Source organism: Halichoeres trimaculatus, unplaced genomic scaffold (genome assembly GCF_033239565.1).
Source record: "Halichoeres trimaculatus isolate MK-OKI-2021-1 unplaced genomic scaffold, fHalTri1.1 fHalTri1_scaffold_11, whole genome shotgun sequence".
Classification (NCBI taxonomy): Eukaryota; Metazoa; Chordata; class Actinopteri; order Labriformes; family Labridae; genus Halichoeres; species Halichoeres trimaculatus.
Window position 1 is genome coordinate 10,305,906 of NW_027437189.1, and position 288,358 is coordinate 10,594,263.

General features: G+C 40.1%; 10 protein-coding genes and 1 long non-coding RNA gene across 26 annotated transcripts in view; 4 read left to right on the plus strand and 7 right to left on the minus strand.

The window, feature by feature from the left end:
* Positions 1-5,867, minus strand: part of csf1b (colony stimulating factor 1b (macrophage)) — a 9,989-nt gene extending 4,122 nt beyond the window's left edge. For both annotated transcript variants that reach the window (XM_074681997.1, XM_074681996.1), the window contains exons 1-6: positions 5,620-5,867; positions 3,899-4,018; positions 3,744-3,806; positions 3,461-3,631; positions 3,134-3,335; positions 2,907-3,043 (exon numbers count right to left, since the gene is read on the minus strand). In XM_074681997.1, the coding sequence (XP_074538098.1) occupies positions 2,907-3,043; positions 3,134-3,335; positions 3,461-3,631; positions 3,744-3,806; positions 3,899-4,018; positions 5,620-5,661 (735 nt within the window). In that variant the 5' untranslated portion in view covers positions 5,662-5,867. The remainder of the gene's footprint in view (positions 1-2,906; positions 3,044-3,133; positions 3,336-3,460; positions 3,632-3,743; positions 3,807-3,898; positions 4,019-5,619) is intronic.
* A 7,412-nt stretch (positions 5,868-13,279) lies between these two features.
* On the minus strand, positions 13,280-21,142 carry ren (renin). 2 transcript variants are annotated; one of them, XM_074681459.1, is made up of 10 exons: positions 21,031-21,142; positions 18,668-18,859; positions 16,856-17,000; positions 16,346-16,469; positions 15,804-15,922; positions 15,472-15,668; positions 14,935-15,057; positions 14,700-14,841; positions 14,496-14,594; positions 13,280-14,017 (listed from the first exon to the last, which is right to left on the minus strand). In XM_074681459.1, exons 2-10 carry the CDS (start codon positions 18,673-18,675, stop codon positions 13,856-13,858), a joined length of 1,119 nt encoding a protein of 372 aa, XP_074537560.1. In that variant the 5' UTR covers positions 18,676-18,859; positions 21,031-21,142; the 3' UTR covers positions 13,280-13,855. The 2 variants fall into 2 exon arrangements, with proteins under 2 accessions (XP_074537560.1, XP_074537559.1); XM_074681458.1 differs by lacking the exons at positions 18,668-18,859; positions 21,031-21,142 and adding an exon at positions 17,426-17,714.
* A 16,752-nt stretch (positions 21,143-37,894) lies between these two features.
* On the plus strand, positions 37,895-142,883 carry LOC141798866 (membrane-associated guanylate kinase, WW and PDZ domain-containing protein 1-like). Of its 11 annotated transcripts, XM_074680770.1 has the most exons (25): positions 37,895-38,644; positions 76,558-76,674; positions 102,634-102,753; positions 105,351-105,539; positions 106,668-106,935; positions 107,239-107,286; positions 107,558-107,640; positions 108,232-108,270; positions 109,785-109,842; positions 109,960-110,075; positions 111,058-111,180; positions 111,629-111,814; positions 113,640-114,254; positions 123,288-123,322; positions 127,451-127,706; positions 130,908-130,999; positions 132,007-132,202; positions 132,362-132,664; positions 134,888-135,091; positions 136,273-136,357; positions 136,449-136,509; positions 137,924-138,067; positions 138,194-138,332; positions 138,944-139,035; positions 139,806-140,017. In XM_074680770.1, the coding sequence occupies exons 1-25, from the start codon at positions 38,347-38,349 to the stop codon at positions 139,860-139,862; spliced, it is 3,924 nt and encodes a 1,307-aa protein (XP_074536871.1). In that variant the 5' UTR covers positions 37,895-38,346; the 3' UTR covers positions 139,863-140,017. The 11 variants fall into 11 exon arrangements, with proteins under 11 accessions (XP_074536871.1, XP_074536860.1, XP_074536862.1 ...); XM_074680759.1 differs by lacking the exon at positions 138,944-139,035 and having other exon boundaries at positions 37,900-38,644; positions 139,806-142,883; XM_074680761.1 differs by lacking the exon at positions 138,944-139,035 and having other exon boundaries at positions 37,900-38,644; positions 109,960-110,057; positions 139,806-142,883.
* Positions 142,884-145,360: 2,477 nt separating this feature from the next.
* Positions 145,361-146,425, minus strand: LOC141799073 (rhodopsin). Its single transcript, XM_074681147.1, has one exon. It carries the CDS (start codon positions 146,417-146,419, stop codon positions 145,361-145,363), a length of 1,059 nt encoding a protein of 352 aa, XP_074537248.1. The 5' UTR covers positions 146,420-146,425.
* A 29,136-nt stretch (positions 146,426-175,561) lies between these two features.
* On the plus strand, positions 175,562-236,285 carry LOC141798881 (prickle-like protein 2). Of its 2 annotated transcripts, XM_074680795.1 has the most exons (10): positions 175,562-175,662; positions 183,617-183,999; positions 223,379-223,563; positions 228,384-228,497; positions 228,722-228,859; positions 229,819-230,022; positions 232,097-232,283; positions 232,936-233,090; positions 233,177-233,978; positions 234,063-236,284. In XM_074680795.1, the coding sequence occupies exons 3-10, from the start codon at positions 223,432-223,434 to the stop codon at positions 235,016-235,018; spliced, it is 2,688 nt and encodes an 895-aa protein (XP_074536896.1). In that variant the 5' UTR covers positions 175,562-175,662; positions 183,617-183,999; positions 223,379-223,431; the 3' UTR covers positions 235,019-236,284. The 2 variants fall into 2 exon arrangements, with proteins under 2 accessions (XP_074536896.1, XP_074536897.1); XM_074680796.1 differs by lacking the exons at positions 175,562-175,662; positions 183,617-183,999 and having other exon boundaries at positions 223,382-223,563; positions 234,063-236,285.
* On the minus strand, positions 180,682-183,341 carry LOC141798884 (uncharacterized). The gene is made up of 3 exons (XR_012599206.1): positions 183,213-183,341; positions 182,927-183,131; positions 180,682-182,773 (listed from the first exon to the last, which is right to left on the minus strand). It is a non-coding gene; the product is annotated as an uncharacterized LOC141798884 (long non-coding RNA).
* Positions 236,286-239,302: 3,017 nt separating the features above from the next.
* Positions 239,303-248,489, minus strand: LOC141798882 (uncharacterized). The gene is made up of 8 exons (XM_074680797.1): positions 248,376-248,489; positions 248,136-248,293; positions 247,469-247,549; positions 247,258-247,361; positions 246,914-247,113; positions 243,712-243,770; positions 240,841-240,999; positions 239,303-239,991 (listed from the first exon to the last, which is right to left on the minus strand). The coding sequence occupies exons 2-8, from the start codon at positions 248,172-248,174 to the stop codon at positions 239,809-239,811; spliced, it is 825 nt and encodes a 274-aa protein (XP_074536898.1). The 5' UTR covers positions 248,175-248,293; positions 248,376-248,489; the 3' UTR covers positions 239,303-239,808.
* Positions 248,490-253,865: 5,376 nt separating this feature from the next.
* Positions 253,866-261,346, minus strand: LOC141799945 (transcriptional regulator QRICH1-like). The gene is made up of 12 exons (XM_074682374.1): positions 261,135-261,346; positions 260,065-260,354; positions 259,888-259,980; positions 259,526-259,666; positions 258,656-259,429; positions 258,377-258,554; positions 258,071-258,225; positions 257,872-257,986; positions 257,300-257,408; positions 257,020-257,168; positions 256,818-256,908; positions 253,866-255,198 (listed from the first exon to the last, which is right to left on the minus strand). The coding sequence occupies exons 2-12, from the start codon at positions 260,317-260,319 to the stop codon at positions 255,012-255,014; spliced, it is 2,247 nt and encodes a 748-aa protein (XP_074538475.1). The 5' UTR covers positions 260,320-260,354; positions 261,135-261,346; the 3' UTR covers positions 253,866-255,011.
* A 1,100-nt stretch (positions 261,347-262,446) lies between these two features.
* Positions 262,447-268,414, minus strand: qars1 (glutaminyl-tRNA synthetase 1). Its single transcript, XM_074682471.1, has 23 exons — positions 268,208-268,414; positions 267,676-267,826; positions 267,284-267,393; positions 267,121-267,196; positions 266,961-267,025; positions 266,778-266,831; positions 266,407-266,470; positions 266,224-266,298; positions 266,031-266,116; positions 265,864-265,950; positions 265,688-265,787; positions 265,531-265,609; positions 265,205-265,444; positions 265,012-265,104; positions 264,785-264,922; positions 264,527-264,614; positions 264,301-264,447; positions 264,068-264,169; positions 263,891-263,983; positions 263,523-263,650; positions 263,367-263,433; positions 263,155-263,280; positions 262,447-263,014 (listed from the first exon to the last, which is right to left on the minus strand). Exons 1-23 carry the CDS (start codon positions 268,316-268,318, stop codon positions 262,964-262,966), a joined length of 2,331 nt encoding a protein of 776 aa, XP_074538572.1. The 5' UTR covers positions 268,319-268,414; the 3' UTR covers positions 262,447-262,963.
* Positions 268,415-268,566: 152 nt separating this feature from the next.
* On the plus strand, positions 268,567-271,418 carry ogg1 (8-oxoguanine DNA glycosylase). Of its 2 annotated transcripts, XM_074681637.1 has the most exons (7): positions 268,567-269,069; positions 269,166-269,533; positions 269,623-269,802; positions 270,302-270,480; positions 270,569-270,716; positions 270,800-270,849; positions 270,937-271,418. In XM_074681637.1, exons 1-7 carry the CDS (start codon positions 268,960-268,962, stop codon positions 271,123-271,125), a joined length of 1,224 nt encoding a protein of 407 aa, XP_074537738.1. In that variant the 5' UTR covers positions 268,567-268,959; the 3' UTR covers positions 271,126-271,418. The 2 variants fall into 2 exon arrangements, with proteins under 2 accessions (XP_074537738.1, XP_074537739.1); XM_074681638.1 differs by lacking the exon at positions 270,800-270,849 and having other exon boundaries at positions 270,937-271,090.
* A 4,914-nt stretch (positions 271,419-276,332) lies between these two features.
* LOC141799780 (uncharacterized) overlaps positions 276,333-288,358 on the plus strand; it is an 18,058-nt gene continuing 6,032 nt past the window's right edge. The window contains exons 1-3 of one of the 2 annotated variants that reach the window (XM_074682137.1): positions 276,333-276,822; positions 284,772-285,653; positions 287,374-287,649. In XM_074682137.1, the coding sequence (XP_074538238.1) occupies positions 284,849-285,653; positions 287,374-287,649 (1,081 nt within the window). In that variant the 5' untranslated portion in view covers positions 276,333-276,822; positions 284,772-284,848. Of the gene's footprint in view, positions 276,823-277,034; positions 277,198-284,771; positions 285,654-287,373; positions 287,650-288,358 lie in introns of those variants that run through there. The other variant, XM_074682139.1, reaches the window with a different exon arrangement.

A 288,358-nucleotide genomic window follows, 5' to 3' on the forward strand; every position in this document is an offset into this window, starting at 1 on the left:
CGTTTTCCTATACTGTCAGCATATGTCAGCGTAGTTAGCACTCATGCACTAAAAATAGTGAGTGTAGGTGCAGCCTTGATCTTTGCTTCTTGTTGTACGCATAGACTGCCTATAGAGTGGACAGTGTGGCATCATCACTTATCATTGTATGGTTTTGAAGCCAAAATACCCCCGTCACAGGCGCCACCATTGTAGCAGTTTGCAGCCAGAGTCTGCGCAGTAGAGACAATGAGGGATTCTGGGAGAATCTGAGTGGAGCTGGGTGACAAAAATAATACTTTTTTTCTTTTCTTGCAAGAGTCTAATCACTTCTTGACCCTACCTCCCAACATGTTTTACAATCCCCCCCAAAAATTTACAAGAACGGCATCTGTCAATCATCGTTAAACGTTATGTAAAACCTCATTCTTAACCTCGTATAACCAATGAAAACGAAACTTTTCAGAAAAAAGAGGACTTGAATACAAGACAGCCAAATTATATCTTCAAATCACCACAACAATCGGATGTGAGAAAGTTTCTATTTTTTTAAAGTTTGACCACAGCCCATCTGGAATGGCTGAGAAGCTGGATTTTTTAACCTATACTGCAGCCAGTCACCAGGGGGAGCAGTTTTTGTGGAGACCTCACTTCGACCCTAGCAAGCGTCCATTTTTTTTTACAGTCTATGGTTGTACGTCATTTAGCGTAGCGATTTTTGGAGGATTACAGATAAATCACTCTAACAGTTGCCTGTTGAGAGGTGACATAACTTTGAGCTAATTTGTTAGAGACAAATGAGCGACTGCACGATATTGAGCGAAACAACCCCTGAGTGCTAATTTTAGTAACAAAGATGCTAACAGGGTGTTTACAGGACAGTAACAAAAAATGTGCTTTAAACTTGTCAGAACAACAGGTTAGATGTTTGTTTGAATGTGTACTTTGTATTTCTGTTGGTGTCATAGTGTTTTATATGATATTTCTACCATTTTCAACCAATTAAAGAATCACTCCCATTAAATTGCCAAATGGTGTAACCATAAAAGCATGACACTTATTAAGTAATTCACCTTCCTGAGAGTTATGTAAGTGTACTGATGAAATGAATTATTTGTAATAAAATATAATCTCAGTGTACATTTAAAATATTTAATTTCTAAATTTAATAATACAGTATTTGTTGTACTGAACAAGCCAGTATGCCTTGATCAACAATGTTTTCTCTCTATTTTGGGGTCTGCTTGTTAAAAATCATGTAAAATTTCATTTTACTGTCTGTCTCAGACTTCTCAAATCAGATTCATAGTAACATTTTTGTACAAAATCAGATTTTTATTAAAAAATTGGTTACACCAGCTAGCCAAATCCTCAGCTAATGAAGAGGACTGTTCGACCAAAATTGAATGTTTCAGTTGAATGCTCTGTGTAACCAAGTCTTTTTGAAGTTTCGTAATTACTTTATTATTATTGTGGGCTGTTTTGCCAATAACCTTGAGCCAACTGTGAGTAAGACTGCACTCTGAACAACAGGATCAATTCATAACAGCAAATTAAAGAAAGTCTCCTCTTTCTTTTATTTACATGAGCTTGCTGTGAGGTTCTTTGATAATTTTCTAAGTCACATGTGAAGTCTGTTGTGTTTTCTTAAGAGAAATAAAACTAAAACAGCATCTGACCAACCAAATTCTTGTAAACCACAGGCCTAACACCCCCACTTAAAAGTTTGCCACTTGTGCAGAGCTCTTACTCAGTTGAATGCAGAGTCGCTGACGTAAGTGTCCCTCATTTCTGGTTTGGTGTGCAAACATGGACACATCCCCTGCCTCCCTTGTGATGCCATTCAGCACGCTTGTTAAAGCACTTAACACAATGCAGCGCTTAATTTTTCAGCTGCGTCACATTCGCAGTTTGCATGTTCTTACAGGCGGTTATGCCCCTCACAGCACATATGCAACAAATATACAGTACATATGGCATAGGCTTGTGTAACTGATTGGCACTGGAAATAAAGTATTATGCTGTGGCCGCCAAATGCCTTGTACATGTGTACGTGTGTTGGCGGAGTTTGGAATACAAATTGAATCTAGGTTATGAAATGTGACAAAAGGAAACACTAAAAACAAATGTAGAGTAGCTTTTGTACCACTCAAGCCCCTCAAGAAAAAATATTTTTAAAAAAGTATAAAACTTTTTCCAGATTCCCTTTATAGCACATAAGCCTTTGAGGAGTTCAGTCTCATGCAAATATGCTTCCAATTCCCACAGATCAAATATTAAATTAGCCTCCCATGTCTAAATTCAGACTCAAAACAACTCAACTTGTGCCAAAATCAAATCAACTTGTAAGCTGTACAAGAGCTATTAACAAATTGGTGCTTTATAGAAGACATATTTGTACCAGCATGTGGTTAGTTAAGCTTTTGTTTATGGGGTTTTCAGGTTTTTAGCCTAACTGTCCAATGTTTTCTTTCAATAATGAAAACAAAATATAAAGGTCTAGTGGAATGCATGTTTTTAGAAGATGCTGAATGATTCTTAAATGATATTAAAGTTGGGAATTGGGGGGAATGAATGACAAAAACTTAAGATTTAGAGACTCAACAGGTCGAAATATCTGGGAATCAAAATTTACTTTCAAATAAAACCAAAACCTGAGGATGCAAACAGTCTTGATTGGCTTCAAATAGCTTTACACATTTTGTGCGTTCACTGTTGCAAAACAGTACTTTTGCCTGCATCCGCCTCCACCGTGTTTTGTTCTTCTCAGTATTTGCCAGCGAGGGAGGGCTGGTCTTTCTGTAAGAGGGAGTTCCCCTGAGGACGCAGCCAAGTGGCCGAGGCCTTCTTTATTGCAATATGATAGAAATGCATAGCTAGAGAGAGCGCATGTGATTTCATAATCAACAAAACAGAAGTGTTGGTACCTTTTGTGAGATGAGACAGTAGAGAGTGAGGATGAACAGCAGTCCTCCGCAGATGGAGGCGATGATAAATCCAAGCTTGTACAGGTCTCTGTCTGTCCTTCTGTGTGAGGCCTTCTCTGAGTTGCTACTGTAACTTTCTGTAGAAAAGGACACGTGATATGTAATCTCTGGGGCCTCAGACATCTGTAGAATTCATCAGAGAACTTTCCAGAAGATAAAATTCCCACCAGTTAAATGTTCTGTGGGTGACTCTGTAAACAGCTCTGTCGTGGAGCCAAAGCTTTCTGTGTATTCTTGCTGGCAGTGCCAATCTACCGGTGCATCTCTTGTCGTCACCAGCTCCCAGTAAGCAGACAACACCTCTGAGGCCTTCTGGAGCGCCTCGGACGGAGACCCTCGGTACAGCATCTCAAAACTTTCTGGCTTATCCTGCAGCAGAATCCCAGAAAATACCTTAAATGTTTTGCAGACCTATCAGCTCATCCTTGGCAGCTTTTCTCAGTGCATATTTCTCTGCTGGCGTTTGGCATAACCGCCCAGAATCCCACACTCACCTCCACCTCCTCATTGATCTGAGGGACACATTTCTGGGAGTAGATGTTGAGGATGAGCGCCCTCAGGGACTGAACGTAGCCGTCATTGACTGAACCCCGACTGTATTTGAAATGGGTGGTGAGGAGCTCCAGTATCCACGGTAAAGCAGCTTTAACAAAGCAACATTTACTCTGCAGGAAATCAGGGTGTTAGGTCATTAACATTACACGTGATTCAGATCATGGAAAGTTTTAATCAAAGGCTTGGGAGGGAAACAGCCCTATAAAACAAATGTTACCTTACCAAACTCCTCCGCTCTGTGAACGTGTAGGTGATGGAGCACCCACTTCTTAACTGGTTATCCATCTGCAGAGGCAACAACAGAAAGTCTTCATCCTCTGAGCGAAGAGCTGTTTTGAATCCAACAGCACTGGTTTTCATAATGTTTCAACACCTACCAGATGCCTGACTATTAGCAGGTGCTCCCTAGTGATGGAGTGTCTGCATGGACCAGGAATCTCAGTCATAGTCAGAGGGAAGCTCAGGAACATAAGCACACACAGACACTTAACCTGCAACTGATACAGCCAAACACAATCTTTACAGATCTGCAAAGAGGAGCTTAAGCACAAACACAGACAGATATGTATTCAGCAGGGAAGGTCATGCAGACATATATGCCAAAATTAAAACTCCACAAACTCAACCACAGAGACATAAAGGGCGCATAGGCATCCTTAACCATTTCAATATGAATGCCCTCGAAATAGTAGCCTCTGTCTGATTCAGCTTTCCACACTAACCTGTCATCAAGAGCGTTCTCTTATAAATTATTTTACAAGGAAAACAAAGTTCAAAGCAAACACAACGGAATTTCCTCTCCAATGGGCCAAAAGCTGTTTTACAGTATATGCAACTGAGCTCCTCCATCCAAGAGTGCTTCTTACAATGTTTTCACCAAGTTCAACTTAACACGAAAAGCTGCTCAGTTACATCAACAACAGCACCTCCTCTGTGCCTCCTCTGCGCAAAATGTTTATTATTCATTTGCAGCACAGCGTCTCGTATCAAGTATCAGCTTTTTGCTGCGACACATCCAGTAGCAGAGGTTTAACTGTGCCTGACCTCAAAGGAACTTAAGCTGGTAAGCGATTGGTTCCACTTCTGGTCAAATAGTGCCCTCTACCATGAAAGCATGGCCTGAGCATCATACATCGACTTGAATGATGCCTGCTGTCAAGCACCTTTTGGCAACTAGTACAGTGAAATGGGCTCCAGATGGACCTTCACTGAGGATTAAAAGATGCGTTACAAGCATATGTTTTTCACACTGCAGGCTAAATGTCTGCCCAAAGCGGTATGCCTTCGTAATCGCCCTTTTGACTCACTTGACCCCTGCTTTTGCAACAGTCAAGACAGATGTCAGGGCAAGACTAAACTGAAACAATAAGACATGATTTATCTGTTTCCTTCTAGGCTTCTGAGACACATTAAGACACAAAGGACAATTCTTTGAGCCACAAGAGACTGCTTGTATCCCTTTCATTATTTGTTGCCTGTTCCTCATATTACTTAGAGCCGTAAAGTTTAACTCTTTAGGACACATCAACTTCATGCACTCTCTCCCCCAAAAAAGATCCCTCTCGTGATTCCCCGTGAATCTTGGCTGAACAAAATGTGCATGCAGATTTATTGCTGGGACTTGAAGGAAAGGAGAGAATCTTGCGACACCATAAATTGAAGCATAAAAGCGAAGAAAAAAAGTAACAAACTGTTGAATTTTTTATTTGAAACAGTGAAGATGGCAACAAAAGTGATTCTGAAACTAAAACAAGATGCCTTGGTGTGAGTTGAAAGACCGTCATACCAGACTGCTATTAAGAACCCACTCAATAACTGATGATGAAACATAATCAAATTAATGTAATCTAATCAAGCTATTAATGTGACTGCTATGTGGCAAATGCAGGAGCACATGATGCAAATGTCACCTGTCACATGATTGTTTTTCTCCATGCTGTCTATGATATCTGAATGTAGGTCAGCAATCTCCACAATCAAGCAAAAACAACTTTATCCACACGCCAAACATGCACAGGTCTGTTTCAGCATTGCTCTGCTTGAGATGTTTTGGGAGCATTTCTTTTTCTGCAGAGGTTGTAAAAGAGTTCTCACCTACCTTTACTTTGCTCTGAATCAGGGTTGACACAAGGATGGTCATCTGGTACGTGTTTGACAATGGAAAACACCAGACTCCTCTGTCACATACATTGAAGCAAACAGATCCTTGTCATATATTCAGTTCCACTCCACAGAAAGGAATTTGCTGTTGAGTAAATATGCCACTTAGTCATGTGGCATTGTTCCTCAGTGCATCGTCTGACGTGCTCCTTCTGCACGGAGTGAGTTCAAAAGCAGACTAACTGTTTGAGCTGACAGACGGCCCTTTTTAAAGACCTCCCACCTCTCTTCTGTATGACAACTCGACGTCCTGTGTCGCTGCAGATGTCTTGTGACAAACAGTTTTTTAAGTTTTAGTTTGATTTAAAATTTTGTTTGTTTGTTTGTCCAATATCTTAAGTCAAAATCCACTTCAGGAATAAGCAAGAAAAACAGCCCAAAAAAGCTCGTGGGAGTCTGGAGGTTCTGATAACATCTGTTCCTGTTCTTGAAAGTCTGTAGCACTGAAAAAGAACTTGCGTTTAAACACTGATCCATACATGAACTCCCGGAATAATCATTTAAGCAGGGGCAGTTCAACCTTGTTTTCCTCTGGAGAATAAATCCTGTGATCAAGTGGACCCACTGGGTGAGAAAAATAAGATGCAGTCATCGCTCAGAGGGAAGATCTCCTCCTCACTGTGGGGGTCTCCAGAGGTTGTCCGAGAGTGCAGATGTTCCATGCTGCTTAAGGAATCCTAAACCTTTTTTTTTTTTTTTTTTCATATTTCAACGTCACGTTGCAATGAAAGAAATTCAGGGTTTTTTTGGGACAGTGGGTGTGTCGCCTGCTACTATTTCTAAGACCTAACCTAACCCTGGCGAGAGACACATAAACGCTCTTATGGGCGATGCTTGATGGGGAATTTGTCTCATAACAGATCGACAGACTCGAAAGGAGGGGAAAGAAAACACACATTTGGCCTGGAATCTATTAACACAGGAAGTGAATTCTCACACATGGCATTATGAACACATTGTAAAGTCATGTTTCAAAGTCATTTATTGCTTTCGTACTGCTAGGTTTGCCGTTTTTATTGGGATGCAGCAGTGGGATGCAGGTTTATACATTTATTCAAGTGCCATGGCATTGGGGGAGCTGTGTTTTCTTGAATGTTTCTTATTTGTGCTTCCATTGTGTTTCACTGCTGACTCTGGCTTATTTATCTGACAGCTGTATTTGCTTTGCAAAGCAACCTTTTACACACAAGACTTGGTATCCATGAAAAACTAAATATGAAACATCTCAAAGATATGCAACAGGATGCAAAGGGGTAAAAATGTTCTCCCCCTGTGACAGCTAAAACATTTAGCGTTGTCCCAAGATTTGAGCTCTGATAACATAAATCGAATCACCTCATTCAATTACAGTCATAGCACCAGTGGGGGTTTTTTTTGTTGGTTTAAAACTGCAGAATTTAAATACAGAACTCACAGTCAACCTTTTTGTAATTTTTGCCAAATGGGTAGGACATTTTGTGCCACATGCACAGATACATGATTGATGTTAATGCTAACACAGTGTAACAGTAGCATCTCTGTAAAAGAGTCTTGATGTAACTCAGTAATGTGTTTATAAAAGGGCAAATGTCAGCAACATTAAGTTTGACGGCACTAACCACTATAGGCCATTCAATAAACCGGGCTGTTGCTGCAAAATCGCCTGGAGAGTTGAAGTTATAAAGTTTAGCTTTAACAGCAAAGTCTGGTAATCTGTATTTGTTTTCCATCTGTTTACAAATTTCAGTTGAAGCACCAATCCAAACATTAATGAAGCCTGACTACCAAATATGTTGTCAATACTTTATATGGTCTAAGACAGTTACCATAACCCCTTTTGAAAATACTTAATGGCCCAAAACAACCAATTAGTCTAATATTGGTGTCCCTCTTTATAGGCAAGCCTTTTCTGGAAATAACTACCAGATTGGGTGCAGTAAGTCTCTGTAATGCGAATGTTTACTTAACTTGATCCTTAATGTTCTTTTCTTTTATGCAGTAAACCAGAGTTTTTCCAAACTAGTGTCTCAGGCAACATAAATTCACTGGCACGCCAGTGGTGATGTTTTTTTTTATTTTATTTATTTTTTTTTTTTTAAATTTACTGGCATTGGTTGCTTGGCGTTCAAATCCCCACCTCAGCCGATGGGCCTTTCTGTGTGGAGTTTGCATGTTCTCCCCGTGCATGCGTGGGTTCTCTCCAGGTACTCTGGCTTCCTCCCACAGTCCAAAAACATGCTCATCAGGTTAATTTGTCACTTGAAATTGTCAGTAGGCGTGAGTGTGTGAGTGAATGGTTGGCTGTCTCTATGTGTCAGCCCTGCGATTGACTGGCAACCAGTCCAGGGTGTACCCCGCCTCTCGCCCAATGACAGCTGGAATAGGGTCCAGCCACCCGCGACCCTGAACAGGACAAGCGGCATAGAAAATGGATGGATGGATGGTTCCTTTGCCAGTGCTGAAGACTGGAGCCAGTTAGTCCACTGAATGAACAGTAAGCACTGACAAGCTGTCATGAAAACACACAGCATCTCAAGGAAAGGAAGGCCTGAAAGTGATGGGTTTTGGTCTTTTTTTTTTATCAGATTCACTGACTGTAAATACAATAGCTTCGGTCTTAACATCTTTGGAGTGTTCTGAAACAAACTGATTTAAGTGTGACGCTTGATCAGGGCACGAATGGAGCAATGGGAGAGCTGCTGAGCTGTAATGTGCCTCATTTTTTCACATGATCAGCCAAAAGCTTTTCTGACTTCAAGCCTATACAAAAAAAAAACAAAAACAAAAAAAACATGGCAGCAGTGTCTTGGGTTTATATCCAGTATTCAATGCTCATCTGTTTCATATAAGAAGTTTTAATACTTTTACTATTGCTACTTTTGTTTTGATGTGTTTCCTGCTCCATTGCACGAAAAGTCATAAATTCAATTTTTTTGTTCACAATAGTTATCACAGACTCTGAAGGATATATATTCAGCCGACACTGCAGAAAACCAGAGGCAGGTAGACGTTCATGTTTGATATAGGTGGTGAAGATTTCATTATCCCTGTAGAGAAGGCAACGTTAGAAGTCAAGGCAACCGTCTTGTGCACAATCAAATAGAAGGTCTTAGTTTTGGGGAGCATATGGCCTAGCAGTCTAGGTGGAACCCCATGAGGTTTGCCCTCCAGTGGGTGGTCTGGGTTCAAATCCAGCCTGTGGCCTGTTTTCCGCATGCCACTAACTGACCCAACAAATATTCATCATTTGGTCAAAACTAAATCTTTGCTGAAAAGATTCTCCGGCAGGTATCATTTTAAGAGGACATTCACATGGGTAAGAAACCCCGTGGAGAGAAGAGGACCCTGGGAACATATATTGCATGTCCCCAGTGAGTACTCGGCCTCCAAAAAGTTACTAAAATCTGTGGAGATTTTAAAGCACAGTGCCTTAAATCCTCTCCTCTTTTCTCATGTTTGAGTTTATATGAATATTAAGAATCCACAACAGCTCTTAAGACTGCTCTGCAGTGCTTGTTCAATAAATTTAAACAGTGTCTTGTTTAAAATAAGCCTCTCCACTTCTAAGTTTATAACTGATTTAAAAACTTATACCACTTTCATCTTAAACTGAATATCAAAAACAAGAAACAAAAAAAAATGAGTGAGGTGACAAAGCATAAACAAACAGCCAAACTGACTAAACATAAATTCTGCATTTGAGTACCCATAAATTAAAAAAAAAAAAAAAAACATTTTTGCTCTCAATTTTTTTTACACATGATTAAAAAAATATTTTCTAATAAGAATATGTTAGTCGTGTATGTGCCTGGTATTCTTATTTTATTAGCTATAGACTCGGCAAACTGCTGGGGCCATTTCTTACCCAGGGATGTTTCTGCTATGGCCGAAGATAAATTCTGGTCATAAAACAAATTTTACAGAATGAAAAGGATGAAAAATCTCTTTTTTTTTTTTTTAATTAGTTTTGTATTTATTTAGATTGGGGTTTTCACATAAATAGGTGCACGGGTGACTTTAAAGGGGCCAGTGTTTTTCCAGAATAAAGACTCCTTTTCCCATGAGCACTAGCTCCCATTGACATGTAGCGAATTAACAGAGATCAGATCTTCTTTTCAACACTACGTCCCTTTTTCCAAGGCAACTCTTTGCAGGACTTAAAGCAACAGGATAATTTGTAGTTACACTGTTTGAAATGTGACAACAAGCAAACTTTGTAAATTTGTGACTTAGTTTAGGTGCTCTAAGATGGGTCCGTAACTTGTAGTATTGAAAAATATTCATCAAGTCCTACTGGTGCTCATCTACCAACCACAACCTCACCAAGCAAAGCTAACGTCTAGCTTTCTTCTGCTTTTCTGTTCTTTTAATTTATTACAGTTCAGCTCCAGTGTCTACCATTACTACATAGTAAATCCAAGAGATCCTTTTCAGGAGAGAAAAACATAGATTTCTCTTCTCACTGCTAATCTCATTTTAAATTAGCTAGAGGTGACACTTATTAAAGGCCAAACTCAGCTTCCTCTGACGATAATCCTCGAGGTTTGAGCCTTGAATGTTAACCATTTTTATTGTATCAGGAAGATATTAGGGACAATAAGATCTCAGCTCAGAGGCAAAGTAGACTTTCCCCCACTGTCTGCTAGCAACATCAAAAGGAAAGATATGAGAATGATATCACCCTTCTTACTCAACTCTCGGGTAAAAAGTGGATAATTAAATAAGTTCAGCGTATACAAGTGAATGAGTCATTCTTTCCTAATGTGATTTCTGCATGACAGGTTCTTTGTTGGTATCATACTTTGGCTTTTTAAATGTAAAAAATGAACCCACTGTATATTCTATGCAGTGCTAAAGGCCACTAATTCTGAGATCTTGCAACATTTCCTAGCTTTAAGTTATTATTAATTGTACATGTAACAATAACAACTTGTACAGACAGAACATAACAGCCTGGTTAAGCAATGTGTTACACATTGAGTGCGTGAGTTTTGAAGGAATTCAATTTCAAAATACCTATATGGTTTGTTTAAATACATTTGCCAAGAACAATATAGATAGTATCTCACCAAATGTTTATATCTGTTATTTTTGGAATGCATCAGGGCCGTTGTTTGGGCTGCTGTCCAGCCACAGTATTTTTGTTGACTCACAGCCTAGCATGCTGAGAATGGTGTTTTTGCAAAGGTTTGAATTTACTGATTAAATTCCTGCACAGGGATATCCACCTTCACCTTACTGCAACTGGCAGATACCCAATCCAAGACAATTCATGGATGTGAGAGGAAGCTCACTGTCAGATCTTTGTCGCCAAAGAGGATCATCCTCGAACAATGTAGAGAGACGGGGACAGAAAGATCTGACAGCATCATCTGATAAATTTCTGGGTTTTTATTGTTTTGTTATCTCTGTGCATCTTCTACCAGCTAAATAGGCAGAAACTACTGTCTTTGTATGGTCCAGTCCTTCTTGAACTAACCCTGGAGAGCCATGATTCATGATTTCTGAGTATTTTTAGACTTGGGCTAACTGTAAAACATGATTTCCTGGGTAAGAAAAATTATTTCTTTTTCCTAATCTGTTCTGCTGAGGAAAAAGATATTTCTTAATATTCAGAGATCACGAGCTGCGCAAACTCATGAAAAAGGGTGATTCAATTAAGAAAAAAACATCTACTGTAATTCTTCTTCAAGCAACAGCATCAATATACCGAGTGGAGTTCATGTCACACAATGTGGCTGCAGCACTCATGACTTCACACGAGACACGTATCTGACGTGTTGTCTCTCCATTAGTGGCGGCTAGCCAACAGAGGGCGCTAGGACGCTGCCCTTGCATGTGAGGAGTTTTATGTATTTATTATGTATGTATATACATTAGTTAAGCATTTCTGCTTTCGGGGCACTGGAAAAGGGGCCCCTAAAGCAGAGATGATCAGCCAATAAGGAACAGTTGCTGAGGCAAGATGGGCACACGGCAACAGAACTGGGCAAATCAGCGTTGTAGAAAAAAATCCCCAAATGGGCAATTCTGAATTCGCTCTTTTAGTAAATTTGGTTAGTCTAGGCAGTAGAAGTTTGATAGCACTCTCAATAATGGACTCTGACAGTGTAAACAACTCTGCAACTCTGTTTAAGAGCAAAATTATGGATAGAGGAAACTAGACCGGATACACTGGATATTTAAATCAGCCCAACTGAGCAAAAAGGGTAAAACCAGACAGATAGAAGGGCAAAACTCTGGGCTGCTCCTTGGCTCCGAGCCAGCGGCAGCACACACCAACTACTTTCAACTGTGACTATGTGAACACATTCTCTGGCCCAGCAAGCACCTGTAGCACCATTTCACTTTGTGGGAGAGACTCAAGAGCCGTACACCTGACTTGTCATGTTAGCACAAGCTAATCACTAGGTTTTGGTACATACCTGCTCAGTAGTAAGACAACTTGTGCCACTTTTTGGATGAGCTGCTCTCCAAGTGCCCAAAAGCGAGTAAAAGTCAAGCCAAGCTTCACCCTTGTTTAGAAAAAAGAATTATCTTTTTGGCATTTTGTTTCACTTTGTGTTTTCTTGCTCCATGCTACATCCACTGTCATAGCTGCTTGGGTTAGCTTCTTCCACTTACTTATCAACATGCAAAGTCACTTTCACACTGGGCGCGCTGTGATTGGCTTGTGTAACCACATTTACTCTAGGCCTAGAAACATCCCAATACAACTAAAGACTCAACTTACAGACAGAGGAGGAGGTTGAGGTGCACATAGACACTGACACATGTAGAGAAGCCCAGAAGTGACAGCTGAGCAGGCTTATTCCTGTAAAAGTTGACTCTTTTTTTTTTTTAAGGAAAATCCTGCAGACCCTACCTTTAAATTAATGAAGTGAAGCCTCCAAGCTGGTTCAGGCAGACAACCCACTCATCATAACCATCTACCAATCGCATCCTTTGCCTCTCAATTTGGCGGTCTATTTAAACTGAAAATCCCCAACCTCTGTCTCTGCCTGCCGATGCCTCTGTTGCCCTGCATTGGTAATGCTGCATGTTCTTTCATCCCCACTGCCACCGCAGAAACCACCTGCAGGCACCGGAGGGGGGTTGTGTTCAGTATGTTATGCCCTTTGCTACTCAAAGTCTCCATGTAAACTTATCTGCAAGGAGTGATGAGGCCGAAGTCTGGGCGCCAAACATATACCACGTTTTTGCTGCTGTAATAAACAACTCAAACGTGAGTTGTTTGACTGAAAAAATACTTTTTCACAAAGCACTTGTACCCTGCAGTTTTTGTCAAATCACGGGGGGATGGTTGTTATAAACTGAGTATGGCACAGCACAGCCTCCTCATGAAACAGAAATGTTTACACACATTTCTAAACAATGGCATTTTTTATGTAATTGCTCTGCTACAAGAATCTGTTTTCACTTTTGGTCTCAACTTTTGCTTGGTTGGAAAATGGATGCAAGACAATCTTAAAGACTTGAATACAAACATTTCAATCAGTAATGAAGTTAGAGTCAAATGTAAACCCCTGCAGTTAAACTGCTTTTTTTCTTTTAAATCTACACAATGAAGGCTTCCATTGTATCAGTAGTAATGCAAAGACACATTTCATTTGCTCAGAAACGTTTATAAATAAAAACAGTTTAGAAGGCATTCAGTGCAACAGGTACAAAATATCATAAAAGGAAAGAGAATCTGCAAAAGAAGATAAAAGACATAGGAATGGTGTGGCCTTAATGAGCGCCTCAAAACAGCTGTAGTTCGAATATGACTGGTCTTAAAAACAAACAAAAAAAAAAACTAAAGAGAGGATCACATCAGAGGCCAGGCTGTTATCACATTATCTTGGACTACAAAAAGGAAGTATAATACATCTTTTGTGTTCTGTGAAACACAGCAGAGTGGCATTATTTCAGCCCTCTAATGCCAAAATCTAAAGGATGAAACTAAAGGAAAATATTCATGTCTAAAACCAGTTTATAGAATGCTACTAGTAACCCAGGAAGTTAACTTTAACACAAGTATTGGCTCTGACAAGGCAAACATTTGATTGTGGTTTAGGATTTTGGGGTGGCCAAGAGGGGCCAATGCCACCCCAGATTACTCCTCTAGACACGCCCCTTGGTGACACACTAGAAAGATAGCAGCAAAGATGAAGAAACAAAGAAAACAGATCAAGTCATGTTTTCATCTCCTGTCACACTGCTGAAGCAAATCCTATCCGATTATTGTGACGATCAAACTCAGTGTAGTAGCGGGCGATGAAGTTGGCTCCCAAAATCCAGATTGGACCTGTAGGGGGCGGCACATCCAAACCCCTGAAGGTGACGGTGCAAACATCCCCCTCGATCTGTGTTTGCTGGAGCAACAAACAAAAGTCAAAGCATGAAAATTTTAGTGACTTACTGAACTCGCGTAGAAGAATCCAGGTCCTTTACATGAGAGCAAGTAGCAATAGGATCAAAATATTTACTTTCAACTCGTGCACAGAAGTTCATGCTGTTTGCTTTACGTATAATTTAAGGTTTCATGGGCTCTCCTTCATGCATGATAGGCACTCATACCTCTTTTTATCAGTACAAAGTGGGCCTACCTTAACCCAAACACATGCTTTCCTTTATCCTGAGCAGATTTAATCAGCCACATAAGTAAAAACACCTGACAGTATGTATGAGCAGGGCCTTGCAGCTTCACTGTGCTATCACATTTTATCTGTAGATCACATAATCTGCTTGTGAAAAATAAGGGACTAGTAGCTGAAGTCAGGGTTGTGGAGCATCAGCATCACAAAATAAAATACTTTTAATATGCCAATAACACAGCACTTATTCTCTTACCCATAGGATATAATCTTCCTGAGTGAGCACGTACTCCTGACCACCCAGGTGGAACGTGACGGTGGGCAGCGTCTTGACAGTGTCACAGTTGACTTTATACTAATAAAAGCAGAAAAAAGCAATCATGAGTGTTGACGGTAATTGTTTTCTCTTTTACAGCAAATGTTTATAGTGGGAAACCATGCTGCATGTATAAAGTCTTACTCCGCTCTCATCCAGCTGTGCTCCGATGGTTTTCATCAGCACAGACACAGAGGAGGCCGGGCCTGTGATGTAGGAGGAGCCCGTGTCAATCACAGCTGTGCAGCCCTCAGCGCAAAACATCATCTCCTCTCCGAGAGAAACTCTGAAAGAATAAAAGAAGAAGTAGAAAGTAAAACAGATGTTGTTTCAGCATGCTTGCACAAACACTGTGGATTCAACAAAGCCAAGATCTTACCCTTTCATGGTGACTTCCCACTTGCCCGTCTCTCTGGTGTCCATATAGTTAAAGCTTCCAGTATAGTAATTTGGATCAGTGCCACCAAGGACCAGCTCTCCACCTGGGGAGTGTTTTGGGTCCCTATAAAGACATAATATATTACCTTTCAGACCTTACTTTGCTGTGATGTTTACTGTTTCCCGTGGGGCTTGGATTTTTGAACTCTTACAGCAATTAGTCCTTCTGCTAAGATTGTATTCCAAGAGTTTATCATTTCTTTGAAGCCTCCCGTTTGAAAGGAAAATAACGTTCTGTTTTTTCAGCAGTTCCTCCCAGCAACATAGTATGATGAATGAAATAGAAATATGCAATTATGTAGAAGAAAAACAGAAACGCATTTTTGTTCATTTTCAGGATAACCTACATGCTTTTTCTCTACAGATTGTTTTCTTTAGCTCAACCCACTCTTTTTTTCCCAGTTTTGATTTTTTCATCTTTGAAATACCTTTCCCTTCTGGAAAGGCTATATGAGGTCAGATGATGCAATCAGCCCACCTGCTGTAGTAGACAGAGAACACCTCTTCCTTGAGTACATGCTGAGACATGATGCGGTCAAACACCGGTGTGATGCCGTCGATGGCCACGTTAGGGTAACCCATCCCCAGGACCCCGTCAAACTTTGCAAAGATGAAGGGCATGGCAGACAGAGATGTGGCTTCAGCAAACACCTGCACCACAGGAATACCTCCAACCTGCAGGGGGAAAAAATCCCGGACGAGGGTCAAGATGAGTGTCGATAAGAAAGTTTCACATGGTGCAGAAACTGGAGAATTTGTGTAAACAGATAAAAGTGATACTTGTTTGTGTAATTCAGACTTTGAACTCACCATGACCACATCCTCACTCAGAAACCCCCTGACGTTTCCAGAGGCATATTGGATGGAAAATCCGGTGCCATTTTCGACATGGGTGCGGGATTTGGAGGCATCGTACCTGTTGTGAGTAACTAAAAGTTCAAAGTGCATTTGAGTAATAAGATGACCATGCATATGGGAAACTTTTCAAAATGTTGAGTAAACAATTCATAATATGGACACAGCTCCTTGAGGATAATGATGTCAGAAGAGTTGATTATTTACACATCCAGCAGTTGAATCTAAAGTATGATTCATTTAAAGTCATGATTCTTGTTACACAATAAATCTTAGAAAATTATCAACCTTCTCTGAGCTCTGTTTTTGGTCTCTTCCAGCCCCTAAGGAATTATCTGTTTTTTAAGCTGCTAAATGCTTCACAGCTAGCGGTTAAGCTAGAAGTAAAAAAAACTCTACAGTTATTCATTGAGTACGTTTGGACCAAACAGATGTGAACATGGCTGCCTTAACTTAATGTAACTTTCTGGCGTGTATGTGTGAGCATGACCACTTACAACAGGCTGTGGAGAAAGGTGAGCAGCTCTGTGAAGGCACCCACAAGTTAGCCGATCCGGTATCAAACACAACGTTGAACTGCTGAGCCGGAGAGCCGATGCTGATTTCCCCAAAGTACTGGGTCTGTTTGGCACAAGGGAAAGTTTATAATTTCTCCCTTTTCCAACGCGGTCAAAACCCCTTTTTATGTTTATTGAATTTTATTTTACTGAGTACTTCAGTGTGCCACAAAAGGGATTTTAGAAGTGAAATACAGCATTGATGTAGTGACACAGGAAAGAGAGTTTTAAATATGTATTTAAAGGCATCTGGATATGCTGCTGCACGCAGTCCAGAGAATTAATGATACCATTAGAAAATGCAAACATATCTCTTAGTCAAAGTTTTCTCCTTCAAAGCAAAATAAGCAACTTTAAGGATATTTGATATAAATTAACTTCATCCTACATGACTTAGTATGAATTAGCACTTTTAGGAGGTTTAAGACATTTTCCTCAAAAGTCTCTTACATCCAAATAGTTGGTCAGAGGTGTGGGAACTGTGCCATTGGTGTCGTCTGAGTTCATCTGGGTCAGCTCAGTCAACACCTGCTCTGCAGAAACACCCATCTCTCTCAGTGTCTCCCTGATAGATGGCATCTTTTTCAGGCCGATTCTGGAAACAAACCAGACCAGCAAGAGTGACTTAATCCATCCTCCTAACGATTTCTGAACAGGAATCCATTTGTACAAATGCAAGACATATATATTCATGGTGTGTATTTCTCAGGCTATATATCTAATACATATGCCTGGTTGTCTTCCAAGTAAAACAATGAGATTTTAATAAAGCACAGACTGCCTAAGTTCCCAGCACTTAGCCAGAAAAAGGAACAAAAACACGTGTTGAACCAGGACTGAAAACATTAACTTTGGTAATGAACCCATAAAATGTTTTGTTTTGCTGTCCTAGTTTGTTTTGTTGAAGCTGTCACTAGTCTGCTGTAGTGTTTCTTGTGTGAAAGCAATTACACCGTAATTAATCATGTTATTTTTTGGTCTGTGTGCAGCAAAAAGGCATGAAGGAAAAACATGTCTTACCTTATCAAAGCTTGGCTCGAGGTCACTGTCAATGATAGAATAATGGTACACATCCAATAATTCATCATGAGTGTCATGACTTCTCTTATCAGAGAAATGAAGAGGGCTGTCTCTGCAAATCTGGCTTTCCTCTGTTTTCAGAATATTTCACTGCCGTGAAATCTTCCTGTATGTCAGATGTAACTCTCTTGCTCTTTTTCCTGTCCCTTTGTCTCTTTTATACCAGGTCTTCTTCTCAACCACAAGTCCTGGCTCTGGCTGGGAGCTTTCCTGGAGGTGACCACTTGAAAACAAACTCCTCTTTCCCTCCCCCCTCTACCCTTCTGTCTTGGTCACATAACCCCTGGAGTGATAAACAGGTCCCAGTGAGAGGTCTGAACTCCGACCTCTTAAAATACATTCAGGATAGAAAGCAGGGGTGCTGAGCCCCTAAGATTGCTGACGTTGGTAGGATGGACACCTTGTTGGTGAGGGTGTGAGAATCTTTAGTGGGACCAAAAGATGGTCCTGAGCGTCAGTGGGTGGTTGATTCAGCAGCTGCATTTTTCTTATTCTGTTCACATTTCTTGTTTGCTAGCTGGTTTTCTTTTTCACAGAATAAGCAATTTTCCCCCTGTCGCTTAATTTAAAGGGTCTGGCTCGTTTTGATGTTTATATTAAAGATTTCTTTTTCTTGACACTCTTGTTTGCTGTTCAGTAATGGATTCATTGTAGACGCCTGTATTTAATATTGGAGGGAGTAGATTTGCTCTTTGTGTAATAAAGTGCCCAAAATCCACTTTTGCAGTGATTTACTGCCTCGTTTGTGCAGTGCTGTAGTGCTGTAAAACTGTAAAACACAGATTGATTGATGTGACTGTAAATACTGAAGTCATTATTGCTAGAAATGTTGAATTGTTGTTTTCTGCGGTTGGTAACATGAGGCTTATCTTGTCTCCTGTACTGCCATGAGGCTTCCTTATCTCTGAAGCAGACAAGTTTTACACCACCCTGTGCTTCCACTTTCAGGATTTCTTTCCTCATGAAAAGTTCACTGCGTCTTGTTCAGCCTTTTAGAACTGATTTCACATAATGACCCAACAGGGAAAAGACAATATACATCTGCACGTTCAGTTTAAGGTCTTGGCTGGGGATAACTGGCAGGAGACACCGTGTATTATATGGAGCTGTAGAAACTTGCACAGTGCTGTGTTTTATATTGAACCTCTTTCAGTAATGCTCAAACTTGAGACAACTTCACACCTAATCATGAAGTGTTGATTTTCCCTGGGTTCCAACTGAGAAAGGATTCCCACAGTATCTTTCCTCTCAGATTGAGGTCTTGTGTTGTAGCTGTGCTGACCACCCAGTCAAGCAAGGAGATATGTGAGGGTCCAGGTCAGGCACAGACCGGGACAGCCAGCAAAGGTCAGGGGTCAAACATTAAGATAGTCCCTGTGGGCATGGTAAAAAAAAAAATAGTCAGAAAGAGATTATAAATGTGTTTACAATTCAACAACTACCCTGCTGGATGCAGATAAATTTACATAAAGTAAAAGGATGGAGTACATTTTTTCCCTTTATATAGAAAACATATCAATTTTTTCTGGTGCTTTAAAAGTATTTCTTTATAAGTGGCCAAAGTGTTTTAAGGGTCATGAAACATTTGAGTTCTTGAACTCTTAGGTCCTCTTATTTGGGGACTGAGGTTGCTCCACAATATATATATATATAAATATATATAAATATATATATATATATATATATATATATATATATATATATATATATATATATATATATATATATATATATATATATATATATATATAATCGTATTTCAACCACTGACATAAACACCAATTCTAAGACTCCTGAACAAATTTCACAAGTGTTTTCTCTATTATAACACCAATCTGATTCAAGAAGACATTTTAAATTCAGAGATATACTCCTTTTTTTTATTTTTGGGTATGTCATTTTTCTAGCAGAGACACAAAAAAGAGGCTTAAGAGGTTAAGAGCAATAAAATGTGTTGTGTAAGCTGCTAGGCCGGGTATCTTGTAACAACCAAACCAATTGGCGGTGTTAAAAACTGCGGCAAATCTAAAAAGTTTTGTCCTAATGGCCAATTTTTTTGTTTAAACACATCTAATAAGCAAAGTGTTAAATTCTTAATTCATTTGGAAGATATAAGGCTAAAAATTTGAATAACAAACCATCGATCAGGACTTGGCGGATGGACGCAATATTGCCAGACAGCCGAACGCCTGCCCAAACCATACCTCTTGCCTCATGCTTACAGGTCATAAAGTAAGGTCAGCGTTGCCAGTATAGTGACCACCAACGCAGGGCTTCGAAGCTTCTGCTACTTACATGTCTTATAAATTCTTTGGTTTCAACATATCTTTGCAAAAAAACAAAACTCAGGCATTAATCAAGGCATGAGTTGGATTGTCATCGCCAACAATTTATAAGAACCACACACTGGCATCCTATTTTGAACTGAACCAATTTGGAAAAAAAATTTCATTAGAAGCACCATTGCTACAAAAACGTGTCAGTCACAGAAAAAACCTCACAAGTTATAAAGTTATGGTTGGCTTGACCTGACACAGGTTGGATTGCAGTGTGTCTAAACCAGAGGGGGAGCTTAAAAATTGCCGGTACAAATAAAACATGAACCTGCAGATTTTTTTTTGTTCCCACAGTATCCAGTGATAATGTGAAATATGTCACTCATAGTGATGAATGCACAGGAATTTATCACATTCGTCTAAAGCCTGCCTCAATTTTTACAGAGCTTTAACACTGAGTGTGAGCCCATTGTTTAACTGCCTGGCGCACAAATGTCCTGCTTTTTTATTGTCAACACTCTTATTGCACCACTTGAGCCACACAGACAGCTGTTTTCAGTAAAAAGCTCTATATAACTGCTCTAAACAACCTTACTGCACCAAATAGCAGAGTAGTACAGTATCTAACTGAGTTAATTTATACATTCAGGAGCTAACAGGACAGACACCTCTAGTGTTAAAGAAATTCTGGGTTATAAGATGAGATGAAAAAAAACAACTCTAAAAACCCTTTTTGTTGTGCCTGAAAACATGCTCTGTTGATAGTGTGCATTTTGTTTCCTCAAGAAGTCATAGCTGCTAAAATGTTAGCAGGGCGTTAGCAGGTAAGACATTTACTGAACAACGACCATTTGGAGTGGATCTTTTTTTTTATTGATAATTGACAATTCGTTTTCAGTTCAGCTCTGGAATACATTTTCCAACTCCAAAGAAAAACGTTTTTATCAAATTTAGGCTAATACATGTATTTAAGCTAGTAAATGCTCCTCTTTTTGCTTGCTAATCTTGCTAATCTTGCTACTGAGTCAGTCTGCTGTTAGCTAGCTAGCATACAGTGTGTCGGTCTTGACTTTCTCTTAATCAGCAAACAACGCTTTTGAGAGTTGATTCAGAGTTGAATAAATTAACACTAGCTTATATAGCTTTTAAATGACGTAATTTCCCCGTTAAGTAGCTAAATCTACACGTCTTTCTTCCAACCAATTAGGCTTTGCACACTGGATTTGGCATTTTGGGGACAATCTCTTACTCTTGACTTGCTTTGCTTACCAGATACCTCCTTGTCTCTTTCCCACAGTGCCTGGAGAAAGCAGTGCGTCACTCCTGTCTGGCCTCCCACCTCTGCAGTGAGTCCTATCCACTGGTGGGCATGGGAAATGTAAGAATGTCTCATAGGAGATGATTTACTACAGCTCTGTCTGTTTTCATGTCATACACATTTCCTTGGAGGCCCACAAGTCAAGTATTAACTTTGATTTACTTCTGCATCATCAAGATAGATTTTTGGATTCAACAACAAATTAAAACAAAACATTTGTGGTTGTAAAACCCGGCACTGCAGATAAAGTTACAGCACGCCAAACTTCATTTGGCTACTTGCTGATAGAAACACATCTGATGAGAAACTGAGAAGATCTTGTAACTTTGTGAGCTATCCATCATGATAAGAGAGATATGAAACAGAACAGTGCTTGTTTACAGGAAATGGGGTTTAAAAGGCTATCACAAAGCCAGACTCCCACACGAAGACTCACCAGCTAATACAGAGGTGTGTTCAAGTACAGAACAATCACTGAGCATTCTCATTTTATGTATAGGTATTCTTCTAAATCTGTAATGCCAATGCATGCCTAATGAGAGTTCAGACTAATTCATCTGGACACAATATGAGCAAAAATGTGTTGGACCATCCACGCAACGGGAGGTAAAGCATGTGCGACCGACACAAAAAGTTGTTAGGAAAGAAATATTTCATGATACAAAACAGAAAAATAACAATACAAAAAATCTCCACCCAAAGCATTGGGACTCTTTGCGGTTTGATTTATCAGCAGTTGACAATTTTGTATGTCCTTATTTGGAAAGAAGCTCCAACCGAAAGAATGCTTCATCACAGAGTGTTCCTGACAAATATGAGACAAAGCATGGGCGTTAATTTATACAATTTATCAAAGTACTCAGTGTGCTTCATCAGCGTCAGGCAGGTTAATTGCTTTTGGCAAGACAAACAACATGAATGGCAAAAGAATGTGTTTTTCCTATTTGGTTTTGTGCTCTAGCCCTTTTCAGAGGCTTTAACATGCAGTACTGTATATTGCCAGCAGAGGCCAGCATTGGACTGAGTCAGAATCATTCAACAGAGTGCAGCTTGAGTTTAACCAGTGGGAGTGGGTTTCAGTCTGTGACAGGGTGAAAGATGTCAGTTGGTTTATCAATTAGATTACAATATGCACACTATCAACAGTATCAACATGTGAATCTGTTATGCTGTTACCCATTGTGATCTTTTATGTTTTATCTGTAAGTCTAATGCTTGTCTTGGTCAGTGTCACAGGTGTGACATCGGTGCTCAAATGCATCCAGCTTTGTCACTTGTGGCATGCCTTGGCTCTAATGGTGATGGTGCCTAAGGAGGCAACTTTTTTGGCTTCAAAATTCACTATGAGTGACGATCACTGATTATTCTATAGACAGCCAATGGTTGCAACAGGGGATATAAAATAATGAATGATGAAAAAAAATCTATTAGAATGAAGAAATCTGTCCTTGTGTGTGTGTGTGTATTTGTGCATGTGTGCATTTGTCATTATGGCTCTCTGCACAGCATCACAAGAGAAAGATAGGAGCTGCAGCCAGCTGATATAAAAAGACGCTCAGCAGTGGCAGCAGTGGAGCCAAAATGATTCAATAAATGAGTGAGCAGAGCCTGAGCACAAAGCTCTGTGAAGCCAACTGTTTTGTACTTCAAAGTCTGGCTAATATCAAAAACAAGGCGGTTCAGGCTGCCTGCAGTCAGAGCAGATTCTCTGGCCCCATAATGGTCCAGTAATTAAAAAGCTTGTTGCATTTTTTAAAACAAGCTTCATTCTAAATATATGCAATGTTTACTTCTAGTAGAAAAATGTGCATTTAACAACAATGAGTTCAAATGTCCAGTTCGTTTTAATTTCAGGAAATAGAAACGTGCCATTCTATGTTACTTACTAAAGTATGGTTCAAATAAACTCAAAATGTTGCTTTGTTCTGTTCCTCTATTCTTTACGTACATACCATCTTTTAACCAAATAAAAGCTCATAGACATAAAAATAAATCTGTGGAACATTTTGCTGACATATATGATATATGATATGTAAGATTAAAATTAATCAATGTAGCGCCTCTCAAAATGTTTGCTTTTTCCTGGGTCTTTTATTTATTCAAAGAAGTAAACATATTGGGTAGAGCACAAAAGTCCAGTCAGATAATGACTTAGGAGTCAGCTCCCTCAGAGTTGTTGTTACATCAATGACATGACTGGGCTGTGAACACAGGACATCCTATCAAAGGAAAAAAAAAAAGGCATCCTCCTCTAATTGCTCAGCTCTGTGACTTCCTGGACAACAAGGGTCCACATCCTCACACCCCCAAACATCCTCTGTATACTTTTCACAATAATGGGCTGACTCATCTCCGAGGGCAGATCATGGAGCTGTCTCATTGTATCAGTTCTGAAGTTATCTCTCTGACCGTAACACCTCTAGGGGGAAAAAGGTTTACCTGGCTTTGCTTACAATAGACCTTTTCCAAGAACCACAGAATCACTGTCAGACCTTTCAATTCTGCAGACATTATAAAAATGTTCAGATCAAGGTATCAGGTCAAGGTATATGCAGTACTATTACTTGTCTGTGTGTGTGTGTGTGTGTGTGTGTGTGTGTGTGTGTGGGGGGGGGGGGGGGGGGGGGGGGGGGGTTCACTTAAGGGAAGTCTGCTAAATAAGGCAATGCAGCACAAGTGTCAGTGTCAAAGTAAACTGAGTAAAAACTAAAACAAAATAAAGTACTAAGGTAAGCCAAGGTCAGCTCAGAAAGGACAAGACAAGATTAACTTAAAAACAAATAAAGTTTTTTAAAAAACAACAACAAAAACAACAAAACAAAGGCTAAACTAACCAAGGCTAAAGTAAGCCAAGCTGAGTTAAGTTAAGAAAAATCTAATTTGCCGCACTAAAAAAAGCTTAACTAAGCTTGGCTAAACTAGGTCAAAGTTAAAGTTAGATGAATTTAACAAAATTAAAACTGAGTTAAGCTAGGCTAGGCTAAACTAAACCAAGTAAAGATCAGATAAGATAAACTGAACAAACAAAAAATGCAAGCTAAGCTAATCTAAACCAAGTCACAGTCAAGATACAAAAAACTTAATGATACTATGGTTAGCCTAGCAAAGCTAGGCCAAACAAAGCCAAGCCAAACTGAGTGAAGCTAAGCTAAGCAAAATCAAGCCAAGATAAGGTAGACAAACTTAACCTAGCCCAAGCTAAGCTTGGCTCAACTCAGCCAAGCTAAACTATGTTTAATTAAGCCGAGCTTAGCTAAAGTCAGATTAGACAGACTTAACCAATAAAGAAAAAAAACACATGCTCAGCTTAGCTTAACTTAGTTAAAGTGAAGATGAGACAATCTTAATTTGAGCAAACTAAACTAAACTACGCTAGGCTCAACTTAGCCAAGATAAGAGAAAGTTAGACAAACACGCTAACCCTAAGGTAACCTAAGCCAAGATAAGACATTACAAACTTAACTTTCTTAGCTAAGCTCACTAAGATAGACTTTGCTAGACTTACCAGACTGTAAAACACACACAAACCTACAAGCAGTCTCAATGTTATTCCCCCAGACTAGACAAATTTACTTGATTTTAAATGATCCCATTATTTGAACATGGTCTGAATCTAAGACACTGATTTGCGTGAACTGGTCATGAATCTTAATCGACTACATGCAAGAGAGCAAAAACAAAGACGTCATTGACAGCATGGTGTATATGATGGTAAGTTAAATTATGTTGTTTGCTTCCTCTGAAATTAAATAACCCTTGCTAAGTGTCACTCATCTGACATTTAAGGCCAAGCTGTGGCTGAGGTCACCTTGCAAAGATCTCACCTGTATCTGACGTACAACCACATATGAAGATAGACCCTGCCAGGAACGTTTTCATGTGACTTGTTCATGTTCCTTTGCAGGATTTGTGCTGTATGAATTGTGATCTAATAACCAGAACAAGGGTCAGCTGAAACATCATCCAAGCACTTAAACTGAGAGAAAAAACATGGAACTAAGCTGAGAAACAATCATATCCAGCCTTCACACCTTTCAGTGCTTCTACTCTTAAAAAAAAAAAAAAAAAAAAGAGGCAGTGCTGCTAATCCTATTTTTAGCTCAAAGATGACAGCGCCGCTTTAAAGGTTTGCTGAGTTTATTAAGTGTTTCTATTTTTTCCTGGTATCCTGCTCACGGTTTGAATTAAGACGGTGTTATGTTAAAAATTGACTTTGCTTTACCAGAATCAGTATCTATGACAAGTTTTTGGGCTTGAATTAAATAACTTTAAGAAACATAGCCTAATACAGAAAAGCATTCTGTTGATTGTAACTGCAAGGGTTTGCAAATAACAAAAACAATCTTTAAACTGAAACTAAAGAATTCCAGCCATAAACACATGGGGCTAAGTTTATATCAGAGAATAAAAGCTGATAAAAGCATTACTGTGACAAGAAAGCAGACAGCTATTCTCTTTGGAAGCAAATAAAGGCATAAAACCTAAATCAAGTGTCTTTTACACATGAGAAGAGCAACTAATAAAATCCACATGGAGTGAAATATTGTGTTTCATTCTTATCTTTGGATTGTAAAAGAAGTCTAATGAGGTTACAGAGTCTTACGCAAAGGTGTGATTACATAGTTATCCATCCCAGGAGGATGTGTGGAGATTGTTTGGCCTTGTGATGTTTCATGGTAGAGAGCTGCAGCAGCATCTCAGCACGAATGAAACACCTTTTTTTTTTTAATGCCAGAGCAGAAAGACGTTGGCCATCGATCTCAGATGTAGTCACGTCTTGCTGAAAGCGAGTAGCCTAAATAAAAACCTGTAAGTCAGTTGTACCTTTATCTGACAGTTTAACTTTCCAGTTAATTAAATCCTTCTCTGTGTTTTCTAAATATAACCTGCACTAAATCCATATCTGTCCCAGATACATTCAGCTCTACCTTCAGTGATTTAACTGTCAGTCCTCATCAGGTGGATTGAGGATGGCTCAAAGGCAAAAATGTCCCGTATTTGTCATTCACACCCCATGAGATTTCATAGAAAGAGATTAAAATAGTAAACGTGGAGGTAGAGTTTATTTTATTGGACACACTGCTCATTACCGTTCATTTATAACCTGTCTACCTGCAGTGTGGGTTGAATTTTGGCTCAACAGCTGCCTTTAAAGATGGGTATTAAGCTTTTTTTAGGGTTTACACTGACCCTCTGATACCCAGATAGTGGCTTTACGTGATCTTCATTTTTTCTCATGCTGGTGTTTTTGAAAACCCTTATTGCTGTTTCTACCTGAAGTGAATCGTTTAGCTACTGTCTCTTTAAGGCTCCCCGCTCCACATGGGCCCCTTCCTACTGATTGGCCTGGGTATCTTTAGTTGAACAACATTACAAAATTATGCCATGTCCATCACTGTTGTCATTTACAAAAATATGTCGTGCTAAAGTTGACAAATACAGTCTGAGAACTGAAAAGTTTTATATTTTCTTGTGAGAAAGAAAATCTTAAAATATTTTAGCCACTTTAGGACAGAAAAGACACCATTTATCTTTTTATTTATTTATTTAAGCTTACTTTTTAATTGTCACCCTAAGAAGACAGGCAGCATGGTGTGTATTTATTTGTTGTCTGGTTGCTGACTTGTCTAAAGCTTTTTCATCCACTCCGTTGGAGAAACTCCAGAAATTTCCAGCAGGCTGGAAGTCAGCTGTGTGCTGCTCTTCAACTCTGTCTGTGCTTGCCTGAAATGAACCCTGGTGTGGGCTGGTAAACTCTGCTGAACCAACCAGGTTATCATCATCTTTTCTGTAGAAATTAGGTGATGTTAAGGTTAGCAGAGTAGCAGGTTAGTAGTCCTATTCCTAACCAGGGGTAGCCTGAATTCACTTGTGAATTTAACTCAGTCATCATTTTTGGCAGCTGTTAAAGTTCTTACCTAACACAACGAAGTGGTGAGTTTTTGTTAACTGTGACTGTAATGGACAGAAGGATTATGCTGGCATCCACCAGAGTGAAAAAATTAAGCCATGGCACTTTCAAAACACTGACTTAGAAAGAGGTTTGAAGAATTAACAAAAGTGCTTTCAACTTGTATTTTTCATCTTTGTATGACAAAAGACCTCTAGAATAATGCACCTGTCAAATTCTAAGGTCAAGAATTTCTATATAAAACCTTTAATTTTGAACTAACTCAAATGTGAACCAAAAACAGGGAGCTTAGTGACAACTATTTGTCACATTTAACACAATTATTTAGAAATAAAAACATACTAGGCTTTTTGGATATCCCATCTTATTTATATGCATCAATGTACCTCGAAAAAATGGTTTAACATCATGGTAAAGTTTTTTTTTTTTTTTCATGTTAGGCAATCACTTCCTTTATGTGTATTTACAACCTATAATGTGTATTTTGATGTTTTCATGGGCAGATTATTCTTCCACAGAAGCATTTAAACTTTGAGCAGTGTACATTTGTAACTCTTCAAGAAATGGGGTCAGAAACTTTTTGATTTCATGTTGACATGAACACATCTGGAGGGTTTGGGGAATGTACGTCTGACTGACCATCACTACATTAAGGAGCAGTGCACAGCTGCTTCCTGGAGCTCTCTCACAAAACCACCAAAGACTGTCTCTGGAACAGAGGGTTACAGCGTTCCAAAAAGATCCATTTTGTTTCCGTGACTTAAAACTTTAATGCACACATGACAAAAAAATCTATTGTTAATAAACACATACATGTGTAATAAATACAGTATTTATCCAACATTCTTGATTCAGATTATTAAGTATTCTATTCCTCCACAGCTGTTTAAAGTAACAGGCTGACAGCTATGATATCTGACTCACTGCAATCATATCAATCTGCAGAGAGAAGTCAATTTGATATTCTTCCAATTAGACCAAAGATGAACATTGAAGGATTCAGCAAAATGACTGACAGAAAAAAAAGATGTTTGTAACAGTAAGCACTACACAATATGGAGTAGAAGAGTGTTTGTAGATCTTGGTTTAATGATTCTGTCAAAACGTATAAATCTGTATGCAGGAAGAGCAAAAGAGACTGCATGTGTCAGACGTAAGGCAACATAGAAACAGATCAATGACTATTCAGCTTTGATTCATTACTAGTTAGGGCTACTAAAAATTAGCTTTTTTCCCAATAGGCCAAAATAAAAGTGGATTCATGTGCAGAAATTAAGAATTTTTGCGCAAAACAACAAAAACAACAAAAAGGTTAAAGAAAGACATACTTTAAAAGCCCAAGACAGCAAAATGAATGGCTGTTTTCCAAAATGCGTACTACACGAGCAGTGCCTACTATTTTCACTGAAATTCAGTATGTTGTAGTCAGTATGCGAAAACTTGCTAAATCTGCAGTATACTAATCCCGGATGTCCTACTGATCCAGGAAAATTTCTCAGTATGCAACGGACCAGTCTACCTGGCATACCCACAATGCACGCTGCTAACGCTGTTTGTCTATGCAGATGTCAGGTTTTGGTGAATGAAAGCAATCTACTGAAATGAGTTGGCATTATAACTACAATACAACAACACTAAAGTGAGACGGTCCATGAGATAGCAGCAAAGTGATGCGAAAGAAACACAATTAAATCTTGTTACTTCAAATGATACAACAAGCGTTTACTTCTACAAATTCCTTAAAGCCCATATAAACCTCTAATTCACCTTTTTAACCATACAAGGATCATATGGAAGTGTTTTTTCCATCAGATGTAAAAACAAAAATCCCTTTCAGCTTTATTTTCAGTTAACAATATATCAGTTGGTGTAAGATTGAAAATCAAATGTAATGATTCTGCTATGATAGGATTAACAAAATAACTAAAAAGGGCCAAAATCTACCCCAAATTTGTGTTGAACATTTATAAGACAGGCAAAAAAAAAAAAATCCATCACCTGTAGCTCTATACTATAAAAAGACCCAAAAGAACAGTCATGCTACATACTACATGCAAAAGTATTAGGCAGTATGCAGTGCCTACTTCATAGTACATTTACATGTAGTTATTGTACATTTTCTGACTTTTAAAGGCCCAACTAGGGACAAGAGTTGGAAATTAGCATTTGCTATAAACTCTACGTGCAGCACATCAGATTCATACTTAGTGATGGAACTATGTTAAACTGCATCATCCCTATTAAATAAATAAATTCAATTCAAGTCAAAGTAGATGGTTTGGAAAACAGCCCAAGTCTCAAAACACTAAAGGCAGGTACACACGACTACAGGATAATGGGGCAGATTTTTGTCCTGATCTCCACCTTTACGTTTATAGCCAGCAAAGGCCCAATTGTCTGATGACATCTTGTGGGATTTTCCTGTGGCCTCTGATTGAGAGATCGTAGATAATGAACGTGTTTAATATTTGCAACTAAAAATTCTGTAGTGTGTGGGGTACTTTGAGAGGAGCCGAGCAGGTACAGTATCTAATGTCGCGTGTACCGGAGCAAAGCCAATCAACAAGCGAGCTGACTCAGCTGGCTGACCAAAGAGGAAGTAAGAAATCTATCTGTAATACTTAAAATGATTTTTCTCACCTTCAACTCGCATTGTTATTCATACAGCCCATATCCCTGTCTCCAAACCTTTTCCATAATCCCTTTTCTTTTGTGTGTTTTTTTTTTTTTTTTTTCGAAATTCTAGAGTCCAAAAAACAAACATCTTTGTTTTTTCCTGTTCGTCTGTCATGTTTGTTTACACCAAAGTCACGTTTTACTAAGGGAGATTTGGAATATTGAGTGTGATATTATTATTCGATTATCATCAAGTGTGTGGTCTCTAAATGTGTGAAGTTTTGGACAATCCTGTAATGTGTGCCAGCCTTAAGGGAGGAGGAATGAAGGACACTTAATACTCACAGGGTAACGAGCAACAGGTGTGACACCGGAGGACACAGGTGACATTAATGAGGGCAAACAAAGTGGCGGGAAACACACAAAGGCAAGAAGTGTCTAAACTAGACACACAAGAATCAAGAACTACACAACAAAACATTGAAGTGCTACAAACCCATTAATGGAAGGAAGACAACATGACATGAGACACTGGTAAGAATGAAAGCGATATTTTCAGAATGTGGACACAGGACTGAGTCTGCACATGAGCAGTCGTGTCAGTGTATGTGCAGAGGGTCAACACAGCTGCCACAGAAAGTTTTATCCAATCATCCACATCTGTACCTCGTGTCACAAACATACTTCCCAAGTGATCTACAGGAGAGAAGTTTACCTTTTAGCAGCTGTTAGCAGCTGAAGTCTGTTACATTCGAGCACAGAAAGAATCAGAAAAACTTAGAATTGCTGCAGTATTTCTGACCAGACTATCAAGACTTCTAATTAACAATTCTGTGGTGTTCATATCCTTTTTAACCTGTAGTTGCATTCAGTCTGAGTTCTGTGGTGTTGCCCTCTAGAGGTATCCTCCAGAAAACGCGTGTAGTGCATTGTCAAGTATGTGAACAATTAGTTCTTGCCGAAGCTGTTTGTATACGGGAATGTAGGGTTAGACAGTGAGTGTGGCCTCATGGTAAACTTTTGTTAAATTTGTGCTGACATAATCAGTTTCATAACGAACTTTTTCTCAACAAACAGCACGCACAGAAACACTATGACTTTGCCTTTTTGAATTATTTTGCTCTCGTTTCCAGAGAACACAGCCCTGCTCCCTTCAAAGCTGCAATGTTCTCTGCGCCTGAATAATTCAATATTGCTCACTGTCTGCTCCCGTTGTGTGCTGCATGGTTAAGACTCAGTGAAGGGGAAGGCTCAATGCATGGGGACAGGCCTTGTTTTCTACGCCCGCAGCCAAGCGTGTGTCTTATGTAAGGGAAGGGGGGGTGCATAGCCAGAGTACGACTTACACTGCATGACAACTCATGTCGCTCTGTCATCATGTGTCTTCCTCATCCCTGCTCTCACTTTCTATGAGCTACAGCCTTACTAATGCCCTAGTTTGGGAAGAGTGGTGAAAACCATTGTCACAAACAGTTATCTCTCATTATATTTCATCTTTTAGTCTGTTTCTGTTCTGAGGCTGTCTTTGAGTCAGTCTATGTTCAGCTTTTACCCCTGTCTTCATCAACCCTGCTCTCTTTGGTTTTCTTTTAACTGGCAAAAATTAAAAGAGGGCAAAATTGATCACTGAAAGGAATGTTTTATCTTCAAAAAGTCTGTTTCATTCACACTTTTATAGTGTTAAAAATAATTATAATTTGGAGTCAGGAGCAGCCAATTAGAAACCACGCCAGAAGTTGAAGTCACAAAACAAATGCATCCACTGAAAGTCTGGAGCTCTTCTAGTCTTTCTAAACACTCAAAGGGCTTTTACTCCATTACATTTACCCATTTCACTGATGGCAGAGGCTGCTACAGTAAGGGACCATTAGTATTAACTAATCTCATTCATACATATTTGCACACTGCTGACCAGCAGCACAAGCATTTCAGGGTACAGTGTTTTGCTGGAGGATTTTTTTTGCATGTGCCTCCAGAAGCTGGGATTGAACCCCCAATTTTCACTGTACCTCTAAGCCACAGGTACCACATAAAAGCACAACAAAGATATTTACATAAAATCACTGAGATGCTGTTTCTTAAACACAACAATAAAAAATAACAACCGCGATAGAAAAAACGTTTTCTGTCCACCAATCAAAGTGGAAGATGTATTATCGATCATAGTGTGTGTTATTGAACTTGCACCATGTAAATGCAGCTTGTTAATTGCACATTTTATTTTCTATTATGTAAACCAATATTTCCACATTTGCATTTCACCCAAGCAAATGTTTGTGCATCCCTAAAACACACACCCTAAAGAAGGTTCTGCTCATTAAAATATAACCACTCTCTGCTGTTCTACTACAAGTATCTGTGAAAGACAAATCTTCAGCCTGGTATCCTGTGAGACATCTGGATTATGAGGCTTCAGCTGCTAAGTCCTGCATTATTTAACAATCCCTGCAGCCATCTGATCCTTCACAGGTGTAAATAAGTCTGTTTTTCATGATTTCTTGCAACGCAAACACTGCATCCCTCAGATGTTTCTCTGAACTACAAAAAGCCGCAGATTTCATCCTGGCGTTTGATAGCTTTGTATGCCACATTGTGATGTTGTTTCTCAGCCTTTTGTGTTTTTTTTTAATGATCAGGTCCTTTACATGAGATCGAAACGCTCCTGTCCATCATGTTTGATTACATGTGCACAGCAAATGTACACAATAAGCCTAGAATTAGAGGCAACTGAGAACAGTGTGTGCAGGACTGAGTCAGGGCTTTTTTGCATGTTTTTTCATGTGGACCAGGAATATCTTTCTTTGAAGTCTGCTTAACAGCTGTGCAATTGTATTACTCTAATCTTTTTCACATGACGAGAAGGTAACTGAAGACATCAGCCTGTCCAGGAGCTTCACACACTGCAAGCTGACTGGACTTTAATATGATTTAGTTGATATGGTTTGAGTCCTTTAAATAATTAAGCCACAACAACAAATAAACAATCAGAATGTGAAAAGTAAAAAGAAATTCATACTGACAACTTAACAGAAAATAAGCACCAGATTTTGCAGCCCTCAGCGTTATAGGGCTTAAAGTTAGCAACTAGCTCAGTAAAACAGTTCTGTATTAATCCTATACTGTGAACACTCTCTAGGTACCCAGGTTTGTTGCTCCAGAGTTAAGGATAATGTAAAGTGAAAAGGTGATCATGTGATTTTGCATATTTTTTATTCTAGCATATTGTTCTATGTTCGTGTGACAAAAGATTACTGAAATTGTTGTGACAACTCTTAATAACAAGTTGGCATGGTCTCAACTACAAAGTATATTTCAGCTTGAAAATCTATATCCAAATAAATCAGAGGAACCAAGGAATTTAGGTGGGCATTGGATTGAAACGTTATTACCCAGAATGCTTTTGTGAGTTGTGTTCTAAAAGTTATTGTCACTATGAGTTAGATGGAAGTGCAGTGGATATGACATCCTCAAACTGTTTTGTAAAGCTGCAACCTTAAAATACTTTTATGAGTTACAATTTTTGTTTATTTATTTATTTATTTAGTTATTTATTTTGTCATTGTAAGTAAGGAGGGTATACTATGGATATAAAATACGTCTACACAATAAACAGCTAAACAGGTGTCGTTAGACTGTCTGGACCAGATGGTGTGATGTATGACTTACCTTCCATGTTCAGGAACAGGTGTCTGTACCTCATGGCACAAACTTGACTTTAGAACCACATGATACAGACTTGGTGTCTGGGAAACAGATTTATAATCTCAAACAACAACCTGAAAAAGTTAAGGAAACTAACAAATATAATTTAAATAAACAAAAATGAAAGCGGGACATAACTGAAACCTTTAGTTGAGTTGAAACAGAATAGAATTCAAACAACTACCTGAAGAAGTTGAGTTACCTCACAAGTCTAACTCAACAAAACTAAAGTTGCATGTTTCTCCAAAACAAAGCTTGATTGCAATTTGTATCAAAAAGCTACATACCAATCACAGAGAGGACAAAATGCTGCATGTCTTCCATCTGTGCTCTTTGTTTACTGTGTTGCGTTTTTCTTCTTTGTTGGATTTATTTGCGAGGTACACTGTGTCACGCTGCCACGGCGTCACGCTATTATTTAACAGCTGTACCTTCCGGCATCTGACTTACACGACGCATAAACGGGATCAGGCATAACTGGACCAAACTGGACCAAACCGGACTGCTTGGTGGAAACACGGCTTAAGACAAGGGTTGACACAAGACATCTTATTTAACCGAGATAACTTCTGTTGGTGTTAAAACAAAAAAAGGTTTGTTTTTTTTTTACCTAACAGAACAGAACAGAGAACATTCAAACTTCACACAAAAAGGCCCAACAAGGTGAATTGGGTAAACAGGTGATCATGTAAATTGGAAACCCAGCAAGTTGAACAAGACCCTTAATTACCAGGCTACCGACTTAAAAAATAAACTAGCTGACGGGTTTTAAGATGATTTGTACAAAATAGTCCCACTACTGTCTGTGCTTTAAATTCTTTCATGACAAATGTAGAATTTTAGATGAAAACAGGTTTACCGCAGTGTCAACAGACAAAGGTGAGAAGTGCAATACTCCTTTATTGATCTAATGTCACTTGAGGCTACTGTCACTGTAAACTTTTGAAATTATGCATGTAATTTGAGAAAACAAAGTTTAACTTTACCTGTTCAGGCCTTATTTGTAGAGGTCAAAAAAGATTTACAAGATTTATAAAGCATGTAAAAAGAACCCGTGGTGAATAATTCATTGGGATAATATAATTGCCACATTTGTTGTGACAGTGAAACACTCGTAGCTGTCCCAGCGTGGCTTTTCTGTTGACGCCTCTATGTTCTTTTCTCTGACAGATTGATACCATGTTTGACTTTCGGGTTAATATTTAATTACTCTGCAATGATTGTGGACTCATGACATTCCATGCTCATGTGTCAATGGACAATTACTGTCACTCATAAAACTAAACACAGTCTCTGTTGCATAATTCAAGAGGATTGGCGTTTATGGTCTCTCCACATTGTTGTTGCTGCAGGCTCACCTTTGTGTAGCACTCAAAGTCAGGCTTTTCTTATTTGTCTCTAAGTGACAGGGAATGTGTTACTGTTTGCCTTCTATTCTTGTCAAAGAAACAGTTTGTTTAAACTAAAACAAGTTGTTTGAATTAAAGAGAAAAAAGTGAATAGGGTGTGGATCCACACGTTTCTGTTTACCTGAAACTTGAAGAAGAGATAACAACATATACATTTAATTTGCTCTTGAATACAAAAACAGTCATTGAAAGAAAATGCTTGAAAAATTATGAACAAATTTGGAAAAATAAAAAAAATTCTTAAGAAACAAACAAAAAACATGGGGCATCAATACTGCCTTAAAAACTTCTGATGAACCTCCCTAAATATAAGGCTTCAGCCAGTTAGCTTAATTTAGCACATGGGCTAAAATTTGGCTGTAAATTTCTCGGGCTATGTCTCTCAGCATAATAAATCAAACCATCGTAACCTCTAACAATCCCTAACCAACTGGATATTCTGTAGCTTAACTACACAATTTTTTTTCATTTATTTTTCTTTTATTTCTTTTTCCTTTTTTTTTGCTTTTTCTTTTTTCTTTTCTTTTTCTTTTTTCTTTTTTCTTTTTTTTTCTATTTTTATTTCTCTTTCTTTTTTCATTTTTTGTCTTTTCTTTTTTTGTTTCTCAAAAAAGAAGAAAGAAAAAAGAAAAAAAGGGGGAAACAGAGAAAAAAGAAAAAAGGAGAAACATAGAAAAAAGAAAAAAAGAAGAAAGAAGAAATAAAGAAAAAAAAAAACAAAGAAAAAAAAAACAAAAAAAAAACAAAGAAAAAATAAAAAAATAAAATAAAATAAACAACATAGTTTGTTTATGCACCTCTCCAAACAGAGCACACTCCTCTCTGGATGTGTGTCACAATCACACGCCTGCAGCTGCAAATTTGTCCCCACCGAGTTTCCCATGTGACATCTGACTGGCAGCACACGGTGTCATATGGGTTGATGTGCTGCATTCACCACACACAGAATGAATGAAATTTATATAGACTGCATAATAGGAGGCCTTGTGTATCAGTTTGAGTCGAGGTCTTTCTATATGACGAGCAGAGGAGGAGAGAGTGACACAGTTGAGTCACTGCAAACATTCCCAGCACTCAACATTGAGATGAAATGGGATGGAAAGCTGCCTTTCATGCTCTGCTATCCAGGCCACTGCCCTCACAGCCTGTGGGAGAGTGCCAGGCACTGTACTTTATCTGAACAGGCAGAAAACACACGAGCCCCTGTTTTCCCTCTGCTCCAGCCTGTGTTTCTCACCTGATCCCTCCTGATTCTCTCAAAACTGCACACAGATTTGCAACGCTGTGAAGGATGTCACTATCAAACACTGAATAAATGACAAACAGCCTGTGGCACTGAAAATTGAATGTGTTTTGGCTCCTCCTAAGGAAGAAATAATGCATGAGATTGTCAAAAAACCCAACAAAAACCCTAAACTCTGGACCCCTGGCTCAATATGTCAAAAGCTTCCTGTCTGTGGACATCCTCTTTTTTCACATTTAAGCAGCTGAATGAGATATACTGGAAGATGACTAGTCAATGATATTTAGTGAAGTTTCACAGAGTTATAGATAATTGTTGGTATTTGTAGGCCATGCTTGAGCCTCTTGAAAGGATCTTTTAGGATTGATTTTAAGGATCTCTCTCTGGTTTTTAAATGTCTTCATGGTCTTGCACCCTCCCATTTATCTAACTTGCTGTTATCATATGTGCCTGTGTGAGCCCTCAGGTCTTCAGGTCAAGGGTTTTTTGCAGTACCAAAAGTTCAAACAAAGACCCATGTTGAGGCAGCTTGTGTCATGGCCCATGACTGTGGAATTGCCTGAAGACCTGAGGGCTACACAGAGCTTAAACATTTTTAAAAGCAAACTTAAAACTTACCTTTTTAGTCTAGCTTTTGAGTTTTACTTTAACTGATTTATCTATTTATCCAGATACGTATGAGTCTTCTTCTTCTTAACTTTTTGTCTAATATATACTTATCTTTTTATCTGTTTAACTTACTTACTGCACTGCTACTTTCAGCTTTTTAATTCTGTATCTTAAAGTTTAATTTTGACATCATTTTCTCTTTTAATGCTTTAGTCTTTCAATATTGTGTAATCTTACTTATTTATTTTAGTTTTTTTAATTATTATTTTCTTATTGTGAGTTCAACATTTTACTTAACCTCCAGCGTCTCCTCCAGATTGTGTTTCCACAGTTTATCTGCACAGATTTCTATTAAATTGTGTGCACTAGGGGTGTGGGTTGGTGGGTTGGAGGTGGAGGATTGTACATTAATGTGTGTGTTTATGCGGGTTTCTATGACACTTGTGAGTATTTTTTGATTATTTTTTTGTTTTAATTTCTTTTCTTTCATCAAGTACTCTGTGTTGCCACTGTTATGCATAAAAGAGGTTTATAAAAACTGCTTGGCCACACATATCACTGTTGTACATCTTTTCAGCTGTTTTTGGGGTGCATGCACTTATAGAGTGCATATACTCGGCACTTGCACTTTACCTTAATATTCTACCTTACTCCACTTGATTTTGAGTGAAACAACATACTTTCATTTCTGAGCGTCTGCACCACAGCTTACAGGCTTTAGCTTTGCAGTTACAGGTTTCCTCTTTTAAGTTTGGATCAACTGAAAGACTATGAGGCAATTCTAATCTAATCTTATTTAATTTAAGTTAAATGTAATTTGTTTCATATTTTCATCTCGACTAAGTAACATTCACTTTAGGTTAGGTTAGGTTATATGAGTGGTGAAAGAGGTTAACTTAGAGTCATCATGTTAAAAATGACTCATTAAATTTTAATACTGAGACATTTTTAATAATAATAAAAAAAAAGTCCAACATGCATACTATTGCAATATAAAACACTTTAAAGAGAAAAAAAACTTTACAGATCTGAAGCTGGAAACTTTTCCCACATCAAATGAGGCCCCTTTACAAGATAGCTGACTGTAACCCTGCTTTATACCGTCCCTGTGCTGCACTTCCATTATTTATGAGTAAGTACTCAAAGCCTTGGGTCCTATAGCGGGATTAAACGCACAGATCGCTGTAATCCGTTTGAAAACACGAACCGGCCGATGGGCTGGGCGGAGCTTTCAGAACCCGGTAGGTGTGGGGTCTTGTGGGATTTTCCCCCTCGTGGAGTAGCAGCTGGACGCATGCGCTCCACTTTCCACTATTCCTCCATCCATAGACAGAGCGCAGGAGCGAATGGGATGAACTTGTCGTGCTACCTGCTTAAAGGCGCCGCCGGCTGTGTGAACGGCAGGGAAGGTAACTGTTCGACTCTCCTGGAAAGTTTCAAAAATGGATGATTATCGACAGAGCAGGAAGCAGAAGTAGAGGAATAAGACGGAGAAGTGTGTTTGGATGTAAAGCGGGTAATCAGTGAGCGGATTAGATCCCACAGCGAGGAATCAGAGATGCGGAAACAACAACAGAAGCGACAACAATCCGGATTTTAATCTGTGTGGATTTTTACTTGCACTGGGAGCAGCATGCCTCGGCTCAGGAGAAGAGGGAAAATGTTCCAAATAGGAGTGACACCTAAAGGAGCTGAAGTTTTCCGTCTGCTGGGACTATCCGGTGATTTTCACTACCTTCCGCGAATATAACGGGCTTTCTTTCGGACCTGAGTCACCATGTCAAAAGTCCTACAGAAGAAGAACCACTGGATCAATAAAGTGAATGACTGCGCGCTGATCCTTGACGCGCATGGGGACCTAAACGTGGAGCTGCTCGGTGGGGCTGAGAATGGAGAGTTCGCTTACATTGGCCAAGTTAGGGAGGATGCTGCAGTGTACCAGGACGGTAAACTCAGCGAGGGGGAGCTGGTGCTGGAGGTGGAGGGGGTGGCTGTGTCTGGATTACCCCTGTATGACATTTATGCTGTGATAAGAGCCTGCCAAGGTCCTGTCAGGTTGAAAACTGTGCGTCAAGGTAAGAGAAATGTAGTCACTCAGCTGTGCAATTCGTGCTTGTAGAGTGGCGATATCCCACTGGAAGTTGTTTTATAACCACCATATGGTACAACATTACAGGCTCAAGACAAAATGGTCATGCATGAGGCTGTTTCTGTGCTGCTCATCTCCTCTCCACTCCAGCAGCCTGGAGTTTTTACTTTGACAAGAAGCTGCCCTGACAGGCCTTCTTCCCTCCACAGACACTGTGGGTCAGACCTGCAGGGTCACAGATTAGGCCACTTAGTGCAGCTCCAAATCTTCATCCACACTCCCAACACTTACAGCTCTCACTGTCAGCTGCTTTCTGTTTACTTCTCTGTGAGGAGGAAGAGGCAGAATTTTAAAGTTTTGAAGGCTCTGCCAAAGGCTGCTGTTCCCTCATGTGGCTTCTTGTTTGTTTGTTTGATGGTTGTATTTCCTCTGCAAGTGGAAGTTTAATAGTACATCTTCAGTTGCACTTTATCTTTTCATTGATAATCTTAAAAAGAAATCTATATTTTTGCAAGGTCGAAATATTTGTAACATAAAATATCATAAAATTGTCATCACAACACTCTGGACCCAAAGTGACACCCTCAGTCTTTGAAATAATCCAATTTAATTGATTTTATTACCAAAAGTATTTCCATAACTCATGACTAGTGTGTTTTTTCCCCTTCCTAAAACTTCTTCCAATACCTTGGCTGGCACAAATATTAGCCAGTGACTGGTCCGAAGATACCATAATAAACAGATTTTGTGAAAACGACAACAGATTTCTAATAAAGTATTAAAATCATTTGGGAGAAGCAGTGTTTTAGAGCTCGACATCACTCATGGGCAGATGGGTTTATTTCTGGACATGCTTGCTGTGTGTCAAATGAGCTTGACCCATTGCCCACGGTCTGATGCGCCTGCATCTGTCTAAGAGGCAGCGAGCACTGCAGCCCTTCATACAGAATTTGGCTCTTTTGCCCTCACAGTCTCCGGTGTATTGTGTTTTGTTGTTCCTCATCCTGGCAGGATCTGAATGTTCTACAAGCCTGAGTGAAATTTTTAATTTTTTATGTAATCTTTACCTCAAATTACTTTTTTCTCACACATTCCTACTGTCACTCACAATGGCACAATATTTGACTTGCAGCCTTGTGCGGCCTTCTCTCTGGGGAAATCATTAACTGCGTTATATAACGGCGGTTTAGTTTCGGTGTAGCATCATCTCAGCCTCACTGTTGCACTGTTTGTCCATTAGGAGCTGCAGTGTGGACCCTTGACCTCTGTAGCCGAGGTCTCAACCCTCAGGACCAGAACTCAGCACAAATGCTGCTCTGTGTGTGTATTTGTGCAGCACATGGTCACACCAGACTTTCGCCATGGGAGGGTTTTAATGCCCATCGACAGTTCTCTAATTGTTCTCAGCTCATATAGAAACTCTGCGTGTTAGTAAGCAAGCTGTGACTGTATACATAGAGGACATCCTGGGCTGTGTTTGTAGCTTTGTCATTAGTTTCTTGCATAAGTCAGCAGACTCTCTCAGCCTGTAATTAAAGGGAAAGGAGATTCTTAAGGAGCTAACAAGACCTCTATTGTATCCCACCGTCTGTTTGAACCTGGCTGCTACGGTGATGAAGCCGTGCCAGACTAAATGACAGGCCTGGGGACGGATCATAGCTCTCTCCTTCACTCTTTTAAGAGCTGAGGGTCAGATTACTGGAGACCAAGTCACCTCAGTTTGTAGGTTTGAAACTCTATCAGTGTGTGTGCAGGTAAGGAGGCTGTCCCCCCTCCCAGGTGTGTAACTCCCACACAGGAATGCAGAAAGTAAACCACCTGAATGGAGTCTGTGCATTCCTGTGGAGAGAGTGGAATTGTACTCCAACCTTACTCTTGTAATTTAAAAAAAAAAAAAAAACTTAAATATTTATTCAAAGAGGGAAAGAAGTCAAGCCAATTCCATATCAGTATGAAAAAACACAAGTTAATTCAGTGTAAGCGTTTGTTAGCTTGTGTGCTGTACAGCCTGGATGTTTCTCTTGATGCTTTGTGTCTAATTCCTGAGGGATTGTAGAAAAACTTTTCCCACGAAACCGTTTCTTCAACGGGCTGGTTAAGTGACAGAATGAGACTGAATACATTAAGTGAACGCAGGATGCTGTTTGATTCAGATCAATCACTAAAATCAACTTTCAAATTGGAGATATTTTGGGCTCAGATGCAGTGTGTGGCTATCTTCATGCATGCAGGTCCTTGAACGAGGCTGTTTATTGAAATTGTATACATGGTCACCTCTCTACTCTTCTGTTTGATTTTGGTTAGATAAAGCACTTATTTTTCCTAGTTTGAAACAGAAGGCCCATTGGGTCAAACGTGTGAAACTACAATAAATACTCCTCCAAACTCCTTTGGTTGTGTCAGCCAGACAGCTGGAGTCCTGAGACACAGGAGTTTCCACCTGTCACTCCCCTTGTCAATTTATGGCTGTTAAACCTGTGGACTCCTGCCTCGACCTCGCTCATTGTGTTGGTCTGCTGTTGTAGTAAAGTGAAAAACGATCTGCCGTCAACACGAGCTATTTAATTAAAAGTCAAAGGCATATTTTAACGTGTTTTCAGTGTCTGACTTCCTGTTTTACTTGACCTGATCAGTATAAACTTATGGGATGTTGCTCTGGTATCCGGTAAAATTAGAAGCCTTGAGTACCTGATCTGGTTGCTGGCTGCTGGATGTGACATACAGCCAAAACCCCATGAAGTGGAGTCAGTTTGTGTTAACACATTGACTTAAGTTGTGACCTTTAAGAGCTGGTGCTTTGACAAAGCGCAGAATGAGTGGAGATGGATCTGGTTTGATTTGGCTTTACGTTAGGTGCTGAATCCTACGGCTGTAAGTACTTTTCCAATTTGGCAACATAAAAAAAATCATTAAGCTATTTTACTTCCTGTTTTTGCTGTGACCATGGATACAAAAAAATTCCACAAATAAAGTATTTACTGTTTAGAGCAGCTGCTGTCCGATTCACAGTCTTCATGAAGATGGTAGATAGCTGCTGCTGGGGCTGGATCCTGGCCTGATGGTGGCTAGCTGTTTGCTAGGGCTAAAGCCTGGTCTGAAAGTAGCTGACCAGTGGCGTTTTCTCCCGGAGGCCAAGGGAAGCCATGCTTCCTCTCTTTTTTTAGACTGTAGCTGTGATTTAATGAAAATATTCCTTTTTAACAGATTCGATACTTCTTCTGTGTTTTGTCACCGTCATCTCTTCCTTATTCCTCTCCTCTAGTTATTGAGCATTTTACAATGTGTAAAACAGCGCCCTCGTGAATGTTCTGTGTCGAATGTGTGGTGAAAATACGATACTGCACGCTGTTGTCCGCAAGGAAGCCAAGCAGAGTTGGCGTCCCTTGGTGAAAAAAAACAAGAATGATTAGCCAATCAGATGAGGCCGTGGTCATGACACTGCTCATCTGTGATTGACCAAGACTGTGCCAAGGGAAGCCACCCCGTCTTTGGCCTCAAACCAATCAAATCACAGTATCGTCATCCTCGAGCCACTGAATGAAATCAGGGAGGTTAGCGCATCAGCAGTGTGCATGAAGCGGCCGGTTGTGTGTTTAAGTGGGCGGTTGAATTAATTAATAAGATGTTTAAGCTAAGTCAAGAGGACAATGAACGTGTGTGAATGAGTGAGTGAGGGTGGGAGAGCTAAAGGGCGTGTGTCGGTGTTCAAAGTAAGTAAAACGAGCGCTCTCTGGGCACTCTCACAGGTCCGTTACATGAAATAGCGATCCAAACTGCAACATAGCCTTTTATGTACCCCACTCCCTAAAAAAAATACAGATAACAGGCTTTGTCTCACTTGGCTTCCTCAAAAAAAATCTCCATGCCACGCCACTGTAGCTGACTGTTTGCTGGGGCTAAAGCCCAGCCTGGTGGTGGCTAGCTACAATCAAGACTGGTTTTGTTTGTTCTTCATGACAAGATTTTCTCTTTCTGTGGCAAATAAATTCTGCTCCATAACTTGTGAAAGTTATTCAGAGAGATTAGTTAGGATTACAGCGATACCTGAAGAATTCACTGCTGCTCTGCTGCTGCTCTGCTGATTGAAACATGAGTAAATTTTGCTACAATTACATCTGTATCCCTGATGTAAAGACACTGGTTCTCAACAGACAGACAATGCAGTCAATGACATTTCAGAAACTTTAGACCTAGTTAAACCAAATCTACAAATCAACATGTTAACGCAACATTTTCAGTTCTAAAAGATATTAAAAATGTTATTAAAAATGTGGACGGCACCACGGCTTTTCATAGAGTAGAGGCAAAACCTTAAGGTCTATCCATCGTGACTTGCTGCGGTATAAGTCTTAATCTCTGCATCCATTTTTTGAATACAGGTCAAATAAATTTTCAGTCAACACTGCTACTTTGAATGCCCATCTGGCTGTGAAAATGTTGCAAGGCAGGGTTGTCCCGAATCAAGCACTGAGGGTTTGCAATAAATGGAAATTGTTAACGCATTTCACAACCTTCACAGGTTTTCTTCTGCTTTTCATTGATCACAATCATGAACCATCATGTAAAATATCCAGTGTTACACGTTTAACTTGTTGATCATTTTGGGTGAAACAAAAACACTCACCATATATCTCTTGGCTAGCTTGGCAATGCGTTAGTAGTGGAAACAGAAGTGGCTGGGGACAGTGGCCACTGGTCTTTGCTGATGACATTGCTGCCCCTGCAACCTAGACCCCAGACCAGACCCAGATAAGCAGTGGAACTATACTTCATTGGGTTTCTGCCATAATTCAAATATGTTGTAATTGTGCAAGTTGTCATTTCTTAAAGACGTTTATTTTAAAGTAGCTGCTTGATGTTTTAAAAGAGGGGTTGTGATAACATGATTGACAGCTTTGTACACAAATGGAGGACCTGCCTGCAGCTGGATTGTGCAGAGTAGAAGAGGAACATGGAGAAAAAATGACCCAAGAGTAACACTTTGTGAGTGTTTTGGTTTGAGGAAAGGATGTCATGTTAGACCTGTGGCCCCACCAGCCTGTGCAGTGGTTTGGCTCCTAACTGCATTACCCACATCAGTGCCCATCAGAGCGGTCATTTGTTTTCATGTTATGATAGCTTGAGGAGACAGAGGTGTGCCGTCCACATTTACAAAAAGTCAAATGTTACTGTTTAAAGAAACCATATCCTACCTTTCCCCTCAGAACAGCTCATTTAGCTCAACAGCTAAATCATCAAACTGTATAATTTGTAAACTTCCGCTCTAGTTAAATCCCTGGCATGCACCTGTCCCTCACACCTCCCTGTAGTAATTTTCCAGCCAGCACACAGAGTACACACTCAAAACAAATATGTTTAACAACTGCAGCATATTTTCCTTTCTCCAGTGGGCCGTGGTCACTTGAAATATAATAATCCTGCTTTGTTGACAGAGGCCATCTTTATGAGGTTGAAGTGCAGTGAGGCAGTACATTCAGATATCTGAAGACTTTGACCCTCCAGAAACAGCTTTTATCTGATACCATCAGTAATCCAAGCTCACAGGTCAGAGGTCATTCATGTCTTCACTGTATTTTTATGGGATTTGCTGTGATAAAAGTATCATGCCTTCAAAGGTACAAAGGTGCAGACAGTTACACAAGAATATTAGCAGAGAGAACACAAAAGTCGTAAAGATAACAAAAAAGAAAGGAGATGGTTTTGTTTCTTCTTTTTATCACAACCTGGACATTTTTCTTGGCAGACGTGTAATTTTTTTCATCTTTAATTGAAACACAGCGACCTCTGGGCTGGGTGTTGGTCAGATTTCAGAGACAAATGGTTCTTTGTCTTTCCGTTACCTGAGATCCGCCTTGCTTTTACCTCACCAGAGAGAATAAGAGCAGACTACAGGATAACAAGCATTCCTTTGAGGTGGGGAAGGAAAATTAATAGTACACCCTAATGAAATACTTTCTTCAGCTTTGTACTGTCCCTCTGGTACCCATAGAAACTTCACGTGACTTACAGCCTGAAAAAATCCAGATTTTTCTCACTCTGGTGTTAAAAAACAAAACCTTATTTTACCTGTGTATGAAACACCTCGTTTTACCTACTGTCTTTTTAAGCTCTTCGCTCTTCAAACCCTGTTCCGTCTGATTGGCCAGTCCTCTGGAGACCTGTCAGGGTTAAAGCTGTTGGCAGAGTAGACCTTTGTGCTGGAGGCCCAGTCCTCCATCATGTCATGAACCAGTAAGCAGATCCTGATGTGATGACCTCTTTATTTCAGCAAGTCTTGGGAAGATATTGTTGTTTTGTTTTTTGGAGAGTTTGTTGGTTTGTTTGTCTGTGAACAACATAACGAAAAAAGTAACAAATGGATCTTGATGAAATTTTCAGGAAATGTTCAAAATGGGATAAAGAAGAAGTTATTTAATTTTGGAGCTGATCTGGATCACTGTCTGGATGCAGGATTTTTTTTTTAAGTACCATTGTGAGATGGGGCCGTTTTCACCATATATGCATATAACTCCACCATAATGGTCGGATTGCTTTGAAAAACAATAAAAGACAAGGTCACGATAATTTCTGACAGATATAAAAGTACAATCCAGTTCCTGCCAATATTCCTATAAGATACTAAGATCCAGAACATGAAATATGTACTGGGTCATCATCATTTTCAACACAATCAGGTAACAAATTATCGTACAAACCTGCAACTAACACCAAACTGTAGCAGACAGTCTGCTGAAAGGGAGTATAACATTAAAGTAGGACTAAAGTGTTGCGTGACAATCACAATATGCTTGGCGGAGGTCTGCACTCTCTGAGTGCTTTTCTAGTGTTATTTTCAAGAACAGAAGGTTTTGAGTAGTTTACAAACAGTTTCAGGGATTTCTACAAGTAATGAATATCTAGCAGTTTGAAAATCTGCACTTAAACTACTAACATCTAACACTGTTAATGTGAAACCATGTTTAAATATATAAGTAGTCATAATACCTTTTCTTCAAATTTTCATTTTTTTTTATGCAGAAAGAGCAATGCGTGTGAGAAATTTTTAATTGAGATCATATTGGTTTAAAAAAAAAAAGATTTTATATAAAAATCATCAAATCACAAGATGTATACAGTTTTTTGTCTCCAATAAAGTAAATATAACAAACCTACACCCTCACTGTCTACACTTACTTATTGTTGCCTGGCAAAAAAAAAAAAAAAATGTATTACCCCTCTCAAGGTAGACGTTGCAGATTTGCAACAGCGAATTGCCAGTTACCTAATTACTCCACATCCACATTTTATGAGCCTTTTTTTTCTCAGAAGTACCACTGCAGAACTTAGTTGTGCATTAGTAACAAACAGTTTCCCACAATCCCACCAACTGGCAGAGCTGTGTCACTTCCAACATGGCTGCTGCCTTGGTTCCACCGAATTGGATTTTCAAATCATCAATTTGATGTAAGTTTCACTACCAACCTCCATTAATTTTAAACCAAAACTGCATAAGGTATATTCAAAAAAACAAAAAACAAAAACAAAACAAACAAACAAAAAAAAAAAAATATATATATATATATATATATATATATATATATATATATATATATATATATATATATATATATATATATATATATATATATATATATAAATATATATATAAAGAGAGAGAGAGAGAGAGAGAGAGAGAGAGAGAGAGAGAGAGAGAGATGCAGTACACGCCAATTAGTAGGTCTTATCTCCTCTGAGTTTTTCCCTAGGGGTAGCTTTATTTCAATGTTGCGACATCCCAGAATGCATTACATGTGAAGGTCTCTCTCAAAAGAAGTCAGAATGGTTTATAACTACCCCATATGATATTTTCCCCCAAATATCTGATTTTTTCTGTTACTAAAACTCAATTTGAGCTTGAAAGGGTTAAAATGGTCATGGTTGTGAAAAGTACACCACTGTATTAAATAAAATCATAGCAACATGACGAAAGACGACCCAGTAAAAGTGACTGAAAGTTGTAGTTAAATATTACTTTGCTGTTTTAACCTCTTGCCTTCCTGTGTATATTTTGACAGACTGCCTCAGCAGAATTGGAGTAACGCAGACTAAAATGAAAAATCAGAGGAGATAATCATATAGATGATTCTAGAAGAAGCAGAATCTAGATACATGTCATTTAAAAGAAGTGAGACAGATTCTAAAGTGGAAAACAATAATTAAAAGACAATGAACAGATTGCTCTGTGTATTTGAGTAACATCACAGTGTCCACACAACTCCATGATCTGTTTTCATCTCCTCTGTTGTAAAACCCCAGCTTCATGTACATTATTATTTATTCATCAAATCTGTTTCCATGGCTCATTGAATTTTGCTTTAATCAATGCTCCAACATTTCCAACGCTAACTCTCCGCTCAGATTTTTCAAACTGAGAAAAGTAGGTTACTAGAAATGTTGTGACTTTGAGAGCTCAAAGAAACAAAAAGTGACCTCAGTGCTTCACATGATGGCCCGTGATGTGAATTTTAACACGGTGTGATGCACAGTCACATAGGGCCATGTGGAGGGCTGAGAGAAATCCCAGATGGGGCAAAGCAGCAGCTTACAACATCAGTCCACAGCTGCTTTAGTGAAGTCGTATCACAAACCCACACTTCATGCATCTTTAATCCATCGTTTCCATCAGTTGCAACATTTTAGTCAGAGCCAGAAGTTCACCTCTGGTATTTTTTGTTCTGTTATAACTTTATCTCAGCCTGAAATTTCTAGTTTTTTTATGAATCTTTCTGTCTCTGTTAGGTGGAGTTGTGTCACTAAAACTGTGTCTGTTGTCTTAGTGCACGGTTAAGGAGGCTTACACACACATGCAGAGGATGTGAAGGCTTTGAAGACACAGATCTCCTCTGTGATGCGTGCGTCTCTTATATTTTCTTAAGTATGAAGATTTGTCAGTCTTGATTAAGTGCAGCCGACTGCAGAAGTTTATCCCCGAAAGGCTTGTCAACAGCTCCTGACATGAATCCTGAAGCTATCTCTCCTCCTTCTCGCCGCACCCTCTGCTTCTTCCTCTTTCTTCCTCATCCACTCACTCTTTAGGAGCTCAGATATTTTGCATTTTGAGTCATTTCTTCTTTACATATTTTCCATCGTATTTGGCCAGATGACAACACAGACTCAGGGAGAATTCTTTCAAACCTTTGGTCATAAAAAGAGTCTGTTTAACTAGCACTGTTTGCATGTCTGAAGACTTCATTTCAAGGTTTAAACACTAGAAAATTCTTAGAATCTTGTTGAAAGATGACTCAGAAATGTTGATAACAATGGCAGTGCAATGGAAAAGGAGCAGTGGCACCACACACGAGCAGCTTATGTCATTTAAGCCTGAATAAACGGCTGTGTTATTCAGACACTTAGCCTCAGGTGAAGTAACAATGAGGTTAGACTAAAAACCAGAGCAGCAAGAAGAAGAAGCAGCCATCAGTGCTGTGTATATCAAACTCCAGACTCTAGCCGTATAACAGTGTTTTTCTACGTGCTGCTTCGTCTTTTCTGGGGTCATTTGCTTCTATACTTTGGGTGAGCATCAAACCAGGCTGCCAGAAACTGTCGAAAAACCCTTCAAAAGTTGAAATCTTTTGACCTACTCTGTGTTTTTCTCATCAGTACTCCTCCAGTGTGTGAGGAGGATCTTAATTTTTTAGAAACAAACTCATCTTGAAAGGAATGCTCCAGCAGATAAAGGGGATTGACTCCATGCCTGTTACAGTAAGTTCATGAAAAGATGCAGAGCTCCTGCACAACATGCCACTTACATTATCAGAAACAAGCGTGGAGAGCCCTCAGGGTTTATAAAGTGGAGCATGTTTGTCTTTAACATGCATCATGTTTCACTTCTAACAGAGTCCAAAAAAAAAAGACTTGGAGCTCAGGGAAAGCAGCCAACAGACAGCATGTTACTGTAGATATGCATTTCACTGACTCTAATTCAAAATGGCAAAAACACGTCTTGACTTTTCCTTTTTTCCCAGCCCGTGCCTTGAAAGGGGAATCATGTCACCACTTTTCTTCCTTGTGCTGCAGCCTAAAGTGAAACAAAAAGGCTTGTATTAGGTTGAAATATGAGTTACATTCAACTCTTTTTGCATCAGTGGTGTCTGCACTCATGGGGCAGCTGTTTATAGGCGTGTTTCAGTGAAGCTGATAATGTCAGCGTGAAGTGTAAATGATGGAAGCCAGGGATAAACTCAGTGAATCTGTCAGCAGCCTGAGTAAAGCAAAACATTTTACCATCCTAACACATTACTATTGGGAAATAATCAACTTTTATTTATGTAGTACTTTGATGCAAATTAAATGCATTTCTAAGTGTTTTACAGTGATTAATCAAAAACTCATAAAATACATACAATAAAAAAAAAAAAAAGAATAAATAGAATACTGTAAAAAATGTTTTTTAAAGGTACATTATTTAGTAGAGGCAGATTTACATCTTTAAAATGAATTAATTATGAAAGTTAAAAAAGTTAATAATAAAAATTAGATAAAACATAAAAAAGAAATAAGATTGTAAATGCTTAAAATAAAATGAAATAAATAAATAAAAAGGGTAAGAATGAAAGCAGCATCACCTGAAGATTCAGTTTGACTCTGTGGAACAGCCAGAAGATCTGAGAGGACTTCCTGGTTTATGAACTAAAAGCATCTCTGAGATGTTGTCTGGTGTCAGGCCATGGAGTGCTTTAAAAAACAATAAAAAATTTTTGAAATCAGTTCTTAAACTAACAGACAGCCAGTGTAAAAGTTTTAAAATAGGCCTGTTGTGTGCTAAGGAATAGAATAGAACTTTATTGTCATTGTAACAAGTACAACAAAATCGAAGTCACAGCAGCAATCAAGAAAACAAAAGTTAGAAAGTGTATAGACAGTGCAAACAGGTCCATAAGAAAATAGATGATGACAGCTTGTCCATCATTCTCCAGTTCAGCCAGCCTCCACCTCCACAGGGTCCAGGACTGAGCTTCTTCAGTCATGCTCCATCTCTGTCTCCTGGATCCTGTCTGCTCAGAGCAGGTGAAGCACTTCCAATGTGGTGTTAGTGTCTGATGTTTGATCCGTTAGCCATGTCTGTGAATAGCATGATGCTACTCTGCCTTCTGATATTCCCTCTGTTGCTGGGTTAGCATGGCTAGCTCGTCCATCTTATTGGAGATAGATCTTACGTTCCCAATAACGATGGATGGAAGGACAGGTCCATGTCGTCACTTCTTAGCTCACACCTGAGAACCAGCATGTCGTCCTCACCTCCTTCTCCTCACCTTGTGGGAAGACATCAGGCCTTACACCAGTTAGCATTGACATGCTACTAACAGCTGAGTTCACATGTAAACAATGTGGCCATGGTTACATGTAGGATCTCCAGACAAACACGGGAGAAAAAGTAGTAAAAATATCGCCATTATAATATATAATTATTATTATTATATGTATTATATGATTATTTTTATATTATTTATAGCGAGAGCATTACAATGTCTTATAATATAAGAAACACCTATAAATAGATTTTAGCTGTTGTTATTTAGTATAAGGAAGCATGTGCTTCACCTGAGGTCACTGAATCTTCTGTTTAAAAGGTCAAAGGTATCTTTATTGTCCCCACAGGGAGATTTGTTTGCAGGTGGAGACAAACTGCTCTAAAAACTCTAAATCAGAGGGAAAAAAAGGTTAATAAGGGCCTTTTTCCACTAATGATGGTACCCCCTCCATCATTGTTGTTGAAAAGTTCCAACCAGAGCCCCGGCTCTCCTTGATTCTGATTGGCCAGTGATGAAGGAAGTAATATTTTTGTGCTTAGAAAGCTGAGCTCAGGAAACTCTGAACCTCATGCAGGAAATAGGTGTTTTCTGTGTAAATAACGCTGTCAGTGGACACAGGCGATAAATCTTCCTGTTTTTTTCACCCCTTTTATTTTGTTTGAAGAAATGCAGCAAGTCAGTACACAAACTGATGGTCATAACTTTTTTTCACCTGCTGTGAAGTCTCTTTACATGGGGTAACTTTTTCTTTTTTTGGTACATCATGAAGTCATGACAGTTTTTGAGACCAATTAATAAAAAGGTTTGTGGCTTCTTTACAGACATGTAGCATTATGTTTCTAGACAGTGTAAGCTCTCTTAAATATGTAAATGTGATGAGTTATTAACTTACTTGATTACTTATCAAGATGACTTCCTAAAGGACATGACACAGATGAAAATTGAAAAAAAAAGTTTGCTCTGTAATTAACATTTCAGAGGGTGAGCTCTTTTTTTCTCTCTTTTTTTCCTGGGGGGTGGGTTGTTAATGTGACTACAGCGATTTGCATGCATGGAAGGAAGCATATTAAATTTTATACTCCAGTTTACTCAAACAGCAGCTGAACTCTACCCCTATGAAGCAGATGTTACTACTCCTAAACTTTTTTTTTTTGAATGATTTTAACACTTCAGTGACCGCTCCATTACATAACCAGCCAGGTCAGTATTGATTCCTGCTTTGATTACAGTTCTACAGTTCTACAGTTTCATTTAGCAGACGCTTTTGTCCAAAGTAACGTACAACACAAGCAAGAACTTAGACAGAAACTCTGAGGTGATTAGGGATCCTCTGATCTAGGGATGCACCGATACTGATCCAGGTATTGGTGTATTGGTGTATTGGTGTATTGGTGCATCGGTGCCCCTCAAAGCTGGATTGGTACCAGTGGGAAAGGGCCGACCCATGGTGCCGATTCAGGCACCACCTCTTGAATATAAACTTCTGTACATGCTGAAGCTTTGTTTTGCTGGTAAACGTCTAAATATTTTATAGTTTAAATCAATATATTGACTTCAGTCATTTCATGTATTCATTTTTTTGCCTTTTACCCAAAACATTACCAGTCTTATCCCACAGTAGAGCATGCAGGTTATTATTTAACACTGGTATCAGGTCAGTATTGGTAGCGGTCGGTACCTAAAGCACAGGTATCGGTATCGGAACCAGAAAAGTTGGATCGGTGCATCACTACTCTGATCCTGATCTCAAGTACCAGATTGGGACTGATCTTGACACTTTTTAACTTATCTGTGATTGGCAGTTTTTAATTGATGGCTTGATTGTTTGCTGCTTGGAAAACATACAAGATACTCATGTTACTGTAACATTTACAGTCCTTTTTTGCAGTGTCTGGTGAAAGTTGCGCTGTGGCTTTGTGCAGGAAAGCAGGTAAAATAGAATAGATTATCATAAAAACTGGCTGGGCTAGTTTATCCAGCTTACCGTACAGTATAATGTGATATTTTATATTATAACATTATCCGACACGAATACCTGGTAACTAACAGCTTAAAGAGAGACTGAGGCTGAATTTAAGCACCAGTGCCTTGAGCTGCATGCTTTGTTAGGCTCACACTAACAAAATCTTACACAGTTATTTTCACTGCATGGTGTTTATTTTGTGTTTTAGAGTAAAACCCAAAGTCAGTTGGTTTTGGTTGAAGCTCTTCACTTCTGTAGCTCTGTACAATTTATGCTAACAAAAGTTATTGATTATGCTGGTTTTCTTTACTTATGCTTATATAAAAAAATCACTTGATGATGGTGCTTGTGAAAAAGTCAGAAGGTTGATTAGTTAATTGAAATTCAGAATCTAAAGCCAAGCTAGCTTTAGCATTAAGCTAACATTAACATGCCAGTGGATCTTAGTTACAAAGTCTAATGTGAGACTTACATACCATCATCTCAAGCAAGATATTTGTTTTTGTTACGTCTCACCTGCAGTTTGCAAGTTCAGACCAGGGGCAGTGTAACTGTGGACGTAGTCTATGTGATGTCACTGTTTCTGATGCGGAGTCTGGAAATCCATCGTTGGCGGGTACCATTTGGAACTACTGAACTCAACCTGGATTTTTTTGAGCTGGAATGAGGTAAAAAGGAGGGTCTCAGGTCAGCCATGCCCTTATTTGGTTCAATCTGTAATTTTATAAACTCCCTTAGATCATCTGGAGGTCATGCTCATCTGCTCAAAGTTTCACTCAGTCTTGGCTCCTCCAACAACAAATCCCCCAGCAGTGCTATTTGTTTAGATGACATTTTAGGTGATGTTAAGAATTGTTTATCAACTCACTTGGTTCCTTTTTACAAAATGAAATTTTAAGACTTTTCAAGAGAAAACTAGCCAGAAAGCACAGTACTCACCCTTCCTGCAGGATTATTATTCTGAATCAGGTGACCCAGAAAAAAAAGCAACATACACCCGGTTACAGATTTAATAGCTGCCATTGGATTCAGTCTCTCAGTCTGTCTTGCCCTGGTTCTCTGCTGCTTTAACATGCTCGTTCAGTGACCTTCACACTCACACATGCTCCTACTGCCAAGTCAATCAACACACACACACACACACACACACACACACACACACACACACACACACACACACACACACACACACACACACACACACACACACACACACACACACACACACACACACACACACACACACACAATCACACACACAATCACAGGCTCACTGCTAGAGCCTCCTATAGTGGAGATGAGTTGACATTTAAGCTCATCTTCTCCTAGATTCTCACATCTGGAAAGGATTACTCACTATTAAAGGCTCCAATTTATATACATGATTCATAGTTCTACTTTTAGTCTGTGTTTTGGGGTTTGTTGTGGTTTTCAGGCACTCTAATTACACCTTCCTTAAGACGTAAATTGCAGACAGTGTGAGAAGCGTACTAATTTTCCTGAAGGTCCCCTTTCATCAAGCTGGATTCTAGGAAACTGAAGCAGCCCATCAGAGCTAAACTGATCTGCAAGAGAGTGGACTGTGCTCTTTCTGCTCCAAACTGTGGTACACTTTCAACATGAATATTTTCATTATATAAACCTCGCTGTGTTGTTTAGTCAAGGTGAAAGGTTTGCAGATGATCCTCAGAGGATTTCCCGTGCTGCTGATCTCTTCATCCCTCCCCTCCTCCGGGGCGTCAATCTGCACAGATCCAGGTTGCTCATAAGCTCTTGAGAGGCTGACCCGACCCCGCTGGGTTTACCAGTGTATGAAACGTTTTATGCAGTGCTGTCTGATATCCTGACACCGATGTTCACACCGCTTTTCAATCTGAGAGCTTGTGATTGTACATAGCAGAGAAACATGTCAAGATGTTATCCTCTGGCTTAAATTCACTGATTTTTCATCGTTTTCAAAGATTAATCACTAAAACGAAGAAGCTAGAGATAACTCATGAAGGGTTACAGCTTTTTTGTCACTATCCTCTGCAGGAATGAGTACACCATTGTTTAGTGACAGCTCTGTATTGCCAGGACATTGTTTGTTTATATTTAATGAGTAACAGGGTGGTTCATGTAGTGTTGTGAAAGTTTCACTTTCTCACATTCCAGTAGTTCCTGTGTTGTTTTCTCACCACTATCTTTTGTAGTTTTCTTAATGTGTCACAGATTATTTCATTAAAAAAAACATCCTGAGGAGGATCAAGGAGCATTTTTATGCTGCATGTTTTTCCTGGAATATCCTCAAAGAGCTTTCATATCTACTCCAGTAAACAAAGTCCAGACTTCTGCTCTGGTTCAGAAAGCTTGCGGGCCACAAATACTCACAGTAAGGACGTTCTGACATAGATTCATCTATTTATCTTTTATTTACTCAGTGTGTCAAACAGTAGCAAAAACAACAGCAGCTGGGTGATGTCTTTAAACTTTTGTTTTTGTCTGATCTGCAGTTCAGAAACCAAAATCTATTCATACAACTATGATGCTAATGGAAAAACACAGATAGTACTCACATTTAGACAGGAAACAGAGAATGTTTGGTAATGGCTCACTTCCTGGACGTCAGAGGAAGTTTCCTGGAAAAGGTTGCTGCACTTACAGTGTGGATGTGTATCTCAGTAAAATAGAAATCTTTAATGTAGCTGGTATATTGGATTTATTGGCAGCAGTAGAGTGAATAATGTTTGAACAAAGCAGCTGTGGATGGGCACCACATTGCTGAATGTGTCAGGTGAGGCAGCACAGATGTAATCTCAGCCCTCTAGTGGCCGTATCATGTATGAGGATGATGATGTATAAAAATGTCCTAGTGTTACTCATTTTAGTTCAATAAAATATGATTTCATGATTGAAAACTGTTCATATAAAATAACTTCCCTGTTTTTTTTTTCTTTTGTTGCAGGAAGTAACCCACTCATAGTGCCTTTTCTCTAAATGTGAAGAAATGATAATGAGGCATTATGACATATCTAAGCCAAGTATTTCTCCAGAGTAAATCTGGAGCAGATCTGTGACTTCAAAGCTTGAAGTGTATATAACTCCATAGTCATTAAGTTGAATAATTATCAGCTTCACTCCTGCTGATAACCAGAGATTCAGACTTCTCCACGTTACACTTAAACTGTACCATACACACAGCTGTTAACTCAGCAAGCAGAGCAGTGGTCTTTGATGTTTCCGGATAAAGACTGGTTTTCTCATGATCACGAGGGTCCTGACCCTGTAAAAGGTCAAAAGGTGACATCAAACCAGAGGACTGGCAGATTCAAACAGGTGCAAAAGGCCTGTGTGAAGTGTGAATGCTAGCTTCCGTATCGTCTCCTCCATTCCCACTCGTATAACTGCATCTGGTGGCAGACGGAAGGATGTCTTATCTAAATCAAAGCAGCGTTGCTGGAGCCGGCCTCCTTGATCTGATATCCTCATTACTGTCAAGAAGCTGGTAGAATGTTCCGGTTTGTGGTGGTTTGAGTTAGTCACAGCAGCAGAGGAGCAGGCCACAGTGTGGAGGGTGATCAGTTCCTGAAAGGGGTAAATTTCTGGTGTAGTGACACACTGCAGTGTCAGAAAATGCATACATCAAAACAAAATACTGTAAAAGTAATGGAGAGATCGTAGCCACTGTGGTGGTTTTATCACATGTTTAATGTAAAACACATATAACAACACAAGTCTGCTCGTGTTTAGCAGATCCATACAGTCTGATTGATGTGTTGCATATCAACAGCTGTGTGTGCAGCAGGGAATCATCTACATAACACTCATAACACATCTCTCTGTTGGAAGATCGATCCCACAACATGTCGCTGAGACAGTTTTTTTTCTTTGTTAGAAACTCTCAGCTCACAGGCTTAACAGGCTGCTCCGTGGCTAAAATGACAGTACTGCATGGCTCTGTTTGCAAAGCTCATGTAGTGCCTGGAATTGCAAATTTACTTTACATATAAGTTCTTCCTCAGTTATCAACAAGATGTACACTGGGCACATTTAGACTGTTGTATGTTTGACCCAGAGCTGTCTCTGTTTATTTGCTTTGTTTTCACTGTTACGAATCTGAATTTTTTTGTCACCCTGATGGACGCTGAACAATTTCCCACATAGTTTTGTTAACTTCTGAGAACACTGTAATCTTTCAAAGAAAATAACTTTCTTTGTTTTTTGAAATGTCTAAGAATCATTCAGAGTGAAATTCGGCTCATTTGTCATTTAAGTGTAATGCTAGTGTCATACACAAGCATGCTAACATGCTTACAGTGAAAATACTCATGCCCTTAAAGATCTTCACAAGATTTTTTCACTTTCTGCAGTTTTAAGTCAACACAGCAGCACTAAGGCACATCAGACATACAATGTGCTTTGAATGGACACGTAATGCGAAAAAAAAGGCACATAAAGACAGTACCAGTTCTTTCTATAACTCATTCCACCTCAAGTCAAGCATGACATTTAACATTTCATGGTAATCCATTCAGTAGCTGTTGAGGTTTTGCTTTTAAGTCACAAATGTGAACCTCATGGTTGTGTAGGGGAAAGGTCAGGGGTTCGACTCAGTCATATCGAGCAGATGTCTGGACCGAATTTCATGGCAATCCATCTAATACTTGTTGAGATGTTTCGGTCTGGAACAAAGCTGTGGACCTACCAAGAAGGGTTTTATTCACTGAGCTACCACACATGTGCACAGTGCTTAAGATTTTTAAAGCAACGGCTCTGTCAAAAAAAGAAAAAAAAGAAAATAAATAAAATGAATAAAAAAATAATATTTTCACTTTGTTTGTAAGGAGCTGAAAACAGAAAGCTTTAGAAATCCAATGATATGATTTATGTAACACAATTTTTTGAAGCCACCTGCTTTTGGTCTGCAAAGTTCCCTCTAAACAACAACTGTAATTCACCATATAAACAGGACAGCCTTTAACCGCTGATGAAACGCTCAAAGCAAGAAAAACCGTTGCCTTTTTTAGTCGTAGTCATTTTTTTCAGGTTGTTACTAAGAAATATACAGAATGCAATAAAATTGACTGTTTATCCTCCCCCATTTATCATCAACTGAAAGTGGAGAAAAATCTTAAGGTGCCTTTTACAACAGTTATAGTTACAGCATGTCTGAGCGGCTTCTAACTATCTCCATGCATAAGCTAACGTTAACATTAAGTTTCATTTTTGGAGCTAATGTTACTGTTAGCTAGAACAGAGCTGAATGAAACAACATACCTGAAACTGATATCAAATATAAGCTAATTTTAGCATTAATTCTCATTTTTGTCTTCAGCTAATGTTGCTGTTAGGTAGAAAAAGAGACAAATGGAACATAAAAAAACTGCAAGATGTCAAATATCTGTTGACTACAGCATTAAGTATCTTAAGAAAATACTGTGAGCCAAAAAAATGAGTGGAATTAAATAACATAATTGAAACACATTTAGGTATCAAATTTAAGCTAGCCTAAGCTAGCCTAAGCTATCACTTCTAGGCAGAAATATAAATATTTAAAAAACTGAAAGTTAATGTGTAGAAGCTACTGTAATCTTGCAGTTTTCATCATGTGAAAAATGCTGTTAGCTAAAAATGACACAAAATGCAACATGAAAAAACTGCCAGGTCTTAAATGAGTTAATTATACTATTACGTCTCTGTTTTGAGATAATACTGTAAGCAAAAAATGAGCTGAATGACATAACGTATTTGGAAAAACTAAAAGGTAATGTATGGATGCTACTGTTAGCTTGATGCAGCCTTCTTTATGTACAATAATAAACTCAATTTCAGATGTTAGCATGAATAATTCTGTTATTTTTAAGCTAATATTGCTGTTAGCTTGAACTGAGCTAAACAAAACGACATATTTGAAAAACTGTAAACACTAAGTCATGTTCACGGTAAGTTTTTTTTTTTTAAATCTGACTTTACTTTAAGCTAGAAATGAGCCATGTTTGAAGTCCGGGGGTCGAGGAATGCTTTCATTCCAAGCCAGAGGTGATATCAGCCAGCGAGCAGTTCAAGGCTGAATCCCTGAAAGGATATTTTGTTGAAGTCTCTGAGTTTTTAGGACTTAAAACTCCTAAAACAACTTTAAAAGTTTATAACAGCATACAGACGTCTCACTCTAAGCATGAGATCAGGGTAAAAATACCTGCCATGAGAATTTGGTTATTTTCTCAGCTTCAGTTGATGGCTGCATGTTTCGTCTTTGATTGTGAGCGGCAAGTCAAAACAACGTATGAGCCTCCTGAAAAAAACCTTCTCCTTCAGATCTTTGCCTGTTTCATGTTTAAATGTACCACAGCCTGACACAAGCCGTCACCTATCATGTCACTCTCTGTGTCTCTCCCAGCGGCGGCTGAGTTCCTAAACTGTCACTGAGTTTCCAACCAAGTGATAATTCAATCAAAATATTTGTCTCAAACAGATTGATCCAGTTTGAAATTCACTTTGAACGTTTAACCACCGTAATGGATTTTCTGTTTTATCTTGTGTTTTGCTGCCTTTGTTAACTTGACCTGAAATGCACTCAATCCTCTCCAGGCTCTTCTCTCCTTAAATGCTTGTCTCTGTTCTTGATATAGAGAGCCTCAGAGTGGTTATAAATGGCTGAAGCTGTTTAATCTGAAAACTGTCTCTTCAAAAAGCATAATCTGTCTTTAGACAACTGTATTTATGATAAAAAGCAGAGACTTGAAATGTTTTTCAATGCACATTTGTCAGGATAATAAAAGGTTGTTACTTGTTTTTGCTTCTCTTTTGAAAGGGCCAAAACACATACATACATGGCATCCTCTAACTTAAACTGAGCAGATTTGTTCTGTCATGGTCGGGGACTGTTTGCAGGTTTCTGACAGTCAGAGGGAGGGGGTGACCTTGTGCTGCAGCTGTTGGTTTGAAGTTGGCAGCATCTGGCTGTGCTGAGGGCTGAGGCGTGGTTGGGGGAGTCGCTGCACTGAGGAGGGAACAACTTTTTGAACAGGTCAGGCAGGGTTAGCTGGAGGACAGGACTTTACCTCTGCAGTCATTAGTTGAAGGCATACGGCAGAACATTTAGCACCGATGCAACCTTGAGCAAACGTTTGGGCAATGACTGTAATATTTTGTACTTTTTTAGCCTGTTAGCTCTTCAAATCTCTGCCAACTTTTTAGGAAAACATTGATTTCCAGCAGAGCTGTCACACTTGTTTATGTATGGAATATTCCATCCTCTCCTTCTGAAGTCTTCAGCACTCTCTGGTGTATGAGTAGAAGCCAGAGACTGATAAGAAAACCCTTTCATATCAGTAGTTTCAAGGAAACTGTTTGGTAACAGTTTGCGTTTGATAGGTGATGCCGTACCTCATGGTGGTGATGCTTCTTGGCAGAAAATTCTCAAATATTTAATGTCAGAGGTTCGGTCTCCTCCAGTCCAAAAACCTTTTTCCACTTTTAAAGAAAGTTTCTGAGAACTGACCTTGTTCAAAACTGCAGGGGGCAGAGTTATTGTTCTGATGACTCAGAAAAAAGTTTAGGCTACTCAATTAAAAGTTTTTTGAGTCCAATAGAGAGCTGTTTGTCAATATGTACCAGTAGCAGATACTGAGTATGTACTGTGTCATATAGTTTTCACTTGCTTCAACATTTTTATCATCTCTAGTGTCTTTATCATCCCTAGTGTCTTACTTTTCACTAGGGATGGGTACTGAATTAGGAAACTTTTATAGGTTATGACCGAATCCCGTTTGTTGTAGCAAGCAATGATTCATGTAAAATCACACAGTACCATGAGTTGAGACAGTGAAGGTGTAGAAGAGTAGGAGATTTTCCATGTCAGACATGAACACAACATTGTGAGTTTATACAATGAGGAATAAATATGTTAAATTTAAAAACTTTGAGATTTTATTGTTAAACAAATTAAAATACAAATACAAGTAAAAGTATAGGAAATTGGTTCCGTTGAGTACAGATACTGATTTCAAGGTACTGTGGCATCGGTACCGTATCATTTCAAATGTGAAAGGTACCCATCCCTACTCATCTCTGCTTATAAAGCCGGTGTTTTCTTTTTATTTGTTTGCCCTCTAATTTAGACAAATGAAAACAATAGTATACAGCTTAAAAAAGCACAATACAACATCTCTTAATTAAGATATTGGGTTACAGGTAGATTTTCAGTCAAAAACCTAACATGCTCCCACTTTGACTCCATAAATATTTTATATCCAGAACATACAAACACGTTAAAAACATAACTTTTCTGGTGTTATGTAGCTTTATGGGGTTAGCAGTTGACGTGTGGGTCATCTATTGGCCAATTAAATCAAAGTCATGTCATGTCTTGTCATTTGGCGCTAAATAGAATAAATCACATCAGGTGACAAATAGTCAGGCTCAAATTTATACTTTTACACAAGCAAGAAAAAAAAAATCAGACAATAAGCCATTTTAAGAAAAACAAGTTTGTGAAGAAAGAGATACAAAAATGACCTTTTAAGGTTTTACAGAAATGTCTGTTAGACTATCAGCTCTAAATAAGCCGCTTATGCAGCGACACTGAAGGAAAAACTTCTTTTTAATTGTAGAATCACTTCTTCACGTCTCCACTTTCAAGCCTCTACACCTGAATGAGCCACCCAACTGCAGCTCTGACCCCCTTTGACTCCAACATTTTCTAGTTTCTCCTTTCATAACTTTGTGGACCCCTGGTACCTCCTGAAACATCTTCTTAAAGACACTAGAGGAAATATGGCAACATAATTGAATATTATCTGGTTCATTGTTCCCCTGGTTGGCTGCAGATTCTGTGTTATCTTTCATTAGTTTTGAAGTCTGTCCATTTTTGCATGTTTTTGTTCAAACAGAGTGCTCACAAAAAGGCACAAACTCATCTCTTCCGTAGACCATCTGTTTTGCTTTCACCCATGGGGATATTTGGTGGATTTTCCCACTGAATCGATGTTTCAGCGTCAGCCAAAGCCAGGACCAGAGAATGACAATCACAGTTTAGTGTCTCAGAAAAAAGAATTCACATGCTGTAAGATCCAGTGTTTGATTCATTGTTTGAGCAAGTTTTCTACTATGAATTTATAACCACTCAGTGACAACGACGACTCCTCTTTCATGTCTCCATCTCATCCCCTTGCTCTGTTTATTTTAAATGGGTCTCATATGTGTGATGTGCATTCAAGTGTTGCAGAAGATGGCGAGGTTTTTGAAAAGCCAGGACTGGTGTGCACCTCTGAAGGTTTGCTGCATCCCTACAACAAAATCCAAGGCCTGTCTTTAATCTTATCTCAGCTGTTGAGCTCCAGCCGTTACTCTGCTGTGCGTTATCTCAGCTCTCAGACACTTTTTGATAAAGCAAGAGACGTAAGCCCTGCTTTAAGTGACTCATTTCATGTCTGTGTGAGACTCCACTTTCTTTTGAACACAGTAACTCTTAGCAGCGTTGCTTCATCTTGAAGTCGGGAACATTTTTCTAGAATATTAGCTAAATCCTCTGACAAACATGCCCAGCTTGCTTTTCTGAAAAAGTGCTTCCTCTCAGCACAAAAATTCTGCATCCATTGGGTAACTAACTGAGGAAATTCACATGACAGATTAATTTAATGAAGGTCCCTGTGGAGGCTCTTGTCTGACAGCCATCTTCCCACACAGCTCTATATATCTAATGGATAGCTTCTCGGCAGGAGCTGCTATTTTTTGCAGAAGTGGGCGCTACATTTATGTTAATTAATATAAGTTAAAAACAGACGAGAAGTCGTGAAAGTCAGTGGATGTCCCACCTCTTGGTCTCTGTGTGCCAGATCAACCCCTTCAATTACAACCTTCAAGGTACAAATTAGTGGTTATTACACCCGCTGGAAAGACTTCTCCTTCCCCACTCCTTCATCCAAACACACATAACTCAAGCCTAATGTGGTGGCTTCTCGTCTTGTGTTTTACTGTGAGTTTCATCACGTCAGCCAGCTGGTGATGACACACTATTCTCTGTGGTTTGATGCATCCTGGTCTGCTGCAGCAGCCGAGGGACGTAAGTAACACAGGAGGCAGGATGGGGACATGTATCTCATCTCTGTCTCATTGCCTGTGGTCATCGGCTCCTGTGAAAGCAGGAGCTTTAATCACAGCGGGGCCCTTTGTGTGTGACGGCCAGGCAGGCAATGACATTTAACAGAAGCAGCCAGTTAGAACTGATGGCGTGCTCACGTACTGACTGGAGCTGGATGCGAGGAGGATTCGGGCTGTACTGAGCTTCAGTGTTTTTACACATGTCACCCATGGGGGGAAAACAGATACAATGGACATATTGAAATAGCTGCTTTGTGTGTGTATCTTTTTTAGAAACATGGCACTCACAAGTTGTTTTTCCTTCTCTTTATAAATGAACCCAGGGGATAAGAATAGAGATCCTGCCATCTGGAGCATGTTGAGTTTGGTGTTCCAGTATTTGACAGGAATAGCCGCGTATGTTTAGTCTGGTTTCAAATATTGTTTGGCAGAATTTATAAAGAGTGTCTGCCTTTTTGGGATGATGCCCATATCGGTCGATACCTCTCCCTTAGGCTTTCACTCCTTCCTTTAGCTTGTATAATCAACCTTTCTTTCTCCTCCCTACCTTCTTTTTTCTCCCTCCATCCTTCGTCCCACTCAGCTGTTAGCACAGAGCAGAGGGAGCGGTAGGCCCGGGTTCCTCTGGTTATATTTAGCAGTGAACAGATGCAGCGCACTGGAGCAGAACACACCGCCTCTGCTCGCCTTAGTGTGTGCGTTTATGTGAGTGTCTTTATCTGTGACTCTTTCTTCATATCACTTTTCCCATCATGCACTGCCTCTGACTCAGCAGCATAGCACTCAAGAACTGGGTCAGAACTGGCCCGCCTGCCTGTCGACATAAATTGTCCATACATCTCTGCATATTGAGTCTAAACTTGAGAATAATTCGTATAAATCTCTGTACTTTCTTCTCTCTTGATATGAATGGATTTGAATGAATTGGGACAATCATGTAAAGGGCAACAAATAAAGGTTATTTTCTCCAATGCAAAGAAAATTGTCCCTTGCTCCCATTATAACACAAACAGAGACAAACTGAATTCATGGAGATAAAAAACAAGGAGATTTAAATATTGAAGCTTTCGAGATGCATTTGAATGCACCAGCCGAAAAAAGATGACCTTTCCAGAGCAGCCTGTTTGAAAATGAATCATGAAATTAGATGACTAACCTAACCGAGACTAAAATCCAAATTATGCCTGTGATGTCACTGTGCACCAACTTTACTGCAATAAGTTCAGATGTGAAGCAAATGGTGTTTTTTTTCCCTGTCGCTTGTGGGTCACTGGCTTGAGTCACTGGCTTGGTTTGATGGGACAGTTGAAGAAGAAATCTTGGAGGGAAAAAGGATGGTCTGTTGACTTATTTCCTATTTTTATTTTTATTTTTTGCACAGAAATTTAAAACTTATTCTGATTGACACGTCTAAAGTTGGGAAAACACTCATGAAACATTAAAAAAAACTGAGCACATTTTGTCTAACCCTGCTAAACACAGGATCATAGAGTCACTGGGTTAACAATGGCACATCTGTCTCCTCACAGGGCAAAAGCCATGTGCTTGTGCCGGTTACACACAAAGAATGTATATATGATGGATGTTGTCTCTGACGTTACCTGTCTGTTTCTGAAACAGAGTTTCGAAGCAAATCATGGACAGCCATATTGGAGATGGGGCAGGCTTTGAGCCTCCACACTAACAGCTATAATGTGTGCCTCTAATTAGGTGAACTTACATTCTTAATATATTCTACACTGCCAAGTGAGAAAAACACTCACTCTACGTACAGTGTGATTTGTTAGAGAAATCAGCTAATCAGATTGGAGACATTTTTGTTGACATGTCTATTTCTGCTGTGAAAACTCCCTTTTTTGTCTCAGTATGTAAGTGGTTTTTGGAACTTCCTGAGCCAGCCCTCTAAAATATGGAGAATAAAATATGTAGTATCTGCAACGTCACCCGTCTGTTCTTGAGACTTGAAATGAAGCCAATCCGCGGATGCAGCCACATTTGATATGACGCCGGCTGTGAGTTTCCTTTCCAACAGCTACAGGGTGCCCACCAGTCATGTGACCTGAGCTGAATCTCTGATTGGACGATCAAACGATAGTAATAACTTTAAACTGCAAAATATTCACTTACTGTACAATGTGTGCCAATAGTGAAATCAGCGTTTTAGACCCAAGCCTTTTTTTGAACCAGTCTGTAAATATGCTTTTTAATGCCGTAAAACCCTGTTTTTATGGCTGGGTGTGTATGTGACTTCTGGTCTTTCTGCAGCCAGCCTCAACTAGATTCTCAACGAAAAGCAACATTTAGCACTTCCACATAGGCTTCACTATTACTAACCGGATGTTTCACCCTTGGTTAATACACCAGTTTAACAAGTCAACTAGACCATCATACCTTCAAACCACACTATGTTGCAATAGGCTATCTGTGCTTTTTTACATCCAAGTAGTAGAGCATTATAGCATCATCTCTGTAATATCTATCACAGGGTTACAGCGAGTAAATAATACGTTGACTGAACACTTACACCCTGAGTAGATAGTGGGGGATTATACACAGCAAAGGTTGAGGCTAGTCTAGGAGTTGAGCAGGCAACGGCTGCGAATCTATGTTTGAAAACCTTCCCACCAAACCATTTAGTCTACAAAGCTTTTGCATACTCTGAGATGTTTCTCTGTGGAAATGCACAGAAGATTAACAGAGCAATTAATAACAGTGATACTGTGACACTGATATTTCTGAGTACTGATTTAATAGCCTTACACAGTATAGATTAAGAATGTCACGAGTGAGTCTCCTGGCTGAGGCAGTTTAAAAATGTGACTCTGTCCTGTACACCTTGATTCATTTTTTTTTTGTCCAGTGGACATTATCAACAGGTGCATTTGTTAAACCTTCGACCAATCAAAATAAAACAAAAAAAAAGACTGATTGAGGCTGTTCCTCAAATTGTGTACTTCTGCACTTACACTCACTGTTTTGAGTGCATAAGTTTGTTCACACTGACAGTGTGGAAGAACATAGTGCACTTTGATTTCTCTGCACTATTAAAACAGTAGCAGAAGGGGCGGAAACAGCTTTAACAATGGATGACGGTTGCAATTAATGAATTGCTGAAGAACCAGGTAGCTGGTTCAAGCCAGAAGCCAACACTATCAGTGTATCATTCATTCATTCCATATCTGTTTTAGAATCCCAAATTGGAAAACCAGTAACGGCCTATTTTTCACTGTTTTGATTTTGTTTTGAAATTAAAAATAAAACATGAGAGAATGGAATTATCATGGGATTTTTGTTCTATTCATTTTTGATTTGTATCATTTTTGATGTGTTGTGACCCATAAGTTGTTGACTTTTTTCTCAGGGAGGCCAGTCTTTAACCGCGCGGATCTTGAAACCTGTTGACAGAGATAGAGAAGGCGATATACAGTGAGAGACATATAAATAGACCACTATGGCCGCACTAGAACATGTTATTAAGCAGTGGTTCGAAGCTGGTAAGACCCACACTGACATTTCAGAGACGTCGCAGGACATGGGTGTCTGGAGATGCTCTGCAATGAGTGTCAGACGTTTCTGCATCAAACACAACCTCAGGCAGAAACGTCATGTTACTGATGCCTCCTAAGTGTGACACGCTTCCCCTCTTTAAAAAGCACGTACACATCCGCCATCCTTGACAAAAACGTTCACTAATAATAACTGTAAAACGTTAGCTTTTGTGCTGCTCGATTCACTCATCAGTGGAATCACCCGGTAGAGACTGACTGACCTTCCTGAGAAAAAAATAGTCAACAATTCTCAACATACAACACTTATCATTTAAACATTACATAAACAAGAGTCCCCTGTTTAGCAAACTCTATTAGTATGGCAGATTCAAATCGTCGCAGCAACTGTTTTGGGTATTTCTAAAATGTCTGAACAGCACTTTAACCTCTTTTTAGACAGAAGACATTGAATTTCCTGACCAGTGTTAGCAACAGTCTGAAAAATAAGGGGAGCAGAGTGAAATGAAACAACCTAATAAAATGTTTTAAAACCTATCTGCCTTTATAGAAAAAACACTTTTGGCGATAATGCGGTGCACCTCATGGCTCCTGTGTCATTTCTCGTTTTTCACTACTGAGACCCACTGAGCATGGCTTCAGCCCAGGAATAACATGAAAGCAGCTCAGGGTGGAGTTGGTTATTGAAGTAATTATAGAAGTAGGAGGCAGATGACTGGTCATGAGCTTTACGACGGACCCTGTATGACTGTTGTTTTTCCCTCTCCAGCTCTGCTGCACTGATTGCAGGGCACATATAAGGAATAATATGGTGGAGTGAAAAGAAGCTAAAAACACAGCTTCTATTTTGGTGCGTGAGTTCATGTAAGAAGAGGAGGAGAACGCATCTAATTGACATTTGAACAACACAAGTGTGTCCTGTATTCTGCGTCAGCTGTCACGACCCCTTAGACAGGAAAATGTCTGCATAAGAACTGGAGATTTCAGCTACTTCATCAGACCAAAAGCCAGGGATTGGACCAGTGCTCACTTCTCTGGTAGCCCCTCCCTATGTATCAGTGGGTGATGCAGAGTTAAATGCTCTCATCTGTAACTGGAGAGTCCTGTGTTGACTGACGGGATGTCCTGAGACCCACAGGAAGTTGCTGAAACAATGGAATTTACTGTTGGAGAACCAGCATTTCCAGTTCCTTCTCTGTGGCCATTATTTGAAATCAGACTGAGGAAATACAATATTATTTGTCCTTTGGAGGAAATGCCAGCTCTTTGTGCACAGTGTGAGTTTGGAGGTCAAGGCCTGAGATGGCTCCAGTGCTGAATGAAAGGATGAGACTGTGGTTGTGTATTATTGGAGATGAAACTATAATGAAGAATCAGTGTGTGGTTTTGCGTGTATTTTTCTCAGTGTGTTGCTCTTTTTTTCAGTGACTAAATAGTAGGTTGTAGACAGAGTGGAGCCGCTTTCATCAAAATGTGATAACAGACAGGAATGAGAAATCCACAACTGAGTAACTGACTAGTGCGTCCTACATTCCTTAAGTTCTGTACAGCAGTGTTTTTTTTTCTTTTAAAATCACAATGCATGTGCTGATGCATGGTTTGCCAACATAAATTACAGTGTTGTGAAAGAGTTTAACATTTTGAAAAATGTTTGCTAGTTTCCTTAAAGGAAGATTGATAACAGCCCCTTGACAGTGTGCTGTAAATAAAGCTTGAGCCTGTGGCTATTTAGCTGAGCTTAAATAAGTGGAAACAGGCTAAAAGCTAGTTTGGCTTATTCCCTTAATCTACATTAAACTCAAGTATTACAATCTAAAACATAACTTTAGATAGATTCCAGTACAACACAGTACATAAGCTTATTTTATTTTAAAGACAAGTGGAAAAATGTAATACTTTGTACTGTTTCTGATTTGTAGCTAGAGTTAACAGCATATTAGCTTGGTTCAGTATGAGGGAAAACCAATCATGAAGTTTGGATTGCGCAAATTCTGAGGTCATGTTAGCTAGCCTCAGCCAGCATTCAAACATCTGCTTTAAGCACTTCTCAACCTAAAAAAATTGGACCAGGGCCAGTCTAGCTACTCATCCAGTTTCCTGCCTTTGTGCTGGACAACAATAGTGATATCAGTCTTCCTGTCCAAGAAATTCCCAAAATGTCAAAGTATTTATTTTAAGAATTTGCTTTATTCATGGTTTTGAGGCTCAGTGGTCATTAAACCATGCCCAGCACCTGGTCAGAATCAGCTCATCATAGTTATCTCCACTGGGAATCAGATTTTAGAGGGCTTCACTGTTATCACTGTGGGCAGTTTTTTAAAAAGGTGGACCATTGTTTGTGTGTGAACTTTGGTGTTATCTGTTATCTTCAACCAGAGATGTAAACTAACACTTACTTTCGGGAAGTTACCATTTCACCGTTGTGATGCTACATTTGTATTTCACTGGCGGTAATTGATTACAAACCAACTATTTTCTCAGGAAGAAGCCATAATTTAGAGATTTTGTTATGTTGTGTAAATAAATCCACAGCCTGTGTGGTGAAAAAGATGAAAGAAAGCATCCCTGAATAAGCTGCTGACACTTGTCTCTGGTTTGTAACAGCTTAGTCTACTGCTGCTGTTCCTGCTGCTGTGCATGTGTATTTTGTAATTTCTAAAAGTCTAGTTCTCTATCAAATATATCATTGAACTAAAAATATAAAAGCACATTTCAGCCTTATTGTTAAAGTTTCATAAGCAATGCACTGACCTTGAAGAGTCATTGAAGTGTTAAAGCAGGCAAACTTTATTGATTTGATAGACTGTTGATGACTGAATGTATAATGATCAGATGGAATTTGCACAATATGCAGTTTTTTTTCCAATTCAAATTAAGAGAAAAAACCTCTGAACAGCTGAAAAGTGTTATGTTGAAGAGAGGTTTATATATATCATTTTAAACTGTTTCAAAATGAAACAAAAAAAAAAGATTTATGGAGCTGCATTGGGGTTAATTACTCAGTCTTATCTGACACTGTTTGTGAGTAATGCAATTTTCCATTCAGGAGCTGGTAGTTCAATATTTTTTTTTCTCCAAATCCCTAAATCAGTTTAAACAGAAGCTGTAGAGTTCAAGACTCACATCTTTGAAGTCACATGAGAGACTCTTTTTACTTCAGGCGCACAGGATTATGATCCACCACTAGGGGGCAGCAGCCCATAATGACCACACATGGCTCCTCTCATTCAGTGGCCTTCTCCTGGTTGCTGTGGTAACGGGCTCTGTGTGAAGCAGACTGTCAGTGTTGGAGCTCAGAGACACAGAGGGCAGTGTTGAGCTAGAAGACAGGACATGAATCTCAATCAGCAGCTGAGCAGAGCTTCAACGAACACACTCACATGGAGACGTTAGCTCAAATTAATGTACATTCATAATCAAATACATGCAAAGCACTAATCCTGTTTGAGAGTCTGATGCTCTGCTTTGAAACCACCTGGCCTGACTGACAGGTAGCTACAATGGCTCAATGTGATGACAGCTGTTATGGGCCACTATAGGCTGCAGCTGCTTGGTAGTCTTCTGCTGATGTTTAAAGCAGCCACTGCCATATGTCCTACACCCTTTGCTACCTGGCCTGAATGTGTTTAAGCATGCATTTTCTTGGATTGTAATCACCATACTGAACTTACATCATGCATCCACAGAAATCTACATCGAGATGACAGTTTTAAGACTACCTACTCAGTTAAATTTAAGAGATTTGCATGTGTAAATCTGTGCTTCCTTGTTCACAGAAATATACATGAGAAAATGCTTTAATCACTCTCTCCTCAAATTTTCATCAACACACACACCCACCCCTCCCCCAATCCCCAAAATGAGACAGGGATGCATAACTAGATTTAAGGTTATGTAATGCTGACTGGAGGCATGGAGGATGTGTATAATCCACTCTTATTTGGGTTAAACCCGTCTCTCTGTCTCACTCTTTCACTCCATGTCTATCTGTAAGAGGACAGGAGCCTCACATCCTCACACATCCTCACACATCTCTCCTCAGCCTCATCCAGGGTTGGATAGCATAGCACTGATCTCCGTCACACACAGTCTTTTTACCACCCGGCTCCACAAACATCTCCTCTCCCAGGAAACATCTCTCAGCACGCTCACGTCTCTAGTGTCTCAGATTCTCCCCTGATGGGATGATTTCATTGTTATGAGAATGAAGAATATCCTCTTCAAGCTGCAAGCAAATGATCCTTCTTATCACAGAAAAACAGACTCATTGTTAGTTATTTTCTCAGACAGATAGTGTAACAGAGCAGTTTTTAGGGCTGCAGTTAATGTCTGTCTTTGATTTATTCATCTCTTGGTCTGCAAAATTTTAGAAAACAGTGAAAAATATGTTGGTTTCAATTTTCTATGGCCCAAGATAAATTATTTATGCTGTTCAATTTGTCTCACAGTTCACTACTCTGGAAATGAAAAGATAACCAGAAAAACATTTCTTTTGATATGCTTGGAGAATTTTAAGGACACATTTCCTGTAAATTGACTGGCTAAGGAATCATATGGCCATCCAATTCTATGTTGGCTCTGTGAATTAGAGTGCTGTTGGTCAGTCCACTTAGATATTAAAATGATCTTAAATGAAAACCATTAAAATTGCCTTTGACTCCTGCACTCACAATTTTATTCTTTTAATCCAACTAAATCAGTATCTTTGATTTACAGTGTTGGGTTAATAACTTTAAAAAAGTTATCATATTCGACAAAAGTAATTAAATCAGTAACTGACTCATTTCTTCTTAAATGTGATTAACAAAACACATTTTGTTTGCAGCACCTGATATGGGTCTGGCTGAGCGAACCAGGTCAGATGATAGCTATTAGATATCAGTGCATTATAACACACCACATTTCACTGTCTGCAATGATATTGTCATGTTTGAAATAGTAGTGAATTAGATTACCTGTTACTAGAAAACAATAATGGCGTTAATAACACTGTTATTTTTAACATTATTCCCAACACTGTTGATTTGTGTGACACTGAACACCAGTTAACACAGATCTTCTTCATGTGTTGTGATGCTAACCCTTGCTTTTTGTCTCACTACTTATATTAAGTTAATGTGCAGACACACTTAGGCAGAGATTGTAAACATTGTGCTTTTTCACTCCTTTTAATGGATTAGACTAGTTTACACACATCAAATATAAAAATGAGAACAGCTTATGACAGTTTCACTGGGTTTTCAGGTAAGAGACATCAAACTGGTTTGCTAAGTTGGGATGGGTACCGAATTAGGAACTTTTATAGGTACCGACTGAATTCTGTCAAAAGTACCTGGTACCGATTCACATAAAACTAAAAGCTACCATGTTTAGGTACCTAAATGCATCCTTGTGACTGTAAAGGAGTTGTTAAATTGAAAACTTTTTATGTTTTATTAGAAAACAAATTAATATTTTTTTACCACATAAACACAAAAAATACAGGAAATTGGTACCGTTGAGTACCGGTACCTATTGCCAGGTACCGGGCATCGGTACCATATTGTTTCAAATGTAAAAGGTACCCATCCCTATTGCTAAGTGTGGCTAAAGTTGTCAGAGCTAGCATCTACATGCCTGTGCTGGTTATAAACGTAGACTGTAAAAAAATGGACGTCATCTTGCAGGGTGGTGAAATGAGGTCGCCACAAAAACTGCTCCCCCTGGTGGCTGGCTGCAGTATAGGTCAAATAATCCATCTCCCCAGCCATTCCAGATGGGCTGTGGTCAAACTTTGAAAAAGTAATACACCTTGGAGAAATGTTTCTTATATTCAATTGTTTTGATGGTTTGAAAATATTATTTGGCTTGTTTTTATTAAACTGGTGATATGTTACATTTAACCAGACAGTCAACATACAACTTTATCTGCATTTTAGAGACTGAATACAGACAAGCTGCATTATGAAATGCTGTTATTTGTGCTTGTTTACAGCCAGGAAGTGGCTGTGCTACAACTAAGACTAAGCACATGACAGTGATTTGGGGTTTTCAAACACATTAATATCAATAATTCAGTAGCAGATTTATAACTCTGGTGAACACTAGCTAGAACAATAAGTTTTATTAAATGAACATTATTAAACTTAGCCTGCTATCAGCCTTGAATGTTAGTATTTTCACTGTGATTATGAATGTTTACTGGCATTTGCTTCTATCTGAAAGTACTCCATTTCTTTCAATCAAAATAACATAGTTATTCTTGCAGTCATGCATCTACACATGGTTGTCACTGCAACGTTAAATAAGGACTCCGTTTTTATTTTCACTTTGTGTATTGCTAAACAGACACAGATTCTGATTCAGTCCATCTCAAACGTTTGCAACTCTCTCCACTAACAGTGATGCATTAATTTAAGCCTTTTTAGTTAGATAATAGCGCAGAAAAGGCTATAAGCATGAGAAAGAGGCAGCTGCACAATGTGTAAGAATGCCAGCACACTCTCAGTAACAATATGCCATGTCTTATTGTGTATAATACAAGGATCTCCATTCAATACACACAGTGAATTGAACAATTCTCCGTGTGTATTGTCCAAAATCTGTGGAACAGTGCAGCGTTGTAGCTGTAGAGCTGAGATGATATCTCCTATATTCTCAACACATCTGGTTGTTTTTGTTGGATTTGAGTTTTTTCTTTTCTTTTCCTTGCATGCTGCTGGGAAACCACTCTAAATAGGTCAAAGAAAGACCTCTATCGTTTCATTTCAGCAATCTCCAAAACTATTATTTTAAAAACCTTAACGTTACAATAAATGGAAAACAAAAAGAAGATTCTCAGTTTCTGTTTTCTCTGAAGTTAAAAGAATCCAACTGTGACAAACACTAAAATGTATCACATAAAGCTATGAATTTGATCATCTGGGGCTGGTTTCACCAAGCAGTGATATCTCAGTATGGTTTCAGTTGTAAGTTGTGCTTCATCCATTGCACCACAATGTTTGCTTATTTGTTGAATAACAGCATTTGTGATTAAAAATGCAGGCTGAAGGTAAACAGCGTATGAACTGAACAGAGGCCACAGTGGTGTGATTGTAATCTCTGATCCACGCAGCGTTAATCCTCATAAATATTGAATATTTGATGACTCTCTCATTGATGGAGCACGACACCTGGGCGGCCCGCCCTCTGCTAGCTACCCACGGGAGGGGGTTGTTCCTGACAGCAGTCCTTATCACAGTGAAAGCATCTGAGCCAGCAAAAACTGACATGATTCACAAAGCAAACATTAATGTATGTGAGCATTTTTTTATTTTGATAGGGTGATGTTTGTTTGAGTCAATCAATCAAATAAAAATGACAAATTGAGCAAAGGATGCACCAATTCTGAGAATGCTTGTATATGATACAAGTGTGTGTGTGTGTGTGTGTGTGTGTGTGTGTGTGTGTGTGTGTGTGTGTGTGTGTGTGTGTGTGTGTGTGTGTGTGTGTGTGTGTGTGTGTGTATGTGTGCTGTGGTATCTGTTTTTTTCTTTAACAATCTGACTGCTGCTCGCCTAGCAGGGACCGTAATGATGGTCGTCAGCACTGGATGGTTGCTAGGTAACAATTACCTGACTGTGCTTTGCTTGCACTGAATTACACAGTGGGCTGTGTGCATGCATGCATGCGTGTGTGTGTGTGTGTGTGTGTGTGTCTGTGTGTGTGTGTGTGTGTGTGTGTGTGTGTGTGTGTGTGTGTGTGTGTGTGTGTGTGTAGGAACGGAAAAATACAGCACAGAAGACTAGAAACCAGTGTCTCCATTCTGTGCAGAGAATGGCCTGTACTACAATCAGTGCTACTGTTAGCTTAGCTTTAACCCTTTGAATGATATCATTGTTTTACTAAGATCCCAACTATCCCAATCATTGTGTGACAGATGTGTCAGATTAACTGTTTTGAATTTCATTACTACATTGCTCTTTACTCAATATCAGTACTATAGCATTACATGCTTGCGTGTTGTATCTCCTGAGACTCAGTGCTTCATGTTATCGGCGCTACTTGCTTCAGTATTTATAGTATTGTCCCTGGGGGGAGGAGGTGGATGTGAAGCCAGGGCTGACAGATGATGATGTCACCACAGGGCCACACCTCAGGGCAGATGACTGATACGCTGCTGCTTTAAGATCAGTTTTACCTTCTCAGCTGCTATGCTGCTTGTGCTGATGCTTCCAAACAACTGTCCTTGTCCCTGAGAGTCTGAACAGCATTTCCCATCAGCACTTCCTTCATACTTAATATCTTTTTGTTTGACTTTTACTCCAAAATCCTTAACCACAGCCTTGGCTCTTTTTTTAATCTTGAATGAAGGGTTGGAAATGGAGAAACAGACTTGTCTTGCAAAAGGGTGTAATGGCTAACAGAGATGATGCTAAAAACACCAACCTCTTAGCTTAGCTTAGCTTACTCTACACAAGTATTGTTTTTCTCTTTTATTTTAGCAAGTATTAAACAAGAAGATACAAGGTATTCTAAAATAAGTCCTGAAGGCGGTGGTTGTTGGAATTTGTTTCTTCTACAGCATGGTTTGTTTTTGCATCAGGAGAATCTGTTTCCATTCAGCATTTCTATCATAAGCGCAGCAATACCCTCAACATTATCATTTTTGCTGTACGCTCACTGCATTTTCACTTAAAAGTAATGCAAATATTTGAGCACTTGTTGATATCACGTCTGAACTGATGATATTGACTTTGTCCACAATTATGACAGCAGTCTGTGAAAGGGACAAACTTATCACCCAGGTACTATTTCCAGATTTAGAGTTACTTCTAATGCTATTACACAATTTCTATTGATCTTTTTTTTAACTGTTTGAAATGCTTTGGGGAAAAAAAGGGACACATGAAGCATGCAGAGCATTTGACAATAGATACCAAGGCAAGCAAAAGGTGCAACTTCCAACCTGGGATCCTAGTATTTTCTTTCTTTTTTCATTTGTATAAACACTCCCATTAAGATAAGATGTAAAATACCACTTTTTAAAATCTGAGGAAACAAAATGTTTACTTTGACCATACATCAGATATTAAGGGTGGGAGAAAAAACAAAAATGGATGTTTCAGTATTTATTTATTATTTTTTTAAAAGATCAAAATCGGGATTCTTTGTCATGAAATGGATTTTTCAAATTCTTCATTTCAGTTTTTGTTTATAAACTGGATTAAAAAAAATGTCTCCACTTTTCTCCAGCAGGGGGTGAAATATTTCTCTCTGACTCACGTAATGTGCATTTTATGGGAAAATATGGCTCCTGATATAGTCTGAAGACATCATCATTTAACTTTTTCACATGATCTGGTGTTGAAAAAGCAAACCTAAAATTGAAAACTTGTAAATGTCAAAGAATCGCAATTTAAATCAAATCCGCACCCCAAAATTGTAAAAGCATTGAATCTCGAGAATAGCATAGCATCCCAGCCCTATAAGATGTACCTTAAAGAGTTTAGTTAGTTATTACATTAGTTATAAGTTCTTCAAAGTGTGATGTCCCAGTGGATGTGTATTTGAATGCGATGTGGCTAAAATCATAGTCATAATTTCTTAACTGCTGTTTAACCACATTTTAAAATTCCTTTTGGCCAAAGTGTAAACTCTGTCAGCGTTCGCACACTGACCCTGCCACCCCAGAGCACTGAGCCAGGAGAATCTCCTCCTCTGTGGTCATCAGGGGCCGCCAGGAGGCCATGGCACCTCCCCCAAGAGCTGCTTGCCAGCTCTCCCAGACATGGATGATATATTTGGAGATCATTAAATGCTCCTAAATGAGACCCTGGTGTGAGAGCGAGCTCTGACCATCTGGCCCCATTGTGAGTGCTGGGGCTCTGTTCAAAGACAGCCAGCAGCATCAGCACCTCTGATTGGATGGATGCTGAGTTAGCCTGGGAACTGTAACCAATGAGAGACTCCTTTGATTGATTATGGAAACCTGCCCGCATTTCTGTGGTTTTCTCTACGTTTATCCTTCTGCTGCATACAGTGAGTCTTTCTACTCACACTGACAGTGCTGTTTACTTTTTCCTAGTTTTCATCCGCTTATCAGATTTTTCTCCCATGGTTTGTGTTTGAATTAAATAGTTCTTGACTTTAAGCCATTCAGGCTCGCTTTGCTTCAAGGATAACTTGGACCACGGCTGTGTTGTATTAAAAAAATATGTTACGTTAAGTTTTTAAAAATGTTTATACTAAAATTGGGCTGAGTTTCAAACTGTGAGGTGAATCTGTTGGCATATTACCATGAGACTGCCGGCAGCTCTGAACAACTTATTCAGATAGTCACATGAGAACCATGCGAAATGGACACAAGATTCGCTCATTATGTGATTCACTTGTTGCTGAATCTCCTGAAACAAGCATAATAAACCTCATAGCAACCAAACAGAAACATCCTGCTCTGCTCTTCGCTATAGGGATATTGTTGTTGTCCTCTTCCTATACTCGGGTTCAGACTTGGACCAACTTTGGCTGGGACAAAGGGTTCAAAACATACAAACATAGAGTATAACTTCATAATTTGTTGAATAGAGAAAAACTGGTTGATAGGCAACAGTGGAGGAAGCTTCCAGAGAGCTTGTTGGTAGGAGAGGCGGGGCTTGGTGGTGAAGTGATACAGATTAAACCTGAAATGAGGGCTTTTCAAAGATGCTAGCTTGAGATTAAGTTTGTTTGAGCTGTAAATATAAGAACTGCAGAGATGTCAGAGTAACAACATAAAGCCTTAAGCTAAAATGCTACAATAAGCACAAAATAAAAATCCCCTGAAAAATGCTCAAAATATATGTTTATATTGTCCAAGTTATATTTTTGGACTTTCATTTTGCGAGGGACCTCTGCTTTAATGTTGTCCAAGATAGATAAACAAGGTCTGTCTTCTGCCCTTTTTAGTATCCAGGAGCCTCTCAACTTGGGAAATGTCACTGCCTTTCATGACCTTACCTTTGGTGAAATGACAGCATGTAAACACCAGAGAGAAAACCGACTTTTTGATGTCCCCTTTTGTTTATCTGAGCTGTTTCCGTGTGTCTTCTGTTTCCAGGTCACAAGCTCAACAAGGACCTGAAGCTCTATCTGAGCTTGAGGTTTCAGAAGTCTTCCCCTGACCACGAGCTGCAGAAAATCATCCGAGCCAATCTGTACCGCCATGCTGTGCCTTGTGAGTAAAGAACGTCAGTGAAGATAATGATGTGATGCAGAAAGCCTAAATCGGGACACCTGGCTAACGAATGGTGTCTCATTAACCAGTCCTTAGCATCAGCACTCCATCTTTACCCTAATGACCCACTTTCTTTTGGCATCTTCCTCATTTGTTTTAACTCTCATTGATCTTACTCTTCCCTCTCAGTCACCCATAAATTATTCTGCTACACTTTATTTCTTTTCATCATTCATAAAAATCACCCTTAGCTCAGCTTCTCACTGATTCATCTGGTGGAAAGAATACATTTCCCATAGTCTTGAACTGTAGTTTTCATTACACATTACAATCCATTACAGCCATGCGTGTTTTGACAGAGCCAGAGCTCCATTTTTGCAGACAACGATACAAAAGTGCAGCTCGAGCCAAACACAGTGTACTGTGCCAGAGTCCACAGCTGGGCTCTGTTACGTCACAAACGGTTGGATGTACGATTGGGGGACACAGTCCAGCTCTCCTCAATTTATTTTCCTACTACTCATGTCACGCTGTGGTTCTTAAAAACATTCAGCTTGAGTTGTGATGACCAGAAAGCTTGAGGCTTAATGGTCACACTGGATCTATCGTGGATGTGATTAGATAAAGTGTATGCATGTTTGTGTGAGGACTATTTCATTTTCCCACATATGCCTCAGCATGATTTAATCAACCAAGAAGGGGATCATCATTTCCTGTAAACACCCTTTCCTCTGATTTGACTGTTTGTTTATTTGCATGCATTTGCATTGTGGCGCTTCCTAATACACACCAGCCTCTGGACTAGATTAATGTATTTTCACTCCCCTACTATCTGTCTCTCTTTTCCTTTGCTTTCTCACTCACTGCATCTCTTGCTTTCTGTCCTTCTCTTGCGCTCAGCCATGTGACCGGTAAATCCGGCTCTCTGAGCCTCCCCCGGTGCCCTGACTGGGATTATGATGTTCTGATATATTGAAAATAGATTCCTGCCTGATTATGTGATGAACATGTCAGGCCCTCGCAGAGAACACAGGGCTATAGAAAGGCCTTGGCACACAGGGGACATGTATTGATGTTAAAATTGCTTAAAATAACAGATACGATAAAAAACATTAAATCTGTACCAATAGTTCAAGGGTTCACTGGATGATTACAGCCATTTTTTTATGTTTCACTAATTCAATCCTCTTCCCGCAGAAATACAGGATACAATTACCTCAAAAAGCCTGACAATGTACTCACGAACAGTTACATAAAGTGAATCCATCGCTGTAGATTTATAACATTTGCAAACTAAGTAACATATAGGCTTTAACCCACATTTGGGATGCTGTTTAAGACATCAGTGTCACAGTTTTAAGGCTGAGTCTCCAGCAATGCCATTATCTGTATGACAATGCTCTGAGGCTTTGTTCAGATTGCAGGCAAATCAGATTTGTTTCTCAAATAAGATCTCTGAGACGGGCTGTCCCCACTGTTTTCTCTCATTTGTATGCTCAGACACACTCAGTCTATCTGCATGTGTTGCTTTAGTAGCCACATTGGGGTCAGAGACTACATGTGCTGGCGATGCAGCTTTGCAACAGGGAAGAAAGTGGAAATGTAGGCTACAATACAAACCATTGCACTGTAAAATGCAGGTGGCAGAACCCTGCTTTTATCCAGGACTCAGTGAGCAGCTGGCTGCATGTTCATCCTATCCATGTCATGCAAACTCATCACTTTGGATTTGGCATCTCTGTTATGTACTACACTGCTAGTAATGCTGAAAACGTGGAAATCCAGCTCAGGTCAAAGGAGAGTAGGACAGAATTCCAAACAAGTCTTCAGGCAGATCTGTATTCAAAATTTAGAAACAAAGCGTTGCAAGTTTATATATTGAAGAATAGATATGTTAAATTGAAGAAATTTGAGATTTTATTATTAAACAGATGATATTTTTTACCACAAAAACAGTGCTGAAAATTGGAACCTTTGAGTACTAATACCAATTGCTAGGTACTGGGCATTGGTATGGTATCGTTTCAAATGTGAAAGGTACCTATCCCTTCATACACATACACAGGCACATACAGCACTGACCAGCTCCTAGCTCAAACATTTTACATTGATCCTGTTTCACCTCTCTACACCTCTGTCACTGCTGACCACCAATAAACCTCTGTGACTTCAAGTGTGAAAGTCCTGCCTTGATTTAGAAATACCAACAGACTTTGTCTAGCTAGGAGCATGCTAACATTTGCTTATTTAGCTAAAAAAAAATTCAAAATTGCTGTTGACGGGCATCATATTTCTTCAGTATTAAATATGAATTTCTTAACAAAATATCAAGCACAAATTGGGTTGAAAAGGAGGAGAAAATTTCCAGTAATTTTCCAAAATCTTTTCATGGGACGTTAAGTTTTGGAAGATTGAAAAAATTGTGATTTCTTTTTGTCAGAACTTACTCCACTTTATGTCATCCTCAGGAGGTGTCTAAAATGGTCTTGTGCTGTGAGCATCATGCACAGAGCATGAAGGGAGTGTGGCCTCACTAGTCCTGCAGCCAACAAAGTGCTGCTGTGTGGTCAAGGAATAGCATAGATACTCGAGTGAACTCAAAATAAATTTGGATGTTTTCGCCAAAATTAAACTACAACATATAAAGCCTAACTATATCTAGGTCATTATAAATTCCAGTTTACTACTACAAACTCCCATGGAAAGTTTTGCAAACCTAAGCACTTATTAGAGGTACTATTGGAGTACTTCTGTTTTGTTCGACCTCACAATACATTGAGTTAGCTCCACCTGTACTTGCTACAGTTTGTTTTTGGGTGCTGGTGCACAGTAAAGGTTGATGGGTCATATGATTTCTGTAGGAAGCACTTTTAATGCCCTATTGTCTTAAAACTTGGCTTTGTCCCACATGGGTGTGACCAGTGTACCAGTATAAAATACAGAGAGAAGTATGTTTTATTGTTAGGTGTTTCACCCAAAAAGATAGTGCTATGCAAAGCATTCTGGGGATGCAAAGTGAAGAGAACCAGGCTAGTGCCACCACTCCCTCATTCAGTTAGGGCCTTGCATTTAGGAAATGATAACAGTTGTATACTAGGTTAAGACAAGAAGTGACCAGAGGAGCTGGGTTGGTGTGACTACATGAGGTCTTAACCCACATCATTAAAAACTTACTGTAGGCTGAGCTCAACTGCAGGATTGACAAAATCCATGTGGTGAAAACAGATTTCCAAAAACTCTGGACACAACACTGAAATGAAGCATGAAAGTGACCACTTTCACCTGAACTGATAAGTGGTTATGTTTTTGTTTACTGAGAATGACACCCTTGTCCCTACAAAGGAGCAAATCCCTTGCAGACATCTTGCAGCATCATGTTTCTATCGTAGCCCAGAACAGATAAACTAGTATCATACTTGTTTTTGTATTTGGTGAGTGAAGAAAAGATTGGTTTCTGTGCTCAAAATAATTTGTATGAATTGACATTTTGACGGCAAAACTTGAAAAATGGAGGATCGTACTTATCATGCATGACAGGAGCTTCTTGTCCTTGAAGGCCACCGTCATTTTGCCAAAAGAGGAGGGGTGATGAGGGGAGTGTTTGTATCTGGAATAATCCCATCCAATCACACTGTACAGCCTTTTTGTTCATGGACCTAAAGGTGTTTGTTTGGGACTATTTTCAGACATGACTTTGGTGTGCGTGCCAGTGTAAGGCAGTGGAAAGAGGTGTATGTAGGACTGAGTTAAAATAAACTACATGGCCCACGTTCATGTTGATAAAGCAAAATGTCATTCAGAAAACAGCACAGAGAAGTAACAGGAATGTTTATAAACCAGAGAAAGGATTGGTTTTCTGGTGAATTTGGCAACATGTAAATAAAGTAAGAATTTTGTTGCAATTATTCTGCAAACTGCAATTGGCTAAATTGCCCTATTTACCCCTCCTTTCATCTTTCTTTCTTCCTGTCCCTCCTTCTCTCCTTTTCTTGGTGACCTACTATTGCCGCCGCCTCCTGTTTATTGTCTCTCTCTTTCTCTCACACTCACACATGCAAATATTTCCTGGGCATGACAAGGCAGAATGACAAAAGCAGTCAAATAAAAGCCACACTTCTGAGCCCTGTGTCTCTTTTGTCTGTGTGTCCCTCACGTCTCCTCCCCCTCTCCTGAGCACATGTGTTGCTGCCTGTGTTTGACTCGAACAGGTGCCACCACTGGCCGAGGTGATTTTTTTTTTCTCCTCTCTTTTGGGCGAGTGTGTTTATAGGAAGAGCTCCCCCTCCTCTTCCTCCTCCTCCTCCTTTCTCCCTCATAGCCCAACTGCTACAGATGGCCATTGTTATCATGTGCAGCAAATGTCACAATTGATAGAGAAGTCGTTCTCTCGTGGGATTCATTTCCCTCTCACGTCTACAGCTGCCGCTCAGGGATGAGGGTTATCTTGGCGTTATCCCGAGGTTTGAGCCACACGGCGAACCAATCCTTCCCTCCCCCCACCTGATCTCACCCTCCCTCCCTCTCCCTCTCCCTGCTCTCTTCTCTGTCGTCCTCCCTTCTCTTCACTTCAAATCCTCCTGTGAGTGTCAGCGTCCCTGTGGCTCGGCGTTGGCTGCTGCCTTCCTCTGTCTCTCTCTGTCACACTTGAGCTGCTCCCGCTGTCTCCCTCCATCTCCCTCCCTCTTTCTCACTCTCTCGCGCTCTCTTTCTCCCTCCCCTTCCTCGCTGTCCTTCACTCCCTCGCTTCCTTGTTTTCCACTCCACTGCCGATCTCGGGGAAATCATTGTTGGAGACAAATTTCTCTGTTTGCCGCTCGCACAAAGAAAAGGGATTACGGCTTGATTTGCCTGCGCTGGGCTCCCTCTGCATCCAGGCAAGTGGCAGCTCCTTGTTCTCTCCTTCTTCTTCTTTTTTTCTACCATCATCATCCGCCATCCCAAGCCTGTGATGTATGCATGGCAGAGATGGTGTGTGTAGATGGTGTGTGTGTGTGTATGTGTGTGGTTGATGCTGTGTATATAGGCTAAGGGAATCAGGGAAGGTGGGGGTAGGGGTGGGAATTATGAGAGGGGAAAGGGAGAGGGGCAGGCTCACTCGGAGAAGGCACATCCAACCCAGAGGGACAGATGGCCGGTAGCCCTGGTCCTCTTCCCTCTTTGGTTTTCTAATTCACCCTGCAGGCTTTGTGCAAGGCCTGCTAGTACACAGACCTTCTTTTCAAGAGGCAAGAGATGGCTGCTCTCATCAGCTTGAAGAGGGAGGGAGAAAGAGGGGGTATCTGTGTGTGAAGAACGGACAGGGTAGAGGAGAGGAAAGGAGAGGAGGAGATGAAGGAGGAGGAGGAGGAAGGGGGGTTTGCTGTAGAAGCAGAGCAGGATTTTTCAAGAAGAGGTTAGGAGAGGAAGAGAAGAAGAGATGAGGAGTAAAAGGGGGGGTCATCAGCCTCGAATGCATGGAGGTCAGGTCCAGATGCTGCTCAAACAAAAGGGGCTTCTCTGGGGGGAAGCGTGGCACTCGCCATTGTGTGTGTCGCTGCATTGCAGGGTGCTGCCGGGGAGCCTCATGCTAATGACGGCCATTCATTCTGGTAACGGATGAGTGGGCCCCAGCTTCTGTTTGCCTGTTTTTTTCACATACGCACCCTTCATATTTTTGTTCATGTGAGCAAATACGTGCAGTGTTAAACTCGATTTGCTCTGGGTTGCAAAAAAGAAGAAAAAAAACGGCCACTGAGTTTATTCAGGAAGCTTGGCAAATATGTGTTTTTGCATAGTGATGATGTGGAGACAGGTGCAAACCGTGTGTGTGTGTGTTTACATGGACGACGTGTGTGTGTTAGGGTTATGTTTAATGCATGTGTTGGTGTATTCATTCTTATACAGATGCAGGCATCATTTGTAACCATTAAAATAAATCACACACTGGCCAAAAGGACTGCAGATCTGTATTCTTGTGGATCCATTAGTGTGATTGGCAGGTGGGAGGAAGGTGGCACAGGAGGCTGTGGTTTCTGGCATTGTTTTTGTTACTGGCAATCCCTCTTAGGTCCATTCAAAGGCATCTGATGGTACATTATCCAAGAAGAGGAACCATTAAAACAACAACATCAGTTTTTTTTCGTCTGCACCAGAACAAGGTGTACCTTAAAACCTAAGAAGAAACCACTGTGTTTAAGAATACATGAAGCATTGCACTCACAGTAATATTACCGAGGTTAAAAATCCTTACTCATGGTTCCCCTAGCCAAGCTTTTGGAGTCAGCGTCCTCAGATACGTGAAATATGCTTCAACTGTTGACAGGATCATGCCAGAGTCACCCGGGCTAACATTTTGAAATCATTCCCAGACAATCCACTATCTTGTCTCAAAACTTCAAAATCATTTCTGTTTCATTACTTTTGCTGCAGTCATTGCAGTCATTGTTGTTAGCAGAGCTCTGTAGGGATGATAACCCTGTCTTTGAGGTCAAGGAGATGAACTGTGCCAATTCACAGACCGGACAAAGATTCTCTGTTGTGATCACATCGTCTGTAACCAGCTCATCCGTGTGTGAGTGTCTTGTGATGGTTTGGATATGGATCCTCTGTGGCAGCCAGCTAGCCCACATACTGTAGCTCCTGAGGATGTGCAAGTCTCTGAGCTGCCAGAGTGATGACGCCAGATTGATCTAAATAGGGATATATGCTTCAACTTCCTTCTCTGAACTTTGTGTTCATGGTGCTGCCTACAGTATCTGCTGTGTTTGGATCATATTTATTCTTCTGTGGGTTGGCTCACTCTTGTTATCTCAGGGGGATTCAGTGTTCTTCATAACAGGGCTGTTTCAGCTCCATCAGAGAGGTTACCAAGGTTTTTAAACCCTACGAATCTACCATATTAATACAGGTTTATAATACTGTTCAATATGCTCCATAAAAGTGAAGCCAATTCCCTGTTTGTGCTTTAAGTTCACTGATCTTTAAAAAGCCTGACCTGCCAATGTCGATTTGGGCTGATACCAATTTTTATTTTTTATTTTTCTCAACTGACAGCACACACCTTCAATGTTCCAGTCTTATTTATCAAAAATCATTGAGCAATACCTGTGAAACAATAATATCTTTATGTTTTAACTCCAACAACCAATAAAGTGTCCTGAGTTTTAGGTCTCAGAGCAAAAAGCAACAATGGCTGGCTGTCAGACCTTCTTGGAGGTAAATAAGATCAATTTCATATGTAAGGAAAGGCCGATCACCAATCACAAATCCCCCCAAATTAAGGTGATACTCTGGGATGGAACAAGTTGGGTCCTTTCACAAGGTTTAGGGCAGAAATTACCCCTACAGCAGTGTTTTTGTGCAGCAGAAGCCCAGGGCGCTCACACCAAAGACCCCCTCCCTGCTCGTCTGCTGGTTTCCTCTGCATTCAGATGGGGTCATTTTTTACTTGACCAAAAACACAAATAAACGCTTTATTTAGAGAATTTTCAGCGCTTTACTTTCACACAAAAACACAGCTAAATAAGGCTCTAGTTCTCATCGTGTCGTAAAACGGCGCTACCTCCGCTGCAGAGCCACAGCTGGCTACGAGGCGCTCGCCGCTTAGCGTATCAGTCCCAAGGCGGCGTGCCGGGCATAAACAAACGTAGGTATTCTGCCAGGACGAAGAGACACAATGAGAACTAGAGCCTTGTTTAGCGTTTTTGTGTGAAAGTAACGCGCTGAAAATTCTCTAAATAAAGCGTGAATGCTGACCGATATCAGATATTGGGAGTGGGAGTCCGTTTATTTGTGTTTTTGGTCAAGTAAAATATGGTCCCGCCTGAGTGCAGAGGAAACCGGCAGAGGAGCAGGGAGGGGGTGTTTGGTGCGAGCGCCCTGGGCTTCTGCTGCACAAAAACACTGCTGTAGGGGTAATTTCTGTCCTAAACCTTGTGATAGGACCCAACTTGTTCCATCCCGGAGTATCACTTTAAGGAAATCTGCACCCATCGTTCGACCGACCAACTGATCGCTCCCTGCATGTCTAGTTGGGATAGCTGAGTAGTATTTCTTCCAATTCCTAGACTTTAATTTAACTATATTAAAGTCACATTGTACTTTTTGAACTCCTGGACAGAACAGAGTTAGCTGTTTCTCCTCATACTTAGACATAATGCTAAACTAAGCTAAGCTAAGCTAAGCTACACTATTTGTGGCTTCATTCATTTTGGGTTTACACTGTTTAAGGAGGTGTTTTTAAATCTACCCTAAAAAAAATCCTGCCAATTTTTGTGCAAGGTTTTTAGCAATCAATGCTCCAGTAATGCAGAAATGAAATAACAGCGATATAAAAAAAAAAAGCACCACCACACCAACCAAAATAAATAGACTCACCCAAACTGGCATTACCAAACTGACCCTTTAAAGTATGATTTTGCAATTTTTTTTCATACTTTACAATTACTCAGTCTTTGATGTCAACACTTAAAGGAAGCAAAGTTTCACATTCACATGACACATTTCACATTCCTAACTTCTTGCTCAAAAAGTCACGCCAGTAATGAGTGAGACCCATGCAAGTTTAGTGCCTTAAAGACACAGTAACTGAAATGAATAATTCAGACAGTCTGAAGTTTTCAAAGACAACAGTCAAGATTCTTTTTGTATTATTAGGCAGAGCTACCAACAAAACTATCAGAAAGACAAAATAAAGCCTAAAAACAAGCATAATATTCCCTCTTTAAGTTGGTCAGCAAGAAAAGCTTCAAACCGAATCATTTTTTTATAAAGCCACAGGTTGTTGCTAACAAAAGTAGCCTACCAGTTAGCTGTAGGGTTCAGCGTTTGCACCCATGAAATCACTTTTCAAAAAGACGCATTTGTTGCTCATATATTACTAGATCTTAAATTAAAAGTTTAGTTTGGATTGATTCACTCAGCACTGCCTCTAACTTTTGGCTGAGGCACTCTCAGGACCATGTGCAGCCAAACAGAAAGCTGCAGTCCCCTCCCCTCAGGGCAGCTCCGAGGTTCCCTGGTCAGGCTGTCTGGGCAGTCGTCCACGTCCATGCAGGTACTCACCCCTGCTGCCAGGTGTGTGTTCTTATTTGGTCCACCATTGTGTTCTTAATCTCCTGATGTCCTGTAGGTTCAGTCTAAGCATTTAAACAAATCCAAGCTTTGTGAAGCACTCCGCCTCCCTAAGAAAGCCACGCTCGTCATATTTACACATCGTCCTCCCATCCTCAACTTGTCCCGCGGTCCTCTTCACCCCCCTCCTCTGCCTTAACCCAGAATTCACCCCTGGAGATGTTTCTCAGTTATGAGAGCTGCTTGAAGCTGCCGTTTATCAGGAGAAACCATGTGTTAAGTGATGTCAGAGTCTATATTTATTGGAAAGATAGCAAGAGGAGAGAAGGAGAGGGAGGGAGTGCAAGGCAGTGGGCGGGAGTATGATGCAGGGGGGCTGCAGCCATTGGCCTCAGACAGGAACTGGAGTGTGAATAGCTCACAATGGCTTAGCCTCTAAGCTGGGCTGGACCTCTAATTTGCTCTGCTTGTGGATCTTTGAAGGAAAACGGCAGCTGCCTACTAGCCGCCTGCCTGAATCAGCTCTGAGCAAGCTGGGAGCTAGCATTCGCTCACACGGCTCCATGGATGCTTTGGTGGAAAGAGGGGGAGCAGAATTCAGCCTTCCTGGATTTATTTTTTTAAATATTTGCGTGGAATAACGTGCAGAGACAGGAAGAAGGGAAGGCAGCAACAGCAGCAGCAGCGGTGGTAACGGCGTTGAGGTAATTTTGTGACATTTACTTTTTCCTCTGGGAATGATGCCCTGGCTTCCGGGATTAGACTGGGAGAGATGTGGGTAGGGAGAATAATCAGATACACACACACGGAGGCAGAAATACGGGCAGGTGGATTTTATTTGGAGAGGCAGTGAGAGAACACAAGAATCCATACCTTTGCAGATTTGTGGCATGTTATTAAAGAGCTGTGATGCTTTAAATGAAAACAGTCCTTACTTTATTTTTGTCCTGTTTCTTTAAAAAACAATGCAACCTTTTATTTCACAAGAATTCCGAAAGATGCCTCAGATTGCATGTGCTTCCTCACTATTCATCCTCAGCCCCCCTTCCCCTCCCCTTCTCCTACTCATTCTTCTCCCCCAAATTGAAAGGGGAGAGATGGGGAGGGAGCTGGGGGAACAGCAGGAGAATAGCGGCTGGGACTCAGCTGTGAGGAGTGTTGTGGCGCGAGCTGAAAGAATGGCCTGTTGTATTTTGCAGCAGCAGCATTGTGTGACTGGCCTCACTCTCTCTGTCCTCCTTCTTTTCAAGGGATAACTACATTCATCCCTCTATACAGACAATCACACCAGAAACTGGCTTCAGAGTATGTGATAGAGTATTTGATTAAGAAACCGTTACATAATTTTAGAGCTGGTGTAGTGTTTCAATTCTTGTTCTAGATGTGCCGAAGCCAGAAAAAAGCACAAACTTAGCTTGAATTCAGCTTAATTAATCCATTTGCACTTGTATTGCATTTGAGTGGAAGTTGATTGTTTAAGGCAACTTGTCCATTTTAATCATCTTATGTTGCAGCCCCTAAACCAAAATGCAGGGGCTAATATCTGAAAAATGACCAGTATGAGTTTAGAAGTTTGATTCTCATCATGTTTTTCCCCATGCTAAAGGAGGTATTGACTTGATTTTAGGCTCACTTGACCTCTTTGATAGTTCCTTTTCAAAGCTTTTTGAACACACGCCTCGTTTTTAACACGTTTGATTCTGGGAATTGAAAAGTGTCATCGAGCCCTCTCTAACTTCATGTCAGGTAATTGAACTTCCAACAGCATGGCCTGCTCTCAGCAGCACCTCAGCCTCTGATAGGATCTGGAGTGGGGCTGCAATTTGCTTAATCATTAATCTGAGGGCCCCCGCTACATTGATTCTCTCTCCTTTCCCCTTCATAAATCATTATGGACCAGCAATCCTTTTAACAGGGAGCTGGAAGTGCTGATTGAACAAAGCCAGAGTGTAATACTGGCCTTGTTCTACGGGTCAGCTGATAGGGTTTGAGGGAACAGGTTCAGCACCTGAAGATGAAGCAACGCACCTTTTAGATAACTCTGATCTGAGTTTCAACCAGATATTGTGTTATACTCTCTATTAGCATCTCTAAACAGATTTGTCAAGCCCACAACATAATGGATGCAAATGGACATCTATCTATCTGTTCACGGTTTGTGGTGGAGATGCTCCCATCATCTGACCAGTGTATTAAGGGACTACTTGTGTAGATGAGGCCTTAAAGTGCTGCCTCAATCAATGCTGCTCCAGTAATTGGCTTAGAGGCCCAGGAGAGTTCCCTTCTAACTCCCTGTGTGGCTGTTGGCTTTCTCTGCCCCGCCCCTGCTCTGTCTGCTCAGAGATGTGCACGTAATGTGCTTTCACGTCACCTTTTCAGCCTCTGTTTTCAAAACACACACATGCTAGCCAACACTAAGCGTGTGTTTATCCTGGAAACACACCCCAGTTTATGATGTGGCGAAGGCTTTTGTGTTGTTGGAAAGACAGGTACAAGAAAAAGTTCTGAAAATGTAGGTTTCTCTATACTAGAAAATCATTTAGATTTTTTTTAATCTATTCCATTATTTATTTATTTTTGAAACTATATTTAAATTTATACAATACTGCAAAATACAGTAAAAACTTAAAATAATATGAATACCCTTATGCATGACAACATTATACAGAACAATGTAATAAAATAGAATTTGGTTCAAAGAAATATGAAGGATACATTATGATACGATTATGATATGGTTTCCATATGGTAGGACACAGTACATTATGATACGTTAGGTATTGTATATGTTCAAACATAATAAGGTACAGTTCTGTCCAGTACGGTTTGGTCTGTCAAGACAGGTTGTGATGCAAATTCATAAAATTTGATACTATTTGAAACAGAGTGATACCATACTGTCTATGATATGATATGATATGATTTGATATAATGCAGCAGGATATTACACGGTTTGATAAAGTCATACAAAATAGTACACTTTGAAATACAGTATGGATTGATGTGATAAATAACATTTTGATATAAAACAAAATGAAAATTGGTCATAGACTCAAATATTTCATATAAGCTGTAGTTTCTGAGAAAATGCATTAAAACACTAACAACAAACAACAATTAGAGACAAAAAAGAAAAAAAAACTTATACTAACCACAATATCCTGATTTTATTGGGCTTAAATGCGTGTTTGTATATTTAGTACAAGCACAACAATGATTTGTATTAAGAGATTAGTACTTTGAGCTATAGCTTTGTGTGGAATGCGCCTTTAAACAGGCATCATCTTACAGAGTTTAGAGTCCCAGCATCAAGCTAACCTCACTCTCAGGTCATTTGGAAGTTGCCCAGTCTTGTGTATTCTCCCCCACGCCACGCGTGCACTCGCGACCAGCAGGGGTTAAAACAGCAGATGTTTGGCTGAACTCGTGTTTTTGTGTGAGTGCGTGTGAGTGTGTGTCTAGCAGTGTCTGTATGTCTGTGTTAGACAATGAGTGGAAGCTCCCCAGACCATCAACAGCAGGAAGGCGATTGAGGGTATCAGATGTCACCAGAGGGTTGTCAGTGTCCTACTGCCTTTTGTTAAGAGTCTGGAGCTTTTTTTTTCCTTTTTTTTTTGTTATCCTGGATTTGTTTGTGTATTTGGGTTGCTGTCTTTGTAGATTTTCTGTTGTTTTTTATATTTACAAGCACAAAGTTTTCAGTTTTTCTTGTGGATAGACTGAGGCAGTTTGTGTCTCTGATGACAGGTGGTCATGGGAATGTGAGGACAGAGGTTCTCAGGTTATCTTAGCCTCAGGTGAACACTGAAACACACTGAACTCTGGGTCAAAATGGGACACGAAGAGAATGGCAGAGAAGGATGGAGAGATAGATCTCACCCTTAGCCTGACATCCTGCTTTCTACTTGTTAGTTTGTTTCCACAACACAAAAGTTTAACATGTATAAGTAATGGATAAGAATTCCACAGTGTCAAATAAAGCTCGAACATTGTTCCATTTTTACTTAAAAGCTTCTGTACAACCTCAGCTTTTACAGAAATTTGAACCTGCTTTTTATTTTTAACTACTGAAGCATCCTCCACATTGCACACTGTAGCAATGGAGTGCTTTCAAGTGACTGTATTGTGTCGGTTAAAAATATATAGTGAGTGCCAGGTGTAACAATAGAGTAAAAGTCTGCAGACTTGCATAGTCTAATTCAGGGTTAATCTGTAGGTTGGGGTTAAAGATAGATTTAAAGTCCATGCTTAGATTGCTGTCAGTACAGACGGATTAAGAAGACACAGGAGTGTTGTTATCAAGTCAAACAGGTACTCAACAATACATGTGTAGCAAGCACAGTGTTGATGTTTTCAGTGATTTTTTGCAGTTTATCTTCGTGTCAAATGACAACAAAACTATTCTTACAGGCTATAACATCTAGGATCCATGAACTATGGTTTCAATCAGAAGGCAGTTCTTAGTTAACTGACATAGTAGTAAGGAAACCGCACTTGAGAGGATGCAAATTTATCACAAAACTTCAGATTTATCCCCTGGAAACCAAAAATAGACGTCATCTCGTCATCTTGTCTCTAAGTCGCCACAAAAACTGCTCTCCCTGGTGACGGGCAGCAGTGTAGCTAAAAAACTCTGTCTCCCCTGTTCATTCCAGATGGGCTGTGGTCAAACTAAAAAGTAAATACACCTCGTAGAAATGTTTCTCACATCTGTATGCTGTGGTGATATGAGGATATCAATGGGCTGCACTCTTTTCAAGTCCTTTTTAACTAAAAGAGTTTATTTTTCATCAGTTATTAGTGGTGGAAAATTGAGTTTTACAGAATGTTTAACAATGGTTGACAGCTGATGTTTCTGTGTTTATGATTTTTCAGGAATAGTAAGAAATGTTGAGAAGAAACACCAAAAAGATTAGACCTGTATCTGTCATCCGGCTCCACACAGATTCCCTACTGTGCAGACTCTGGCTGCATAATGGCAGTGCCTCAGACCGGGGTATTTTGGCTTTAAAACCGTACAATGCTCTAAGGCGGAGCCACGCTGTCCATTCTTTATACAGTCCATGCTGGAAACCATGATTGAACAAAAAAACAAAGACCACTCAGGACACCAAAGTAGCTAACATACCTGCTAGTTGCTAGCATGGCTAAAAACAACACACTATATAGAGAGTCATGTACTCAAAACACTCATCACCAGCCCCTGAGCTTTCTTCTTCTTCTGTGCAGTACACAGTGTTTCAGGCTAATACCCCGGCAGGCTCGAGCCACTTTTAGACGATACAAACATTTACTCAGCCACATGAATGAAATATTTAGTTGGCCTCCACAGATACCAGCCTCCATACTACTATAAAAAACTCACACAGCTTTTTCAGCCCACATGACAGGGCAGCAGTGCAACCCTGTTTCACGTAAATATGAGCCAGTGAACACAAAGAACAATGACATTTACAACTAAATAACCCTCATTTGTATCAGTGAATTGGATGTCTAGTAGAGTTTCATCAAATCTATATCAGCTCAGTGTATGTGGTTCAGGGTCCAATGATGTGGAGCTCTATATGAATACAACTCTGATTCTCTTTGGCTGTTGAAACAGTGAAAGCTGAGCCCTGTGCGTTGTAAAAGATTCAGAAGCCAGATGGCCTCTGAATCTGTGTTTCTCTGAAGCTACATAAAATGGCCTCTGAATGTTGTGCCACTCATGCTTGTTCACTGAGAGCAGGATTAGAAAACACTCGTAAAATGCAAACTTCTTGAGTTTGCGTTCCCTCAACATCTTATTTTGATGAGATTCAGGCCCATGAACGTAGGATGTATTTGATACTCTTTAGTTTGCAGGTAAAAGTGACACTTAATGTCCTTTGCATAGCTTAATAGCAGATGGAACATTATTGGCAAAACAATCAGCATGTGTCATTATGTCATGACCTGAGTGTTGGCCAGTACTAAGGCCAAACTCCATCCATCAATACATCTTTTGTCTTTTCCTGCTTTTTCTCGGTCAGGCAAGAGGCTACTCCAGCTGTCATTGGGCACAACACAGATTAACCCTGGACAGGTCGCCAGCCTATCACTCCTTCATTACAGAGATTTTCCTCTCAGCTGAAGACCATATCAGAATTTCACGAATGGATTACCAGTAACCTCAGAGCATGTGAAAGCTAAAAATGACCTCAGATGAGGGAAATCAGTTCACAGAGACAATGACTTGGGTCTGTTCAGTCGCAGTGAGAAAGTGGCCCAGTATTCAGAGGCAAGATGTGGGTCATAGAGAGCAGTCCAACAGGCCACTTCAGGGACACGTCCCCTGCTCCGGAGCTTTTTATGAACTGCCAGCGAGGACAGAATCTGGCTTCCTCGACCTGCTATTTATAGTTCACATTCTGTGTACACTATATACTGTATAGTATGTTTACACACTCTTTCCCTCCTCTGTATTTGTGTCTGATTGTGTCTCAATGTGAGTCTATCCATGTGGATGCTCACACCCGCATCTCAAAGTGTGTTTGCTATAAGTTTCTGTCGTATACATGCTCAGACAGGATTTGAGCTGAGGAGGGGGTGATCACTATACAGTGAAGACATTACAACACCTTTGAGACTACATTCTTAATCCTAATAAGATCTCTAATAGGTGGTAAGTCTTCAGTATATTGCCATATCTCCCTTAATATTCAGATGCAGAAAGTTTGGGTTGTTGAGGGCTTTTATACCTGGATTGTCTCAAGAAGTTTAACATCAGCCACTCACGTCTCTTTCCCACTCATCGTAAAATCTCAGGACTGGGAATTTTGTTGAGCTTGTGGAATCAGGCAAAATTGTCCTCCTCATCTCTGGAACCCCCAGTTTTGCTGATACTTTACCTTGGTTACACAGCTCCCAGGGCTTCTTGATCCATGTTTGCAAACATTTTAATTACCTCCGCCAATGAGGTTGTGTTTTTGGGATAGTTTGTCCATCTGTCCTTATTTTTGTTAGTGATCAACATAACTCAAAAAGTAATGAACGGATCTGTATGAAATTTTGAGGAAATGTCCAGAATGGGATAAGGAAGAAGTGATTACATTTTGGAACTGATCTGGATCACAGTCTGGATCCGGGATTTCTTTAAAGGATTCTTTATCATTGTGAGATAGGGCTGTTTTCACCGTATGTGGATATAACTCCCTGATAAATGGTCGAATTGCTTTGCAAAACAATACAAGACAAGGTCACCATAATTTCTGCCAGATGTAAAAGTACGATCGTGGTCCTGGCAATATTCTGGATACTAAGACCCGGAATATGAAATATGTAATGGGTCATCATAATTTTCAACACTGTCAGGTAACAAATTATCGTACAAACCTGCAACTAACACCAAATTTTAGCAGACAGTCTGCTGAAAGGGATATAACATTAAAGTAGGACAATCACAATATGCTTGGCAGAAGTCTGGACTCTCTGAGTGCTTTTCTAGTTTTAGATATTTCTGTTAAATTGATTTACTTTTTATTCTGTAAAATTACACAAAGAAACAATTTTTTAAAAAATCACATCAGGAATTAACACCTCATAAAAAAATAATAGTGATAAGTTTCTCTTCTGTTGAGATCACCAGTCCAGCCCCCTCCTGATTTTGAGTGAGAGGGGATGTATAAGAGTGAACTTGGAATGCTCACACTTGAAAAACTGCTGATTGCAGGCATTTTAACACATTTTTAGTTCAACAACTTGATTGATATTTAATAATCAACATAATTTTGTTTGAGTTTATTATCTTCCATTAATCTAATTGGTAAAAGGCTACAGGTTCAACACTGGTGTATTTTGAGTGAAGGGGGGGCTCAGTTAACCTGTTCAGAGACACATACTAAGAGACAATTCTGATAACATGACAAAGGAGACGACAGGTCTGCTTGGGCTCCTTTATCCTTTTAGCTGTCAGGGATCAATACTACACACACACACACATGCACATACCCAGCTTCACCCTTGTAAGAGACAGAGTGTGAGATGCTACTCACTCAATAACACAGTGTCCAGACACCATGAAAGAGGAGATGTAGGAACCAGGACAAAAATGTGCTGCACAACTAGCCAGAGCTGCTCTTTGTGCACATGTGTGTGTGTTTCAAGCAGCAAGAGGTGAAAATGAGTGAGAAAGTTGAAGCTGTTTGTGGCGTGAGGGATTTCATGTCCCCATTAGGTGATTGTCTTCTCACCATTGTGTGTGTCATGTGTCTGTACCTGCCTCATCCTCTTTCACTTTCCCCCTTCTCACCTGCCATCCAGCCATTCGTTAGATCCCTGCCTTCACTTTTCTGCCATGATTGGTGCAGTTTGTATGTTCTGTGTAGCAAAGTAGCAAACATCAAACTACTGCTGCGTCCGCCCACTAAATCCTAAGAATATTTCCAAAAGCAGGAAGACTGAAATAGAGAACTTAAAACTTCCCACAGAGAATTGAAGATGAAAGAGGAGAGGGATTTAATGGTGACGTAGAGAGCCTGCACGGCACCAAAAAGGAGGCGATGAAGAGAAGAGATGGTGGGAGGGACAGAAGATGCTAATGGGGGCATGTGAGGCGGACAGTGAGAATTATATTTATAAGTTACACAATAAAAAGTAAAGGGTAACTGAGGGGAGCGGTAAGTATGCTGCCGCTGATTTATTCCTTCCTTTTTGAAAGCATTATGCCACATTATGGATACAGTCCAGCTGACTGACTTGTAACACTGCCTGCAACAGCTTAATATAGTCAGAGAGATTAAAAGGATTGTAACCTTGGTATAAACAGTATAGCACAATCTCTGAGAGCGACAGATTTCTGTCATCAACATACAGGGTAACAGGATGCCGTTATCTGAAAGGAATGGCTGCATGAACGTTCGACAAAAGATTATATGAAGATATCAGGTTGTAATTTGGTGACTCCGAGACAGCAGTTTGCCATTTGCAAATCAAATCAACACAGTGCATGCTGTAGAAATCTCTACAAACACACTGTATCACACAAGACTTGAGTGTTTGTCGTTTGTTTTTGTCCAGACTGAAATAATCCCATCAACCTAAAAGTTTTGCTACAAGAGGGAAACACATTTCTTGGTCCCCAGAGAATGAACCACAGCAATTTGATGGTTCTCTTTTTCCTCTTGTAGCTTAATAAAATTGATATTTTTAGTTTTAGATAAGATTTTTATTGTTGATTTGATGTATTGGAGTTGAATAAAGTGCAAAGACCAATTTTCACCCCAAAGCAACTATTAATTTAAAAGGTTGACTAGGTATTGATCTTGGCTGGTATATGAGTCTGATATTTAGCATGTCGCCGACTATCTGCATCAGTGTTTTATTTTACTTATCTCAGATTGATTTAATTGATTAAAAACATACTACTCCAGCGTCATTGCTGGTCCATCACCTAATGGCTCGCTCACAACACTAACTGCCTTAACGTAAATATACTGCAAGTGTAACAACCTGAATACACTAGATCTGGTCCAGCTCTATTATGTCACTGCACCATATTAGATGGGTTTCCATTCAACTCAATGTGTCAACTCGCACTGGACCGCCTCCTTTGCCTAGTTGTATTTTTTATAAGCGGAGCCGGACCGAGGATGCATCTGATGTGTTTGGGAGGTAACTGGCAAATACTTCTAAATGAAATTAAAACTTTCAGTTTTTATTTAGTTCTTTGTAGAGCCATTTGAATGAATTTTTCAAGATTTTAATTTACACATTGAATGTATATTAGTTCCACCTATCAGTTTTTGGTCTCATAAACTATCAGTGATTGATATCGACATTGGTATTGGCCCTAGAAAACAAAAAATATTGGTTGGCCCCTGATTAACACCGCAATACTCTAACACACTTTCTAAATGAATTAGATGTATTAAAAGAAGCGTAAAAATAATGAAAGAATTGTATTGTTTTTCGTGCTGAGACTTTGATGAAAAGATGGATACTGCTCCCATGTAGGAGGCTGTTTAATAGTTAAGCTCAGAAAATGAAAGAAACAGTCACACTTAAAGCTAACTGATTAACATCTTGCTATAGTTTTCTTTCCTTTATCATTAGATAGAGAAAGACAAAGAAAAAAATGATTTGTAAAGATTAACCAATCATCACCTCAGCTGGTTGGCACCAGAATAATGAACTGGTTAAGCTTATTGTTCATATTTTAGTATTATAGGCCCAAGATGCTGATGAAATACTGTGCCAAAGCTGTTGTGCAGACACCCTCACTGGCCAGGACTATATCTTGTAGCCAGCTGTGGTTTAGCAGTATTTTGATTCATTGACTAGTAGGGGTGAGTATTGGCAAGAACTTCATGCATCACGATTCTTGGGTCACGATACAATGGATATCACAATATTTTTATACACTGCTATTTTCTACCCAGTTAACTATTTGATTGAAAACAACTTTTTCTATTTTATTGTGTTTGAAATCCTGAAAGTCAGATGCAGTGTTTCATACATTCACTCAACCTAAAAACATAAAGTGTGACAACTTTGTCACTTAAACTACTGCAACATTAAACTGATGTTGCAAAAAAAATATTGGGCGAAGGACTTGGTCAGTTTGTGAAACCAATAAATGTCCCTTGGTGTAACCAATGTTACTCATAAAAATTGAATATTATGCAAAACATGACTGATTATTTTATCAATCTACTACACTGAAAAAAAACTGATAATGATTTTAAACTACCTGACCCAAGAATAGAGAGAAAACATTGATGTTTACAGCATCAAAACACACATCATCAAGTTTAAGAATAAAATATTTTGAATATACTTTGAGATTGTATTTATTTTATAGTTTATTGGCAACATACAGCGGAGTACTGGATATTAAGAATTGAAATATTGATATTTTATCACAGGTCAAAGTATCGGGATATATTGGTGTATCGATATTGATAAAGAGGTGAAGTTGTTTTTAGGCTGTTTTGGTTAAAAATGTCATAAGACCACTTGATTGAGCAGAGCATGTAGACAGCTAAAAGCGTTAGCCCAGCTAACATTAGCTTCATTCAGCCAGTTTACCTGCAGACTCTGTGATCTCATGTTAAGCTGTTTTAATAAAAATACTTAACTTTGAGTGTTTTCTGAGTTTTGAATCAAATTCTTGTTTGAAAAGCTCAGAAATTTGTCACTCCAGAGAGTTTCTGGTTGTTACCTGGAGCAGAAACAGGATGCCAGCTTCAGCATCTTAAACCTGAACATAAGAGAGACATGATGATAAATAAAAGTATTTCTTATACTACTGAACTGTTTCTTTTAAGTGTAACAGAGTGTCTTAGATTGTGGTTTATAGTCATTGGTTTTAGCTGCTGTTAAATAAATCTGTATTTAGTGAAAACAGTTGATTTACTGTTCACTGATCATTATTCCTGCCTTTTCTGTGCGATAACTGAAAACCTTTAGTGTGACAGTCTGTTGTCAGTAACTGACAAAGTACAATACATTTTCTGGAGAACTCATTTCCTCAGGTTTTCCCAAATACAGCTCTGGTGTTCAGATTTGGTGGATTTAAGACAAATACTTAAACCATCACTGTAGATGTTCCAAGCTCCGACTCCCTGCGGAGACTTCAGCTCAGGCTGAAGATTAGAATTTTGACTTTTCTGAGAAAAGAGCTTCAGTGAAGACTTCAGCCTCCCTGTAAGATGTGCATGACGTCTGATCTGTGTTTCTTAAACAAGCTGTCATAAAAAAGCCTGGGACTCCCGCTCTCATATAAAGCTACCTCTCTGTGTGATGGTGTCATTCATAAACAAACCACTTCTCAGTTCAGCACAAAGACACTGATGTGGATGGAAACTGTTCATTACTTCAAACACCACATGGACCAGCTAACTTTACTGTCCATCCTACAGCCTCTGGAATTTGCTCATGGTGCTAAATACCTGAGGTTGGCGAGCAGTTTTTAATAAAAAATGCTGAGCCATCCAAGTATAAATGGCTTAGAAGCATGTGCAGCATATTTTCAGAGCGGTACATTTAAGACGGTGTTAAATGCCATCAGTAGAACCAACGTGTCCATTCCTTTAGTGAATAATCATACCCACTGACACCACTGAACTTGAACTGCAGTGTGAAAAAATGTCTTTTCAAGAGCAGATTTGAAGCGTGCAGAAGTCGACCAGGGCCTGTCATATTCGATTTTCTAACTGCACAACAAAGCAAGAGGTAGAACACAGAGGGATTTATTCACCACAGTTCAAAGAAATATCAGGCTCTGGAAACACAGCAGTCTGTGACTTGAGCCCATTTATCAGAATTATTTAAAGAACTGAAAGATGTTGGCTAATTTGTATGACTTTTAAGGTTTTCAACTGAGGTGTCTACTTGAAATATCCCAATAGATGACGGGGAAACACATATTGTAGTCCAGTGCAATAAACCTGTGAGTAAAGGTGTGTGTTGAAAGCTCTAAACTGGTTTTCTTATCTGCATCACTGGGTTAAAAGAGTGTTTCTTTGCACAGTCTGCACAATACACCCATACTTTTTTTCCAGTACAAGTCATTCCCTTTTGATTTTGTTGCAATTTTTAAATCTGGAGATGTCAGGTTTCATTTCTCTAGTCATGCGTGCTCTGGCTGGTTTCTCACAGTGAGAGAAAGGAGCCCATTGATGGCAGTCTGTGGAAGTTAGTTCATCAGGCCCAGGGTCAGGGCTGAGTATGGCTGGGTCATTGTTTCTCTGGCCAGAGACAACAGAGACAATCACTGCGATAGTAAGGAGAGGAGTCTGACCTCACTGTTGCTGTTATACACTGAGCGCAGTCTCACTATCTTCAAGTGAGTCCAGCGTGAGACAAGCTGTCGATTGTTTGATGGGAATTACCTCCCAAGTATCATTTTGTAGTTGTGAGCAAAGCTTGTTTTTATGATTTCAAAAACAAATATCATGACAGTGTTGCTCCTCGTTAATGTTTATCTAAATAAAGACAAATCCTGCCACTGCTGTGAAGGCTGCAGCTCTTTTTGAAGTGACTTTCATTCTGGTTGTCATGACGAGCTTTAAAGTGCTGATGATTTTTAATTTGGACCAATAATTAAAGAAGTGAAAGAAGTGTTTTTTTCTTCTCTGTTTAATACTTTTAGTCAGTTGGCTAACTACCCCCTCATAGTTAGTGACTCTGTAATTGGTCCCTTTAGCATGGAAACACGCTGCAGCTCAGCATTAAGGCATTAAACCACAATGAGTGGGCAATCCTGGCTGTGACGTCACAAAATACGTCAGAGTGTAGGGATGGATGATGGATTGCTCCTGTGCAACAAAAGTGACGTGCTTCCGTTCTGAAAATATTGCCTTTAAATTATGCAAGGTTTCATAGAGAAGCAGAGCACAAACAAGATCCCGTTACGTAACCCTGAAACCCAGATTGTTAAAGTTCTAAAGGAAGTTGCATTTTGAAACAGTTGTGGAGTTATCTGATGGGTTGACTCTTTCACACTGATGCAGCAGTGCTCAAATCATCATCAAGGTGAAAAGAGGAAGATTCTGGGAAACAATTGTTTCTTGCCCAACATATGGTGATGCAGCAGAAGATGAAAAGGTTTGCATTAATGAGGCAGAGTTTAGCCTTCTGTACCCTGTTATACAGGCACACCAGAGCCAGAGCCCTCCACTGAGGGGAATAGCCTGAAATAACAGCTCCATTCCCCGCCCAGCAGACAGCGTCATGAGAGCTCTCTGAGCCTAAGAAACATCTCCCACCATGGGACCACCCAGCCCTATGACTCAAACTCCCAGACAACCCAGCTTTCATCTCACTCTGATCCACTGAGGTGCATACAAAGCAGCTTCGTGCTGCCTGCTGCTGCTGGTCACTTAGATGATGTACACTTATTTTCACACAGGGAATTCACTTTGTTGCTTTAATTCTTTTACTTGTCAACTAATTTTTTCCTTTTCAATTTATCTTGAGAATTATTTTTCAGAGAGAGGGGAAAAGGGAACAAGTAGCTTTTTAAAGTGTGGTGCAGGTGCAGAACTGAGGTAAAGGTTTGCTTATTATCAGGTGTTTGGGAGCAGGATGTACCCTGAGGGTAAGCTTGCATATTGGAGAAGCCCAGATAAACACTTGGACAAGAAAGAGTTTTAGAGTTTTCGCATAAGCTGTCTCACTTGTCTAGCAGGGCACAGTCACAGATTGTAAAGGACCATATGGGGTTTTGTTTGCTGGTGGGCCATGGAGGACAGGTTTACACTTGTGGCTTTGAGGTGTATTTAGGTAATACTGAAATATTTGCACAGCTATGGCATGGATTTCACAAGGGGCAACACTTGCTTTAGAAAAATGAAGCCTATGCGGAAGTGAAGTTGCTGTTCATTGAGGATCAGCATGAGGCTGGCTGCAGAAAGACCATAAGTCATATTTACACCCAGTCAAAAAATTGACTTTTACAGCATTAAAAAGCATTAAAAAGCCTGGCTCAAGAATAACTAGGGTCTGAAATGCTGATTTTGCTTTCAGCACACACTGTACGGTGGGTAAACTTTTTTGTGACTGGACAGTTTAGAAGTAAATAGGATCATTTGATTGTCCAATCAGAGATACAGCTCAGCTCACGTGACTGACGGGCGCCCTGTAGCTGTTCGAAAGAAAGCGTTATAACCAATGTGCCTGCATCTGCAGATTGGTTTCATTTCAAGGTATCAGGAACAGACGGGTGAGGTCGCGTATACTACGTCTGTGTCTTATACAGTCTATGGGATTGCATTAATATTTAGTTTTGATGTGCGTAATGAACAAGAAGATAAACTACTGTAGCTTTGATGATGATCTCCTAAACAACCAGTTAAAGTAAAGGGGTTTCCTTATCCAGTCAAATTTGACTCAATGTGTTGCAACCAAAATTTTTTTTTTTTTTTACAAAGAAACCTCCATCAGGTCCTATGTTAATACCAAAGACTGTATGATAAATGGACGCAGTCTGTGTGACGTTTCTGAAACAGAGTTTTGAAGCAGATTGTCGTAAGGGGCCATGCTGTAAATGGAGAGAGCTTTGAGCATTCTCACTAACAGCTATAAGGCACCCTCCTATCAATCAGCTGAGCTGAGCTTTAGATTGGGCAAACTTGGGATCTTAATATTTTCTAAACTGCTGAGTTAGAAAAAAAATCTGCCTCTGTACAGTGTGAGCTATTTAGTTAGGAAACTTTTTTGGTACCAGCTCTTAAAAATGTTTATTTCTGCTGTGAAAATGGCCTTTGTTTTGGCTTGGTGTGTATGTGATTTCCTGTACTTCTGGAGCCAGCCTCAAGCGAACACTTGACTAACAACAGATTTTAGCACTTCATATTTTTAGACCAGAGGATGCAGTTAGGTTAATACCCATTATTACAAATTTGAAAATGTTTACAGTCTGGTTCACAGAATGTTTTTTGCATGTAACTTCTGACTGGATTTGTCACACTGTTGTGGATTGAAGTTTATTTTTTTAACCCGAAGTAGAAGTTATTTGTCAAGACAGGGCTAAGTTGATGGACAGGTAGATACTGCCTCAGCTCTACCTCTTTGCCTATGTGGTTGAGTCAGCATTTCCAGTATGAAAATGGTCTTCAAAACACCTCTTCAGGCACCAAAAAGTGACTTACATGCAGTTATTTCTAGAAAAATATCCTAAAAAAAGTTTAGCTTTATTTTATTTTAAATGCTAATAACTAAATACTTGCAGACTTCTACACTTAGCTTGAAGTACATGAATACAGCCTTAGATACAAGCTAGCTCTCCAGTGGAATCTGCTCCTGTTGCATGAAGTGGTTTGTTCCTCCTCCAGTGGGAAGTTGCTTGACTTTTGTTTCCACTTTGCTCACACCCTTTTTGAGGTATTGCTTTTGTATTACAGGTATTCAACTTGAGAACAATGTAAGAGAATATTGTACCCCTGTATGTGCGTGTCTGTACATACTATGAGCATGTGTTCACTTCTGTCCTGATGACAGATGGGTTACAATGTCAGCCAACCATCTGGCTGGTCGTCTCATCTCCTTTATGTAAAGACAGAAACACAATAGCCCTGGTTCCTATTGTCCAGTGTCAGGTTCCTACAACATAGAGGTCCTACCACGAAGTAAAGACACCACAGACCACGCATCATTAACCCCAAAATCTAAAACAGGGAGGCCAACAAGACCTTTAAATGTTGGGTTACCAAACACGTGATTAAGTATCACAACAAAACAAAACAAACAAAAAAAAACACTAATGTGTGATTCTTGCATTTTTTGCTACAAAGGAATCAGTCCCGTCTTATTCCACCTTAACTTTAAAAGCTTTTATTGTACTGTATCCTGTTACAACACCTAAGAATGCAGAGAGCTTTTCCGTTGAGCACTGCAGTCATAACAAGGACAAAACAATCAATACCAGCTTACGGCTTTAACACCATTATCCTGGTGCATTTTACAATACCACACTCACCATAAAGAAAGTGATGGATTGATAAGAGTATCAGGAACATTGCTTAAGGTGACCTTTATTTCATCTTCTGGCTTAACAAGTGGCAGTTTGAGCCAGAGTGATGACTTAGAGACGCAAGTCTCAGTTTGATTTCCTGACACAATATTCACAGCTACTCACTAGTCACTTTGCTTTCAATCACTGCAGTAGATAACAATCACAGCCTTTTGATTTCAGATCTGTATTAAACACCTTTGCTTTGGACACTCTGTCTCATGGTCAGAAATTATCTTAAAAGTCTGAGTAAACTTTGAGACACTGGCTGGGTTTCAACGCTAATGAAAGACTCTGTGTTTAATGTGCATATTGAAAGTGTTTCCGAGCCAAAAGAAAAATATAATTTCACCTTCAGTCAGCTGTAAGAGCATGGTTTGAATTTTAACAAGATATTGGCAGCTGAGTAAAGTTTGTTTGTTTTGTCCTTCCCTCAGGTACAACCCGCCCCCCTCGAGACGGAGAGGTCCCCGGGGTGGACTACAACTTCCTGTCTGTGGAGGACTTCCTAGAGCTGGAGGAGAGTGGCACACTTCTGGAAATAGGAACGTATGAAGGTGAGGAGGGTGATAATGATCGTGACTGGCACTGTGCTGGCATCATGATAGCGCAGGTGTCCTGATTCTCCACAGAGACAATGAGCATAGCAGTGATCAACTTTTGTTTTCTCCAACATGCAGACGCGTTGTGCACTCAGTTGATTCAGATTAGATAGTACATGCATGATGAAGCATGTGTGTGTGTGTTGAGGGGGGTGTCCAGGAGACAGCAGGTCACTCCACATCTGCCCCTCTCACTCTGATTAGGATGCTGTTGTGCAGCGCTAAGTCTCATTCTGACACAAACCTGTGTGTGTAAACATGTGTGGGAGGATGTGTGTGTTTGTGCATCCTGGGTTTGTTTGCCAGGGCCAAGTCTTATTCCAGAGTGTGCATGTGTGTGCGTGTGTGTGTGATTGTGTGTATGCAGCCGGGAGAGAATGTTACAACATTAATCTGCTTGGCACCGGTTCTGTTCTGTGTTGGCAGCTCCTTCCTTTCACGCAGACAATGTCAAATACCTGTCCACAGGAGTCTGAGGCCATCCAGAAAACCAGAGGCAGACATGTGTATTGATTCATAACCAATTACTTTAATGGCTATTTAATTATGTAGAAATATTTTTGTAATATGATTTTCCTACAGAATGAGTTGGGTTTTTTCTAAATGAAATTTTCCCTGTTTCCTTTGCCAGCAATAACGACAGAGTGCACAGAAGCTGAGTTGACACGCAACAGCATGCGTGACTGATTGTAACCTTTGAAAATTAAGTTTGTCATGTCGAAAATTTAGGTTACACACTGCCTTACACAAGAAGATTATTTCCACTGACATGACGATGCTGTGAATATAAAAAATACAGCCAGATGGTGGTTAGCTTGTGACTAACAGCCTGCATACAGAGGCTAACTAACTTAGCTCTGTGTAAAGGTAACAAAATATACTCTATACAGTTAAAAAGATGAGAAACAAATAATAGATCATTTTCTTTCAGTCACCCAAACCTTTGTTTAAGCTTTTAATATCATTTAGGTTATTTATTTGTTCTGTGGACTGAGACATGTTAGCTGTTTCCTACCTCTGTTAGCTTACTGGCTGCTAACCGTAGTCATAAATTGACAACAGATACAAAACAAGATGAGAGTGTATCCACCTCTTAAGTAATCAATGCAAAGAGGGATGTTTTGAACTCTTGATGCTAAGATGGCTATTAACTAAATTAAGAGTCACTGGTAGGGGGATGCAGTTAATTTAACCCCATTTCCACCAAGCGGTTCAGTTCAGTTCGTCTCAGCATGGGACACATTTTATGGTGTTTCCACTGACTGATCCCGGGACAGATCGCCAAATAACCGTCCCACTTTTTGGCACCCTTCTGTAAGGGTCCAAGACACAAAAGGTGGAGCTACAACACTACAGACCATTAATTGGTCTAAAAGAATCGCCACTTACCGTGCAACAGCGGCTGCATTTCTCGGCGGCACAGTCTTCTCTGAAACGAAGCTTGATTGCACTTTGTATCAAAGGGCCACATGCCAATCACAAAGAAGATGAATTGCTGCATGTCTTCCATCATTGCCCTTTGTTTACTGTGTCCTGTTTTTTTTCTTCTTCGTTGGATTTATTAGCGGGGTACACTGTGTCACACTGCTATGGCGTCACGCTGTTGTTGAACAGATGCGGCTTTCAGCATCTGGCTTACACGCAGCCTACCACGAGGGGGCACAGTTTGCTGTAGAAATGCAAATGTGATCAGGCTTAACTGTACCAAACCATAGTGAACCGAACTGAACTGAACCTAACTGCTTGGTGGAAACACAGCTTTTGACTCAGAACTAGGTTAGCTGGTTGAATAGTTTTGCTAGCTGGTTGCCAACTCCATCCTTCTGCTTAAAAAGTGACTGGTAGGAGATGTAGCTAACTTGTGACAAACTTGGTTAGCTGTTTGCTGTTTTTTTTATGCTAACGCTTGCTGACCCCATTTTCATGTTTTAAGAGACTGGGAGGGTATACAGCTAACTTAAGACAGCAATAGTTTCTGCTTGAGCAACTCCATCTTCATACTTATCTAATAGATTTAATGAAGTTTGCGCTATTTGTTACACTTTCTACAAGAAAGCAAATAAGTATCCACAAAGTATTGCTCCTTAAATGTTAGCATCTCTTTTTGTGCATCAGAACGCAGCTTGCCACTGCCTTTATACAAAGATTTCATGGATACATGATTCATAATATGCCAGGAAATGCTTGATAAATTATTTGTTTGCCCCGCTGACTGAAACAGCTTCAGTCAGACAAAGCTGCTAAAACAGACTGGCTGTTGTGAGCTACTTCATTGTTTTTGTACATTGTGCTTTTAGAGGCTTTTTACCCTTTAAAAACACGCACACACAAACACACCAGAGATATTTTATTTTATTATCAGCTGCTTTTTTTCACAGTTCGTGGTCACATTGTGACCCATCTTCACGTCTTTTCATCTCAGTGTTAGATTGAGGAGGTTTCATCGATCCTGCCTGTTTTTTTTTTTATCCCCTGCTTCCTCCCTCTCCACTTCTCCTTCTCCCTCCTTCTGTGTCTCTCTCAAGCATGCTAATGTCCTTCTTGTTGCCTAGGTAACTATTATGGGACCCCCAAGCCGCCCAGGCAGCCCATCATTGGGACAGTGATTCTCAGTGATGCAGGCTCTCAGCAGTCCACCCCGAAGCGCACCAAGTCCTACAATGACATGCAAAACGCCCGAGTAGTGCCTGCTGACGACGACGATGACGACCAGGCCTCGGAAATGAACAACAGTTTTACAGGTGAGGCCGTCGCTGCTGTGGCTGAAGTTTCTAGTGGTGTAGTTTCTATGTGCTGTCGTCCTCCTGCCATGTGTCTGTTCTGAGTGGATGTTTGTTGGTGAGTGTCTGAGTGTGTTTGATGTGTGTGCAGATTAAGAATACAGAAGGAGGGAGATAATGTGTGTATGTTTACCATCCTCTCCTCCCCTGTTGTACGGAGCAGGGTGTCTAGCAGTTACATCATGTCTTTGTGATGCCTATTTTCTGTTGCTGTGAGCCTCCAAACACTGCCACCTGCCTGCGAGGAGGGGCAAGAAGCTGATTATGGACAACAGACATTTGTTGTTTTCTCTCCATGCTTCACATTTTCTCTGACCTGCTGTTGTTTTCAGTTTCTTTAGATTAGCTCATTTAATTGTTTCTAGCATGTGTAATAATTCATTATCATTATTATTCCTCATGTGATAACAGTGTTTCATTTGATATTTTGGAAGAATTGGCCTGATTATCACTTAAGCCATATACTCATATCAAAAGTAATGATATTTTTGACTGAAAGTATTGCTGTTTCTTCATTCCTTTGAGCTCTTTTTCGCTTATGAAGCTTAAGGAGTTGTGTGCTCCTCTGTCAGAGCTCTGTATCTATGCCCTCTCTGTGTCCCTCTGCCTGCCTGCCAGAATTTTGAATTAGCATTTGATCAACCCTGAAAGGCCCACGGAAGTGCTGGAAAACACTAGATGAGAGCTGGGCAGAGAGCGGGGATGGGGGTGGGGATTGCTGGCTTTAAAGAGAGGGGGCTTATGGGTGGAGAGGTAAAACAGGGTGGTGGTGTGAGGGGGTCAGAAAAAGTTTGGGAAAGACTGCTGCTGAAAGAATTAGCATATTCCTGGGGGCCTTTCAGTACACTAGCAAAGGGCGGGAACCAAACTGAGTATAACAAACATAGGGGGGAAGGCGATAACAGGGGCTTCAGTGTGGTTTAATCTGCGTGACTTGTGCTTAAAGTAACCAGATTATTTCACTGGTATGCTGATTTCATCTCTCCTTTTCTTGCATGCATGAAACATAAACTGTCTTTCTGTTCCTTTTTTGTTTTGGTGTTGTCGTTCTGTGTTGTTCCTGTTGTTGTTGTTGTTGTTGTTACCCAGGATCCTTAGTGCGTAGTCTCTTCCCCTCTCCTTTGTTGTGCACAGGTAACCCTAGCGACCAGGACGAGAGCCGCGGCGGCATCCTCCGGCCATACCCCGCACGTGACAATGCTCCATCCTGTGGTCTGAACAATGCAGCAACTTCCACCTCGGAGAGCGGGCAGCAGACGCTCGCAGAACCGCAGGTCTCTCCGGAAGAACCGCTGGGACCACTGCCGGAAAACTGGGAGATGGCGTACACTGAGAGCGGAGAACTCTACTTCATAGAGTATGTATCAACAGCAAGCAGCAGGTTTCACTTTGGAAGTGCTGCACACACTCCTCGCACCGCCTGGATAAGCATTAAGTTCAAACCATAGTTAAAATTCTGTGTTTTACCTGCACTATTATCCCTTTTGTTCGTCCAGTGGCTTGTCTTCCCCCATGATTTGGTTTTTAGGCCTCTCCCCAGCACAACCTGCCCAGCCCCCTGGGTGAAACCGCTTTCCTGTTAATCCCTGCATGTCCCGATCTCTAAAGGAGATCACATCCTGATCACCTGACTACCTCCACCTCTCTGTCCTCTCTGCAGCACGGCAAAGGCACACCACCCGGACATGGCTGTGTATTTTCAGAGCTTGTATGTTCATTTCTGCTATCACTGAATTACGGCATGTTCTTGTGTAACGATAGAGGGAAAAAGTCAAGCTGTTGACTGTCGATTTCCTGTCTGTGCTGCTGTGTTATTCTCATTCCTCTTCGCAGCAGACGCCTGCTGTCCTCTGTAAACTTGCTGACGCGGTTTACTCTCTGATTCTTATTGATGCATTCATGAACCCCTGCTGTGCTTTTATGTGTCGGTTTGACGGCCTCAGCTCAATTGTGCTGTTGTCTTGTTTGTTTTCTTTCAGCCACAACACAAAGACCACATCATGGTTGGATCCTCGATGCAGAGACAAAGCCTCCAGGCCTCTGGAAGAGTGTGATGATGATGGTAAGCTTCTATACTACAAACAGTAATAGTTTTGTAAATTCACGCTTTGTGGGATGGTGCACAAACCAAAAGTTGCTGCTTGAGGTCCTAAACAATGCGCTTGAGTTTGAACTTTGTGTTGAGATTCATTCATTTATTTCTCCAAGGCATATTTAGAGGCAAAATTTTAGATGATGATTATAAATGTGACCTATAATTTCCTGCAATTTAAGTGTTGTTTATCATTCTTTAAAGAACTGTTTTTACATGAAAATATTGGAAACAATTCTCAAAAACCTCAGAAACAAGTTCCAAATGGCAGTATATCAGCTCAGGATGCAGAACACAGATTGCTAAATTGCACCATCAAGTGGTGAAATACAAAGTGACACACTACACTTCTTTACATTGATGTTTTGTATTGTGAAGTTCTTGTTACCTGTTAATTCTAAGAGTGAAACTAAGGTGTTTCCCTGTCCACCTTTCTCTGGACTGTCACTTCATCCTTTATTTGCTCTTGACTCCTCCATCCCTGACACACCTCCCCCCTGCCATCCATCCTTTCTACTCTTCATTTTGTTCTCTTTGTTTCATCCTGCTTTCACACTGGAGAAGAAGGGATACACACGGAGGAGATGGAAGCCGATCTAGGTGAGATAACTAAGAGTTTTGATATGAAATATAGGCTTTTATTTAATTAATTTGTTGTATTTTTTAATGTTTTTTATACTTCTCTTTGAAAATATGCTTTAGCAAGATTTTTTTTCTTGAAGAACTTCTTGCTAATAAAACTTATTTTGAAATTTGAATTTAAACTGGAAATAAAACAAGTGCCTTTTTAATTTTCACTGAAAGCTTTTTAAAGCAGATTCAAAGCATTTTTTTCTCCTGTTTGCTGCAGAACAGAGAGTGAATAAAACTTGATCCTTAATTTATCCTTGATTGATCCTTAAAATGCCTCTAATCCTAAAGTCATCATCACTGGGTTGTTTCTTTTTGTCAAGATGCTTGTGCTTTTGACATGACGGATTCAGTGTTTTTCCCCTCATGGTTCCCAGCAGCAAAGTCAGGAGTTCTTTTCAGATGAATTTCCTAAAACACAGATGTTTTGCTTCACGGTGATACACTTAACTTGAGTTGATCACAGACTGTAATACGGCTTGGCTCAGTTGATTCTCGGCCCATTTGCAGCCAGCACAAACAACCCTGTAATGTAACCAGAGCCCAGTCTTAAACAAGGCCTTGAATGTCTGCCTGTAAGCTGTTATTATTACCGGCTGCCGGGCTTCAGACAGTCTGTGATTATTGATTGTGAAATCCAGTCTCGTATAAAAGAGTTTACTGGACCTGGGAGAAGCCCACAGTAACACAAGGAGGTAATGTCTTTGTTTGAAAGCGGATGCTCTGAGGAGGAGTTAGGAGGGATTGTGTGCGCCTGTCCCCATGAGGTGTGGTGGGGTGTGTTCAGAGTGATCACAGATTTTAACTCTTGAGTTTTTTTTTTGAAGTTTTGAGTGTTTTTGACCTTTTCAGATGAAGCCATGAAAGTGATGTTTGTTTTTACAAGTCGCAGTGAGCACGAGAGCGATCCAGGCCATAACTCACTTTATTATGACTCTGAAAAGCTCATGTGTCAGCCATGTTTGCTGGATTACTAAATTGTCATAAAACACACCCCTCATTGGCACAGCTAGTTCTATCAGACGAGAGCCAATTATGGGTTGAAACATTATTCTTTTACAACCGTAATAAAACGGAAGGTTTAAAAAGTTGTTTTTTTAAATTGCTGTGAGTCATTGGCAGCTGGAAACTGCTTCTTGAACTCAAGACTTTTTAGAAAGATAATGCAAATGTTGCAAATAAATGCTAACTGTTACAAATTAGTAGTTGAGAATGATCATTTTTTGGTGTTAGGTTCTTTTTTAGAATTGAAAAGATTAAGCTATCTGCAAAAAGTAATGCCATAAAAACAGCAAAGTCACTAGCGTGCTAGTGAAAATAACAAAAAGGATACCACTGGGTATGAAAACTACTGAAAAAAGCTGTAAAACATGTAATGCTACCCTTGATCTGATGCCGTGTCCAAAGACAATAGTTTATATCTTGTAATCAAGGTGTAAGTAGTGTCACTCTTTCATTAATGTTGTCTGATCTCTGTGTTTCAGAGCTGCCCCCAGGATGGGAAAGGATAGAAGACCCAGTGTACGGGGTTTATTATGTAGAGTAAGTAAACTACACTTCAACTCACAAGGCAAAACAGACACAAATAAATATCTGCTGTGTTTATGAGTGCATTATAAACTATAATCTACAGTAATCTCTGTTTTCTCGCTGCCTCAGTCACATAAACAGGAAGACCCAGTATGAAAATCCCGTGTTGGAGGCGCGGCGTCGGAAAATCCTGGAGCAGCAGCAGCAGCAGCCGCAGCCTCCAGAAGGTGAGCGGTATATTCGAGGTTCGTTTCCTGCCCTGGCACGGCACCATTTCTTTCTTTCTTCATGTGTGTGTGTGAGTGTCGTGTCCTTCTAGTTCGTCCAGTGCTCTCCGGGGTTTGGGCCAGACAGCTACGGGTCCCTTTATAGATCAACTGGAACCGTTTTGTCCAAACATGACACAGAAAGTCATCGTGTCATTCACATAGGGACTACCTTTGGCCCAAGCCCCGGTGTTGTCTTTGGTGTTAAGATTTTAATTTATGTGACTTTAAATCATAACAGCTGTATATCATTCGTGTTTGATCATTTAAGTTGATTTTATCATTAAAACTCTACAAAGTGATGTTAGGTTGGAGGATGGCAGGAAAAGAAGCTGTGATCAGGGGAAAGGTAGGGGCCTGCTGGTGCTCTGAAAACATCAGGAGGTTAGTTATTTCGGTGCAGCGTGCCGATTCTGTGGAAAGGCTGTGACAAAGAGCTAGTTCAGGAAATAAAGGTATTATTCAATCATTAGTGCCATTTGCGTCACACATAGATGTGTTATAGTTAGAGTCAGCGTGACTAATACTTTTCCATGAAAACAAGCCTTTGATGTCCCCTGAGAGTAATCGATGATAAACGGCTCAGCACGTTGTTTTCTTGGTATCATTGAAAGCTCCACAGTGTCTACTGAAACACATTTTTCTTAAATTGTCATTTTGCATTTTCAGGGTAATGCCTTCAGAAACCCTGCATGGCTTGCAAAATTATAAAATCTAAAACCATTATACATTACCGTTAATATTGCCCAGATTAGATGTTTTCTTCATAGTAAGCTCTTAGTTGTCTTAATTCAGCCAGGAGATCTAAATCAAGAATGAAAAGTCGGTGCTTTATGTGTCTTCTTGTGTGTTCCTGTCCCGTGTTTGTAATGTGTGCAAGTGTTCAAAATACACTTTTGTGTTGGTTTCACATTGGTTAATGTGTGTTTGTGTGTGTTTGTGTGTGATTCTGTCTGTGCAGAGTGGATAGAGGAGCACTCCTCAGCAGCCGCACCGTTAGCAAACTACGCACCAAACCACCTGGAGACCTACAGGGACCCCCAGGTCCCCCCAACTCTACCTCCTGGCCCTGCAGGACCCAAACGTAAATCCTCTTGCTTATTAGATACTGTTTATACTTTGTTTATACATTGATACTGCTTGTCTTTTCTACCATGTGCTCATGGCATCTGTACAAAGGTGCATTATGTAGTTCTGAAGAAAACAGAATTGTCTTTATTCCTCATTTGTTTCTCCTTGACTGTCTCTTGTGCAACTGCTTATTGAACCACAAACTGTTTGAAGACTCTTCGACTTGGAAGTGACAAACCTAATGCCTAAATGCATCAAACTTTTCAAACAGTCCATGAATCAGACTTCTCAGAACTCCTTTTTATCTATCAGTGCTTCAGTTTTCATTGAGTCCTTTGCAGTCAGCTTGAAGGTTTTATCAGTGCAGATACTTAAATATGACCCTGACTGGTAAATGTGAAAACACATGTTGAAAGGAAAAAGCATGTTTAGAAAAAGTTTGTTTCCTTCATACTCTACAGGAGGGAAGCCTTTCTTCACTAGAAACCCAGCAGAGCTGAAAGGAACCTTCATCAATACAAAGCTGAAGAAGAGTCGTCGCGGCTTCGGCTTCACAGTGGTTGGAGGTGACGAGCCGGACGAGTTCCTGCAGATTAAAAGTCTGGTGCTAGATGGGCCTGCAGCTGTGGATGGAAAGATGGAGACAGGTGCAGTACAACGCCACAGTCCACAGGGGGCACTGTTTTCTTTCAACAACACACACAATATTGTCCCAGCACTACAGCTACATCCATCCATTTTCTCTGCTTCTCCTCCATGAATCCAGATACAGTTTCCACTCTCGTGCACTTACAGAGTTCGATGTGCACTCCAGCAAAGGGCTCATGCTCAGACTCAGGGTTGTTACACAGTAAAAGTGCTTAAGGGCTCCGCAGTGGATGTTTTTTGAGCCCTTTGTGCAAACTTTCTGGAAGTCTGCATCTGTGCTGACCTTGCCTAGGGAAATAACCTACATTGGAATGTGCAGTTGCATTAGAAATGTCAGAGTAAGAAAATCTACCAACGAATATTAACTAGATTCAATTCAGCAAAATGCTGCCAAACGTAGCTGTCTGTGTGTTTTAATATAATTGTGTTGTTTAGCTCATCAACAGGAATCAGCTGTTCTTACACTACATACAGTAAAATATTGCTGTGCACGGAAACCTCAAAGAAACATAATTCTGGTGAAAATCTTCATCAAGCATTTGAAGCCCTCACAGTATCTGTACTCATTTAAGGAGGAAATTTTACACATCACAGGTCTTGGGGAGCCCCTCTGCATATGATAAAAGAAGTTTCATAAAGCCTTTTGTGACTCTGGAGGGAGCTCACAAAGTTTGAAAAATCGCCTCTAGTCAAGTCATTCAAGGGCAGGACGCTAACGCAGGAGGAGGAGAGTCAGAAACATAGACTGTATAATTAATGGACGTAGTTTCTCCGACATCACCCGTCTGTTTCTGAAACAGATTTTTGATGCAAATCAGCAATCACAGCCATATTGAAAGTGGCTGGGGCTTTGAGTAAAATTGTGGGCGTTCACAATCTTAATATCCTCTGAACCACCAAGTTAGAAACAAATTCACCCCTGTACAGTGTGTGCCGATAGTGAAATTAGCGATTCAGACAGGAGATGTTTTTGAACCAGAAAAAAAGGGTTAATTTCTGCTGTGAAAACAGCTTTTTTGGGGGACTTGTTGTGTATGTGACTTCTGGTACCTCTGGAGCCAGCCTCAAGCGGACACTTGAGAAACGGCAGATTTTAACACTTCCGCATTGTCTCATATTCTTAGACCAAGGTGGGGGTTAAGGACACCTTAGTACATATTTCTCCTTTTTTCATGGCTAGAAATGTTATAATATATGAGCTTTTACCAGCATAAAATCCTAAAAGACAAACTGTAGTGTTATGGATGATAGTACACTTTGACAAGATAGAAGATTGTTTGAAATAAAAGGCAACATCTCTGGTTCTGCATCATTGATTTTAATCCCGTTTTAAATGTCCAACCATTAGTCTGATAGTATTATTGGTGCTCAGTGCTTAACGCTGGGAAAAGCTCTTTTAAAATCAATGAGGGTCGAAAGTTTAGGGTTTAGGGAGGACACTTGAAATGGGCCATGCAGTTTGGGTTTACACGGAGCTGAGTACACATCCCAGAATGCAATAGGAGTGAGGCATCATCCAGACATGGTGCAATGTTTACCTTATTTGATTGAAAAATAGTTTTTAAGTTTAAATTTGTAATCAAGGATATGATTTATAAATAGATATCTGTCTGGCAGGTAGCTCAGCTTCAGCCTTTACTCCACCTCTTTGCCTGTGTCTAGATTAGCTTGAGGCTAGCTGGAGTCACAGTTTCCAACATGGAAGGCTTCAGATCCCCTCCTCAAAAACTAATTGTTGACATTACTCAGACAGCGTCCATGTTTTCTACTCTTTGTTTTCTCTGGGAGTCCATGTCACTAACAGTGTTCTTGTCTTTGTTGCAGGTGACGTGATTGTGAGTGTGAACGACACCATAGTGCTAGGCTACACCCACGCTCAGGTGGTGAAGATCTTCCAATCCATCCCCATTGGGTCCATGGTGGACTTGGCTTTGTGCCGAGGCTACCCGCTTCCCTTTGACCCAGATGACCCCAACACAAGCCTGGTGACCTCAGTGGCCATCTTGGACAAGGAGCCTATCATCGTCAACGGACAGGAGACATTTGACTCGCCTTCCAACCAGGCTGGACCCGTTAACGGCATGAGGGAGCCGAGGCCGCACAGCCCCTCTGCTGAGGTGGCGTCCAACGGCTCACACGGCTACACCACCACCGATGTGGTCACCCTCGCCTCATCCATAGCCACCCAACCTGAGCTCATCACCATACACATGGAGAAGGGCGACAAGGGATTCGGCTTTACCATTGCCGACAGCTTGACGGGAGGAGGGCAGAGGGTGAAGCAGATAGTAGACTATCCCCGCTGCCGCGGATTAAAGGAAGGGGATATTCTCATGGAGGTCAACAAGAGAAACGTCCAGAGTATGAGCCACAATCAGGTGGTGGACCTGCTCAGCAAATGTCCCAGAGGCAGCGAGGTCACCATGCTGGTTCAAAGAGGTATGTAAAACATCTCTAAGCATCACACTGATAGAAAATTGTTTTTGAGCACACAGAAAGAATGCACCGTTGTCTTCTGCAGAGACAACAACATGAGCACTTGGCGTGAAAAAGGGTGACATGATGAGAAAGCAGGAGAGAAAAGTGAGGAAGAGAGTGGGTGGCTGGATGGGAAGGAGCGAGGAGAGGCTGAGTTAGCGTGGCAGCCGATGAGCAGATGAGTGTAGGATGGAGTAGGAGTGGAGATGGATGAATGAGAGACGGATGGAGAAGAGGCACATAGGGTCAGGGACTTGTGTATGCTGTGAATTATGATGCGGGTGAATTTTGCCAGTCTTTGTGTCTGCTGTCATGTTGTGATAAGTGGGAATTTAATAGGTCTGGATATCTTTTATTATGAAAAGCATCATTAAAAGACCTAGTAATACTAAGAATAAGAGAATCACATCACTGATTTAATAGTAAAATAATTGAACTGTTTATATGGACCAAACTGGCTTGCTGATGTAATCAAAAGCTATAAAGAAATAGTTGTTTTTAAAGGTGGATGCTACCTTCCCTGGATTTTCTGCTATAATTTGCTGTTCAATTTCCAATAGCCCGAACATTTCACCAGAAATGGCCCAAGGATAAACATTTCCCTCATTAAAATGTCAAAACACAACATTTTGTTTGCCATAGTGTGATATATCCACGAACAGACTGACTGACACTGAGCGTCCTTATTGCTGTTAAATTGCCGACCAGGCCGTCTGACCCTTGTCTCTATCGGTGGCAGGTTGGGATGTGCGCCCCACATCAATTATGCCCTCTAATGAGCCGACCCTGTGCACCACTGCTGGAGTAACGCTGCAGTGTTGTGATAAATGTCAACATCTTTATGGGCCTGTGAGTGTGTCTAAAGAGGGAGAATTATAAGGATGCTGCGTTTCTGCTACCAGAGCACAGAGGGAGAGGTACCGAGAGGCAGAGACAGACAGGGGGAATGAGAAGAAGCAGCAGTCACCAGGGCAGGAAGGGCAGCTGTACATCATCATTGTTAGCTCTGACACCAGCCTGCTATTACTGTGAGCTCAGGTTAGCTGAGGTGATGAGGGTCAAAAGCTAAACACTCAGACAGACAGGAGAGTGATGAATTAAGCTTCTGTCTTAATGGTTAAAAGGACAAATTGAAGCAACAGGAAAAATGGTGTGAATGATCTGATGACTTTCTTTGGGATGAAAAAGTTTAAACAAGCTGGGGTAGAACAGGGAGCAGGTTGACCCAACTCCTTTGTTGTTCTTGAGGCTTTTTGCCTTAACTGGATACAACAGCTGAACAGAGACAGGAACTGTGACCAGAGTTTAAGAGTACAGCCTCTGTATCTCAGGCACACTTCATCTGCTCAGCCAAACAGATGTTTTTAATGCTCATCTATCAGATCAGGATTGTTGCATGCTCACTAAGGCCCCGATTACACGACAACATTTCATCTGAAAATGCTGAAAAAACGCAGTGAAAAAAATCAGTGTTTACACGGAAACGGAGGGACTGAAAACGCTGTAGAAAGCATTCCAGGCCTGCAGGTGGTGCTATAACTGTCTTGTCCAGAAGCAGCTTTTGGTAGATCTCCACCAAAGTGGAGTTGAGCCGATCATCTGGTGTATTGAGAAATACTAAGTGCAAAAGTGGAGCAACAGATGCACATTTTGTATGAAGACAGTCAGCAGATTCAGCAGATTCAGCAGCACAAGCACAACACGGTAGTTCCCGACGATCGTAAAAACAATACTGTTGACCTGTTGGATGCGCTTGAGCGAAGCGGAGTCTGACATCATCGTTTCCACTGAAAACCAACTTTAAGACCTTTCCTGACCTTTTAAGACCCAAAATAAAGAAAATGAAAACCATTTTAGCCAACCATTTTTTGCATTTTCCTCACCATCATGTGAGCAACCTTATTTGCAAAAAATACAATGAAAATCATAAAAAACAGTCTGAAAGCAAAATCTTAAGTCAGAGACCTGTCATGGGTAAAGTCAAAATTTTCACGACATTTTGTAACTTCTAGCTACTAAATTAGGCGCATTTCCGCCAAGCAGACCGGTTCGGTTCGTCTCGGTACGGCGCGCTTTTTGCGGGACAGATCCCTAAAAACCGAGACGAGCCGGCCCACTTTTTTGGGACCCTTTGTATGGGTGCCAGACTGAACCGATCCGCTGTCGGAAGGTGGAGCAACACACTGCAGACCGTTGATTGGTCAAAAGAATCGTCACTTACCCCAACAGCGGCTGCATTTCTCCTGGTGGCACACAGTCTTCTCTGAAACGAAGCTTGATTGCACTTTATCAAAGAGCTACATGCCAGTCACAGAGAGGACGAAATGCTGCATGTCTTCCATCGTTGCTCTTTGTTTACTGTGTCGCGTTTTTCTTTGTTGGATTTAATCATGGGGTAAGCTGCTACGGCTTCGCGCTATTGTTTAACAGCTGCGGCTTCCGGTATCCGGCTTAAACGCCGCCCACCACGAGAGGGCCCAGTTTGCTGTGGAAACGCAAACGGGATCAGGCTTAACTGTACCAAACCGTCCCAAACCGTACTGAACCAACCCGAACTGCTTGGTGGAAACGCAGCTTTTAAGTCTTCTGAAGGATCTGCAGGAACCCTGTAGATCTGTGTTTCTAAACTGTTGGGTTGTGACCTAAAAGGTGGTCACAGGCTTTGGCCTGGGCAAAAAAAGAGTTCTGTGTAAAATTCATGTGCTTTTATTTTGAAGGGGATATTTTTTAGTGGCGTGCTGTCTGTGGGGATTATGCCCTGTAATGATAAGTGACAGTGTTCATTTCACAATATAGACAAAAGGGTTTTTTTTTGTTGTTGTTGGTTTCTATGGGATAAAGTGTGGCTAATACGACAGCAACTACAGTATATATGGATTTTTCTGAATTGATAACAAAATAAAGCGTCATTTAACAACAAAACACCCTTCCCTCAAAGATAACTCTGCCGGGTATTTTTCTATGATGACTTCAAGACCTGAGCCCACCACAAAAGTGTCTCATTTCTACAAGCTCAAAGCAAGAACAGGCACTCTGTGTACCTTACAAGGTGGCACATCATTTAAACGGAGCCAGCCTTTTATTTAATAAATTTGACAACCTGAATTTTTTCCCCCTGATTTGGATTGCGGCTTATCATTGTGTGGTGATGGTGGGTCCTGAAGCCAGACCAGCGCTTGGAACATGAGAAAACACTGATTTGATTAAAAGGGCCAATATACTGAGTTAATACCATTTATAAGATCATGTTACGGTGTTCCAAAGGTTAATAATAGTCAGGACAAAAGTTTTATTTGTCTGTCTTCTGTCTGCAACCAAGCAGGAACAACGAGAACTCCTTAAAGAGCAGGGGTTTTGAATCACTAGCATTGACTCTGCCTTTGTAAGAGTCACTTATGTTGTACAAAGTCGTGTCTTCTGTTTTTGTTCTGAATTAATCAAATGAGATGTGCCAAATGACCAAGTCAAGACCCATCGGATTCTGGGTTAGGTGGTTTCTAACAATCCCAAGTCGTAAAATCTTAAGTCCTCTACACTGATGATCTTGAGGTTGACTCTTTTGAGCCCTGATGACTAAAAACAATAAAAGTAAACCCAGATAAAACCTGAAACTTCACATCTTAGTCACGTACAAATGAAGTGGGGGTAAAGCTGATGTGGACAAAGCTGCAGTTTATAAAATAAAAGAGTGACGCAGATGGATGACGCATGCTGTTTACATTTTTAAAAGCTTTCTGAACTTACAGCCCCAAACATTCACAGCATGCACTAGGGTTGGGTACCTTTCACATTTGAAATGATATGGTACCAATGCCTGGTGCCTGGTAATCAGTACAGGTACTCAACGGTACCAATTTTCAGTACTTTTTTGGCTGTATGTGGTAAAAAAAAATTCAATTTGTTCAATAATGCATCATATTTTTTTCAATTCACTATATTTCTTCTTCAATATATAACCTTGCAATGCTGTGTTTGTGTCCAGTATGGAAAAATGCCTACTCTTCCACTCCCTCACAGTCACAAGGATGCATTTAGGTACCTAAACATGGTTCATTTTGATCTCACATGAATTGGTACCCGATACTTTTGTGTACCTTTTAAAGTACCTAATTCGGTACCAATCTCTAGCATGCACTGATATTGTAAAGTTTGTTTTTATTAGACCCACAGTGTAAAGAAGCCTAAAGTGAATGAGCATACAATAATAATATTAAAATGTTTCATTAGGCTAGGACTCAGTGACGTTTCCAGCCTCGGTTGGTAGACTTTGCCTTTTTACAGATTAATATCATTGTAAACTGAGTCTTTGGGATTTGGACTGTTGCTCAAACAAAACAAGCAAATTAAGGCCATCACTTTCATTCCTGAGAAACTGTGGTTGGCCTTTGTCTCTATTTACTCAACATCTTACTCAGTGACTCCAAAATGTGCATCACAGATTAGTCAAACATTGAAAATAGTCATTAGTTACACCAGCTCTCGGTAATAGCCGCTCTTTGTACTTGAGATGGGAGCTTGTCTTTCTGTCTGTGAACGATGCTGTGACCTTTCAAGTGATCGCTAGCTGCTCGCACAATCATTCACAAACAACAATTACAGGCGCTAAGAGGAGCACGGCAGGGGAGATAAGGAAGGAGAGAAGAGGACTGCGAATAGGAGGAACAGGGATCATGGTTTTGAGAAAGTGGAGGTGGCAGATTAGTGCAGGGAGTGTGATATTTGCTGAACAGCAAGTTAAAGTTCAGCCAGGCAAGCGTGCATGAGAGGATTGGTTCAGAGAAGTATAAGAAGAAGAAGAGGAGGAGGAGGAAGGAGGAAGAAGGTGGGCTTCAGCCAGAGGAGGAGAAGAATCCTTAATCTGCTCATCTGTGACTCATCAATCTGTGCTGTCTGACTCAGAGTCAGCAGGCTGTTTTTTTAGGGGGGCACAAAGAGCAAGGTCAAACAAACAACAGGGATTATTTTCTCTTAAACATGTTTTTCTGTGTTTCTCACAGTGGCTTCAAACTGCTGCTGGTTTTTGTTGTTGCAAATTCTGAAAAGATCTGTGCAGCATGTGTGAAATACTAATACAGCACATGAATTCCCTACAGTTATAATTGAGTTGTCTGTGTATTAGATGTGCACAACAAAGCGAGAGAAACAGCTTTTGTTGCACCCCGGTCTCTGACTTTTAAGCTCTGGAGTTCAGGAGCTTCATGTGTTTTTTGTCACAGAGCTTTTTCATGATGCTGTAGTGCATTTTGCTTTAACTTTAATTCTTCCAGCAGCAGTAAATGATATCAGTGCACTCAAAATGAACAAAGTGGTTGTCTTACAAAGGTTATGTGATATTTGTGCAATGCAAAAACACAAGCAGGACTTTGTACGAACAGTTCTGCTGCAGCTTTTTAAAACGTGGAGGTGATGTTTTTCGTATTTTTGTATCAAAATTCAGAAATTCTGTAAGAGCTATGACTCAAAATGTTCCAAATATTCCAACATTTTTCATGCTCTGCCTTTTTTCAGCCATCATCTTGACAAATGTGCAGTGGCCTGAAAAGTGTAAAGCGAGTGTGATGTGCAGTATCCATTTTTATCATCATGTGATTCTGCAACGCCCTCACACTTTCTGCACTTTCATGTGAAAAAAATCTATCTGTTCAAAAATATATTTTCTTACCTAAAGCTTCTTACTCCTTTGGATGTTTTTTTGCCTTTAAATTTTAAAAACAACATCTGGTATTTTATTTTCACACTCAGGACCCCCCTCCCTCACCTCCTGTTAAGGAGGCCAGGCCAGCCATGACTGCTCCATCTTGTCTTCCCATCGTTGTTGCCATGACAATTGTGCACACGATCCTGTCCCCTGAGAGACAGAGAGAAAAAGAGAGACGATGAAAAGACAGAGAGAGAAAAAGAGGGAGGGGGGGTATGAAGTGTAGAGGAAATTAATGTAGAGGAATGAAATATGACAGAAAACAGACGACAACATGGATCGAGACGATGTAATCTGGATAAAAAGAGATGAACCCTCCTGAATATGGGACGATATGATAAGTAGAACAAGGACAAATGTTTTGCAGATTCGGCTTAACAAAAGGGAGCATTACTCATGTTGTGTGCGTGCACAGTGAATATAGAAGAGCTGGAGGAAGGACTGCTCTGTGGCTGTGTGTGGGCTCTGCATAGACCCACCAAGGCCACAGCTTCGGTAGCAAACACGTGGCCACTCATCGAGCTGAAGATTCACTTTGAAAAGCTCTTTTTTTTATTCCACTGTTGCTCCAAGATGAAAAAAAATGACCCCAACACTTTCACTCACGCACACATTTGTAACCACGACACATTGCATAAACACGCATTGTTCTACTTTAACTTCTGCTCTATCGATGACTTAAACTGCTTTTTTGCATGTGTGGCCTTGGAGAATTAATCCCTCTTTTATACGCTTTTAAAGTATGCGACAGATTGTGAGGTCTTTTGAGGGTTAACAAAGATATACCAGGGTGTAATCCACTGTTTTCACACCAAAACAAACACATTATATGAGCTGGTGAGCATGAGCTCCCTGCCTTCATATTTCTCTCATTAGCATGTTTCTTTTCTGATCCTGCTCCTTTTTTAAAGTCGTACTTGTCTGTCTTCTGTAAAAGAAGCAAAAAAGAAGCATTCTCCTCTTCAAAACTTGAGTATAGTTAGGTCACCAAAAAAGTGATGGAGCTCGCTTTCACATCAAATTTGTTTACTTCCTGTCTAATTTAAATGATAATAGACTCAGCCTGTTTTGGTTATAATAATATCATCCCTTTAAAGCCACTGTTGGAGCCTCTGTTATCAATTCAGAGTCTTTTAAATGGCGCAGCCTTCTTAAGCAGAGCTTTACACTCATTCAGCAGAGTAAAGAATATCAGGATTACTGCTGCGCTGCATAATGCTCATGTGTGTCTGCATAAATGCACGCACAGCTTCCTGCATACCTTCCTGGGCTCATATATATAAATATACTTCTGTACTTAGCATGCATGAATTTGTAGGTGCCACGACAATGTTGCGTGTGTGCAGGAACATGCTATTCCCATATTTCCTGCACCAAGCTCCTGCTGCTCATAAATGTTACATCCAGAACAGATTCGATCAACTCTGAATCACACGTATACATCACAATCACAGAGCCGGGGTACGTTCAGCAGTTTCTGAAGATGGCTTCGTGCATGAAGATGCATTCACAGCAAAGCGCGGCATGTAAATCAGCTGGGGTCCGGCTGACAGGGTGGATTCAAGCGAAGCTCAGGTCAAACAGTGGCGCTTACTTCCATCATTATTCCCCTTCAGCTCTTACCCAAAGTTACCAACCATATGGTCATGGTTAAATTTAATTTCTATATGTTAAATTCTAATTATGCCGACCTTGAAGGGAGTTTGAAGATTTTCAGAGGGTGTTTTAAAGTGGAAGGTTTAAATTGACCCTGACACTGAGTGTAATTCAGAACTCCAACACATATCATTAACACCCGACTCTGTTGTCTTTTCGTGGTCACACATAACTGCACACACGCTCCAACACTCGTCAGCCTGGGTGTTCTGATTGGACCCTATAATCTCAAGGAGGAAGCAAGAGAGAGAAAGAGGGAGGGAAAAAAGGGAGGATAAATTATGAATCATGTAGAGAGAGGGGCTTTGCAGCAACAGAGAGTTTTAACATTTAATGATTTTTTGCCAATGCAGCAGAAAGAGGCTAAGATGGATGCTTGCATGTTGTTACATGTCTCTTCTTTATACTTCCTGCAGCCTTTTTTCTCCCTCTGCATGCTTGGACTCAGATGTTGCAGGAAAGAACGCGGCTCGGTTGAAAGACGCTTTAATGACTCAAAGGTGCAGCGTTGTGTAAATGTGCTTGTGTTTCACATTTCACAAACTATCCCACTGCTGCTGCTGTAACTGTACACAGATGATCACCAAGGCAACAGCAACTCTTTGTCCCAATCTTCCCTTGTGCCGTTGGTGTATTCACTTATCTATTTTTGTCTCTGTGCTGTAGTAAGTGGCAGAAAAAGATGCTTCAGGAAAGAGTTGTCTTGATCGGGAGTTGGATGATGCACATGTTGATGCCTCTGAGGGTGAAGGAATCTACATGATGAGTGAATTAGTTGTTGGGTTGTGATGTGAGAAGAAAGCTGTAGAGTGGGACTGTAGATTATTCCCTACACTGGTATGCTGTGAATCCTCTCCCCTGACGACTGGCTCCAAGTATTAATATTTCATTAGCACAAATGAGATTGATCTTCTGTGTGACTCTCTACAGTGTGTTAACTGGTATAGAAGAGAGAGATGGAGAGGGAGATCAAGTCATGGTACTGGAAAGACGAAGAAGAGAAGGAGGAGGAGGAGGAGGAGGAGGAGGAGGAGGAGGAGGAGGGAGAAAGAATAAGGGAGAGGATGAGCTTCTTGGAGCGAAGAGGAGTGGAAACAGCTCTTAGTTCCTCACAAGACGTGCAAAGAGAGGCAAGAGCTCAGGATTTTCTGTTTGATATGATGCTCCAGCTACTCAGCTCCTTCTCAGTGGATAATAGTTGAGATTCTGCTGGAGGAAGCCAGGAGGAGGGGAAGCTCGGTGTGTGTGTGTGTGTGTGTGTGTAGGGGGGGATGCTTGTTGGGACCTGTAGCTCCGACCAGCAGTCCGGTGCTTCTGCAGCAGCATCCTGTCTAATGCAGATAGATCAGCTGCTCCTCTTCTAATAGCACGGGTGAGAGCGCTGAGGGGGAGGAGATCAGTTGGATTAGCGCGCAGCCTAGCGCAGTGTGTTGCTCACAGAGAGAGAAAGCAACAGAGAGGAGGAGGAGGAGGAGAGGGAGGAAGGAGGAGGAGAGAGAACCGGGCCAGTTTGAGCTGTGCTCTGCAGCAGGAACCAGAGTCCACCCGTCCGTCCTGGGGAGTATTTTTAACCGAGGGGACGAGGGGAGAGCACAGCAGGTCATTAATGCTCTCTCTGTCTCTCTGCCGATGTTTTGCAGGCGTGGTGCCAGCCAAGAGGAGTCCAAAGCTGGTGGTGAGTACCTTCAGCTTATTTTGTGTGTGTGTGTGTGGGTGTGGGTGTGTGTGCATGTTAAACTGAGTGAGTGGAGAGAAGGAGTGCTATTTAAAGAACAAAAGACATGAAGATGTGATATCTAACTCTTGCTCCGCATCCAGAGCTGCTGTCATCCTCACTCCTCAGTTCTTTCCTCCATCTGTCACTTTGACTTTTGCTTCTTTTCTTCTATTGTTTCATTCCTATGTGTTGTCATTTTCCCTTGTTTTACTGCTTCTGCCTTGCTCTCCACCCTGCCATGCTGCCATCCTGTGACTGATTAAGCAAAGCGGTGTAACAGTGACCAGCTGTCAGGAGGGGGCAGACAGGCTCAGCTGAGGGAAGATGGGAGAGAGGCAAAGAAAGGAGGGGAAAAAAGGATGTGGATGAAAGGAGGAGGAATACCAGCGTGGAGATAGTTTGTCCCACTACAGTGAATCACTCGGATCGCCCGCGGACACAGAGGAGGCACTGAGGCTAACAGACAGGGCGAAGAGGGCAATGACGACACAGTGAGCTAGATACAAAGCAGCGGCAGAGAGTTGGGGAAGCTGGAGCAGCGATTGCAACAGATTGCAATGTGACAGCTACTTGTGACGGATAGGAGAGGACGGGGAGAAAAGCAGAAAGAGCAATTCTGTGAGAGGTTTTCTTAAGGGACGGTTCTGTTATTCAGGAGTTTAAAGAGCAAACGCCTCCTCATTTTTACAACTCATCTCAAGCTGATAAAAAAAATCAATACATGCTCAGGAGAGACATCGGTGCAGCTTTAAATTACTGTCACCCTAATTCACCTCTGGAGAGCCTCCCAGTTTTAGCAGAAGGACAATTCCTGTGGACAGGCTCAACAAGGTCATTGAAGAGTTCAGTACTCAGGAACAACCGTCATCCCTGCCCCTGTTTAAAACCCTCCTCTCATCTGCACGAATTTAAGAATCAGGATTATTTTGCCATCAGTGAAAGCTTTGGGTGTGTTACCATCAGGTCACATGGCATGGCAATGGAGGAGGGGCGGGCACCATAAGGGGGTCGATTTGTACCAATAGTGGCACTGCCCGAGTGTCACTTTGGATTAGCTTTCCAGCTAGGAAAAGCCGGTTTTTCCCCTTCTCTGTGTGATGTCAGTGAAATGTCACGCTGCATGCGACTTCATGTCAGCACAGAACAACCATTTTGCCTCTAGTTTAGAGTCCAAATAAATGCTCACAGTGAACACCCATATGCAAAAGAGGCTGTGCTGTCTCAACCCATTAGGCAAGTCTGCGCTGATCAAATGAGAAGTCAATTTTGCATGGCTGTTGTCCTCATTAAGAAGCATTACTGGAATATTTGACTCTTCATCTCGTACAGTGTGATGAATGAGACACTGGGAGACTGCTTGGTGACTCCTTCACCAGCTCATGTGCTGGTTTATTATTCATACCAGAGGGAGGGGAGAAAGAAAATATGGAGTCGTCATTTGGGCGTCAGTAATTGTATTTTCTCAGTGAGGCTCATTTTTCATGAGGCTGATAATTCTTTTGTTACATTTATTTGCAAAAAATAACAGGAACAATGCTCTGGTTGAAGAATGGTAACATTTAGAGGAATGGAGGGAGAATGCAAAAAGCATATGGTGCCTTGAAGCACCGTAACATCTAAATGTTTTGTTTATAACAGAAAGGTGATCAAGCTTTGAGCTTATTGGGTGGAGATGTATTCTGCCAACGTGAACATGACACGATCCAGGAAGTACAGTTTTGATAGCCAATAGTGCAAAAACAAACAAAAATAAGGTGCTATTACAGATTTTAAAGAATTAACTTAAAGCCACTTACCTTATCTGTTACTGAGACAGCCATGAGTTTAAGGTTTAATTTACAAAGTAATCCACTGAAGTTTGAAGGGTTTTAATTTACCAGCTTACCATGTTTGTTTATTGTTCTAATTATTACAGCAATTCAGCCTGGTTTAATTTTCTAACCCATCACTTGGTAAGCTTACCGAGTGATGGGGAAGCTTTAACGGTTAGGAATAAAGGACTCTCAGTAAGGCAGAGATAGACTGATATGGATATTTTGGGGCCGATACCGATACTGATTATTAGTAGGCAAGGAGGCCAATAACCGAAATTGAAGTCAATATTCATTTGCAGTCAAAGTGAAAATATTGGCGTAAAAAAAATTGAACAATACAAACTCCAACACTTAACTGCAATCAAATGCCTTCAAGCTTATGTTTATTAAACAGCTCCCATGCTTAGCACCATGTATTATAAAGTTAAATGAAAACTTACTGTAATGTAGTTGAATTAATTTTCTGTTTGGCTTTACATGACTTATTTTAAACAAACATCTAGGGTTTCCGCAGTATAGACAGGGAGTAATTCTGTGCAGAGAAGCATCAGAGCTGAAACAACATAGTTTTGAATGGGTTTCATATTGGCCGATATGCCTCAAAATGCCAAATATCGGCTCTGATAATTGGCCCGGCAGATAATCGGTCTATCCCTACAGTAAAGACTTTGTGTACTTATCGTCTAACCTTTGACTCTGGAGGCGACTGTGGCATTGGTGTGAGAAACATCTACACAGATCAGGGTATTAGCTGCACTTGCACGCATATACCTCTTTATGGGGGAAAGATGTGGCCAGATGGTGTAACTAGTAAATGTCAAATGGTGTAACCCACATTTCTTATATTTAAAAAGTTGCTATGAATCTGAGTTTGGCAGTCTACTACACTGTAAAAATGAAAGTTAAAATGATACTAACCAATTGACCCAAAAATAGAGAAACATTGGTGTCTAGAGCTTACTGACTTGCTCAGTACAAAAAAAGCCATATTATCAAGTTTAGATATAAAGTATTTTAAATATACTTTAAGATCTTTTATAACAAATGACTAATTTTATCAGTACACTTATATAACTTATAGGAAGAAGAAGTATTTAATAGATGTGCACCGATCGATTGGTGCCGATTTCCTTATTTTTGGGGGATTGGGGATCGTTGATCAGGGATCGGTGATTGGCCCATCCTTACATATGAAACTGATCTTATATACCTCTGGGAAGGTATGACAGCTGGACATTGTCGCTTTTTGCTCTGAGACCTAATGCTCAGGACATTTAGGATTGGAACATTAAAGGCATATGCTGTCATTTATAAAAGAGAAAAAAAAAAAAAAAAAAATCGGTATTGGCCTAAATCAGTATCGGCAGGTCAGGGCAATCTGTGATCGGCCAGAAAATTGCGATTGGTGCACCCCTTGTTTTTTTATTACTTGTCCTGTGTATGTGGTTACACCATTTGACAATTTAACGGAACTGATTATTTAAATGTCATATAAAATAGTGACACCAACAGAAATACAAACTATACATTCAAACAAACATCTTATCCGTTGTTTAAAAAGGTTTAAAGCACATTTTTAATTTGGACATTATACCAACCCAAAACCAAAAGCTAAATTGATGTTACATGACTGACATTGTGCCTTGATTTTCTTGATTGTATTGGCCCAGCTTGCATCACACACAGCCAAAGTTGGCCCGAGCAGGGTCTGATTTGAATATTCAAAACTTCGTTGCATTGTAACCGTGATGTAGCACAGACAATGACTTTGAGCAGGGTTTGGTTAACTGTGTAGCAACAAATATTCTTGTTGGTGCCAAAATACACAACTCATGTGTCAACTAAAAGACCAGCCGTGATCCGTGTACAAGTTTCCATTCATACAACAATCTGCAATAAACAAAGAATTATAGGATTCACAAAAGGCAATAACTTCCTTCATTAAAATTCCCACACATTTCTATCTGTCTTTGTCTTGCAACCATGGAAACCATGTCATTTCTCCTCACACTCCAGCAGATGTTTTTCACTTCGACATGTTCTACTGCAACGTCTAAAAAGATGACCTTGAAGCTTTTTTCTGCTTTGTCCTCCATCAACACTTTTCTCACATCTCTTTCCCCCTATACCGTGCACTTCTGACTCACTTATCACACTCACTTTCTCTCCTCTATCTGTCCTCTACCTCCCTCTCCTGCTCTTTCTATCCACCCCCATCTTTTAAACACACACCTCTTCTTACAAACCTCTTTTCTTCTTCTCGTCCACCCAGCACCAGTTAGAGAGGAAAGACAGCCAGAGCAGCTCCCAGCACAGTGTGTGCAGCCATCGCAGCACCCACACCGATTCTCCCAGCCACCCACCCTCTGTCATGCCCAGCGAGGCCGTGGCTCCTACTCCTGCTGCCCCCACCCAGCCTCTGCCAGGCCTGCCCCCTCAGGACCCTGCAGATGGCACCCTCACCCTCGGGAAGAAGCCAGACCCCTTTAAGATCTGGGCGCAGTCCAGGAGCATGTATGAGAGCAGACGTGAGTAGAATTCATTTCTCACTTGTAAAAGGAATTTTAGCATTTTGCTGACTTTGGAGTTTAAAGGTTTATCCTCAAGGAATTTGAAAGACCCTTTGACCTTCTTTTCCGGTGAGTCTGGCATGAAAACATTTAGCAGGAAATGCTTTATAGCTTCAAAAATTAAAGGTAGAAAAAAAATCATTTTTTTGAACATCCTGCTGAAAGATGTGAGGCTTTTGAGTTACCTCATGTTGATTGACAGTTTCTTCCTGGAGGAGAGTTAGCTGACAAGACATCAATCTCTTTTGCCAAGAAGATGTGAAATAACAGTTTGAAAATGTTTCCAAGTGTAAAAAAAAACCCAGTAGGGATTTCACAGATGTTGTCCTTTTTTTGCCTGAGAGATGCCAGAAAGCAGCTCTTAACTAAATCAGGCTAGCTGTATCCAGTCTTCATGCTAACCACCTACCTACATTCTAAGCTAGTGCTAACGGCAGTCTAACACACAGTTTGATGATTTTAAATAAAGAGGGCCCAACAATAGAAGCCTGTGTGCTAAAGCTAGCATGTTGTTTTGTAGCTAGCTTACACACCTGCTTTAAAACAGTGAAAGAAAGAAAAACAATCTTGGTCTGAATGACTTTTTTTCCATGTGTTGATGGATTTTTAATCACTAATAATTTTTGAAGAAGTCAGGGATATGAACTTTGCTTAATTAAGGGCATGGCCGACTGATCTAACAAGTGGGGACACAGTAGCTGTTAGCAAGGAGGCTAAACCACCCTTCAACGTCATGACAGGTCAGCAGAAAGTTATAGTCTTTATTTAATATGAATAAAGTGTTTAATTTAAACCAATTTCTAATAAAATGTGATGGGGAAAACAGTACAGTATTTTGCTAGCCTGACCAAATTAGCTCTTTAGCTAACATACCCTATTGTTGTTGTCGGCCTTCGTCACAAAACTCTAAGCTTTCATTAATCTCTTCTTTGCTTCTCTGATACAGTTGTTGCAAATGAAAACCACAATAAATATACAAATTGACTCAGTTATTGACTTAAGAATGAAGAATCAAGTAGATTTGGGGGGATCTTACAGTCAGTGAATTAAGGGATGTGGTAACCTGATCCCTCTGCAGCACCTTATGTCATATCATTTATAACTACAAACTTCCTCAGAAACTTTCCTGACAAAAAAAAGTGATTGTTGCAAAGTTACAGACGATAAAAGGATGAGAAAAATTAGAAAGTTACTTGATCACAGAGCAGATCTTTGTTGATGCCTGTGTTTGCATCTTTAAAGGCCATTTTTTGTGTTTGCTAAACAACTGTGTGCTGAATGAGTCACATTTGATCATGACAAAAGGTGCCTCTGAGAGGGAAGCGTCCTTGAAAACACCAAAGGGCTTGCTGATGAGTAGTGTAGTGGTGGCAGTGTGTGTGTGTGTGTCGGTCCTCCACGCATTCTTCTAGCCTTTCTGTTGAATGAGAAGAACTAGCAGGTACTACAGGCAGAGAGCTTCATTAGTGTGAGCACTTTCTCGTTGCGTCAGTGAAGGGATAAGGCCGAATCATCTTAAAAACTGATCAAACGTTAATGATCAACAGTTAAACTGGCCTTTTTCTGTGTGGTTGTGAGAAAAACACGAGTATCCAAAATCAAAAACTGGAACAGTAGAAAGTACACAGCCCCCTGTGAGACTCCTCAGTATCATTTGCAGACATGGCCTGTTCTTGCATTATTCATAGGGAAACACTGTAAGGGTGTCAAACCTCTTATTTCCTGTTTCTAATAGAAGAGCCCAAGAGAGAGGGGGAAGAGAACTCCAAAATAACAGTCTCACTCACTTTTCTAGCTGAAAAACATCTTTCAGACCCCCTGTTTTTGAGCTGGAGCTGGTATTTGAAGGAAGAAAAGGTCTGTGTGTGTTGTGAAATACACTTATTGATGATGTAAAATAATTTTTTTGGTTATTTTCAAGGGAACATGTCAACAGCAGATCAGCTGTGTTGTGTTTCCAGCCAGACGTGGACGTGACGCGTGTTGCAGTGTTAGTTAATAATCACGGGCTGCCTGTAGAATCTAGGACTGCTGCCGATTAAATATTTAAGTGAGCCCAGAGAGGGCTGCGGCTGATTGGTATATCTGTTTGATAACCCCTGAAGGAGCTGCAGCCCCTTTTTGAGTCAGCAGTGGAGGAGGGAGAGCACAATGATACAAGAAAGAGAAGGAGACGAGGAATGAGAAAAAGGCCCAGATTTCTCAGTAATTTTCATTTGTATTCATGTGCCCACACACGTGCACACTCTTGAATCTGAAAGTACAGATACAATGCACACAATGAGTGCATCAGAGGAAGAAATATTTCAGTAGCAGAAGAGCTGTTTTGCAAGGTCAGCTTTATGAATTTAATTCAAACAGGTAACCTCTGGTTTGTTAACTTTGACTTGATGACCTCCGTATAAGACGCATGTCAACACAGGCTTAATTACAAGTCACGTTATTGCAGTTTCATTCACACTGATAAGAAACTGAAAAGTTGAGGCTAATCCCTTCTCCACCGTGCTCGCATGGCAGCTGTGTAGACAGCAGGCAGTGCATGAGGACGTGGTCTGTGCCTCCTGTGCGGACCAGCCCTGCGGGTTGAACAGACCAACACCAAATGGCCCATGTCCTCCTCCACAGCTTGGTGTGTCCAGAGCCAAATTAAGGAACTGGGTGGTTTTTTTTGAAGTAACCGGTGAAGTAACAGGTGAACCACACTGTGGCTACAAAAAAAGTGTGTAAGGGGAGCTCAGTTATAAATGGGGGCTAAAAATAGGTATCACTAAGGAGTTACTTTCCAGACCGCAGAAACGAGGGTCTGATGAGGTCACAGCATGAGATTTTACTTCCTACAAGCAAGAACAAGAAGCCAATCTGCTCAGAAAAACAAGACTGAGGTGAAGGAAGGTGTAGCTGTTGATTGTGCTCACTTTTATTGTGACACGTATAATAAAAAAAAGCATATTGATCTTTGATTACACAACTGGATGCAGGTTCTTGATAATGAGATGAAACAGGAGATGTAACTTGTTGATTGAAACAACAACGAGCATTTGAGCTTGTTATTATGGTGATTAACCCACAAAGATTCAAATCAGCTGTCGCTGCAGGTCTTTGGCAGATCTAAGGTTGATCTCCATGGAGTCCTCACACTGTGTCTCTTGTGTATTTCAGTCCCAGATTGCCAGGAGCAGGACATTTTCTTGTGGAGGAAGGATACAGGCTTTGGTTTCCGTATCCTTGGAGGAAATGAGCCCGGGGAGCCTGTAAGTATTTATCCATCTTTAACTTCCATCAACAGTTTGTCACAGCAGAGCATGTAATCAAAAGGTGTGCTCATATGATCATACTTACCATCTACTCTGGTTTAAAATCTCTGGATGTTTTCTTATTAAGCTTTTCACTTCTCCAAGGGTTTTTCTGTTCCATTAGTTCTTCCGCGTCTGCTTTTCTCTTAAGTTTGTCTTTGAACCAGAGAAGCAGAAAGTCCTAAGACATCACTCTGATTCTAACTGGAGCTGTTGCTCTCTAGAGGATCATATAGACAGCTTGTTAAGGGAAGCAAAGGCCTTACCCACAATCCCTCTGGTTGTGAGCCATATATTTGTCTTTAAAGGGGTGGGGGGTGGGCTGGGCAAGAGTGTGAAGCAGACAGTGAGGAAGAGAGGGAAATGAAATGGCAGCAGGCTTCAGGTCTGCCCCACAGGGGTTACTACTTGTTGTTTGTGCCAAAACAACCGGGCGCTTGTTTTGTACTTGTTTCTGTCAGAGATGTGTGTCGACTCCCACACAGCGCCGTAAGCACACAAGCTTTTTCGTGGCCCCAAAAGGCTGCATTAGCCTTCATGGTGTCTCTGAATGTCAACCATGAAAACCTTCCAAGTTATACAACAGTAGAAAGCTGCCACGTTTGAGTGACACGTTTCAATTTAGATTGAGATAAGTCACAGAGAGTCATTGAGCTCTCTCTGAGCTAATGGCTCAATTAACCACAGTTCAAAGACTCTTAATCAGCTATATTACTTTAGTATAACTGTAAAGCTTCTGTATTCACATCACTCCACAGAGAGGGGATACAATAATTATTTCTTCTTTAGCCAGTCTTCCTTCTGCTATTTTTCCTTCATCTTTATTTCAAAACAAAGGCTTGACTGGTTAATACACGTTTGATTCACATTATCAGGAGCGATCAGCGTTTCTTGAATATATAGACCTTAATCTCTGAGATAAATAAGCGGGAGAGAAAATAATTCTATGGGCTTGCTTATTCCAGATCTACATCGGACATATAGTCAAGTACGGAGCAGCAGATGAGGACGGGCGCCTGCGGTCGGGTGATGAGCTCATCTGTGTGGACGGCACAGCGGTGGTGGGCAAGTCTCACCAGCTGGTAGTGCAGTTGATGCAGCAGGCTGCCAAACAAGGCCATGTAAACCTCACTGTCAGACGCAAGAGCCCTGGATATGGAGGTGATTTTCATTGAAAACGTGTTTATACATGTGTGATGTACTGTTACATGCAATTAAATTAGAGTTGCTACATGAACAGCTCCTTATCTATCAAAATGAAAAGGACTGCAAAGGCAGATTCTTCTATAACCAGTCTGCTCTTTTCCGCGGCTTCCTCAGTGTCAAAAGGAGAAGGTGATGTTCCACCTTCACCGGCATCCTCCCACCACAGCAGTACTCAGGCACCCAGCCTGACAGAAGGCAAGCGGACACCCCAAGGGAGCCAGAACTCTCTAAACACAGTCAGCTCCGGCAGCGGGTCCACCAGTGGCATAGGCAGCGGGGGTGGAGGGGGCAGTGGAAGTGCGGTGGTGCCTGCCTCCTTGCAGCCGTACGACGTGGAGATCCAGCGTGGAGAGAACGAGGGCTTCGGTTTTGTCATCGTGTCATCTGTTTCCCGGCCTGATGCCGGCACAACATTCGGTAAGTGAGAAAGCCGTAAATGAGATTGACAGGAACTTGTATCCAGTTTGACAGGAGAATTAATTCTGTTTACTACAGGCTGATTCCGTTTGACTTCAATGTGATGCAATTGAGACTTTAATCTGACTCAACAGTTTGTTTGTTTGGGCATTTGCAATCTGTAAGGGTGCATCTTGCATGACAAGTGTTTCTGGAGATAATTATTTCTCTACCTTTTTTAATTTCATTCTGTGATGGGGAGCAGTGGAAAGAAACAAAACAAAAAATCCTGATGCAGTTCACTGGCAGGAAGATGTATCCACAGGGTGACATTGTTTTTACGATCACTCCTTTCTGGTTTCGCTGGAATTTAACAGGACATCTCATAATGCCACAGGCCGAGGTCACAAACCTTCTATCATGAGCCCAGGGATAAAGAAATCTCCTTAAGTGCGCGCTCCCTGAGGACCCAGCTGACTGCAGCTTTATCACAAACACCATCATCACAGATTCATGCCTCACAGCTGCCCTCACCATTCATTCAGCACGTAATTGAAGTCTACTTAGCACACTACAAAGCTGTCTGTACCATTTACGTATCACAGCCAAACAGCAGAATTGCATGTATCAAAGTTGCTCAGGCACTGATGAGAAATTGTAGACGTCCTCCTCAAACAAATTCAGTATTAACCTCCAAGTGATGAATTTCTAACAGCAATGTCAAGCCAAGGTCTCTTGTATAGTTAGCCATTATGATGATATACTGTGGAGTGTCACAGGCAAACACCAGAATGGATGTTAGCCACACTGACTGCCCAGGGAAAATCTCATTGATCCCATGGACTAATGGTGTTGCTCTGCAAAATGTGACGTACGAATTAATGTGCTATTTATTGTGACACCAGCAATGATGCCAGTCAACAACCTTGTCAAAACATCTTCCAGTCTTTTGAGGTTTTCTGCTGTCGTGCTTCAGTCTCCCGCTCTGCCGTCACTTTTCCTCTCGGGACAATGGGATGAATGGACTTTGTTGCTTCGATGTTGCTGATCTGGGATCTTACTTCAGTATCTTGCAATCATGCTCATAATGGATTTCAACCATGTGGGACATGACAGAGGAATGTGTTTTACTTATAAAAAAACAAAACATGATAAAGCGCTCTGAGGATTTTTCCGGGAGCACTTCATATTTGTCACTTCATGGAAGAGCAAAGCAGATTCAGCTGTTTCAATCTCCCATACATCGTTGACACATAAACCATTATTCTCTAGTCCATCAGGGCCCATCCCCCTCCTCTTATCCCCTCCTCTCCATCATGACCTGGGGTTGGCAATGTGCTTAACAGATTGAGCATTAAATCCACGGCACTTGCCACACCCTGCAATGTTCCACATGCTGTTATTTAGATAGAGTGACAGGATACAAGAGCATTTTTCAATCAACACAGAGGGAGAAGGTGGTAGTAAATATGGATGTTGCAAAATGCATGATGGAAGAGGAAGTGTGCTGTGGGGAGGAGCAGAGATAAATGGAGTAAGATGGAGGCGAACCTAGAGATCCCCTGGGTCTGTTCAGAGCGTCCGTGTGAACAAGATATGCAGTATTGAGCTCTGTCACTCAGAAGCAGATTGGATTTCTTACCATGCCCTCATTGATCACAGGACCAGCATCACAACACCTCAGTGAGATGCTCCTGCATGTCGTTTGAGGCTGTCAAGACCACACATGTCAATTACCTGCATGTCTCAGACAAGGCTGTGGTGATTGTGTGCTCAGTGATCTTTGGAAAGGAGGTGTTCACATGATGTTGCATCAGTGTATCAATAGGCTGTCAGTCAGAAGCTGCTGGGGCCCTGACCACAGGTTTATGATTTATGGGCCATTGATTATTACGACAGAGGATGGAGGGATGAAGACAGCTTCTGCATTTTCCTGCTGAGCATGTTAATATTGCTTCTTACGTCAAACTGTTCAACTTCTCTTTATTCTCAGCATCAACCTGACAAATGCTGGGCATATTAAATGATTAAAACACATCGTCTATAGTTGACCCTTAAAATTTCTTTCTTTGATTAAACTGGGATGTGGTGATTTGGATGACTTACTTCTCTTTTCATTTCCTCCTCTCTGTTTCTTTCCTCCTGTCATTCCCTTTCACTAAACCAATCAACACAATCAACTATCACCACACACACACGCGAAAAAAAAAAATACACACATCAACATGTATGTTAACACAAAAGCTGGAAATGCCTGTGTGGCCATGCCCCACAAAATAGGACGCATCATCGAAGGCAGCCCGGCAGACCGCTGTGGGAAGCTGAAAGTCGGGGACCGAATCTTGGCTGTGAATTGCTGCTCCATCACCAACAAGTCGCACTCAGACATCGTCAACCTGATCAAGGAGGCCGGGAACACAGTCTCTCTCAGGATCATCCCAGGTGATGGTAAGACCTCTTTTTTTTTGTATCTTGTTTTTGCTTCCAGCCTCACATGGCTGTTCCATAATGCAGAATGATGTGACTTATTCATGGATGTTGTGGGAAGGGAAAGGGCACCGCTGCTCTTCACAGGCAAGAGCACTTTTCATCAGGGTGTGAACCCTGGTGTCTTAGAGAGTGAGTCACTGAGTAGGAGGAAGGTGAAGTTGCCCCCAGAAACCACTCCTGTGCTTTTACAATTCTTCTTTTCCTTTTTTCTGATGTTCTTTGCCAGATGTCTTACCTTTTTAAATATTTTGTCAGCTTGAATGTACTGAGAAAAAAAATCACAGCACACATATCATCAAGCACTTCCGGTTGGTTTTAATCTCTTCAGCTTAGTTAAGTAAAGGAAGTGTATGATATGCTGCACAAGCAGTTTGTAATCAAAAGCTCTGCATTTTGAAAAAATACGTCAAGTGCTGTAACAAGACACATTTCTCGAGGTTTAGCTACAAGTTCACCAATAAAAACAGAGAACAGAGCTGTACTGAAGATGCTCAACAGAACAGGTTTTGAGAGAAGAGGGAATCTGCCTTTTCCCTTGATTATGGACTTGTTTGTGATCATGCATGATTTATAATTTACTTAGGAAAAATGGCAAGCTCATGAGTATCAAATTTTAACTTTTTGGTCCACTCTATTAAATATTAAAAAATAAGTGTAGCTTTCGGAGACCAATTTCCTCCGAGAGGCAGAGACAAGAGGAAGTTGTATGTCTTAACGAGAGGAGAAGAGTGAATAAGGAGCCCAAGATAAATGAGTCAAGTTGATGTGTGCTGCAGTGTTCTTGTTGGTGAAAGATGAAAACTGATGAAAGGCAAGAAAAGACAGTTCCTTCGTTCCTTTCCCGGAAGAGCACATGAAACAAACTGATGCAAGCCACCCATTCTTTTTCTTTCTTTCTTTAATTCTGTTTTTTTTTTTTTTCTGTGCAGTTTGGGGCCGGTGTTGTCTATGAGCAAATGGCAAATGACAACATCACACACAGTTAGCATCAGGTTGAATAGCGTAGCCTGTGGGCGGTTCACTGGACTCTTCTGGACAGTTTTTGTTCTCCATAGTCTCTTTTGTAAATCACAGCTGCAGAGGCATCAGATTTATTTTTAATAACTTTTTTCTTATGTTAATCTCCTGTTTCTTTCCAGAATCTTCCAATGCTTCTCTGCTGACAAATGCTGAGAAGATAGCTACCATCACCACCACACACACACCTCAGACCACAGAGACACGGTAGGTGATAAAGCATCAATTTTAAAAGACCTATGTAGTCAGTTTTTAATGCATGACTTGTGTTCATATGGTTTTTATGCTCTTTTTAAAGGAATAACTCAAAATCAAAAGGAGCTCCCCCTCCTCCACCCACACAAACTCAGACATCACAGGTAAGAATAGATGTTTTCACTCCACAGTTAATAATCATCTGGGTTCCAGTTCAGTATACATTATCAGTAATGAATCATAACTTACATAACAGTAATAAACAGTAAAGGCTCATCAGCCTTGTTAAAGCCTTTGTATATTTCCAGATGATTTCTCTTGGAGGGCATTCCTAGGGTTGCATCAGCTTGTAAACATTAAAAGTGACAGGTTTATGGGTTTAACAAATGTAAAAACTAGAGCCAGAGGGAAGATCAATTATAGCTAATCATGATCTGAAGTAGCTGTCATTGTTGGATTGTTTGACAAAATTCAGCCTCTGAAAATGAGAGGTTTCAAAGGTGTAGGGTGGTTGTGAAACCTTTCATTCATCAGATAATTTGTTTAGATGAGGCAAACTCAGACTAAACATCTCAGTAACAGCCTTGCTAGATGCTACCTACATGCAGGGCTAGCTACCCGTGTGCAATCAAATCACTGTATCATTTTGTGATTAGTTTTAAATCAATATTTTAAAGTATAAGCTTATATGAGATGACCTCTGAAACACCATTAGGTTGAAGCTAATGCTAGCATTTAGCCACTTCCTTGAAAACACTGTAGAAGTTATAAAGTGGATTCTTGGCTAACATTGTGTTAGTTTAGAAAAACTCATAGCCTTTTTTTTTTTAAATGGCAACCCAAACAGTAACCTAGCTTTTAGCTACTGCTTTACCAACAGATTAACTATGTTGTTACTGGGCTTAATACCTATGCTAGCTGTTAGCAAAAGAGGAATCAGGAAGTAGCCCTGTTTCTTTATAAGTTTTGCAGTCACTTGTCTTTTTTAGTCTGTAATAAGTCTTATTAAATTTTAATGTTTTGTCAGATTACACGTTCACTTTACTTGGAACATGACATTGAAGCAGAATTTGAGCTTGCTAGTCTGTGTATCTGAAGACAGATGTTTACTGCTTAGCTTCATCATCATGTAGACTTGGGGGTTTTTATGCAGCTTTCCCCATACTTCCTATTTGATTTCTGCTGTAGTAGGAAATATGATCTTCAACACTGTGTGGTTTGGTTATGAATTAAGTATTGCATCTGTCACCACCAGAAAATAATTTTTTGGAAAAGGCTGTACGTCTGTTCAGAGGGAGCTTTTGATGAGTAAGGTAAATTTAGGTCCAGCCCTTGAGATGCCCTTGCATAGTGATCTGCACCCTCCTCACAGCCTACTGCGACATTAATTATTCATACCTTGTAAACTATTGTACTGCCATTGACATTTTCTAAATTTTTGGCGGACATTGCTTGATTAGCTTTGAAGTTTGGACTCACCTTTTGGCTCCCATGGGGACCTTGGATTAGGCAATCCTCTCTGGTACATCTGTGATGTTTTCTTTAATTTTGTTCCTTCTCTCTTTATCTCTCTTATAGGATGCTGAGTTTTACTCCGTGGACCTTGAGCGAGACAGTAAAGGTTTTGGCTTTAGCCTAAGAGGAGGACGGGAATATAACATGGACCTATATGTGTTGAGACTAGCAGAGGATGGAGCTGCAGTCAGAAATGGCAAGATGAGGGTATGAAACCTTTAAACTCTAGAATTTTGTCTAAAAACTGTTGATATTCTCTTTTTTTCTCTGCTGCACATATCTCTTGGTTAAATTTCCTGTTTTAGAAACATTAAAGAGATACTTCTCTTTCAGGTTGGAGATGAGATACTGGAAATTAATGGAGAGAGCACAAAGAACATGAAGCATTCAAGAGCCATCGAACTGATCAAGAATGGTGGTCGAAGGGCTCGGCTTGTCCTTAAACGAGGAGATGGATCTGTACCTGAATATGGTAGGTAAACATGTAGCAATGTGACCTGCCTCTTCCAGTAAATAGCACTTCTAATGCCCGCTTTGAAACCAAATCATAGCTGTGACAGTAAGTACAGTCGACGAGATTAAAGCTTCTTATCTGCTCAGAGTGCAAAGCGGGAGCATTTTAATAAACAGGTTTTTCTGAATTCATTATCATAAATGATTAACACTGAATAGAAAACATCTATTCTTACAAGACTTGGAGCCAGTTGTTGTCTCAAAACTGATCAGAGAAGCATTGTTTGCTATATAAGCACATTCTTTTGATTTATTCTCTGGATTCGTAGTGAAGGCGTTTTACAGCTGAAGTAATATCTCCTCCTAAAGCTGTTTGCTCTGCTGATGGATGATTCCTCTCACAGTCATATATCTCAGCTTTATTCTGTTTCTTCCCAGAGTTTAATCCTCTGACAACCTGTTGGTGCTGTGTAGTGCAATATGTATTTTCTTAAAATCAGAACCCTTCTTCACTCGATTGAGATGCAGTGTAAAACAGCCTCTTGTCTGTTTTATTTGTTTTCTTCTCTCTATCCCTCCTCCTTTCTCTTTGATCGTCTCTTGTCGCTGGGCTCTTCCTCCTCTCTCCAGCGATGATGGCTCCTCATCTCGCTGTTGGTACAATGAGGAATGACAAGATGGGAGAGCCCTGTTTCTACCTAATGGGCCAAAATCAGACCACGGTTTGTAGCCAAAGTCTGTCCCAACCTGCGTTCCCTCTCATCTTTTTCCTTTCAGTTTTATCCATCGTCCCTTTCAGCTCATCCCTACCTGAATCCCACCTTCTTTGTGTTTGCGTGCAGGTGTGTTTACATAGTGTGCATGCTTCATGTCTTGTCATGCCTGAATTAAACTTCACTGAATTTGACTTCAGTGAATCCGTACGAACAAACCTCCCTGCCTCCGCCAGCTTCACACCAGATATCCTAACTGGGACCTATTAAACGCCTTTGCTCATCACATGCTGCTACCCTAGCAACCTGCCTCTAATTTGGAAGACCTGCAGCCAAACACACATGTGTCTTGTGTTTTTGCTTTTTGGTTTATTCCTTACAAGAATTCACATTGAGCAGTTCACCATTTTCTTTTGAATGATTTCCTAGGTCTGCTGTGCTGTGTCCTTGGTTACCTCTGCCCTACACTTGCCAATGTGTTGTACCTGCTGTTGTTGCTGACATCACCTTGTGTCTCAACCCAAAGTCCCATAGAGAAAACACGTTGAAGTGAAGTAAATCACTTCAATGTATGTGTATTAATGTAAAACAGTATGTTAAGCATCACTTAGCCTGATGTTACTGGGGACAACTTAGCATATGAATGCATGGTTTCCATGAATCTCTGCATTGATTTTGTGTCACAATGCAAAGAGCTCACACGACCCAATAGGAACAGTTATGCAAATTCATGAAAAAGTGTTCATTTACTTATATCAAGCTTCTCCTTCTTCCTGCAGACGGCAGCAGTGACGGGAACCCTCCCACACCCGGGGCACAAAACACTCCGGAAGTGAGAACGCTGCCACAAAACAGCAGATATCACACCTCATTGGAGTCCAGTTATCCACCAGACCTTCACAAACCATCACGCCAGGAGGAGGCTGCGCGTGGCCGAGACAGGGACAGGAACAGGGACAGGGCTGGGCCAGACCAAATGGACTACCAGGGCCGGCAATTTAACCCCCACCATCATCACACCTGGAATAACAATCACAGTCAAAGTACCCCCAGACAGCAGTCTCCAGAGAACAACAACAGCAGTGGCAACAAGAAGAGCCGAGGCCGCAAGGTCAAGAAGTCAGAGTCGGAGAGTGGCATCTCTAAACTCCTAAAGACTCTGAGGAAGGACAGTTCGGGGAAGAAGGCTGCAGCTGCAGAGAAACTGAGGGGGCGAGAAATCTCGAGCAGCAGCTCTACTTTGGACGGTAGATTTCGTCCACAGCGCCGCGGCTCTCTCGATCGCTCACCAACCCGTAAGCGCGCCTCATCGCCTGATCGTCGACGGGCGAAGTCGATGGACCGCAGGGCAGAGCGTGCCCAACGGGACCGCACACCTGAAAGGGAGTATGACGATGGAGGGTTCCTAGCAGTCACCCCTGAGCGCAAGTTCTACGAGCGGAGGCTCCTCAAGGACTCACAGATAGCTGGGAGAGTCAGGGAGGCTTCAACCCCCGAGCGTGCCAACAACAACGCGGACTCCTTGTCTCTTTCTTCCAGGGGCCGTACATATGAAAGAGCCACGAAGAACGGCAACCTCCTGAGAGACTCTTCCTTAGAGAGGAGGGAGGAGGGATATCAAATGAACGGGACGCCGGAGAGGCGATACAGAATGGAACGGGACTCTTCCCCTGACAGCAACTATAGTCGGGATGAGCTGAACTATGCAGCAGCACCCAGACTGAAGGACTACTACAGCATGATGAAGAACAACGCTGCACACAACAATGCTGCCTACAATAACACAGGTCATAACAATAATGCTGTCGGCCGCAGCCCCAACCAGCTCCCTGAGCCCAAGAGACGGCTGTACAAAGAAAGCCCCAAAGACCTCAGCATCTAGAGCAGAGCAGAGATCCCCCTCGCCACTCTCTCCTCTATCTGTGCAAACTATGTACCATACACTGGAATTGGACTTCTGAGGACAAGAACTCTTGTGCTTTATTTGGTCGACTGGTTTATTAATTGATTTGATTGACTTAACTATTTGTGATTCCATCCAGAGATTCAAAAAACAGCAGGAATACGATCCTTCTATCAGTTCACACTGGTTGTTTTGTCACTGCTCTGGTTATTTTGAACATAACTGAAGTTGTTGTACTATAGTAAAGGTATTGTATGTGCCTGCATATAAAATCAGTGATATTGCTTTTTGTAGGCATTGCTGAATCTAAATATTTGTTCCCTCAGAGGTATGAAACATTCTTCCAGTTGTGGTAACTTCTTACTACTAAGCTTGTTTTCAACTTGTTTTGTAGATGTCTTTTCCATTCCTCGATTGCTTTACTGAACAAACTATAGCACAAGACACTGATGGTTCAAGAGAACTGTGTAAGTCCTGATGGACTCGAGGCAAAAATCTAAATTGAAGATCTGATGGTGAAAGTAGATTGATAATTATATAAATAATATATGACTTCGTTGCATTTTACTCACTATTTATTTTGAATTTGGCACATATCTTGAACAAGCTTTGTCAAATCTTTGAGGACCAAGGTAGAAGTGCACACTGTACCTGAGGTAGCATGTTGTGCCCTTACTTGTGTTGCAACATTGGAATGTGTGGCAGCCCAACTTCCTTAAGCTAAATACACCTACTCACAGATGAAATCAGTCAACTGATGTGAAAATTGGCAGTAGTGTTGTCGGATCCTTGCTTGAAGTGGGGTTATAAAAATAGCTTGATTACTGTGGATTTCTTTGTTCCTCGGTGTACAGATGTAGCAGAGAAGGAACCCGACTTACTTTCAATTATGAGCAAACTCTTCTGGTAGATTCTCTGCTTTGGAAAAAAAACTTATCTAAATTTGTTTCTCAACAAGCTTCAATTCAACATCAAAGAGGAGTCTTCATTAAGCCAGCTTGAAGCTGCCATAAAATGTTATTTATCAGATATGCCAAAAAAAAGTAGAGAGAAACAAATGTGTAAATTATCCCTGTGCAAGTTGCATGTGTAAGTTTAAGTGTAGTTTAACCACGTATTCTGTTCAAGTCTTGAGCAAGAATAATTGATAAGGAACATGCACTGTAACCTCACAGTAATTGTTGGCCCTGTCCTCATGGTGATGATCCACATATTTGTGCACCAAACACCTCCTGGGCCCTGACACAAATAACTGATGTGGTTTGTCGTGTTGGTAACATACGGAGAGTCCCCAGTACAGGAGACGACCAATCTGCCATGCTGAGCCATGCTGTCACGCCACTGGAGTCTGACTGCTGCTTTATAATGTGTTTTGTGTGTATTCTCTGTTTTATGTTTCATTAGAGAACTTAAAATATATTGGATAATCCACAACAAATGCATTGTTTGATCACTGTTGTTGCCATGGTACTGTATTAACAGAAAAAAAGAAGAAAAAAGAAAAGACACATTTAAGAACTTAACCTGTTGGCCATCACCTGTAAAGATTTTTTCCAGTATAACTATTAGGAATCTGTCAAGGATTAAAATGTTGCCTTTTTCTTGTACAAAAGAGAAATTTATGAAAACCTCAGCAGTGAGGAATGTGATATTGTGTTTATATCTCTTAAATGGACCTGATGACTTATGGGAAATATGTTGATTTACTCTGGATCAGGTATGTAAAGACATTTTAAAAATGAAAGACTGTATTTGGTCAATCAGAAACTGATGGTTTGAATCTCTCTCGATGGTTAGCCTGCCTTTGTATTATAAAGCACTTGTATGCAGTCTGTGTTCTTCAAGCATTAGTTCTTGCAATGTGCTCTGGACATAATGCTGTCTCTGTGTTGATAAAAGCAGTACATGTATATGGGCCAATCTTTTTTATAAAACTATGCATATATAAATACTACATTGTTCATAGCTTTATTTGACCCATGAAGCTATACATAACATTAGTCTAAGTACAAGTAGATGTGGACTTATCCAGCTTCTTTCCTTGAGATGGATTACAATGTATATGTAGCTATCAAAAGAAGTCTGTGAATGCTATTTTTATTATCAAATAAAGTTTTCCATACAAATTCAAAAGGATTTCATATTTCTGCACAGCCGTTTCTCAGTCAAGTCTCCGGAGAGGCTTCACTCCCTTTGATCAAAACACTCTGGTGTGTGTCGTGATCACACCACGCAGCTTCAGAGACTTTGTTTCACTGAAGTTAGACACTAGTGGAATTTTTCTATATTTAAACATTGATCATACATCGGTTTACACAACAAAAATCATATGACTGACATGAGAATAATAAATGTAGGTATGTCACCAGCATAGGCTGACAACTGCCTGATGTTAAGGAATTTTGTTCTATTTATTCAACACATGACTGATTTTATAAGCAGTACTTTCTCACTCCAGATGCTCCCAACAAGATAACAAATGATGCATTCTTACTTGATAGAAAGTCAGAGGATACATGGCTTAACCAGTTATTTGAAACTGTACAATAACTCAGAGGGAAAACTTAAGAGAGATTTGGAAAAGAGAAACAATGCAGGGTCAGTTTTCTGTTTTACTCAGCTATGTAATATTCAGCTCTCTGAAGCCATCATTTGTTGAAAATGGTATAATATCTGATTATTATTCCATCCATCTATCTAGTACATAAATCCCTAGTGCTACTGACATCTCCCTCCAGTTGTCCTGTCAAATAATGATAAAATAATCAAAACATAAAAAAATGCATTCCAGGTATCAGAATCTGATTAGGTAGCCTAAGTTATTGTAGATTTCCTGTTAGTTTGCTAAATTCAAGCACAAAGTGACTGCTTCTCTCTCAGCTGGAGCTTGACATCAAGATGCTCAGTGAGAATCTGAATTCCATCAGTTAGACAGTTACTATGGCTACAAATGAAAGTCATTTTGGGTTGGATTTTAAGGTGTTAAGATTTTCTTCAGTGAGTCTAACTATCAAAACAAAAAAACTGAAAAGGTATCACATAGTTGGTTCAGTTCTCTGTCATGTATCATCGTCCTGTGGACCACAGAAACACTAAGATATGGACCTGAACAGACTTCAGTTGGATCACTGAGTCAGTAGATGATATCCACTGTCAGCTATGACAAGGGTTTGGAAACATTTCATTTTTTTATTAATCCTGGTTCCAATAACAGTTCTACCCATCAATTCCTGATTTGAAATCAATTTGTTTTGGAGAGTAAAAAAAAATAAATAAAAATAAATAAATAAATAATAATAATAATAATAATAATAATAATAATTACTATTATTATTATTGCAAAAACAAAAGTAAAACTGTCTTTAAGCAACAAAATTAATACTTTTTAATGCTACTTCTCTGTGTCTGTGATCAACCTGACCAATCCTTTTACAATATGTGGACCCAAAGTCCCTACGACACTACACTGAGCAGTGGTGCTCAGCTGCCCCTGCTCTATAATTATAGGGGAAACACGGTTTTTGCTAGCCATAGTGTTTCAAATGTTATACCGGATCCTTTTTTCAGTACCAGCTTTAACTCAGGGCTCATATGGCTTGTGGGTGATCTGAGGACATGGACAAACGCAAGTGAGAGGAGCCAGTTTACATTCCACAACCTTATCATCAAGGTGTCTCTTAGTCATACTCATTTGTGTCATCCAATAAGTCCCCCTGTCTTCACCTTTAATTAACGTGATTAATATTCATCATCAGATAAAGTTGGTGTTGGGTCATGGGTGTATTCATCCCTGATGAATAATGTCATAATCCCTTAGGTAGGCCAAGTTCTAAATCCAAGGTGACCTGTGATTGAAATGATATTACTGTAGCATTGCAGAAGCCTCTAAAGTTCTGATACGAAAAATTTCTGTGTAGTCATGTTTCTGTGAAAGAAGTGTAGTAGTTACTAAGATTGTAACTCTAAAAGATGAAATGACTCGTGACATGCTTTCTGAACGAGTTATTCAATTTTATTCATTTGATTAAATATACTGCATTCAATTAAACTTTGCCACCCAAGTTGTAAGTAAAACATACAGTATGAGTCAATTGCAAAGTGCATTTTATTTTACGTTGCCTTGATTACATGCCTCTACATTCAAAAATAAGCTAGTATCATATAGAATCCAACTGTAAAAGATTGACATGTCTTTCCCTTTGCTCTCAGGAAAAAATATCACATGGATAGATGAGTTGGATTTTCTGTACATACAGGAAAAACACTGTTATGGGCTGATCTTTCCTGCAACTGTCTTTAGGTTGAACCAACTTCTTGTTAAAAATACAAAAAAGAAGTTATCTCTGTAGACATGAGCCTTCAGTCGTTTCCCCGGGGAGCGGAAGTCTTCTTCTTGGACAGTGGATACCAGAGCCTGTGTTGAGATTCCTCTTATGCAGGAGACACAGAGCTTGAGGAGACAGAGGAGGCCTCGGTCTTGGAAGTAGATGCTCCCTCCTCCTCCTCGAAGGGGTTCTTTCCGCAGCACAGGGTGGTGATCATGCAGTGACGGAACTGCTTGTTCATGCAGATGTAGATCATTGGGTTGTAGATGGAAGAACTCTTGGCAAAGAAGGCTGGGATGGTCATGAAGACCGGTCCAAACTCAGAACCTTGATGTGTGAAGATCCACCAGGCCACACCAGCATAGGGCAGCCAACATACCAGGAAGGCAATGACCATGATAACGACCATGCGGGTGACTTCCCTCTCTGCCCTCTGGGTGGTCTCCGACTCCTGCTGGGCAGCAGCAGCTTCCTTTACAGCGCAGAGCAGGCGGCCATAGCAGAAGAAGACAATAGTGATGGGGATGAGGAAGTGGCAGGTGAACATGTAGACCACAAAGGACTCGTTGTTAAAGCCTTCGGCACGTGTGTAGTAGTCCACTCCGCATGAACACTGCATGCCCTCGGGGATGTAACGGGACCAGCCGACCAGAGGAGGTACTGCACAAGCACTGGCCATGATCCAGGTGACTGCCAAACCCATGATTGCATGATTCTCCCCGAAGCGGAAGTTGCTGATGGGCTTGCAGACGACCAGCCACCTTTCAATAGCCAGGATAACCAGAGACCAGAGTGCAATCTCACCACCGAGGGTAGCAAAGAATCCTTCCAGGTTGCAGCCAAGGCGTCCAAGAACAAAGTAGCCGTGCATCGAGGTGTACATGGTTGTGGTGAATCCTCCAAACACCATAAAAAGGTTAGCCACTGCAAGATTCAGCAGGATGTAGTTGAGAGGGGTTCGCAGCTTCTTGTGTTCAAGGGTGACATACAGAGTCAGGAAGTTGATGGGGAAGCCGAGAAGGATGAGCAGGAACATGTAGGCACCCAGGGCAGCATAGGCTGCAGGGTTGACAAGGTAGTACTGAGGGTATTCATAAGGACTCCGGACAATACCCGTGGTGTTTACCATAGGGACATAGAAGAATGGTCCCTCCGTGCCGTTCATGGTTGCGGCTAGTGTTTGCAATCAGCCCCTCGGAGGTGTTTCTTCTGGCTGTTCACGACAGTGATGGAGACGGACCTTGTAATAAGTGGGCCCACCCTGGGCTTTTAAAAGGTACACCTTGGATTATCACTTTCCAAATCCGTCAGCACCAAGTGATTTAGGCCACGGTTAATATCTAATCCAGCCACCACTGCAAACATAACTGACCACTCATCAAGATATTAAGGTTACACCTGTTCATGCCTATCATGGGCCTTCTAGTAACTGCTAATTTTAGGGTATGATTAAATATGGTGGAAAAACTGTGTTAAAGTGCCTTTTGCCTTAAATCTCAGCCTTTTCCCGGGTGCTCATTACTCTTAATACAAACTTACAGATATGAATGTGTGCAGAGATTTATATTTAAGTACCAATGTTAAGCTGTAATAGCTGTGTAATGAACTCATTACCTGGACTAGCTTTAGGAGTCTCCCTTGCCTCTGATGGGAGATGCTACTGACCCCCCAGCCCTAATCAGAGCATCAGCAGTAAGTGTGAATTAATGCGTAAGGATTTGATGGCAGGTAACTTTAAAATTTCACTGAAATTAATCCTACTAGCAAACTAACATAATGACCTAAATATAAGAGTTATTTCCCTCAAAATAAAATTTTAATAAGCCTTGCTGAAAATCCAACAGACTGCAGGTTTTTTTGTTTTTCTCTAGTATTAAAATGCTGACACCATAAGTTGGTTCATCATGCATGTGATCACTTTTTATTCCATTTAAATTTGACAAATTTATTCCATGATATTTTAAACACATTAATTATCATTTTTTATCTCGGTTGCGATGGATGGGGGGTTTAGATTTAGTAAGAGAATTTTATACAGCACTTTTACAATTTGGTCTCAGAGGAAATAAACAAATGAATTCTATTTAGTATGAAAAGCCAGAACCTGTCTTATAGTACTAGCCTTTGGTCCACTCAAAAGAAAAAAAAAAAAAAACGCAGATAAAAAGTCACAACTACAGTAGTCTTATTTTATTTCCAAATCTCCCATTAATCATTTCATTAATCATTTCATAATCATTGAGCTTTAGACAGGATATATGATTTTAAAACTGCAGATACTCATTTTCTGTAATGGTCAGCAGCAAACCGTAATCATTGATCAGTTTGGCATTTAACTCGCAAACTGACGAGTATGATTTTTTTAAACAAACAAAAAAAGGTCAAAAATTCACTGCATCTCTTTTCATGATCTGTTGGTTTTACATGACCAGTATCTTCACTTTATAAGTGTTTTACCATAAAAATGACACATTGACCCAAAAGTGACAAACAACCAGAAGCTCAAAAACATTATTTTTGTCATTTTCCCTGATTATGTATTTCCTGTACATTTTAGAAATTCATAGGGATTTTTTTTTTCAATCATAGAAAAAATTCACAATATTTCAAAGAGTACATCACATTCTGTGTAAATGTGGGGCAAGTGGTCAATTCTCTGTAATGCTGTGGATGCTGTGCCACTGCTGAGTTGAAGACAATCTCAGCTGTTGGTAAATAGCTCAGCACTTTACTAATGGGTGTTGTATTAAAGAGATTTGGGGCTTATGGGTGTGTTACTCTCTCAGGCCTGTAATGGATTTAATGTCACAGAGGGTCACTCTCAATCAGCAGGGCAATCCTGTCTTCAGACATGGTATCTTATTTATCTCCTTTTGTATTCAGATATTTGTTAAAGATTGATTGGACAGTCACAATAAAGAAACTATACAAGCTTTGACAAGTTGTGAATGGGTTTAATCTCTTTCATGAAAGGAAATGGAGTTCATTTTCAGTGTGTTGTCAGTACTTTTTATTGGAATCTTCATCATGAGCAAAATGCTACTGAACAAAAGCGGTAAAATGTTTTATTTGATCTGGACAATTATTACACAACAGCTTAGACTTGACAGTCATGTAGAACAGTCAGTGCTTTTGAATTGCGAGTTTTATTGTTGAATTAATGAACACTGGCTCACAAAGTCACAGGGAACTTGTGCCTTTGTTCTCCTGAGGGCAGACTGTTCAGTGTTTTATTGCTTCAGTCAAAAAGTACTAGGAACTTATTTATGACGAAAAGGAGTTACATATCATGAACAAGCCAGTCATTAAATACTTGTTTTAATTTCTTGGATCAGGATTACATCTGAAAAAGCCTTTTTTGATATCTTCAGGATGAAACTGCAGCTGGAGACAATTTAGCATTTTTCCTTAAAACACACTTTTCAAAAGATACATTTTCAGATTTTTGGTTGACCTTTCTTTCTGCTCTATTGTCACACTTTATAATACCAAATCATGCCCACAGGTTTACACATTAACACTGTCCTGCTGAATAGTATTCTTCTCCAGTGTCTTCAGTTTGAAACCTGCACGTATGAAGAGGCTTAGCAGATTTTTGGCTCTCTTAGTAAACATTGCTCTCTGGTGGAGAAACGACAGCATTGGTTGAGTAATGAATGCAGGTAGTTCACAAAAGCAGAACACTATTCAATAGTCAATGGCGTCTTAATGAACTAATGCTGTGTTGTGATTTCTTTGAAAAACAAGTAAAAAAGAGGAAAACTGCTGAACGACTGAAGGTTTGGAGTGCATGGTTTTGAGCCTAAGTTGTTTCGCAAGTAAAAGGGATTTGATACTTCTGAATACAAGTAATAGACGTTGATGAGTTTTTTTTGTTTGTTTGTTTGTTTTTTGAACACTCATGCTTTCAAGAACATCTGTAAACTGGATTAAATTTCAAGCAAAGACTTCCTCTGAAGCAGCCATAGGCTTTTACAAATAATATGTTAACAGTGAAGATCAAACATGTATTAGCTAAGCCAATGCATCAAGTGTAAAGTCTAATAAAACGCTAGCATTTATTTTGTCGATCATCAATGCCTCACTCCTATGAAATAAACTACTCAAAATACACTCAAGTCATCAAAGAGCTGGAAAGAAGTTGAAGACAAAGGCTTGAAAGTTAGTAACAATCTGTGCAGCACATATTCATTCACATGCTGTAAAAGGATTTACAGATTCAAGAGGAGACAGGCACAGACCTAAAGCTAAGCTGCTAAATCTCTCTGCTTGGTTAAAAGAATCCAGTGGTGCTCGCTGCCCTCTACTGGAAGCAAAAGCAACTACAGTCAAAAGGGTCTGAGGGTCTATTTAAGTCACTACCATATAAAGTCTATTGTCTGTTGATTTAGAATACATCCTTTAAATTCATGATCATATAATTTTTTCGACTGTCCTTTTTATTTTCTTTTTTTATTTTTTTTATTTTCTTTTTTTTTTTTTTTTTTTTTTTACAAAATTTAGAGTTAATGTGAACAGACTTCTCTTTCTTTATTTCCTTGAAGAGTAGAGGAGTCCAGTGAACAGCGGTGTTCCTCAGTGTACATTTAACCACTTCTGCTACACTCAAATGTTTTCTAGAAATATGCTGCTTTTAAAATACAAAGCATAATTCAAGATTTACACACTGGATCTTAACCGAAGCACAGGACTGACAAAATCAACCTAGTAGGACTCCTTTGCCCACTTTGGATGAGCTGGAAAAGCTTTGCTTCCTACATTAATCACTTTATGACAAATTTTGCAGATTATAATTAAAAGCACTACAAATGTTTGATTTTAGGTTATGAATCAGTTTTATTAACCTGGGTCACGGTTACACAAAAGTCTCCTGTCTCCTGTAATACTGCTTAAATATGAAAGATGGTAGCTTGGGCCCATGTTTGGGTTCCAGGAAATGACATTGTTCTGCTGAACTCACTTTCCAGACAAAAAAAAAATGCACAACATGTATCTAAAAGTATCCATCTTTAGTTGATAGATTCCTCAGAAAAGACCTCAATAATGAATAATACATGTGGATTCAGCCTTATCCTTATGAATAGTGCATGGTGTTCTCTCCAAAGGGAACAGCTCAGGAGATGTAGTGCCTGCAGGTGTGCTAATGTGTACAGTAGACATGGTCTCAAGGAAACATTGTTCAAATTCTTCCTCACCCATAGAGAATAGTCCCAGCATGAGTTCTTAAATAACACAAGCAAGTAGTGTGTCACTACAGAACTTTATCTTCCTTCTGTGTTTGATTGTGGAGATTTGTGATCCCTGTTTGAATCTGTTTCTATTATTGCTTCCATTGTTGTCTTTTTACATTTGGTCTCTTCTGCCTATTTTCCCAATAAAACTTAAAAAAGACACAACTTCCCTTCCTGACTCGAACCTTTTTTTTCCTCTGAAGATGACTGTAGTTTTTAGAGGACAAACGTGTGGGCTGAGTGTGATGCTCTCTCACTCTGCCCACAGGAACTCTCTTGCCGAGTGACCGGTAGAGAGGAGGGAACACTGTGACCAGGACATGGCACATCACAAACACCACCCGCTCCCACATACATTTCATACTGAGGGTTGTACATCAGTCAGTAGGGTAGAGAGACAAAAATAACTTGAGCTGCTGTGCAGAATGTCAGGCTTCATTCACGGTTTTACTCTCAGATCAATAAAACTCAGCGCTGAAAATAAACTCTTTGGTTCTCTACTCTAGAGACTACAAATAAATAAGATTAAAGAGTATTTTACATTTTCTGAGGGTTTGACAAATGACCTCAGGTGGCTTTTATAAAATAAAATAATTAATATTTTACTCCTTTAAAAAGTAACAAAAAGCATCTTGGCTACCATTACTTTAAATGTTAGAATTTAATGATTAAATGTATTAATTGTAACAAACAGAATGTTTTGAGTTCATAATTTATCAATATTTATATATAATATATATTACTTATAGTAGCAAATCAAAGTATTCGCTAACAAAAAAATAAATTGTTGTAAATACTTTCTAAAAATATACATAAATAGGCATATTAAAGCTATTGAGAGTTTTCAGTTAGTGTTGCTTTTGGCGCCCCCTGTGGTCAAAGCTTGCTTTTTTAATCTGTGTTCTGTAAATTTGTAATTTCTGTTTCTTGGCAAAAAATTATTCAAACACAGGTCGAATACATTGTTCACCAACAGCCTTTGCCACGGATCATGTTAAAACAAAAAAACTGTATTAGCACCATGCAGTTACTTGTAACCAGTGGCCACTGAAGTTAAATATGACTATCAAGAAGTTTTACATTTTTCTTTAAATTATTTAAAGTTTTTAGGTCAGAAAGAAAAATCAAAATTGATTTCAGACTGTTTCAGAAGTAACTGAAAATTCTCACAGGCATTATGCATTTACCATACCAGAGACATGTGAAATAGAAAAAGTGACCTTATCACATCAGCTAAACAAATTCTGAGTCGTATCTCATTACCAAGATATTATAGACAAATTGTGAGAGCATTCCCTTCTCATTCCTCATTATAAATACATATATAAATGTGTAATATACTAACATGGACATTATGAACCACTGTATAAAAACCTTGCTTTGGTTAGTTCAGGCTTTGCATTTTCCTCACATTTGAGTTCACATCAGGGCTGTAAATGAATCAAAGCTTCATGAAAAAGAAGGTGCTGCACATGCTTCATACTAACCAGCAGTGGGAGCTCTTAACCTTCACTCCACTCACTTGCCGCGACAATATTCACGTTCTACTTTATTACTGCTTCGACAGCAAACGACTGAAGCAATATTTGCATCTTGTTGCTGAATTAGACACACCATTCCAGGCTGGCAGGATTTCAGGCTGCCAATTCAGCCTCTCCTTTATACATTATTCAATGTGTTGGTAACAGCAGAGCTTCCTCTAAATCCTGATGCATGTCCATGTTTCTTTAACTAATTCACGGCTTGTTGTTGTTGTTTTTAACACCATCACTGTTATTACAGTGTGAATGAGGGTTCGTCAGTTCTCTCAGAGGGCAGAAATGTGTGTCAGATGGACCTGTCAGACCAGCCCCTCTTATCAAAGACTGTTATTTGTCAGGAAAGGTTACGGGGCCAGTTCAGTCACTTAAAAGCACAGAAAGGATGAGGTCAGAGGTGTTGTCCCAGCTTCATTCACCAGAGACTCGCAGGAAATCAAGTCATATCACACCAACACTATCCACTCTCTTTGGAAATCATCAAGGGATGAGGGATTTATCAGGCTGGTTTTCAGGGCTTCTGAATCCTGTATGAATTTACTGATCCTCTCAGAGCTATCAAAGTGGCCTGAAATTACAAACACCTTTTAATATTCTGGTAGACTTTGTCTCCACTCTATCAATTTTTGTGGTCTTTAAAATATAATTTTCCAGCCATCCTACAAATAGCTGGATTCAAATAATTTTAAAGTTATTTTGAGTTTATTTCGAGCCTGTGCTCTTTCACTCTCTCCTTGTGCTTTATTCCACTGTTCTGTCCTTTTATCTTTTGTCAGTCCTGCTCCAGTGTCAGCAATCTCTACAGAATAAATCCAAGAAATAGTTTTCAGCAGAGAACAACACATATCTCTCTTTTTACTGCTTAACTTTGTCGCCTGGTGTGGTGTTGTCATAGAGACATCAACGTGCTGTAAATCACTGTGGTCCTGTTCGACCCGACAGAGAAATTGAGAAATAGCATTTAGAATCAACCTATTTTGGTGCTGATAATCTCATTTTAAAGTATGAAATAAGATCAGGCATATATCTAGAAGAGAGACTTTTTCAAGATCACTAGGTACTTTGAAGAGCAATTAAAAAATTCCTCTGTGGCCTTCAGTAAAACACCTTTGTGAGCACCACTGTAAGTCTGATACATTCCAACAGGAATAGGATCTTAAAGATTGTTTTTTTCTTTTTCCATGTAGAACATTTTGTGCTATGCTGTGCTGTATGAAAAGGACATTACTAATAAAGTTTGATTAATTGATGAATTGATCTTTCGCCTGAGTCCCAGCTAGTGATGGGAGGCTGCACTACAGCTGAGATTCAACATAAGGCCGTCATTCTGGGCCTCTGGGACAATGGTAAAAGTATTGATGCTTCATCCAACAGGCAGGTGAATCTGAGGCTGAATAGCAAAGAAGATATAGTCCAATTCTGTAGTTGACCGAACACAGACATCCCTAACGGCAGGTAAACTACGAAGTGTTGATGGCAGACAACAACCAAGTTATTTCAACAGTGCAATGTTTGTTAAGCCAATGATCAGGATTTAGCAGATTTATAGCGGAGTGAGCATCTGTCAAAAATGCGATCTTTGGGGTGAAGCCGGGGCTGCTCTAGTGTACACACAGAGAGAGCTGAAGCGAGCGTCCTGAGGGGTAAGGAGGAAACACACGCTGATATGATTGATGACACGAAAGATACGGTTCTTAAGCTTCCTGCCACAGTCCCAGTGTGGGAAAATTTTGTTTTTTAACAGAATGAATAAACAAAGTGTGAGCTCATGAACACCAATGAGCTGATATGTCACATTTGTTTTAAAATAGTGGCGACGAAGAAGAAGAAGAAGGGGAGGTGCAGTGGAGCCTTGTTCTTTGACAATCTGCTCTTACTGAGGCTTTTGGTCTGCAAAGTAATTAGAAATAAAAGTGCCAAATGGTGGGCGCTCAAAGACAGCTACATTGCCAAAGAAATGCAGCCCTTCAATACGGTTGAAAGCCAGAAATGTTCAAAATGTCTGACAGACAGTACGGATTGACTGGGGAAAAGGACATGTTACAAACAATTCAGGAACTGTATAAATTCCCTTTTATTTAGGCTATAGTTTTTATTGTTGTTTTTTTTTTTGGAGTTTCGTTTTTTATTTAGAGACAGGGTCTATGTTTTATTGTTTTTGATTAGTATTAATCATTTTCATTGACATGTATTTTTTTCTAAAAGAGAGTCAATTTCATTTTCATTGTATTTTTTTCTCTTTTGTTTGTTAAATTTATTATATTTTTAGTTTAGTTCATTTTATTAAAAAGATCCTGACCTTTTAATTACAGTTAAATACTCTTAAGAAATTAAAGTTTCTTGCTTTTGATATGGTGTTGTCACTTTATTATCCCATTTATCATAATTACATCAATGAAAAAATGGAAAAAAAATCAAAATAATATTGATAATAATATTTTTTATCAGCAATAATATTTTGGAAAATTATCGTCTCGCAAAATTTGTTATCGTGACAGGCCTAAGCATCGGTACTGTATCATTTCAAATGTGAAAGGTACCCATCCCTAGACAGCATATACCTTCAATGTTCCAATCTTGTTTTATTGAAAATCATTGTACAATTCTTATGAAACAATAAAATCTTTATGTTTTAACTTCAACAACCAATAAAGTGTCCCTAGCAAAAAGCAACAATAGCTGGCTGTCAGACTTTCCCAGAGGTATGTAAGATCAGTGTCATACGTAAGGACTGGCCGATCACCTATCACCCATCACTTATCACCAATCCCCCAAAATTAAGGAAATCGGCACCAATCGATCAGTACATGTTTAATATATATAAAAACCACTAATGCCTTATCTCTAAATCGATGTCTTATATCCGCCATCACTGCTGTCTTCACTCCTCCTCAGTTTCAGCTGACAGCTTGACAACAACATGACAACTGAATCAGGCCCACCCATAGCTCTCAAACTGATGGTGAGCTCTCCTTTCGGAAGTGACTGGATTATCACATTTTTAAACGAGACAAATGGCTGCTTCCTGTGGCGGAGCTAAACAAGGCCATCATCCAGGTGAAAGTTAAATCAAAGGTCTGAACCCAAGCAACAATCACATCAATACAAACACTTTACTAGATAACTTAAAATGTGCATGTTATAGACCTCTTTAAAGAGGGTCTAAGTTAACAACTACCTGTAAATTAACTGTATAAAAATACTTTGGTGTTGTGTTGATGGAGGTCATTCAGTGTTATTTAAAGTCAGTGAGAAGTAGAGAGACTGAAAGAAATACATCCCTGTTCCCTCTGACCGCCATTTTCCCCAGATTATCCTTGATTTTACCTCTCTTCCTTTGTGGTTCTCTTTAATGTTCCCCCTCACACTCACACTCACACACACACACACACACACACACACACACACACACACACACACACACACACACACACACACACATACATACACTATTCTGTCTGTGGTGATGTTTCTGTGACTCCATCTTGCCGCCCATTGTTCATGTTTGACAACTGCAAAGAAATTAGCAGTCTTTGGCATGATTCATCATCTTTCAATCGACTGGTTGCTAAGGTGATGAATCCACGGTGAATGTGCAGGATGCTGAAATCCTGTGGAGCGAGTGGAGAGCAATGTCCTCAGTTAGACACACATACACACTCTAACAGTGGCTATGCGTCTGAAGTAGGACTAACTAAACCTCTCCTGGTTAATGTTTGTGGTTCAGAGAAAGAAGCCCCAGATGCAGGTGGTTAAATCTCTCACTGTGCGCACAAATGTCACCCTCATCAGCAAACACTTTCAGATACACACACGCCGACACACATCCATACACGACACCTCCCACGCTCTCATCTGCACACGATCACACAACAACCGCTTCAAAGCCACACATATTCATCAGCACTCTACACTCCTTTAATCATATCTCATCATTCATATGCTAAATAGCCACACAGGTTTTAGGCTTCTAAACTAGAACATGACAGCATCAACGATAAACAACTGTTAGGCTAACAATGGACAAATGTTCAACCTCACATTTGGTCCACTTTGTCCATTTTCCTCTTTCTAAAGTGATGATCACATTTTGCCCAGGAGCCAAAACTGACTCAAACTCAGCGCTCCTGACTGCCAGGCTCATCATGACTGGTGTGCCAAAACCAGATGAGCTAGGCTAAAACTGGTCCAAAGTAAGAGCAGCCTTTTGACTGACCACATGGCAAAATAATAGCTGTGAATCAGCTGGCTGCTGACACATGAAGTAAATGTCAAAACTATTGTGATCTCAGTGCGAGCAGCAGGAGTTCATTTCCAATTTGGGTTTGTCTGGCTATGCTAACATTAGTGTAAGGATTCCCAAACTTTGCCATGCCCAAGACTTCAGCTTAACATTTGTTAAGTTTTATAATACTTCTCAGTATACAAACAGTATTTATGGTTCCTTCTTAAATATATAATAGTAAATTTTGTGATATCTCCCATTAGCAACTTCTGTCAATCTTTGTCTAACCCAGGGGTCTCCAACCTTTTTTAGGATGAGGCTTACTTTTACTATGATGTTTGACAATGCATGCTCAATCAGGGTCTTGTAATTTGTCTGTAGATCTTGTTGTTTTGTTTTGATTTGTTTTTGATGGACCTGGTTCACTCATCGGTTATCTCCAAACGGTACACTAGCTTTAGTAACAGTCAAATAAAATCCAAATTTGTAACGATAACTGCATTCATTCCATTGCTAGGCGCTGCCCAAGTAGCTGCCTGTTGCAGCAGCTCTCTCGTCTTTGTCCGTTTCTTGTAATTTTTTTCGTCTCTTTTCGTAATCTTTGTATTTGGAAGGGATCATCACTTTGTATGGTTCATTGTTGGTCATGGACACCAAACTTTTTGTGGCTTCGGCGATATATTTTTACTACTTTTCTCCTGTGTTTGTCTGGAGATCCTACATTTAACCATGGCTGCATTGTTTACATGCGAAATTAGCTGTTAGCAGCCCGAGCATGTCAATGCTAACTAGTGTAGGGCTTGATGATTTCCCTTGAGCTGAGGAGGAGGAGGTGAGGACGACGTGCTGGTTCTCGGATGTGAGCTGACGACGTGGACCTGTCCTTCCATCCACCGTTGTTGGGAACGTGGGATCTAGCTCCGGGGGATGGACGAGCTAGCTGTGCTAACCCAGCGGCACCGTGCTGTTCACGGACGTAGCTGACGCAGCTGACACCGGACGCCAGCCCCACATTGGAGGAGCTTCGCCTGCTGTGGGCAGACAGGATCCAGGAGACAGAGACTGAACGGACTGCTGGGGAGGCTCAGTCCTGGACGCTGTGGAGGTGGAGACTGGCTGGGCTGGAGAGTGGTGGACGAGTGGTGGACGGGATGTCGTCATCTAGTTTCTTATGGACCTTTTTGCACTTTCTATACTCTTTCTTACTTTTGTTTTCTTAAATGCTGCGTTGACTCCTGAATTTCCCCTCGGGGATAAATAAAGTATATTCTATTTCTATTTCTATTTCTATTTCTCTATTTCACATCCAGTTTGAAAATAACAGCCACTGGCTACTAAGTCCACGCACTGGCTATTGCTCATTAGGGCAGGTAGTGGAGTCATGAATACAAATGTGATATTCTTCGTGGAGTGGGGAAGGGAAGGTTGAGTACAGATCAGTTGTAGATAGCAGTAGATAGTAGATAAAGCAGTAGAAGATAGAGATACTTTGATTTTTGTATTTTCTTTTTTAAGGCCTTTGCACACCAACAGCGATGCGAATAAACGGCACAGAATTGCAAAAAAATTTGGAGGCATCATATTCAATCTTTGCAGGTATTCTCCTCCAAACAATGTCTTTGTAATCATTGTCTTTGTCGATTTTATGTCTTTTGTTGTAAATAAATAAACAGCTGAGCTGTGCCTCTGATTGGGCAAACTTGTGATCTTAGTATCTTCTAAACAACTGAGTTACAACATTCCCCCCCTGTACAGTGTGTGCTGTCAGAGAGATTAGCTATTCAGGCTGAAGTCATTTTTTGTACCAGAATGTAAACCTGTTCATTTCCAAATCCATCCATCCAGCTCCCACTGCATCATTCATCAGCAAAGAGCTGATGAAAACGCCTCAGGGTCACTGAGGTGTTCTCAGGCAAGCCAAGAGATATAATTCTTCCATCATGTCCTAGGTCTACCCCCGGGGTCTACCCCCAAGTGGGCTTGCCTGAAACGCCTCCCAAAGGAGGCGTCCAGGAGACATCCTCACAAGATTCCCCAAACACCTCATCTGGCTCCTCTCCATGCAGCAGAGCAGCAGCTTTACTTGGTGACTCTCCCAGATGTCTTAGCTCCAAACATTATCTCTAAGGTTGAGCCCTGACATCCCTGTAGAGAAATCTCATTTCAGCCATTTTTATTCGCGATCTTATTCTTTCAGTCACTACCCACAGATCATGACAATAGGTGAGGGTTGGAACATGGATTGACGGGTAAACTGAGAGCCTTGCCTTCAGGCTCAACTCCTTTACCACAACGGACCTGTAAAGGGTCAATCTCTTGCTCCTTTTCCCCTTGCTCATGAACAAGATTCAGAGATATTTAAACTCCTCCACTTGGGGCAAAGACCGCCCTGCAAGCATTCCATCCTTTACCAACTGAGAACCATGGCCTCAGACTTAGAGGTGCTGATCTTCATCCTGGCTGTTTCACACTTGGCTGCACTTATCCATAATTTCTCTAAAATGTGATTGGTTGATACTACACACTAATAATCCAGATGCCCAAGTACAGATGCTGCATTAATGCTCTATTTCATCTCCACTAGTCTTCCTTCACTTTTCCAGGACCCCACTAGCAACCCAAGGGGTTTGATCCCCACTTTAGAAAACACTATATTGGAAGCTGTGAGAGAAGCCTGAACTATGTGTGGTAGAAGGAAGTAAGTCTGGTTACCCAAACAGTGAATAAAATTACTGTTTATTGTCTCTCTACATGAGTAACACACCACATGTATCTGGGGAAATATCCTGTTTTATTTTTATATGGGAGAAAAAAATATCCTGATGGTTTTTCAACAGCCTGCGGCCCTATCTGTGGCACAACACAGCTGGCTCTTTACATCCACTGTACATACTCTGCTATCAATACCTCAGCTATACTATCTTGATTCAGTGTATTGGTCTTGTTTAAGTAACCTTGGTAGGAATCTGTAATTGTTGTGTTCCTGTTTTTCTCCGTTTTGATAAAAACACAGCACAAGACACATCCAACAGTCAACAGAGATCTGGCAGAGACTGCGTGTAGGTTTACCTTCTCTGTTAGAAATATCCATCCTGTAAAGGTAATGTGTGAGACAATAATCCTGACGGCAGTGCAGCTCTAAAACTAGGCCTGAGAATCTTCTGCACCATATCATCTTTTTACTATAATTAGAATGTAATATCACAACAGATGCATCTCGTATTGCCATCAGCCACTGATATCTCACTGCTTCCAAATGCTCGATGCACAAAAACAGTTGGGTGTGTTATGATTTAACTCTTTCCATGCATGCAGGATGTTAGTACACCACACTGATGATCTTTCATATGCATCAACTTTTAGACACAATAATTCAATGAGTTATTTACTTGTTTGTGGGTGCTTTGTCACATTATTTATTCATTTGCAGCCTGAATAAGACGATCACAGCTGAACATGTCATTATGCTGCTTTGCGTTTAATCAGACATCTCAGGTCAAAAAGAAAGAAGCATGAATAATATGCAGACACAAATGAGTGTTTGAAGTTGATCCATGCCCATCAGTGTAGTTACATTAATATTCATTACATGTCTGTGTGGCTGTCACAAGCAGAGAATAATCTATGATGCTACTATGCTACAAATCCACAAGATTACCTTAGGTTAGAAACATTTCTCAGTTAAGCATGACTGTTAAATGACTCACCGCTGCTCATTACAATATTCCACCAAGGATTAGCTTTGGTGGACCAGCATTGCTAGAGAGCTTTGTAGGCATTAATCATTTACTTGTTTTTGAATTGTAATAAAGGAAAAGTGGGTGAAGTTAAAAAAGAAATCAACTAGGATTTGCATCATAGGAGCTGCTGCTCCATATTTATCAACTCTGTCTCCAGTTTAGAGGAACTTTCAGGGAGATAGAATTTCAAACATGTCAGAGAATTAACACAATTTCCAATTAAGGCTTTCATTTCCTTAATGAGAGGGAGGGCCGAGCTGAGACGGATCAGCAGATGATGGATTGGGCTCCTGAGGGGTGTGACTGAGAATAGTACGCAAAGGGTTTTTACAGCCCATCTGCCAGGCAACCTGATTTGACTCCACGAGAAGAGACATGCCATTACAATGACACGACTGAAAAAAGAAAAGCCTCCAAGAGACATTTTGCTGTGCGAGGAAACTAAATGTCTCATATTTTTCCAAATACCAGCCACAACGTACATTCTCTGTGTTGTGACCTGGCTGTTGTGAAACACTCTCGCACACCTCTCAAGGCTACAAAGTCTGACAGCTGCATTTAAGGAGCTCGAGCTACAGCCTGAGAGTTGATTGAAGTCTGCTAGTTAGCTGGAGTCTTCCTGCAGAAGCAGCAGGTCCAGAAGGCCTCAGACCTGGCTATTGAATTACATGAGGTGGGTCTGATAATTGGCATAGCAACCAGGCTGCTGGAAGATTGAGTGTGAGTGAGTGATGATTGCTTGACTTTCGTCTAGGTGTCCATCAAACATCGAACCACCGGCTCGGATAGGGTGACGAAATTCTGGACACCCTGACCAGGCTCTTGGAGAGACGACAAAAAACACCTTAAGAGTGAAAAGAAGCTTTATAAAACACATTAATTTAAAACATTACTTTTTTTTTTTTGAGGTGAAAATTTCTATAACGCAAACATAAATCATGTTTTATAATATGCTAAAGCAAAAAGAAAAAGAGCGATAGCCTATTGCCCTGATTAATATTTCTCTTGTGAAAAAAAATATCAGTAATGCCTAAAAAAATCTTAGGTAAACAAAAACACCCATCGAGGTATTCTTCCATGGGGTTTTTTTGTCAGCAAAACAAAAATAGAGGCCATTTATTCTTGTTTTATTTGGGATAATGTAAAATTAAGAATATTTCTATTATTATGAATATCACTAGTCTGTAGAACAAGCTGAGACAAACTCTGACATTTTGGGCAATTTTATAAAATGATCCCAGGTGTAACTTTACGACCATAAAGGAGGACATGTCCATCAAAAGAGGACATAAAGTCGCACCAGCCCAGAGTGATGTGTAAGCACCACAGACATGTGAACATCAACATGCTGTGACAAGTCAGTTGGTTCCGCTCCTCCTGCTCCTGTTTTTCGGGCATTGATGGCCAAAGATGGCTTACTGTGAGGGAGGAGGCCTATATTGGTGACAGCAGTCGAAGACGCGGGTGGGTTTTGGAAAATAGTCCTGGGAAAATTGCTATGGAGGTAGGGAATCGCACAAACCAGTTGCACAGTATTCCATAACTCATCCTTGGATACTCTGAGATGACTGTCTGACTTTTGGACCTGATCTTCTGTTGTGAGTAGTTTGTTTTTTCTTTCCACCTTTGGATTTTAACAGATTTTTTTTAAATGAACTAGGAACTAAACTGTTTTTTTTTTCACCTTTTTTCCCTCTGAACTAAACTGAACTGACTTTGTTGAACTGAACTTTTCTTTATGAACTAATCTTTTTTTAACTGAAATCAACTGAACCTTTTTCCCCCGATAAAAACAAAAACTAAACAAAAAATATTTGTGTCGTGCAAACTTTTGTTTATCTGACATTGTTATGTTTGTGAATTAATTTTTTGTGAATCCAGACTTAATGAATGAATGAATTTGGTTTGGGGTAGGCCTGCACAATATATCGTTTGATCATCGCCATTGCATTATGCGCATGCGTAATAGTCACATCGCGCATGTGATGTGACTATCTACTTCTATTTTGTACAGAGACATGGCCTCCTGGATCCCTTTCATATACAGCCATCTTCATCATTCACAGATAAACCCCCTTAGCCTGGATTTAACAGTGTTATAGGAATACAATGGTGTCATTGTGAGTCAACCAAATTTTTCCCAAACAGAGCTATTCAAGTCATTTGGTAAAAACTCTTCTATCTTTAATAATGCAATATATATCGCAAACCCCCCAAAAATCGCAGTGTCTGTTTTTTCCAATATCGTGCAGCCCTAGTTTGGGGCATGTTTTCAATACTGTTATGAGGCTGTTTATGCTTAATACTTTTTCATCCTTTGTGTATGGTTTATTATAAGTGTGCTGACTAAAAATAAAAACTAAACACAAAACTACTTTTTCAGATATTCTTTGACTGGCACCCCATGACTAAAAGAACCTTCCAACAACAACAACAACAACAACAACAAAATAAGAAGTCACAACTCAGAGACCGTCACAATGTGAAAAAGAGTAAAGTCTGGGGTGCTAGCTCTGCTAACATTAACTGTACATACAAGACTAATTTTATTTTCTTAAACTGCTAACTCTGTGATCTCTGGTTTATAATGGGAAATACAATGTGCTGATTTTTATTATTTAAGATTTCAGTGTCTCCATGACAAGGACAGCACCCTGGAAAATTTGAATAAGACATGTCTCTTCACCAAGCTTGAAAATCTGAACACTGTCTGACACCTGTTCACCTCCACATTCTTGAGCCAACATTTTAAAGCCAATTCGAGTAAGGTGCAAACTGTGGTCTGTAAGCAGCTGTGTCTGGTTTGTAAGAGTGCACTATCTACTTGCACAGCTGCTGCTGCTGCTCTTAATATCTTCAACCCCACAACCCCCTGCCTTTTGTTGTGGTCACTTATTAATCATATATTTGGACGTTTCTTGCCTTGTGCATTATGCATATGAATCCTTTGGTGATACATATCTGCTGACTTCTCTGTCCTGGTACTCTCTTTATTCTCTGAATGTTAAATGACTACAAATAAAGAAGCCATTTGTAGCTATAAATGGACCTGTCTCCTTTGACAAAGTGCTTCTAAATGATTAATTCTGCTGCATGGTGACAGCAAAAACAGCAAAATATAAATAGACATTTTGACAACAGAAAGAAACAGGGGAAATATTTTCAATTAACCTGTTTCAATGATGTTTGCACTGATATGTGCACAAGGTGTTAATCCTGCATCTCAAAAACAGATTAAAACCAAAATCTGTGCACACAGATTGATAAATCATACTTGTGTTTGCCTTTGGGGTTGCTAATTGGTGAGAGCTCAAATTAGCGCAACCAGAAACTGAATTTGAATAATTATGTTGAATTTGAAAAGCTCAATTTGAAGAAATGTATCGAAAAAGATGAATTTGAATTGCATGATTTGAAAATGGATTTAATATTCTGAATGAATGAATTTATTTGCTTTGAAATTGTATTTTTAGCTACTTGAACATTCAACTCTCCATATTCAATTTCAGTTCATACAATTCAGATTCAGTTTTTTGATTCAAGTTCAGTTCAGAGACACTGCTTTGGTTCGTGAGGATGATTAATAAAACTTCCTGTTCACATCTGCAAAAACTCTGTTACGGTCTGTGGCTACACTCCTGAATCTGTTCAATTACTTGTCCTAATGGACCAGAAGTGTCTCCCACTGGACTGAAAGTGAATATTTAATTTTAGAAATGTGGAGTTAAATATTCAGGAAATATATAAAACAAAAATTCAAAGCAAATAAATTTAGATAGATTTATCTTTAAATTTTGCTATTCAAATTCAAGTTTCCAATAAATTATTCAAACTTTGCATTTCATATTCAGTTTCTAGTGGCACATATCTCAGCCCGTATTTTTCCTGCTGATGTTTTCATTTTTAACTTCTCTCCTCCAACCTCCAAAAGGCGATTGCAAATGATCAAACCCCTGATGTGTTAGTACGTGTTGGACGGCTGATAAAAGCTGCTCCGGATGAGTTTAATTGATTTGTCTGGATGCATTTATCTGTCCTCAGAGAATGTACACTAATATTGCTCCTGTAATAGAGCAAAGCTCAATATCATGGTGATGTGCGTCATGATAATGTACGATGGTAATCAGAGGTTATTTAGCTGCTATCTTTGACAATGCGCACACAAAAATCTCTGTACACATGCACACACAATCATGCCTCTCCTGTTTCATCCTACTCATTTAATAAAACAGTCCTTATTAGATAATTCCTGTTAAATGATGTTGCCAAAAATATGACAGCCCCATCAGTAATCCCTGCAGGGCTTGGAAACAGAACTGAATAACCCAAATGCTAACATGATCATCCAGCACTTAGTTACATAACTGTTGGCACAGTGAGCAGTTAGGTGCTGCTGTCCTTCACCCCTGCTCTCTTGAAGCTTCCGATTCTGCAGCTGCACAATTTAATGTCTGGATTTTGAGATTTGTTTGTTGCTTGTCTATAAAGCTGCTGGCATAACACCTCCACTAAGCCTCGTGCTCATCCAGAAGACACAGCTCCTCGCTGTCTGCTGAAATGACAGTGTCTTATACAGTTCACGGCCAAACAGTGCGCTCAAGTCTGCTGAGCTCAGGGTCTTACTGCGGCACCAGTCTGCCCAGTTTAATATTCCAGACACCCAGCGGATGAGCTCCTGCCAGTAAGACAGCCCTGATTTGTGCCTTGCTTCATCCTGGCTTTCCAACAAGCCAAAAGCAGGTTTGTGCACCCTGATCAATGAATAAAAGTCTTTGTTTGGTTTGCCTTACAGAATATAAAACAACATGGGATCATGTGGTGCCTCAAACGTGTTTGGAAGCTGAACACAGCAAAGGTGCTTCAATAAATCAGGAAACACATAAAAACAGAATAATCATCCCCTTGATCCTACATTTCCTTTAACATTCTGCCAATCACATCACTCCAATATTTCATCCTATATACGTCACAAAAGCAGAAAGACAGAAAAAAGACAGGCAAAAAGTACTGGGCTGGTTAATGTTGACAGTATCCTCCAGTATTAATTTTAGCCTCAATGTAAACAACAAAAAGAGTAAATATGAAAGAGATGTAACCCCAAATAACAAATACACACATCATTTATGTTTATCCGCCTTCTTACTGTACGGTTTGGGATGTCCCCAGAGCAGGCGCGTTACAGAAACTTATCTGAAAGAATTTGTCTCAACTTAAGCCTTTCCCTGTGGCAGCCGCAGCCTTGTCTTCAGTGGTAGTACGCTGCTTTGATGTCGACTTTCAAGAAATAAAACATTTACTCAGCTACAATTTGTTTTTCCATTCTTCGTGTTAATGCTTAGAGATATTTAAATGCATGAGATGGAGAGAAAGAGGGGAAAAAAACTGTCTTTGTAGGAGAAGACAGTTTGAAACACTTTCTCAGACTCCTACTATTCTGTGAGAAATATGAAGTTCTGTGAGGGCTGTTCTTCCAAAAAAATAAATAATAAATGCATCCTTAGTTTATCCATCTCCCTGATCCTCAGAAACTGCCCTGTCTATGTGGGTGGAGAAAATTCTCAGTGTGCAGTATTAGCTGCAAAATATGCTGACTGTTGTCAGGCACCGAGAAAAACAAGCCCTGAAGTGAATATTTCAGAGGGGGAGCATCTACAAAGACGTGCAGCTGACCATGAGTTTAAATCTTCCCCTGCAAACGTTACAGAGAACCCTTCATTCTGTGAAGTCACAGGTTTAATTCAAATTCACATTAAATCATGCTGGAGTTGACAGAGCTGTTTTTTAGCCAGTACCAGCCCCCACATCACTGCAGTGCCGTTAGCTTAGCTTGTTTAAGATCCTTCTGGCCAGTGCTTTCAGGAAAAAAAAGTGCCAATACTGCCCTCATTTTCTGGTGTGTGTGTGTGTGTGTGTGTGTGTGTGTGTGTGTGTGTGTGTGTGTGTGTGTGTGTGTGTGTGTGTGTGTGTGTGTGTGTGTGTGTGTGTGTGTGTGTGTGTGTGTGTGTGTGTGTGTATCGTGTGGCCAGCATCCATAAATCACCAGTTTTTAGTTCTGAATTTCTTCAGTTAAAAGATGAGGTACATGAAGATAAGACTGGTTTCCACAGCAGACGTTTATGAAGATACACACTTTAGTGCAGCACATGAACAAAGAATCTCTGCATCAATACTAGGGATGCACTGATCCGATCCTGGTATTGGGTATCGGCCCCGGTCCAGCCCCTTAAAGATGGATTGGGTATTGGTGGGAAAGGATTAGTCCAAACTTGACACCAAGGCTAAACTATGTTTTAGTCAGGGTATAAAATTTACAATTGACTTGTAATTTCTGTAAATTCTGACCTAATTCTAACCAAACTGCTGTTAAACATTTAAACTCTTCTAGTTTAAATAAAAATCAACCTCAGTAATTCCATATATGCTCATTTTGATGTCTTTTGCTCAAAAAATTACCAACCTTATCCCATAGTAGGGCATACACTTGTATCGGATCAGTGCATTGGTCGATACCCAAAGCCCAGGTATCTTTATCTGTATCGGGACCAGAAAAGTTGGATTGGTGCACCCCGGCCTGTCACGATAATCAATAAATCAATTAACCGAACAATAAATAAAATCGTTCTCGGTAAGTTCGCCAGCCTCGATAAACTGACACGTGCATGCATGTTTGTTTTCCTCCTCTCTTTCAACCAAAGAGGCTGAATGAGAAGATGGCTCACTACGTCTATCTTTCCTAACATCCGGGTGCATAAGTTCTATAGCGGATTTAGCAAATTTATAGCGGAGTGAGCATCTGTCAAAAATGCGATCTTTGGGGTGAAGACGGGGGTCCTGAGGGGTAAGGAGGAAATACACGCTAATATGAGTGATGACACAAAAGATAGGGTTCTTAAGCCGCCTGCCACAGTTGCAGTGTGGGAATATTTTGTTTTTATCAGAATGAACAAAGTGTGAGCTCATGAACACCAACAAGCTGATATGTTGCATTTGTTTGAAAATAGTGGCGACGAAGAAGAAAAGGGGGAGGTGCAGCGGGGCCTTGTTCTCTGACAACCCGCTCTTACTGAGGCTTTTAGTCTGCAAAGTAAATAGAAATAAAAGCACCAAATGGTGGGCGCTCAAAGACAGCTGCATTGCCAAAGAAATGCAGCCCTTCAATACGGTTGAAAGCCAGAAATGTTAAAAATGTTTGACAGACAGTAGGGATTGACAGGGAGAAAGTACATGTTACAAACAATTCAGGAACTGTATAAACTCAATTTTATTTAGGCTATAGTTTTTATTGTTGTGTTTCTTTTTGGAGTTTCGTTTTTTCTTTAGAGACAGGGTATATGTCTTATTGTTTTTGATTAGTATTAATTATTTTCATTGACATGTATTTTTTTCTAAAAGAGAGTCCATTTCATTTTCATTATATTTTTTCTCTTTCTTGTTTGTCAAATTTATTATATTTTTTGTTTAATTTATTTTATTTAAAAGATCCTGACCTTTTAATTACAGTTAAATACTCTTAAGAAATTACAGTTTCTTACTTTTGATATGGTGTACTCACTTTATTATCCCATTTATCATAATTACATCAATGAAAAAAATGGATAAAAAATCAAAATAATATTGACAATAATATTGTTTATCGGCAATAATATTTTGGAAAATTATCGTCTAGCAAAATGTGTTATCGTGACAGGCATAGGTGCACCTCTTATAAATATTTTTCCGTCCAGTTTTTCATCAGGTTGTGTAAGCTTTGTATAATAGCTTACTCTCCAGAGAAAGCAGACGTGTTGGTGTCATTGAACTCCTGAGAGCTACAGCCTGTAACCTATGTGATCTGAGCGTCACATGGTATATCGTGGGTGAGATTTTTTAAGAGGTGGTACTCTGTGAGTTTATCAGTCCACATAAAGCACTGCTTCTCATAACACAATGACAACTTGGATTTTTGAAGTCTCACTGTTAACAGGAGGGTACTAAATGTTGGTCGATACTCAGATTTAGGTATATCATTACCAGAAAAGAAAAACACTATGGCTGAAAATCTTTGAACTCACATTTGAAGTTAATCTTTTGATGTTATTTATTATCTGTGCTGATGCTGGATAAAATATGATTTTAAAATGACACATTATGAAAGCTTATTTTAAGACTGATAGTCTGAGAAATCAAAACTGGATTCTCACAAGTTGGAATAGTTTCAAAGCATTTTTTTAGCCATGATTGCCATATATAATCTTATAAGCCTAAAATACAGGCCTGTTTTACAAAACAAGGAGAAACTTAACACTGAATTCTGCATGAAGAGCATCTGTTGGCTCTTACTTCCAACAGAAACATCAGCTTGGCTTTTACATAATTAATGAGTCTTTATGCAACAGACGAAGCCTTCCTATTGGGTGATATGAATCAATTCCTTCCAGCCCTCCATCATGTTATCTCAAGCGGCAACCTCTGGTCTAAGAATATGAGACAAGGCGGGAGTGCTAAAACCTGCTGTTCCTCAAGTGTCACCTTAAGGCTGGCTCCGGAAGTACCAGAAGTCACATACACACCAGGCCAAAAAAGGCAGTTTTCACAGCAGAAATAGACCTATCAAAACCTGGTTTGAAAAATTTCTTCTGTCTGTAGAGCAAATTTTACTATCGGCACACACTGTAAGGGGGGGGGGGGTTCTAACTCGGCAGTTTGGAGGACATTAAGACCGCAAGCTCGCCCAATCATTGGCACAGATCAGTGCACATGACTGAAGGGTGCCCTATAACTGTACTTGAAGCCTCTGTCACCTCCAGTATGGCTGCGTTAGCCAATTTGTTAGCCAAAATCTGTTTCAGAAACAGACAGGTGACCACCACTTTCTGTAGTGATTTGCAAGCACAGATAAGTTTCAAACAGCAGGTATTTGAGTTTACCATTAACAGAAACAATCAGACGACTCGTCCACACTTCAATTCCCAATTCAACAAATTTACATAATTTGACATAATTAATTATGTCGACTCAATGCTTGTTGTGCCGGAGTATATGCCACAATCACGGTAGACAGCATCTTATTCTGAGAGTGGAGAAAACGTAGAAAAGGAAAGGGCTGACTTATAAAGTGTTGACCAAGTGGTGGTTACTGCTGAATTGTAGACAGCTTGCAAGCTGCTGCAATCATGGCAGACTGTTTACAAGTTATGATGTACCAGTCCTTAATCACTGATTTGAATTCGCTTTTTCTTCATCTTTGGATCGTAAGTTCAGGAGAGACATTGTACAGAACCTTAGTGTTTAAATTAACACCATTACTGAGGAATAGTCAAAGGATGCTATATAAGAGAATGACCCAAAATAAACAGGAAAACGAAAAACCACCAAAGCAAAGACAGAAACGAATACATCGAACCCGAACACTGCTGAAAACAAACCTTCAGGAAAGCATTTCTTGCATTTTCCTTTTTTATGTCAAAGGGTAACTCAGAATAATTGAAAAGTACCACTTGTAATCTTGAGGGACCCAAACTTTTTTTTTTTTGAAGAATCATCTAGCCTTTAGTGCTACTGTATATTAACAAAACCTAGTTGTAGATTTCCATTCATCGCCGTCTACTTTTTTAACCGTTGCCTCTGAGATATGAGAACTACACTATTTCTGAGTGTCGCGCTGTTTTGACAAAGATAACCAAAACAACTATGTTTACTGCACCACATCAAATACATTTTCAATTGTATAAGAAGTTCCTAAGATGACTGTAGACATGACAAAACAAAAGTAAGTGTTGTCACACCACTAACCTCGGCGGCTACTCCAACATAGGCTACAAACCGTTAAAACGTTCTTTTGGCTAACTTACCATTTGGCAGATTCTTGCTAGTGTCAGGCAGGTCAGGCCTCCTCTCCACCCGCTCAGCACAATAATGCTGTAAAATTAATGTGATATATTGAGTTTGGGAACATCCTGTGCTGCATTTCAGCAGCTTTCAGTCACTTTCAGTTACTTTTTTTTTGCCTTGTTTTGTTTCCGGACTGGCCTCGTGCAGAACGAAGCTTCACCTCGCGCACCTGCAGAAGTCAGGTCTCTCCTTCAGTGCGTTCGATTCAACCGACTGTGTAACTCTACCGGGCGGAGCTACCGAAATAATGGCAAGGTAAACACTCAGCACGGCCTAATATGGAAACATTAAGACTTATGATTGTTGTCTGTTTTTTTTTTTCTTTGTTTTGCTCATGGTACACATTGCCATTGTTTTTATATTTGGATCAGTTTGATTTAGAAAAAAAGTGTAATTAAAAGAGCTCTGAGAAGTTTGTTTTCTTTCTTTCTTTCTTGACCATATTTTCTGAAGTTAAAAACAAGCAAATTTAGCAACTGCAATCACAAAAGTTAAATTTGAGAAAGAGACTGATTAGTATCATAATCATATGACCCATCTATCCTGGATCTTGCAATGTTTGGGTGCCTCCCTCCTCCCCCATGATGAGGTCTCATCCCACTGAGGTTGTTAATCCTTGACAGTCATGAAGACATGATCAAAAGCATCCAGAAATAGAAATGGAGACAGTTTCATAAGTCCTCTTATAGGAATCATTCTCTTGATCTCTTGATTCTCTTTATGTGTCTTCCATGTCTTATATAAAAAAGGATCAAATTAAGGTTTCATGGGTTTCATTAGCATAGTCGTCCTAATATGTAATATGTAACTGATTCTCAGAACATATACAGGCAGCTTCTATTGTTCAGAGGCCTTATTACTCATTGAGAAATCCTATGTAAGGAGGTTTTGTGTTCCTATTTTTATTCAATATCATGCCACAGCGGGGGTTTGGAGGGGTTGATGTTGCAGTCTCTAAACACATGCTGCATATGAGACCCAATTAGAGGTGATTTACTGCCCTCTCAGTGCAGGCAAACGGCTGTTATAAAAAAACAAGCAATCTGATCCCCAGATGTGACTCCCTGTCTTCATCTGTACTTTGCTGCACAGAGGATTTACTCAGCATCAGTGAGATTTTTATAGATCACAGCAGTTTTACAGTTTGTTGGGCTAATTTGAGCATTTATTGATTAATGTTGTGTCTTTGATCATTAGATCCACTATTGCACTTGAGGTTAGAGATGAGAGGGCGGCAGTTCCTTGTGGAAGTTTCATGAGAGCTGCATCTTATGAAAATGGTTACAGACATGTGAATTAAAGTTTATACTACACAGTTTCCATGTGGTTTCCATCACATCTATTTAATGTTTCCCAATGAAATGTCTTATTTAATTACATCTATACAAAGTGGATGATCTAATTACCAGTCCGTAAGAGTTTAAACTGTAGGTATAATGCATTGAGACAAATGCAAAAGCCTGCTTTGAGTTCATATACATGACATCAAGGGAATGAATATATGAATGTTTATTTCATACATAATCATTTATGTATGTATGATTTTTTAATGTGGGTTAAAAGATGGGACAGCTGTTCGATTTCTTGAGCAGCAGGGGAAGAAAAGACTGAGTCCTATCTTTCCTGCAGTGTTTGGATGAAACATATTCACACAAGCTGTACCTGCAGTCTTACATATTTAAAGCGTGAGATATTATCAAACTCGGTGTAAACTGCATGCTCTGTGTCTGCAGGCTGCACCTCACCCTGTTGTGAAACTATATTTTCACCCTTGTGGGGTGCACCCTTGTAGAGTAGTGTGCGGATGTGCCTGCATGTCTGTGTTGCGACGGTCCTTCAGTTGAGTCTTCTCCTTTTGAGGTGGAAAAAAAAATGACAGCTCAGTTCCCAGGGAGTTGTGATGGAGAAAGATAACATATAAAGATGTCTGCTGGTTGACATCTTTCTCTAAAACATTATAACACAAAGTCCCTTGGGAGGATGCTGTTTATCAGTCAGGGGCTTTCAAAGGAACAGGTGTATAGAGGAGCGTGTGGAGGAGATGATGTGAATGGATTCAAAATGGTTGGACACGTGCTGGGAGGGAGAGAAAGCAATGTTTGGGAACAAAGGGAAGATATGTTGCCTTTTTTAGCCTAATGCATGTTTGCAAAGGATGTATTTGAGTTAATGCACAGAGTGTCCCTACTTTGAGCACAAACAACCTTCTTTTTCCACCCTGCTGGTCTGTTTGAATTGCTGGTTATGTTCCAAACGCTTTGTCAGGCCCATGAAAGGGGATTATCTTTACTGTGTGACTCTCCTTCTGTATTGTGGCCGTGCACTTGTGCATTGAGCCACTGGTGAATCAATAGCTAATCTGCTGAAAGCTCCGTCTATATGAGTGAATAGTCGTGTCCAAGTGAAAACCACTGGGCACCTTCATCTAGAGGAGATCCTCAATAGTCTCAAATTTAAATATTTAACAGTCAAAGTGAAGAGGCATAATTTATTAAATGCTTCATCTTAATTCTACAAAGCCTAGCAAAATCAATTTAATCTTAAGAATGGTCTCTCTGTAACATTTATCACTGTTTACAGAGATATCTTTAGTCTAGTGCTTATTAGATGTAACCTCATTAAGCATATAATATTCCTAACATTGGGTGAAAGTGCACTCAGTTAAAAATGCATAAATAGCCTGAAAGAAATACTGGCCTTAACCATTTCTTGATAGCATAATTAGTAATGAAAGAGTTGATTTCTATCGTTATTGGATGTGAGTGAAGAGGTTAATACTTCCAGGAAGAAAACACACACACACACAGACCTTTGCCAGTTAAAAGCAGGCCTGGTAATTGGAAAAGGGACACTGGGAGATAATCACACCATCAGAATCCTGTTATAACTCGTTAATATTCACACTTTGGCATCACAAATAGCCTTACCTGGAAGTGGTGACGTTTTTCTGGCTAGATAAGGTCATCCATAAAAAGCAGAGCCTAACAGAACTGAACACAGCATGTGCGTCAAGTCACTCGTCTACGTGTTGTCTTAATGTGTTTTCACCCTGAGGAAAAACATTCTTTTCACGTTTTTCTATGTGTATGTTTGTGTTTTCAGAATGTTTGGAAGAGTGTTGCCATTTCTGTGAACCCTTGAACATGTGTGAATTGTGTGTGGTCTCACATGAATAGCTGCTGTTTCACCAAGAATTACTTTCAGTGTTCTTCAGCTGTTAGGACAGAGACCTGAATAAAAGACCACTGCTGTTGGTTCCCCAGTTAAAGCTAAATCTCAGATGATCCATGATTGTGAATTAACTATGGAGTGGTAAAACGCCATCGCCAGTAAAGTAATGTCTGTTCTGATGCATTTCAAAGCTGGTGATTTTCTAAAAGTGATCCAATTTAGTGCAAAATGAAACTTGACTGATGTTCTAAATGTGCAATATAAAGTTGCTCTCTCACACAATCGTTAGATACAGAGCAATACGAGTACTTATCTGGGGCTTTGCTTCACAGAGTGAGCAAACTTTTGTTTCTTCAACAAAAGATTGTAAGTTATAAATATCAGCAAACTTTGACCAGTTAAAACCTCAGGAAAAGTCAAAACATAGCAACATAAGATCACAGCTAGGGATGGTTCAAAGCTAATAATTTCCAAGCCGTTTAAACCAAGATTATAATTATGGCTAACTGACTAGTAAGACTAGATGATGTAAATAAAGGAGTAAGACCGTCAACAATGATGCCAAACTTATTCAGTAGTTGACAGCAACTGATGATATCTCTTATTTTAACCAGAAAAGCTTCAGCGGGATTAAAAATCTCTTTCACAAGAGTGCCCTGGCCAAAACAGCAGCAAGTCATAGAACACAGCTCCTTACAAACAACACTAAGCAAAGACAAAAGCAGATCACTATATCCAGAAAAATCAGCCATCAACGCATTTAAAACCTGGTGAATCATTCTCCAACACCTTCAGTCTACTTTTTAAAACATTCAAAGAGACCTGCTCCCTCAGTTTCAACTTCTCCTGCAACAGGTTCCACTCTGCAGGAGGTGCATATCTAAAACTCCTTTTGCCCATTTCAAGTCGTACTTTAGGAACAGACAGCAAAAAATAGGTCTTTGTGAATGTACCAGCGAAGATTGTAAGTTCCAAAATGTTTCTGCTTGATATAGGGAAGCAAAGTTAGTGTTGCTTCTAAATAAGTACATACTAGCGATTTTGTCTTTGAATAGACATTACAGGCCAGCCAGCTTGATAATGCAGGTCAGAACGATGAGTTAGAGCCTTAAGATATGTAATAAACCTCAATGCTCTATGATATACAGTGTTGCATGCATGAACAAAACCTCATCATAGTCAGTCAAGGGCAAGAAGCAGCAAAGAGTCTATTTTGCAGCAAATGAAAAACTGCTGAATGTAGAACTTAAAAGACAGCGTATCATCAATTAAGAAACGTAAATATTTGTAAGATGAGACAAGCTCAATCAAGTCACCCTGAGACATGATTATAAAAGGCAAGTATTGCTGCGCAGTCTTTGATTTACCAAACATAATAAGTTTTTTCTTGTATTGTAAAAACATCATCTAAATGACAGTCTGCCTTGGAGCAGAGCAGAGATCGTAAATAACAGTATCATCAGCTTAGAAGTGAAAGTTTGCATCTAGAACATTATTCCTGATACTGACAATGGAAATACAACTGTTCACAAAAGAATTCAAAAATGTATCAATGTAGTCAATTGAGAACCAGTTTTAGTCTAAGGTGAATTACTCATATTTTGTAGCGCATTGCTCGGGCATTAGTCAAAGTTTAAACAATAGAAGTAGCATCCGTGATGTCACCCATTTCTTTCTGATACAGAGTTTTGAAGCATAATGTCGCAGTTGCTAATTGGGCTAGCTCGTGATTTTTATTATTTTCTGAGATTTAAGAAAAATTAAAGAGAAAGTAGGCCATTCAAACTGAAATAAGTTTTTTTTTTTCAGTATGTATTTTTTAATTGTAAATATATATATATATATATATATATATATATATATATATATATATATATATATATATATATATATATATATATATTCATAGAAGGTTGGCTTACAATGTGGTTATTAATTGAAACTGGAGAGGGGGTGGAATTAATAAGTTTAACTTCTTTCCACTCCTTTTTGAGAATGTAAAAGACTGTGAATTAGCGATTCAACATTTTTTTTCTTTACTTTGTTAAGCTGTCTTTCTCTGTAATGTTATTCTACTACACTTTCAAAATAAACTTTTATTCATTCATTCAAATATTTTCTTTATTTACTGAATGATTTATTAGTTGATCAATTTCTATTTATTTTTGTACCAGGCTGTAAGCATGTTTAGTTTTTACTGTTAAGAAAAAAAAAAAAAAAAAAAAAAAGTGTGTTCTGAATGTGTGTGTATGTGGTTTCCAGTGCTTCTGCTGCCTCAAGCGGACACTCTAGGCATTTTTCCATTTTTTTTTCTTAACTTTCGCATTCAGAGCTGGATATGTCGCTTTGTTGAAGTGCTGAGAATTGAGTTATAGCTCTTATTCACACTATCTTTTCTGGGAATACCAAGCGTTGACCGAGTGGTGGCAAGTGAACATAGTAGCACTAGCAAATAAACAACAAGAGTGAGATATCTCGCATCGTTAGCATCTCTGCTGCGTGTGGCACGTGCCAAACAGCGACCGGAAGCTTGTATAGTTCAGGAGTCCCTTGAAACTACCAAGCAGTGAGTGACCTGCGTGATCTACAAACTTGTCCATATTGGGAGTACAGCAATTCACGAATGTCTGGAGGTAAGGCAGGTGACATTTATCCTCACAGTCCAAAGTTAGCATCTCACAGTGTTAGTTTTTACATTTTCAGTACCTCAAATTAAAATTTTACTTCATCTTCTTCTTCCTTCTCACCTCTTTTTCTTATTCCTCTCCTGTCCCTCAACTGTGAAGCAAGCTTTTATCACAACACCAAAGTAACGTTTTAATAAACACAATCCTCTGTACATGATTTTAATAACAAGTTAGTTAAAAAAATGTCTAATTAAAAAGCTGATTGCTACATAAGAACCAGTGAGTGACTGTGTTATTAATCATTGAATTAGTTTAAAAAAATGTTACAATAATCCATCTCACTGAAGACAGGAAGTAACTTTAGTTAAGCCTTATTTGCTTTAAACTAAAATGCTCAGCAGAAAGACATTTCAGGCACTGAAAGGTGAAAGCCACCCCTGCTCAGAGCATTTGTTGTTAGATGTACAATGATCCTTTAGGGGGCAATGGAAGTGAGCTGTAGGGGAAATTAGGACAGAGACAAATAAAGACAGAGGGTCAGAAATGTTTTTCTGTGAGTGTCCGCAAAGAGCAGTTCCTGGACACAGTTATCCCCTGTAGGTCAGATTTTCCGTCCGTCTGTCTCTGCTCTCACTAAGAATTTCTGTCTTGCTGTTCCTACCTGGTGATTCATCTCCCTTTGACACACAGTAATCACTGAAGTTCTTTTAATGTCATCTTACTCACAGAGGGCTGTGATACAAATGACCATGAGAAAGCGGTTGATTTCATGTATGTGGAGGAGAGTTTCATCAGGCTCAGGCCTCAGACAGGTGGAAATAGCAGCCAGGCTAAATATGTGATTGTGCTATTGTTGTTGTACAATGGTCACTAATAAATACATGATTGTGATCAAAGGTGTTGAAGAGAAAAGGCTGAGGCTGCTGGCTAAGATTGGCACTGTAAGCTGTCGAAAAATATGAAAAAAAAAAAGAAAAGAAATTATCCTTCCATAATTTGTTGTATTTTCAGCTGATGTGTAAATATCTCGGATTCAACAAAGCCCTTTGTGACATATTTCAAAAATAAATCAATTATCGAAAAATAACTCCCTTCACATTAGGCAGTCCAGTGGGATGAGTAATGTCTTCACATCAAGCTTGATATTTTCAAGTCTCTGATGTAAATGTCAAGCAGTCTTTTGTGGTTGTCATGCCATCTATCACTCTCGGTTGGATACAGCTGCTTTTACAAGGTCCAGTCCTGTGAAAAGAAGTGCAGACGACTGCTCTCTACTTTGTATCTGACCGTGAAGCGTAACACTTTCCTCTTCACTTTAATTTAAGCCTGTGTGTCTCAACAATATGTATTCTGCCTTAAAGAGACACAGCTGTTAAAATTTTCACTCAGTATCTGTGAAAAACTAGAACACAACTTCAGTGAAATATTTAGTTCTGTGTCTCAGATTTTAACATAACTTATTTTCCCTGCTTACTCCCCTTTTAGATCATTTTAAATGAATTAAATTACCTCCTGTTTAAGTATGTGGCATCTCTCATTATGGAAACAATATTTGAACTTATTTATATGATGATACATATTCATTTCTTTATTACCTATTACCTATGACTACAAGAACTGACACTGAAAAAATCAATCATGATCTCACCATAACTGACATGTTGAAATAATGTTGTTGATTTATTTGTTTATTTATTTTCGTTGATCACACTTTCTTGTTCCTCTGTGCTGAAAAAAATAATAACGATAATGATATTAAACTTTATTTATATAGCACTTTTCAAAACAGTGTTACAAAGTGCTTTACATCATAAAAGCAACCAGTAAAAAGAAACTGAAGAGAAGAAGTTAAAGAGAGGTAAAAGAGAAATGTGAGGAAAAATATTAAAATATATAAAAGACTAAAGAAACACCAGCAATAAAAGAAAGGAAAACATCTGTAAAAATAAAAACATTAAGGATTAAAACAATTAAAACAACAAAGGATAAAATAATCTAAAATGATTTAAAATACTGCCCATGATACTGTCAGTTAAAAATAAAATAAAAGTAGCATTTGTCGATTAAAACTTGCTCAGCTAAAATCTCCAATAAAAGCACATCTATAAAAATGTGTCTTTATAAGAGATTTAAAAAAGGATAAAGAGTCTGCCGAAAAGAATACAGGAGTTTATATATCTTTTTTTTTTTTCTAACAAGTAGTAAAGTCCTGCGTTAGCAGGACTTTAGGGCCCAGGGGGTTGCAGAATGGGCACCACTTACTTTGGCTTTAGATTAGATATTCTACAAGTGTTGTTGAAAATTGTCCATCGTCTCATTGGTCAAGGGGCTGGGATCTCGGCAATGTGTGGTGCATGACAACCTTAGCCTGTATAGTATATGATGTATTGGAAATGCTGAACTCAACCTAGCTACGATAGGATGGGGTAAAGATGCATGTCTTAAGCCTCTTTGCAGACAGCGACAGTGGCCGTGCTTGCCAGTCAAGTCAGCTACACCTTTTTATGACCAAAACTATAAAGTAAAATAACTTAAAAAATGACAAGTTATAAAAAAACATGCATTTTGTCTAAAAGAGAAATAAGGTATCCAGACCCAAACTGTTTTCTGAACTGGGGTCTGTAATTTGCTTTAGAATTTGCCTTTCTTCGCTTGGAGTTTAAGTGGTTTCTGATGGCGCCGGCAGTCTCCAGCCTAAAACGGAGTCTTGGAGAACTGCACTTTTTGGAACTTCAACATAAGCTTTGTGTTTTTAGTTTTGAGGTTGCTACTTTATGTCAACCCATGCCATTCTCCACACAATTGAGAGTGCTGGGTTCTGAAGTGCGCACTGACGAAAAAAGAACAAAACAGGTGGTCCTTTTCTTCTGTAAAGGATATATAACATGTAATTTCACAACCCTATCCTTAACCTTCTGGTGTTCGACCCTACTTTTTTTGCTATTATCAAATTTAGAATGGGCGTTTATTTCTCATAAAACAACAACAACAACAAAAAAACATTTAGTTTGGATTTTTCAAATGTTGTTTTCATCTTATTTGAATGACATAGTAATATCTTGAACCATCAGGCCTGTTTTTACTAGTTTTGTACACATGGTTCTGTATTTCATGGAACTGAGGTTGAACAGTAATTAATGTTTTTGTTTGTTTGTTTATTAGCTTTTTCTTTTTAATTCTCAGAACTCATTTATAACTCCACCACACTCATTTTTGTGGAGGTAATTAGAACACAAAAGAACACAACACTAATGAGTGTATGAGCCGTGATAATATTAATCAGATTGTACTATTATTTAAGTGTGATGGAAACAGTCTATTTTTAGCCTGTAACAGATTTTGTGATGAGAAAACGACTCTGAACATCTACGCTGCACTGCGACTTTGAGTCATGTCGAGACAGCTCCCTCTACTTCTCCTCTCATGTTTCTCCTCCTGCTGATCCTGCGTTTCAGTTGATTGATCACCTCTTCTTCGCTGCCCCTTCTCTCACCTTCTCTGTATTTCCTCACCTTCTCATCCTTTGGCTCAATCATTTCACCTCCTGAACCGGAGTTGACAGATATCCATTGGGCTGTGTGAAGGTGTCGGCAGACCACCACAGTTTTAGATCAACAGTTGTTAAGACTTTTTTGTGGCAGTTATTGAGTTACAGCTTTTGGATTATGTGCCTGACACTTTGCAGACGGTCCCACATCTTATCTGGTTTCCCTTTTAAGCCCAGAACCAAATTAAACCTGGCTCAGACATAAGTGCTGCTCACAATTGATTTCCAGTGAAACACTTGAAGAGAGATCATTAATCTAGCAAGTGGCATGTCAATAAAGATTAATCACCAAGTTTAGAAATTGGAAAAGAACAATGAATCTATATTTTTCAGTTCTTTACAGTGGCTTAGAGTGTCTCCTGAAAGAAGATTACTGAATAAAGTAAAACGATCTGTTTAAGAAAGAGGGATGTTTGAGTTACAGGTTGAGATGAACTCTTATCATAATGAACAGTTTACTCTCAGGTAAGTGCCAAAAAAACTGACAGAATCAGGGGAGGAAGAGTCTTGAAACTTACCAGAATTTACACCTTTTCAGCAAAAGAGGAAGCTGTGCCAAGTGTGATCAATGTCAGCTGGGGCTGAGGACTACAAGTTTAAAATTTTGAAAAAAAACCTGCTTCTGTGAAGTTTGAAAGGAGCAAGCTTACCAGACCTCTGTAGCCCGCTCCTTGTTTCTGCTTGGAGCTAGCAGCTCGAGGCTACATTAGTCACTGCTGGCATAACACATCTGAAACTCCCACAGAACTCTACATGATCGAGTTGCACTGCAGGAAACGTAGGCCTCAGGTTTTGACAGAGGAGACAGTTTTTGAATCATAATGCCTCGCTTTGAATATTTCATTCTGAGTGCAATTCTGAAATCAGTGGGGTGTGCTTTGAAGTCTCCCATTATGGAGTGACTATGTAGTCAAAGCTACACATATTATATCACTTGCATTAATAATTTCAAATACATAGTGTAGTTATTGTGGGAAAATATATTAATCATTGTTGTGGCTCTCCATGTATGGTTTTCAAGTGTTAAGTTCAGCTTTGACAGAATTTAAAGAGCGGACACATCCCTACTGGGTAAACGAGAACTCTTCAAGTCAAGCCAACCAGATACTTTTTAATGGCATACCTGGAAAGTGGTCTCATTTGGTGAACACCAGATTTTTTGGCAAAATGGTACCCACACAAACAAGATGAAAAAACTATTCAGTCAATTAATTTTTTAAACTGTGAGAGTTTTTTTTATTTCAGTTACTTTTCCCCACTTAAATTTTAGTGGGACAGCAAAATAGCTACAATTATCTAATGTGTTCCAGAAAAGGAACCAATAAACTAATAGTCATCACGAGTAATACAATGTATAATAATACAATATAATGTGAATCAATGTACCTGATAAATTGATCATTGCAGTCATGTGAAAAATTGATGGAAATTTTGAACTACAAAGTTCCCAAACAAAAAAGGCAAAACACATTTATTAACAATGCCATCGTTAGCGGTCTGATACCATTTTGTCAGCTATGTTTTCACTCAAAAACTGTTTTTACCAGTCTAATTATTTGTACAAGACATTTTATCACTGAGATTTTTATTTGTTTGATTTTTGAATCAGGGCTGTATGAAGCAATGCTGGTCTATGGTTATTCTGAAGGTCGCGGACTGAAAAGTTTGAGAACCCTTTTGCCAGTTTAGCCCAAGCACAAATGTGTCATTTTCTTATTCAGAATACTGCCAAACCGTGCCATGCTTTGAGATGGCACATTTAATCTGTGCTTGTTTACATCTGGGTTGTAGAGCATTATAGAGTAATGCTGGACGGTATTAACCAGCTCGTGAACGATTTGCTCAAAACAAACAAATTATCTAGGTGAATAAACTGAACTGAATCACTTACTGAAAAGTAGTTCATTTCTCAACTTCAGTTGCACTGTCCTCTCTTCTGTATTGTGTGTCTCTCTAGACCATTAGAGTCACCCAAGCCTGCCTTTTCCTCTCCCTTTCATGTCAGTGATTTGTACTTACTGAACCAACAGGAGCCCTGTGTCGCTCAAGGCCGCCCCTAAATCTCCCTCTCAAGTCTCCAAATTCTAGGGAGCAGCATAAATATTACATTTTAGTGTCACAAGAATGTATGTGCTTTCTTTAACTGCTGTCGGCTTGCAAACTGATACATCTAACTTCATTAACCTCATTCAGCTGATCGTGCAACATCTACTAACGACAGTCTCTTTTCAATCAAACAGTCAGTGAGTGTTTGGGTACTGAACACACTAAACAGAACAAATAGGAAAAAATTTGTGATTGTCCAATTTGCAAACTGTCTTTATCTCACTAAATTCTCAGCTTATGGTATTATTATTTACCATGGGACGTTCTCAGGACGATCATAAGCAGAACTAAATGTTCAGTCATGTCTCAGCTTATTAATTCTGAATTGTAGGCCGAGCTGTAGAGAAATACTGAACAAATTCTTTGAAGAACTTCACTGAACTGATTCTACTGATTCAGCACACTGAAATGAACTGTTTTTTTCCATCAACTAGTATTAACTGAATGTACAACACCAACAAATGGTGCGTTGCTAAGCTGAGACACTATATATAAATGCTATTTTCGGCCTAAAAAGTAAAAAAATGTTGATGATCTATAGCCCCGTTTCCACCAAGCAGTCTGGTTTGGGTCAGTACGGTTTGGTACGGGTTGGCTCGGTTAGCTTGGTCCTGCTTGCGTTTCCACAGCCAACCGTGCACCCTCGTGATAGGTGGCATGTAAGCTGGATGCCGACGGCTGCATCAGTAACATAATAGTGCGATGCCATACTAGCCCGACACAGTGTGCCCTGCTAATAAATCCAACAAAGAAGAAAAAGGCAAGAGTAAACAAAGAGCAAGAAAGACATCCAGTACTTGTCCTCTTTTTGATTGGCAGCCACTGTCGCACGGTAAGTGACGATTCTTTTGACCGATCAACAGTCAGTTGTGGCTCCTCCTTCCAAGATCGGATCGGTTTAGTCTGGCACCCCTACAGAAGGGTCCCAGGAAATGGCTTGTCTCTGTTATTTGGGGGGTCTGTCCTGGGACTAGTCAGTGGAAACGCCGTAAAATGCTTGCCATACCGAGACGAACTGAACTGATCCACTTCGTGGAAACAGGGCTTATTTAACTGACTAATTCTGGAGCCAACTTGCAAGGGTGAGATATTTAATCATAAATAGACTAAACACACACATCCCAGGTATCAATCATATTCCAAGTGTGCCTTTTTCCCCCACCACCAATAACTATGAATCCACATGGGCAATAACTCTTGAGCACAAACCGATCAGCAATGGTTGGTTTCTCATCTACAAGTCCTTCAACTGCGTAAACCTGACACCGTCATTCTTTTTTGTTTTTTTGTGCTTTTGTTCTTTTAGATGTTTCACAAGTTCACCTCGTTTTCTTTTCATCAGCACAGTTGCTCATTGTTTGTAGTGATGATGATTCAACGAGAAGAGATTCATGTTCATCCAAACCCTGTTCCAAACACCAGTCACCAGGCACTGTCTCTGCAGGAACTGAACAGTGATTTTACCTGTGAAACATAAAAAAATAACCCAGAATAACTCCTCCTACTGCACTATAACAGAAGAGCACTTGTCATGGCGAGCGGTACACAGCGCAGGACAGTGCGTAGTTAAGAGAGCGCAGTGCGGTAGTAGTTGTGTTCTATTTTCGTAAAACATACCTTTATTTTCCCAGGACGTCATCAGGGTCAGACTTTATTGTACTCCATGTGGCTCCAGCCTTGATAGGATGAATCATTATGTTGAATGAGTCACAGATCACACAGATGCAGTGAACACCGTACATTTAAACAGTACGATGTCTTCATGCTGTGTGCTTTTTACGCAGTTGGAAACTGTTAGACCAAGTATTATAGATGAAAGAACCTGTAACGAGAGATTGAGGAATGAGGGTTTCTGTTTAACCTTATCTTGTTTTTGTTTTCTCCCCACACCACCTGATCTTACCCATCCAGAGATAAGTATGTCAAGTCCTCCCAGGCATTTCTCCGTTTTCGCTCCATCTCTCCTCCAAACAGCCGTGCATAAATACTCCTGTTATTCAAATCGGAGGCTGTGTGCTGCCTTGTGATTGGCTGATCGCTCATGACTCATTTGAACAGGCTGGTGTGAGGCTTGGCAAGAGGAGGGTGGGTGGGTGATGTGGGCAGGTGGGTAGGTGGTGTTGAAAAGGAGGGAGCAGGAAGGCGTTAGTAAGGCTTCTCTCCCACAGCTTGTAGGCTTGTGTGCACGGCTGTTTCTGTCACACACATAACAAACACACACATACACATACACACACAACCACCAAGCACACTTGTATTAAATACTTACAAAGGTTGTCAAGTTAATCTATATACACTTTTTCCCAGTGTTTTTTCAGCGATGGTTGCCCGTAGCCAGACTTGAGGAGAGACACAGAGCCTGGAGGAGGGAGGAAAGAGAGAAAGAGAGGAGAGAGGAGAGACAGTGTGTTGATCTGCAGCCCCCAGCCTTCCCTCTGTTGCTGCTACAGTACGTGTGGAAGGCGGAGTGAAGGAGAGAGAGGTGGCAGAGGCAGAGCTGGTGTTTGTCTCTGACACTCGGAGGGGGAGAAGAGGAGAACGCTGCGAGCCGTGCGGTGAAGAGCAGAGCCAGTCGGAGCTCTGATGTGTGTCCAGTGTGAGTGAGTGAATCGGTCCACAACCCTGCGTATCACCACCGCTGTCTGAGCATCCCCGTGTCCCCTGGACTCCGACACCAGCCGCACAAACAGGTGAGTCTTAACAACCACGTAATGAACTGTGCTTCAACCTGTGGCTAGGATATGATCAGTCTGTATGTTTACCATAAGATTTCAACATGGATTTCCTGAAAGTTTGTACATCCATCATTAGTTGTGTGCGGATGTGGGTGTGATGAATTGGAAGGTGTGTATTTTACATGTCTGTTAGTTAGTGTGAAAGCTTGTTTACCTCTTGACTGACAGGTGAAAAAGACCACAGGGACCTGGGGAGAACTGCGCTTCTAATAGGAGTTAATCCGTCTGCTTTCACCCCCGTTCCCCCTCCCATGTGTGGACCCATGTGTCAGTGAAGGAGAAAGTGGGTGGAGTGGGAACAGCTCTGCTTCTGTTATCTCAGTCTTGTTTAGAAACAGAGGGGAGAAAAAAAGCGATGAAGCCATCTCAGATGCTGCGGTTTAGGAGGACTACAGTGTGTTTGCAGGAATGCAGATTTCGTGTGTTTGGGGAGGAATTTGTCGGGGAAATCTGCAGGTGTTTACATTGCAGATTTAAACTGTTTTCCTTGAGCTCAGTGTGAGCCTTTTGTCTCAACTGCGCAAGAGAAGTACTGCATCCATCCCCAAGTTATTGTGGCACTGACAGGAGGCGATGACTGTTGTATAAGGTTGTAACATGAATCGCAGTTTAAAGTCTAATCCGTTACATAAGGAGGGTTTCCAACACACTGGAAGGGGCTCAAAAATAGAGCTGACATCAGATCATTGATCCTGATAATGAGTAGGATTATATGTGGCTCTTTTTTCTGTCATTTTATTGACAAAGGCAGGGTCTTGTTCTGCATTTTCTAAGCAGCTTATTGATTTGTTGCACTTGGACATAAAGAGAGTCACGTCTTAGTTTTGTTTTATGATCCTTTTTTTTTTTTTTTTTTGCTTTTATTCCTTTCATCGGAGCACATTTCAGAATGCAGCACCTTCCCCTCCATGTTAGTTCTACCACTTGTCGCCTCTTCTCTACTCATGTAATTTGTGTGTAATGGCAGCCCATTAGTGTTTACTGCAGGGAACAAGCAGCAGGTTGGTTTGGAAATATTTAATTTAGGGCACCACTTGTTGATTCCACTTTGCTTCTCTTGAAGTTTTGTCTGTGAAGTCTCCCCAAAATCTGCCTCAGTTTACAGCAAGTCTGTGAACACAGAGGAAAGAGAAATACGAGGCTTGATTTGGACCATATGGTCGAATGAGATTTCACAGGGAGACATTGTCACTGTTGAGATGGTTTGGCCCCCTGAGCCATGACCGTGATCTCGGCTGCCATTGAGCAGGAAAAAAAACCCTCTGCGTTTGTCTTCCTTGCTGTGGATGCTGCTGTTTGTTTGCCTCTGACTGTCAATCTGTCAGCCGAGTGTGAAGTAGAGGAATCAGCCACAGCTCCCCATTGACCCTGCCACATCCCTTTATCACCCATCGCTCAATAGATCTTTCCCCTTCATCCCTCCATCCATCCACCCATCCATCCCTTCATGTTTCTCCCACCGGGCTTCAAATGTTTGTCTCTTCACTTTCACGGGAGCGCCTGCCTCCACCCCCCCACCCCCCTGCGCTGGTCTCCACAGAAACGGCTGATTCAGGAAGGGTGGGCGGGTGTCTCATAGCTCTCGCTGCTCTGCCCCATGCAGTGCTTTCACAGTACATTTCTGCTTCTGTGCTGCTTTTACGGCCCTGATTTGCTGACAGTTCAGGTGGCTCAGTCAGATGTTACACAATCACATCAACTTCTTGAAGGCTTGTTTTTGTTCACTGGTCTCAAAGGATGTGTTCGCTATTTAAAGTTACATTACCATTCATGCTCACCAAACGCAGGGAAAGTCTTCATCGCTGGGTGGTGGTTTTAGAGGGTTGTGGTTGTGTGTTTCTGACACACATCTGTCCTTCTTGATAGCTGGGTTGGCAATGGAGACTTCAGAGTCCCTGTGTGTGTTTAAAAGGCTATACTGAGGTGATTAATAATGAAGCACACCATGAGTGAGCCATTTAATAATAGATATGTCATGACCTTTCTCTTACATAAGGCATAAAAGCAGAGCTAAAGCGATTATTCCACAACTGAAATGAAGTAAATATAATGATCAATAAATAACCTTCTCTTTAACTGTTTATTTTTGTACACCTCCCACTCAAAGTGCCAGATGTAATGCTGTATTTGCGGAAGTGGGTCCTTGTTTTGTTTCTTTTTTTTTTTCAAGCTTGTCGTTTTATCCTTTTTGTGGCATTTTTATGAAAAAAAAAATCTTCTCGTTGCCATGGTGATAGTTTGTACAGTAGCTAAAAACACAGCCTTTAAGAGATGCTCCTGAGCAGGAAATGAAGCCTGTGTCGCACCACAGTCGATCCCAAGCCAGGACCCCACGAGCTCGTCCTGCTGTGCCTGATTAAATTAAAAAGGGAATTTGTATTCACGGAGGAGGTAATGATGGAAGTGGAAGTAAGGATGTTTTCACTGTTTTTGTTGTTGTACACACACCGTATTGATCACTGAGCTACATTCTTCATACAGTATTAAATCTGTCACAACTTAACTGTGCTGAAAGTTCGATTGTGACTGACAAAGGCATGAAAAACTTCGCTTTGTGAGGGTATCTGCTCCTGGTGGTAAAGATTTCCTTGTACCGTGGTTTAATCCTGTATTTTTCACAGTTTATATCTCAGTTTAGGAATACTCCTGGTTGGATTTTTGGAGTACTAAAAAGCTTTAAATGTAAACAGGCTGCAGGGTTTTTTTTCCACCCTGCAGTGTTCAGCCATTACAGTCAGTGGTGACGCAGCCTGAGACTCACACAGCACACTGCAGACCAGTCACAAGACTGAGTCTGAACAAAGAGCACACACTGTCATCTAAGAGACAAATCTCCACTTAGATGATCGCACAGAAGAAGCTTTTACGACAAAACATCACAGAAGTGTAGCTTAGAAGAGTGTGGCGCCGTGTGCAGAGACCCTGGGTGACTTCTGTGGCTATATTTAAGGACAATGTCCAAGGTACCTGCTGTGGCACTCAACAGCAAAGCAGGAACATCAAACTACCATGATTTCTGTGTGCGTATACCTGAAATTGTTCAGCTTGTCATGTGGTCAAGTGAGTACTCGGATAAGGACAACCTTAACCCTACAATGCTGACTGTATCATATTTAATACATGAGTTTCAAAGACCTCAGTCTCATCAAAATGCTGAAAGTTTCCTTAAAAAACTGTTAAAAATGTAAAACAAAATGTGATTCCACTACAGGCAGCTGAAGTTGTATTTTGGCCCTTTTCAAAATGGCTGCTCTCATGAAATCATCCACAAGCATTTTTCATTGCTAATTTTCAAGAATAACATTTAAATTGTTACTCAAAAAGTTGCCAAACCTGCCACGATATTTCATTTGTGGTGCAAAAAATATATCATAAATTAAATCATAGAGCTGCATTTTTTGGGGGATTTTGTTTAAAGGGTCAATAAACGTCTCAATTCCCCCCGAAATAGAAAAGAAAAAATTCTGTCTGTGTTTTGATGAGTCAAGCTTTAGAGCGTTGGCTTCATGATCTACTTCATGATGAGTCTTGTCTGGCTTACATGATGGCTGAAAAACACCAAAAGCAGATCACAAAGATAAGTTTGTACAAGAGCAACAAAGCACTTTACTTCAGGTTCATATCTAAAAATATGTGTTTACAAAACTTAAGAAGAAATTGGCATTAGAAAATATCAATTAATACTGTCATGTCTTTGGGTTAAAATATTTGTATATTTCATAAGATAAATAAGTTAGTTAAAAAGTTAGAAATATGTTTATTTCATAATGCAATGTGTTAAAATGTTTTGAGTAGAATCGTTAGAGTGACACCTCTTCACCTGTGAGGATCGTTCGGTTTCCATGCAGAGTAAGTGCTCTGTACGTGTATAGAGAATCTTTGACGTGTCTCAGGTAAAAAAGTTAAGATAGGTGAACGGTAAACGTTAGGTCTGAGAATGACTCATAGCTGAATGACTTGAAAGCTCAATGTAAACAGGTGATTTTTGATACAGCTATCTATGTTGTGGTTAGCATAAATAAGCTAGCTACCTGTATTTTGTACAATGGCGCATAGTGCACAGTGTAGTGCATATTTTTTCTGTATCTTGCCGTTACATTAATTTATTCACTACAAGAGACCTCCATAAAAGCAAGAAAAGAACGACTTGTGTACAGAGTTTCTTTATTAGTTCGCTGGCTGTCTAGCTTCACATAGCCACGTGTTGTGAGGACAGCACAAATACTGTTATATTCATCATCACAGAAATAAAATCCAGATGTTGAAAACAATGGAATTTTAACACCACTCGTACAAAAACTAAAATATAAAATGCTCCAAGCTCCAAAAACACTCTCTGCAAGGAATAGACTGGCTACCTTCCCAGTCAGCAACAACACGACAATTTACATTAAAATTACAGATACAAACCAACACCCCTCCTCACCTCGCATTAACATGTCTTTGTGAGAACAAGCTCCTAACTTCACGCCCACCTGCCACATAAAATAAAAAAGTAGGTTGAAGAAGCTGATTTGTCCACAGAGTGTGTGACACACCACCGTAAACCACATGAGCTACAACACAGGAGCACTAAAACATGTTTGTGATTCACAACAGGCAAAATAAAGCTGTCTTGGAGAGATAAACGGTAAGACGGCACAACAGCTGCAGGTTACCGGCACTAACACGGGCTGTTGGCCAGAAAAAACAGAGTTGGAATAATAAAGACAACCACAGAGCTTCAGACTAACTATTTTAAACCAAAGTATGTGAATGATTCTCCAGAGATCTGCAACATCTGTGGCCTACTGTAAGCAAACCCCCAAACACCACCAAACCAGCAATAGAGCAATAGATCGATCCAGTGGAATGTATTTCCTGTTGAGCCTGTTACAGGTTATTTCCCTGCGCTGTCTCCATTATTCCAAAAAAACCTCCACATCATTGCACACCATTGATGTGTTCCCACATTACCGTGAACATGAGTGGTCTTTCCTTTTTTCTCCAATCAATCCCACATGCACAGACCTTCTGCTGTAAAAGCTCACTAGAGCATCAAATTTGAAGCTTAAAATAGTCTTTGGACCATCTCACCATACAGGGAGACTACTTCGTAAATGTGTTGCTGAAGATTTCTAGAATTTTCCAGAGCTCTGCTTCTAAACTTGTCCTGAGTTGCTTGTTGTCACACGTCACTCACAGTAGGAGGTCTTCCTCGTTTGATGAGGAGAGCGGTGGGCAGAGGATGAGTCTCGAGAGGCTGAACATGACTTTAAAATTAGAAGCCACAGTGTGTGATGTTTACAACATGACACAGCAATCTGCAAGTTGATTCTCCCTCTTCAACCATGGATATTTATGTTTATACCATCCTGTTATATTTCTCATGCATTTCTCCCTGGGTTCTCCCATCAGCTCACCCTGATTTCTGATGGAAATCTGACCAGTGTGCCGGCAGATTGTTCATGGATGAGGTCTGTGACAAAGTTTGGGCCATTTGCGTTCACACATGCAGCCCTCAGACTCAAATTTTGGAGCGTTTACAGGAGTTGTGTTCATATGTACACAGCTAAAATTCTAGTCCTGCTTTTATTTTGAAAATTGGACTGATGGTGTAAAAAAGGCGAAGTATCACCACCCTTTAGTCTTCTTAAATGTGTGATTATTTTATTAAGTGTTTTTGTCTTACTTTAAGTAAAAATGATCATATTATACTCAATATGAGCAACATTGAACTGATCAGTTGAGAGAAATGCCTTGTTTCAAGTTATTTAAAGACAAAAATAAGGTCTGAATTACTCATAACAAATAAAAAAAACTGCCCATGGAACGAGAAAGAAATTACTCTGAAGTTTTTTTGAACCTAGAATAATGATGTAAAACAAGAAACTTTTTTCTTGTTCCACTGGCAGCAATTCAGACCTCATTTTTGTCTTTAAATAACTTTAAACAAGACATTTTTCTGGCCTGATCAGGTGAAATTGGCTCATATTAAGTCTAAAAAGACATTTTGTACTGAAAATAAGACAAAAACACTTGATAAGATTTCAGTTTTTTGCAGTGTAGAAGCCAAGCTGAATCTGAGTTGTATGATTGTGGAATAAAAAGGAGTAAACACTTAAAATTTATGCAGGAAATGCTTTCAAGTAGGGGTGCACCGTTCCAACTTTCCAACTTTTGGATACCTTGGCTTTGGTATCGATCGATACCGATACTGATACCAGAGCAATACTAGCGTTAAATAACATCCTGCGTAACCTACTGTGGGATAAGACGGGCAATGTTTTTGGACAAAGGCAAAAAATGAGTAGATGGAATTACTGGAGTTAATATTCATTTAAACTATGAAATATTTAAATGTTTACCATCAAAACAATTCTTCAGAATGTTCACTGGTTCTTATCAAATGCAAACTTTTATACCCTGTTGACTGGTAATGCAGCTAAAAACCAACAAGTGCATCAGAGGCAACATTTCTAATCAAGTAGCAAAGAGTGGTGGTTAAAAAACAAAAAGGCAGAGAGTTGTTTGCCTGGATCAGCACCATGGATCTCTTCCCACTGATACTGATCGAGCTTTGAGGGGCACAATACACCGATTAACAATACCACCGATCAGTATCGGAGCATCCCTACTTTCAAGTAAATTTTTGGATTTAGTGTTCTTGTCTACAGAACAAATAAAGACTTTAAAGTCCAAGAATGACAAAAGAAACTGGCCTTGATAGATGTATGCAGATATTCCAGGTTTTTGTACATGTGAAATGAGGCAGGCAAAGACAGAATTTTTCATACCAATGGAAAAGATTTTTAAATATTAGAAGAGGAACTCATGCAGGGAGATTGATCTCTTTTTCTTTGGACAGCGGATTAATGACTATTGAGTGCTCCTTCCTTTATTGACTCTCCTCTTCCTGCACTCAGCAGCCACCAAGATTGATCTTTCTAATAAGTTGGCACTGTCTTTTAACTGAACGATTACGGTGAAGGATTGGCTAATGATAACAGAAAGGTTGCCTGAAGTAATTAATGTAGTTAATGTCTTGGTAAAACAAACACTAACAGAAGAATACACCATCCACAGCCCCTTTGGAGAGATATCCCAGTGAGTTTTCTGTTTAAAATATTTGAGGTGCAGCCAAATGATCTGATTTCCATGAGGAGGGAAAAGTGAATATTTAGCCTCCAACTGGTCTTAACACAATCAGGCTCCTCTCAAAGAAGATCCAGGATGAATCCCTGCGGCTGGCTGCTGTCTGATGACTAATGTTCTCCCAAGTGTCGTATTAAAGCCCTTTAATTGGCGAGAATAAACCAATCATTATCTTGCTCATTAGAGCTTATTGTGGTGCTGAGACCGCTGTGACGCCACCAAAGCAAACTTCTGTTATCGTTCCCAAAGCCGTGTCGTGGTTCACATCTCATCAACACCGGTGTCCTGACTCACTCGGGATCTTTGAAGAATCCTCCACACTTAGTGTGAGGGTATTTCTGCGCTAACCTCACTCTCCTGGCCAAAAAGTCCCATCTGGCCCCGCTCTGCCTGCCATCTGCTCCCCCTGCTCTCTTGTCGATCTGTCCCTTCAAACAGATGTGAAGCCTCCGGTTCAAAATGGCATCCACAAAGCAGGAGAAGAAGGGAGCTAAAGTGAGTAAACAGAGGAGGAGGCTGAGAGACACGCAGAGATTCATGGAGGGCTTAAACCTGATTCACCACAGTGCCTTTCTTTAGCGCCGTGTGTGTCTCAGCAGTTTCCACCCAATCTCTGTGTATCCTGGAAAGTGCTGACTGTCTTACGATGGGGATCACTAACAGAACAATATGCAGTTTGTGCTTAGTCAGAAGACTGTTTCCCTTAAATTAAAAGTTGAATCCAGCGAGAGGAGCAGGGACAAACAGAGGGCTGCCATCCGGATGCAGGTGTATGGATTGTTTCCAGGCGAGGGTGACAGCATCGTGCTAATGCAGCTGCTGCTGCCGGTGTTGTTGGTGTCGATTGTGGCTCTAGTTTGGCCTCTCTGACTGATGGATATGTGGAACGTTAACTCAGGGGGAATCATCTGTGGTGCTGCTGTGCCCTGAGGTTTAGCACTCACTCCATTCTCATACTAATGGCATCATTACTGGGCTTCTGAAATAGCATTTTCCAACTCACCAAAATGTGAACACACACACACACACACACACACACACACACACACACACGAAAAAAAATCATAGATATGCATAAAATAACCCCATAAACATACTCAATGTGACAATAAATGCAAAAATAACCCACTAATATGAAAAGAACAGAAACTTGTATGTGGCTTCCTTCATCTGACTCATCTTTTGGGTGAATTTGTGCACAGAGTGAAATGTTAAAATGTAATTTTCCGCCTGAGTGCTAAAATGTACACCATAATTTGCGCACTTTCCTCACTGAAAGAACTTCACCCTATATTTACCAAGATAACTGGGATGAAAGGAAGCAGGAACTAGCACAACATGTACCTGCCAAATAGGACATTCTTCCAAACAGGGTCAGTCTGAAGCAGTGTTATTATTTCACACATTCCAAAGCGGCTTCACAGCCTCGTCTTCTTGTATAAATTAAACTCAGGGTTGAATTCTTTAACATTTCATGAATCCTTCTCAACTTATAATACTGCAGACGACAAGGGACTGTATGAATAACCATGACAGCAAATAAAACAGCATATGTATCTCTGAATTCCAGGCACGTTTTAAATCGCCATCTTTTGTTGGCGTGTTATTGCCCTGATACCGTCCAATGGGATCAGCTGCTGTCCCAACTGCTAAGTAAGATTTCTTGCCCATTGACCAGCTGATGTCTTTAAACTGATTAACCAAGCACACACAGTCTGACAGCACACAAGCAACAGAATGTATTTTCCCCGACTTGGATCGTGTATTTTTAAGCAGCATTTTATTGGACATCATCCGTCTGCAGGTTTTAAAAGCCTTGAATCAAGTTTTAACAGGAACTGCTTTGGAAGGTATTAAGGAGTCTTCTGTTTGAGTCTTCGACAGTTCTACTGTTTCATTTAGCAGACACTTTTGTCCAAAGCGACGTACAACACAACATTTTGACAGAAGGGAAAACCTTAGTTGGTGCAACAAAGTGTTAAGTTTAATTACCTCTTAACAGTCTTAAATCTATGGAGTCTGAAAAGATTAAAAAACAAAAATGTGCAGGCTGTAGGATGTGCTGTATTTTCATCTGCATTACCACACACAGGACAGTAAAATAATACAGTCACTGACAAATGATTTTAACAATTTCTTAATGATTTAAAAGTGGTTATTTGTGCACATGAAAATAACTTTAAAGACCAAATGCCCGTGGATATACAAACAGCATTTAAGACAGAAAAGAAAAAGTTTGAAGTGCATTCAATGCCCTTTGCTTCTTTCTTCAGCAGCTCTCCCTGTTTGCCAAAACCAAAAGCGTTTCACCATTTGGCACGTTTTTTCAGAGACGGCCCACCTGAATCATTTCAAGTTCAGAGAGAATTTGAAGGGATAGAATTTATAAATAAGTAGCTGGAGAGATTCCCAAACCATCCTGATACCTGTATCCAAATCCAGCTGTAGCCTCTGCTCTGTGTTTCATGTTTCTCCACCTCTCTCATTTTCCTGAGCAGCTCTTCTTATCTGACACCTGCTTTAAGACAAAGATTTTAGAAGAAGAAAGTAAGAGTTTCGAATCCATAGTTTATCACTTTTACTTAAAATGAAACTACATGTTTATTACTTCAGCTCTAAAACAGGTTAGGACCCATGGTAGGGGCAAAGTATATCCACACCTGCTGTATTTTTAGGATTGTTTCATTTCCATTTAGACTGTTTTTTGTTTTTTTTTTAGCTAAATGCTGAATTCAGGGTGTTATGGCAGAGATAAGGCACAACGAGCGGGTGAACGGTATTTTAACATTTTGCATTATTATCTGACTACCAACTCTTGATAATGCAAAATGTTAAAATATTCTTTATGAGAAATTTTTACTAAATGACAATACACTGAACAATTTATAGCCAAGTTGTATTCAAACATTAGGCTTCTCATTTGTTATAACTTATATAACAGCAGTCTCCTTCTCAGAGCTTTGGAGCTGACCACCTTTAAAACTAAATAAGGCAAACATCACATCTGTTGGAACATCACTAGTAACTTTTGTACCGTTATATTTTTCAGAATTGTCAGTGAAAAATATTTAAAAGAGCACAGTAACTTCCCTTTAACATTCCTACTGCTAGAGCTACTGATAAAAATCTAAATTTACCGTATTTTCTGCACTATAAGGCGCTTCGGAGTATAAGGCGCACCTTCAATGAATGGTCTATTTGAAAACTGGTTTCTAGGGCACACCGCATTATAAGGTGCATAGAATAGAAGCTACATTAGTGGCTGGGGTTGCGTTATGCATCCTCTAGATGGAGCTGCGCCAAAGGGAATGTCAACAAAACAGTCAGATAAGTCAGTAAAACTCAGGCTACATCCACACGGAGCCGCACATTTTCCTATCCAACCATTTTCTGTGCCATTTTCAAAAAAAGTGAACTGTAAAGACGAAGCCGTGTCTGCCGTCCACAAAAGCCGTTTTCAGAAATCAGTTCACATGCCAGAGCTTTGGGGGGGGCGCTGTATTGCTCTGACAATAAACAAGAAAAGAAGCCCAAGCCAGCCTGTGAGCTAACGTTAGCACTTACCAGAATTCCTTTTTACCAGTTCTTACCACTGTTACTCTGGCGATGCCCCCTGACTACGGTAGCCATGATTAATCAATATTAATCCATATATAAGGCACATCGGATTATAAGGCGCACTGTTGGCTTTTGAGAAAACTGAAGGCTTTTAGGTGCGCCTTATAGTGTGGAAAATACGGTAATATATCAACTTTGAGAAAACAAAAAAACTTAAAAGTAAGAAGCAGGGGGATAAAATAGTTTTAATGTCGTGGTCAGAAAGAGATCCACTCACCAGCTCTAGTGGTATCCGGATTGCAGGACAGGATGTAATCATGAATTGTCCCCCAGATATTTAGTTCTCCTGATTTAGATCATTAAAAAATACCACATGTATACCAAATGCCAGGGTGTCAACATGCTGAGATGAAACATCCCAGAACTCTTTTCTGCATGTTAATTTGACATGACATGTATGACATAGTATTCCCCAGTATGGATCTTGATATCCAAAGTGCATGACTGTTGTTACAGAGGTGTAATCAACCAGAATCAACACAGCTAGATGTTTGCTGAGCGCACGGTCACACTGGGCATTCGAACTGTGCCTCAAGCACAATTGCCCCCCCAGACAAACCAAAACCTACCAGACTTTAGGGGCACACGCATGGCCCACGTCATTGTGAAGCATCTGATTAAATGAAGTATGATCTCGTCATAGTCAGCACAATGAGACACAGAGAGTACTGCTACAACCTTAGTGACTTCTTGGCTCATGGTGAGTGGTTTTAGTCCTGTCCCACCTCTCTGAAGCCCACCTCTCTGAAGTGTGCCAAAGCAGAGAAGCAAAACGTGCTCACGTATGGCACACTTGCGGTTAGGGATGGGTACCTTTACATTCAAAACGATACGGTACCAATGCCTGGTACCTGGCAATCAGTACCGATACTTAATGGTACCAATTTGTGGTACTTTTTTGTGTTTATGTGGTAAAAAAGTATACATTTTTCCATTATAAAAAAAATCTCTTTTTTTCAATGTAACATATTTATTCTTCAATATATAACCTTGCAATGGTGTGTTCTTGTCCAGCATGGAAAATCACCTACTCTTCCACTCCCTCACAGCCACAAGGATGCATTTGGTACCTTAACATGGTACCTTAACATGATACCTTTCGATTTTTTGGGGGTTACACCAGCCATACGATCTTGACTTTTAGGTTGAAGCATGGTTAAGCATGGTACAGTTAACCAGGGTTTTATAATGTTTGGTTTCCATTCAGTGTAATATTTGTCCTTTTTGTCATTGTCACCCCAAAAGTCAATGAGGAACTTAACAGTTTTGCAGCAAACTAGAAAAACATTATAATTTATGAGATGATTCAATTAAAGGCAAATCATCTGTTCTGTCAAGGTCGAGAATCTACACGGCCATTAAGATTTTTCACTCACCAATTATCTGCCTCATGGTGAGGACAAAAAGGAAGGACAGAAGGAACCACAAAGGTCGGCATTAGAAGTCATGGCAAGGCCTCAGAGAGTTCAAGATATTTCTGTCCAAAGTGGGCCAACAACTGTTTGAGCGGAGCTGATATTCACAAAGCGTTGCTGAAACCACTAATAGCCCTCTTCATTTGTGTCAGAGGCATTACTATTCATGGTGTTGATGACTGATTTAAAACTGTGAACGAGGACACTAAAATACCTTGTTAACCCCTGAGATGTAAATCTGTTAAATCTTTCATTCTCCTCAGATTTCAGGAACAAAAACTTTAGTGTTCAGTGACGAGATCTGCGTCACACAGAAAGACTGACGAGATGAGAATGCGACACGTCAAAGCTGTTAACTATTACACCTCCTTTGTGAAAACCACACACACACACACTCCAATACCTCATACTAACAGATCCTCTCCCCTGCTGCACCACCTGCCTCTTATCAACCCTCTCATCATGGAGAATAAGATCCCTGTTAATCCACTTGTCTCAGCTCACTGCATACCAGCAGAGCTCCCTCTGCAGGGCTCAGCTGATCCCTCTGGGGCCTCCTGGAAGCAGAGAGTATAAAAAGGTGCTCACTGCCTACACACTGCCTTTGTAACTCACCTTTCGACTCTTTTTTCTTTTTTATAAACACACAGGCAGATTCACTTCTCACTTGTTTCATTGCCAGGTGCTTGCAGAAGATACCCAGTTGACAATAGAAATACAAACATGTTCTCTAATACTTTCTGTTAATTGCAAAATTTAAATATATTCATTCGCAAGAAGAAAATATTTTACTTGGTACTTTTTTTGTTATGGTTTTCTGTGTGTAACTGAGCTTCTACAACTGCTCTGACAGAAAATAAAAGGAATTTGGGGATTTTATTAAACCTTTGTACTAAAGAGACTAAACTGTGACTGACATGACTCCTCAGTGAAAATCAATACATAGGCTCAAAACCCCTTCTAATAACTGTCTATGAACTTAGGTCATAAATACAGCTTTAACTGTACAAAAGAGAAGAGGAAACCTGCGTTGTGTTTTGGCCGCCAAGTGCTCTGTCTTGTCAACTGGCTATACGCAACTTTTAAGCTGCACCCTTTAGAGCTCAACTGTCCATAACTGTATCAACTGTGTGTGGGGTTTAAATAATAACCAACCACCTCGTGTGTTGATTATCAGAGAAACCAATCAGGCTTACGCTTAGGTTAACATGGCTCCAGTCACGTCACCACCCAGCTGCCTGGCAAGAACGTTTTCGAGTTGGAGCAAGGAATATCCTCGCTTTTCAAATCTTGAAAGCTGAGAAGACTGAATTATCTTAGGCCCAGCACCAACCAACCCCAGGACCGGAGTGGATGACACAGCCTCTTATGCTGCGACTACAGCGTCCACACTGCCGGCTACTGCTCCTTTTCCGGCTGGGTATGACAAGGAGCCAAACCGGAAGCCTCATGAGCTCTACCCTACCTCGAAAGGATCCCTGGGTTGTTGTGAAAAACCGCCGCCAAGGGAGCCACATAGAGACCCATGTAGTCCAGTCACGGAAAAGTTTTCCCTCTCCTGAGGAGAAGGCCGACAGGGTTTGGAAACAACCACATGGAGACTTAAGCCGTGTTTCCACCAAGCAGACTAGTTCCGTATGTCTCGGTACAGCGCGCATTGTGTGGCGTTTCCACTGACTTATCCCGGGACAGATCCTCATAGAACTGAGACAAGCCGTCCCACTTTTTGGGACCCTTCCGTATGGGTGCCAAACTGAATCAATCCGCTCTCAGAAGGTGGAGCAACACACTGCAGACTGTTGATTGGTCAAAAAAATTATCATTTACCCCGACAGCAGCTGCATTTCTCCTGGTGGCACACAGACTTCTCTGAAACAAAGCTTGATTGCACTTTGTACCAAAGAGCTACATGCCAGTCACAGAAATGACAAAATGCTGCATGTCTTCCATCTGTGCTCTTTGTTTATTGTGTCGCAATTTTCTTCTTCGTTAGATTTATGAGCGGGGTAAACTGTGTCGCGCTGCTACGGTGTCACGCTATTGTTTAACAGCTGCGCCTTTCGGCATCCGGCTTACACGCCGCCTACCACGAGGGGGCACAGTTTTGCTGTGGAAACGCAAACGGGATCAGGCTTAACTGTACCAAACCGTGCCAAACTGTACTGAACTGCATGGACTGCTTGGTGGCAACGCAGTTATAGACCACCTCCGAGGAAACAGTGTGGAAACCATATTTTCCTCACCTCAGGAGCTTGCACTGACCAACAGGTTTGACATCCTGCATTTCCTGTGGTCTAATGTTTAAAAATTTGACATTCTTTTTGGAAATTGTGGTCACTGATCACCTGGATTGTAATCAGTGCACAGTTCAAAAACAAGCATCCATGGTGGTATGGGGATGCATAAGTGCCTTTAGCATTGGTGGCTCACACATCTGGGAATGCTGAATGATATTAACAAGTTTTCTAGTAACAAATTCTGACCATGACCAAAGACGTGGCTCTGTAGTAGGAGAGTCCAGGTGCTGGACTCAACTTGTCACCTATAGAAAACATTTTGCACATCATAAAATGAAAAAAAATATATATATAACAAAGGAAAAATTGACCTCAGGAGTAGCTGAAATCATGCATCAGGCAAGAACTGGACAACAGTTGAGGTTGTACAACTTACGCTAAAACCCATGAAATAAAATGTTAAATAGTGCGCAAAAACTACCAGTCCTTTGGTTCTTTACTCTACACACAAAAGCATCTTGTCACATTTTTACACTTCCTTGAGTTACACTAATTAAAGTTTCAGTAGTGAATTTCTTACATGAAATGATTTACTTCAAGACCAAATATTGTTGAAAACATCCATAAAAGGTAGAATAATAAAAATGTGGGGAGCTGATGCAAATTTGTGTATGAAAACTCCAGTTTATTTACATATTTTAGCATCTCAATACTCATTATTAGTTTTTTAAACACTTGAAGGGACCTGACCCTCTGTAGGAAACCACAATACTGAACAGATAATCCCAGCAACCTTCACTTTAACTTACTGCAAAAATGATATGCTGCTTACACACTGTTGCATCATATTTTACGTTAATCTAATAAGAAAACCAGCACTTTTGCTTTTTTATCATTCAAGTTTGTCTGATAATAACTGCAATGAGGTTTTTATATGGCTTTGATCTTATTTTCAGTATGTTGCACATTGTTTAGTGAAGGAACTTCAAGCTTCACTGCTTTGATTTGAGGACAGTGGCAGGTAAACCTGTACTGTGTTTCTGTGTGTGCTTTCTGTCCCGCTGTGCTCCCTCAGTCTCTGCCACAACAAATCATGCTCCTCTTCATTTTGGGCTTGATTTGTATCTGTTTACTTGCTCCACTTCCCGCTTGCGCCCTAAATGTTTTCCTCTTAGTATCCCTTTCTGATTGTGTTGCTCGGCTGATGTCGACCCCTGATGCCTGCCCTGCTCATGCTCCACCACACAAGTGTGGGAGTTATGGAAGTTATTTTGTCCACAAACTCTGCCAGAGGACCATCAGGGGAGATACAGGACTGAGGAGGTAATTGAATTTGAGGTTTCAGCGAATGATTTTTCCAACCGCGCGATGTCCCCCCTCTTCCTCTTCCTCCTCCTCTGGGGCTTGAAGTATCATGTGTGGCCCTATGTGTTGTGTCGCACAGGAAGGCTTTGAATTATCCAGTAATTGCTTTGGAGGAGTCAAGTATACTCTTATTTTTCAACAGGTGTCATTTAATAGCACTTGCTAATCCATATGTAAGCAGAGTTGTTCCATTCTGTGTGCAGTCTTAAATGCTTCACTGAACAGATGTTTCACAGAGTCACTGCCTTTACACGAGAGCTTCATCATTAAAAAACTATCTAAGGCTGATAAATCCAACTGAGCCCAGTTTACTGTATTATCACACATTTGTGAGCTCATTACACTGGTCTTGTTTGGATTACTGTTACTTTTACAATAGAGGGAATTATCCAAGTGTCAGAACCATAGACTGTAAAAAAAGTGGACGTCCCCTTGCTTGGCTCTAATGCTGCGTTTCCACCAAGCAGTACGGGTCGGTTCAGTACGGTTTGGGACGGTTTGGGACAGTTAAGTCTCATCCCGTTTGCGTTTCCACAGAAAACTGTGCCCTCTCGTGGTGGGCGGCGTGTAAGCCGCATGCCGGAAGCCAGAGCTGGTAAACAATAGCGCGACGCCGTAGCAGCTAACCCCGCGATTAAATCCAACAAAGAAGAAAACGCGACACAGTAAACAAAGAGCACGGATGGAAGACATGCAGCATTTCGTCCTCTCTGTGATTTTCATGTAACTCTCTGTTACAAAGTGCAATCAAGCTTCGTTTCAGAGAAGTCTGTGTGCCGCCAGGAGAAATGCAGCCGCTGTCGGGGTGAGTGACGATTCTTTTGACCAATCAACCGTCTGCAGTGTGTTGCTCCACCTCCCGAGAGCGGATCGATTCAGTCTGGCACCCATACGAAAGGGTCCCAAAAAAGTGGGACGGCTCGTCTCGGTTTTTAGGGATCCGTCCCGGGATGAGTCTATGGAAACGCCGCTAAAAGCGCACCGTACCGAGACGAACCGACCCGGACTGCTTGGTGGAAACGCGGCTTAAGTGACGTCTCCACAAAAAACTGCTCCCCCTGGTGGCTAGCTGCAGTATAGGTTAAAAAATCCGGCTTTCCAGTCATTTCAGATGGGCTGTGGTCAAACTTAAAAGGATTAATACACCTCGTAGAAATGTTTCTCACATCCAAAATGTAGTGATTTGAAGATATAATTTGGCTGTTTGTATTTAAGTCCTCTTTTTTCTGAAAAGTTTCATTTTCATTAGTTATACGAGGTTAAAAACGAGGCTTTACGTAACGTTTATCAATGTTTGACAGCTGCTGTTCTCGTGTAGTTTTTTTGGGGATTGTAAAATATGTCGGGAGGTAGAGTCAAGAAGTGATTAGACTCTGCAAAGAAAAAAAATGTTATTATTTTTGTCACCCAGCGCCAGTCAGATTCCCTCATCGTCTTTACTGCGCAGACTCTGGCTGCACAACTGCTACAATGGCTGCTACCAATGGCTGCTTCTGTGACGGGGGTATTTTGACTTCAAAACCATACAATGGTAAATGGATACAGTCTATGGTCAGAACTCTCAAATGATCGCTTCAGCTGAGTTTTCTGGTACAAACCTGTTGAGCCAGAAGTGCGAAGCTCTGTGTGACTGAAGCAATGAACCGTATGTTTGATCTTCCTCATTTTAATTAATCCATCCCCTCAAATGTCAGATGTTGACATCTCAGCCTCAGGTTATACAGTAACTTTCTGTGATTAGCTTTAACATCTAAGAGAAAGGATGGTCCTAAAAAGAAGTAGCTCTTTAAAAGAAATGTATTTTGAACTCTGGTAGACCTCCTGCTCCCGTCGCCCCGGACAGACAGACAACTTTGAAGCTGCAGTTAAATTTGAAACCTGGCATCTTCAAGGCTGATTGGTTTCCATTTGTAGTTCTGTCAGGAGCAGAGACTTCTCCCCTTGGACCCCTCAACTCCTTTGTTACCCTTTTTTTAATGTTGCTCCACATAATCTCCATCTCAGTCTCTGTCTTTTCTCTCGGCTAATCTTACTCCAGCATCTACCCTCTATTAAGACACTTAATATATTTATTTCTCTTTCTTCAGCTTGGAAGCAGCTCTTATCACAAAATGAGTGGGTATCATAATTGCTCCTTTTATCCCACTTGCCTCAGCCCACACACACAACCACACACACACATTTGTAGTCCCTGTTGCAGTGCTGTAACCCATTTAGGTGTAACATCTTGTCGATGCCCTTCAGCTGCACAGACTCGGCTAATGGCCACCAGGTTTTTCTCATTAGTTAATTATGTTTGTGACAAAGTCTACTGCTTTCTGTTAGCTCGGTGGCTTTTAGACTAATGGTAACCGATCACCTTTGTACACACAGAAAAATTGCCCTTTCTCTCCTGCACTTGTTGCACTGTCATGTGCATCTAATGTGCCAGAAATTATTCTCCATTCAATCTGACAGAAAAACTGGTGTTTGAACTCACAAGTAGCTCAATGCTTAGGGTCACATTTCTTTAAAAAAAAAAAAAGAAGAAGCTGTTACCAGAGATGGTCTGTGTGTAATCATACTCCTCCTGGTGGCTATTTGATATGATTTCCTTCCCAGCGTGTCAGGCAGTTTTCCAGTTATGGATCCCAGATTTGCCGGTCCACTTGCAGCAACGTCACACTGTCACTTCCATGAAGAAAACATAGTCTGCTGAAATCTTGCCGTTTAGCGCCATTGCATTTTCTTCCTTTTTTGTAGTGTCAAAGCAAATTTATATTTCTTTGTTCACTTTGGAATGACTATGACGTGACTCATAATTTGTGCATTGTTGATTTTGTGGATGCACAAAAGCACTGGTTTTTCAAAAAAAAAGGAGCTCTAACAATGACAAAGGGCGTCAAATGATTCATGCTTTCATCGGCTACTCTCCCCACTCTTTTGAGATTCAGATGGTGCTTAACTCTATACGCAGTTGGTATTGGATTCTGTAGCAAACAGATGTTGTTGTTGGATTGTCCACCAGAGAACTCTTCCTTGATTTTTCTTTTTTTTTTTTTGTTCCCCCGAGTACACCATGTTTTCAGCACATTGAGCTATCTGCTGTTCTTTTTGTTTACAGCACAGTGACGCATGACCTTGTGGTGTTAAAACAATTTTTTGAACAACACAGTCCGATTCAAACCTCATGGGTCCATCTGCTGTTTGTTCCAAAATGGAGTGAATGCTTAACTAGAATAGGCTCATTTCTGCAGCGTTGCACTTATACTTCATCATACAACGACAGCACAAGTTCACTGAGCCGTAAATACTCCTTATCTGCTCATTTCCCATCCCTTTTGAGAAGTTCCTCCCAAAGTTTGTGGCCAGTTTCCTGCTGGTAGAAGTGAGATTATGGAAATATTTGAGACTAATATGCTTATTTCTGAGAAGAGGGCTGAGATTGTGAAATTCACACAGTGCTCTCACTATCACTCTATGCTGTATGCTCAACTGGTATCACTCATAAAAGTCAGAAAAGAAAAACAGATTTTTTCTAGCATAGCTTTCAGTGGATTGTTTTTTTTTATACTTCTTCACATCAGGAGTGTGGATGTTTATGTGTCATACAGGTGCTGCTCTCAGGACCACCATGACGTAAATTTGATTGGAAAAATCTTGTAGGTTGTTTTATTTCTCCTAAAATGGGAAAATAGTCTGCATCTAGGAGTCAGTCTTGTTTGAAAAACTGTGGGAGTGACGGAGCAGATCACCTCCATATCTTTTGGAACTGTCCAAAATTTCTACAGTTTTGGTTAAATATTATGAATAGTGTAAAACAAATTATGGTGTTGTCAATTCCATTACATTTTTTTTTAAATTGGGTGACCTGCCAGATAACATAACAGAAGACGCCAATATCTCTTGAAAAATGTCATTGCTACAAAAAACAAAATTCAATTACTCACTCACCTGTAACCTAAATGGTTACAGGCAGATACACCGACAGTACAGAACTGGCCTGAAATCAACAAAGAAATTTATGATCTGGAAAAAATGACTTTCCTACTGATTAAGAAAAGATTTATAAATTATAAGGTGGGAAAAATGGACACTTTACTATTTGTAATAGAGGATGTGAATGAAGGTTGCTCCTTTGAACACAAAGAAAAGAACAAAGAAAACATCAATTTATTTGAACCTTTAAAAAATAACTTTACCTCTAAAAACTAATGTGTTGAATCATATTCTTGAACATATGTTCTTAAACATTTTAGAACAGGATGAATAATAATTATTTACCTTGATGAATTTTAGTGTTACTTGATACCACCTAAAAGCAGAATAGAGTACTTTGATGTACTTTAACCAACAAAGGAAATAACTCGTTAAGTTGTCCCTTTAAAAAAATAATAAAGTTACTATCTCCAATAATTTTTAGTCATAGACTGTTAAAAATGTAGGTGTAGTCTCTAGGACGTTGCCTGTCTCTTCCTGAAGCGGAGTTATGAAGCTGATCGTTGGCTGGGCCCAAACTAGATATGAAGCAGGCATTGAGCCTCCTCTTTAACAGCCATAGGGCCCCCATCAGTCACATGAGCTGAGCTGCATCTCTGATTGGCCAAACTCGTGATCCTGATATCTTCTAAACTGCAGAGTTAGAAAATAATTTCTCCCCATGCAGTGTATGCCGACAGCAAAGACTGTTTTTCAAAATAGGCAATAAAAAGGTCTTTTAATGCTGTAAAAATCTGTTTCATTGGGTTTGGTGTGTGCGTGGTTTCTGGTCATTCTGTAGCCAGTCTCATACAGATTCTCAATGAACAGTAACTTTTATCACTTCCAGCGCAGCTTCATTTTTTTAAACCAGACGTTGCCCCTTGCTTTTAGCATGATACACGTAACGGTTGTAACAGTCACACTAGCTGAAACACCCAACATAAAACCCTACAAAAAGTTCAAAGTTGCTCAAATTTATCTGCACGGAAACTAAAATATATACAAACCCCCTTCATCCAGGTGCTGTTTGAACATGTAACAATTTTCCAAATGTAACTTTTTTTGGGTTAATTGTGTCATTTTTCTGCTTCATTGCACGACACTTCTGTTTTACAGTCCTTCAAAATAAAAGCCTCTGCTGTTGCAATATACCTTACCGGAAACAGTTACACTGGTCCAAAAGACACATTCCAAGTAAAAGCAACAACAATGACCAAATATTTGGGTCCTTACTTTAAAAATCAAGTTCAAAACCATACTGTACAAAACCTATGACTGTGAAGCTTTCTGGAACTGAAAATATTACAAAACCCGGCCTGTCGATGTTTTGTTTTATTAAGCGTTATAAATAGAGATTTATGTGTGACATTGATGGAATTATGAGTTTTTTAAGAAAATCAAAGCCTAACTGATCCAAAAAAAAATTCTCCTTGGATGAAGCCAAAAGAGAAAAAGTGGCGTAAACGAGTTAAAAGTCAGTTTTACAGGAGGAAAGCTGTAATCCTGATCATTTTTACTTCAAAATAACATACAGACTACTGGTTAAACCCTTATTTCGTAGATTTGTGACTTCGTTGTCATAGTATTACAAGTTATTCTTTTAATTTTTACATCTATTTTTTTCACCTCCTAATTGTCTGTTGCCAAAGTGAGGAACTGTGGTTCCAGAAAGAGGAAAAAACACAGAGGGAGTCATTGTGGTATAAAAAGAGGATATCAGGTCAAGAGTGCAATGTTTGCATAAAAAGGAGGTCAGGATAGACCGGTAGGTCATGTAAATGTCAGATTGATGATGTTAATTTGCTGCTACCTACAGACGTTCAGGTCAGATCCCTGACAATGGCTGTATTATATGTGAATGAAAATGTTGGAATTAGTTTTATCTGTATTTTTTTTTGACATTTTCAGAAATGCTTGAATCTGGATTAACCCTGTAAAGCCTGATCAAATATAGCAATATTTTTTGGAACTGAGATGTTTACTGAGCCTTTAAAGAAACACATCAGGCAGTTTGGGCACATTTTTTAAGTAAAGTTTAAGTAAATATTGATTCATACAATGCAGAAGATACGTATTTAAAAGATATGAGGTACAATTTAGATCTTAATCGTGTTGCAATTTTCTTGAACATCAACAATTACTTTCTTCGTCTTTTTCAACAGGTTTGTTAAGGAAAGTATTTATCATGTTCATGAAATAGAGGACTTTATAACTCATGTATCAACTATGATACGTTTGTTGTTATAGGGTTAATTTCAAGTTTTTTTGTTTTTTTTTAAAAATATTTTTGGGTTCATTTCAAGTTGAAGGGAGTGAGGTGCTGCAGTTTGTTATCTTGACTTGTTTCAATTCAGAAAATTTCCAAAGGACCTCTTCCATGATCAGGATTTCAGCTTTTGTAAAGCTAGTGTTGATGCAACACATATCTGCCTGTCAATCCCACAATCCATTTTATCCTCACTCCTGAACAAGACCCAGAGAAATTTAGTCTTGGGGACAAGTAAGTCTCAACCAAATGGTGATGAAAATCAAACAAAAGCAACCAGATAATGAAACTAGAGTCTGTTATTTTGCTGCAGTGCTTTCTAACAGCTCTTAGGGCGCTTGTAAACAGTATCTCCTGCGAGTTTGCACATTAGATGAAAGAAAAAAATACGCCGCTAAATTTCAGTCTGATGATTACAACAATTTTGTGTTGGGTCAGTTAGTCGAAGGCTTTGTTACAAAGAAGGATTAAAGGATGAAACCAGAGATGTGACATTGTAATGTGTTTTTTTTTCTCTTTGTGGAAACCCCACATGTTTCTTTATTTACTGTAAGTGGGTGAAAGTAGGAAGTGGTTTCAGTCAAACATGCACCTTGAGCCATTGCATAACTGAAGAGTTACATAACAGCTCATATAGCAGGACTCTTCACCACAGGTTAAACTACAAAATAATCCAGTGCTTTGATTCCACCTTAAAACACCACACACATCCACCATCGCTGTAACTCTGGGATTCACTCAAGTAATGGAGCAATCTGCTGAAACAACAAGCAATCTAAGGGGTCCGAGCCCTTTCCCTCACAGCATCCCGACAGCTCAGAGATACGTCCGACCTCAAACGCTGCACTCTTTGTGCTTTTTAGAGCTTTTACTACTAAAGTGTTGTTGCATCGCAGTGAAAAATGGCTCAGGTAGATGTGTTCGGCTTCTCTCTGCCATGATGTGAAGAGAGCAGTGGGAGGACGTGTAAAAATGCATAGCAACAGACTCTTTTTCCTCTTCTCTCCCTCTCTCTGCCTCTCACACGCAATCACGCAGGCACATTAACACAAATGCACAAATAAATACACGCCTGCACAGATTTAGCACAAATGACACACACAAATACACACATACATACACACACACACACACACACACACACACACACACACACACACACACACAAAAGGCTCTGTGGAGTCGTAATGGTCCCATATTAAAGATCACACCCTCAGGCAAATGATGTAAAAGGCATCGCGCAACAGGAATCAGGCTCAGATTGTGAATCACACAGGGTCATAAGCTTGGTCTGTAAACTGAATCCACTGCTTTTAGGTGTGTGTGGTGTGTGTATATGTGTGTGTTTCCATTTCAGACCTAGTCACCCTGAAGACAGCCTATTGCTCCTCTGACCTCCATGTCATCACACCCAATCACGCTTGTCTGTCAGATCATTTTCAGGAAAATACAACCAACATGGAAAAGACTTATGACCACACACACACACACTCACACACACACACACACACACACACACACACACACACTCACACACACACACACAGACACAGTATCCATATCCTTCTCTGAGACGCAGGATGGAGCCTGTGCAGTGGTGTGTGGAGTGTGATTCGCCTGTTGAAACCCTGCAATTCTATTTCAGGCCATCCCACACACAGTGGGAGAGAGGAGCAGAAATGTGTCACCCTTTAATTACAGCTTTTCAGGTCCTTGTGAAATTTGGTGCATCTGTAGGTAAGAGGGGCCTACTTTGGATTTCAGGAACACACCTCCAGCAATTAGCACATCAGGGGCATGAAAAAGTAGTGTTTAAGTGTGTGTGTGTGTGTGTGTGTGTGTGTGTGTGTGTGTGTGTGTGTGTGTGGATTGATTTCAACATTTTGGTGTATGCGCCAGTACTTTTAGGATCCACAGCTCCAGCACATTCAAATTATGTCCTTCCAGCTTTTGATGACAACACCGCATGAGTAATGCAGACAACCAATTTGAGTGTGTGTTATATTCCCAATTATATCACCGGCATTGTCACCCACTCTGAGCTTTTCTCAGCCTGCTCTGCCAGCTGAACCGCCAAGCTTTATTCCTATAGGGTCGACCCCCTTTCAATTAATTTCTTGTTAGTCCTGATCCAAATAAGCTGCTGTAAGAATTTAATCCTCATAAATGGATTATGAGCTGATTGGCGCTGTGAGAGAGCTGTTTGTTGCTGGAATTAAGGCTTACATAATTCTGGATTTGATAGTGTCTTGATGGCCAATTTGGACCCAAAACTTTGTTCTGCTTTTAAATATAATAATGAGAATGATTCCCGGCATCTAAGATGAGATCTGACTGTGTGTTTGCTGTTGAGTGTCCTTGATTGCAATTTCCCAGGCAGAATCAGAAAGCCGATGGACGCAAAAACTCACACGCACACACACACACACCTCCCTGTCTGTGTGCAGTGAGATTAGGAAACAAGATGGAGGAATGAAGGACAACAAGTTGCCGCAAAGCGCACAGAATTTCTCCACACATTAGAAACTGAATCATCCCATCCCCTCTATTATACACCAACACATCCAAAAACACACACACACTAACCATTTCTTACTCTCCTGAATCCGTGCGTCACATTTCTTCTTGAGCCTTCTGCTTGGTTGCTACGCTGTTATTGAGCTTATTCCTTTGATTCTACAGCTATAGGAGCGTGAGGCGAGGGTTACTGTATGTACCCAAGCCGTCTGAATCCATGGTGACCAGTGCCTGAGCCATTATCCTTTAGGAAGGTTGTCTCTGCTCTGGCTACCATTTCCTGCTGCGCAATATAATTCTCCTGGCGTCAGGGGAGAGGGCAGCAAGTCTGTGGATTTAAAGGTGTGCGTACGTGTGTCTTTGTGTGTGTTGAAGTGTTTGTAACCCTTTATTATCAATCAGGGATAATGTCAGCAGGGGAGGAGAAAGAAGCCGAGGGGTGACGTCTGGGGTTGTTGTCAGTCCAGTAGTGAGGCTTACGCAGGTTACTGAAGATGTGGGTTAGTGTTTCATACCTGCCCACAATGCTTTGTTTTGATGTTGCCAATGTGTGAAAACGCATTTGAACATTAGCGAGAGAACAACACAATGTTGCAGGTGGATTTTCAACAGGAATAACTTTTTTTCTCTGTTTTCACTCTTGGCTCATCACATTACAGTCCCGTTTGAATGATGGAGGGGAGAAAGTAGGCAAAGGGTCCTTGACAAAACAAGGTCTCAAGCAGGGGTAGGCATCCTAGGGCACATGAGGCTTCTTATGTTGGCAAGCAAAGAATAATTTCAATAGGGTAGAGGACAAAATGAATAACAAAACTATTGTGCACTAAACTTCTTACGTAAAAATTTAACAAATAACGTTATTATGATGTTCAAGTGGACAAATGTGTCTTTCAAGTGCGTCACTGCAAATCTTTTGGGAGTGCGTTAGTGCTAGCTCGCGATTGCATCCATTTTATGTCGTTATCAAGGCCAAAGAAAACAGAATCCAGTCACTCTTTCTAACATAGCTGGAAAAGGGTGTATGGATTTATTGCCAGAGACGGCCAAAGATTGAGCTTTATGCTCCCTTTGCAGTGAAAGTGTGGTCTGTAGGACATCAAGTGGGCAGCATCTTTATGAGACCAACCATGATAACAATGTTAGCAAAGTATGCGAAACAAAGTAATGCAACCAAAAACCAGGCAATAGGACGAAGTTGTAGCATTTTTCACTGCATAGCTAAGCATGGGAAAAACATTCAAGGAGACTTTCCTATCAATCGTCAGTGATTTTATGAAAGAAATATGTTTTGGCACTTTGGGCATGAGTGGATTTTAAAGTAGCACAAGTCATGGAAAAGGTTTCCTACCCTGAGTCCAAAGATTGTCTTCTGCAAGTGTCTGAAAGTTTCAGTCTCATTGAAGCACAAAAGTGTCACTGAACCCAAATGAGTACCTCCAAAAGTGATGCCATCCATTAGTTTCTGTAGAGGCATTAAAAGTCCACTGAAGGTGGCCCCCATATTGAAAATGTTGACATGGACTTATCCAGCTGATTCAAAAACAGCAAAGATGTTGAGCTGGGGATATAAAAATCATAAAATAAAATGATATTATCAGCACCAAAGTAGGTTATTTCCAATTGCTATTTCTCAGCTTCCCTATCCTGTTGGACAGTACTGGATGATTTATGGTTCACTGAAGTCTCTATGATAACACCATGCTGGCCAACAAAGTTTTGCAGTGAGAAAAGAGATCTGTGTTTTTATTAGCTGAAACAGTTTCTTAAATTAATGCCATGGTAATGGTTGACATAGGAGCTGAACTGTATGACAGAAGAAGGACAGAGGAGTAGAAGAAAGCTAAATCAGATAAAGGCAAAAACACGGTTAAAATCTAGGCTAAACTGTTTGTGATAATGTTCATTCCAACCCACATGTAGCACGTATTCTGCAGTGGTCTGTTCAAACTGAAGAGTCTTCTTTATTGATTCCCTTTTTAATTCCTCCTGTGATTTTGGAGGATTTTTGTGTCAATATTTGAGTTTGCAAGTAAATATATACTAAAATGGTCACTAGATGGATACCTCTGGCTGTAAATATATAGAAATAAGTAAAAATTGCAAGTCACTAGATACTGATGTACTCTTAAGTTATATATTACATAGTATCTTGAAGTGGTTGTAGCAGTTGTTTAAGTAGTTTGGAACCTTGTCATTGTAATGAAGCCGGCCATGAGTCTGCAAGTAAGTTTTAAAGAGTAACTTTGAAATGTTTCTGTGGTGAAAGTTATACCGTCGTATGCTAACCGCTAGCATATCAGTGCAATTTCCCATATATGTTAGCATCAAGCTGTCTTGTTCATATCATTTTGGGTAAATAAAGAGATATATACCATGTAGAATGTATTGAATAGGAATCTTGTTTGTTCAGTTCTTCAGTAAAATTTCAAGCTGAAAATCCTGGATAAGAGTTTTTGCTGGAAACATCTTACTGCTAAGCTAAGATAGCTGCAGCAGGCAAGTCAATGTAATGTCTCGCAACTCAGGCATAGATAAAGAATCGAAAAGGATAGTTGCACATACAGGCCAACAATGTCGATGGAATGTAACATTTCTTGTTGAAACGTATTTCCATGACCATCTCAAGGGCAGATATAACCAGAATCCACCAACAACAAGGATACATGGTACAAACAGGTGATAAATATAGCTGGCTACTAAACCATGGAACAAACAGATTACTAAGTTTGCTTGTCATCCTGTTTCAAACAAGAGCTCTGCTGATGATACTGTTGATAAACATATTACCTCATCTCATTGTATTATTGCAGTAAAAGTTAGGGATGGGTACCGAATTAGGTACTTTTTTAAGGTACCGACCAAATTTTGTTAAAAGTACCGGGTACCGATTCACGTAGAATCAAAAGGTACCATGTTTTGGTACCTAAATGCATCCTTGTGACTGTGAGGAAGTGGAAGAGTTGGTAATTTTCCATGCTGGACATGAACACAGCATTACATGGTTATATACTGAGGAATAAATATGTTTAATTGAAAAAAATGTATACTTTACTATTAAACAAATTGATATTTTTTACCACATGAACACAAAAAAGTACCAAAAATTGGTACCGTTAAGTACCGGTACCGATTGCCAGGTACCAGGCATTGGTACCGTATCGTTTCAAATGTGAAAGATACCCAGCCATAGTAAAAGTTGTCTTGAACAATAAGAGGTAGTGTTAAAAAGGAGATTTTTCCATTCATTTGCTTCAAAACAAACATGTCTTGGTAAGAGTTACGTCCTCATGATGGTGGCAAGCAAGTGCTCATGGGAAGTGGAGTCTTAATCTGGAAAAAAACATTAACTTTTCCAAAAAGTCCTTAAAGCCTCTTTATATAACCCACAATCCAAATGCCAAATGCCAAATAATGTTAGCTTTTTGCCTTAATATGATAAAAAAAATACATATATTAACATCTGGAACAGGTGTCTCAAAGAAATATTGTACAGAGGCTAAAACTGTTTTTCAGAATTAGAAATACTTTAACTTCAGGAGGAAATTAACTGTTTTGCAACAGGCATGTTTCAGAATGTGTAATGTGCTGTAAAAATAGGCATTTTGATTAGTTTTAAAAAAAGATTGGTTGCCCTGTTTGCGTGCTTCTAGTGGACATTTGAAGAAGTGTGGTTTTTGCTCGTCTGCATGAACTTTTCAAAGCAAAGGTTGCAACCTGGGAGAGCGCCACTGCTGCTGCTTTGATGTCACCTTGACTCTGGACTTCCTGCCTCACTGGTGTCTGCCTGTGTTAATGCTGGTGTTTGCCTGTGCTGCTCGCTGACTTGGCCTCTGTCATCCTGTGTGCTGCTGCTTCCATCGTCTGCTGCCACTCTTGTTTTGCTCTCAGGTTTGCAGGCAGCAGTTCTCCCTGTTGGCTGTTGTTTAGCCACTGCATCTGTTCTGTTTACACCAAAGGAAAGTCTATCAACAGAGAGTAAAATAAGGCTCAAACTCTAATCAGGATCAAGCAAGCGGCAACTTTTGGAGCTTGATGAGGCCTGGTCATCACTGAGACGACTTCTGTAGTTCATACAGCTGAGAGAGCCAGAGCAGGAAATAAATTATGTGATCAGAAAACCAAATTTAAATCACAAATTCCTCTATTAAAATAAAATAATCTAATAAAATACATGCACAATAAGCTCACAGAAACTATGAAGAACAGAAAAGCTGCCCCTTCATCTGCTACATCAGGCTCAGCAGAGAGCACCATTCAGCCACTCGCCCATTTGCATCAGGAAACTGTTGGGAGTGAAGAGGATGATGCTGGATTTAATCCCTCTGCTTTCCTGTAAAATTAATCAGATCAGTCGATTATGCGAGCGAGTGTCGAGATAAGCGAACAAATTAGTCTAGTGGTGTGACGGTAAGCAGCATGCTAGATCCCAACATCATTTGATAAAACTGGAGCCTGTGAGAGGATATTAAAGCCTGTCAGCCTGTTTTATTTTGTAAAAACATCACTGATCAGGTACATTTCCAAAAACCTCTCAGGAATATGGCGGGGATTCATGGAAACTGTAGAAAGCACTCGGCTCAGAAGTGTTCACAGGATGATTAGAAAAACATTTTGATGCAAAAGGAATCTATCTTTATCATATTGTTGTGAAAAAAAAAAAGAAATTAGCTGTTTCATTTTTAGAGCAAATGAACACATAAGGCAGAACTTTGTATTTTTGATTTAATAATTGGTATCTCTTAAGCATTGCACTGCCTTTCTAAAGGACAATTCATGGCATGACATTAAAAAGTGCCCTCTCTGTCTTTTTAATTCTCCACCTGAGTGATGCTGAAGCCTTCAGCGAACTCTGAAAAATTAGCATTTCAAATTTCCAATGATTGACCTTCATGGACTTTGTCGCACCATGTGTGTGATTCATTCAATTCTTCTGTCCCTCGGGGGATATTTTACAGGACTGCAAGTTATGTAGAGGGGTCTTACCATGGGCTACACACAACTACCAGCTACACTACTACACACACTCACATAGGCATACACCAACCTGACAAAAAAAAAAAACCCTTCAAAGCCCTCCCAGTGTACTCTGGTTTTAATATTTCATTGGATGTGCTGATTCTTGGAGGATGTGCAGCTGTTGAGAGAAGTGAAGTGCAGCCATTATTCTCCGGAAACATTGCTGAACATTATCCTGAGTTACACCTGAGTGGAGCTGTTCACCACAATAAGTTAATAGTGCAACAGCATTCAGAGATTCTGATCGGTTGTTTGTCAGAGTGCTGCAGTCGAGTTCACAAGAGGCAACGGATGATTAATGACTGCATGTAGGAATAATAATTTCACACGGTGTTTGTTTACCATGGAATAATTACCTACATACAGCAGTGAGATTAGCTGACAACCACCAACCTGTGGAGACGATTAGTAGACTCTTTTGTTTGGCTTTTGTGCTTCAGAGCAGACACGGGCATGCAAACGCCTGTAATGTTTGTGATATTTGTCAACCCAGAGACGTTTCAACATTTATTTCAGGGCTGCACACTGACAGTGGATGAGGATGTTTTTGCTGTTCTGCAGGGTTTACGGTTGGTTTCGTTGGGTGTTACTCTTCTCCCCATGAAGAGTTAATGGAGCCTTGGTCAGCCTCTGTGCTTCAGCCGAGCACCTCCTCTCATGTCAGCTTTTACATAAATAAGAGCTTTTTCTCTCCATCACTCCTGCTCCTTCTCTTTCTCTCATGCACACCCACACAGAGCCTGTCAGAGGCACATGAGGATGGGAGGAGGAAGGAGGGAGGTGGGTGAAGCATGACACGTGAAAAAGGAAAAAGCGTTGCTCTTAACACTGCATCTACAGCCTTCTATCTATTGTTTCTCCAGATTTTCCTTTTTTCTGTCTTTTTCTAGGTACTCTATCTATAAAAGAGTATTTCCTCTCCCTGAAAGCGGGGCTACTGTGATTTTTTACGCACCGCATCTCCTCTTTGTTCTCAGAATTATCCAATTACACAAGATCTTCTCTCCTCAGGCACAGAGATGTTGATTAATCTCGGCTAATTTATGTGTAAATTAAGACACTGCTAATTGGATCTAACGGAAGAAGCGATTTATAGAAAAGAGCTCAATTCAAATTCACTGATGATTTATGATGTGTAAAGCATGAAGCCTGAAGCATGTATGTTTCTGTTACATAACTGTGCTATATGTGTGACAAAAAGAACTCTTAAATTTTGTATTAATCCCCAAAGGAAACAGAATTCAAAATTAAAACTCACAGCAGATCTCTCTGTTTTTCTTCTTTAGTGTAACATTGAAAAATCATACATTTCTTCAGACTCTCATCAAGTGTTGTTCAAGGCTTTGCACACCAATCGGTTGCCAGGGCAACTTGCAGAGTTTTTCTATGTGACCTAGAGTTGGCTGACTGCTGCCTCACTGAGGTGCAGCATGGATGAGTTGTCTTTTTCTCGATACATACTGGTCTCTGCAAGTGGCTAAAATAGAAATCATGATGTCAAATAGTTCGATTTAACAGCGTTCGCTCAATCTGTGCTCATCCTGTGGCTGTGATTAATTCTGAGCTGTGAAACAGGCGTGAATTTATGAGGTGGTTTGACCTTAGAGTAAGGTAACCTGAAAGCAGCAGGTGATATATTATAAATACAGGAACCCAAGAGGCAGGATAACCTCTCGCAGAGGCTTATTTCAAAAGTTCAAACAAGGTTTCTTTTTAACACTGAACAGAAGATTTTTTAACTACATTATATGACAGACACATCATATGTTACATTTTATACATGCACACTCAAAATGAAACATGAATGTCAAACATAATGTATGTTTCTACCCACTTACATGAGATCTACTTCAGTATTCAGCCACTCTGATCTATAATCTGCATAATATGTGAAATGAAGATCTTCACTCAGTGGTCAAAGCAGGTCAGCTGATTAGAAATGAGTGTGTATCTACTATTCTGTGTCGGAGGAGATCAGGCTAGTTACAAGTCTTCTCCAATACAACAGGATGTTCAGTTTGTAAATAACGCCAATATTTGGAATCTGAAACATACAGGGATAAATCAGTCTATATTTTTGTAAAGCTACTTGACACCCTGAAAAATGTACATTTACCCACAGTCCCCATCCAAGCAATCCATCCAGCTCTTCAGTTCTGGCTTCAAAACAACAACAAAAAAACAGTATTTCAAAGGCTCAAATGCCAAACTCAAAGCTGCTTTGATAGCCTACAAACCGACTGATGACATAAAGAAACCTTTTTTACAATCCATGGAAAGGTCCAACCCTGATGAGTCATTTACATTTAAAAACCTGAGAAAGGATGAAGAAGAAAGCGCACTTTATTAATCCCTGAGGGGAAATTCATTTTTTCATTCTGTTCTTGAAGAGATACACACTCACACAGACACACACTGGCCAGAAACGCATAAAAGAAGACACTGTGAACGTGACTCCAGAGCAGTTTAGGGTTTAGTGTCTTTTGCTTACAGGCACTCAGGCAGTGCCGAGAAATTAAATGAAATTACGCTTCTTAAAGACTAAAGACTGTCAGCACTGGATTTTTTAGTTTTGAGGCCAACCAAAAACCTTACATTTTTTTTACAGTCTATGATTTAAACCTACTAATACATTTTTACTATTCATTTGTAATGCAACATAAAGTTTTGAGTTCTACATACTAATAATTCTGAGGTGTCTTATTTTTTTGTTCGGGAAATTTACCTTTTATGTGTATAAAAACTTCCAATTTTGACAAATAATTAAGTGTTATTAGGTAAAAAAAATCATCTATTTTTCCATGTAAAAATGGATCGTTAGTTTTTTAAAAAATTTTATTATTATTTTTATTTTTTTCTTATTTTTATTTTTATTTTTTAATGAATTAATGTTATTGCTTTTTCTTCTTAAAATGGACGTCCCGGTCCAATCATGTGTTCAGAATCAGGTCTGATAACGTCATTTTTTGGAGATTTGGGGAGGGGGAATCGGAAAAAGCCTGGGGCCTTAGTTCTTGTTTTTAGTTAAAATGTGTACAATAGCACATCATCATTCATTTTAGGATAGATATTTGTTTGTCATTATAACAAGTACAACGAAATTGCAACCTTATTTTCACACACATACAAGGTAATCTTGCGGTGCACCACTAAGAAAGCTTTATTTTTATTTTGTTGATCCAATGCTGCACTGAGTGGAGAAAAAAAGCTATATCCATGTTGGATAAAATGATACCTTCATTTAAATAAAATAACAAAAAAAACTCAAAGGACAACTTGTAGGAATTTTTTTTCTTTTCTTTTTTCTTAATGCATTGCTAAAAGATCAGATTGGGAAATATCGGGATCAGCAGATACTCGAAATAAGAAAATCGGAATCGGATCGGGAGCGAAAAAACGTAATCAGGACATCCCTACTTCTTAACAATATGTGTTTGATAGTTGATATGTTTTCTTAATCCTTTAATTTGAACACTGTCTTTGGCAAAATGTCTAAAAAATAAAACAAAAACAAACAGACTGTATGCTAATAAAGCTTATTCTGAATTTGAATTTTAATCCTAAACTTGTAAGATAGCTAGCTGATGTTCAAGGCCACTGGTATACTGATAATGACCATGCCTTATTTAACTAACCAAGAAGTTAAAGCTGCATTAACCTGTAATGGTGAATGGATCAGTTCCTAAATAGTGGTTTTTTAGTCTTTCTCACCACATGCACCACAATCGAGCTGTATTGTAACACTGAAAACCCTGTTTTTTGCTTGAGAATACTCAAAGAATTTAGCTTTAGCCTCACACCCACTATCTGAAGTTTGCTGACCTAACTAATGAACTGAGACCAAATAAAAACAACAAATGTAACCACTTAACCAAAAAAATAATTTCCAGGCCAATAACTTAAAGTCTTCGTTTTTCAGTGTAGCAACTAGTCCTAACTTTAATACTTGTGTCTGTAACGACTTAAACCAACCAAAGTTTAAAGTTAAGAGGAGAAAGGTAACCTTATGATGAAAGAACCAGACATTAGTTTTTATCTTTTTAGTTATTTAGATAACACAGCTGTAAACCAGCACATGTAAGAGCATCCTCATTTTTTTCTGTACCAGTGTGAAAAAAAAAGATTTCAGACCTTTGACTTAGTACAAGAAGAAAAAAAGAAACATCCCGTTTTATTCTTTATTTAAGTACATTCTGAACACCTGTTTAAACAGCGTTATTCACTGTGTAGCGTCCATATGACAGGCATTATTAATTTTTTACCCTGGTGATAAATTGTCATGCAATTATTCATGTCCTATCCCGCAGAGAGGTTATTATTACTTTTCACCAAAATGTCAAAACAAGTTTTTCCAAATAGAAAAAAAATGCATATATGTATATTTACAAGATTTTTAACCTCCCAGAATAAACTTGGCCATGATGTGACTGCTGCTAATTAAGATTTCACTGTGGTTCAAAGGTCAAATATTGATTTAAAAAAATGGGGAGAAAGCAGAGACAGATGTTTGTTATGACTACTGATGAGATGTTCAGCAGAGGCCAGGGACTCAGGGCCTTTTATTTCAGCTGTTCACTCGTCCAGGTGATTTCACTGATTAGTTCCTCCAATCAGGGTGAAAGAGTATTGATTTGTCTGAAAAACTACGAGCCATCTCTTGGTCCTTCGAAACCCCAGACTGACTAAATCTGTCTTTTACACACTGAGCCCGATCCTTTCACAACCTTGTTCCAAAACACCAAACACATTCCTGAAGAGACCTTCAGCGACAGATTTATATCACTTTTCTTACCTGCAGAAACATATTTGTGGCATTAAATCATATAACTTTGTGTATTTATCTCTTCTTGTACTTTCTCAGTTGATTGGATTATTTTGAAGTATGACCAAACATTTAAAAGAGAACTGACTGTCCTCATGATTTGCAACATTCAGGCGTCAGGGTACAGCTCTTCAGACGTAGGAGTGTTTACTGAAGCAAATTTATGTGGCTGGAACACACAAGTGTTTACTGCCAGGAACAAAACAAAATTATAAAAATGTAGATAATTACAAGACAGAGACAACTGAAATATCCTTTTTCCCCTGCTAATACATCTTTGGAGCGTGAATTGCCCAAAGTATGCCTCCTCCAGGGAACAGAAGTTCACAACTTGTCTCTCCTCATGTTGCTGGGGGAGAACAGAGGAGCGTGTTATGACTAACCATGTCGGCCTGGCAAGTGTGTATTACGTCAAAAGTCACACACTCATCAGCAGCCTTCTGTACCAGCTCAATGTGCATTCAGTCAGAAGTTTGGCTGTACAAACTACTCATTACGTTGGAACAGTTTGACACCAGAGCTGCATCTTTGTTTAACAATGCACAGTAGAGACTTACAGTACATCTTAACAAGCAGGGTGTGAAGGGACCATTAATCGAAGCGCTCGTGCACAAAGCAGCGCTGTCATCGCCTCCTTCTAACAGCGTGTGTGAAAAATGAATGTCACATGCTTCACAGTAGTTCTAATGCCGACAAAAGTAAGATTAGTCTCACTTGTTTTCAAACAAAACAACAAATTGGCTGCTAAATCATTTCTATTTCTAGTTTCTCTACCTTGCTCTTCATAACCTCACACACGGGGTACATTTGTGATAAGATGATTCTGGTTGTGTGTAAGCTAGCAGAGAATTAGCATTCACAACATGATAGCTCCAGTCTTACCTGGAAAAGAAGTTATTAAAGTGTAGCCATCTTTAAACCTTGACTTATTAAAAATCAAATTATTACAGAAAAAGAGAGATGAAAAATTAAAAATGGATAAAGTCAGAGGATGGGAAATCTGAAGTTGGAAAGACTGAACTCATCAATTTTTGTGATAGTAATCGTCTCTCCTTCTTCACTCCTATTTATAAGCTATGGATAGATGGATAGATGGATGGATAGATAGATAGATAGATAGATAGATAGATAGATAGATAGATAGATAGATAGATAGATAGATAGATAGATAGATAGATAGATAGATAGATAGATACTGAGACATTAGGGCTGGGTAATGTGAAAAACTCCACTATTCATTTCAATTTTGATTCTTTTAAGTTGCGATTCAATTCAATAACAATTCGATTTGATATTGATTTGATTTGATGTTGATTCAACGTTTCGATTTCATGCCTATATGAACATATGAGTTATGTCGCCCCACATTTTGGAGTAATAAAACAACTCAAACGTCAGACTTTACAGCTGAAGGAGCTGGCTTTACGCGGCTGCTGCTGCTTTGGCTGACATTTTGTTGCTGTTTGGTCTCGTGTGGCCCTCGTCCATACGACACAAAAAACATTCACAGCCCCGTCCCACTTGACAGGAGTTGAATTGATTCAGAGGATTGAATGAGGAAATGGCTGCCAACATCAGCTCATCATACAGTTCAAGCCTACAGAACCAAAAATATTTAATTTTTATTAAAACATCAAGTCATTTTTGGACTCAGCTAGCAAGGTCAACAACACTGATTTGTTTAGCTGACTCAAGTGACTCACCTCTTTGAACTACAGCATTAGTTAAACATGCATAATTGTGCTGCAGCTATGCACATGTACTGAGAATAAGATGTTTTCTAAAACAGTTACTATGCTCCAGAAGACGTACAGTAATTTTCCTCTTTTCACAGCTGCTAGCTTTTTTCCCCAGCAAGAAAAAAACACAACCAATGAAATTAATCAGGAAGGCATTTGCTTGTCGACCAAATCATGAAGCCAAACAGACTGTACTGAATCATATTTAGTTGTGTTGTAGCTACTCTTGCTGCTAAAGCACCATTGCTGGTCATGACTCATACCATAGCATGACGGCGTTAGCATTTCGAAGCTAATAGTCACAACAAAATGACTGAACCAGGTCTGAAACTTTAGCTATTCAGGATGGCATGTGTTGAATACAAAACTTAAATGGCGTAATTGTTCATTTTGTAGGAACACATACTAGCTTTCTGTTGCAATCTAAGCTAGGCTAAGCTAACTGATTTCTATCTTTATTTTGAACTCAGCGACTTTAGTGTGTAACTCATTAACTTCTACCTTTCGGCCAGATGACAAATAAGAACTATCATGTGATGTCAAAGTATTGCAATGACTAAATGGACCAATAAATATCAGCTAAGCTGTCCTGAATTCCCACCCCTGATAAATATTCTCAGATAATTCAGAGACAGAAAGCAGATTCACCAGAAATATTTGCTGCAGAAAAACATTTGTGGCTCATCAACACCAAAACAAAAAGCAGGTAATTAAAACAAATTTCCTCTGAGCCAAGCTTCTTTCACACCTGATCTGTATCGTTAGAGCCAGTGAACGTCACTTTTTAACTGGTGGCTAACTGGTGCAACAGGCTGCAGTCTTTCCCAGTAGGCCTCCTCTCACTCACCCTCCAAATACTAATGAAGAACAGCCTCAGGCCAGGCTGGAGGCTCAAGGTTACATACCTGTGATCCATCCACAGAAAGAAATCAGCAGCACCCATCTTAGAGAGATAAACAGTGCTCAGCTCTGCTGGATGGAGGCTGACTCACTGGCTCAGTCTGTGGAAATGTCTGCTGTTCCTTGGCCACAGCTTAAGCTCTGTTTTTCTGATTTCTAATCTGCTGTAGAGATGGTGTTACTGTTGGCAAATGCCTGAAAAGACCTGTTTCGTGGTTCGAGGAGAAATCATTTGGAGTCAGAAATGTCAAAGCCTGTTCGCACTTTCTCACCGTGCACACTTTCCACATCGTGCGGTGTTGTTCTTGTCAGTCGACTGCAGTGACCTTGATTTGTGACCTACAGATGGAGGAAAAAACATCCCATCTGATGTCTCTGTTTTTCTGCTGGACTGACAACTCCATAATGAACAGCACTCTCTTATTACTTCACAACAACACAAGGAGCGCAATATAGAATCTTCAAATTCATATTAGCCCCTGACAATGTAATAATCAACACTTATTTCCTTTACAGCAATTAACTCTCTTATCTCTCCACTCATCAGCTTCCAAAATAACAACCCATGACAAGTAAACTCATTCTTGCTCCTGTTGCTGGCTGAATTGATATCACAGTTGCCTGGAATATGAGTTGCATGTCATTTTCATACATAAGCAGCAGAGGCAATACCTAGTGCTGTTAATTATTTATGTGTCAGTGATGTGCACAGCTGGTTCCCTCTCAAACAGAGGGAGGGAGGAGAAGACTGAATTGATCTCCACTCAGACATTCAAGTAAAAGTATGAATGCAGATAAGTAGTGTCTGCTGATAATGATGTCTATGGATTGCACTGACGGTGTCTGAGGAGGGCACAGCTCGTCAAAAACGTAACGTTGTAGTGACATCGATAGTGACGTTAAAGTCTGCTGGGAGTCTGACAGTCGTCCTGCTGCAATGGAAAGGGTCACCACGGTTCAAGATCTAATCCAAACACATTATACTCAAGTTCTTTTGCTCTTTCTCAAGTTTCCTTCGATCCATGTTACAGTGAAAGAGGAAGGTCTGAATCCTTCTTCTTTCTCAGGTGAACAGCCTCAGAGGAGATGATCCCATGGAAACTCGGGCTCTTTCTTGTGATCCAAATCATTAACAATGCTCAACACGAGCCGGTTCCTTTGGCTTCTAAATGGCTCTTCATTTAACTTGTATACAGCTCACATACAAAACTTGTTTTATTTTGGCCCTCCACCCAGTTCTTTGTGGTTGAAGTATCACTTGGCTCCCTACCTAAGCGTGGATGTCTGACGCCACAGAAGTCAGTAAAGGCGAGGGTGACAAGGCTTAAGAAAACGGTATTCAGTGGAATTGTATGGTTTCAATAACTTCATTTCAAATTAGCATCCATGCTAAATGTTTAAAGAAAGAATGCTAATAACTAAATGCTGAGTATCGACATGAGCCCAGCTTTGGATATTATTAGGATGTATTCTTTAACAGCTATTCTGTAGTTTGTGGGGTTTTCACTGCTCTGGTCCCGACTGGAAAATCTTAACAACAGCTGGATTGATCGCCATTTATTTTTACACAGGCAGTCAGTGTCCCCAGCAGATGAACCACACTAACTTTGTTTATCTCCTGACCCATGAGGTGTGCAGTTTGTTTCCTAAATTGAATGTCTAAATAGCTCTTGGATTGGATACAGTTTGTTTTTGTTTGTTCATATCATGGGGTGAATCTCTGTGATTTTTGATGACCTCTCCCTTTTCCTCTAGTTGCAGCAATAAAAAAAAATCTATGATGTATTTGAAGTTTCAGAACTTGGTCAAATATTCATCTCCACCTGCATACCTTATAGCCTTGTATCATTATTGCCAAAGTCGTATTTCAAGGTTTTCAGAAAAGTAAATTAAAAAAACACATTTTTTTTAACATTTTTTTATTTTTATTAAAATATATTATTTTTATTACTTTTTCTAATATTATATTTATGTTACCTATATATTATTCAAAGGTTATTTATTTTATTCAAATTTCTTTGGCTTAGACAATGATGCTTTGAAGTTTACAAAATAACTATTTAAATATCTATGACAGTAACTTAGGCAGTTATGCTACTGAGCTGCTCTGGTATGAAGCTGAAACATATATTTGTTTCTTTTGACCAGTTTCATTTTGTGTCTGACACTATACGTACTTACCTGTGTATGAAGGCATATTCTGTTAGCATTGAGCTCAAAGCTCAGCATCTTGCTTGGCTTGATTTTGGATTTTTTTCCTGCTGCTGTGTTCCACCTGATTTTCAGAGCTTATCTCAAGCTTTAAATCCTAAAAATATAATCTTTGCCTCTTGTCTCCTCCCCAGGATCACCTGTGTCCACTGAAGGGGTCTGTGTAGTGGAGCATGTTGTGACAGCCATGTCTCTGGAGATGGAGAAGACCATCACCAAGCTGATGTACGACTTCCAGAGGAACTCAACCTCTGATGATGATTCTGGATGTGCCCTGGAAGAATACGTCTGGGTTCCTCCAGGCCTCAGTCCTGAGCAGGTAAACACGCTCCACAATCAACTCTGAAGTGCAACAAAGTTACCACACTTCCCCGTCACTCCTCATTGATTCATTAGTGACGCTTTTTTTATAGCTTAGCCAGACCATATCAAATTGAAGTGAATTGGACTTAGAAATAAAATTATTTAGTATCTGTGACATTTTCCTAATGATTCTAATATGGAAAATTAACTAATTTGAAAACAAGACAAGAGATCATTATTATTGTTAGATCCCCTTCATGGTTGGTTAATCATTCTGAGGCAGAGTGAGGAAGGAGTGACATAAAGGGCATTTAGACATACTTGTGTGGTGTGGAAAATAAAAAGGAGCCACAAATTGATTTCCTGATTATATTCAATCAAGTAAATGTTGTCTGAACCACTCTGTCGTGTTTTCCATATTTATTTAAATGCACAAGTCCCATCTCTTACAAAGAAATTAACAATTTACTTCAAGTAAACACATTAAACATTTTTCCTAAAGTTATGAAACACACTGAAGGGAAGTGTCACTTTAGGACTGTAAATGTGTCATAGTTTGTCTAACAATGCTTTGTCTTCACAGGCCTTGGTTTCTTGCTTGTTGGTGTACACTTAAAAATGCAAAACCAAAAGACTGAAAGTAATTTGAGTCAGTGAAGCTAATTGGAAATGCGTTTTTACTTCCAGGTTTCCAAATTGCCTGTCTGGACTCATTTGCAGTTAAAATGCTTTTAATCGCAAGCATGACTAAGTTAATGTAATTAATTATGCACATCCAGAGGAAGATACGTCCTCATCAATTTTTTTTTAATCTGTCCTCGTTTTTTTTTTTTTTTTTTTGCTCTTCCACCATAAGATAAACACAGTTCTCTTCGACTATATTGTGGATGAACAAAAGAGCTGTCTTTATTTTGTAAGGGCAGCGTTCTAATACAACAGGCCTCCCAGGGCTCTGTTAACAGATGACAGGCCCGGCTGATAACAGTCATTTTCTCCAGTCAGCCATCTTGACAGTATGCTGAAAGAAGCTGCAGTGTCTCTAATCTTACAGGGGGGTGAAGGCAATTGAAGCCGCCTGTTGCTTTTTTTAATATACTTGATGTGCTGTTTTTTAGACCTGCCATTTTGGGTTTAGTTCTGCACAACACCACTAATGTGACTTATACTGACAACAGAGTTCATGGTAGCGTCAGATCTCAAGTGTGAACTACATTTTAGTGGCAAGGAATTCGTCAGTGCTGACAGTGGCTTGTTGACCCATTTCTTCCAAACATTTCTGACCACATGTTCCTCTCTGTGCTGCCTCTGGCTGATGTGTGAACTGCTGACCACATCTGATCTGTCTTTTTTTTTCCTTTTTTTTTTTTTTTTTTTTTAGCAGAACCACTTAGGGCTGGGAGATTATGGTAAAAATAAGAATTCTGATTATTTTAAGTGATATTGAAATCACAATTAATATACACAATTATTCATTTATTTAAAAACTTCAGTACTGATTTAAACACAAGAACCAGCAAGTGGCACATACAGTATTATTGATACACATAAGTCACACACACTCGCTGTGGCTGCACATGGAACACAGAAGAGCTATGGAGCACAGGAACTTGCATACATCTACACTGTGTGGCATATTAATTGTTTTTCTTCGATTATATTGTTTTATGATTGTCAGATGGCAAAATTGAAATCATGATTAAAATCTGATAAATTGTCCAGCCCTAGAACCACTTTCTAATCACTGTTTTATTCTTTATTAAACCCTATTGTGAAATGAGAACAACACTCAAGTGTTTATTTAAATTCTTCAGGGCTCGCAAAGACAGTTTTGGTTTCTCTAATTGGGATTATGATGTATGAGTTTAAAGCTCCTGTGAGCAGTTTTCAGCTTTGCAACCGACCAACATTCCAGCTCCTCTTTTTGTTTCATGTCTGATACCTGCTCTTTTCTCTACCCCTGGGGTCTTTGCTGCTGCTCTCCCTGCCTTGGTTTTTTAATGTATTAACTAGAAGTGTGAAAATATTGATACGGCAAGATGTCATGATACATCGATCTGTGATAAAGTACTGATATTTCAGCTCTTAATATTGATATTTTTGTTAAAATAAAAATTCATATTTTCGGTGAGTTAAAAGTACTATATGTCTTCTGTACCTCCACTGAGGTAGATGGCGCCAAAGAGCTACTTATTTGTGCTGCTGCTGCCATGAATTCTAATGTCCAGTGTTTTCTCTCTACTCTTGGGCCAGTTAGTTCAAAATAATTTCAAGTTTAATGTTTACAGTGTAGTAGACTGATAAGATAATAACCATAGTCATGTTTTGCGCAATATTAGATGTTTTATGAGTAACATTGGTTACACTAAGTGACATTTATTGGTTTCACCAACTGGCCATGTCTTTCATCCAATAATTTTTTTGCAACATTAGTTTAATGACGAAAAACGGCATCTGATTTTCATTATGTTATACACAATAAAATAGAAAAGTTGTTTTCAATTAATTAGTTAACTGTGTAGAATACCGCAATATACAACAATATTGCAATATTGTGATATTATCATGACCCAAGTATCGTGATGTGTATCATATTGTGCGGTCATTGCCAATACTCAACCATGTACTATGCCGAAGTTTCTTTTGTGCTAAGGCTGACTGATATTCCCTTTGCAGAAACACCTTTTACAAAAGCCAAACAGACTTCGGATCAGATTGTTATGTCATTGACTGTTGACTGACAATGTAACATGTGTAATACTATGTGCTGCTGTGTCAGCCAAGACAGCCGAATCTTTTTTTTTTTTAAACTCAGTGAAGTTATACTAGGTAAATTCAAAAGTCAAATCAAAAACTTAGGCCCATGTAGTGCCTATCCCAGCTAGCAGGCTAGTGAAAACAATGAAATGTTTGAAAATATTTGTTTTTTTTAACCCGTGACTCTTTCAACCTGACTTGTACCTCGAACTTGGTATCTCACTCATGCCAATTCTACTCTGAGCCTCAAGTTTTTAAATCAGATTTAATAAGTAGTATAGGAAAAAAAAGGCTTTGTGAAATAGTTATAAATATTTTCCACCAACCCAGAAACTAAAGGGCAAGTTAGAGTTCAATAGTTTTTCTTCTACAATAGAAAAAAAGGATGAAACCATAAGAATAGTAACCCACTCTGAAGCTTTAAGTACTCATGTCCTTCCAAGCTTCTCTTTTACAGTCAGGAAAGTTCATCATCTAAGTGATCCTGAAAAATGGATTGGCATAAGGCTTGATGTCACCACTCACACTGTAGATTTAATCAAGTGGGTGGGTTTAAGAGAATGTGAGACAGCACTCTCAGAGACACATTTCCTCTTCTTTTCACTCTCGAGCCCAATGATTATGGAGATTGGACCACAACAACTTGAACAGAATAGATCTTTACACCGCACTGCAAACAAGACCACTTTGTGTCAAAGGCTGTTTTGCTGAAAATCACAAACGAGTGACAAGATTGCTTTCTGCTGTTTAAGTGTTTACCAATCAAGGTTTCCTCCCTTTCCCTCACTAACATGCAAATGCAAAGAGGAATTTCAGGCTATGCTACAAATGTGCTGCTGCTGCCATGAATTCTAATGTCCATACAAGTATGGGTAACTAAGATTTCCTCTAAGTGCTGTGACTATTAGCTGTTCAGGTTCAAATCACCTGATGCTGTTCAAGGACAGTAGTGCAGCAGCAGCAGCACAGAGCTCATTGTAAATCCAAGACACTAATTTTCCAAGGGCAGAGATATTGGAGGGTCGAGCAAGAACAAATTGTATTTGCATAAGGTCAAAAATGATTTATCCAAAACTAACTTCAATCCGTTGAGTAGGCCCGTCATTGTAAATCAAGGAAGTATGGTAGCCAAAACTGGCCAAAAAGCTCTCAAACCCTATACCAGCCGCTTGTAAAGCGTAAAGTAAGTATTGATATATAATTCTAACTAAATTTTTAGAAGTCAGTGTTTTTCTTTCCCTAAATTTCTAAAAGAAAACTCTTGAAATGATGGCTTTAACCCCAAGTTAGTGTTATGACTTAGAAGTATTTGTATGGTATACATGATATTATTTTACACTTGTTTGATTTGTTAATTTTGAGAAAAATGATTGGGGTACTGCCATTTCATGTTAGTTTGTTCAGAAACCGAAAAGTTCTTATTGATTCTTTTGTTCTTTTGATGTGTGACGCCATTGACCTGAGTCTAGTTAGCACTTTAAACTTGGACGCTAAATACTGTTATTATTTATTTTTCTGAACACATTAAATGTCACTATCAAAAGGTTGATGCATACATTATATATGTATAAAAATGGTTGTCATCTTTACATAGGTCTCTCAAAAAGGGCAATGAAAGTTGTGATATGATGACAATAAAAAGTATTAAAAAAAAGACATGTCAAGAGGCTTGCTAGTATTGCACCCATGAATAGATCAGGACTCTGTCTTCCGTTTGGCAACTTTATTCTACCTGGTGGCTATTTTTTTAAAAAGATTATTTTCTCTCCTATACAACAAAAACACACCGTACAAGGACTTTTTTTCTAACGTTAACCCCCTGACCCTGCACGTCACCTCTAGACGCAGGTCAATGGCGTCACACATCAAAAGAACAACATTTGACTTTTCTGCCTAGTGTTGGCTCATTATAAATGTTATGAAGTCAACACATATGCAAACTTTAGTGATCTTTTTTTTGTCCTTTTCATTTTAGCACCTTTCAGCTGTTTGTTTTGATTTTGCATTCACAGCTGTTAGCTAGTGTAGAACCAAACATGGTTTCAACTTCATCTCCAACTGTATTTTTTATGTTTGTTTCAGGTGCATCAGTATTACAACTCACTTCCTGAAGAGAAGGTCCCCTACATAAACAGCCCTGGAGAGAAATATCGCATCAAACAGCTGCTGCACCAGTTACCGCCACATGACAATGAGGTAAACCACGAAAACAAGTTTCATATTTGTTTACACACTACTTTTCCTTGTGGGTGTAAAATCCTGGGATCAAGTAGAGTACCAGATATGAGCTCTAAAGGCTTTATTTAAGTCCTAATGGTGGAGCATTTTGGGATGTCTCTTCTTGAAAAGGGCTGTGTACTCCACCTTTACTTGCTCCTCCCTTATCATGAAAACGCCTGATGATGCCTCATGTCGTTCAGGTGCGTTATTGTAATGCGCTGGATGAAGAGGAGAAACGAGAGCTGAAGCTCTTCAGTAACCAGCGGAAGAAGGACAACTTGGGAAGAGGCAATGTCCGTCCATTTCCTCTAACCGTCAATGGGGCCATTTGTGACAAGGTAAAATTAGCAGCCATCCCTCCATCCTCTTATGTGCTTTTATCCTCCATTTCACTCGTAGGAGATATCAATGAGCCTTTTTAGAACTTTAAAGGCTTTTTCCCCTGAAATTTCATTTTCTGTTCCGCCTGTATAAATCAGCTCATTTATTTTAATACTCTCTGCTTTGCTGCATGGGATCTTTTGATGTTCCATGAGATGGATAAAACTCAGATAAATAAGAAAAATTTTAATCTTAGAAAGAAAATAGTTACTCCAAGTACCATCTTTTCTTTTTTCACTTCTTACAGTTTGTTTTCATCTTCTTTTCTGCTTATTTCCTCCACTCCTACATTACCCCCTTTCCTTCCTGACTTTGATTTTGTTTCCTTGTATTTCTACAACGTTCATCTGATTTTATCTCTTTACTTTTCGTCCCCTAACCTTTCGTCTCTTCCCTTTTCTTTTCTTTCCTTTTTTTAATCCTTTCCATCCCAACCCTTCCCTACTTCCTTTCCATTCCCATCATTTTATTTCCTTTACTTTACTTCCATTTTCTTTCCTTCCCCTATCATTCCTATCCTTCCCCTTTCTTTCCTTTTTGTTCCCTCAATTTCCTTTCTTTTTCCATCCTTTTTTTCCATTTCTTTTCATTTTCCAAACATTCCTTTCAATTTAATTTCCTTCACTTTTATTACTGGCTTAAATTTTTCTACCTTGTATTACTGCTACATTCAACTAATCTTTCGTTTCAATCCTTTCCTTCACTCCCTTTTCTTTCCTTTCTTTACACTATCTTTCTTTCCCCTTCCTGTATAAACTTTCCTTTCCATCCTTATCTTCCCTACTTTCCTTCCTTTCCCTTCCTTTCTCTCCTTTTCTCTCCTTTCCTTTCCTTTCCTTTCCTTTCCCTTTCTTTCCTTTCCTTTCCTTTCCTTTCCTTCCCTCTCCTCTCCTCTCCTCCCTCTCTTCTCCCACAGTGTGGTGGTCAAATAAACGGAGGAGACATAGTGGTATTCGCTGCGCGGGCAGGTCATGGACAGTGCTGGCACCCTCACTGCTTTGTTTGCGGCATGTGTGAGGAGCTGTTGGTAGATCTCATCTACTTCTATCAGGATGGAAAGGTCTACTGTGGTCGGCACCACGCTGAGAGGCTGAAGCCCCGCTGCTGTGCCTGTGATGAGGTGCGCCTGTCTGGGCCTGGAACCCTTCAGGGTTGGAAATGGCTGAATGGTTCATAGCTCAGAGAGCTGGACTTGGTGTAAACTAGTCTGGAGAGAAAATATGTTTCAGTTTTCATGCCATGTCTCAGAAAGTCTGCTTGTTATGTAATTATAATGTGAGACGAGCACGCTGTGATAATCATTTTTCTCCAGCCACTGTGTTTTGCACTGCATGAAGTCTGGGAAGGTTTGATCGTTTTCGAATAGAATGTGGCACTGGCACTAAATTTTAACAACCTGTGAGGTCCTGTACTCTGAAACAAACTCTTTGCATACATAACTAGCTAAATGATTAGATAATTTCCGCCTGCAGGTGGTAATATAGGATCCTGAAACAGAGAACTTTATTAAGACTGTTTATTTGAACAGTTTCATTATAGAAGTCATGTGATATATTTAGGAAGAATGTCCAGATCATCAATGTTACTGGGTTAATGAATACCAAACAAAGGGGGTCAGTAGTAGTTTCACACAGTAACTCTCTATTTATCTTTTAGATTAACTAAATAAGTAGTACAGAGATGGGATTGAAATGCAAACTTAATCCTGGTTCACACTACAGGATTCTTGGGCTGATTTGGCCTTCTGACAATCAGCAGAGAAATCTAGTCTGAGACCAAGGTCAGCTCTGAATTTGGGCCCAGATTATCTTCTTGTGTGAGCAGGTGACCGATCAATCTGAAGACCCAAGATTGGCTCACAGACTTGTCTTGCCTGACTTTTTTCAAACATGTTTGATACTTATTTTTGCTGAGGATGACCGTAGCCAATCAGAGAGAACTACCTAGCTAAATGTAAACATGGGCAGACATCCTGGCTGTTGAACCTGTTGATGGAATGACAGGAAACATTAAATTAAAATCCATACCTCCAGTTCTCTTGGACAAGCCATAGAGAATGAACAGCCCACGGTGTACGCATCTCCCAGACCACTCCTTCATCCAGATGCGTTTAGTCTTCCTTTTCCTTGTCCTTTTCTCACTGCAAATAATGGCTACACTAGTCACTACTTTTTGTGCTTTTGTTAACATTCGCTTCCTTGTGAGATGACGTAGGATTACAGGGTGCAACACTTGCTCTCGTCCAGTAATCTTGGTGAAATCCTGTAGTGTGTGTTGGTTATTATTTTCAAATCTTGCATTGTTTTAACAGAAGATAATTTGTGAAGATTTTCCTTATGTATGTGATACAACCCTAGACTGTATATAGAGTAGACAGCGTAGCTCCACCATTTACCATTGTAGGGTTTTGAAGCCAAAATACTCCTGTCACAGGCGCAGCCATTGGTAGCAGTTGTGCAGCCAGAGTCTGCACAGTAGAGACTGTGAGGGACTCACAGTTATATTGTAATAATTTTTCTTTAGAGAGTGTAATCTCTTGGCTCTACCTCCCAACCTATTTTACAATTCTCGAAAAAACAAGAACAAAAACAGCAGCCGTCAATCATCATTAAACTGGACATAAAGCTTCATTTTTAACCTCTTAAAGCTAACGAAAACAAAACTTTTCCGAAAATAAGAGGACTTGAGTACAAGGCAGCAAAATAATATCCTCAAAACACCACAACAATCGGATGAGAGAAACATTTCTATGAGATGTATTAAATTTTTAAAATTTGACCACAGCCCATCTGGAATGGCTGGGGAGACAGATTTTTTTTACCTATACTGCAACCAGCCAGCAGGGGGAGCAGTTTTTGTGAGCAAGATGACGTCTAACTTTATACAATCCATAGATGCAACCTGATGTCAGAATCTTTTAAGATTTTTAAAATCCTGTAGTGTGAGCCAGGCTTTACTATATATGTAATGATGTGGTCAAAAAGATATCTGTGTATAATTCTGGTCTCTGAGTGAAAGGGGTAAAAAGTGTCCCAGGGAACCATGAAAATATAATGAACTAATAATGATCCAATGATGAGGCAATGAGGCGCCCCAAACTTCACCACTCATTTAACATTAACTCATGACCTCAATTCAACTTCTCTGAGTCTCTGCGTATCCCTGTTGATTAATGCAACGTCTGGGTCACACAGATAATCTTTGCTGATGAATGCACCGAGGCAGAGGGCAGGCACTGGCACATGAAGCACTTCTGCTGCTATGAGTGTGAGACCACCCTCGGCGGCCAGCGCTACATCATGAAGGACGGACGGCCACACTGCTGCAACTGCTTCGAGTCTCTTTATGCAGAGTACTGTGACGCGTGCGGGGAGCACATAGGTATGGCATGTTATCCCTCCAGAAAAGTCCTTTAGCACTCTTAACTGATACCAAAAACACACTGATGTTTAACAGCCAGTGTATTGTAAGAATGGGGGTGTTGTCAGTTGTGGTTGCCACAGCTGTGTAGAGGTGGAGTCAGTGCTGAGAGATGTGGATGGTTATTATCATCAAGAGCTCCAGTAACATTAAAAGAGTGTGTTTCAGAGGATGCTCCCATGATGTATCCAGATGGGGGCTGTGAAAGATGATTACTTCCCCTAGCTGGGGAGCAAGGCGAGTGGAATATATTCACACCAGCTTGTAAATTGAGTGATCATGCAAGGGCTTGTGATCACACAAGGAGAGAAAGAGCTCTGTTTATGCATTTAACATTCGAACACTGTATGTACATCTCACCAAAATGAGCTTAATCTCCCCTCTAATGGCTTGAATCTATACCTGACCAGATTTATTAGATTCATTTTTCCTCCACTGTTGGAGATAGCTACCATCACATTATCATAATTAGGCTGTTACAGTTGGACCCCTTGTGTATTTTAATGATTATCTTGTTCCTGGGAACTTAAAAATTAATTTTCCGGGGCACCAGTTTGGCTCAGCAGAGTTCCTCACTCATATTTCTGTTCATTTTTTCTTAATCTGACCAAAGGTATCGACCAAGGCCAGATGACGTATGATGGTCAGCACTGGCACGCAACTGAGGAATGTTTTTGCTGTGCTCATTGCAAGCGTTCCCTGTTGGGTCGCCCCTTCCTGCCAAAGCAGGGGCAGATCTTCTGCTCACGATCCTGCAGTGCCGGCCAGGTGGGTTACAAAAGAACAGTAGCATTAATCTTCGTAAAACCTGGAGTTGAACTACTGCACTAATCTGTTTCATTTCAACTTGCCAGGATCCAGATGAGTCCGATTCCTCAGACTCTGCCTTCCAAAGCGCCCGTTCCCGTGAGTCCCGTCACAGCACCAAGATTGGGAAAAAGGAGCGCAGAAATGCTGAACAGGAGCGGAGGAGTGGAGAGGCACGCCAGTCAGCTCCACCACCTATGCCTGACCGTCTGTCGGCTGAAAGCGACCCTCTGTCTGGACAGATGGACCGTTTGAGCCTCTCATCCAGCCAGACCCCGAGCAGGACACCTAACCGCACACCCAGTCGCACTCCAAGCCGTGCCCCGAGCCTTAACCAAGTCTGGATGAGCCGAGATGACCCCTATGTCCCCGCTGCCTATGAGGGTCCCCAGGTAGCGCCCTCCCCCACACCAGCACCTATACATCTGCTGGGTCAGTGTAACCTCAGGCAGGGGTACAATCCCAACGCAAACGCTCACCCTCCTGCTCAGAACCCCACCAACCAAGTGAAGAGGCCAGATTCCTGGGGGAAGGAACAAGGCAACACCAAGAGGACCCCTATGGCTGCTCTGAGGGGCCATTCCTTCAATGAGAACTGGACTCACCTTAGCCAGGATGAGTTCAGGCCCAATAAGCTACGCACCCAGATGAGCTTCAATGAGATGTCTAGCCAGAACCAGGGCTTCTCTGACAAGAGGAGCATCAGCCTGCATGGATTCCAGAGGGACAGCAGACCTCCGCTGACCAGGAGGAACCCGATCAATGCCATGAGCTTCAACGAGCCCCTCACTCCTCTAGAGCAGACTCCTCGTGGATCCATGGACTCCCTCACTATGTCCAATGCTACTGGTAAGGCGATGTAAAGGACACGATAGTGTGATATGGGGTTTTTCCAGATTAGATGAAAATCTAACATTTGGTTTGTTATTTTAGCAGGGAACTCTCTGGATGGTGGCAGCAAGAGGCAGGAGCATCTGTCCCGGTTCTCCATGCCTGACCTGAGCAAGGACTCCGGAGTGAATGTATCTGAAAAAAGCAACATGGGCACCCTTAGCTCCTCAGTCCAGTTCCACAGCACAGAGTCCCTTTCCTCCACTCGCCCCTACAATAATAACATGTACACTCCTCTGAGAGTGGGCTACCCGCTGCAGTACTGGGACGGCCCACAGCCTCTGGGTTTTGATGACAAAGGTCGTGTTGGGGTGATGGGCAGCAGCGGAAACCTGCGTATGGCTCCCATGAGTGACAGGATGCCCCGCAGACGCATTACGACACAAGAATCCTTCTCACAACAACAGCAACCACAGCCGAGACGCCGCAAACACCACCGTGGAAACCACGGTAACGGGCAGCACCGCAGTGGCCGCCACCACAAACGCTCTCGCCGCTCCCGATCCGACAATGCCTTGCACCTTGTGGCAGACCGACCTGCTCAAATGGTAGAGCTGCCCTACCGCCGTGTCCAGGAGGATTACGACCGCTTCCCCTCTGGTAATGCTGCTCGGGAGTTTCTGGGTCTGGAGCTGGGAGGGCACAGGCAGCCGCCTCACCGGCCTTGCCCTCGCACCACTTCTGATCTCACCCTGCAGAATGCTGGCTGGCAGCCTGTGGGGCTGGGCGGCCCATGCTGGGGTGACGGCTACATGGAGGCTGCTGACCCCTGGTGCTCCAGCTGCTCCTCTTCTTCCGAGTCAGAGGGGGATGAGGGTTACTTCCTGGGTGAACCAATCCCTCGGCCTGTGCAGCTTTGCTACATCAACAATGAGGAGCTGCGCCATCGCTACAGCCCCTCTGGGATAGGAGGTCACCACGGACCCCTGCACGGACCGATTCATGGCCAGATGCACAACCGCCAGAGAAGGAAGAGCAAAAACTGCATTATTTCCTAGATTTAGAGAAAAGAGATTGTTGGAGATGAGCAGGGGAGTGACAGAGATATGAGAGGGGGAAAAGGGGGGGAGGGAGAGGGGGACAGTTAAGGCAACAGAAGAAGTGGGAAGGTGAGGGTGAGACAGTTGACAGTGAGAGTGAATAAAGAGTGTTTGTGTGTGTGTCTGTGTGTCACTGTGTGTCAGTGTGTGTTGGGGTCGAAGCGAAAAGGCCTATTTATGTGCTTGTGAGCTTACACAACGCTACATCAGGTAGTGTTTGTGTACACCTACACAGAGTGATCTAATCATAAGAGGAAGCTCGGCTGGCTTACACAACAGGAATGTTTACAATGGTAGAAATCGACTCCTCCAACAGAACCAGGAAGCACTGATGAAACTGACCACTGGGTACACAGTGGTCAAGGAAAATAACAAGATGTGCGTGCTTGTCTTTGCGTGTTTTCATGTCACGGAGAGATTGAACAATTCCTTCTCGGTTTGAAAAAGGAATCCAAACTATCAAACTCGCAGCGATTGGACTGTTCATGTCACAGCTCGGCGGCGATCCAAGCCCCGGGCGGTGAAACTTACTCTATGTGGACAAACCAGAAATTGTGTTGGGATAGTGAAAGTTACGTGCTAGATTCCAAGCTATGTCATTGTTTACCTCAGTGGAATCCAAATGCTGCTGGAATATAGTGTCGGCTTGCTAGCCCTGTTATCACCTTGTACAAATAGTCTGTTGAACTTTGTGCTCTACATAGCCAGCTCTCTCCATGCTTTACCAAGGACAGAGAGCCAGACAGCCTCTGCTCCTTGACCATTCAGGCACAGTAACGTCAGGTATGGTCCCGTTTTCTCTTCTGCAACATGCTTTGTATTTTGAGAGTTACCTATAGATGATTAAGCATAATAAAATAATAGTGCAAACAATAATAAAATCGCAAATAACTATTATAGTATTAAAAAATAATACCTGTTAAATGTATATATAATAATAAACTTAATAAAATAATGGTTGTAGTAATGTAAATGTTTTGTACATATTGTCTTAAATATTTATATATTTTGTAACTAAAGAATCATTATTTGTATAACATAATGTAGAGATAGGGAGACTTGCATGTTGATTTGTTGTCGTTGTCTCATACTGAAAATAAAGTGTACTTCATTGAACAACCAGAAAGTTTTCTGGGAAGGTCGTATCAGGCTCCACTGGAGGTAATCTGAGTGAGTGACACATAACCTGTGCCCCGTATTCCAACTGCACACAACTCCTGAGCTGTGCTGTGTATGCACAGGAGGAACACTTCAAAAGGTACAAAGACAAAAAAGGCTCTATTATTTTTCCCATAATACAATTCCTTTTTTAGATCGACATTTTGACATATCACTGCAGGTGAAGCCCAGGTGGAGAGAATGTCGCTGCTTGAGCCGTTAATTGAGCCATGCCAGGGAGCCTGAGCTATGTCAGGACTGTGGAGCTAGAAATGGTTATTTATAATTTATCAATTAAGCTCGCAAGTTTCCTGCAATGACATGTCAAATTTGTCTTCTATGGAATACTTCTTCTAGAAACTGGATTTGAATTATTATAATGAATATAAAAAACATGATTGAAACTGAATTTATTTGCCTTGAAATTGTATTTAACCTACTTGAAAATTCAACTCTCTATATTCCCTACTGTTAAAAATATCAAAATCAAATTCATTTTACAAAAATCAGAATCAGTTTTATAATTGCCGCCACCAAGGAGGTCATGTTTTTGGGAGGGTTTGTTTGTGAACAACGTAACTCAAAAAGTAACAAATGGATCTTGATGAAATTTTCAGGAAATGTTCAAGATGGGATAAGGAAAAAGTGATTACATTTTGAAGTTGATCCGGATCATCGTCTGGATCCAGGATTTTTTTAAGTATTCTTTATCATTGTGAGATAGGGCCGTTTTCACCATATGTGTACATAACTCCATGATAAACAATCAGATTGCTTTGCAAAACGATACAAGACAAGGTCACCATAATTTATGACAGATGTTAAAGTACGATCCAGATCCTGGCAATATTCTAAATACTGGGACCTGGAATATGAAAAATGTACTGGCTCATCATAATTTTCAGCACAGTTAGGTAACAAATTATCGTACAAATCTGCCACTTACACCAAATTTTAGCAGACAGTCTGCTGAAAGGGAGTATAACATTAAAGTAGGACCAAAGTGTTGGGTGACAATCACAGTATGCTTGGGAGAGTTCTGCGCTCTCTGAGTGCTTCTCCAGTTCAATTTCAATTCAGAGCAGCGTAACCAGTACATAGTCTACACCTGTGAGGAAGACTAATTGAGCTGATTCTGGTGTAATAAGTTTTACTTTAAAGTAAAAAGTACATACATGCCTCTTAAGTTTAAGCACACCCTCTAGTGTCATATTACAGCCATCTTTCTGGTCTCCATAACTACCACACAGATATAAAGTCCAGGAAATGTCACAATCTTAAGTTAGAATTGGCTCTAACTAGGTGACAGCTGTGATCAGTCATGACCTAGGTATTAGTCAGTCCTAGATTGTTTCAGAGGAAAGTGAGGTGGCGCTTTTGACACTACAAACATGATAAACTAATTTCTATGGTCTTAGCTTATGACTTTTGTCCAAAGATTCAATGCACAAGACAAATGGGGCAACTACCTCCAGGAGCAAGAACCACAAACCATAGACTGAATCAGAGTCCAAAGGAGAGTTGAGTGATTTTGCTGGTATTTGGTCAAAAATGAGAAAAGGAGCTAATGGCATTTAGTAGTATTATCACTGCGCAAAGGTAAAAGGATAGAGCCTTTGAGAATTATCCCTAGCACTGAAATTGACATGAGTGTACACAATCAACTGCTCACCAGTGCTTAGAGAAGGGGTATTATGCTTTCCTGTAATTTAAACATAGATTTAAAGAAAAGCAATGCTGGATGTCCAGACTTAATGTGTGTAAATCATCAAACTCTTAGATATTCATGTGTAATCCCTAAATCTGTAAACTGTTCGGATTGAGATCCTCATGTGACCTGCTGAAATGATGAGGTCATCATATAATGATCTCTCCTAACGAGTTCATGACACAATGCAAAGGCAGGCCTCAATTACTATGGTTTCCACAGCTTTGCTATTGACAAGCCTCCAGAGGGCTGGCCAATCAGAGAGAAGGGGGTTTATGGAGTGGGGATCCTTAAAGAGACAGCAGCTAAAACAAAGTGATTCAAACAGAAAAAAATAGGGAATATTTTGAACTGTAAATCATATAAAACTATCATGTGGGTACCAGAGGCACAGTATAGAGTCTTTAAAAACAGTACAAGACCCCCTATTTAAGGTCTAGCTTTTTAAACGTTTAACTTATAGAAATATTCAGCTATACTTAAAGCCATCTATCTATACTAGAAGAAGTATTTCTGGTTCTGGTTAATAGACATCTTTACAGAAAACACACTCTCCATCTATTTTAAATGTAAACCAAAAACATCTAATTTATTAAGTGTATCTGTCACATTAAATAGGAATGAGGAACTTTTGAAAAAAAATATTTAGATGTGTTCACTTTAGAGGCCCTTTACTATTAAATGTCTTTCCTGGGGCAATGAACTTCAAGACAGCACTAAGGTACATAAAATCCAATTACTTTTATATCAATGTTGGTTTTATATCAATACCAAATAAAAAGCAGATTCCAAAACCTGCATTTTGTTTGAAATCCAAACCTGACTTGGTGTTCAAATATTTTGTAGGGTTTAACCTCAACACCTGATATTGTTAAGGTTTGGTAACTTTTGTTGGGTTGACATTGATACCTTATGTTACTTTGTTACTAGTGAAGGGATATATTTTCAAAAACATGCTCTGGAAAAGGCTAGAAGTTATATATTGGGGCGATACCACAAAATCACTTCAGTCAGCCAAAAGTTGTCTTTTTTTCTTTTTGCTTGATATTCTTTTAGCCCCATTTAAAATAGTCCTGGCGACCTCACTTCAAATGGAGTGAGAGCAACTTCAAAAGCTGTTAATAAAAACACATCACATGGTTAAAGAAAATCTGTCTCCCAATAACCAGAAACTAATCTTTCTCCTTTCTGTTTTATAGTTTCTTGTTCTATTATGATTTGAGATATGGGTTGATTGTGATTCAGCACTGTTTAATGTATTGATTTACGACTCAAATTTAGGCTCAAGTACGTAAATACAGTCACAAAGTAACTCAAAAAACAAGTGCTTTAATCCACAAAAAGTGTCAGACCAATCAGATATGTCTCGGCTGATGTATTTTCTGTGGTACATTTGTTCTGTCTTGCCCCTGTAACTTTAAATGACTGCAATTATAAGTTAACCAAAACATTTTTTAATTTGTTGTTCACAAAAATTAGACAGCATGTCATCATAGTTCAAGTGAAACAGTCAGATGAACACAAAGCAGCCTTAACATCATGACTTCTGAAAGGTGAAGTCAGTAATAATTATCAAGTTGTCATAATGTTATGACTGATTTCTCTGACGCCTTCATCAGCACACATATAACCAGTGTATTTATTTTGTTATTTTTGTCACATTCTCATAATTAGAAAAGATACACAATCAAATGTCACAATCATAAAGTTTCCCTTTCATTTCAAACATGTTTCTTAAGCTCAGCAAAAAAGGGGGAATTTTCCCAGGCAGCAACTCAGAAAGTAGAGGTTTATGTCATCTACCGGAAAACAAAAAACAAGGATCTATCATTTGAAATAAAATGTTTGCTGGTAGAAATAATCAAAAGTTGTAAATGTGTGATCAGTGAGAAAGCTCCCTGGAGTCATAGTCCTCTATAAATCGCTCCATGGCGTCCACACAGCGCTTCCCGATGTCCCTTAAGTTCTCCTGCAGCGACGATTGGATTGGACCCTCCAAGGACTGATCCTTTGCTATAAGCATCTTTGCCACAAGGCCAAACATTTCACATTCCTGGTAGTACACCTGTAAGACAAACAGCCGTGGTTTTAGACAAACCCTGCTTCAATAAAAGATGAGATGGAGCAGGAAAATAGACAATCGGGAAAGAAAAAGTGGGAGTGTTGGTGACCAAGGCGTTACAATGAGCTGAGTGAGAAGTCCTGTCATGTGTTTCACATTATCACTGACTGGATTAACAGTCCACTGAAGATGATGATGAAACATTTTCTGCAGAATTTTCTGTGCCTGTGTGCAGAGTTTTGTGGATTTTTTTGCTTCAGCTACCTGTTGCCAAACTGCCTCTCTCAGAACGCTTCTCTTATCCTGAAACCATGGAGATATGAAAAGTAAGAGGCCATCTTTTCTGTCTGGTGGGTGGAAACGCACACACACACAAATACACGCAGAGACACGAGCACACAAACATACAGTGCACTCTCTCTCGAACAGGCAGGCGATGAGCAGAGCCTCATGTGATGTCTGTCACATTGAAGGCAGCATTAAAGCACGTGTCGGAGCCTCTTGTGATACAGGTGAGCCAGGATAAACAGCCATACTTTGCATTTTTGCTCAGTTATATGACAGAAAATCTAACACCATCAGTCATGACAGAGAAGGAGTATGACCTTCTTTTACAGGAACTACAAAGTGAAGACAATAATGACAGCAAACTTGCCCCAGGCTCCGCATTTCAAAATAAATGTTGAGTCTACAGAAAAATGTCCTTTTTTTCATTCCCATGTCTCCCAGCACTTTCCAAAATCTTTCCTCTGCCACTCTTCTCTAATCCTTCTTCATCTCTCTTTTTCCTCTTTATATCTATCACTAAATCTTCTCTTAAGGCATGAGTGTGTCCGTATAGCAACACTGTACCTCATCTATTTCTTTCCTCTTCTGCTGGATGGCTCTGTCTCGTGCCATAGTCTGGCTGGCAGTTGAAGGGGGATCCCTGTCTCTGCTCCGTTCTCTTTCTCTGCTCTTGCTGCCTCTGTGATCCCTCTCCCTGCTTTGGTTCCTGTCGCTGTGGTAAACCTGCAAAAAGAAAAATGAGACGAGAGTTGGAAGGGATTAGACAGACAGTTGGCCAAAAAGCATGGGTGCAAACGCTGATGATGACTGAGCCGCTAATGACTAAAGTGAAGCCCCACATGTCTACTTGTAACACTGAGGCAAGGGAATAACAAATTCAGAATGTGTCCTGGCTGCACTTGTATTAAAGTGTCAAACATGAAAAATGAAGGGATGTAAATTAGTTTTGAGTCATTAAACTGTATCTCTTCTTAAATTGCTTTAGTTTTTATACGTTCTAAATTACAGGGACAAACTCTGTTTCAGTCATGGGTACACTTCACATCTGAAATGATATGATACCGATGCCCGGTACCTGGCAATCAGTATTGGTACTCAACTGAACCAATTTTCTGTACTGTAGTGTGTTTATGTGGTAATAAATAAATAATTGATTTTCTAATAATAAAATCTTCTAATAATAAAAAATTCAAAGTTTTTCAATTTAACATATTTATTTCTTAATATATAAACTTGCAATACTGTGTTCATGTCCAGCACGGAAAATGGCTTGCTCCGGTCACAAGGAGAATTGGGAACCTATACATAGTACCGTTTAATTTTACGCGGATTTAGACTCGGCTCTACAGATGGAATTTGGTTGGTACCTCTAAAAGCACCTAATCTAGTACCCATCCCTACTCTCAGTAGTTTTTAATATTTATAAATTGCTGAGATGGAGAAAAATCTGATAGCTAGATGTTCCAGGTTTTACAGATTATAACACCAAAATTTAATCTAAAATAGTGTAAGACAACATGTTGAAAGTTGACACTGAAAATAATAGGTCATAATAGGTGAACTGCAGGCTCCCTATGTATGAGAATATACACTTAATGTGTTTATTAGACAACTTTAACAGTTCATGTTAAAAAAACAACAACATCTTGATGGAGCGTCTTAAGAGGCAACTTGCAAAACATCTGTAACACCTGCATCCAATAATAATGGGTCTGCAGTTTGTTGCAATCCACTTCAATTTGTCAATTTTTCCATTTGCCCATTTGAGTGTGTGTGGCCCCCTCATGGTTATTCAGAATACTGCCAGTAACCAGTAATTAGGCATTTACAGTGGATTAAATATGTCCATGTTATCTGAGAGCAACCACTTGCTGTGACCAACTCCCTAAAGAATAATTAAACAACAATACTTCCTCATAGCCCTTTACCTGATTTTAGTGTCTCTCAGCTCACTGTTTTGGTTTTCAAACCCACAACTTCAAAGATTCAGTTGACCCTTACCACTTAAGTGTTCAGTGTTGTGTCAGAAGATATTTCTAGTGAAAAAACTGTAACCCCCAACTGTGTGTACTCATTGCGTAATGCAGACAGCCCCAGTCAGAAGCTAACTGCTAACACAGTGGAGCGCTAAGCATCAAATATTTCTTTCAGGGGTCAGTATTAAACATAAAGTAAACATGGAACAAAATGCACATTGTGGTTGTATTCTTATGGGCAAAAACATGACTCCAACTGAATGGTCGCATTCCCTTGAATTTAAATTGAAGTGTCACGTCACACTTTTATAGCTAGCTTCTAAGCAGGCAGCTGAGTTATTCTGGTCCCTTGAGGGAAGCTAAAGCTTGTGTTGTACGTTGCTTTGGACAAATTAAACAGTAGAACTGTGAAGAAGGTGTAGCTCATATGAAGCATCAGTGCAACAGTAAAGCATGTTGGTAAAAATGAATAAGTGGGGAATTGCTTTTTACTTAGTTATTACCGATCAAACTAAAGCTTAGTGATAACTTCACCCACAAAGCCAACACTGAGGTTTTTTTTAGGTAAAGCACCAAAATGAAATTGCTGCATGAGAAAATTACTTATCCTGATTATATTTTAGATGATTTGCATAATCCTAATTGTGAAAGTATTTTAATCAAGCCAAATGATTATAAAAACATAACTCTCAGCAGTAATTTTTTTGAAGTGATGAATAATACTGCAAAGTTGTTTTGGTCAATGTTCCTATTGTGCTGACAGACAGCAACAGGAAACATTCATACTCAAATCATTAAGTTGATCTCTGGTTGTAATTCTAGTCCTAACAAATCTTCTGATGTGATTTACAACCCTGCTTTATCCAGAGCTTCTGTCTTAACAGAGCACTGATAAGAATACTGAAAATCTGATGGGAGGAAATCATTCTTTTTACTTTTCTTCCTGGTTTCCCTTTTAACTACACTGCAGCAGTGAGCAGCTGTGATTCATCATGTACTGCTCTGCTCCTTGTTCTGTTCAGGTCAGCCAAGAAATGTGTGTGATCATCTGATTTCAGTTTTCCTCCAGCACCTGGGCTGTTTGCATTAAAGCTCAGTCTGTGCTGCAGGCTGATGAACAAACAGCGTCAGCAGTGCAGGAACAAATCACAACAATTAATTGCAAAATAATTGATAGCTGCAGCTGTCATTTGATGTGGTTGTATTTGTGTAAATTATAGGAAGTGGCATTTGGATAAAAACCACTGTCATATTCAATCTTCTATAGTTAGAATCAAACTGCAAAAAGCTCTCCAAAACAAACATCTACCAAAAAAAAGCACTTTTTGGAGAAAACAAGGTATATTATACAGTTTAAGATGAAACAGTGAGAAAAAAAATGCACATTTCCACATTTAAAATCAAAAAGGGGGAAGCCAGAAGGGGGAAGCAGAGCAGTTTTTTGGGCTTGTGAACTTACAGTGAACTGTGTGTCCTTGTCTCTGCTGGAAGTGGTCCTTGGTAAGAAAGGTCTGCTAGCTGAAAAACAAACACACCCCACAGTCAACACAACACAAAAACAGGATTCTGGGTACAATCTGCAGCTATTCATTTTTGCTAAGTGGGAGTTTCAAACTGATTTTATGTTTTTATTCCTAAATTTGAGCCGGAAAACTGGATTTTTTTTTTTGAAAAAGAAAAATATTTCGCTATTTTGCTAATTTTTTTAACATTTGATATAAAATTTCAATTAAAGAGCTTGCACATTTTGTTCTAATAAACCATTAAAGAAACATAAAAAGTGTTTTGGTCATGTATTTACTGTTGATGTACGGTAATGGTGGAAAACACCTTACATTGGGTGGTGGTCAAATTAAATTTTTAAGCACGGTAAATATTGGTGTTTGAAACCTCTGGATCATTCTCCCTCTTCAGCGACCTGTTAAGAAAATATTTCAGGGTTAAAAATCAATAAATCTCTGAACTGAGTCTCCTCATATCTCAGGTTTGGCATCACTAAGCCGGTCTACATGATCCTATGTGAAGCAATACTTCTGTTATGGATCATTATATACTGCTGGCTAGTCTCTCCCTCTCCTTTTTTTCCTCTCTTTCTCTCACTCTTATACACACAAATCAGCGATGAGTCACCATCATCGCACCATCACTCAGGCACACACAAAAAACCTGTTCCACACTCACACATACACAAACACACACCTCCACAGTGCTGCAGTGTGCGCACACATACAGTGCCTGAGTGCAGGAGAAGATAAAAACATACAGTACCAACAGCTCAGTCGTTAAAAACAACACAACACAACAACACTTCATAACCAGGAAAAGAACAACAAAAACAGGGACTTCACAGCTAGTTGACAACCAAGGCGACATAATTGTAACAGATATTAAATCCTTCTTGTTTACTCCTATCCTCCTTCCACTAACAAATGACGTGGTAATTCTCATTTATCTTCTTGTTATTACAATAAAGACTGTACATGAGGGATACTGTGTGCAAAGCCTGAGCTACTACCACTTCTCTGTGTGAGCGTTGACATAATCCTTCTATTGAGGCCTAAAAAAGCTTCTTTGTAACGAACATTAGATAACGCTGGTTTGGTTGCTACCAGAGAGTGACTACCTATCAACCAGCAGATACCACCATGAGCAAAAACCCTCAAAATATATTTGTAATGCAAAGTGTGCATGGAAATGTGCATGCCTGTCTCTGCTTGGCTATACTGCCACCCAATGGTCATTTGATGAAGTACAAGATGCTGAATAATGATATTCCTACATGAGACAGCAACAAAAAACAAAAACATTTAAATGTTTGGATGGCATAAAGGAGTAGTTATTTAAGGGTACTTTAGACAGCAATTATGGCAGGTTGTGATCATACATGCAAGACTATGTATGCCCAAGTAAAAATTCAGAAATTCATAAGCCTAACAACAATTATGTTGACACTATAGACTAAAGAAAACATGGATGCAGTCTCTGCAAAGTCAACATTTGGTTTCTGATATTAATTTTAAAGCTCTGTGGCATCATATTTGCATGGCTGAGTCAATCTGACTTTGGACCAACCTAAACCTGAGGCTGGCTTTGAGCCTCCTTGCCAACAACTGCGACATGCTCATCTTTTTATCAACTCAGCAGCAGCCCTTATTGTGCAAATTTATGTGTACTCTGAAACCTTGGAAAAATCAAAGTGGCACAACCTCTGTAGAATGTGTACAAAATAATAGATAATAAAAAAAAGAGCTACATGCAAAAAAAGTGTTGTTTTGTTTTTAACCAAGCTGTGAAAATGCTTGGTTTGCTGTTAAAAAAATGGCATTTTAACAGGGGGACTATGTCAGCACCTCCAAGAAATTTGAGATAATTGTTCAGCATTATGGAAAATTTATGTCATCGCTGAGAATAGGATAGATATGTTGATACCGCTGATACTATTGTGTTATAAAAGAAGATTTAACAAGCAGCAGTTTAGCTAAGCTTAGCATAATGATTAAAACAGAGAGAAGGAGGAAATCTGGCACAGGTGCATCTAATAACACCAACACTGTACTAAAGCATTTTTTTTTCTCACACCAGTCTGTTTGGTCCAGTTTCTGATTGGTGGAACATGTGCTGTTTTTATTTCACCTTCTGCCCACAATACCATCACACACAGCTTTGACTGACTTGGTTTCTAAACAATGGTCTTCTTTAAGCCTGACAGCATGAATGTTTCTCTGTCCGTACCCGGTGTTACAGTTTGAAAAGTGACCCTGTAAACTGGAGACCTTCATCCAAGCAGAGGGAGAGGAATGCATCCTGCTATAAGTCATCAATCAACGGGCTTGTTTTTAAGTTAAAACATTGGTCAATCTCTGCTTTGGACAGGGGAACTTTTGGAAACCATTTGTTTTAGTGACAGCTCTTCCTCTTGCAATCGTTTCATTTTGAGAGTCAAGAAGTCAATCTGCAGTGCTATAAAGCCCAATCAGAACCAGCAAAGGCTGAATATCCTTAATGCTAACAGGCTAACTGCAGAGCTACACATTAAGATTTTAAAAGTATTCGATGCTGTCTTACTTACTGGGTCTTTGATTTTTTGCCTGCTGTCAAACTGCTAAGGATAAACCACAGGAACAATTTAGTTCCTGGATCCTCTGAAGAGCTTGTGCCTTACTCTTTACTAAGGCTTGGTACTGATAAGATTTTAATGATTGCATTGTTAGCATCCTTTTTGGTAAAATAAAGCCAAGCTTTTGATTGCTTCGACCTCTCTGCCATTGTCTTGGGAATTCTGCTACTGACTGATGAGTGCGACTGACAAGTGGCACGTCACATGGTGTCAACATAAGCTCCGCCCACTCCAGTGTAATGTAAAGAATCGACAAGGGAAGTGTTAAGTATAAAAGCTAATGATGTCTTTGGATTAAACCATTTCTAATTAATCATTAACAGGTACCAGTAATCAGTAACTATCCCTACTGTTTACTGATAGGAAACAGCCTCACACACAGCTTTGTTGAATGTATAGCTGTGTGTTGCTACATCAAAAAGTATAATCATTGCTACCATGATTAATTTATATTTTTCTGATTGTTTATAATACTACTGCTGTGCATCATTACTGTACGTATTACCCTTGTTTCCACAGACTGCTTCTGCCAACATTAACTTACTGCTGCTTTGTTGTGGAGGTGAACTCCCTTCAGCGTTCTCTCTTGGCTCATACCACTCCTCCTTTTCTCGCTCCCGCTCCCTCAGCGCAGAGTGGTGGAGTTTAGGCTTAAAATAATCTCTCCGGGGGAAGTGACCTCGGTGGGCGGAGTGGTGGTACCTCTGGTAGCTGAAGCCAGGTTTGTAGAAGGAGTGGTAATCCCTGCATCATTTGATTCAAGAGAGAAAAACTGTTTTCAAAAAAGCCGTAATCACTTTTAATCCACTTCGCAGGTGAGTGTACCACTTTAAAATAAAATGAAGTGAACATACACAGTGTGAACAGTTTTCTACCTGTCAATCTTACCGAGGTTTGTGGAACTGCCCTTTAACCTTTGGTTTGTAAGAACTGGACAGCCATGCCCTTGGTCTTGATGGGCTTCTTACTCTTCTGATGACCCTTTTTTCATCCTGAATTGAGGGGGAACCACTTTGTTCAACTGTTAAACATTACAGAGAGCAGTGACTCCAATAATGAATTCAGATAATATAATGTACAAACAAACCAAGGTACCTACCTGCATGGGAGAGACAGAGCTGTCAGTGGGCCTCATGTCAACAGCCTCCTCACTGTGGTCCCTGTGCCGCGACATGGAGCCCTAAGGGGAGACAGCACAATGTTAATCTTGATTATTTAGGCGCTACAAAATATGAAAGTATCAGAACTGAAGGAATTATTTTAAGAAAAGAAAACAGAAAAACATCTGGTGAATAAATCTTACCCTCATGTTAGTATTTTTTTATATTAACGTCAATTACTTCACGATATAAGGGTTTTTTTGTGTTTTAAAAGGTTTTATAGATTCAAAATGTAATGGATTTTTAATAAGCAAATAAGTTTAAAGCATATGAAATATATAAAAAGCAAAGACATTAATTGTACTTATTCCCCAGTTGAGAGTTGAAAAGGACCTACTGTCGTTGTGTCTTCACAGTGTGTAAACTGTGCATTTTAATAACTTCATCTAGAAATTACCTGGATTTGATCTTTGATCTTTGTAACATCATTATTATGGGATGTGTTATTGCTCCTGACCTGACTTCTTGTTAATCATTCATCCAATATCAGTCCGGGTCTCTGGTCATGTGAGGGGGGCGGGTCATCCAACTGTCAATCAATGTGCACCCAACGTCGCGAGACAACTGTCAGCACCCAGCCATTTAAATCCTATTAAATAATTTTACCTTGATCGGATGTGTGTCCTGGGGAGATGCATGATCCATTTCTGTACGTCGGCGTACGTCCTCCACTCTGTTTTAATGGCACGCGTACTTTGTCTCTGTCTTCAGCCCAGCAGACCAGGAAGCGCGTGCAACTTCTCAAATTACTCTCGAAAGCACATCTGGAAAGACAGACATTTGCATTTTTACCTCCCCGGTACTTTCCTTCTCGCTTGGTAGTAGACAGAAGCTTTATAAATTTACCTTGTAGTTGGATTAAACACGTTGTCCAGTAAATCCTCGCTCTCATGCTGATTCACGCAGGAAAATAAGGCAACATAGTTTCACTTCCTCTTTTCAGTCCCCCAATCAGACGAGACTCCAGTCATAAAAAAAACTTATCAAAAACCAAAACAGTACAGCGAGCGTCCTGCACACGCGCAGGCGCAGTTCATCATGTATTCTGCCACCTGTGAGACCTGAAGTTCAACCTGTTACCTCCCATGTACTGTAAGCAGTTTAATGACAGTTTGACGAAAGAGACGAGACAAAAAAAAAACAACAACAACAAAAAAAAAATTTTTTGACACCTTAATTTATTTAAAATCAGTATCACTGAAATCCTATAGTCCTACTATAAAACATATTAACCATCTCAGAGTAACATGATATCCATGAATTTTCAGGAAATTGCTGAAATACTATAATATTACAAAATAAATTCACTTTTCATTGATTTGCTTCCTCAGTAGCCGTTCTAAAATCCTAAACCATGGTTGACTACCTGGGCTGGACTTATTACTATCAATGCTGGAATGCAACAAGCTGCTATCAAAATGAACCTTCCATTTTTTTGATGGCACTTTAACTTGTTGCCTTTGTCATGAAGTTTCTTGAGAGGTTCCTTAAAGATTTAATCGAAGAAAATGTATAGATTACTTTGTTGAGTAACTTTCAAAATCAATAAAAAGAACAGAACAAATAAATATCTGGTTGGTTTATATGTATTTGTGTTTAACATGCCACCCAGTCAGAAGTCAGAGTCCCACTTCGGTCACCCACAGTCAAAAAACTTTGGCTCCACCCCTGTCTTTAGTCAGCATTCATTCACGAGTAAGAATAAAAATGTGTCTAATTAGAAACGTGAGCATTGTGGGATAAGCTTGTGGTAGTAAAAATGAGGGACAGACTGACTGACACAGTGTGTACAAAGAAAAGGTGAGGCCTTCAGATCCTGACATCCCTTCAAGGGCTTTGGTGTTCTCTCCACCCACAGTCCCCACCCATTACACATCCTCCTCTTTGGAAAGAAAGAAGGGTGAGAGGGAAAAAAAAGACAGAGTACAATTATAACCAGATAACTTCACATGACTTGAAGCAGCCTGGCTTTTTCCTCTTCAACTTTTTGCCAACTTTCACCAGCAGACCACAGTTTAGGATGGTAAAGGTAGGTAGAACTAAAGCAGCTTAACTGTGCTGACTTCCTAGTTAGTGTTTGTGGTTAAAAACCTGTTGGAGCGGGTTTTTCTTTCTTGTTGTGTAAGTAATTATGCTGTGTGAGTGTGGGCCTGTTTTGGATTAGCAGTGCTCTCCACTATCAGGACAACACAAGAGGAAGGATACATTCGCTGTTGTGGAACATTTGCTTTGATCAATTAAATAACTTTGCGCTTTAGGGTGTAAAAAACCTACCTACCCCTTTTTCTAGTATCATGCATCTATAATTTGGAAGTTTTTCTTATGAATGTGTTTTTTTTTATATAGCATCAACACTGAAAACAGCATAATGACACACCACCACTTCCAGTTTAATTTGTACTAAAGGAAAAAGGTTGACCACAAGATTTAACATGAGGTAAGTACAAAATAGCTAGAAGCAACCTTAAAATATTTAAATGTTAGCATCTTTTTTTCCTCACTATTCTCAGAAGCATGTTGGAGTTATTTGTGTTGGTGTTTCACTGTTTGACAAATGTATTGTTTGTAACCCGGATTAATTGTTTTTAAGGGGGTGGACAAGACACACCTCTGACGATAGTATACAGTTAAAAGCAACACAAACTAAATCCTCAAAGATGATCTTAAAGTGTAATTGACACTCCATGAATGGATATTTATGATCCTTAAAATGTTATCGAAATCGATCAGAGTGTATAACTGTCACCTTTAAAGCCAAGTGAAAAACTGAGCTTCAAAAGCAGCAAAGTGAAGGAAGGAGGATCAACTCCAAATATTTAGAGTTCACTGTACATGAGGGATATATAAGTCAGTGCAATGTCAGTAAACAGATAGGTTTCCATTCAAGTCAATCCACCAACTTACATTGGCACATTGCGGTCCGGCTGTGAGGCATCTATTTTTGCTGGACATGGAGCTGTGATGCATGAAATCAGCGCAGGTTGTGACCGAAAACTACCTAAAAACACCCAGTTACTTTAAAAATAAAATATACAGTGAGACATATTTGATAGTAGTCCTGGCCTGACTGAATTCCTATGGTAGAGGCTATCAATTGTTGCATTTTCATTTGTTGACACATGAAAAAAATGAATGTGCTGTCATGTTTCACAGGGTGCAAACTTTCTCAAGAGCACAAATTCTTCAGGACTTTCAATACCGGTGCCAGACTCTTGCAGCCAATGACAACCGAGGCTTTAAGCAAGAGTTTGAGGTATTTCTTAAGCTTATTCAATGAATTTGGATCAAGATGTGTGATTCTTTAAGTGTTTATCATGTGTGCTTTGGTTTTGTACAGGAGCTGGGTGATGTTGGTAAAGAGCTCCCCAGCAGAGCAGGGGACCTGGAGGCCAACAAAGAGAAGAACAGATACCCCTACATATTACCGTGTAAGTACAAAACACATCAGAGGAAAGTAGATTATAACAAGTAAGTGGAACTTGTGATGCATTGAGTTTTTCTTTATTGGTTAAGATGACCACTGTCGGGTCCGGCTGTCCATTCAGAACTCTGATCCTTACTCTGACTACATCAATGCTAATTTTGTACCGGTAAGAGCTCATTCAGTCCCTCAAACAGATTCGTCAAATCAATCTTCTAGGCCGTTTCTGTATGAGTCTGTTTATGATGTGTGTCTGCACTCAGGGGGGAGGATCGGAGCGAGACTTCATCTGTACTCAGGGTCCTTTGCACAACACCATGGCTGACTTCTGGAGGATGGTGTGGGAGCAAAACGTCAGGATAATCGTCATGGTGACTGCTCTGAAACACAAGGACACGGTGAGAGAGACGCATTCAGTGTGTGTGTGTGTGTGTGTGTGTGTAATTTATTACATCAACATCTCTGTCCCTCAATCATTCAGACTGAAACTCAGGTTATTTTATTTTTAAACTAAAAATAAAAAGGTCTGGTTGGATGGACAAAAATTTTTGGACACAGCTAACAGCTCACTTCTTTCTTGTGATATCAAACTTTCAGCATTAAAGAACACTATTTCATTTATTAAATAAGTTTTTGTTTGAATATTTATGTATTCCTTTTGTTTCTGTCCCTTATTTCTGTGTGCAGGTGCTGTGCGACAAGTATTGGCCACTGGATCGAGGAACAGTTTATCATGGCCTAATCCAAGTGACGACTATAGCTCGTAAACAAGGTCCAGATTATTTCATCACCACCATTAACCTCCGACAGGTGAGTCTGACACAGCCATCTTTCTTTTGGTCTCTGTACTGCTGCTGATTACTACAAAGTTAGACGACCCTCCAAGTGATAAATCAAAGCAGAGGCGTTCGTGTCTGGATTAATAACAAAGGTTTGCATTCCAGAGAGACTGCCCGACTGACAGGATAATCACACACTACTACTACCCCACCTGGCCGGATCGGGGCGTCCCTAAAGACTCATCCTCCCTCTGTGCCTTCACTGACCATGTGCGGCAGCATTTACAAGCCATCCCACGCTTGGGCCCTGCGGTGGTGCACTGCAGGTGTGACCTCTGAACCTCACCCTCCTTTCAGAAATCCCTTAAGATCTGCCCCCCTCACTTTTAACAACCCCATTAAGCTCTCAGAGGTCCATGAGTCAGATGGTGCATCTTTGTGTGTTTCAGTGCCGGTGTTGGGCGCTCAGGGACGTTTGTGACACTGTTGTGGCTGATGCAGCTCTGTGCGAGAGGCATCCTGCCTGACATCAGAGCTGCTGTGGAAGATCTACGGCTACATCGGATGTGGATGGTCCAGAACTTGGTAACTATGGATACACTAATGTCAAGGTGGAGAATATATTGAGATAAATGAAGTATTGAGAGTGTTAAACTGGTTATTTAACACAAAAATGACACTGATTCTTTAATTTGACCTACAAAAGCAAACTTTGTCATCATCCATCAAAGTAGTTTTGATCGCTCAATTACTGGGTTACATTCCAACAATGTTCCAATTAGGTTACAGGAGACGTTATCGTTTATTTCTGACAAAGTTCCATAGTGAATAGCATTTTAGCTATTTAAAATGTAGCAGACATTTTAACTTAATATACTTAGCTTTAACTCATGCAGGACAGGCTCAGAGAAGGAAGCAAAACTGGCACCACTTAGCTAAAGAACAAATGAATCGATCAGACAGTAATTTTCCTGGTCTGAACTAACAGTGGCAAAAGCGACAAAAACAAAAGTATTCAGCTTACAAAAGCCATCCTCCTCTGATGGTGACTGTGCTTAAAACATAAAATCTACTTAATATTCAGGTAATTAATTGTTGTTTAGGTTCTTTCAAGAGTAAGAAAAAAAACAAACTGAAACCCACTGACCCATATTTCAATTCCTAGTGTCTTATAAATCTGTCATCTACCCACGTTAGCTCAGTGCTCCTATTCAAGGTGCCGCATCCTCATTATCTCCTCATTCTTTTGTGTACACACAGGAGCAGTATATATTTGTTCATCAGTGTCTACTATACTGGATCAGTGGAGGAACCTCGGCAAGGTGAGAATACAGAAATATCCTCCCAGTAAGCAGTGACACACAAAGTGTGCAGTATGTGTTGTAGCTCTTGGTTAAAATGATTGCATTTCCTCTCAGTCTACAAACTCTGGGAGGCAGCTCATTAACCCACCACAGTCAGGAACGTCCCCACAGCTCCTCTGGACGAAGGAGGAGACATCACCATCATCGGCTGTCACTCCCGTCAGACCAGCCCCAGAATACAATGCAGCAGATTTTTAACCCTGGGAACCTACTGAGGAGGATACTGCCTTCATCATCAACGTTTCATCCTGGCTCACACAACTCCTGAACGTGCCAACTGGAGATGTGAAAGCATGACTAAGAGTAAAAATAACACTGAAACATGTCCTTGTATCTGCACCTGGGAAGAAAGGATAGGAGCTGCAGAAATAAAGCAATGTGCTGTGACAACAGGCCCTACAGGGACAAAACTGGCCTGACAACATGCAAAAACATGCAGGAAAAAAACACAGACACAGCACTTCCTTTTGTTACTGGGGGGGAAGATCAGGGCGAGAACCTGTTGGTCAGGTTGGACCTGTTCTTCTACTGTGAATCGCTTTACCCTGAGATTCATGGGAACAATAACAAGGCTGCCACCACAGCAAGTTTGATACAGAGGGAGCACGCAAGCACATCAGCCCCATTTAAATGACAACACCTCTTCCATAATCTAAAGTGTCTGTGTATGGATAAATTAGTCTGTTTGCATAAATTGTTTTGGACTTTTTTGGCCTGATGAAATGATGAGATGACTTTTATTCAGGTTTTCTGAAAAACTCATTGTGCATCATTCTATATCACAATGCAGGCTATTGCTACGCAATGGCATAAGTGCAGAAATGCTAGAAAGGCAGACACATGGTATAGTGGCTGTACAAAAAAGGTCATGTTTCAAAAACACACAGGCACTGCCATTCTCCTTAGATGACTGAAACCTATTACAGTACATGAAGGAGCTATGAGTATTATACATTATAGAACATTAAGGGCTAACCCACTTTTAAGAGTCTTTCTTCTGTTGTGTAATAAACATGTATGATACATAGATCCCTCGTTTGGGTGGGGTTGAGTTGGTGATGGTTAGAAGAAATAGCGGTGGTTCCAGCAGCAGTGACCATCCTGCGTCCTTCCTCTGCCATGTCTCCACCATGTGGCGAGTGATAGTGGCTGCATGTCGAGTGACCACTCTATATTGCAATAAAGTCTGTGTCCTGATGTGGTTTAATGCTGCTGAGCTAGTCCAAGACGGAGCAGCATTCACAAACAAAGCAGGTCATCCCCAGAGTTTTTTTTGTGATTTCTGCTCAAGACAGACTGAGAGTGATGTACAAAGAAAAAAGGAGAAACTCACACAAGTTGAAAATGAGCTTATAGCCAAATTCTGGCTATAAAAACGAGTCCTAATACCACTGAGGTATTCACTCCAAGACTTTACAGTGAGAAAAGGCAGATGTGGGAAAGAAGAGCAGTGTCTAGGAAAAGCAGCATAGCATAGGCCAACCCCAGTGAAAATATATAAGAAATATATTACAGATTAAAACAAAACAAGTAAGAAAATTAACACTTGCTGCAGACTATTGGTGAAGAGAACCAACAGTTAAAATAACATTTAAATTAGAGTTCAGGTCCGTTAAAAAAAAAAAAAAACATTAGACACTACATCCTTTGGCCAAACAAAGAGGAAAACATAACTGTGGTAACGTTTGACGGACTGCATCAATAAGACAAACAAATATCTGTATTGGTCGTGTGCGTATGTACAGTCCATGTGTAAGATATGCTGACACATACTGAATATAAACATATACATGCCACCCTTAAAGACCACAGGAGGGTGAGATAGAATAGAAAACTACTGATAATGAGCAATCAAAGGCTGGGTGAAGAGAAAGACGAAGAAGAAGAAAAGTCCATTCATTGTTCTCCTCCAGTCCAACTAGTGTACGCCCTCCGACATGTTCATGGCTTCCTGGATTTCGCGAACAACAAGGATGCGGGCGAGCATCTGTTCCAGCTGTTCCTTTGGGATGGGCTGAGTGGAGTACCAGATGGGGCTGTTCGGAGCCACCACAGGCTCAGGAGTCAGGTAGAAGGTGTCATTGCGACCTTTAGCGCTCTGCGGACTAAAAGAGGAACAGAGAAGAGTGAGTGCATTAACAGGCAGCACTTATTCACCAGGTTATTCATAGATACAGGTCTGGCCAATCTTTAGCTAATAAAATAATAAACCATTAGTGCTGTGACCAGAGAGGCAAGCTGTAAACCACCCGTCCCCCTGACATCAGTGACATGTTATCTTCACATCAGGTAAACAAAAGACAACCTTCAGGCATTTCAAATTAAACAGTTACTGCTAGTCCACCCAGAAGGTCAAATTATGAACTTAGTTACGAAGTGATAGTCCCTGGCATCTTTTTGGCTAAACTTTATACAAATACTGCACAGGACACTCCTTCTGTTGATTGTTTGTGTGGCAGTCGCATCTGCACCTGCTGCTAGTTGAGGGTACGAGTGGCATCTATCTCGACGTGATTCTATGTTTTCATTTTACCACTATGCTCAGTCTTTGATTTTTTTTTCTATTTCTAAATCTCACAGCACAACACTTGTTTTTCCAGCATCTGTTGCCAATGTTTGTTTGTACTTTTGGGCTATTTGATGCAGTTAGCATTCTTTTTCTGGTATTTAATGTGTTACTCAAACAATTTTTACTCTGTATAACAAACAGGGACAAGGAAAAAATGCCAAAGAAGACTGTGGATCAAGAATAATATGCTGATTGTTTTTTCCTGGCATTATTTAATGCATGCCATGTCACCAAAATGATTGAGTTGTCTTTCTGTCAAGCTTAAAGTCCTGAACTCTTGGTGTTTTTGTGAACAAGTTTATAAACAAAGAGATGCAGTATGACCTCATATTGAACAAGTGGGTTATGGTGATCCTTACAAATTAAACTGATCTTATACACCTCCGAAAGGTCTGACAGCCAGCAATTGTTGCTTTTTGCTCTGAGACCTAAAGTTCAGAACCCTTTAATGGTTGTTTAAGTTTAAAAAAAGATTTTATTGTTTCACAGGTATTGTTCAATAATTTTCAATAAAATAAGATTGGAACATTGAAGGTATATGCCGTCAGTTATAAAAAATAAAAATCCGTATCGGCAGGTCAGGCTTTTAAAGATCAGTGATCGACCAGAAAAATTTGACGTACACTTCTGTTTCCAAAGAGCTGTTAACAGTGAAGGACGCTCGCAGCAAGGGCGGAATAAGTCACTTGCCTTTATTCTTGGGTAAATTTCTATGTTGTAAGAAACAAAAGTATTCACTGCTTTCTAGTGGAAAGTGAGGAGAGTTATTATACAGAATCCATGTTTCTGTCAGTTGCCTAGCAACAGTGTTCTGACAAGTTTAAACCCACTTGAGCACTGAGTGCAGCCTGTATTTCAGAGCCAATGTCAATAACAGGAACGCAAGAGTTTTAATAAAAAAAGGAGGAAGCAGAGGCAGAGGCACTCCTTATCCTTGCCTTAAATGAAAGAGTTGGCTATCATAGAAAACACATCTGTGGTTGTAAAATGACCTGCTATAAAAATATCATTTGGTAGTTTTTAAAAATCCAATCATTTTTTTCCTTATATATGAAGACAGACAAGCTAAGGGCACGAAACACATTTCACATCAGGATCCTTGAGATAAACCTATTCACTGCAGTCCTTGGATTTCTAGTTACAGCTTATAATTACCATTTGAAGAGGTAGAAATCGTAGAGTTTGATTGGGCATCGCAGTGGGTTCTCTGGGTCCTCCAGCTGCTCCAAATACATGTCATCAGTGACTGAACAAAGTGGAAAAAAATAAATAAATAAACACAGAAATAAAGAATTGTTTTTAATCTCTTAAACTGGGTTAGTTCTCATGACACAAATCGAGTTATGTGACCTCTAACCTTTCTGTCCAATAAACCTCTCTGTTGACTTCAGGTATCTGATGCTGGTGCTCTTGTCTTTGGGGTTGTTAGGACTCTTCCTGGTGTGTCTCAACACTTTTGAAAAGGCCACTTTTAGATGCTGCTCCACTGTCCTCAGCTGAAAGTACCTGTTAAAAAGAAATAAATGATAAGCATGAACAAATAAGGATCAGAACAAATCTGTCCAGGAACATAATTGTAAGTTTTGTGGCAATGTCAATTAGCTGTGAAAGAAAATCATTAAATTAGTGAAACTTACTTTGTGTTAAAAAACATTAAAGTTGTAAGCAGTGTAGAGGGAGAGTGTGCTCCCAGCTGTTTACATTCCCACAGCATCTCCTCCGTCACGTGGCTGGGAATTATGTAACCTGGCAAAAATGTAAAGAAAAGACTGTAAAAAACCTGACAGTTTAAAAATTTGACAAGTGTCACACATAAGCAAAAAGAAACATCACTGAAGACACAAAACCCATGGTTAAAATCTAGGCAACAGAGTGCACATGAATAACACTAAACCTTCAAAATAAACTAAAGGTCTTTATAATTGACAAATGCAGAATCATGGGGCTACATCATAAATGTAAACTTATTCAAAAGAATTCAGATAATTTAGAAGATATGTATTTTTCTTCACTTTTTTGCAAGGAAGAATCAAGCTTCATCAGCCACAATCAAAACCAGTGCAAGGAAGATGAGTTTTTTTTATTTCAAGACTGTTGTGGTGCAGGTAAATTTAATCATAAGATCAGCTGAGGATTGAGCAAAAAGTCAACTCTGATCACGGAAAAACATCTTTAATCTGAGTTTGGTAAAACAGCTTTTTTCCCTCACCTAATGGATGTACAGATGGTCTCCATGTATCTAGGATCTGGTGCAGACTGTGAGCAAAGCGTGTGTAGTACTGATCCGAGAAAACATCGTCCACACGACCATTATCAAACAAATACTGCAGAAAAAGATACAAGATTAAACTTTTCAAAAAATGGTTCAACATTGAAACTGTGAACATAGTGTGCATGTTTGAACATACTTTTTGTATGCACAGAAATACGTAGTAAAGGACGTCAGCCTCATACGATTCCCCTTCCAGCCCTCGAGCTTCTGTGGTCATCAAAGACAGACCCATACAGAGCTCAGCTACAGCACAGGATACCAAGTCCTCCTGGAAACGCAATGCCTGTCGTCCTGAGACACACACACACACACACACACACGCACAGACAATCAATATAGTACATTAGAGGATAAAGCAGAGCACAAAATTGACAATACAGGCATGTGTATGAAATATAAAATAGGATTCAACTCTATACAAAATATTTTGACTTTCACTTACGGCCAATTGGGGCCAATTTATTTCTGTCTGATTTGTCCATCTCTTCATTTTTCCGCTGAGCCCAAAGCCTCCACACATCCAGCCCCTCCTCTGGCTTCAGAGTAGCAGGAAGCAGCAGCTCCTGAACCTGTACTTGCTGCTGCCCATGACCATCTACCTCTGTTACAACTGCCTGACCCTGCCACACAGAAACGAACAGTTATCGCATGCAAAAAAGACAAGATATATACTATGTGCAATAAAAAGAACCACAACAAAAGGTAACACATGTGTAATTACCTGTAGCTGTTGTCCATCCTGCCCTGTCAGGCCCTGTGTGTGCAGCACCTGCTGCTGTGGATCCCAGATAAGAGACTGCGTGGCATTAGAATAGCCCTGTACTGCCACTGGGATGTGAATGTTTCCGTTCATCAGCTGGGCAGGGAAAAGTGTGTTTGCAGCCAATGTGTGCACCACTTCCTCCTGTCCCCCCATTCCTCCAGAGCTCGTTATGCTGGAAACAGCCTGTGCCGTTTGACTCTGGCTGGCAGGGATTTTCAGCTTGTCATTTTCAATGGTGACTTGTGTTGGCATTGTTGTCATTGTTGTAGTGTTTGCCCCTGTTACTTGCACTGTGCCATAAGCCTCCTGGGGGATAGCAATATGCGTGACCTGCTCGCGACCTCCAGAACCAGCAGGAGCAGAGTACACAGGGATTGTCCAGGTTTCCCCTGTGGGACTGGTGATGGTGCCTGTAGCACTGTAAAGGTGGGAGCTGTCCACAGTCAGGAGGTCTGGCCGCAGAGACACGTAACTTTGCTGCTGACCCTGACCCTGAGGGATGGCCAGGACTGTAGCCACCTGCTGACCAGGCAGAGCGTAGGACACAGTAATGGGCATGTCAACCTTACGCTTTTTGGCTGGCTGAAGGACACCTGCTCCCTGTGATGTGGCAACAGTTCCCAGTATTCTCCTCTCAGTGTTGTCCTGCTGCTGGGTAGGAGAGAGAGCACCAACTGTCTGGATCTGGATCTGTTGTCCTCCCGCAACAGCTGCCACCAACTGGGCTTGCAGCTACAACAAAGAAGGAGATAAAAACTATTATATCAATTCAAAACCCTGTCTGACATCAGAGTTGGACATCTGCCATGATTTTGTTCAGATGTGCACCTGTTGCTGCTGTTCCTCTGTTAGTTCCCCGGGCTGAATAAGCTGTGCAGTTGTCACACCTTGAAGCTGCTGATGGGAGCCAGAGGGTACTTGCAGGACCTGACCCAGCATCTGACCCTGCTGCTGGCCCTGGATCTGCACCTGAATGTAGGGATGATGGTCAGAGTATTATTTTAGCATTGGCAGCTCTAAATAAAAAACGTTGGCGTCTCATTGTCTCATGAGACAAAGTCATCATTTTTTAAAAATATTTTTAAAGAACATTTCTCAAGAGTTTGAAATACTGGGGAAAAAACAGTTCTAAATAAATTGAGCACAAAGTTGATTAAACACACATTGCACAGGAATAATAAAGTAATAACCTGCACAATCTGTTGCTCTGTAGCTTGTTGTACAGACTGCTGCTGAGATACCTCCTGAATCTGTTGCTGCTGTGGCTGGACCTGCACCTGCACCTGCATCAGAAAACAATATCCATTTCAGAGCTTTATATTGTGGAGAAAACGGCTGCTTTAACTATATATATTGCATTGACTCACCGGACAAGCCAGTTCCAACAGTGACCCTGCAACCTCAGTGCTGTCAGTGTATATGCAGTTAGCCTCTTGCTGATAGACCATTGTTGTGGTGGTAGTTGTAGTATCTCCACTTTGCTGGCTGAACTCCTGCAGGGCATCAGGACCCTTGCTGGCCAGGGACTCAAGGAACTCTTTCATGCGATGCTGGGGGATGCTGCGAGCTTTCTGCCTCACAAGCTCCTCATAAGAGCCTGTACCATCCAGGGAGTTATTCATTGCTGCCGACAGGGTTGTCTTCCTTAAAAAGAGATCTGAATCAGAAAAAAGTTGTATTCACATTTGTTAGAAATTGGTAAATGTCTTACAATCCCTGCAGAAACAATAACAAATGACCGAGGATCGCATGCCAAAGCACAACCAAAGTATATATGATGGGTTCTAATGAGGCAAGAGGGGATACAGTGATGGGCTGGTGCCTGTTTCAACGTTTGCTTTTAATAAACAGAGCCGCATATTACTGCCCAGTGGTAAAACAGAGACATGGTAATAGGAAAGGGTTAATTCTATCTGAGTACGAGCAGGGACAAAAGCGCGGCTTCTTTCCAAATCCGAAGCCGAACTCAAAGCTGCGATAAAAACTGCTGCAGACTGAAATTATTCAAGTTTTACACATCAGCCAAGTTGCGATTATGTGCGTGGGGCAATCGTACCATTAAAGCTAATCTTTCAGCTGATTACACAACAAGCTAGGTTAGCCAGGTATACGGCTAGCTAGCCGCGTGTTGTTTGCAAATAGGACTCAATACAGTTTTCTTAACACTGTATCAACGCGTTCATGTGTAGGTAATACACTGTAAAAGATGTGGTTTGTGGTTACATAGAAAGCAATACAGACTGGTTGACATCCCTGTAAATGATAGGCATAAACACACAATTTTTTTTGTTATTTTAAAGGCTAGCTGGCTAACACTAACAGGCGCGATAGCTACTGCTCTTCATAAACGGGCCGAAGCTCAAGCAGCCCACGAGCGTTTTTCAGCCCTAGAAATGGCGTCTGTCTTTCAACGAGCGGGAATTTAAACGTTACTAACCGTTCTGTGTGGTTGGTTTAATCTGTATTTTGCGTTGTTTTCTCGAAATGCCGAGCTTGTAGTTTTTCTTTTTCTTAACCACTCATATTTCGCTAGGCGCCATCTTACAACAGAACACCCAGACCAATAAGCGGGCTGCTTGTAACTCTTTCATCTTGTCGCGATGTTTCCTTAAAGTGATATCGCGATACCTGGCGCTTGCTAAGTAGTCATTTAAAGGCGTCACATGCAAGCTGAATAACCGACAAGTAGAAATAGATGCCAGTCCACCTTAAAACACAGTTTTGCCAGGCAGACGCTCCTAGTGGTTCACTGGCTTCTGAATCCTTTAAGGTGGTCCTCTAGAGATGCTTTCAGTGTCAAGCTTGTGCCCTGGAGGTTCCAGGCAGTTAAGAGTAAATTCCCACGCACAATATTTCAGCGTGGTTTGCATTTCTTTCACTGCTTTCTGTTTGAAAGAGATTTTTTTGGTAAATACAGTCTATGTTTTGGACAAATAATCTGCTTGATTGGTTATTTCCACTTTTGTTTTTTTTTACAGGGTAAACTTAAGGAAGACACATCTCACACTTTGGATTGTATTTTATTTTTGTTTTTACTTGCTGCATTGGGAATACATTATTTTATTTTATTTTATTTTTTATTCATTCTATATTTTATTTATTTATTTAATGTAATTTTATTTTTTTATTTTTTTTACTTTAGTTATTTATTTTATTTATTTTATTTTTTTTTGAAGGGGGGGGGGGGGGGGGGGGGGGTACTTGCTCCATTTGTAATGCATTATTTTCTGTCTTGATTTCTGTGTAAATAAACTTTATTTGTTTGGGAACTAGCCAATATGTCAGAGGATTTGGAAATAAATATTTAACCATGATAACTTCACTATCAGAATTAACTTCAAGATTTAAGCTTGTTGCAACAAACAAATAAGGCTGTTTTCTTTATTTAAAAGTTTCTGTGGTAGAGGCAAACAGCCCTTCTTCCATGCTTCATGCTTTGCATGTTGTCAACATTTTCCTTGTTGAAAAAGTGATTGATAACATCACTGCCATATAAGCTCATCATGTGCAGTAAAATGTGTTTCTATTCAAAATAACTTAGCAATATGAGTTTTCTGAGTTTTTACTTCTTTTAGTCACACTACAGAAAGGAAATAGCCTTCTGTTTTAACACTATTTATCTGCTGCCTCTACTCGATGTGTCCCCTTGTGAAGGATTGATACTGCATTGAGCCAACATATCAGTATTTATACCATCCAATATTGATAATAACATAAAAGTCTAACAAACCACTAGAAGAAAACATGTATCTTGTGAACAGAGACACATCAATGATTTTATTTTATTCATCTGTATCTCCTGTCAAAGGGACAGAGGATTGGCAGTGACTCACCACCTTTGTAAGAAAGTCACAAATGGCATTTGAAAGCAGCTCCTCTGTGTAACGTCAGCCGAGAGTCTGTTAAATTAACATACAGGAGATCCTTGTCAAGCAAAGAAATCCAAAATTGCATACATTCATCAAAGAAAAATACTGTAGGTTAATGTAGATAGAGCTCTTGTATAATAAAAGAATTTTACATTGACTGACCAACCCTGAGATTGAGAAAGTGATACTTTAAAAAAGAAACAAAACTGACATCTTTATTCTTCTTTTTCAGTAAGACCAATGTATACAAAATGTTATTCTTACAGTATCTAGTTCAACTCAATCTCAAATTTAGTAGTCCGGCTGCTTGCTGAAATTACACATTCAGTGATGTTAACCATTTGGACATGTATCTGTGGGCTCATGGGAAGCAGAAGTGTGGCTTGATCTTAGTTCATTAGATCTTCCCAGGGTCCTCTTTGAGGGTGACTGTCCTGTTGAAGACAAGCTGAGGAGACAAAGATATAAAATGGCATTTAACACTCACATTATATAAACTTATTAGTTTTTGAAGGAGTAGCTACACAAGCTCAAAGTGGAACAAAGAAGACAACATGCAATTCATGGGGTCCCTTCATTGTTATCTACCTTCTCTGAAGTGCTGTCGGGGTCCAGTGAGAAGTATCCAACTCTCTCAAACTGGAATTTGTCAAAAACTTTTGCTCCTTTGACTGAGGTATCCACTAAGGCACTGCTGATGGTCTGCAGGGAATTCTGAATGACAGAAACAACACCTCACATATTAAAACATGTCAGTTAATCCAAACAGGCTTTTTTATCTGTGCTGCAGAGTTACTCACAGGATTTATGTCACTCAGGAAACCATTGGGCACTTCGGAGGGATCCTCTGGGTTTTTGTGCAGGAATCTTCAAAAGCAAGAAGAAGATTTTGTAAAGAACCTTTTTTTCTACACTGATGAAAGTTGTGAAGGAGTTGAGTGAATTCTGTGACTTACAGTCTGTCATAGAGACGCACTTCACACACCAGCGGCTGGCTGACCCAGTGGATGAAGGCCTTTGGTTTCTCTGCAGCCTCAGAACTGCTGCACGTCACCTCCAGTTCCACGACTTTACCCTGAGCGTCCTGAGAGACAGTGGTCATTAGAAAGATATGTATTAAGGACACTGACCCACTGGTATTTAAAATAATATTTCTCAGAAGCTTCAACAGCGTTACAGACTTTGAAAGAAACATGCTAGCTGTTAAATATCACCTGCTTATTAGCCTATGACGCTACCTGCCCTGCCCAGTTTAGAGCTACATCAAGCACGTAAAAACCAAACTAAATCTGGTCTGAGCACACTTTAAAACACTCAGTCTTACCTTGATGACTTTCTGGACAGAGATGACATATCCAGCATGTCTGAGACCTACAGGCTGATCTGGGGTCAGACGCTTGTAGCCCTTTTCCATCACCTGCAAAATTAACATCTGTCTGTAAACAGTTTCTGTACCATGGGAACTTTTCTTTTCTCATGGTTGTCTGTTTCTCTTTCTTACCTCTCTAAAGTCGCTCTGTTCGATGAATATCGTCTTTGAGAGAGGAACCGTGTGACAGCCCTTTGTCTCATTGGCAGGGAAGTCTGGTACCCGTACTTCTGACTGTGACAAAGCAGGAAGATAAAAGGAAGTTTCAGCACTCATGACATTCATTATGATGGAGAAGACAAAATGAATAATATATGACAAATCCTCAAAGATGGAATAATTTTGAGATGTTAGTTCAAACAAACCTTTGCATTTTCAGGAAGGTTGGTTATGGTGACTTTAAGAGGTTCCAGCACAGCCATGGCTCTGGGTGCCGTTTCATTCAACACATCCCTCACACATGCCTCCAGGAGATGGGGCTCTGTTGTTGTTTGAGACACAGTGACTCCAACCTAGCACCAAACATAACTTATTAGAAGATCACAGAATCATCTGTGTACCAGTAATCATCCTTTAATCCTATATGCATACCCGTGCACAAAAGTTGTTGATGGCCTCTGGTGGAAAACCTCTTCTCCTCAGTGCGGTTAAGGTGAAGAGTCGAGGGTCATCCCAGTCTCTGTCGATACAGCAGAATTAATTTGCTGTTCACTTATGGTTCCCAGGTGTTGTTAATGCAATCAGTGGTAAAGCTTTGTGTGGTTTTAGAAAGTAGGGAAAGAAAAGCTGCTCCAGTGACAATCTTCACAAATAAAAAAGAGCCATGAAAAAGAAGAAATGGTATTTTACCTGACAACACCAGTCTCGACCAGTTTTATTATTTTTCTCTTGGACACAACAGTGTAGGTGAGGTTCAGACGCCCATATTCCCACTGAACAGGGCAGTACACATCCAAAGAGTTACACAGCCAGAAATATGACGACCGCCTGTAAGAGACAAAAGAAACCCAGGTAAGAAGGTCAACTTTTACACAAGTTTGTGATCCGATAGTAACTTTAAAAGGATTTATGCTCACCTGGCCTGGAACTCTTTGGTACAAAGCGAGTGTGTGATGTTTTCAATAGAGTCGCACAGACAGTGGGTGTAGTCATACGTTGGGTAGATGCACCTGCAAAAGACAAGTCCAAACAAAATTTGTTGCAGAATTATGATGATTCAAATGACACGAACAAATTAGAGATAAAGTAAAACAGTTCAGGTGTCTGTACCATTCATCTCCTGTCCGATGATGAGGCGTGTATTTGATTCTGTATGCCACAGGGTCCATCTTCCCATCCTCCATGACCATCTTCATCCTGAGTGTCACCTCTCCCTCAGCAAACATGCCCTTCTTCATCCTCTCAAACAACACCAGAGACTCCTCAACAGGCCTGTCCCTCCATGGTGATGGAGGAACGTTGTGGCCCTTCAGCTCCTCACCCCTCTGGTGGCAAACATACGCATGACCCCTGATGGATGAAAGCAACATGATCAAATATGAGCACACACTGCTTCAAGAGATGGACAAAGCAAAAGTGTAGAGTTCCCATTTTACCTGCGAATCAGATCCACCGCTAGATCGTAGAGTTGCTGAAAGTTGTCTGATGCATGTGTGACAGCATACGGTTTGTAGCCTGGGTAAAATATCAACATTGTCAAGAGACTGTCTTCATGAATGTTAATGAACGTTAAGTCATTTAAGTGAAACTTACCGAGCCATTCAACCATGTCTTTGATAGCAGTAAAGTACTTTTCTTCCTCTTTCTCTGGATTCGTGTCATCATACCTCAAGAAACAAATTCCATTGTTTGCCTGCAGGGTGAGATGAAGTTTGTAAAACCAATGTCTAGACAAGAAGAGGAAGAATAAAAGACAGGAAGACTTGTACCTTAGCATAACCAAAATTGAAGTTGATAGCTTTTGCATGTCCGATGTGAAGGATACCATTGGGCTCAGGAGGAAAACGGGTTCGGATCTATAGGAGTTGTAAAGGAAAAGCTTTAGTGTACCTTATTTATTCGAATGAACAGGTTTCTTACAAATGAAACACTTTACCTGTCCACCAGTGATCTCCAGGTGCTTTTTGAGCAAGTTCATTGTATTTGGTGTGACCACATAGCCCTCTGTTTTATAGTTCTCTCCTGCAAGGCAAGAATAAATGAGAACCTGAGTTAGCTTAAAAGCATATAAATAAAGGAACAACAGGCAGAAATGAGTATGTATTGTTTCATTTATGTTTCCTTCTCACCTGGTTTGTGGAACTTCAATGACTCGCCTCGAAGCTGCTCCATCAGCGACATTCCCTCCCCTGTCATCGCCTCACCTTAACAACCATCAAAGAGCAAATAAAGTTCAACAACCAACAGACCACTGGATACACATGTGAACAAAAACAATTCACTGTACTCTTTTTTTTTTTTAAGCTGCTTACCATTCACCGCCACCTCCTCTTTCTTCACCTTTGAGTCGTTCTCTGTAGCTTTAACTTTCTGGGGCTGTAATATAGTTAAAAATTGATCAGTGGTTTGATCTCAGCACATGCACAACAGGGATTAAAGGGCCAGTAAACATGTTTCTAGTAAAGTTAACTATAGAAAAACATATCTTACAACAGAGATCTGGAAAGGTACATAAAAAAACTTGCATGGATCAACTTTTAAAGCTCATCAAATATCTGTTTTTCTTTTTTCTTAATCTTTTTTTTTTTTTTTTTTTTTTAGAAAAAGACTTGTTCTTGACAGGGTGGTATAAGAAAATGAATGAGTGTGTTTGTATTATTTCAGATTATGGAAGGTTCCCTACCTTAGGTTTCTTCTCCAGATCTGCCTCTGTCTTGGGTCCCAAGAGGTGAAGGACCTTTGAAAAAAAAGACAAACTTTGTATTAATATCTTGTATAACTGTTTTGAAAAGAATATCAGATGTAAATATAGAATCATATTGAGTCTTATTCCACCTCAAAACGTATTTTCTTTTTAAAAACACACCTGCATGTCCACCTCATTTTTGATGACCTTTCCATCTGCCCATTTCAGAGCAGCACGTGCCTCTCCTGTTACAGAAACAAAAGCTCAGTGTGACATTCTGTCTTTCTATTTGGCTTCATTGGGTCCCACAATTTCCCATGAATTAAGTACGACATCATACCCATAAGCAACCCCATGTTGAAGCGGTATCTCTCTTTTAGCAGCTGTTCCTTGTGCTTCTTGATCACCTTCTCCACCTGTAAAAATTCAAAAACCACTGATCAAACCACTCACACCAGCTTGTAAAATGCATACTTCTTAGAAATGTTAGATCATGCACTTACTGCATCCTCGATCTGCTCTGGTGTGATGACCACGCCCACTCCACATGCTTCTTCGAACTCTTTTTGATTGATTGGGTCCTGAGGGTGGCTCTTCACAAACTCCAGTGCCGCTGCAAAAAGACAGACTGTTGTTAGCTTTCAGAAAAATTTCAAGTCTTCATACTTGACCATTTTTTATGCTCCATAGTCTTATAATATCTCATTAAACTTTGTGAAACCCTGACTTTGTTGCCATGCTAAAGAATATGAACATAGCTGAATAAAGATAATGCAGTTACCATTTTTTACGTGTTGATAAAACTGTGAAAAATATTACACACAAAAACAAATGTGGCAGCAATTGCTGTGGTTAGTTTAATTCAGGTTGCAACATTTCAAATGTGTAGAAATACCTGCAAGTTGCAACTCGGTGCAGATTTTGGACTGAGCTATGTTGTCTGACAGGAAGGCCAGGCGCTTGATGTCTTTCAGGCGAGATGCCATACTGTACAACAAAGTGCCCATAGATTTGTCCACTTCTGATGCTCCACGGACATTTTGGGCCTATTGAAATAGAAAAGAGGACAAACAGGGTTTGTTAGATTCCAGATCAAGAGTAGAAATGAGCAACAGGGCTACTCCCAAGCAAGGAGGACTTGTGATGTTTGACCATTATGTGAATCCCGATATCCATCAACAATTCACAGTCTTAAGAGTTGAATGACAAAAACAAGTTTGGAAATTTCAAAAAGTAAAGTATTTTAACACTGTCACAACTGCTTAAAAGTAAAACGTATGAAAAAGGCAAGATGTACGGGTTTCGTTCTCTTAGCTGGAAGTGAAGGTGAAGGTGAATACAACGAGTGAGCCTAAAAAAGTGGACGTCTGTCATAATTCACAGCTGTCCACTGTGGCAGTTGAGTTTCCTCATGCACCGGATCTTACCTGTACAATAGCGTCCTTTAGCGCAGAACTCAACGCTTCATTTTTAAGAGTTTCTTTCGCTTTCTGTTCACTTAACCCAATGGAAGTAAAAAGTGCCAACGTATCTGCCATTTTTCCACCTTATTAACCGGCTAACTCTGAGCCACCCCGACACGCCACCACCGCGCACGATTTCAGTTCTCGGAGAAAGAGCGGTGGACGACTTCCTGTAAGCTCAGGAAAATAAATTCTGACCAATGGGAAAACTCAGTCAGTGAAAGAATCAACCAATCGTAGCTACGTATGGTTGAAGTTACCGCCTACTGCAAGAGAGACAGCCAATTATCTGCTGTGTTGACATCACGGAGGGGTTACCCGGAAATCGGGTAATATTGCGTCAGACGAACATTTAACTCATAAAGGATAGTTGTGAAATTATTGAAATATTCACTATTTTTTAATTCTAGTCACCGTAATGACTTCAGATGTGACAAATGAAAGTTGTTAGTATCTTTTATTCCCAACTGGGGCAACATATCTACGTGGGGTACGTTTTTGTTGTCTAGTGAAGGCTAACTGAAAAGCTATGAGTTTTTGAGGGGCCACAATGAATTGTGCACCGAAACGGATGCTCTCACCATGTGCTTCCACTAAAGATTGCCGTTTTTAAAACGTGATTGAAATACGGCGATTTCAAAAGAGCCAAGCCAGCAGTGAGATTTTCTTTCGTTTGGTTTGTTGATAGACAGGTAGCAGCTAGCATTAACACAGGTATGGCAAAACATGCAGTGATGTCATCTGGGGCCAAACTCTGGAGATCTCTGTCCTGTGCGAGATCAGAGCTACGCCTGGATCTTACCCTTGCCTGTGGACAAACTTTCCGGTAAGTTGGCCTAACTCAAGGGGCATTTACATGCTTTATGTTAGACATGCCAAAAGATACTTGCATTGTTAGTGTTTTTTACATATAAACCCACAGGTGGAGAGAAACTGCAGAAGGCTACTGGACCGGAGTTATGGGAGGGCAAGTTTGGACCTTGACTCAAACAGATGACACTATTTGGTACCACTGTTATCAAAACCAAGACAACCGGGGTACAGCTGGAAGTGACAGGAAGAGAAAAGCTGGTGTCCACCTGCAGATGATAAACAAATTTGAGGACAGATCTGAAGAAGCTTTGATAAAGGAAGAGCAGGAGGTAACATCAGTAACTTTACAGCAAAACACTGAGGAAGATGAGAAGAAGCTCAGAGATTATTTCCAGCTGAATGTAAAGCTGGGGGACCTGTACAAAGAATGGGGGGCAGCAGACCCCCACTTTAAGCGCATTGCTGACATTTTCACAGGTAACAGTATTTGTTTTTGCTCACAGAATTGAAGGGCAACATTTTCTTTGAGATATGTGCTTTTATTTTAATGTTTGGTTTCCACTCAGGTGTGAGGATGCTGCGCCAGGACCCTACAGAGTGCCTTTTTTCCTTCATATGCACCTCAAACAACCACATTTCCCGAATCCAGGGTATGGTAGAGAGGCTGTGTCAGACTTTGGGCACCCCATTATGCAAACTGGATGAAATCTCTTACTACAACTTTCCTACCCTGTCTTCACTTGCAGGTACAAATTTTTTTCACCCCACAAATTAACAACATATTTTTCCAATCTTTTAAAAATATTGGCACCATCTCTAAGTGTTAAAATCTGAATGAAGTCTGTGGGGTCTAGGTAATATAAGTTATCCATTCATTATTTGCTTTTTGCTTGATTCAGTGAGCTTAAACAATGAAATAAGAAAATATGTCTTCACAATAGTTTTTTCCATATCTCACTTGTGTGTGAGTAGCACAGATTATTTTGCTTACTCAAATATGTTATTATTATGTCTCTTGTTTATTTTCCAGCAGCTGAAGATGCCTTGTACCTTTATAAAAACTATTTTAAAGAAAATTGTAATTGAAACCCATTAAAAATAAAAATTAAAAAAGCATTGAGTTAAGCAACAAAAATCACATTTGTGCTCTTTCTTGTAGCTGATGATACTGTAGGGTTTTTTTTTGAAGCACAACAGGCCTTCACATTGTCATTGTAACTGTGTTTTCTTCTTTATTTCTGTCAGACAGTAGTGTAGAGGCATGTCTCAGGGACCTTGGTTTTGGATACAGAGCTCGTTTCCTTCAGCAGAGTGCTAAACAGATTATGGACACCCACGGACTCCACTGGCTTGACGGTTTGCGTAATGTCCCTTATTTGCAAGCCCGAGCAGCTCTGCAAACTCTTCCTGGTGTGGGCACTAAGGTATTGTAGATAAAGGAACCTACATGTATTTTATTTAAATTTAAAAGAAGTTAATTGTTGAAAAAAAGAATTGTGCCTCATCCCATAGGTTGCAGACTGTGTATGTCTGATGTCCCTCGACAAGACGGAGGCTGTGCCCATAGACACACACGTATGGCAGATTGCCAAACGCGACTACAACTTTTCTACTGGACATTGTCAAAAGAGCATCACAGATAAACTTCACAGAGATATTGGTAAGTATTATTTTACCTACACTGTACACAAAATACTGGTTTCTTCAGTTATTGACACATGTTTTCAATATGTCTCTACACAGGAGACTTTTTTAGAAAACTCTGGGGACCTTATGCTGGCTGGGCACACTCGGTGAGAAATCATTTATTACCTGTCTTCAAGTTGTTGGCATGTCTGTTACAGTCTACTGTAACCACAAAGTGTCTATATCTGTTTTAGGTTTTGTTTTGTGCTGACCTCAAGAAGTTCCAAAAACTCAAAGAAACACCACAACTGAAGGAAGAGGAAAACTGTGAAGAAGTTAAGAGAGTAGTATGTAAGAAAGCAAAGATCAAGACAGAGACAAATGGGACTCTGAAGAAGGCAGGAACCAAGTCAGCATGCAAGAAAGCAAAGATGTCCGTCTAGAATGTGAGAGTGACACGAGGTAAACACACTGTATACTGACACAAAAAAAACACAAAAATGTGAGTTGCATATACTTTTTATGAGTTTACAAATGCTGCACACTGAAATTTTTTAAACAATGAAATAAAAAAACTTTTCAGCTGTGTTTTGTGCCCTTTTAGCTTTAGCTTTTCTTTCCAGCCATCTTGGTAATAACATAACGGGTGCTACAAAAGCCTCTAGGTGGCAGTATGTGTTGAAAGTTAGTGCTCTGCAGAATATCATGAGTAACATGGCCTTTCATATAAGCCTGCCCTTAATACATTTAAAAGAAAAAAAAACATCACTGTTTCTCTGGGTGAATACTTTCTGTCATGGCTCTTGGCTACTGTTACACCATGTACCAACACGTCATCTGCTCAAGTCTGAATAGGTCATAGAAAGCCACTATGGTGTGTTCTTTTTTAGTGCTCACACTGGATTGAAATAGTATATGTGTATGTTGTATCATACACACACTGTTTGGCTGCATGGCTGTGAAGTGCCATAGTGTCTGTATGTTTATCTATAGGCATTAGTTGGCTGTGTCAGCTGTTCTTTTTATAGCAGGGATTGCAGTTATCTGCTGTCACTTCTTGGGGCAAGCATGACTGTCTCTGGTGACAACTTGGACATGTCTCTCTGGGCTTTGAACTATGGCCGTCTCTTTATGGAAGTGACTGAGCAGTATTTGTGTCCTTTATTTTAAGGTATATGGAATGAGTCTGTCTAAACTAAGACAAACGCTTTACAACATTAACAATATTACGTTGAATGTATAATTTTATATGTTGGCATAAGAGAGCAGGTGCATGTACATGAATGTTTTTTGTATCTGTATGAGTTGATATGTGCATGCCTTACATCCATGGACCTTGTTTATCCGTGAAACTGTGTGCAGCCATGCGTCTTAATGAATATGTGAGTCAGCTTTCATCCCCACTCCAGTAAAGCTGGACAGACGCTGAGGCCCAGCTTCAGGGCAGAGTCACAGTGAAGAAGAAAACAGAGAAAAAGTAGATCAGAGAGCACAGGAATAACAATTTTTTTAAAAGATAGGGAGGGATGAAAGTATGCTGGAGGTAGGAATGGTAATTTTAACATTGTATACACGCATGTTGACACACAAAGGCTAAAGCTGCACTACAGCGGCTTGTATATTATATAAGAGATGGGTCTCAGCTTGTGTGATAGCCTGGGGAATTCAATTAGAGCAAGGGTCTGCATGCAGCTCTGGAGCATCGCACAGCTCTTTGAGTCCTTTGCAGTGGCTCCTTGTAGCTTTAAAAAATATCATTGAAATTAAGAATTTTTATTTTCTTGCAGAGGGTATTGATAATTCAAGACATTGACACTAAATCAAATCATGCATTAACATTTTGTTGAACTAAACATGCATCACATCTTGCGATAAAGCCTGCCACTGCTCTACCTAACCTCCATCAACAGCCCATCAACCTTCCATAGACCTCTGGCTAGCCGCAAGGTTTACACCCCTGGTTAGATAACCAAATCTAAAAAAGACAAATCTGGAAGTAAATACAGATTTAAATCTTGTGTTGATGAACTAATTTAACTGCCAATGTGCCCACTTAATGTACATGCTTAGTATGTGACAAGACATTAGCTAAAAATTAAAAATACATTGAGCCACATCATCGATATATGCAATTGAGTTAAAGTGATATTTCAATGTTTCAATTAATTAAATATCTTTTTTTGTAATTTATTTATGCTAATTGTAGAGTTTTCAGATTTTTCAAGTTTTGAAATTTCAAAATTTGGAAAAAAAAACGCAAAAAAAAAAATCACATTTTGAAATTGCCAAAACTTGCAAAAATTACAAAAATATATATGAATAAGGATACATTTTCAATATTTTTAAGAATTTTCAAAATAAAGCACAAATTCAAAATAAACAATTTAAAAATTATTGAATTTTATATAAAATTATATTTATCTTTTTAATTTTTGCAAATTCAAAATTGTTGCTCAGATCTATCAATTTCATTTTTTAAACAAAAATCTGGCAATTTTTTTTAATTTAAAATTTTGAAGTTTTATAAATATTTGAAATTGTCTTTTTATATTTGCAATTTTTTAGATTTAAAATTTCTTCTCAAAGTTTTTGCATTTTTGATTTAATTTTTTTTTTTTTTTAAGTTTTGAAAATTCATTAAAATAAAAGATCCAGACATCACACGCACATTTTTTAAATTCCCAAACCTTTTCAATTAGATAATTATTCACCCGATCTTTACTATGCATACAATTTTATAGTGTTAATTGTCAAAATAAAGAAGTTTATGTCACTCTGGAATGACTTTACTCTAAGTGTGCTGAGGCAATGTGGCTCCTTTGAAAGTAAAGCTCGCAGACCCCTGGTTAAGAGGGTTCTCATTGTGTCTGCTTTCTCCCAAGAGAGCTAGGTTACCTCCTTCAGGCAACAGGGGGCAGCACTTATGGAGCCCTTCGTGAGAGAAGGGTCTGCTTTTAATTCCTGATTTGCAGCAGGAAGATTGAATTAGTTTGTTTCTGAGTGACATGATGTGAGAAAAGATTTTTCTGAAGGAGAAAGATATGGGGGGAAATACTATTAAGTGTACACTGTCAAGCAGAAAAACTCTTTTATCTTATCTTTTAACTTATGGTTATCTGTCATTATATACATCTCGTAGAAATCATTATAAAATATTGTATCATTGAACCTGTTTTTGGCTACTTCAGTTAATTTGGTAAAAGATAATCTCTACCCAGTTACAATTTCAGGTTGTTCTCTTTTACATCCAATTGCAATCCAAAACAACAGGTACAACAACTAGTTATATATGAAATCTATCCTTATTTTGTCTACTAATAGGATAGAATGACAACATCATTGATTCATCTGTTAGAATACATCCAGTAAGAAGCATCTCAAAGAAACATTAATGCAAAACGGCTGTGTTGATTTGATTAGATTTCTCAGGTGTACTTAAAGTTGTGGAAACTAAGTGAATTTATACAGACAGATACTCAAAGTGTGCAAAGAGAACCACATGTGATTAAAATACACTCAACTAAGATACTGGATAAAAAGTAACCAAATCCCCAGTTGAAGTTAATTGTATCAGTCAAGTTCATAAAAAGTTCTGCATATCTATTTCTCCTACGTGAACACCTCAAAAATGATCTCTACACTTGAATCCAAACTCTGTCAGCGACTTAAAATGATGGATGATATTATTCTTGAGTTGAGGAGATGTATTATATAACAGTGTTTCATACAATTCCAAAGATGGGTAAAATTCAAAGAAACTTATGTTGATACACTTTAGATGTGGTGAAACCCGAAGCTGCAGCAGGCGGTTGAGGGGGAGCTGAGGGATGGGGTAAGGCAGGCGGTCCCCACATAGAGGTCTGTCTTTGGGGCCCAGAGTCGGGGAGATTATTCTGTGGTGTCTAGACAACTTTAGGGTGCAGGAGGAAAGCCACAAAGAGACAGTCTGAGAGCAACAGAGCTGGCTGGGGGAACTTAGATCTTAAGCTTTTCCGGCTCTTATCTGTGTGGATAATGGAGCATATGAAAGTCTTGGCTGTTCTTAATGAAAGAGGCTTATTAAGTTGAAGAAAATGAACACTTTCTACCATCTGATAGGACCCCTCCATCCATGATTGGGTGGCTGGGATTAAGGTTCAGTGCCTCATAGATTGGGAGAAAGAACCTCTTCCGTCTGTGCCGAGTTGGATTTCATGGCCACTACCAGGATCAATTCAAATGACTAAGTGGAATGTATAAACCACATTCCTGTGCATTCCTGGACTAAGATGGTATAGAAACACTATCCACAGGATATACGGGTGTGGAAGAGAATGATGCAGGGGATGTCGGTGTCAGCGTAGCTAACTCCCTCCTTTTTAAGTATTTGCTCAATTGGCAATCTATAAATACTGCTACCCCTTTAAATTATTTAAAGCTGGCTAAAAATTCCCCCATATGAAGCAAGAGCTGTCAGTCAGAGGCAGTGTGTAAGTGCAAGTTATGCTGCTTCGGTGGGACAGCTTGTGTCCATATTGCCAGTGGAGAAGATTAACAGTAATTATTTCCAAATGAGAAATTTTGCACAATCATTTTTTTAAGGACAGCATGGAAACGGTAGGTTGCCTTCATGTTCAATTTGTTAATTCTTTTTTTCTACCCCACTGGAGTTTCTATTCGTCTTTTTAACCTCCTTACAAATGTAATTAACTCCTCTGCAGCAGAAAGAATCATTACAGCTTTTTAAATTATAAATAAATTTAAATATTTTAGATCACCTGATGAAAATCCTTCTAATGTTCCCCGCATTACAATAATCTTATCACAGCAATGACATAACTGCATAGCATTCATTTCATCAACACTGGGTGTAAACATAAAAAGTAAAATAGTCTTAACACAATTTGGGTGGGTTAGAGTTAAAATCTCCACAAAATTTATTCAGTGCCTAAAAAAATTGCAGGCTTTAATTACAAATCTCCTACTGATAGCATAAGTCATAATCCACGTGCAAGACTCAGATTACCATCTTTAAATATTCCTACTGCACCTATCCCAACCCCACAGCGTTTGTGCTGGCTCAGTAGTAATGTAATGGCATTACAACAATCCTCTGAGCCACACAGGTTATTTTAAGACTCAGGTGCACAGTGCAAATGATACTATGAATGTAACTACACTAGAAAGCGTGACTGCTGCTTTAAACCAGACTTGAAGAGCCTCCATATCTTTCTTGTCATCCTATGCAAGATTTCACCCCCAACAGCATGTCCGAACTAGAGTTGTTTTCTTGTGTAAGACTGGGAGACAATAAGACACAGGGGATGAAAGGGAGGCACCGAGCCAAGGTGCAGCATGAGGAAACAGTATCATCTTGGCTCAAGCTGGCTCACTCCCCTCTACAAACCCCTGGTTAGAGGGCAGGGAGCTAGAGTTTCATGCACAGCTCTGTTCCCTGCTCATTGTCCTCGCTGCTGCTGCTGCTGCAACACTGTGCCAAAAATGTCAGGTGCCTCCTCACCTGTCTCCACATGACTGTTGTCACACCAAGTTAGCGATCTAACTCAAGGCTTAGCGGCTCATTCCCAGTTTGTATATCTGAGAGAAAAACCCCAGAACCTGGATAGAGGCTCTGCACGCTGAGTGATGATGATGATGTCAATGCCAGTGTCGTCACATTTCGACTGGGCTCTGTCTGAGCAGGCTGCCGCTTTGTGAAAGGTATATAAGGTGAGACAGTGCTCTATCCGTGAGAGCGTGCGTGCCGGACGGCTGTGCTGTTGCGTAACAGACGTGCCAGGTTGTAGGTTGGTAGTAGGTTGGAGGGAAGGCAATCGTGTCTATCTGAGAAAAAAAAAAGCGAGAGGGAGGGAGCGATGTGGAAAGAGATGGAGCGGTCGGAGGGGGCGTTCATCTCTGTAGTCGCCCATGGCTGTAAGGCTCAGGCTGGCAGAAGTACAATCCTGCTGAATGCAGCCTCTATGCATTTCGAGAGCAAACCTTTTTACCCCAGCGAAGGATTTTAAAACAGTGCACACAGCAGGGGATATGAACTGAACCTGGGCTGAGGACTCACTTTTCTTTGCTGGTTCGGTATTTCCTAATCCTCATTCTCACTGCCGCAGAAGACGCCATCGGAGAGGAGCTGCACAGACCTGCAGGTAGGCTATATGAAATGGAAACAGATGGACATATGATAACAGTGAAGCGGCTGCTATGCGGCGATACTTTGCGCAGTGACGTCGTTTCTACCTGTGCCGCGGTAACGTTACCGGTTAAGATGGCTTTTAACTTTGGGATATTACGTTAGGTACTTTTTTTATTTTCACCTGTACAGAGTTTCACAAAGAGGGCACTGCTCTTGTGTGTAGTTAACGTAAACTAAGGCCTTCAAAAGAAAGTAAACTTGAAGCGGAAAAAAGTGCAGAGCAGTCATTTGTAGCCACGACATCCTCCTGCCTGCCGTTTGGATAGTAACGTAGACCAATATTGCACAGCAACGCCTCGTGAGCGACCGCAAATAATGCCTCGTGACTGTAAGTAGGATACATTAATTATTGTTGGTTTAATTGCTATATCATTAAATCCAAAGTATTCTTAACTGAAGCAGTTTAAACAGTAATGTGATGTGATCTAAGTATTGAATAGCCGACTAACACGTTGTTTTATTTTACAGTAAGTTTGCCTTTTACAATACTTTACTATCTATAATAATAGTGGAACGCTGCTCATGTGATTATGTACATGTTACTACAACCAAACACGTGCTCTTTTGTTATCCATATTCAGTTTGGGTGGATTTTCAGGGAAACTAGATCCATTTTGGTGATTCTCAAGCCCTTTGTGATCTAAAAATAAATCCCCACAGCTTCCAAATCACCCTCCTCTGTTAGCCTTCGCTGCACCATGCTCACCATGCTTTTTGGATGCTGAACAGATACAGGTAGCTTTCCATGTTTCATATCCTATTTATTTTCTGAGGGGGAAAATAAATAATGACAAACAGTTGAAAACAATCGAGTGCGTTGTGATAAAAAAAAAGAAGACACTTGTGAGCTATGTATCTGTTTGGCAGTTCTTGGCACGTGCGCAACGTGTTTCTTTGTTTCTGAAAGTGGATGGGCGTGTGTTTACTGAACAATAACCAGGGTAGGATAGCTCACCTGCACACGGGATGAGGCTCATAGATGGTCTGGATTCACCTGTTCCTCATCCAGCTGCGGGATGAGGGGGCAAAGTGGGGGGAAGACCGCGCCAATGCACCTCTGGCTGAAGAGCGCACAGGCAAAGCTGCTTTGAAGCGCTGCTGAGTGGAAGGCAATCCTGCCAGCTGGTTCAACAAAACAGCACATCCTGATACATTGATAATGGAAAAGGGCCACATTCATGTGAAAAGCTGATTTATTGCGATTTATTGACTGACTCCACATGGAGAAGTGGGGTTTAAATGTATGAGAACAGGTGATAAACATCTGCACACCTCAGTATGGAGTTACTTTTTGATAGGTTTAAATCTTCAGAGGAAAAATTGTGCCATATAAATGGCCTGATACATTGAAGCTGACTGCTGAATAATAGGAAACTGTCCAGTTTGCTCAGACATGACACACTGCCCGGAACAATCCGTCCTGAACAGAATTGCTTTTGCAGAAAGGAAAACAAAATATAAATCAAAGAAAGAAATAACCTCCAAAGCTCTAGACGTGATTTGTCCTTAAGTTCTTTGTCTGTGCTCATAAAATGTAATACGCACTGAGACCTACAAAATGATACTGTCGTTTTTTATATACATACAATCTGTTTGCAAGTTCAACGATTGCCACACAACACCCCACTTAACACAGCAGGCATTTTATTGCATCCAGCTGTAGCAGTGTGAGTTCTGGGTTGACGCTGAGCTGTGGTTTACATCTTGAACCAAGCAGAAGTTATGACTTTGGATGCCTGTAATCTGCTTGACTGAAAGTGTTTTTGTGGCTTGAGGTGGTTTAGCGGCTGTCTTAGTCAGTCACAGACTTAATATCTCTAAGGGTGTGATTCAAGGAATTTGTGTTGACCAACTTATGGTTATCCCTTGAATCACTGTTGATGATAGAAGTGATCTGGTGAGCTTTCTTTACAACCTGTCAATAAGCTATGTTTTACCTCTGAATGCAGGGCTGGATCTGTTAAAAATGTGTGTGTAGCATAGCCACAGCGCTCTTGAAATGCCTCCCTCTGACCTTCAGCCTTTGATCTGTGGCTTGAATGAAGGCGGAACATCAGTCAAAGATGTTTTGCAGCTCAGCACTTTTAAGCTGGCCATCCTCTTCAAATGAGGATCAAAAGCATCCACAATTGGTTCTGGAGCCTCCTCTCTTCATACGGCATGACCTCACTGTGTGGTCGGTGGCTCTGCTGGAGTTATCCCACCCTAGGCAGCGGAGTGCTACGAGAGAGCGGCATCTTTAACAGGCACTGGTTTGTCTGAGAAGCTGAATGGGCAGCTGTAGAGGTGCAGAAGTTGGGAAATGTTGCCTGCTACCTTACTGGAGAATTTAATTCATTTGAAAGCTCATATATCTCCTGGTATATACATCAGTTTCATAATGAAGAGCCTGTTTTATTAAATATTTTTAATGTCTCAGCTTTTATTGAAATAACCAAGAGAATATTGCCAGAGCTGTTTGCAATCCATATGTTATTCCAAGGTGTGGAATTTGTAACGGTCAAACCTGCGACCTCCCCCCACTACCCACATACCAAGTTAACCACACATACTTCCATTTCCCCTGCTCTCTGTTTCTCTCTGTGTCTCACATACTCACAAATTCACATACATACATGGCTACACAGTCCCAGCTCTCCCCTGCATGGCGCAGCACAAACAAGTTATACATCTGTATGCCAAGTAATCCTTAACTGCTCTCTTGGACTGAGCATTCGTTGCAGTGCAGCAGACCACACTGATACACAGCAGGTTTATTCCAGTCTCTGTGCGTCCGTCTCTGTGCTTTGCTCTGTCAATCTTCACTATTCCCCTGTCTTTGCTCTCTGTGTCTGTTCAGTTTGTGCTCTCACTGCAAAAATACTGCTTTCCTTCGCCTCATCGAATCTGATTCCTACAGTTGATTTCTTGTCATTTTTATCACTTGTTTTATGTTCTCTTTTGCCCATTAACAGACTCTTGTCTCCGGCTTGGACTACCTCTGTCCCTGGGTGACTTTGACAGCCAAATTCTGCTCATTATAGAGGCACACATTGATACTGAATGTGACAAGGTCTTGGTTACTCAAAGACATTGCCTCATAGTTTGATATAGGAAGTGACAGAGAGGACAAACATGTCTCCTACAAGTTTACACAAGGGTTGTTTAATTTCTACCTTGGTTTAAACATAAAAATGAAAAAAAAATAATTGGAAAGCTTGACTTTAAAAGTTAGTCTTGTCATTTATGAGTCCCAGAGGTCAGTTCCCATTAACTATGTTGATTCCTTCAGTTTCCTTTACGTTCACACTTGTGGTTATGAGCTCAGCTTTTCAGTACACTGCATGGTACACAAAAACGAGATCTCAATTGCTTGTAACAAGTCAAAAAATCTGCCAATGAAACAAGAAAAGTTTGCCAGAAAATTTCCATGAAACTAGAATAATGTCTTTATACAAGTCACTTTTCTCTTGTTTCATTGGCAGATTTTTTAAACTTGTTCCAAACAAGTCAAACCTCATTTTTGTATTAAAATATCTTGAATTGAGACTGGTAAGGTGAATGTAGCTCATATCAAGTCTGAAAGGGCATTTTCTACAGAAAATAAGTCAAAAACACTCAATAAGCTTCAAGTTTTTTGCAGTGTATCTCTCTGGGTTTTGGTGACCCTGTTTTTATCTGGGACCCCTTTCTGTCTGATACCTTAAAGGAGTGTGTTGTGATTGTTAAGTATTCAAATAACTGTTTAGTGATAGTTTTCCCAGTTGTTTTACTACCCCTTTGGATGTTATGTAATATTAAACCACTATTGGTGTTTTTTAGGCAACTGAGAGCTGTTTGCTATTTGCCATCAAATGACAAAACACTTCCACAGTAACATCATAATATTCTCAATGACACGAGAAAGCATCACTGCCAGTTGCTGTTAAACAGGTAAGGCACTGGAGAAAAACAGAGACTTCTAAAGCACCAAAGTGTTCTGAGAGGAACTTTTACTAAAAAAAAAAAAAAAAAAAAAAAAAGAACAAAAATAAGACTGTGTACAAACTTTACAAGGTAATATCAGAATAGGTATAGACATGTTGATCATTTCCATTCATATGTCCTATTTAACTAGCTTACAACAACAGGAGTAACTATTTCCTTATGTCTGCAGGGGTGGGTACTATTTTAATAATCAGCTAATAGTGAGCAGCAGTGACAATCCATCTCTAATGCAGATTCCAACTTTTAAAGCAAACAGATTGATGCTCTGTTCCTTTAGATTCCTCCACAGCAAAAACAGGCAAGTCAAAAAGAGAGCTCGAATAGTTTTGACTGTTTGCTTGTTGAATGCAAGGTTACAAAAAAAAAAACAGATTCCACCAATAATCTCACCTGGTAGTTAAAAAAGACAAAAAAGAAGACAAAAAAAGGAAAAGTTTAACAATAGGTTAAAAACCTGTATCACTCTGGTAAAGTTATGACAGTTTCGGCCAAGAAACCAGGCACTTTCAAAATAAAACTACTGATCAGGATGTAGAAAAAAAGTAATTTTAACCCACTTTTCAATGTAATAGCAAATTAAACATATATTCCTTTGTGATTATTAACATTAGCTGACATCTTTGTTTGGGCTCCTACACCTAATACCAAAGCTATTTTTAGCAAAGCATGCTAACACTTAAAACAAATGCTAACACTATAAGTTTAACCTGCAAAACATAATTTTAATGCTATCGTTAGCATTTAGCTTGAAGCATATCTACGTCTGTTTACAGCCTCAGAAAGCGGCTAGCGTAACCGTGGTCTGCTTGTGTTTGAATATGTGTGATGACTTTACATGTGGTAGGGGAACCAGAACAGTATTTACTCTATTAAGATATTTGCTTCAAGGCAAGTAAGTGTTTTTCTTGTCTTTTTGAGAATAGATCCACCTTTCTCTACACTGTAGGCAGACCATAAGAAGCTTGATCAAGATATCTCGAGCTTGTAGAGACACGTGTACATGAAAAGACACAGGTCCTTCTGTACACAAACAGAATCGTGTCTGCTCCTGGAGACATTCACACAAATTGATGGAAAATGTTCTCTGCCAGACTTTTTAGAATCTGGCAGTGGAGAGAGAAAGCATTTGGGAAGAAGGATACTCTCCAAAAGAACTTAACTGCCCATTCAACTCAGTAAAACTCCTTGTGTAAAGTACAGACATTTTCTGACCCTCTTAATAAATAAGCGTAGACATGACATCACTGTAATGATGAATAGATTAGTAGCAGCTGTGTTGAGTCATGTTATTGTGTAACTAGCAGGTCTATACTGTGGACAAGGAGTTTAAAGTAATCTTCAGACTGCTGCTTGCAGCTGTAATATTGCTTATTATCCGCTGGCATTTCCTGCTCTGGATAAAGAACGTATTGTGCGAGAGACAGTGACGACATCTACACAACATGCAAACCCCACTCAAATCTAACACAGAGTGATGTGCCTCCCCGCCCCCAGGAGCTGAACATGACAAAAATACTCTCACTGGCCCAGCACCCATCTGCTTTCTCCCTCTGGGACAATTATAAAGGGACATGCTGTCTAACTCATGAGCATATGGGTCTGTATTTTACTCACTGTTCAGAGGGATGTCGCGTTAAGACACTTTAGGGGATGAGAGGCATGTAATAGTCAAGGCAAATCCTAAAAATAGCCAAATGCACTGATCTAGAATTTTCTGGTTTTGGCATGCTATTCACTGCACCAACCATTTGTATTAGCATGATAAAGAAATAAGGTCGAATTGAGCAAATCCAGCCACATTTTTAGAGCACTGGCCAGCATGTTTGTGCATATGGCCATGTGTAGAGATGAGATTAATGATGAGAGTTTCCAAAGCAGCAGCAGCAGCAGCAGCGTGTTTCTGTCCTCTCACTTAATCTTATTGGCCTCATTAATCTCTCTCTTAATACAAATACATAGGCTGGGGTATGCTGGATTACACTGGATCCAGATAGTGTGTTTACTAAAAGCAGTTTCTCAATAGTCAGGTTGTTTATGTGTGGCTGCCAGAGACTTCACACCTGCCTCAGTAACCTCAGAGGAAAGGTGAAGCAGGCTCAGTTTTCCCCCACATGCTTTCCTGGAGGGACCACCATGCCTTTGCTTAGACCACAACAAACCTGCTCATCTTGAAACACAGCTTCCTCGTGATTCTTCTCCTTTCTCCTAAATATTTTGCTCCTTGTTTTCAGTCACTTTGTATCCACAAGCCATCTCCAAATCCTCTGAAATTATGGCCTCACATGCTCCTCTCAGTCTTAATTTCTGTCAGATTGCCTCAGTTCCTGCTCCCTCCCTATGCTGTACCCTCTGTTGTCAGCTTCATTACCATCATCATCCCTCCTCCACCTTCTCTAACCTTCCATCTTTATCTTTTTCCTTTTGCCTACTCGTCTTTCTTATCTCTTTATTCTCTTATCCACCTTATCACTCTATCTCAGTACTCCTTTCAGCCTGTGTTGAAACAGCTCCAGTCAAGAGGGAACAAGCAAAACAGAAGGTAAAGGGGAAAACAGCAATTAATCATATGTTGGATTGGCCAACAGCCTACTACACTGGGAGAAGAAGAGGTGGATTAGACAGGAAAGAAAAATAAACACTGGAGCTTCTGTGAGTAGGTGGAGATTGAGATAGAGTAGCGCTTCTATTACTGCACTCTTGGATGTTTTTTTTCTCTGCAGCTGCTCTTGTGTAACATCAACACAATAAAAATGGAAAACAAAACATTACTGAAAGCAAAAAGCGAGCTAAGATTTTATTTTGTATGCTTACTTCTCCAAATACCTACAGTATGACCTGTGACTTCCTGCTTGATGACTGACCCCTTGTTCACACCCACATACTTACACATGTTCTTTCCATACACTCACACACGTTGCTCACATCTTAAATGTGCCGGTGAGCACGAATTGCACATGCCAGCCATAGCGTGCAGCTGCAGTCACTTCTCAGAGAATAAGACACTGCGGCTGTGAATGGACCTTAGGTGAGTCACAGGCAGCAGAATGGACTCTCCCATAGGCACTGATTTCTCTTTCTGTGCATCCCCTCCTCCTGTTTCATCCGGAGTTTCACAGTGACGCTGACTGCCACTCCTCAAGGTTATCTCCCACTGTGAGTCATATGTAGATACTGATGTGAAAAAGGGAGGTTTGTGTTAGTCAGAGGCTTAAACTGTAGAAGAAAATGGGTGTTTTCAAATTAAAAAAGGTGCATGTTGAGGAGGGGATGTGACAGGCAGCTGTTTAGCGAGATGACTTGCAGGATTGCGTAACCCTCAAGAGACGGGAGATTTCTGCGTGTCACTGGGCTTTCAGAGCTTCACTACACTAGGTGTTAAAGCTGTCAGCATCCATAGCTCACACAAAACTAAACAGAATAGGGAGTAGTGGAACCAAATATGTAAGATTCACATGTAGAAAAAAAAAGCTGATATTCATCCAAAGACATTTTAGGCAGAGATAGTGAGAGAAAAAAGTTTGTGTCCATCTGCCACAGAGGAAAACCATCTGCAAACTCTGTTTTTAGTCTTCATCATTTGGATGGATCTCCTTGTTATAAAAGTTAACACACTGAACTCTTGCGTTTGCATGTGTCATCATATGTGCCATATTTCCTGAAACCATATACCTGACAAAACCCTGAGTGTCTCAGTATTGTGCTACTAAAACTTATAGGATTGGACTTCTGAATCAATACATCGATGCTACAGCAGTTCTTTGATTCCCACAGATATTTTCTGTTTCATGACTCTAAAGAACACTCAGGTTTATGTGAGTAAGTCAGAGATGAAATAACTTTTTTGGCTTGTTTCCCTTCACTTTGTTTAAATGCCATCAGTGCTTGTTTGGTCTGTTTGTGATTCATGAGCTCAAGATTTTTTTTTTGTGTCAACAGAGGCAACGTGGAAGAATGGTGTGACACAGGCAGGCAGCCAGAGGGACCAGTCACAGCTGACCACTCAGAGGCAGACCATGGCCACGTGTCTTCTTTTCCTTGGCTTCCTCCTCTCCCTACTTTATCCTTCAGATGCCCAAACCATCATCGGCTCTTCTCCATCCTTCTCCCGTCTAAACCTCCCTATAAATGCCACACCTCAGCCAACCAAACAGAGTCCTAGATTCTGGCCTTCTCTGCCTCCCAGAGGGCGCAGCGATGTGCCTATCAGAGCTACAGCCCAGGATAGAGTGACAACTTTGACTGCAGTAACACAGGGTCAGAGAACATCCAGTCCTTCTGCACAGTCCACTTCGTCTTTTATATCTGCCCTTTCGACACAGAACCTCAGCAGCGGACCAGTTTTAACTCAAACTGCCGCCTCCAGGCCTAGAACTGACACAGCCAGCTTAGCAATGATTACTGCGTTAGCTAAAGGGGATGCTACAACAAAAGACTCAATTCCACCTTTGCCCACTTTGCCCTCCTCTGCTGTCATTGAGTCTGCAGGTGTAAAATCTATAACTCCACGGAAAGAAACTTTTATAGACACAGATGATGATGATCCACAGGGGTTGGGATCAGGTAGTATTATCACAATGACAGAGGAGTCACCTGTTTCTTCGCCATCAGCTACAGATGAAATGGCACAGTATCGACCTGAGGATCAGACTGTACTATCGAAGGTTTCTGATGCAAAAACACCAACGAGGAGAAGCCAGACTGTGAAGCCTCATCTGTTTGAGCTTACAACGGCCAATCAAGCATCTGCACAGACTGAGATCAGGGCCACACCGTCCCCTTTGGTGACACAGGCCACACTTCGGACTGCAGTGTTAGCAGGTGAGACATATGACGACACATGCTCCATGACATTTAGATAAACCTTTACTTCATGTTGGAAACTTTCCATGGAAATTGATAGGGCTTTTAGGGAGTTTTTTAGGAATTCATGTTAACTGCATTTCAGTCAGCAACACTCTTGTCATACATTGAACCATTTATTGCCAAATAGATAGTTAGAATTGGCGTTATTGCTCTATTTTTCAGAGTACTCCCTGAGTTACCCGAGAGCCTGCTCAAGATTTCTAGAGGAGTGCATAGCAAAACCCCATACATACATACAGATCAAAAAGATCAATAAGATACATACAGAGTCTAAATAGCTGGGTTGAAGGAGGAGTTATTAAGACAGCGGCAGCTGAGTAGCAAAGAGGAAAAAGGGATAAGACAGAGTGAGAAGTGATTTAAAAACGGTGCCTTGTCTTTAGACACACGCTGTGATTGGTTGAGAGGGGTTAGAGATTGAACATCAGCCTGTCAGCTGATCGCAACTGGGCGTATGACTTCCGTGTCCTGCATGAACTTATGCTAACTGCATTTACCTGGTTATGTTTTTATAAATCAACATTAAACATTTTGTTTTTTTTATAAGCAGACACAACATGTCCAATGCAATAATTTTAAGTCATATTGTAAATTAATTTTCAAGAATTTTTCCTGAGTCTAAGGGCACGGTCACACTGGCCATCCAAACCATGCCATGCTTAGGCACGATTGCCCCCCTGCAGCGCTGTTCCCCAGCTGGAGAGTACGGCCAGCGGTCACACTACCCCTATATGAACCAGACTTTAGCGGGTATCAACGACACGCGCATGGATCGCCTACGTCATCGTGAAGTGTCTGTTTACATGAAGCGCGATCTCATCAGAGTCAACGCAATAAGACACAGAGAACACTGCTACAACTTTAGTGACTTTCGGACCTATATTAAGTCGTTTTCGCCCAACTCAGCCCTCCAACACCCCTGCTATATCTAAAATGATTGTCAAGAGATGCACTCGCAGCGGCCATACCTCATAGATCGCACGCGCTGTCCGCGTGCTTGTGCTCCTGCATGAAGTAAACCATGCCGAAGCCCACCTCTCGAAAGCGTGCCAAAGCACGGAAGCAAATCGTGCTTGGGCACGGCATGGTTGCGGTCACACTGGCCATTTCAAACATGCTTTAGGGCTGAAGCGTGCTTAGGCACGGCACGGTTGACCAGTGTGACCACGTCCTAAGTGTCATGAATAAAGTCATAAATATTTTTCATGGCAAGTCTCTAAAAATTTTACACATTTTAATGAGCATTTTGTTAACTTAACCTAAATGTGCCCATAACTTGAAATGAAATCAAACCATCAAATGTCTTTACCATCATAACTAACCTTGACAGGACTTTTAGATCCCAAATGCAAAAATGTGGTCTCAGTGGAAATGCTGTAGGCTAGTGAAGTAGTGATCAATGATGATCAAATGTGCTTGGAATTGTTTGCACATTTGATTCATGGTACACAGTTGAATTTGCATTCAATCAGATTCAACCAAGTTCATTTTTGAAAACCTCATTTGAGTTAACATTTCTGAAAATTTCCCAGAAAGTTGTAGAAAAATTCATTTAAGTTGACAGCAACAAAACCCTGAAAATTTCCATCCAGAGCTCTAAATTCCCAAGAAAATGTTTGGAAACTTTCCTGGAATCTACACCCCTTTCTAAACAAGTCTTTCTCAATGTTTTAAGGAGAGTTGACTGCAATCACTCCTCCGACTACACGGGTTACTCCAAAGCAGGACTCTGCAGCTGAGACATCGCCCCAAACGACGACCACCACCACCACAGGCCCTGTTGATAAACCAGCAAAGAATGCAGGACAGCCAGCCCCTGCCACAACACCACAATCGACCAACACATCTACAACCAGTGTGTTAACAACCCCCAAAACAACAAATCAACCCAACAAAACAGCACGACATGGAAGAAATAGAGCCAGCACAACTATACAGACATCAAGGACAGGTAAGAAAAGAACACCCTGTGCTTTCTGTTTGACTATAGCTGCAGAGTGTCCATTATCCTTTGATTATAAATGGAAATATTTGTGCAGCTGTGACTCTTTTACTGGAAGACTCTGGAAACGGCTTCAAAGGGGGAAAGAATCAGAGAAACTTTTCCATGAAAAGTGGGGTGGTAGCTGTGTGGGGTAAACCAAGTGAAGGAGGAAAGAATGATCAAGAGGTGAAAGGGAGGGTTCAAGAGGGGGGCGGGTGGAATCCAGGCAAAGAGAGATAGACAAGAAGAGAGTGGGGTTTGTGAAAGAGACAGTGGGGAATACAGATGAGGGTAGATAGGGTGGGTGAAGTGGGCTTGAAGAAAGGTACAAGCATAGAAATGCAAGGAGTGGGGAGGGTAATGAAATCCAGATGCATGGAGGAAAGGATGAAGAGGGGAGAGAGGAGGAAAAAGTAGAGGAAAAGGAAAAGCATGACACATGGAGTATATGAGGCAGTCACTAAGATACCATGAGAAAAACATCTTAATGTCGTACAGGCGCTCCTGTTCCATGACCACATTTGAAGTCTAGAGGGAGGTGTCTCGAAAGTATGAACAGCCTGATCCACGTCAGAACCAGTTTGAACTGTTTGCATGTTTGCCTCCACAGTTGAGTCTGTGTAATAAATGAATGTATGTCCTTTGAGATAAAACAGGATATTTATTTTGGTAGTTA

Bases quoted from the DNA above. Each gene is read 5' to 3' on its own strand.
- ren (XM_074681458.1), bottom strand. From the start codon at position 17,502: ATGACACTCATGATGAATTATTGGATGTGTACCATTATTCTATCATTG. The intron at 14,842-14,934 runs GTAAGATCTTGG...TTATTCTTTCAG, and splicing joins TGGGAAGTCACCATGAAAGG to AGTTTCTCTCGGAGAGGAGA. The intron at 14,018-14,495 runs GTAAGAGAATAA...TTGTTGCTCCAG, and splicing joins AGGAAGATTATATCCTATGG to CAAACACAGATCGAGGGGGA.
- LOC141798866 (XM_074680759.1), top strand. From the start codon at position 38,347: ATGTCAAAAGTCCTACAGAAGAAGAACCACTGGATCAATAAAGTGAAT. The intron at 106,936-107,238 runs GTATGTATCAAC...TCCTCTCTGCAG, and splicing joins GGAGAACTCTACTTCATAGA to CACGGCAAAGGCACACCACC. The intron at 132,665-134,887 runs GTAAGTGAGAAA...TTAACACAAAAG, and splicing joins TGATGCCGGCACAACATTCG to CTGGAAATGCCTGTGTGGCC.
- LOC141799073 (XM_074681147.1), bottom strand. From the start codon at position 146,419: ATGAACGGCACGGAGGGACCATTCTTCTATGTCCCTATGGTAAACACC.
- LOC141798881 (XM_074680795.1), top strand. From the start codon at position 223,432: ATGTCTCTGGAGATGGAGAAGACCATCACCAAGCTGATGTACGACTTC. The intron at 230,023-232,096 runs GTGCGCCTGTCT...TGGGTCACACAG, and splicing joins GCTGCTGTGCCTGTGATGAG to ATAATCTTTGCTGATGAATG. The intron at 233,091-233,176 runs GTGGGTTACAAA...TCAACTTGCCAG, and splicing joins GATCCTGCAGTGCCGGCCAG to GATCCAGATGAGTCCGATTC.
- LOC141798882 (XM_074680797.1), bottom strand. From the start codon at position 248,174: ATGGATCATGCATCTCCCCAGGACACACATCCGATCAAG. The intron at 243,771-246,913 runs GTAAGTTAATGT...TTTGTTTTTCAG, and splicing joins ACCTCCACAACAAAGCAGCA to CTAGCAGACCTTTCTTACCA. The intron at 239,992-240,840 runs GTACAGTGTTGC...TTTGTCTTACAG, and splicing joins AGAGGAAAGAAATAGATGAG to GTGTACTACCAGGAATGTGA.
- LOC141799945 (XM_074682374.1), bottom strand. From the start codon at position 260,319: ATGAATAACTCCCTGGATGGTACAGGCTCTTATGAGGAGCTTGTGAGG. The intron at 259,430-259,525 runs GTGCACATCTGA...TCTTTGTTGTAG, and splicing joins CAGAGGAACAGCAGCAACAG to CTGCAAGCCCAGTTGGTGGC. The intron at 257,409-257,871 runs GTGAGGGAAAAA...CATTTTTGCCAG, and splicing joins ACCATCTGTACATCCATTAG to GTTACATAATTCCCAGCCAC.
- qars1 (XM_074682471.1), bottom strand. From the start codon at position 268,318: ATGGCAGATACGTTGGCACTTTTTACTTCCATTGGGTTAAGTGAACAG. The intron at 267,026-267,120 runs GTATGATGTCGT...TTTCTGTAACAG, and splicing joins CAACATGGGGTTGCTTATGG to GAGAGGCACGTGCTGCTCTG. The intron at 264,448-264,526 runs GTATGCATATAG...GTTTGGTGCTAG, and splicing joins TCAACAACTTTTGTGCACGG to GTTGGAGTCACTGTGTCTCA.
- ogg1 (XM_074681637.1), top strand. From the start codon at position 268,960: ATGGCAAAACATGCAGTGATGTCATCTGGGGCCAAACTCTGGAGATCT. The intron at 270,717-270,799 runs GTAAGTATTATT...GTCTCTACACAG, and splicing joins TAAACTTCACAGAGATATTG to GAGACTTTTTTAGAAAACTC. The intron at 270,850-270,936 runs GTGAGAAATCAT...TATCTGTTTTAG, and splicing joins ATGCTGGCTGGGCACACTCG to GTTTTGTTTTGTGCTGACCT.